The following is a 283,567-nucleotide window of genomic DNA, read 5'->3' as shown; positions in this document are numbered from 1 at the left end:
CACCCACCACCACGCCTGGCTAATTTTTGTATTTTTAGTAGAGACGGGGTTTCTCTGTGTTGGCCAGGCTGGTCTTGGACTCCTGACCTCAAGTGATCTGCCCACTTTGGCCTCCCAAAGTGCTGGGATTATAGGCATGAGCCACCACGCCCAGCCTGAACTCCCTTCCTTTTGCTTATGTGTTCACTGCCCAGGTGAGTTTTGGAAATTAGTGGCATTACTTCAAAACAGAGTTTCACAACCAGGCCACACTTCAGACCTTTGAAGCCCTGGGGATGAAGTCTAGGCACACGCAATGTGAAAAAGTTGCGTCCAAGAGTCTGGTGTGCACCCTGGTAAGTCCTGTGGCTTTTGAACCAGCTACACTTGCACATACTGGGACACAGGGAGCATCAGAGTGCTCAAAAGACAAGTGTTAGAACCCCCAGGCAGCTGCAATAATACACTAGAAACCCCAGCCGGGACTTTGGAGAAGCACCCCACTGGCCTGCATCTCTCATTTGGAAATACTTTATCCACCATGCGCAGAAAGAAAAAAAAAAAACAGAAACCAAGTTGAGATTCATCCAAAGATGGATGGATTTCAAAATAATCATGCTGAGTAAAAGAAGCCCGACAAAAAATGAATCATATGGTATGCTTCCATTTATAAAAAGTTTAGAAAATGCAAGCTAATCGATAGTGACAGAGAGCAGATCCGTGTTTGCTGGGGGACAAGGAGAAGGGAGGGATGGATTGCAAAAGGGCAAAGGAAACTTTTTGGGGTGATGGATCTGTTCATTATTCTGATAGTGATGATTTTCACAGGTGTGTACCTATGTCAAAACTCATCAAATTGTACACTTAAATGTGTGTAGTTTATTGTATGTCTGTTATATCACAACAAAGCTGGAAAAAAGAAAGGCTACTCCAAAAGTGAGTTCGCTAGGCGGTGCTATTCCTGAGTCACAGGAAGGTCACTAGACTGTAAGAATAGTTCACCTTCAGCACTATGCCAGGCCCGTGCTATGCCTTTACAAGCATTATATCATTTAATCCTGAAACAACCCTAGGAGGAAAGGGAGGCGTAGAGATGATGAGTAGTCTGCTCAGATTCCCTCAGTGGGTCAGTGGAGCTGGGGTTGGATCCATGTCAAAATGACGCCACAGCCCAAGCTCTGAAATCCAAGGAAGCATTTTGTTCTGGCTGCACCACTAAATGGCCGTATGACTGAGTTGGGAGGGTCCTTAGGCAAATATCCTTTTGGGAACCTACATAATCCCCAAGCAATATCTCTTTATAAGAATTTCTTTGGGGGAAAAGTCACCAACCCCAAATTAGTCAAAGCTTGTAGGTCTTAAATAGAAAGCCAGCTAATATCTCATAAGTACAGTGTATCGTTTTGAACTTAGGAGTCACTGGAGGTTTGAAAGGTGCGTTGGGCTTTCAGCTGTATACTTGTTTTTTCACCCTGAGACAGAGTCTTGCTCTGTCATCCTGGCTGGAGTGCAGTGGTGTGATCTCAGCTCACTGCAACCTCTGCCTCCCGGGTTTAAGCAATTCTCTTGCCTCAGCCTCCGGAGTAGCTGGGATTACAGGCACCCGCCACCATGCCCAGCTAATTTTTGTATTTTTAGTAGAGACGGGGTTTCATCATGTTGGCCCAGGTTGGTCTCGAACTCCTGACCCCATGATCCACACACCTCAGGCTCCCAAAGTGCTAGGATTACAGGCGTGAGCCACTGCATCTGGCCTCAGCTGTATACTTTTAAGGGATGGGTGGGTTGCTTGTGTCTGGGCAGCCAGCCCCTCAGTGCCTGGCCCCTCTCAGCAAGAGTCCCTGACGGCCCCCTACCTGGGGCAGCCAAGGTAATGACTACAGTACGAGGTCGGTGCCACTGATGCTGGCCCTCAGGGCCCACAGACACAAGGGCTGCTCCCTTCCCACCAGGGGAGAAAGTTTCAGGATCTTAGAACCCTTCACGCCTTCTCCACAGCCAGGTGCTCTCACCCGACGTGGAGGAGGAGTAGGTTTTCTTTCTCTCTTACTGGACCACAGGCTAGTTTGGCTCACACCCGGTAAGTCTCCAACTATTCTCCCACCCTCTGCTTTCCCCATGTAGTGGCAAAAGGACCTGCTGCGAATTCCCCTCTGAAATGAGCAAAGGATCCTCTAATCAGACGAAGGGCATGAACTTGAGCTTCAGTCGTCCAGTTTCTTCAGATCTAATAAAAATAACAATTAATTAGTTAAATGACATTGGGCAAATCACCTAACTTCCCTGTGCCTAATTTTCCTCATCTGTAAAATGGGATACAAATAGCAACTAACTCATAAGGCTGTAGTAAGAACTACATGAAAAAATGTAAGCGAAGTGCTCAGAACAGAGCCTGGTGCATCAGACAGATCTGTTGGCTGTGGGGGAGTTGTTGTTGTACTTTGCCATTCACAAGGATTTTAGGTGTTAGTTTTACCTCCATTTTACAGAATAGGGACCTAATGTTTGGGAAAGTGTAAGTAACTTGCTTAAGGAGTACAGAGCTAGAACTTGAGCCAGGAATTGACTAGATAATGAAAAAGTGTCCTCTTGATCCAGTACTCTGTAGTCTTTCTTCTTCCTGACATCAGTGATGATAACTTTGTAATCTCCTTCATAAAAGGTCCTCCAAATCCCTTTCGACTCTTGGATTTACAGGGAGGGATGAGAGGGGAGTGGGCAGGAGGGACCCTTTGTGCTACACTGTCCTGTTGGCAAGGATGTGGGGAGGGGTGAGCAGGTGGCACTCCCAGGGGCACAGTGCCCCTTATTAGCAAGACCCCTAACCCTGAGCAGCCCCTCTAGTTAGCAGTCTTCTGCTCATCTGCCATCCACTACTTCCTAGAAAAGGGGTTAACTTTCACTTCCAAAAGTTGCAGCTAGTGAATTTGCAAACTTTTTCTGATATGAACTCTGAAGTTCTTTGGCACTGGATGTAAAGCATGCCCAGGAATGTTGAATCAACAGCAATCCTGAAGGATACCCAGACATTTGATTTAGAAGGCATCTTTGTGAATCAGGCTAAAACCCTGGGATGGCAATGCCAAAACTATAACTTCTGATTTTTCTTTATTTACTGCTGCAAAATCCCAAATCTTATCTGGCAATTCAGTGGTCCAGTTAAGGGGAACATTTTTCAGGGACAAAAATGTTGAACTGACTTTGCCTTCAAAATTGAGAGAGGAAAAAAATAGCTGGCTTTTGCTTTGTTGTTGGTGCCTTAGCTTCTTGGTCAAGTAGTAGAAATCCACTTGGACGGATTTCCATAAAACAGTTATGGAAAGAGCAAGAGGCATCTAAAGGCCATGCCACAGACTCATGTAACTCATGTTCACATTGTTTTTCTTAAAGAGGATCCACAAGTTGTACAAGCTTCAGGGCCCACAAAAGCTGGCGGCATTCTGTGTGCCATGCCTCTGTGCTCTCTGCAAGGGGTCCCTCCTCCCGTGTGCCGTGGCGGAAGTGGCTGCCTCGGGCCAGACTATGTGCCATTCACTCAAGCCCGACTTCGTGGCCCAGAGTCTCTACCACCCTCAGCTCCAATCCTTGATGGAAAGGATCAAGCCAATTGCTGACCTACCAATACCTTGACTGCCCCTCCCCCCCACACATCCAATGACCTGGAAGAGTGGAGGGGACAGGAATCTTTTGGTATAAAAATAGATCCAGGCAAGGCATGGTGGCTCACACCTGTAATCCCAGCACTCTGGGAGGCCAAGGCAGAATTGCTTGAGCCCAGGAGTTCAATACCAGCCTGGACAATATATAGACACCCAGTCTCTAAAAAAAATAAAAACATTAAAAATAAAAATTTTAATTAGCTGGCATGGCGTGTGCCTGTAGTCCCAGCTACCTAAGAGGCTGAGGTGGGAAGATCACTTGACCCTGGGAAGTCAAGGCTGCAGTGAGCCATGATCCTACCACTGTACTCCATCCTGGGCAACAGAGCAAGACTCTGTTTACAGAAAAAAAAAAAAAAAAAGTATGTCCTCTCTGCATAGCCTGGGAGTAAGTGTGGTCCCAAACAATGGTGGCTCCAGATTGTGTTAACTACACAAGAAAACAAGACAGAAAGACCCCAAAGAAAATGATCAAGGCTTCAAGCTGCTCTTCCTCCTCCTCTCCCTCTTCCTTTCTCTTTTTTTTCCTTAGAGGTGGTGCAGGGCCAGGGCCCTGGAAGTGGCTGTGAGCTGGATGGCAGTGGCAGGGCCAGGGACTCAGAGCCAGTTGGCATCGTCAAGACCTGGGTTACATTAGGGGGACTGACTGAAGGAATAAATAAATTGAGGTTAATTGGAGCTAGGTTTTTCACCATTGGAGAAGGGATTGACATATATGGAAAGGGGGAAAATAGAAAGAATCCTGAGGTGATAAGATTGTAATTAAAAGTGTCAATGTAACCTTGTGATCAGATAGATAGATGATAGATGATAGATAGATAGATGTGTTTATGTGTATTCATACATATAAATATATACTACACAGTGAGTGTGTGCACATATATACACACATATAATTCCTAGCTCTGCCTGCCAAGAGGGCCTAGAAAACAATAGCACTCCAGGAGGAGGGAGCATCCAGTGTTTGGTTTCTAAACACCACCCTCCACTAAAAGGAACCAGAGCTTCTTGGAGAAATGACTGATTCCAGGGCTGAGGCAAGAAAAGTACAAGACAAGGGTGGAGCATCTTGTTCCAGAAAGTTCTTTGATATTCTTTATGTCAAAGAACGATGTAGACCTGTCAAAAGGACACAGGAGGCAGCTTGAATGGGCTCATTAGTCAAATCTGTGACAACTGAGCACCGAAATAAATAATGGTATTCATGGGTTACAATTCATTTTCTATACCAGGGGTGCCCAATCTTTTGGGTTCTCTGGGCCACATTGGAAGAAGAATTGTCTTGGGTCACACATAAAATACACTAACACTAATGATAGCTGATGAGCTAAAAAATATATATTGCAAAAAAAAAAATCTCATAATGTTTTAAGAAAGTTTACAAATTTGTGCTGGGCCGCATCCAAAGCCATCCTGGGCCGCATGCAGCTAGTGAGCTGTGGGTTGGACAAGCTTGGTCTATACTGACATGCATAGGTAGATAGGTAAGTAGATAGGTAGATAAGTAAATCAGAAGAGATGGCTCTTCTTTGCCATGAAATATCAACAAATAAATGCAGACGGAATGGTGGAAATCAATTATCACCATTTGGCAACAATCACTGAGGTTGTAAATAAAGGCATTAACAGGCATAGTAATTGGTGGGGAGATACTCAGAGGCTCTGCCAATATCATGTTCATTGATCCTCTACCCAGCCCCTGATATTGGTGTAGCCTTGGAATATCTCTCCACCAAATACTTGTCAATCACAAAGAGGGAAATGGTGAGTTTATGGTAGAGAAGTCTGGCAGACACCGTGACCAGCAGACATTCAAGGATCACATCCCAGTGGTGTGAAGGGTCAGTATCACGTGTCCTGATGAGATGCACTGAGAAGAGCCCTAATTTCTGTGATGTTCCATCAAAATGCACAGCCTGAGCACGAGGCACTGGAAGCACTGGAAAAAAACAACGAGAAATCTGTACTCTTCATAAAATGTCAAGGTCAAGAAAGATAAGGAAAGATTGAGAAACTGTTCCATATTGAAAGGAAATAAACATGACAATCAAAGTAGCATATGATCCTGGATTGGAACCATGTGAAAAGAAAGAAAAAGAGAAAGAGAGAGGGAAGGAAGAAAGGAAGGGAGGGAGGGAGGGAGGAAGGAAGGAAGGAAACAAGGAAGGAAGGAAGGAAAGAAGGAAGGAAAGAAGGAAAAAAAGAAACACTGATCGGAAATTCATTGATGGGAAATGTTGGCAAATTCTGAATGAGGTCTGTGAATTGGATGGTCATGTTGTATCAGCATCTTTTCTGGATTTGGAAGGTTTGTGATTGTTATGTAGGAGAATGTCCTTGATGTGGTGAAGTATTTAAAGGTATGGGGTATCAGGTCCACAACTTATTCTCGAAAGTTCTGAAAGAGACTAATGCTAATGGGTTGATGTATATAGAGAGAGGGAAGACAATGGAACAATTGGGGTAAAATGTTAACAACTGAGGAATCTGAATACATGGATATGGGAGTTTTTTATACTTTTCTTGCAATGTTTCTGTAAGTTTGAAAGTGCTTCAATATAAATATTTAAAATGTGTTTATAAAACCACAAAGTGCTGGAATTGCTATCCATGCCCACCAGACTCTTGATAAAGAGCAGGGAGCTCTTCTCCCCTGTTTGAGCAGAGCCTCCTAAAAAGTTCTAGCCATTATCCACTTCAGTGAACCAAGCACATCCCCCTCTTCTGCTGACTGCTGCAAAACACCAAACCAAATAAAACAAATTTTAAAATCTCTCACGAGAATAAATGAGCACCCGATACTGCTTTGGTAAGAGACTATAAAGTAACCCTTTGTTTACAATGTTAAAAGCAAACAACTGATTCATGCCGGAAACAGAAAGCATTTAAAACTTTAGAATTAAGTGCCTCTGGCAAACAGTTGGAGCTGTTTGTCTCATGCCAAGGCCAAAAGTATCGGGCTAAGCATTTTCCTCTGCTTTAGTCATGTTATCAATATTGACACCAAGGGAGATGGACCTAGTACTGCAGAAAGAGTTCAGTCTCCGGAGTCAGACAGTGATGGGTTCACATTCAGATCCCTCCACTTTCTAGCTGCATGGCTACAGGCAAGTTACTCAGCCTTTCTAAACCTTGGTCTCTTCTCCTATGGGGTGTGGAGGACAGCAGCTATTTCCCATGGCTGTAGGAAGCCTGGTGAGATGGCACGTGCAAAGCGGCCCGCATTCAGAAGACCTCCATATAGACCTGTTCCCTTCCTTTCTGTAAAACACATGGAGAACCCATGTGTCCCATCCACATCCCCAGGCCACACTGTAAGAACCATTCTAACAAGGAGACATGTCACCAGCTTCATTTGGGTCTCTTCAAATCCAGGACTCCTGTCGCCTGTGATTTCTTTCTTTCACTCTTATGACATTTTTTCCTGCCTGTCTTTATTTCAACCAGACATCCCTTAATCTCATGGCACAAAGGCCTGGTAATATTTGTGACATGCCCAATGTATTCTTTTCTCTTGAAGACACATCCTTTCACTTTTGTGGCTTATAACCTAGGGAGACCAAGAAGAAAAATGTTCGTCTGTCTTAGCCTGTCTACAAAGAGGAGCAACATGGGAAGAAATTGAACCGGGATGAATTTTCAAAGGGCTGAACTTAATAGCAAAAAGCCAAACAAATCTCCTGGAGGGTACACACAAGATGCAGGGGCACTGCTTTGGGTCCCTGTCTCTTAAAGCGGGTCTTCCCTGAGAAGAACATGTCATCTTTCAAAAGCTAGCCTGACATCAGGGTTGGCGATTGTTGTTCTTGTTCTTGCTTCCTGGCATTCTCCACCTCCAGTAGGGGGCATCACCCACATGCCACTGTCTCAGAGCAAGCCCCATAATCATCTCCTACCCGAGGAGCAGGAGAGAGAGGAGGGAAGGGCGGACGTGCTGCGCTCTCATGCAAATTGCTTCAAACCCAGGGAGGGACACAAATTAAAGGACAGAAGAGACAAATGGCCCAGAGATGCCTCATCCTGTTCAGCTCCAACTTCCTATCCTGAAACAGGGCAAGCCTCTTCCCAATGGGGTCCTTAAAGATCATCCCAACATTACGAGTGTTCCTTTAATCTTCCTCCAGAAAACAGAACTATGAAATAGTACTACTTTGAAAAAAAATGCATTTTCTTTCATTTTGTTAATTACCAAAAAAAAGTCATAATAGAAAATTTAGCAAATGCAGGTAAACCAGAAATAGGAATAGGGAGGAGAAATGAAAATCATCTATAATCCTACTGATATATACATTTTTCCTTTTTCCAAGAATAGAAAGGTCCTGCACATGAGCTTTTGAAACCTGCACTTTTTATTTAACAGAGGCCCATAAAACAGCCCCTTGCCACTAGGCATCCTGCCAAACCGTCCTCTGTGAAGGTTGTACTGTGTTCCTTAGGACCACCATTTATTTAACTACATCCCTAATGGTGAAGATTTAGGTTTGCTAAATGGGGAGTGAGTTTCCCCACATTTTGCTGTACAGATAATGCAGTAAAGAATATCTTTACAGCTCAATCTTCCCATGTGGCCATGATTATTTCCTTAGAATAAGTTTCCATATGTAAAATCAACGTAGTGAGGGCAGGCACGTTTTTAAGGTTTTGCCACATATTGCCAGTTTTCCTGCCAGAGAAGCTGTGCCAATAAAGCAAAATGTTCTTATGATCAGGGGTCACAGCTGCCAAGCTCCTCCACGTCTTCTTTACCGTCTGTGAAACCACACGATGCAGAAGGGAAGGGTTAGGTTTAGTAGCTTGTCAGAGAAGCAGAAACAGGAATGAAGATTTCCATGGCTCTGAACGTCTTATTCCCACCTGCTTGGAAGGATGTCTGTTCAGGAAGACACGGACCATTGCTAGTGATTCCTCTCCACAATTTAAAGACCTCAGAAACAGGATTTAGGAAAGAAATTTTCTTTCTCTTTTTTTTCTGTTTATAAAATTATACCAGCTCAATCAATCTTAGAAGATTAAAAAGTAAAGAAAATTATAAGGAGAAACAATCCTCCAAGTTCCCACAACCCAGAGTTTACCACTATTAACATGCTGGTGATTTTCCTTTTAGTGTTTTCTCTTTGCATATATGTTTTGTTCACATAAATGAAATGTGATGGTTGTAGTCCATTTTGTGGCCTGATTGTTCACGTTTCTTCCTATACTAAGGGCTTTCTTGCCCTTCACCCACTCAGGACTCTGCCTTGCTTAGCGATCCTGCTTCCAGGAGGATGTGGGCCATACGGTGCCCATCCGGGAGTCCTTTCTCAGCCTGGCTCCAGGAGGAAAGCCACACGTCACTCCCAGTGTTTGCCCTTTGCTCCAGGGCTGACCTTCTAACGCTCTAACTGGGCCTGTCTCTTCAACAATCTATAAGCCATTAGCTGGGGCTATATTAAATCTAGAAGGGTTCATCCCGAAGACCTCAGCTTTTATCCAGGGTCGATACAATAAATGACCGTCTGAAGAATGCTTCTGCATCTTCTGCAGGAGTCTTGGAGGAGAACGTCTGTTACGGGCCTCACTGTCCCCCTCTATTGAGTTTCTCATGATAAATTTGTGCTCACATTGAGTGTCAGGGAAAAGTTTGGCTCTCCTGACAAATAGCTATACTTCCCTTTATCCAATAACTCATCATATTTTCCCTTTCGCTTTAGCTCAATTTAATGTGCAATTGCAGTAACTATCTTCTGCAAGGTTTCTGGTTTAATCATTTCTTCCCTTCATCCCTATGACTTTCGATATTTTATCTTTAATCTTGCTGTCCTGGGGCCCATATTTTTAATTGTCAGTCATCTCAAATTTGTTTGGAAGTTAAGAGGAATACAAATCACAAATAAAAAAACAATGATCATGACCCCTAGGCCATCTCTTTAAAGCCATGCCTACCTTAGTAATTAATAATCCCCTTCACCAATACCAGGTTCCCTCCTGGCATTTTCAGGCAAGTGCACTTTAAGAGCCATTTTAAGATGCATTTGGGTACATTTGGCCTGCCTGAGAGGCATGGAAATTTTAAGGAATGAATTGTTACACAGTGATATCACTTAGTCATTTTCCGGTATACCTGAAGTCCTGGTAAGTCTCTGATCAAATACAGCCTCTTTCTGATATAATGCTGGGCGATTTCCCTACAAGGATGCGAGCCATTCCACTTTTATGCCAGCCCACTTGGCAACTGATAAAGTGAAATGGAGAGGTCCTGGCCAGTGGGGCTTCGTGGTAGTGCCCTGGGACCCATGGAAGTGGACACTGTTGTTTCTACCTGAAGCAGTTCTGCTCACTTAACATTTCCTTAAGCCCCACTGCAGACCTTCTTTGGTCTCTGTTTCTTCGGGGATCTCTCTGCCTCCTACATCTACTCCTATCCACTAGGGTTCACTCTTTAAGTGAAAGGTCAAATTGGAGACTGCAATTCTTCACCCCTCCCTGTAACAACATCCTTGCTGTAGCCTCCACATGGGCAGAGTATACTTTCCTTTTATTTGCGGGGCAGGGGGCACGGAATCCCGCTCTGTTGCCCAGGCTGGAGTGCAATGGCACAATCTCGGCTCACTGCAACCTCCACCTCCTGGGGTTCAAGTGATTCTTGTGCCTCGGCCTGCCAAGCAGCTGGGACTACAGGCGTGCACCACCACGCCTGGCTAATTTTTTGTATTTTTAGTAGAGATGGGGTTTTGCCATGTTGGCCAGCCTGGTCTCGAACTCCTGACCTCAAGTGATCCACTCGCCTTGGCCTCCCAAAATGTTGGGATTACAGGCACGAACCACCACGCCCAGCCACTTTCCTGCTCTTTGATTTTTAGCTTGGCTCAGTAACTTGCTTTGGTTAATAGAATGAAACAGAAATGAGTGTGCCAGCTCCAAGCCTAAACCTTAAGTGGCCTGGAAAGCTTCTGCCTGCTCCTTCATGCTTCTGCCACAGCCGTGAGCACAGCTTTTCCTGGGTAGCTGCTGCTCCTTCAGCCTGGGGACCATATGAAGCAGAGCTACCCCAGACAACTCACAGATTCATGAGTAAAATACATGCTTGGTGTAGTGTGCTACTGAGATATTGCAGCTATTTGTTATGCAGCAAAAGCTGACTGATACACTCTGTAACAGATCCTTCCTGGAAGATCTGATTCTTTTTCTTGTTCTTATCCATTTGGCCTTGATTCTTTGGACCATTCAGCTAGCTCCTAAGTCATCTGGAAATTAGACTCCACTCCTATGTGCAGTCCCAGCCTGTGCCAAGGACCTCAGCTCAGGTGAGAGTCCTGGGCCTCCAGCTTGTCCCATAGGATTAGAATCTCTAGGATGTCCTAACGACAAGTAGGAAAGAACATGTGCATCTTAGTCACTGGGATTTGGGTTATGGGCACTAAAAATATCTAACACTTACCGAGCATACACTAACAATGTGCCAGGCCCCACACTCAGGAGCCACATGTGTTATTTCGGGTACTCCTCAGCCTTCTAGTACACACAAAAAGACTGATGCACTCAGAGGACTTTCCTGAGCCTCACAGCCATGTGGAGAGAGAGCTCAAACCCACCTGTGTCCAGCTCCAGAGCCCACACCATGCCACTGCCCTGTGTTGACCTAAACTGTGTGACTCACTCTGTGCCCTGTACACTAGGTTGGCAGACAAAGCCATTTCAATCACAGCTGAGCTCTCTCCCAATCTGTGCTCAGGGCCAGAAAGCTAGGCCCTGGGTCGGTGGTGGCTGCCATTTTTGCCATTGCTCCCTCCTCCCAGTCCAGACCCTGCACTGCAGGTGGATTCCTAGACAGGAACTGTGGCAGGAACCTGAAAAGGACAGATCCCCTGTGCTGCGTCCTGCTGAGCAGCAGCAAAGCCTTGGGGAGCCATTCTGTGGCCAGTAGAACTTAGAACTCAGAGGAAAGGGAGCAGTGGGGTGAGCAGAGAAGCTTTCCAGAAGCTTTTGGGGGGAGCACCATGCGGCTTGTGGGAAGACTGGATCATACTGATCCTCCAGGGAAAAGTCCAAGACCCCTGGTGCTGCTGAGAATTGCAAAACCACAGCAAGACAGAGCTGGAGATGGCCCTAGAGAACTTTGGTTTCAACCTCCCACCTTGCTTTACAGATGGGGAGACTGAGGCCCACTTCTTTGCAATGCAGTGTCTCACTCCCATTCCCAGGAGTATCAGCAAGAGTCATGCTGTCAGGGCAATGCATTAGTCTCCTTATTAAAATACCTATACACTGTTGTCTTTAATTTAACCTGAGATTCTAGCCCTTAATACCAATTCTGGACCTTGCACATTTATTACTATTAGAGTGCTTGATCATTCGCCTGAGCCTGTAACATGCCAGGCCACCATGGGGCCAGACACTGTCCTAGATCCTGTGTGGTTGAAAGGGACACGTCTGCCTCACATGCTGTCATGGAGCTCTGGTTTAACTAGGTGTGGATGTTTATATAGGAAAACCTGGCCCCTTCTGTGCCCTCCCCACTGCACAGGTCCACGGACAGCTGAATCTGTCCCTCCCAAAGCTCTCCCAGGATGGGAGTGTGCTTCTGCACAGACATGTGCCACTGTCACCCGGAGGAGAAGGTGCTGCTCACTCCTTTGCTTGTTTTCCACATCCTCACCAGACTCTTCCCACCTCCCATCGGGGTGCCTCATGTGAGAAACGGTGTTCACTTCCCGGGAGATTTACTCCTTGGAATGGAAACCAAAGGTGGGCTTCATTTCTGGTCAAGAACATTTCATCTGTCTTTTACCAGTTCCCTGGAAGCAAGGAAGAGAGGCCCTCCATCCATACCTTCCCCCCTTCCCTGACATCCATCTCTCCACAGCGGGATGAGGCACCCCAGGTCCCTTGCAGAGAGGGCAGCTGAAGGTCCTCTCATAATGTCCCCAGAGACCACTGTCCAGCGGTCCCTCGGCAAGGACTCTCTGTCCTCACTGCCCTTCAACAAGTCTGACACGGGTGACAGCCTGGCAGTTCTCCAGCCACGGCTTTCGGAGCCACCCGGTACTCCTCTCACCCCTCCTCTGATGGGTGTAAATTGGTTCACAAATCCTGCAATTCGTTTAGCTCATGCTCCGCTGAGTTTCCCCAGCGATTTTCTGGTTTATTGCCCCTTGCCTGGTTGCTAAGATTCCTTGTAAATTGCGTTGCCCTCTGCTGTGTTCTGCCATTTGTCCAGGCTCAATGTGGAAGCTGCTGTCCCGGCACTTGCTATGTGCCGGCCGCGAATCCCTCTAGCAACAGCTCTGCTGCAGGCAGGCCTGCCACCTGAATGGCAAGGCAGCAGCACGGTGAGACAAAGCCCCAAGGGCACAGAGCTAATTTATGCCACCAGGCAGAACTCGTCTTTCTCTCCTGTCTCTTTCCAGAGGAGAAATCAATATATTGAGGTGGTGGGATTGCTTGGCACTCTTGAACTGTTTTTTGACGCTGTCCTATCACACCCTAGGGACTGCAGATGCCTGAAAGACAGATGGACAACCTTCCACTAGCACTACAGAGACAGACAAGATGTGACTGGGAAGAGGCTAAAAGTGCAAGCTTTAGTCAGACAATCTGGGTTCAAATGCAAGCTCTGCCACTTCCTGGCTGTGTGACCTTGGCTAAATTACTTAAGCTCTCTGTGCTTTAATTGCTCTTCTCTAAAATAGAGGTAACAAGAGCACCTATGGCACTGGCCTGTTGTGAGGTTTAAATGAGACGACATGTAAAGCATAGCTCCTGGCATACAGTAAGTTCTTGGTAAACATCAACCATTAGCACTATTATCATCAACAAAATCATCTGCCGGGCTGGGGGACTCACACCTGTAATCCCAGCACTTTGGGAGGCCAAGGTGGGTGGATCGTCTGAGGTCGGGAGTTTGAGATCAGCCTAGCCAACATAGTGAAACCCTGTCTCTACTAAAAATGCAAAAATTAGCCGGGCATGGTGGCAGGTGCCTGTAATCCAGCTACTGGGGAAGCTGAAGCACAAGAATCACTTGAGCCCGGGAGCCAGAGGTTGCAGTGAGCTGAGATCACGCCACTGCACTCCAGCCTGGGCAACAGAGTGAGACTCTGTCTCAAACAACAACAACAACAACAGCAACATCCCAAAGCTGCATGCCAGAAGCGAGTGAACGCAGTCCCCACCTCAACCCCTCACCCAGCTGACGTGTCTGCCTGCTGCAGCACTGTTCATCTGACCACCCCTTTGGCCTGGTGTTCCTTGTCAGTTCCCTCTGTTGTCTGCCTTCCTCTCCTGCTCCCTCTGCTTAACACTGTGGCTTCATATTCTTGAACCCTTTAATTGGGAGAGAGGATCCCCTCATCATAACGAAAAGAGGGGCCCAGCCAGGCTTTCACTCCCACCTCTTCAGAGCAGAATTAAACATCACATTTATATAGATACCATGTAGTTATATAATTATAGGCCACATTTTCATAACATATACATATGAACTTTGATATAGATAAAATCTTTATATGGGTTCCTATAGGAAGGCTAATGTACATTCTCCTGGCATAGACCAATTTCTCAAATGTTCTCAGCAGCCACCAGAGTCTAGTGTGCTGATGGAAGCGTTCTTCTAATTAACCTTCTTTTTAGCTGTCTTTACACAAGGATGTGGCTGCACCCTGGGGTCTCAGAAGCCACTTTTGCAGAGCTCTTCACAGGGACTCAGAGGTGGAAGATACCTTAGAAGTCATCAAACTCAAACTCTTACCAAGCCCAACAACCTTTAGTCAATGGATACTGAAGATCTTCTCCACAGAGGAAGAGCCTGTTCCGCTGATGGATGGTTCCAGAGATTAGAAAGTTATTGCTTAAGTTGAACTGAAATGTATTTCTCTATAGTTCCTCCACCTCTCACCCTGTTCATTCTTTTCTCATGGCCAACAGTGGGGAAGTCTAGCCTTTTTTTTTTTTTCTCCACTGGCAGCAATCTGAAGGTCTAGCCTTCTTAAACACAATAGGCTTTTCAAACAGTTAAAGTTGCTCTCCCATCTCTCTTGGGCCCTCTCTTCTCTAGGCTAAATATCCCAAATTCCCTCAAACGTCCAGACCCAGTTTCCTAACACTTCTTCATCCCAGTCTTCCCTCTGACCACGCTCTGGTTAATTAACAGGCTTCTTAGAATATAGGCCTGGGCCAGGTGTGGTGGTTCACACCTGTAACCCTAGCACTTTGGGAGGCTAAGGTGGGAGGATTGCCTGAGCTCAGCAGTTCGAGACCAGCCTGGGCAACACGGTGAAACCCTGTCTCTACTAAAATACAAAAAATTAGCTGGGTGTGGTGGCATGTGCCTGCAGTCCCAGCTACCCGGGAGGCTGAGGCAGGAGAATTGCTTGAACCCGGGAGGTGGAGGTTGCAGTGAGCTGAGATCGCGCCACTGCACTCCAGCCTGGGCGACAGAGCGAGACTCCATCTCCAAAAAAGGAAATGTAGAGCTGGGCCTGGATGTAGCATGAGAAGCCCAGCGCCCTCCCATAGTCCTATAACATGATTACCATGTTCATTCTGTAATCTAAAACAGAATTGGCTTTTCAGTTGCTATGACAACTAAAACCTCTCTCGGATCTTTTCCACAAGGACGGATGCTAAGCCATGGGCCCCCTAACTGCACTTGCAAAATTCATTTCTGAACCTCAAGGTGGAAATTTACCTGTGTTCCTTGTAGTGTTTGGTTTGGCATCTCAATTTTCCTCTACAAGGAGGGATACAGCTTAAAAGGGAGTGGACGTAACCACTCCAGCACTGAGTGAAGCTCGAATCTTTACAGTGCCCCTGTGACATTTATTTTCACCAGCATCTGTCATGGTGCTGTATACACAGTAGATACTCAGTAATAGCTGAATCTGCTTCTGACCTGCTGTGTCAACTCCTAAATCATAAATTCAAATATATGATAACATGTGAAAGTGCTTTTAGTGTCAAGTACTGTGCAAATATCAGTTATCTTTAATACTGCTGCTATTACGGCCATTAAATGTACTGAAAGCAAGAGTCATGTGTTATTTTTCTCCATCTCCATAGCACCTGGAATGACGTCTTTTGTGTAGCAGGTGTTCCATAAATGTTGGCTGAATTGAATTGAAAGAGCTTGCACAACATCTTAGATATGGACTTAGAAAAAGAAAGTCCAAACATGAATGGAAGGCTCTGGCTAGAGTGGCAGGAGAGAATGGCATAGGATAAGAGGGGACAAGGAAGAGGCCTCTGAAAAGGAGACACTGGGGCTCTGCGGAACATGGAGAGCATAGTTTCCCAAGGTTTCTATACTGAATCAGTTAACTGTCACTACATAACTAACCACCCCATAGCTCAGTAGTCTGAAAGCAACAAGCATTTATTATCACTCATGAGACTATCATTCCACAGGGAAGATCTAAACCAGGCTTGTTTGACCTCAACTGGGCTCTTGCATCTGCAGCTCAGCTGCTGGGGCAGCCTGAGGCCCTTCACACATGTGCCTGGGGGATGGCTGGCCACAGGCGGGGGTGGAGGGGTGGCTGGGCCATGTGTCTGTCATCATGCACTTGGCCAGCTCATGCTTAGTCACTTGGTGGCTTGGCCAGGTCCAAGAGAAAAAGCAGAAGTATGCAAGAGGTCCTGAGGCCTTGGCTTGGAGCTGGTACATTGTCACTTCCACTGCATTCCATTGGCCACAGCAAGTCACAAATGCAACTTAGACTTAAGGGATAGGGGGGAAAGCCCTCCAATTCTTCATGTGAGGAGCTGAAAAGTCACATTGCAAGCGGTGTGGATACAGAGAGACATGAAGAAATGGGGTTGTTTTCATAATGAATTTACCATCCTTCCCTTTGTCTCTCCCTCTCTTCCTTCTATCCATCCATGCTTCCACCCAGTACACATTGATTGGATACTGCTGTTGGACAGGACCATGCTAGGTGCTGGAGGCATGGCTGGAGAATGTATATATTGGTGACATGAGCCCTAGACTTTCGAAGGGAGTTTCAACCAGAAGAAAACCACCATCAAAATGGATTAGTAGGGCCGCAAGTGCCCACAGAGCTGCCTCCATGGGCATCTGTCACCTCGGCCTTGCTGTGGCCACAGAAAGGTGGTCCCTGTGCAAATGCTTGTCAATGCTCACTTGCTTTGGTGACAGGCAGAACCCTGATGCCCAGTCTTGCCGCCACTGCTGCCGGAGTCCTGAACAATTTATGAACTTAGCCAGTCACTGCATACATTGCCACGCCGCACGTCATTCTAGCCCTGGCAAGGACATAGATGACCTGAAGGGCCTCCTAAGGGCCCAAGGAGCTCAGCAGCTGTAATCGACGGCAGAACTCTCCCAGGGTGACTGGGGACAAGACTGAGACCACTGGGCTGGGCGGCCCAGGATAGAAAGCCCTGTGCAGAGTTCTTGGCAGGGCACTGTTATAGCTCAGTTTTATGAGCTCTTAAATCTCAACATTTTCTAAAATGAGGGAGCTGGGCAGAAAGATTAAGCACTGCCAGGCCCTTTAAATCATCAGCGCCAGCTATCCTGGGGGCTAGATTTGTTTTAGACCCTGGCGTGATCTCTGTGTCAAAGACCCATGGAAATGAACAGTGGATAAGAGCCTGAGCTCCTTGCCAAGTTCTACCACTGACTAGCTGTGTGATCTTGAGCAGGTGAACCAACTTCTCTGTGCCTCAGTTTCCTCCTCCAAGAGCCCTGTCATAGGATCTGATGACTCTGAGAGATTTGATGGTTTCTAGCTCCAGGAAGAACCCCTCCACTCCCACCTCACCCCCAATAACCTGGAACTGCAGGAGAGCCAGGAGTAATAGTTCTGTCAGAGTCCCCACCTCTTAAATCAGTCACAGTCAGAAAAAGATGCCCTGAGTCCTTTCACACAACCCAGGCCCCAGAATACCCTGTAATCACTCAGCATCCCTTGGGCTCAGGGTATAGATGCACCTGGGTTACTATCATGCTCCTAACTTGCTGAGTACCTCTGGACAATTCGCTTAGCCTCCCTGAGCCTCTGAGAAGCACCACAATGCTCCCAGGACATCCCATAGAGCAAAAGCACACCAGGTATGAAAATCCTTTGGAGATTGTAAATCTCTGTGTAATACATTCATTCATTCAACAAGCAACTACTGAGCCCCATGCACCAAGCACTCTGCTGGGCCCTCGAGGTAGAAAGATGAGTGAGGCTCCATCCTTGCTTGCCAGAGGCTCATGGCTGCATGGAGAGGGAATTGGCCAGCAAGCACCTATTACAGAGAATCAGGGCCCTCGGGGAGCCCACAGGAGAGGTCTCCCGGGTGCCCGAGGGTCAGGGAGGCTCCACGGACGGGGCACCGGCAGTTAAAGCATCATGGACCCGAAGGAGCTGGCCAGGCAGAGGGGGACGTGAGCGTTCCAGCCACAGAGAACAAGCAGCAGGGGAAGCGCAAGGAGGGCGAGTGCCATGAGGGGCAACACCAAGTGTCTGCCAGGGCCTGGGGCCTGTCTCAGCAGAGAGGTGGTTAAGATGGAGGAGGGGCTTGTGGGCCGTGGTGAGGGGGATGGGTTGTAACCTGAAGGATGTGGGCTGTCAATTAGCAGCAGTACCAGCAGCAGCAGAATGCAGGAGCCGCGCTCGCTGCAGTGCTAACAGCTGGTATTTCCTAGGCACTTAATACGTGCAGAGCCCTGTGCTAGGTCCCTACATTCTCCCGCATGTTCACCACAGAAGGTAGGGCCGGGTATTGTCTGTATTTGGCAGATGAGGTGACTTTGTACTGAGCCTGAGGCCACCCAGTGAATCTGAAGCAGAGTCAGCCGCAGTCCCATACTCCTCTCTGGGACCCTGGATAAAGTGCAGCCTCCCTGCTAGGTTCCCCCAGATCCCCAGGGGCCCCAGTGCAGGCTTCTCCACTGACATCTGCGGTACTCCTCCCTCTGGGCCTGCCTGTCTTCCTCACCCAGAGCCAGCACCACCTGGCCTGCATTTACCCTCCCTCCCCAGGGCCTAGCCTGGAGCCTGCCAGGAAGCCCTGTCCCCAGATAGTGCACTTTGAAATCCTCTTCATTAGGCTCCTAATGGGGGAAATTTAAACCATGAGCTTGAAGCTTTCCAGGGCAGTGAATAATATTTACGGTAATATTGTTTTAGGAGATCAAATATTTATAATAGTGTAGACTCCATCGTATTGCCCGTTGTCTGAGTTTCTGGGGCTGCAGTAGCTGCATTATGAATGGACCCTGTCATTAAAATGCTTTCAAAATGATCTGCGCTCCTGGTAGCTGCTCTCCAGGGACCATGATGTGTCCTAGTGTGAGAGACACTGCCCAGGGCTCAGTAAGCCAGGTTCCTTCTCTAGCAGAGACACGGGGATGGCCACCCTTATCCCTGCTCCCTTGACTGGGGGATCCTGGGTTCCTAGTGATAACCCTTATCACATGACATTGTAATTACCACCTGTGTTAATGGATTCCTCACCGAAGAGTTCATTCCTTAAAGGGCAGGACAGTGTCTGTCTTCTGAACAGTTGTTTCCGCAGGGCCTAGCCCAGTGTCTAACACACGGTAGGGACAGGGTCTGAATAAATGATCACGGAATAAACAACACGCCTCTGAACCCAGAATTTTCTTTAAGAGCCAGTTGTGGATCCATCAAAGGAAGATTTTGCTGCATCTTGTTTTCTCTTGTTAAGTTTTCTGCCTATGCTTTCTCATCATGAACTCCATCTTACAAAGGCACAATTCCTTTTGCCAAAGTTGGAGTCACCCTTTCCAGGCCTAAAGTTCATTCTTGGCTTAACTTGCTTTTTCTGAGCCATTTTCTTCTTTCTCATCCTCATCATATGATATTACTACATTATAATTAAGAGAGGCTTATTTTATTTTTATTATTACTGCATGATTATTCTTTGTTATTTCTCTGTCTTCTTATCACAAATCATTACCCCCTTGGTCTTCAGCAGACTTCTCTAAACCGTCTCCAGTTCGAGGATGCCCAGTGACTAACATGCATTCCACACTCCACCTGGAGCCAGTCCATTGCTGGGTTCCGCAGGAGGCAGAACAATGTCTTCTAGCAGGTGGACAACATCCAGGCTTCCTGGCCTTTAAAGAATGTCTTCCTGCAAATAACTGCTGAGAATAGTTTTCAGGGACTTGAGGACCCTTTGCAGGTTGAATTTGATACCTCAGTAGGATTCAGTTCAGATTAGGGAGACAATGACCCAGATGCCAGGATATTCCTTTCTCCTGAGGACACTTCCCAAGTCAACTGATGGAGCGGCAGACCCTATGAACTCTGGGGCCAGGGCCAGCATCTGTGATGTGGCGTTTACACATGCAGCCTCCATTTACGTGGACAGAATGAGATGGACAAATCAAAGCGTGGCCATGAAGTCACAAGGCTATGTTTATTTCATGAAGTCCTAAGGCTGATTTTCTGGCTTGGCCCTGAGAGCCAAGAGAGGTCTTCAGTGTTTCATATCAATTCTATTAGATGCAAAGTATAATCAAATACTTTTTGAAAATTTAAAATAACTTTCATTTATCAGTTTGCCTGTACACATGGACAATTACCACCTCCCAGAATGCTGATGGATTGGTGACAAATGATTCCTTTCAGACCTCCTGCTTACTTATGTGTTCGATGATTTTACTTTATTATAGATCAGTGGTTCTCAAACTTGCCCATGTGGCTGAGCACCTGGAAGTTATGGGGCTTTTTGCGGAACACCATGAAATACTGATATATTTAATCCCATTATATGAGCCAGGAACAATTTTACGAGCAGAAAATATGACTATATTAATGTGTGCAATATAATATCACAACCACAAACACACGTGTTCTAGAAAAAAAATAATAAGCTGCCAAGCTGAGACTGGCTGCGTGCGAAGTTTCTCTTAGCATCTGCTTGCTGCTTGTTCATTCATGCTGTGGGCTCCTAAGTCTGCCCAGCAGTGGAGGAGAAGTATGTGTAAAAAATTAAGGATCGGGGGTGAGAAGACTGAGCTGTTGTGTGTAGGAATCCAGTCCATGAGAGTTCAGAAAGCCCCTTCCAGCTCCCCAGATGTAGGACTCTGGTGTCAGAAGTGCCCCAGGACTGAGGGCAGTTCCCCCAGGGTCACCAGCACTGTCCTGAGCCCAGCAGCCACCAGCACGTGGTTGAAGTACCGGATTCCAGTGTGACTTGGGCTGCTGCTGAGATGATATGTCTGGGCCCCATGTGCTCACGCTTTCTTAAATCACCTGAGCAGATCTCTTCCTTGTAACCACGGCAAGCCAGTGGGCATAATGGGAAGGATGGAAAAGCAAGAATCAAAGAGAGAGGCACCAGGGCCATCTGCGCAAGATTCGAAGAGAGAGGCGCCATGACCGCCCACGTCACCCGGGATGGTGCTCGCCTGGGTACTTCAGGGTGAGCTCATCTTTGGCCTGAGCTTATGCTGGCCGAGGATGAGGATGAGAGGCTGTGGACCCCTCTTCCTCTCTGTCTTCAACAACCCACCTTGGGCCTCCTGCCTGTTTGTTAGCCATGGTCTTCATGGGCTCAGCTCTTCAATGAATGTTTTCATCACTTAGTTCTGTCCCCACTGGATCCATTTCCGACAGCTGCCATAGCAAATGACCACAGGCGTGGAGTCTGAATACAGCAGAATTTATTCTATCACAATTGTGGAGGCCACAAGTCCAAAATCAGTAACACAAGGTCCAAATCAAGGCATCAGCAAGGCTGCCCGCCTTCCAAAGGCTCTACAGAAGCCTTCCTCGCCTCCTCCAGCTCCTCGTGGCTCCAAGCACCCGTTGGCTCATGGCTGCCCCCCTCCAGCTCTGCCTCTGTCTTCACATGGCCCCTTCTCTTCTATTTCTTGTAAGGATTTAGAGCCCACCCAGATAATCCAGGATAATCTCACCTCAAGATCCTTAATTTGATCACATCTGCAGAAACCATTTTTCAAATAAGGTCACATTCGTAGGTTCCAGGGGGTTAAGGCATGGACATATCTTTTGGGGGCCACTATTATACCCACCAAGAAAAGATCACTCCGAATGGGAAGTGTCATTACCTGGGGTGATGCTGGTTCACCAGTCAATCCCTCCTCTGGGGGTCCCTTTTCCTCAGTCTGACTCTTGCCCAGAGTCTTGGCTTAATATAACTGTGGGGCCTAGAACCTGCCTGGACTCTGTCAGTGGCTGGTGGGGACTGGCCCCACCAGCAGGCAAACCTCAGAGGCACGTTTAGCTTCAGTACTATCTCATCCTAAGATCAGCACACCTGACCTCCTGGAAGGAGAATTTTCCATCCAGACTATGATTGACTCTAAATTGAGACATCATTTAAAAAAAAAAATCTCTTTAAAGATAGCTCTTGAGAGATGATCTTTTGGGTACAAAGTTGACAATACAAAAGAACAAAATAAAGTGTGTATGTTCTACAGTTAGGATCTGACAGAAAGGTGTTCACCATTTTGATTAAAACTGAGTCTTTCTGGGGCCCCTGGAAAGTCTAGTTCCCTCTGCCCCTGGGCAAATATTGTCCTTAAGATCATGAGTATAACAAAAGCAGTGACGCTTGAGAATAGTCGGCCTCTGGGTGATCCTTTCAGGTGACGAAGCCCTCTGCAAAGTCTAGAAAGTGGACGTGGTCCCCCTTCCCCCAGAGGCATTCCACCAGACCAGGGAGCAAGGGTCCCTAACTTCACCCCACTAATCCCTTTCTGTTCTGTTGCTTCCAAAATGCTTGTCACCTGCCAGGGGATTATCATTTCATGTGCTGCTTGTCATCAAAACTGTCAAACTTCCTGCTCTTATATATTCATTTGGCCATTTGGATTTTCCATCTCATTGTCTCTTGTCTGCAGTGCAGAATTGTAAGGAGCCTTGGTTCCTCCTTCCAATCCCAACAGTTTTTCTCTCCTTTCAGAAGGTGAAACCAAACAAGGGAAGATGGCAAGGACCCCTTTTCTGGACCTCAGCCCCCTAGCACCCAGGGCAGAGGGAGTACTTCCAGTCAGACTCCATCCTGAAACAAAGCACAGAATGTGACCTCAGTGCATTTCATAGAGAGCAGGGAGGCAGGAAATTCTGACACTCATTACTCAGTGTAGCTCACTTCCTGGCCCAAGTCATTAGGAAATTATCTGTTTCTTTTAATGCCTGTGCCTCACCAGACTGTGAACTCCCAAGGACAGAGATAATAATAGCACTAATAGCCACCATTTATTCAGCTCTTACTATAAGCCATGCACTGCTGTAAGTACTTAATATACATAACCTCATCTAATCCTCACTGCAGCTCAGTGAGTGGGGTGCTGCCACTGTGTCCATTTTGGAGCTGAGGATACTGATGAGCAGTAAGGTTAAGTGACTTGCTCAGGGATGGAGCTGGAATTTGAATTCAGTCCAATGAGCTCCAAAGCCTCTGTTCTTAATCCCAGCACTCACCACGGTGCCTGGCACACAGTAGGTGTTTAATAAAGCATAGTGAAAGGAAGAAGTAAATAAATGAATGCATTATCCCTGCTTCCCTCAGCTCAGCCTGTGCAGACACCCCTCCCGCCATTAGCACTTCCCAGCACAGTGACTCTGCGCCTGGATCTTGCAACCATGCCTCAGATCTCGTGACCTGAGTTTTCCTGTAAGTTCCTGGTCCTGGTGCCTTCTGTGCTGCTACGATGCATGAAGAGCATGAGATTCTGGGAGGAGAAGAGCAGGTCATAGTTTCTGAACAGGAAAATGTCCATCCAGAGGCCAAAGTTATCTGCAGAGACTCTTATGGGTGTGGCCATCACAGGGGTAAGATGGGTGATTTGGTCCCCCTCATTACCATGTTTCCCCCTCTCTTCTTACCACCTGTCTTTGGGTCTGAGCTGCTGAGAAAGAGGCTTAAAGTAAATATGCCGAGAGTCCTGGTCCCATGGGTGCCCCACTGAGAAGCACACAGTGTGCTTGGATGAGAACTTCAGAGAGCAGAAGGGTTCCTAAGGGTGACTGAGAGGTAGAGGGACAAAGGTGGGCTTTGGAGCCCAGCAGACTGGCACTCCTTCCTAGCTAGGTGGTCTTGGACACATCTCTGTAAACTCTCTAAACCTGCCTTTGCTCATCTGTGAGATCGGCACAGTCGGATGTACCTCAATTGTAAAGATTGGTAAGATGGAAATATATGGAGAGCCCACCTCTTTCTCTCCAGACCTGGCCTGGGAACTGGACCACAGGAGGTGCTTCACCTTGGGGCCTTCCAGAGGGTCTGAAACCCCAACATTCCGAGGATGTGAAGTTCAGGCTCGAGAGCCAGCATCGGGGTTTGGGTCTCAGCTCTGGAGCTTACCAGGCACAAGTTTTCTCTATGCCTCAGTTTCCCCAACTATGAAGTGGGGTGTTGTGCTTTCTCTCCCTCATAGTTGTTGTGAGGATGAAGCAAGATAAAAGGTTCCATAACTGTCCATATTACCAGTAACATCACAGCAACAGCAGAAGCAGTACCCTCATCATGCTCCTACCTCATCACCAGGAGAAAGGGAAGGACCCTTATCTGCAGGGGCCAGGGTGAGAAGGCTGCTTCTCTCTTTGGGGGTACCTAACATAAAAGACTCCAGGAAAGAACTCGGAGCCTCTAGAATCCTGTGCCTCCCTCAGAATGTTCAGACTCCCCTCTCCCCTGGCCAGCCCCCAATAGGAGAATACTTCTTCTCCAGCAAAGATTACAGAACTGAGGTCTGGGGCTCTGCAAAGAAACAGACCTGGGAGGAAATCCAGTTCCATCACATGTAACCTTAGGCAAGTTACTCGACCTCTCTGAGGCTCAGTTTTCTCGTCTGTCAGATGGGGAGAATCATAGTATCCGACCTCATAGGGTTGTTATGAGTCTTCCATGAGATAATGCGTGTAACTCATTGAGAACAGACTCCAGCGAAAAGAGAGTACTCAGTAAAGTTTAGCTGCAATCTTCTCCATTTGTACAGAGCTTTACAGTTTATAAAGCATTTTCACATTGACTTGACAATCTAATCCTAAAGGTAGACCCCAGGGGGCCTCTAAATTCATCAAGAACTGGACATTCGAAGGTAGGAATTATCCTTGTTTTACAGAAAAGCCCAAGGCTCAGAAAGATTACACAACAGGCCCAAGGCAGGGCCAAGCCTGTGTGACACTGGAGAACGTGCCCTAGTCATGGTGCCAGGCTATTTCTCAACCAAGGAAAAATGTCACCACACCCATGAAGGCATTTAATTTTGCCACAGCCTTGGGGATCTAAGTTACTTCCTTGCACTGGCTGTGCTGGGTAAACAGCTTTATCAATGTGTCACCTCCAAGAAGAGGCCACAGATACACGAGGCCAAGGCTTGGATGTTGTGATACTGTCAACAGCTGCCCACCCATTTTCATCCTGCAAATAAGTGCCTGGAGTCTGGCCAGTGGGGCAAGGTGACCTCAGTAGAGATGAAAGTGGAGCCCTGTTGACCAAAGCCCCCAAGCTAGAGGCCAAATGGCCCCTCCCCGTGTTGTTTTCCAGTGTGTTTTCTCTGTTAAAATTTAGGCTGCATCAGTCCCCTGTTGGAAATTGTGCTATTGCATATGTTATGAAAGCTGTGGCCATGTTTGTGTGCCCCAAACACTCGTATGCTGACCCAAGGGATCTCTTTAGCGAAAAGGCTGAAAGCCCTGAGTAATCCCCAATTTTGAAAGACGCCCTTTTAAGTAAGCTACCAAAGCTAAACCCAAGCATCCGCAGATGCATCTTCTGTCCGAGAGAGCAAAGAGCAAGAAGTAATGACATCCCCAAACGATTTATTCTAAAAGAAGAGAACATGTCCATTAGCCTCCCAGGCCCACCATGGAGCTGCCCCCAGGCTGCCGTATCCCATAATGTGTTCCATGGAATATTATGAGGATGTTAGTAAATACTCCACCAGGGGCAAGAGGACATAGGAGGAGGGAGCTCCACTGTTGGATAAGTTCGGGAAACTCTAAAGAAAGATAAACAAATGTCCTTCCTTCTTAAGTCTTTGAAAATGCCAATGTGGATGGGCTACAGGAGAAGGTTCCAGAACTCAATGCTTCATAAACACGTTTGATGGCCCCTGCCAGAGAATTCTTTGTTCTTCCATCTCGGTGGCATGGGGCTGCTGTGTGGTGAGGCCAGAAATGCCAGTGTCGCTGTCCAGGGAGTTCCATAACTGCAGGGACCTGCCCATTCAGCTTTGCTTCCCCAAAGCACCTGGCACAGCACCTGGCTTATAGGAGGCAGTCATAAATGTTCATTGGATTTAATTGAATTCTACAGGCCCTTTAATGGGCATTTGTCAGCAGCTTTCCAAGGTCTTTGTCCTTGGAATTCTAGAAACAGATTTTAACACTCCCAAGTGTCCCTGAGTTCTTGGAACAGCTTCCACCTTGGCCTCAATTAAATGTAGCTTAAAGTCCTGTCTAGGACGTCACTGGCTTCTGAGAACTACTCCCTGGAATTGGTGGCCCTCACCCTTACAGGGAAGGGAGAAGCAATCCGCTCCACAGGGGTTTAAGAACCAGCTTCTCCCTTCCCTAGAGTGACTCAGCCAAATCACAGACTCCGTTTTCACATCTGAAAATAAGTTCGATTAATTCCTAGGCTCACACTGAGGATTTAACTAGCTAACAGAAGTGATGGATCCTGCAAATAGTAAGTGCTTCCTCACTAGTAATTCCTTCCCTTGTTATAGTTCCAAAATCCTGAACAAGGTAGAGACAAGTTCAACCCAAAAGGCTGGAGAGGGGCCCTTGCAGATGGGAAAAATGCAAACTTTTAACGGACAGTTATGACAAGTGCCAAGGAAGGGCTCATAAATGTGAAATCCACAAACAGCGAAGCTATACATATCTTCAGAATCCCAAGGTGAATTCCTGGCTGAGCAAGCCCAGCCTACAGAGGTCCTCTACTTGAGGGAAGGCATTTGCACTTAGTAAAAACCACAGAATGCCTAGTACTTAGCCTGAGGTTTTAGCAAATAATTTATGACCCTACCGCCAAACTCTGCTTCCCATTCTAAGCACTTACGCCTGTGCTGTGTAGCCACAGCTCATGGCCAGCAGGGTGTGGTGGACTGCGGAGGGCCAGAGGAGTGGGCCACACACCTGGGCTGGGGCCCAACTTGGCCACTTATAGCCATGGGATTTGGGACAAGCTAATGTCTCTGAGCGTCAATTTTCCCGCCTGTACAATGGGAATCATGATGCCTTCCCGCTGAGAATGCCATAAAGATGAAGTGAGCTCAAGTGCAATGAAAGGACTTTATAAACCAACAAGAGGTTCTGCCATTCAGAGAGAAGCTGTCATAGTGCTCTTTCTTGGAAGAAGCCCAGTGATGCGCCCAGGGCATCCAATGTGCCCCATGGACTCCCCAGTGGGAGGAGGCTCATCTCTCTGGAATGGAGCTTGCAGTATCAGCCATGCCACAAGTGGGAAGAGGGAGAAACAGGTCTGGTCTTCGGCATTACTAATCTTGCTGCTCTTCTGTTCCTGTCAGCAAGCAACCTACAGGATTCTTGGGAGGTGAGCTGTGTGGGTGCTTGTGGCTTAACCTACATCCCATCACCCAGGCACCCATATGCACCAGTTTACCTGGTTTCCACGTGTTGTCCCTATGTATTTATAAACAAAACTCCCTTTTACTCTCAGAAGTGTCCCAGGTTGGATAACTCACACGGTACTCCCTGATTTAGGACATTTTCCTGGAGCCACAACCAAGGAAATGGAATCCCTTACCAATCCCACTCCCCACGTGTAAACGATAAGACACCACACCTGGGCGCCCCTTGGAGACCTGAGAGTCAACTTGCTTGCTTTATAGTTGAATAAACTAAGGCAGAAAGAGGGCTCAGGTGCTGTTCCCGAGTTCACTCTGATGGGGATCTCCAAAAATCAAGTCTCCCAAGTTCTAGGCCGGTGGTGTTTTTCTCCTGTTTCCTGTCCAGTGAGAGATGCAAGGAAGAGGGTCGGGAGCCACACCTAACACTGTGATGCTGATGGAGGCACCAGGAACCCTAGACCCTGCCTTGAGCCAGTCGTTGCCCTATTAGGTTATCAATAAATGAGGGTGTAGGCTGGCTTGCTAAAGCCTCCTTGTGTCAGGCTGGAGTGCAGTAGCACGATCTCAGCTCACTGCAACCTCCGCCTTCTGGGTTCAAGCGATTCTCCTGCCTCAGCCTCCCGAGTAGCTGGGATTACAAGTGCCTGCCACCACGTCTGGCTGATTTTTGTATTTTTAGTAGAGACAGGGTTTCACCATGCTGGCCATGCTGGTCTCGAACTCCTGACCTCAAGTGATCCACCTGCCTTAGCCTCCAAAAGGGCTGGGAAGGGATGAGCCACTGCACCCAGCCAAAAGCCTCTTTGTGTTCTGATTCACTATTCCCCCTTGCTGGGGACTGGCTGGCAGTTTCCTCCTGGGGACATGACTTGAGGGCAGGCGTGGAGGGTCACAGCACAGGAGATGGGCCAAGGGTTATTCCTCCAAGCAGAGCCCAGGGACACATCTCTCTCAGCTAGGTGCCTCACCAGCAGGACATTCAGGTGCAGTGATGGGCACAGACCAGCGAGTGTGCAGTGGAGGATGTGGGAAAGGCTCCAGCAATGAATGCCGAGGCCGAGGCCTGTCCTGAACCCTGGAGGGAGGCCAGCGTGGTCTGTTTCATCTGGTGCTCCTGACAAAACCCTTCCCAGGGCAAGGACTCTCTGAGTCCCCCCAGAGCCTGGCAAGGGAGGTGGTCTTGGCCCTACCCTGACAACAAAAATTATCTTGGAGAACCTCTGCCATTCCCTGGTGTGCTGAGAAATTCTGAACTGGAACGTCTTGTCCATCCAACATAGGCACGTCCCAGTTCCCCCGTGGAGCCACCTTCATATTCAGTTCCACAAGGGAGCGTGCACGGTGTGCGGGGCACCTTGCCAGGCTTTGAAATGAGCAGGACCCAGCCCCTGACTCTCAGGAGTCCTGTTCTAATAGAAGGGTCGAGGCAAACGCATTCTCCAGAGAAGGACAACGCCAGGCAGGGGAGAAAAAAAAATGCCAGCGAGACACTTTTAAAAGAGGGAAAGTCTGCATGTGCAAAACCATTCTTTGAAATGATGCATTTGGTTATGTGCATATTTGTTATGCATTTGGTTATGTGCATATTTGTTAATCTAGCTCCGTGATTTTTAAGTGTCTTAAACCACAGATTTTTTTTCCAAATAAAATCTTTCCTGAAACCCCCAGTGTGTTATAACAAGACAATGAAGCTGGGAGAAAGGTAAATGCAGAGTTCCTGGGGTGAAAGGAGAAGTTGGATGCCATCACCTGGACAGCCCCTAGACTCAGACTGACAGCCACCAGTCTGTATAATGATGAATCATGCAGCTGCTAAATTACTACCATAAGGATTATGGATCAGCAGGAAAAAAACATTGTACAGTGATGAAAAACCAAGAACAAAAGGCCAGGTGCACCATGGCTCCTACTGAGGAATAACAGGTGTGAGTAGTAGGCTTTGTGGCTGGTTTTCTTTTTTTTTCTGAGATGTGGTCTCGCTATTTTGCCCAGGCTGGTCTTGAACTCCTGGGCTCAAGCCATCCTCCCACCTCAGCCTCCCAAAGTACTGGGATTACAGGCGTGAGCCACCATGCCTGGCCTGCTTGGTGGTTGATTTTCACATTAAAAAATTGTATGTCACTGTTAATTGTGTCTCACAGGGAGGAGGGAGTGAGTACCTGTTCCCTGTTAGGGGGAGTGCTGGAGGCTGGAACCAGCATTTCAGATAAAGGGAGGCATCCAGCAGAGATCTGGGAACTGTCACGTCCTGAGGGCTAAATAGAGGCATAGAAGATGAGGAGGGAAATTGGGAGGAAAGAAACTGGGAGGGAACCAGAGCATAGAAGGGCACCCCATCACTCAGCGTCTTTTTGTGATTTCCAGGCAGCAGAGAGCTGTGTTTCTGAGCAGAGGAGTCACTCGTGGAGCTGCCTTTGTTCCTTGTTAGAAAGAGGTTCAAGGGTGGCCCCCAAGTGTGGTCCCTTGGCAAAGGAGCTCTCCCAGTTCCCCTCCCCCCAGGGCAGATTTGATTCTGTCTCTCTCATCCAGGAGCCACGGCCTGGGATGCCCTTGCCAGGGTCATTGCCAAGCCCAGTTTTCCCAGACTGGGCTCGCAGGCCCTGGAGGCCCTGGGAAGCCGCCTAGCAAAGGCTGGTTCAGGGGTGGCCATAAGAGGGCGGAAGAGGGCTGGGAACGGGCGGCCGCAGCTTACGCCTCCATCCCACTCCCTCTTCTTATCCAACCTTGTGTTTCAGATCAGGAAATTGAGAGCCAAACAACCCAAGGTCACATGGCAGATTTACAGAGAGCAGGGATTGGAGCTCAGCCTCCACACTCCGGGTCCGGGACTGCCGCCGTGCTCATCACCCTGCCTCCTTTTCCCTAACACCCTCCCATCTGCACACTCTGAGATGCTCCCTGAAAGCTGAGCTCCCCTCCCGACCATGTGAGAGACCCCACAGGCATGCGCTTGCTCACAATCCATTGCCAATGCCTGCTCCCAAGACTGCAGCTGCCAGTGAGATACGACTTGTGATTTAACGAGCTCAGTCCTTCCCGAGGCTTGATGGGTACTGTCTCACCACTCCCAGGATCTCTTGGCAGCAAAAACCCCTTTCCACACAGGGGCCCTGCTTTAAGCTGCATCCCCACAGACTGTCTTTTCGGGTGCCTCACCCTCACCTCCTGCTTAGACACGGCCACTCCCCAGCAAGGACTGTCAGAGCTGGGGGCCTCTGAGTAGCTCACCTACAGGTTTTCCAACTGAGCCTAGAGGAGATGCCGGGGCGCTGCAGGGAGGGTGAGGTGAGGTATCTGCAGGAGTTGGGGCAAAGAATGACCTTTGCTTCTGCTAGAGAAGCTTAGCTATCCATCTGTTTCATGTTACAGAGTTCCATGTATGCTTTCATTTGAACAAAGGATTCTCACTGTAAAAACATCTCCAAGCCCCTGAAATGAGCTCAAGCCCCCAGCAGGGCCTGCCTCCCCCTGCGCCGCCGGTCTTAACAGTCTATCAGCGAGACAGACCCATCCTCTCTCCCTTGTTGTCACCTTGTGGATATTTATAGCATTACCGTGTCCACCAGAGAGCGTAATGGGCTTTTTAGGCTAAACCAATTAAACTCTCCTCCCGTAAGTCATGTCTCCTGGATGGCTTCTCTGCCCTGCTCTGAGCTTGTTCTATCTTCATTATCTCGGCTCTTCATGGCAGGGGGAGGACACGGCCAGAGAGTTCACACACTGGTTCCTGGGGGATCTCTGCATCTCTTTCCGGCCCTGGCTGCATCTTGCCAACCACCACCTCTCATTCCTCGGGCTGTGTAGACATGATCCAGACCTGGGCAGTGCAGTCAACCCCCTTGTATACTGGGAAGCAGAATATACTCAAGAGGAGGTAGTCGGTCTTTCCCTCCTTTTTTTCTTTGCCCTTCCAAATATCAAGCAATATCAGCAACAATCTACAAATAGCAAGCATCTAAGCCTATGCAAAACCCACTGGGCTGGGCACCACGAGGCTGTCACCTGCAGAGATGGCTGAGTTCCGATGTACCCCCAGGCGCCTACAGTCGGTGGAAGCTGGCGTGGTGAAACATTTCCCAGTGTGCTATTTGTGATCCTCACGGGCTCCTGAAGATATTGCAAGCATCTGCGTGCTTCAAGGCAATGATAGTATGTTTCATTTATTTTCTAAATCAATAATAAAATAGTTACTTTTCTAAATGGAAGGGCGTGAGTGCTCTGAAGGCATGCCAGGAGAGCACACCTTCCCTGGGAGTGGAGATCAATTTGGCTGTGACTCAGTCTCCAGGCCGTTGGCTCAGCACTCAGCCGAACACCACTAACCATCCTGGTGGGTTTCACTATCATGCAGCATTAAATTCTTTTTATGTTTAGTCATACTCAGTTTAATTTACACCCAGGATGGATGGACCATTGGTTTAAGACAAGAAGCATAAGGAACACTGAGAAGGAAATACACTATCAAGTTAATAAGGAACATAAAAAATAGAATAATTCTAAAAATGTTTCTAGTACCCCATAAACCAATGCTAAAAAGAGAAAACACACTGACAATTATGGCCAATTTGGCATTTTTATTTATTAAGAATAAAGATGATCCAGTCCTGTAATGTATTTTTGAGAAGTGCTAACAAATAGCAGTTTCTGACCTGGCGAGGTGGCTCACGCCTGTAATCCCAACACTTTGGGAGGCCACGGTGGGTGGATCACCTGAGGTCAGGAGTTCGAGACCAGCCTGGCCAACATGGTGAAACCCCATCTCTACTAAAAATACAAAAATTAGTTGGGTGTGGTGGCATGCGCCTGTAATCCCGGCTACTCAGGAAGCTGGGGCACAAGAATCGCTTGAACCTAGGAGGCAGAGGTTGCAGTGAGCCAAGATCACGCCACTGCACTCCAACCTGGGACACAGTGAGACTCTGTCTCAAATCAAAACAAAACAAAACAAAAAAATAGTGGTTTCATACCCTTAATCTCAATATCCAGTGGGAGAAAATCCTTTACATCAAAAAAAAAAAATCTTGCTTTTTGAAATACAAAATTTTCATTAAGTTCAAATATGAGGTCCTAAAAAACATTGTTATGCTGCAAGTTATAATTACAACATTCATTTTAAAATACATTTGGTCCTCAAATGAAACATATATCAAATTAAAATTTGTCAACAAATCACTTTTTTGCATGATTAAATTAAATAGCATTTATCACCTCCTCAGTGATGAAAATGCCCAAATTCGTCTCTATACATTATGGTTATAATTAAAGAGTGATTAAAATATACCTTAAAATATAATTGATCATAATATACTGATCTAAAATGAAACTATTACATTTAAAAATCACTCTATTTCATACCACAAAAAATACAAAATGGTTTTTAAAAGTTTATTAGGGTTGTTCTCTAAATCTTTCTGGTTTTCCTCTTTCTGGGTTCGTGGCAGATTTGTACTTTTTGGGGCCCCTGTGGTGGATCAAGTTTGCGTGGCTACTTATGTCCAGTGACTCGTGAGTGGAAGGTTCTGGGCCCTCCAGAGCTCCTCTTCCCTCTGGCATGGTGATTGGCAACATTACAAATCGTGGCTCTTCCTGCAGCCCAGATCCCTGAGCTGCTGTGATGAACACAGCTCTCTTATTGAGCTGTCATGGACATGTCGACTGAGTAAGAAAGAAAACCGTGGTTTTTAAGCCACTGAGATTGGGGGCTGTTTGTTACTGTATCTTAACCAAGCCTATCCTGACTGATACAATTCCCAAGTAAGAATATGTGAGATTATCCATCTGTTTACTTCTAGTAATAGATCATCTCTGTCTCCAGGAATGACAGTGTGGTGGAACAAGCTTGAGCCTTAGAGATAAACACACCCAAGCTTGGGCTTTGGAGATAAACACACCCATGTTTGAATCCTGGACTAGCCACTTACTAGCTGTGTGGCTTGGGCAAGTTAGCCTCTCTGAACTTAATTTACCCACTGATTTAATTTGAATATATGTGCCCGTGAAATCTCATGTTGAGATGCAGTCCCCAGTGTTGGAGGTGAGAACTGGTGGGAGGTATCTGGATAGGGGGTAGATTTCTCATGAATGGTTTAACACCATCCCTTTCATGTTGTCCTCACGATAGCGATTGAGTTCTCAGGATCTGGGATGTGTGTGTGGCACCTCCTCCAACTCTTGCTCTTGCTCCTGCCATATGATGGGCCTGCTCTGACTTCCCCTCCCACCATAAGTAAAAGCTTCCTGAGGCCTCCCCACAGGCTGAGCAGATGTTGGCTCCACACTTCCTGTAAAGCCTGCAGAACCTTGAGCCAATTAAACCACTTATTTATGTATGTATTTATTTATTTATTTGAGATAGGGTCTCACCCTGTCACCCAGGCTGCAGTGCAGTGGCATAATCATAGCTCACTGCAAATTGATCGATCTCCTGGGCTCAAGCCATCCTCCCACCCTAGCCTCCCAAGTAGCTGGGACCACAGGCGAACACCACCACGCCTGGCTACTTTTTGTATTTTTTGTAGATATGGGGTCTTGCCATGTTAGCCAGGCTGGTGGTGAACCTCTGGACTCAATCCTCCTGCCTTGGCCTCCCAAAGTGCTGGCATTACAGGCCTGAGCCACTGTGCCTGGCCCTCTTCTCTTTATAAATTACCCAGTCTCTGGTATTTCTTTATAACAGGGGTGTCTAATCGTTTGGCTTCCTGGGGCCACAGTGGAAGAAGAATAGTCTTGGGCCACACATAAAACACACAAACACTAACAATAGCTGATGAGCTAAAAAAAAATAAAAAATAAAACTGCCCAGAAAGTTTATGAATTTGTGTTGGGCTCTATTCAAAGCCATCCATGGGCCGTGGGTTGGACAAGCTTGCTTTATAGCAACACAAGAACAGCCTAACACACCCACCTTCACTGGCAATTAAAGGGATTAGAAATAGCTTATGGAAAAGGTCTTACAACAAGTCTAACACGTAGACACTTTAAAAAAAGAAGCCGTTATAAGTTAGTAAACTTCTATGATGTTTATCTGCCCAGCACCCCTTTCTCATGTTCCTTTCTTTTGGCAACTACTCCTCCGTCTCTCTAATTATGATTCTAGTGAGGTTGCCAATCACAGTGGTCTGTGCCCTGGCTAAGAGGATGGACACGTAACAAGGCTTTGTCAATCCCCTTTCCCATTCAGAGTGATTGGCCAAAGGGCTGGGCATATGAACAAGCAGGGCCAATTGGGACACTTCCATGAGATCTGCCATGAGGACTGGGAGACAGGCTCATCTGCCATGGATAGTGACCAATGATGTGATAAGCCTGGAGCTGGGCAGTGGTCATATTCCCTACCCACATAGAGAACCGTTGGATGGAAGACAATGAGAAAAGCTGGGAGGTGAAGTGATGGGGAACAGGGAAAAGAAGAGGTAGAAAAAGAGAGAGAGAGAGGCTCTCATCAGAGTTGCCCCAGATCCATCCAGCTCCTCTGCTGCTAGCACCACCTCTTTCTTCCTAGCTACATGAGTTGATAAATTTCTCATGGGTTAAGCTAGTTGAGTTGAGTTTCTGTCATTTGCAATCAAAAGCATCCTGATGAATCCAGACACATATATAACACATGAGACATGCACACACAACCAGCACAATCCAGGCAGTGTGTGATAAGCACCACAGAAGACACATCAAAGGGGGAGCACAAATTCAGAGGAGGGAGACATCACGCCCAACTGCCTAATGCAGGTGGTGATCAGGAAGGCCTTCCTGGAGGAGGTGGCATTTGAAGCAAAGCCTTGAAGAAGGATAACCTGTCAATTGTTATTGTATTTATTTATTTTACCTTTTTCAGCAAGACAGAGAACTTACCTCCTCTTCCCCACCCCATCATCTTTTTCAGACCTGGACAACAAAACCAGAGGTGATGTGGATTTTCCCTACTTTCCCATCACTGTTGGTGTAAAAGAAAATGTTTCAGAAAGTGTCCAAAGAGATTTTCCTGAAGGCTTGCAGTTTCCCCACATCCTCCCATCCCAAATACAATCAGGTACCAACCAAGTGGCAGGTACTTGGATACACAGGTAAACAAGACTGATATGTTCCCGACCTCATGGAGTGCATACTCTATTGGGAGCAGTGGGGGCAAAACATTATGAATATTGGTGAGAACCCTGCAAGAAAGCAGCAAGGGGCTGAGACGGAAAATAATTGTTGGGGTAGAGGGGGAGGGTGTCAATCTCAGAGCGGGGTCCAAAGTCTGTCTGAGGAAATTCCTCTAGAAAACACCATCACACTTGAGAGGAAACCCATCAGGGCAAAAGGACCAGAATGTTCGGAGGCTCAGAGGTAAGATCAGCAATGTGCATAGAGCCTAATAAGGATGGGGAAGCTGGAGGGGTGAGGTCAGATGGCCAAGAGCTCCACCATGCAGTCTTAATAGCCACGGAAGGAGTTTGCACTTATTGTAAGTGTGCAGGAAGTCCCTATAAAGTTGTAAGCAGGGAAATGAGAAGATTCCTCTCATTCCCACTGCTTTAAGCCTGAATCCTAACTTGTGCCCCATCAGCCCTACATGGAAGAATCTGAAGCCCTCACTCCACCCAACTGGAGTCTCCTCTTGGCAGCCAGTGTCTGCCTTTGTGGCCAGCCCCCACCTCACCTCCTGCTGCCTGAGCTCAGGCTTGACTGCCTCCCCTGCAGCCCCATTGTCTCTGACCCTGGGGCCTGCCCTGCTCTCATCACTTCTCCTGGCTAGAGCTTCTGGCAGTGTGGTCCCTGGAGCATCTGACAGGATCATCCAAGGAGCTTGTATAAAACAAATTCCCAAGCCCCCTCCCCAAAGAGTCTCTTTGGGCAGACCTGGGGTTCTAAATCTGTAGAAGCCCCTGAAGCCTTCAGAAGAGCCCTTGAATGGAAGGCTGGGGGTCACCGCATTGGAACCTTTCCCCGAGCCGGCCACCTGCTTGCTGGATCACCTATTTCACCCTCCCACCAGGCATCACCTGCCCAGCCTTCCCCAACTCCCCAGACTCCTGGGGCATGAGGCACATCTGCTAGGACCATACCCCAGGCTATTTCTCGAGGGCACCCTCTCAGATACTGAACATCTGTCTGAGCCACCAGCACCTGTCTATCCCTGTGCCCTTGTTCCCCAGAGTCCCTGGCTGGTCAACTTCTCTTCTGCACAGCTTGGATCCACAAGCCCCACAGGCAGGTCCACTTCCCACACAGCCCCATGGCTAGGCATGTGAGCTTTACTATTGGACAGGCCTGCGTTTGAATTCTGGCATTGCTACAGACCAGCTGGGTGGCTTCAGGCAGGACTCACTCTCTTTCAGCTTTGGTTTCTCATCTGGGAAATAGAGCTGATAAAATGCAGTAGACTGAATGTTTGTTTCCCCTCAAATTCATCTGCTGAAATTCTAACCCCCAGTGTGAAGGTATTAGGAGGTGGGGACTTTGGGATGTGATTATGTCATGAGGGTGGAGCCCTTGTGAATGGGACAAATGCCTTTCTCTAAGGCACCCCAGAGAGCTGTCTCACTCTTTCCACCATGTGAGGACACAATGGGAAGTCAGCTGTCCACAATCCAGAAGAGAATGCTCACCAGAACTTGATATGCTGGCACCCTCCAACCTTGAGAACTAAGTGTATAAGCCCTCAACCCCCGTCCCACAGTCTACGGTATCTTTTTATGGTAACCCAAACTGACTGTGACACCATAACTGTTACACTTGTGCTAGGAGGAGTAAATTAAATAATACATATAGCAGTACCTAATATTATAGCCAGCACTCAATAAATGTTAGCTATTACTACTATTATTACCATGATCACTATTATTATTCCTGACAACCAAGCTCTCATCCTCTATTAAGTGATGACATACCCCTCCCTCTGGACACGAGCCTCTTCCCCCTGCTGCCCTTCCCTGCATGAGGACACTGGTCTGGGTACTGTCACACAGAGGTTTTGGAGATGGAAGATGGTAAGGAGCACCAGCCCCTCACCCAGGGTAGAGCACATGGCCTGTGCGATTTTTCAGGAAGGAGGGGGTTGCTGAGCCTCTGTCCCCTCCTCCCATTTCTGCCGCTCTGGCTAAAATCTATTTTTATCAGCTTTGCACTCCCCTGAGCTGAGATGTTTGGCTACAGGGAACAGCTTGTGGGGTGGGTTGGGGGGTACATATGGGATACGCATAACCTCCAAGCCTCTATTTCAAATCAATTGCTTGAGTGGTTCTGCTGCTCTGGCACCTTTGCAGGCTCCAGCTGGGAGACCAGCTGTCTGGGAGCTGGGACCACGGGGTCGGGCTGGGGCACGCCCCGCTCCCAGGTGGAAAAGAAGTTGTTTAACCAAGCTGCCTGGGGTTGACCTGAGAGCTCCAGGCTCCAGGGACAGGGCCAAGGTGGACACAAACCCACACGTGAGCCATACTGTCACCTGGCATCTGGCAGAGAGGAGGAAATGCTCTCTGAGCCCACTGTGAGGCAAAGCCATAGCTCCCGGCCTCCCAGTGACCTCCCTGGGGGACTTGTTGACTGGGCTGCTCAGCCGGGTCATCTCTTGCCTACAGGAACACTTCCACATCTGGCTCAACAGCACCCTCTGAGGCTGCCTGTTGGCCCCTGGTCCCACTCTGTTTACTGCCAACTTGCCTTCCTGTTTGTTTTCTTATGGGAAGAGCCAGCGGGGCCAGGTAGGGCCACAGCTATTGAATGGCCCTTCTGAAGAGCAGACTGTTATTCCAGCAGCTTTGGAATGTCTAGGATGAAATGGAACTGCTGTTTGCCGGGGCGAGGAATGAGCTGTCCCCTGCTGCAGCCTTGTGTATCTTATGGTGTCAGAGGTTTTAAACAACTCCATGTCTCAGATTCCAAAGCACATGGGCATCATTTCTCCGCCTGCACCTCCTAATGTCCCCAGGAGTTAAGGTCAATGGGTATAACAGCCACCACAGTCTACATACAGATGAACAGCTGAGATTTGAGCAGTCACATGACTGTTTCAAGAGCACTCAGGTGCCCAGTCTATGGCTCCTATTTTCCCTACCCTGAATGGAAGCTTTGGAAACCAGTGTAGTTTCCCATTTGGGGCAGGGAGGCAAAACTGATAGAATGAGATTTACTTCGTATGTGATGCAGAAAGTCCCTCAGAATTTATGGGGTTCCCAAATAGAGGGTCACCCCAGCCTATACAGCATCTTTAGGCAAAGTAGAGAAAGATTCCCCTTCCACAACATCCTTTACTTCCAATTGTTGAAAAAGTGCTGTCATGTATTGATTTTGTTAGTATAAGATGCCTGATTGCCGGGAACCTGTCATCATTCACTTACACATCTGCAGCGTATAAGACATGAATGGGGCCTCCACGCTGTGCAATGCATCATCTGAATGTGGCAGCCTGGATGGGGGACAGTGCCTCTTTCTGCCTCTCATCTCAGATCCCTCCAACACGGCCCCATCAAGACCTTTGACTTTTCCCTTCCATTCTCTGGATAGTTGGCTTGGCCCAGAATAGATAGCCCACAGTCACCTAGAGACTCAGGGAGTAGACTGATGAAGCCCTGAGACCTGAGAGGGGCCCCTGGTACCTTCTGCACCCTCCCCAGTACAAGAGAATGGCCAGAGGCCGCAGGAACAGGAGCCCAGGCCAACACCTATTGAAAAGGGAAGAGTGAGGTGGGAGGCTGGGCGCTCCTCCTGGCAGTGTAGGTGTGGGGTGCTGGGGTCAGGGATAGGGAGGTAGGCCAGCATGGGGGTCTGCAGGGAGAACAAGAAAGAGGGGCACAAAGCCAAGTGCATCCAAAGAGCATCAAGGCCCTGCTCTCTCCATGAGTGTGGAAGGAAACGTCCTAGCTTGCTTCTCTTCCAGGAGGAGAACAGTCTTGAGTCTCATTCTCTTACACAGGCTGGGGACAGAACCATTAAACTCCTGGATATCCCCCTCCAAAACCTCTCCAAATGGAGGGAGAAAAGTCAGGCTCTAGGGGTTTTGAATTTATATCACCTTGCTTTAGGAACCAGAAAGACCACTTTGCCCCCGCTTCTCCTCAGTAACCCCACTCCTCCCTCCATCTGGACCCTCGCCCTGGTCTCTGCCTCTGGGCTCATTATCTGCCCACTGATATTCAGAATGATTTCATTAACGTCATCACAAATGCAGTCATGAAGAACTTATTAAGGAAGTCTGAACTGGCCAACATTTCCCACAAAGAGTCAACTTAAATACCAAGCAAAAGATCCATTTATGGTGTCAAAGAAAACCCCAAATGCATATAGTTAAAGAAATATCGTTGCTCTTGGTCGATGTAGAGGGCGTTGCCAGAAAAGCTGCAGGAAAATTATTAATATCTATTTTGGGGAAACGCGGATTAAAAATAAACAGCTGTAGTTGAGGTCAGACATGCGACGAAGGAGCAAAAGTGAAAGGCAAGAGCAAGAAGCTTCGGTCGCACATTTCGAGCCTGAATGATTAAGCTTTATTTGTTCCCTGTACGGCTCATAATTTTAACCTTTTATTATGCAAAGCAGTCAGTTTGGTTTTTACATTGCCAAAGGAGAGCTGGCATGATTAACAGATCACATTTACCAGTTGCTTCATCTATGAAAAGGTGGGCTGGTTTGAAAGAGACCGCTTAAGTTATTTTCAACTCTGGATGTGAAGACATGGGCACCCTAAGACAGCGTTCCCTCTCCAAAGCTGATGCGGAGAAAAACATACAGTGGGGTTGGGCTGGGGGGGAGGAAAGGAGATGATCCAAGATAATCCCGGGGTTCCAGGGAATAACCCCTCCTCATGTGTGTGAATAATCCCTCCCTCCAGCCTCCAGAGGTGGAGCTGCCAGGCAGGCCTGTGTCTCCGAGGAGCAAATGTATGTAGTCTCTGTTGCTTCTTGGGAGCTCTCCAGGGTACTGGACAGGCTCTGCTCGATACTCTTGGACCCAGTGGACCCTCAGACCTTGAGCTGGGTCTGCCGCTTCTGCTTTCCTGGATTTTGTCCTCCATACGCCAGCCACATCTAATATTAACAGCCTGCCAGCATCCGCATCCGCTTCAGTCTTACACCACACAGAAAAGCAGCGTGGTGTAAAGAAGATAGGTTGTCAAATCATGCAGACCTGGGTCTGAGTCTCCGTTCTATCCTTCATTATGTGAGTTGAGAAAGGTGTGTCTTCTCCTTGAGCCTCAGTCCCTTTTCTGTAAGGTAAGATAATAACATTTGCCCTTCAAGGTTGTTGAGGAGATTTAAAAGGTTGGTGAATATAAAATACTTATCTTGTGTCTGGCATGTAGTAGGTGCTCAAAAAGAAAATCCTAACATTAATATCCATTATAGCCTCAATGCTCTGCCTAAGCTGCTCTTGTAGCCTTCCAATCTCTGGATTGGTGGGCCCTCTTCCTGTTCATGAGTTAGGGCTCAATGGCTGCAAGTAACAAAATACGGGTGTGGGTTTATGTAAAATAAAATGGGGCTTGACTTAGGACATGGTGGTGTCTTATGGAAGCCAAGAACATGAGTGTCCCACCCCTCAGTAGGGCTGTAAACTAGGAGCTGTAAGGTCACCAGGCCCCTTCACCATCTCCTATCTATCTATCTATCATCTGTCTATCATCTATATATTATCTGTCTATCATACAACAACTTAACAACTTTTAGGCATGGATCAGCATTTGAAAGTGGTTTGTACTGGGAGTTAAAGTAACTTTGTTGGACATGTGTTCATCTATCTTCCCTGGGAATGACCACCGTTCCCCAGGGTCTCCTTATTCCCTCTGTAGGTCAGTTGTCTCTGTTCTTCCATCCTCTCAGCCCATTGTGCTCTCCGTTGTTCATGAGTATCACATTGTAGAGCCAGAACAGACACTGGACAAGATCAGCTTCATTTTCTCAGTCCCAACTCCAATTTATTGGAAGAGAAAATCTGATTGAGCCTGTTTGGAATCACCCCTGGTGCAAACAGGCCAGACTTCACAGGTCACCCAGCAGGAATGTGGCTACTGAGCAGGGGAGCCATTCCCAGGGAAGACAGATGAACAGACGTCCAACAAAGTCACTTTAACTCCCAGTGCAAACCACCTTCCAATGCTGATCCATGTATAAAAATTGTTAAATTATTGTAGGATAGACAGATAGATGATAGATAGATGGACAGATGACAGATAGATGATAGATAGATAGATAGATAGATAGATAGATAGATAGATAGATAGATAGATAATAGATAGATGATAGATATAGATAGATAGATAGATAGATAGATAGATAGATAGATAGATAGATAAAACTTTAGAAGTGATAGCGGCAAAGATGCTTCAGTCACATATTTTTTAAATGTATTTTTCTTGTCATCAGACTCATGCAGAATAAAAAGCTAACGGTCCCTGTCAAAGTGGGACCTACCAATGCCATTCGATAACTCTCACTGCATGGGGGCCATAATGGGAAACACTGCAGACGTCCTATTTACATAGAAGTCCTCAAAGGTGTGTGCAGTCCCAGTCACCCAGTGTCCCTGGCAGGGGAGGATGCCAGAGTGACAGGTCTCTTGGTTTCTCAGTCTATGTTCCAGAGGTGGCATGACCCTGAAAGAGACACTCCTGACCAAGAAAGACTACTCATGCAAAGAGAGATGAGCCCAGTATCTGTCCCCACACAGCCTGTTCTAGGACAAATGTTCAGCCTCCAAGGTTTTAACTATACAACCTCATTCTCCATGTACTTCAGACCCTTCACTGCATGCTTTTTTCTACCAAAATGTGCTAGCAGCCTTCCTGTATACTCTGTTACCTGTCGAGGCAGGGCTTCTCAACTTGGCTGAGCAACAGAATCATTCAGAGAGTGTTTTAAAATACACAGATCCTTAGACCCCCACCCCCAGGGCCTCTGTTTTCAAAGTTCAGGGGTGGGGGCAGGAACTTATTTTTAAACAGCTTCCCAGGTGATTTTGATTTACATCAGACATGAGAGCCCCTGAACTAAAGCAAACTGCCTCGCACCACAAACATAAGTTGAGGTTCTGTTATGTTGTGCCTGGGGTGACAGCTTCAGATGTGATTTCTCAGAACTGGCTCTGCTTCCACCACTCAAAGGGATACAATGTCTTTCCTTTCTTTTGCACAGACAAATCCGCCAGAGAAAAAGGCTTTGGGGAGTAACCTGGGCTGATCAATAGAGCAATCATGTCTGGACTTTTAAGGATGTTGCCCCACCTTCCCAAGAATGCTCAGAAGATGGTACTTACAGACCTGCAATTTGAGAAAAACAGGGTTTTCATGAGAGGCGGCTCAATCAATGCCTTGGGGCAGTGGGGCTGGGACTTGCCTGTGATTCCAGGGGTGTACCCTACATGAAGCCAGTGTTCACATAATCCAACAGGCAGGACTGACTACTAAGGTCCATTGGTAATGGGAAAGTGAGAGCCCAACCCCCTAAGAGGGGCAGAAAACCTTTGGGGCTGGGTCGGGAAGGGCAGTTAGGACAGGCAGAGAATCAGAGAGCTGGACCAGAAATAGAGATAAGAAAGAGCTTGAGGGGTCAGGGAACTCAGAGGAAGCTCAGAGCTAAGTCAGGGGAAGCAAAGCGCTCTCCCCACTTCTCAGGAAATCTAGGAGAGGATGCTGGGCAGAAACAAGTGACCTCTGCTGGCCTGCAGAGACTTGTAGACTGAGTGATCTCAGCATGGCTCCTGGGAAGAGCTGGGAGCTCTCCAGAGACAGGGGTTTTGTCTTTAGCCATAGACTTGCCTCTGCAAGCTGTGTAACCTTAGACAAGCTGCCTAACCCCTGTGGGCTCTGGTTTCTTTAGCAGAATGGCAGGGTGGGGATAGTTGATCTCTGGGTTCTCTTCCAGCTCTGAGGATCTGTGAGGGATGTTGCCACTGAGTTGGGAAAAGCTCAACCCTAACTGTTGCATGTGTTGGAATCTCCTCTGTACTCCCAGTCTGGGCCCTGTGGGGACCCTGCCTACTCAGAAACATGGAGACCATCCCCTGGTAACCAGTTAGGAGGAGAGAGGTGAGCACCAAGGGGCAGGGGCAACCTGGGAGGGAGCCATGGAGATTGGGAGCCTGGAGGGGTGCCTCATAGCCATTTGGGGAGCAGAGGGTTCTACAAGCCTAAGGAGACCCGAGGCCAGTCACTCCCATCATGGCCTTCCTCCCTCTCCTGCAGGGATCTCGAGGAAATCTGCAAAAAAGGAGTCACCAATAAGGACAGAAAGGAACCATAACTTTGCCCAGGATCAGGTTACACAGGCTGACCGAGGTTTCAGGGTTTTTTGCTTTGGGCTGGAATGACCTCGATGCAGTGTAGTAACTGGGTAAGCTGGAAGCCACCTACTCCTTTGAAGGAGGAAAAACAGATGGTAAATTACAGCTTCCTCATGCAGCCTGTTTGGCAGCCGTGGGGTCTGTATCAGTCAGTGTCTGGTCAGGAAAACAGAAACCACAGCAGTTATTTTAACAGAGAGAATTTAATCTGGAGAATTGGTTAAACCTGTACTGGATGGCTGAAAAGGCAAAAAAAGAAGTGAGGGGCACATTGAGGTAACAGAGTAAATAACTACAAAAAGTAGCTAGCACCCCCAGTGCAGGAATAAAGGGAAGGGAGGGGTTATTAGAACCTATAAGCTGGGAGGAGGGGCTGCCTGTGATGGGGGTGGAGCTGGGACCCAGACTTCGAAGAGGTGGGTGCTGCCTGGCTGGTATATCTGAGGAGGCACAGTGAGGCTGAGGCTGATTCTAGAAGTGTGAAAACAAAACAAAACAAAAACGGCTAGAAACTGGAACTGACTCCTGCTGCCAGGATGGAGAACAATCATTGGGTAATGGTGCCAGGACCAAGAAGCAAATCAGGAAGGGGCCAGGCCCAACTCCCTCCTCCTGCCTCTGGCTTCCTTCTGGCCTCCCCATTGGCAGCACCTACCAGCGAGCGGCTGGCAAAGGGAATGTGTGGTTTGCAGCATCCCAGCCTAGGCACTACAAAGCAGAATATAGAACAGTGAGGTTGGGCTGAGAGACACTATCTGGCAGTCTGCTTTACAGCCGGGGGGGCCACAGCAGGTGAGAGAGAATTAAAGAAGCCCAGGGGTGCAGCATGAAAGCTAAGAAGCTAGGGTTTGACTTATCCAGGCACTGTGGCTGATGCCTGTATTCCCAGCTCTTTGGGAGACCAAGGCAGGAGGATCACTTGAGTCCAGGAGTTCGAGATCAGCCTGGGCAACATAGTGAGACACCATCTCTATGAAAAAATTAAACATTAGCCAGGTGTGGTGGCATGCACCTGTAGTCTCAGCTACACAGGAGGCTGAGGTAGGAGGATCGCTTGAGCCCAGAGGCTGAGGCTGCAGTGAGCAGTGATTGCACCACTGCACTTCAGCCTGGGTGACATTATTTATTATTTATTAAATAAATAATAAAATAAAGTTTGCTTTGACATGACACTTTGGAAATCATGGAACTGCAGGGGCCCCAGGTAGCTGGGGTTGGGGTGACACCCAAGCTTGTCATGGTACTGGGCACCAGCTTGTGCCCAAGTAATTCAGGGCTGAACAACCATACTCTAGAGACTGGGAACCAGAAAAGGCTAGCCTACAGGCTCACCCCTTTCAGTCTCAGCATTTCCTCCCCTCCTTCCTCCAGGGGCAGGGGGAATAGTGAGGAATTAACTCCTCGAAGCAGATGAGGATGAGACCAGACATTGTTTTTACTGGGTCAAACTCACTTGCCCTGCTAGAAACAGAAAGGGTAGGGGCTTTTCTTTTTGTCATAGAGATGCCAGTAAAGTGTGTATGTGTTGGGGCATTGGGGGAGGACACATGTACAATTTTGCACTGGCCCGTTTTCTCCAGCTCCATCCCTGTAGGAGTGTCAAGTTAGGGAAGCACCTGTCAACATAGACCAGGCAGCAGAAACATCGCCCAGTGGAGTAGCCACACTGCGTACCTCCTGGAGTCACCTCCTGGGTCTCAGCATCCATGCCAGAGGGTGGGAAATAAGACACCCAGGAGATGGGGACAGGGGAGAGGAGTCTCATGTTTGGACAGGAACTGGCCCTAAGAGAAGACCCAGCCAGGAACACTGGGTGGGCTCAAGCCTCACCTCTGTGGGTGTCCTCAGAAGCCCCTGCAGAAACATGTGACAGCCAGGCTGACTTTTGGAGTCCTGCCCAATGCTCAGGCTTGAGGTTTCTCTGAGTGAGGATCCAGCTGTGCTCTGGTTGATGTGTTTTCCCTGTGACTCTGTCACGCCCATGTCTGCATGACACCCGGCCTTTGAGCTCCAAGCATATTTTTGAAAAGGCAAAATCTGGGTCAGGCAGTCACCGTCTAAGCAAGGTTTCAGAGGACTTTCCATTCCCCAAGCCCTTCCCTTTGAACTTGGCCAAAACTTTCCTCCTGGGCTGGTATTTCTTCCTTGGAATGATAGCTCAAAGGTGAAAAATGCAGGGCAGAGCTCACCGCAAGTGGGCTGAGTTGTTTTTCAGTATGATGAGTAAATGGGGAAAAGTACTAGCAGCCGAAGCCATCAGCCCCAGCCTGCCCAGGATTGCCCAGCTCTGTACCATGGCCTTGCCAGTCACTTGTGCCATGAGCTGCCACTCTGAGGACCACTCCCTTGGGACCACACATGGTTAAAGCCACCACCTGGCCTTTTCTCCTCCTGCCTCCTGATATGACTCTGTGGTACAAGGGCCATCCACAGAGCTCCCAGCTGCAGACATGTGTTCCTGCTCAGACAGGGCCAGAAGGCACTGCCAACCTCGGTGCCATTGCTCTGGGAGCTGACCGTCCTCCAGTTCCTCTTCCTGGAATCCTCGGGTTATTCATGTCTGTGTGCCTGGGCTCCTGGCTAGGTTGGCCAGTTCAAGCTAATTTGATTCTGGAAGACTTTTCCCAGTAGTAGCAGCACGAAGTGACTGCTGCTTGATTCCTGTGGATATGTGTATGATTTGGGGGATGGAAGTGGAAGGGAGGCTTCCTTTCTCTGGAATCCCAAGGAGTGGAGCATAGCTCAAAGGAACAACCATGTGTGAGAGACACCTCTATCACCTGGAGCCATCTAGCTGCCCCCCAGCATCCAGAGGAAAAGGAGCCTCAGAGCCTCTGGGCCACTCCCAAAGGAGTCCAGAGAAAGTCTTGGATCTGGTAGCCTGCTGCCCCCCAACTGCATGGGGAGGTGGAGATGGACTGTCAGCCAGGTGGACGTCCTCCAAGCACTGAGGGAACTGCTGGTGATGGACGCACCTGCCGGAGCCAGAGCCTTAGACCAGGGTTTGTCTTGCTGGTCTGGAGGGTGGAAAGGCAGGATCCTCAGAGATTGGCCGAGCACCAACCTCCTCCACATGAAATCCCTCTTCCTGTGCTGTCAGAGCTAGATTGTTCTGGCAGAAATGGAGCTTTTCCTTTTTCATTTTTACTTTCATTTTGGTGTAGAGTTCCATGAGTTTTAACACATGGATAGATTCACATACCCACCAGCACAGTTCAGGAGTACAGGCAGTTCCGTCACCCCAACACCTCATGCTGCCTTTTCTCGTCACACTCTTCCCCAACCCATAACCTTGGTAACGACTGATCTGTCCTCCATCACCATGGTTTTGTCTTTTCCAGGATGCTTTATAAAGGAATCATCGAGTCCGTAGCCTTTGAGACACGCTTCTTCTATTCCGTGATGCCTTTGAGATGCACCATGTCATTGCCTGTATCAGTAGTTTGTTCCTTGTGTTGCTAAGTGGCATTCCACTGCATGGGCGCGCCGTGGTTCATCTATTCCCCTGATGAAAGACATGTGTACTGTTTCAAGGTGGGTTTTTGTTTTTGTTTTTGGCCTTTGTGAATAGAGCTGCTATAAACATTCATGTACAGGTTTTTTTGTGAACAAAAGTTTTTTATTTCTTCAGGGCAAATACCTAGGCGTGAGCTGTATCCTATGGTAAGTGTGTGTTTAGCTTCATAAGAAATTGCCAAATTCTTTTCCAGAGTGGTTTTACAATTTTGCATTCTCATCAGCAATGGATATCCTTTCTTTTTTACTTTTATTTGAAAACAAAGTCATCTTCCCGCCAAGGTGAAGGGTAGGGACATAAGGAACTGAAATAAAAGCTAAGTCCAGAAATGAAATACAGAGTGATTGTGAGCCATTTGTGGCTTTCCCAAAATACCAGGTGTTCTTAAGGCTGAAAGCACCTCAAGTTGAAGCTCCAGGTGGACACAGTGGGATGTGAACTTTGGGAGAAGAGATAGGGCAGGTCCCTGGAGAACTGGGTCTTAGGGCTCTGCTGTGTGCCTGAGGGCAGGTTACTGTGCTGCTCCAAACCTCAAGTGTTTACTGGGATCAACTCTTGCAGGTTTGATAAGGTCACAATTTGTGGTGTTTCAATTGTTACGTGATCCAGGCTTTGTGGTGAACATCAGAAGAAGCTCTAAATAAAGGTTTAGGATGCACACAGCCTGCTTCCATGCCATGTGGAAGCAAGAACTCCTCCAGAAATATTGAGGCAAAGATACTTTGTAAACATGCAAAAATCCAAAAATGCTTTGCTTAACAACAGAGAAGTTTCCAGTAGTGTGGGAACTGTTCTCAGATGTGTGGGGCCAGGAACAGATCTGATGCAGAGGATACAGTTCCATTCTGGAGAAAGTGGCTGAATACGTTTGTGGTTGTGTCTCTGAACTTTCTCTCTGGACCATTTCTATGCCTTCTGCCCCTCCTCGTCTCCCTGGGATCTTCAGGATCCCAACTTCCACTCCGCAACTAAACAACGAATTCTCCAGAGCATAAGGTTGAGAGCTTGGGCTGTGAATCAGGAAGACCTGGTTTAAAGCTGAGCCACCTTCTCGCTGGGGTAACGACGGATCAATTACTCAACCTCACTGGACCTCACATCTCCCATTTGTAAATGGGGGTAATAAGAATGCCTCCGTCAGCAGCCTATTCTGAGGACTAAATGAGGCAATGCCTGCACAGCCTTTACTGTAGGTCTGGTACACGGTATGTTTGCAGGAAAAATTAGTTATGTTTGTATGTTGTTGGGTTATTTTTTTTTCTCTTTTTTAAAAAATTTTTTTTCTCTTTTGAAAAAATCATCAAAGAAGAACATTGGCTCTCAGATCTCTAAGATCTCTCCCAGCTCTTATGTTACACGTAACAGAGGGGGGCCTACTTCATGCATTCTGGAAATTGAAAGCTATGCCACATCAGTTTTCTGGAAACAAGGGCTACCAGGAAAGAAGGGTCAGTTCGGGCCCCATTTTCGCCACTGAACCCAAACTGACCTCTGCATCTGTTTTGCTGATTGTTGGAGACCGGGTTCTAGAGCTCCCCATCACTGATAGAAGAATCACTCCTGAAAGGTGAAAGGTCCGGGGCCAGGGCTTCCGAAAGGCCTGAACAACAGAGGAAGGGAGGCTCTGTGTTCCTCTCCCACCTGCACAGATCAGTCAGTCACTCTGTTCTACAGGGACTCTCTGTAACTCATGAGAGGGACTCTGGAGGGAGACCCCTCTGTAACTCTCTGTAACTCTTTGAGGGACTCTGAAAACTCATGTATGAAACTGCAGAAGTCTGCTTCTAGACTTTGCCTTGGCCATGTGAGGTAAAGGGCCCTTCAACCCCTGCCCCCTACCTTGTAAATGTGCAAATGGACTCACATTTGAACCTCAACAGGTTCCTGAAAATCGAATAATAAAATAGATTGCTGTAAAGCAGCCCATATTTTCCCATAGCCACAGGGTTGTAATTGGTGATTACTAGCCTGATCAGTGGTAACTCGACAGCAAATTTATCACTGATGTGACCAACAATGTCATAAAGTGAATACTGTGTGTCTCTATAACCACTGAAAATACTCAAGTTATGCTCCAGGTCCTATAAAATGGGCGTAAATACACTGAACACTTCACTGAGGGAAGGGAACCAATGACCTATATGCAATATATGGGCAGCTATAAAAAATACAACCAGGCCATAAATTTGAATGAAAACCAATATTCTAGCCTTAATGGACATGAATTAAACATTTAATTAACACCAGTTTGCCCTACTTGCTTAGAATTCCAAATGAATTTGGAATGGATCATTTGGGCAGGTTGGGTGTCTTTTAAGAATGGCCCAGGGAAGCTTAAGTTGTTACCTTTGTCCCTCAATAAATGAAGATCCCGAGGGGAGCAGTGCCACCAGCTCACGGCATGGAGCGGTGAAAAAGGATGGTGTTCACCCCGCTGAACCACACGTTCTGAAGGCGGGGCTGCCCCACAGAGCACACACCAGCTTCTCCTGCCTCAGCTTAGATGCAGCTGAAGGGGAAGTCGCCCTGCCCAGGTAGCCAGCAGGGCTGGTGGCCTGCTGTCTGGCTGCTAAGCCCAGGGAGGGAGGCAGTTTTGTGGATTCACAGGAGTGCTCCGAGGACCCACCGTTGTCAGGATCCCGGAAAGCTGGCTGAAATGCAGATCCCTCACTCTGACATCCTGCGTCAGTACGGCTGAGAATTCTGCATTTAAGCGACCCCTTGATGCTCATTCTGGTGCACACTGGGGCTTGAGACTCCCTGCAATGGGAGGTATTCTCATCTCAGCCCCCTCCTGGTCATGCATAGTCAGCCACCACTGTTCCCTCAACTACACAACAAAATTGAGTATCGTGGCCTCCTCAAACCCATTTCATAACTATGCAGGCATTCCTCGTATGTGCAGACTGGTTCTGGGCCCCCCATGGATACCAAAATCCACAGGTGCTCAAGCCCCTAATGTAAAATAGTATAGTATTTTCATATAACCTATGCACATCCTCCCATTTACTTTAAATCATGGGTGTCCAATCTTTTGGTTTCTCTGGGCCACATTGGAAGAATTGCCTTGGGCCACACATAAAATACACTAACACTAATGATAGCTGATGAGCTGAAAGAAAAAAAATCTGCAAAAGATTCTCATAATGTTTTAAGAAAGCGTATGAATTTATGTTGGGCCACATTCAAAGCTGTCCTGGGCCACATGAAGCCTGTGGGCCGCGGGTGGGACAAGCTTATTTTAAATCATCTCTAAATTACTTATAATTCCTAATGCAAAGTAAATGCTATGTAAATAGTTGTCATACTGTATTTTTATATATATTATTTCTTATTGTATTATTTTTTATCATTTTTTCCCAAATATTTTTGATCTGCCCTTGTTTGAATCTGAGGATACAGAACCCGCAGACACAGAAAGCTGACTATATTTCTAATTTTTAAAAGTCTTAATTATACAGGTAATAAAGGAATGCATATTAGTTGTTTTAAAAGAAAAGCAGAACACACAGCAAAACTTAAACACACAAAGTGAATGTCCTCCTTTCCCATCTCACTTCCTTCCTTGGAGGAAACCCCTGTCAATCGTTGGTTGCACATCTTTCCATACTTTTTAAAAATGCAATTGCAGGCCGGGCGCGGTGGCTCACGCCTGTAATCCCAGCACTTTGGGAGGCTGAGGTGGGCAGATCATCTGAGGTCAGGCGTTCGAGATCAGCCTGGGCAACATGGCAAAATCCCATCTCTACTAAAATTACAAAAATCAGCCGGGCGTGGGGGTGGGAGTCTGTAATCCCAGCTACTCGGGAGGCTAAGGCAAGAGAATCATTTGAACCTGGGAGGTGGAAGTTGCAGTGAGCCGAGATCGTGCTACTGCACTCCAGCCTGGGCAACAAAAGCAAAAACTCCGTCTCAAAAACAAACAAACAAACACATTTGCATACTCATAATTTGAGCTTCTCCTTCTTTACACAAATGGCATCCTTCTACTCACATTGGTGAGGAACTTGCTTTTTTCACTTTATGTCTGGAAACCATTCCATGTCTTTCTTATACTTTTTTCTATTTATTTTTTATTTTTAACTTTTATTTTAGGTTCAAGAGTACATGTGCCTGTTTGTTATATAGGTAAATTGCATGTCATGGGGGTTTGGTGTACAGATTACTTGGCTACTCAGGTAATAAGCATAGAACCCACAGGTAGTTTTTCAATCCTCACCCTCCTCCTTCCACCCTCAAGTTGGCCCCAGTGTTTGTCGTTCCCTTCTTTGTGTCCATAGGCACTTGATGTTTAGCTCCCACTTATAAGTGAGAACATGCAGTATTTAGTTTTCTGTTCCAGTGATAGTTCACTTAGGATAATGTCTTCCAGCTCCATCCATGTTGATGCAAAGGACATGATCTCGTTCTTTTTCACGTCCATGTAGATTCCATATATGTACCACATTTTCTTTATCCAGTCTACCACTTATGGGCATTTAGGTTGATTCTGTGACTTTGCTATTGTGAGTAGTGCTTTGGTGAACATACACGTGCATGTGTCTTTATAGCAGAACAATTTATATTCCTTTGGGTATACACCCAATAATGGGATTGCTTTTCTCATCCTTTTTCTCTGTTGCTCCATGTTCCATACCAGGGTTATACCATGGGTTATTTGATCACTCCTTTACTGAGGTAAGTCTAAATTTCCTTTTTTCCTGGTAATGAACCATGTTTCTTTGCCCAGGTCCTTGGGTTCATTCAGAATTTATCAAGCACTTCCCAGGCCCAGGCATAGGACTAGGTGCTGAGAGGAGGCAGACAGCACTGGGATTGATCACGGGAGGGCAGGCAGCTCTGTTCACCACCCATACTTCAATAAAAGCCTTTAAACCATTACCAGGCCATTCGCTCAAACATGACCACCTCTACGAACTTGCCTACACCTCAGTGGAGGGTCCTTATCGCTTCATACCTGGCGTGATGGTTAATTTTAAGCGTCAGCTTGACTGAATGAAGGACTCTATAGAGAGCTGGTAAGGCATCACTTCCCAGTGTGTCTGTGAGGTTGCTTGGAGGGGAGACTGGCATGGGAGTGGGTGGACTGGGTGGGGAAGGTCTGCCCTCAGTGTAAGTGGGCACCATCTAATCAGCTGGGGGCCTGAATAAAACGAAAAAGGGCAGAGGAAAGGTGATCGCCTCTCTTTCTCCTAGACCTGGGACACTCTTCTTCTCCTGTCCTTGGACATCAGAAATTCAGGCTGTCAGGCCTTGGGACTCAGAACTTATGCCAGCAGCCCCCAAGCTTCTTAGGTCATCAGCCTCAGACTGAGAATTACACCATCAGCTTCCTTGGCTCTGAGACTGAGCCACACTACAGCATCCCAGGGTCTCCAGCTTGCAGATAGTCTGCTGTGGCACTTCTCAGCCTCCAAACTGCGTGAGCCAGTTCCACTAAGAAATCCCCTCTATATATGAGTATGTGTGTGCGTGTGTGTTTGTATGTGTGTGGAGAGAGAGAGAGAGAGAGAGAGAGAGAGAGAGGGAGAGAAAGAGCTCCTACTGGATTTGTCTCTCGGGAGAACCCTGGCTAATAGACCTGGGATAATTTCCCAGTTATTCTCCCTACTCAGGTGTCTCCAGTTTGTGCAGCTAGCTTGCTCTTCCTAACCCACTGAGCATGGGTCTTTTTAAATGTGCAGCCAGGTTGAAAACCACCGCAACTTTGTCTTTCACCTCCAGCCCTTCCTCTCCTTTCCACGCTGCTTGGACCTGAGGCAGCTCTGGGACCTTCCTGCTGACTTGCACTCTGTTCTGGCCTGAGCCATTGTTTCCTGCCATGATGACTATGGTGGGTGAGGTGGCTTGGTGTTTGTCCAGGGTCACCTTTCCCCAGTTATCGTCCTTACAGAGGGTCACAGCCAATCCGTAGTCCGTGTCCTGTGTCTCCTCTGAGAGGGCGTCTGGAGCCACCAACCTCATCCTGCCCACCTGGGAGCCACTGTATGCCCCATTAACTGGGCTGCTCCTTCCCACTTGGATTCAGGTTAGGCATGGAAGGAGCTGGTATTCTGTCCTGTCTTCAGAAACAATTAAGATGAAAAAGGATCTCGAGCAGCCGCATAGAAAGGTCTGCTTCAGCACGGGGTGTTCATGCGTCCACGAGAGCCATGGTGCCAGCGGTAGCATCCCAGGAGGGAGCTGTATGATTTCCAGAACGAAGGAATCTATAATCGATACTAGGAGACAGCATAGGCGATTGTAATTGATTAAGTGAAGTGCTTAAATAGAACGATCACAGTCTAATTATCTTTCACTGCTGACTCGAGGGATACTCTAATGTTAGAAAAGAAAACAATCTGGCTTCTCCCTAGTCCTTCTGAGGAACCGAGTGGAAAGCAGTAGCGATTGCAAGGGAGGAATCAGGCCAAGAAGAGGGGCAGTAAAACAGGCTCTGGTCCCTGGCCTGCAAGCTGGTGTTTTTTTCTACCCAGGGTCCTTTTTCCTTTTATTGGTACCACACTTCACTTTCCCTTTGAGGAACCCCCCACCCATTCTGGGACTTGGCTGACTCTCAAAGTGTCCCCTTACCACCTGCCTCCCTGTTCCCCCAGAGGCCTGGCACAGAACCTCATCTGGCCCAGTCAGGCCATTTTACTGGCAGCAACCTGGCTCAACTAGTCTTTCATTCCAGCTAATAACCAGGTCTCCTGGGCCATTGGTCTGCCTTTACCAGACTGGATTGTTTAGCTTTTCGTATATCCCTCTGATAACTTCCTTTTTTGTTTAAATTAATCAAAGTCAATGTCTATCCTTTCTAAGCAACACAAGCTCTGATCCATATCACCCACAAGGTCCTGCTAGGAGAGATCTGAGGGGTGATTGGTAGTGAGGCTGCATCCCATGTCTCTGGCCAGGCAGGGCCCAGGCAACTAAGCTACTTTAGTGGAGGCATCACACAGGTCAGGACAATATTGAGTGGATTTACAGACCTCAGATATGGCCAAGTTCCAGCCGTAGTGGGCTGGGATCCATGAGGTCAGCAGATGGCTGACCACAGGAGTGGCCATTTCCCAGCCAAAAGAAGTAACACAGCAACGGGTCAGCTGCTCCAGCTTTGGGGTACTTGGCCCTCTCACAGCAAAAGTTTCAGCCTGTGGCTTATGTATTAGTTTCCTAGAACCACAATAACAAATTATTACACTCTGTGTGGCTTAAAACAGAAATCTATTCTCTCAGAGTATGGAGGCCAGAGGTCCAAAATCAAGGTGTCAGCAGAGCCAAGCTCCCTCTGAAGGCTCTAGGGGGAAAGCCCTTCCTAGCTTCTTCCAGCTTCTGGTGGCCTTAGAATCTCTTTGTCTTGTGGCAGCATCATTCCAATCTCTGTCCATGTGTCTCAAATCTCTCTCTCCTTTCTCTTATAAAGATACCTGTCATTGGATTAGGGTCCACCTTAAAACCAGAATGAACTAATTTCAAGTTCTTTAATTGTATCTGCAAAGACCCTTTACCAAATAAGGTCATCTTCACAGATTCTAGGAGTTAGGACTTAGACATATCTTATTTGGGCCACTATTCAGCCCTCTGATACAGCAGGTATCTGGGAATAGAATCAGCCTCTGCCTACCCCAACTCTCCCCCGAACCCTCATCAGAGCCAGGCAGGACATCAAAACCCCAGAAAAGCAGGCTGCAACTCATAGGAGAGAGCCAGCACTGGAGAAGCCTGGTTGACTAAGAGACCAGCAGAGTTAGAGTCAGGTTAGAATAAACCAAGGCACAATTGTTGGGGTCATAACACAAGCTCAAACTATACTGTAGCTGAAGGACTATGGCCATGCCTGTCATTGCATCCAGGTTCCACACTTGCAGCATGGAGGTCCAGCAGATGTTTTTTATGATCCATGCTGTATCCCCCTAGGTAGCTAATGCCCTGAAGGCAACTCTCCACCAGAGAGGACACAAATGGAGAAAGAATTGGGAAATAAATGTCCCAGCCTCACATCCTTTTGGGAAAAATTTTAGTTGTATCCTTCCAAAGAGAGTCCCTAGTAGGTAGATCCTCAATTACTCACTATGGTAACCAGCTCAATAACACATCTATTGGCTTTTCTCCCTTGCTGGTATCATTCTTCTTTGTCCTTTACTTCTGCCTTCTGGAATGTTCTGCCACGTAAACAATTTGCACACTAGTCCTTATTTCAGGCACTGCCTTTGGGAGAACCCAAACTAATTCCATTGGTACTAAAGTGCACCGTCAGGATAGGATTCTGAAACTGGATTATTTACTGGTTCACACAGCAAAATGACTGCATTAATGGTGTAAGGGTGGGCGTTAAAACCCTTTGTACTATGTTACAGCTCACAAATGTTAAGGCTCTTGCCAGCAGTGTATTGGGATAACAAACAGAAGGGAAAATATTGGCTCATGAGGTACTCTAGAACTCGAATATTGTGGTGGCAATGGTAATAATAAGGATAATGGAATTGAATGATTTTTTAAAATATTATCCTAGAAATATTACAGAAAGAAAACAACAGGCTCAGTCAACTACCAACTCAGCATTCCATGAAAGCCGGAAGCCCGCCCTAGAAGCATTTAAAGAGACTCTCATCCCTGTAGCCATAGGGGAGAGTGCTGAAAATTAGGCACAGGGTTTAATTGTAAGAGTGGTAAAACTGAAAAGGATATGGATGCATTTTTAACTAGTTTCTTATGCTGAACCGTGATAGGGAATAAATGGACCCTAAGATCTAGGATGACACACGTAGGAGAATGGGTATGAGAACAATGAACCCTCAGATTCACTTGAAGCCTCTGGCCTGGCTGAGACATCCCCCTCTCCCTTATTCAAGAAAATCTTCCCACCTACAAGATCCAGCCCCTTGAATGGATACTATTCGAAGTCCTCAGCTGAGGTAGACACCTCACAAGATAATGCTTGTCCTCCTCAAGATCTGGCTTAATAAGAAAAAAAGAGAGAAGACACAATAATACGAATGAAAAAAAAAGCATATCCCTGTAGACCCTAAGACATTAAAAATAAGAGAATGTTAAAAAAAAAAACTATGCCTATAAATTTGAAAACTTAGATAAAATAGACAAATTTATTGAAAATCACAAGCTGCCAAACTTTCATTTACATGAAAAATGGGTAACTCAGCCCGGTGCGGTGGCTCATGCCTGTAATCCCAGCACTCTGGGAGGCTGAGATGGGTGGATCACCTGAGGTCAGGAGTTCAAGACCAGCCTGGCCAGCATGGCGAAAACCCCGTCTCTACTGAAAATACAAAAATTAGCCAGGTGTCATTGTACACAACTGTAATCCCAGCTACTCGGGAGGCTGAGGCAGGAGAATTGCTCCAACCCAGGAGGCAGAGAGGTTGCAGTGAGCCAAGATCATGCCACCACATTCCAGCCTGGCTGACAGAGTGAGACTCTGTCTAAAAAAAAAAAAGAAAGAAAGAAAAAGGAAAAAGAAAAATAGGTAAGTAATCCTAGATATAGTAAAGACATTCACAGTAAAAAAAACGTTCCAACAAAGAGAACCACAGGCTCAGACGGATTCACTGGAAAATTCTACTGAACATTTAAGGAAGCAATAATACCAATCCTACATAAACTCTTCAGAAAATAAATGAGGAGGAAACATTTCTGCCTCTGGGAAGATGAAATAGAAGCACTTTTTTCTGTCTTTCCCACTAAGTGGGAATTTAAGTATTAATACAACTAAAAATCTTGGGCATTATATATAAAATAAACATAAGGAGACCCTTGAAGGTGGAGAGAATAAGGCAACCCAGCTAGAGACCCTGGAGCCCAAGGAACGAATGACGGTGAGTTCTCTGGGTGTTATTTTTGCCTCATGTATATCCTAGACTTATTGCTGAAGAGGCAAGCAACCTGGCTGCACCAACGTGCATAGACAAGAAAAACAAAGCGGTCAAACAAAAACCTGCTCTCTCCAGCTAAAATATCAGGAAAAGGGCAGGTTAGCAAGACAGAAAATGTTCAGATAATGACTGCTCTACTCTAGCCAGACATCACAGAAAAAACTATGGCTCTGTCCCCTACCCCCATCCCTGGCCAACACACATGTACACACACAGAAACACACACACACACACACACACACACACCAGCAAAGATCAGGCAATGAGTCTGGACCTCCATTCTTTCCCAGCTATAACAGGCACCCAGTCCCTCCACCATGGTGGTATCAGAAAAGGTTGAGTAGGGAGCTGGGACTTCCATTCCCAGCAGGCAGTAATGAGCCTCTCCCCACCATTGATACCCTTGATAGTATCAGTGGAGCCTAATTTCCACTCCTAATCAGCAGCAATAAGGCAGTCCTTCCCCTCCTCACCAGGGTGGTGTCAGATAAGGTCTAATGGAGGGTCAGGACCTTCACTACCACCCAGTAAAAATGAGGCCACCCCCTTCCTGTGGGGTCAGTGAAGGCCATGTAAGGAATAGTGACAAGAACTCCTACTCATCCTAGCCAAGGAAGTGTCAGGGAAAGCATAGTAGAAAGCCAACCAGCCATTCCTACCCAGGAGTAATGAGAAGCTCTCCCCCTCATGGGTCAAGGGAGGCTGGATGGGGAACCTGGACTTCTACCTCCACCTAGCAGTAACAAATGATGCCACTCTTCCCCTGATGGAGCAGTATCAGAGAAAGCCAGTTAAAATAAAAGGTTTAAACAATATCCAAAGTGTCCTAACACCCAAAATGTCTAGGTTTTGATGAAAAATCACTCATCATGCTGAGAACCATGAAGCTCTCCAACTAAATGAAAAGGACCATCAGGAGATACTAACACTGAAATATCACAGATGTTAGAATTTTCTGACAAAGATTTTAAAGCAGCCATCATAAAAATGTCTCAACAAATGATTACAAACACAGTTGAAACAAATAAAAAAAGAAAAACAGTCTTAGCAAAGAAATAAAAAGCCTCAGAGGAGGAAAAATAGAAAATATAAAGAAGAACCAAAAGGAAATTTTAGAACATAAAAATACAATAACCAAAATTTGAAATCTCAATGGATGAGCTTGAGAACAGTATATAGGAGACAAAGGAAAGAATCAATGCATTAAGAGATAGAGAAATAGATATTAACTAATCTAAACAATATACAGAAGATAGACTTAAAAAAAAAGAAGAAGAAGAATGAGCAAATCCTCAGGGAACTGTAGGACTATAACAAAAGATCTAACATTCACCATTCTTGCCATCAGACTCCTGGAAGCAGAGGGGAAAACAGGGCCAGAAAAAGCATTTAAAGAAATAGTTGCTGAAAATTTTCTTAATTTGGCAAAATACGTAAACCTCTAAATTCAAGAAGATGAATAAATCCCAAATAGGATAAAGCCAAGTATCTCCATACCAAGATACATCATAGTCAGTGTTCTGAAAACCAAAAACAAGGAAAATTATTGAAAGCAATGAGAGAGAAATGATACCTTACCTATAGGGGACAACAATTTGAATGACAAAGGATTTTCCATCAGAAATCATGGAGGCCGGTAAGAAATGGCACATTCTCAAGACAGAAAATAACTAAAAGAAAAAACTGTCAACCCCAAATTCTATATCAGTCAAAAAAGTCCTTCAGGAATGGAGGGGTAATCAAGATATTTTCAAGTGAAGTAAAACAGAGAATTTGTTGCCAGGGGACCTATCCTAAAAGAATGGCTAGGAGTTATTTTCTAAACAGGGAGGAAATAATAAAAAGAAGAAATGTTGGAATGTCAGAAAGAAAGAAAAAGAAACAGAAAAGTAAAGAGATGAATAAATACCCATTTTCCTTCTGTTCTTGAGCACATCCATTGAGATTTCAAATTTTGATTACTGTATTTTTATGTTCTGAAATTTCCTTTTGGTTCTTCTTTATATTTTCTAATTTTTTCTCTGAAGCTTTTTATGTCTTTGCTAAGACTGTTTTCTTTTTCATTTGTTTCAACTGTGTAATCATTTGTTGAGACATTTTTATAATGGCTGCTTTAAAATCTTTGTCAGAAAATTCTAACATCTGTGATATTTCAGTGTTGCTCTCCCTATACATAACTAGTTGACTAGTTGACTCCCTATATATAACAATATAGAGAGGTTAAAAGTAAATGATAGAAAAAGACATATCATGCAAGCATTAATCAAAAGAAAACAGGAGAGGCTATGTTATAATCAGATACAGTATATTTCAGAGCAAAGATAATGACCAAACACAGACAGGGACATTACATAGTAATAAAAGGGTCAATCCACTAAAAAGACACAGCAGTCCTAAATATGTATGTGCAGACCACAGACCTGAAAAATACATAAGGCAAAAACTGACAGAACTGAAATAAAAAATAAATAAATCCACAATTATAGTTGGAAACATTAACATTCCTCTTTTAATAATTGATAGAACAACTAGACAGCAAATCAACAGGATATAGAATTCAACAACACCATCAGCCAATAAGATCCAATTGACATTTTTAGAACACTTCACCCAACAACCCAATAACAGCAGAATACACATTATTTTCTTTTTATGTCACGCATTTTTTTCCATAGGTTATTGGTGAACAGGTGATGTTTGGTTACATGAGTAAGTTCTTTAGCTGTGATTTGTGAGATTTTGGTGCATCTATCACCTAAGCAGTATACACTGCTCTCTATTTGTAGTCTTTTATCCTTCACTCCCTTGCCACGCTTTCCCCCTGAGTCCCCAAAGTTCATTGTGTCATTCTTATGCCTTTGCATCCTCATAAGCTTAGCTCCCACTTACAAGTGAGAACATACAATGTTTGGTTTTCCATTTCTGAGTTACTTCATAATAGTCTCCAGTCTCATCCAGGTTGCTGTGAATGCCATTAACTCATTACTGTTTACAGTTAAGTAGTATTCCATCATATATATATATATATATATATATATATATATATATATATATATATATATATACACACACCACAGTTTCTCTAACCTCTTGCTGATCGACGGCCATTTGGGTTGGTTCCAGGTTTTTGCAATTGTGAATTGTGCTGCTATAAACATGTGTGTGCAAGTGTCTTTTTCGTATAATGACTCCTTTTCCTCTGGGTAGATACCCAGTAGTTGGATTGCTGGATCGAATGGTAATTCTACTTTTAGTTCTTTAAGGAATCTCCACACTGTTTTCCATAGTGGTTGTACTAGTTTACATTCCCACCAGCAGAGAATACACATTATTTTCAAGTGTCCCTGGAAAGTATACCAAGTTAGACCGTGTCCTGGACCATAAAACAAACCTAACAGGCTGGGCACGGGGCTCATGCCTGTAATCCCAGCACTTTGGGAGGTCGAGGCAGGCAGATCACGAGGTCAGGAAATCGAGACCATCCTGGCCAACATGGTGAAACCTCGTCTCTACTAAAATACAAAAAATTAGCTGGGCATGGTGGCGTGCACCTGTAGTCCCAGCTACTCGGGAGGCTGAGGCAGGGGAATCGCTTGAACCCAGGAGGTGGAGGTGGCAGTGAGCCAAGATCACACCACACTGCACTCCAGCCTGGTAACAGAGCAAGACTCTGTCTCAAAAACAAAAAACAAACAAAACAAAACAAAACAAAACAAAAACCTAAACAAATTTAAAATAATTTAAATCATACAGAGTGTGTTATCTGACCACAATGGAATCAAATAGAAATCAATAAAAGAAATATAACTAAAAAACATCCAAACACTTGGAAATTAAACAACAAACTTCTAAATAATTCATGCATCACAGAAGAAATCTCAAGGGAAATTTTAAAATGCTTTGAAAATGAAAATACAACATATCAAAACTTGTGAGATAGAGATAAAGCAGTGTTGAAAGGAGAATGTATAGCACTAAATACTTACATTAAAAAGGAGGGAAAGTCTCAAATTAATCATCTAATTTCCCACTTTAAGCACCTAAAAACACAAAATAAACAATAAACACAGTTTTAACAGAAGAATGAAATAATAAAGATAGGAGCAGAAATCAGTGAAATTGAAAACAAAAACAATAGAGAAAATCAATAAAACAAAAAGCCAATTCTTCCAAAACATCAGTAAAATTGACAGTCCTCTATCAAGACTGACAAAGAAAAAGAGAGAAGACGCAAATTACTGGTATCAGGAATGAAGTAAGGGATATAACTAAAGACCCTGCACGCATCAAAAGGATAATGAAAGAGTGCTATAAATAACCCTACAGACATAAATTTGACAACTGAAGTGAAATGGACCTGCAGGTAACATCCATATATAATGGTCAAAGACTGAAAGCTTTTCCCTTAAGATTGAGAGCAAGATGGGGACGTTCGCTGTCCTTCCTTCTCATCTTTATACTTGAGGGCCTGGAAAGTGCAATCAGGCAAGGAAAAGACATGAAAGGCACATTAGTGGGAAAAGTGAAATAAAACTGTTTCTAGTCACAGATAACACGCTTTTCTATGTAGAAAAGTCCAAGGAAAATACGAGTTACTAGAAATGAATTTAGCAATTTCACAGAAAATATACAGTCAATACAAAAGAAATCGATTGTATTTTTAGGTACTAGCAATAACCAATCAGAAATTTTTAAAAATTTTAAGCACCATTTACAATATTACCAAAATATGTAATACTCAGGCATAAGTCTAAAAAAATTATGTTTTGTGTGGAATCTTTATGCTGAAAACTACAAATCACTGATTAAAGAAATCAAAGACTAAACTTTGGTTACGAATTGGAAGACCCAATTTTCTTAAAATGTCATCTCTCCTCAAACTCATCTATGAATTCAGTGTAATCCCAATGAAAATCCCAGCAGGTTTTTTTTTTAAATAAATTGACAGGCTGAAATATATATATGGAAAGACATTCTAAAATGTATATGGAGGCTGGGTGTGGTGACTCACACCTGTAATCCCAGCACTTTGGGAGGCTGAGGTGAGCGGAACACTTCAGGTCAAGAGTTCAGGACCAGCCTGGCCAACATGGCAAAACCCCATCTCTACTAAAAATACAAAAACTACTTGGGTGTGGTGGCACACACCTGTTGCCCCAGCTACTCGGGAGGCTGAGGCAGGAGAATTGCTTGAACTCAGGAGGCAGAGGTTGCAGTGAGCCAAGGTTGCACCATTGCACTCTAGCCTGGGTGACAGAGTGAGACTTTGTCTTAAAAATAAATAAATAAACAAATAAAATATATATGGAAAGGCAAAGGAGCTAGAATAAACAAAGCAATTTTGAAAAAGAATCAAGTTGGAGGACTCACACATTCTGATGTAAGACTTACATGGAACTATAATAACCAACATGGTGTGATACTGGTGAAGAAACAGACTGTAGGCCAATGGAACAGAATAGAGTACAGATGGCACACTGTAGAACAGGGTGGAGTCAGGCATTTTCCTCATTACAGAGGAAAGGTAGCACTGTTCTGTGCCTTGAGAGGTGGCAGCTTTAGGAGCTGCTAACCCCCTGGCGTGGACAGCAGCAATTTTTGCAGTGGGCACTAGCCACAAATACTTGAAAAGTTTTTTTACAAAGCTTCTTAGGTAATGAACATCAAGGGTTGGGGAGGGGAGGGTGCAAAGCTGGGTGGGAAGATTATGGAAGATGCTGCAATCTAACCGTGGCTTACAGCCTGCTTTATGAGTACATGCTGGCCACGCTTGAAAACTCCTAGATGCAAACTGAGTGAGAATTTGACTGGAGCAGTGGGTGGGGGGCATGGTGCTAGAAGCGCTCACTGAATAGTAGAGAGAAGAACCAGAAAGTATGGCCATTATCATTAGTGTGACCCCAGCACTGTCCTGGAGCCTGGGAAACTTGGGTTATGTTGACTTTTCTGGACCCCCAAAGTGGCTACATAAATCATGGGTGCTCCATAAATATGTGCTGAATGAATAAGCGAATGAATGATCTCATCTATACAAATAGATTTCACTGGTTTATGTAATTCATATAGTGATATGAACATAATCCATGACTTAAACCGAGGGCAGGATCCGGGTCTTTCTCTCTTGGTGTCCCCATGGTGCCTAGTCAAGTGTTTTCTGTACAGATACAATGGCTCCATGCCCAAGACTTAGCACAGAGCAGCACCCACCTTGAATGAGACACATTCACCTATTAGCTCTGATGTAAGAATCCTTGCCAGAGGCCTAAGGCGTTACCCCAAGTTCCTGTCACACCACCTCACCACAGTGACAGCAATTCAGAGTGCTGGTGGGCAGAAGCTTGTTTTCATTAACTGGTAATGAAGAGGAAATTATTTCTCCTCCAAAGTTATGTTTCTGCTGATATCTTGGTGAAATTCCTTCTTTCCCACCTTGTTTATTGGTATGAAATGCTAAAAAGAGACATCATTTATCTACATTTTTTTCTGGATGGATCAGTCAACACTTTAGAGGTCAACCTGTCCTAAGAAAGGTGGTTTTCAGTTAATGGCTAGGAAATGAAGCTTTTCTTGTCCTTTCTGAGCAGTTTTCTTCTTCTTCTTCTTCTTCTTCTTCTTCTTCTTCTTCTTCTTCTTCTTCTTCTTCTTCTTCTTCCTTTTCCTCCTCTTCCTCTTCTTCCTCTTCCTCTTTTTCTTCTCCTTTCTTCTTCTTCTTCTTCTTCTTCTTCTTGTTCTTCTTCTTCTTCTTCTTCTTCTTCTTCTTCTTCTTCTTCTTCTTTTTTGTAAACAAATCAACAACCTTGCAGCTATTTAACTCTTTTTTGGCCACAAAGACGTATCCAGAATGGTCTATGAGGAAGAATGATATATCCAGAATGGCCCAAGACTAAGAATTATCTCTGCAACTCTGGATCCACTGTGAATTATGAAAGCCAGAACCAACTCCAAGAAGAAGGAGAAGGCGTTTGTAACAGGCTCCGGGTCTCTTCTGCCTGCCCAGAGCTAGGCATCAATGACATCTTTTGGCCAGCTGGTCTCCGGGAAGATCTCAGACTTCAGTCTGATGTTCACAGTGGCACTGACTTTTGTGTTGTTGAATAGATGTTGAAATTCCCGTCATGCAGGAAGATTCTGTCAGAATCTAGATGTTGGCCTGACCTCCCCTTCCTGACCCAGCAAAGGTAGGGCCCCCTGAAGACAACAAGAGGAATTCCCACCACCACAATGATGGGCTCCTTGGGGAAATGGAGGTCCTTATAGAACTCTAAGCAGAACATGGCTCTCCCACTCCACATGAAGAGGTTGGAACCCATTTGGAAATAACTGAGATGTAGAAGGCCGTGCTTCCCAAAAACTGTGCTTCCCCAAAACTCAGCCTGACATCTGTGGAAGAGGTTCCTCAGAATGCAAGAGGGCCCCTGCCTGCCAGACAGGTCTGGGACTCCAAGGATAATTGCACCTGCAGGGCTCCAGACTCTGTCAGACCAAACATTGTCCAAAGGTGTGGTCTAGAAAAGAGGTTCTCAGATGATAGCAGGCATTAGAATTATCTGGAGGATGTGTTAGAACACAGATGCTGGGCCCCATCGCCACCAGGTTTCTGATTCAGTGGCTCTGCAGTGGGGCCTAAGAATTGGCGTTTCAAACACAGTCCTGGGCCATGCTGATGGTGCTGATCCAGAACCACACTCAAAGAGCCGCTGGACTAGAAGTGGGGGTTGCTCTGCTGCCCTCCTGCTCTGTCTGGTGGCATCTGAACAGGTTCATCAGACTGAGCCCTGGCTTCTGACAGGGCTTGTCCTTCTCCTTTCCACCCTCAGTCCTGACTTCTTGCTTGGACTTTGATAACACTTTGATGCCAATGGCTCTACATCTCGCTCCTGGCTCTCTGGCTCTGGTCTTGGCTTAGGTCCTGCTTGATCCAGGGATCTCCCTTGACCTCTGTGTCAGGTCCCCTGCCTCTCTGCCCCTCCAAGTCAGGTCAAGGGAATTCCCCACCAGGACAGCTCTTGTCTATCCCTTCGCGGTTCCTGGAAGCTAAAGATGAGCTGGTTACATGAAAATTAACCTTTGGAATCTGTCAGTCCCAGTCTTGAATGATCATACATTCTGGCTGGTAGATAAAACCAATTCCTAACAAAGAGTCTTTGAAATGTTTACAAAGCTCTACATCAACAAACCAAAATGCAAGATAATACAAGACCGGGTCAGGCATAGTGGCTCACACCTGTAATCCCAGCACTTTGGGAGGTCGAGGAGGGCAGATCACTTGATATCAGGAGTTCAAGACCAGCCTGGCCAACATGGTGAAAACCCATCTCTACTAATAATACAAAAATTAGCCGGACACAGTGGCATAGACCTGTAATCCCAGCTACCCAAGGAGGCTGCAGCAGGAGAATCGCTTGAACCTGGGAGGGGAAGTTTGCAGTAAGCCAAGATCACACCACCGCACTCCAGCCTGGGTGACAGAGCAAGACTTCATCTAAAAAAAAAAAAAAAAAAAAAAGAAAAAGAAAAAGAAAAGAAAAACTAAGATGATACAAGACTGAAGATATCTGTGTTAAGTTCACGTGTACCTCTCTTTAATCAATACCTCTGTTCCTGAAATTATTTCCCATGGAATATCAATTAATTCCAGACATAATTCACAAATAGTGGATTTAGGGTTGGGAGTGGCTCCTAACACTTAAGCATTCAGTTTGGCTATGCCCTCAAATAGTCAGTGATCTTCCCAAAGGGGCCAAGAAGAAGCAAAACCCTGGGCTAGGAAGAACATTGTTCTCCTGCGAAGAGAACATTGTAGCCTGGGAAGTTCCCAGGCTAGCCCACTAAGGCCTGTTGACCTCATCCACCATGGGAGATGCAACACAGTTACTACACCAGTGGCTTTAAAGGACCCAGGAAAACAGCATAGAATAAGAAATGTCTTTTAATTTAACTTGTCTGGTGTTGCTTAAGGAAAAAGGGGTTCAATTACTGGCAAGTGAGAAGGTTGGTGCAGACTTGCATGAGCTCCCGAAGGGACCTCCGGGGCTGTGTGGCTGTGGCACTGAGTCTTCATTCCGCCTCATTTCCCCCCAGAACTTATGACTTTAATTTACCTGAATAGAAGCACATCCAGGCGCTGCGCCTGTGTCCAGCTGCTGAGACAGGGAAAGCGGGGTTCTGCAGGTGGCACTGGGGGTGCAGGGGGAAGAGGGAAATTGGCAGGGGGAGATATATTCTTAAGAGAACTGGAGAGTGGTTGGAGGTGAGTTTAGAAAGGGTGTGTGGCCAGGACGGAGAGGGGAGAAGGTGGGGAAGGCAGCAGGGCAGGAAGAGGTCCTGAGAGGAGAGAGGAAGAGGAGGAGGAGGAGGGGGAGAGGAAAGCCAGGACACTGAGCTTCCCCAGGCAAGGAGGAGTTACATATGAGAAATGGGGTGACATCATGTGTCTTCCTGAGGGGCAGGAAGAGACTCTGGGGAAGAAATGTGTGTTGAGCGATTGATCTTACAAAGTCCAAACTTCTCTGGGAATTCAGGGCATTTGTGCTGGCATTCCTGGAGGTGGAAGTGGGGAATCTGAGTCCTATTCTCTGCCTTTCAGTAGCTTAGAGCTTATTAAACTCCTTCCTGTCCCCTCACCCCAACACCCTTATCAGTTCCTGTCCCCCCCACCTCCTACAAAAAGTTATGACTGTGAAGCGTTAAACCAGCTCAGGACAGTACCTGGCAAGATTAAGATTCCTGTAGCCCAACTCTAACCAAATCCCACTCCTACCCCAACCCTTTCGGAAAGCTGCAGCGGCCCCTCCTACCTGCCAAGCTAAGGCCCTTGCTCAGGTGGCTCGCAGCTCTCTAAAGGTAACCTGGCTGGGCTGCTCCCCCTTCAACCCTCTCCCTGCCAGCATCTTCGACCTGAGCCCAGACCAAATGCCTCTGCCTTCCTCTCCCGCCTCGCCCACTCGCCGCACTGGGGGCATCCTCTCCTCTCTTTCAGCCATGGAGCATTGTGTGTGACCCTAAGGAGGCTCAGTGACTGAGTAGCCCCCTCACTCTCCCCCAGGGCCCACCTCTGAGCCACATTCCCACCTTCACGTCACATCCTCTCCCCGCCCCATACACACATACACACAATCCCACTTCCATGCTGCCCTTAGACCTGGGCAAGGGTCCCTGCTCTGGTCCTCCTGCTACAGAGGGCATCACCGTGGCCCTTGTCAATTACACTCCCTCCACGCCCCACCCCCCGTCACAGGGCAAGGAGGAACTTCCACTCGATTTTCAAACCCATGCTCTTGGAATTCTTTGCCCAGGAGGCCAGAGCCCACTTCTAGACCTTCCTCTTGAGTGCAGCCTGTGCCTGTGCCAGAGTGTGCACCCAGGCATGGGGCAGCCACAGGACAGCTGTCTGTGGGAGGTCTGCACAGAGCCGACGGTGTTGCATGTCTGTCACAGCAGAAGGCCCCTTGCTGTGTGGGATGGGCAGAATATGGTGCGGACGGACACACCAGGGTGCAAGGCCAGAGGCAGACACTCTTGTCATAGCGTGTTCCATACAGAACTCCGAGGAGTGGAAAGTTGTGAATGCAAACCTGACCTTCCAGGTCTTTCCAAAGGTATATTTGTCAAGGTGGGAGGCTAGACCATGATTGACTTAACAATGGATTCATTTGGTTGATGGCTTTAAAATACTTGACTCATGGCATAAGGCCTCCCTTGAGTCTTGCCCTGGGCCCTGCAAATGCTGGGGTGGGCCTGTCCAGCTCCAAACTTGATTGACTTATGCGGGGTTTCTGAAGCTTTCACAGAACAGGGGAGAGGGTGACTTTGCCTATCACAAACCCAAACTTCCTAGAATTTCTTTTTAACCAGCTCTGCTCTTCCGCCAAATTTCCTCTCCTTACTGCAACCAGCTCATCTCTCCTTTCTCCCTAGAAACCGTATCCTTGACTAGCCCCTCCAGGCTTCCTAGATCCACCCTCCCCACTTCCCCAACTTCATGATCTTACAAAACCCTCTCAGCTCCCATCCTCTCCCTGAACAAAAGCCCTGTTTCTGGATAAACAGCTCTCAACAAAGGAGGAGCCTGTCCTTGGCCAAAATGGCTTGTTCTCCCCATTTGTCCTACTTTCTGTTATTACAATCTACGTTCCATCAAGCTATGTCTTTGAGTCATCTCTCTCACTAGACAGTGAGCTCCTTGAGGGCAAACACTGTGTCTGGTTTGGCTCTGTGACTCTTCCAGCACCTTCTACTTTGAGAGCATTCATGCAAGTTTTCATGGGAGATATCACGGAGGAGTTGGAATCGGAGTTAGGCCTGAAGGGTAGGTAGAATATGGAAAATGAAGTGAGTAGAGGCAACTGGAGATTCCTTCTCTCCTGTGGGCAGTAGTGAGCAATTAAAGATTCTTGAGCTAGAGCAAGACAACACTTTAGAAAGACTGACGTCAGGAACAGTGAGATGCAGGGAAAAACTGAGAGCAGTTTGGGGGCTGTTGCCACAGCACTGAGTGTTAGAGGAGGCAGGAATGCAACGGCAGGACAAATAGATGCAGGAGGCAGTACCTTAGGCACAGCAAAATAACTTACCCGAGGCCACACAATTCAGAAGCAGAGCTAGAACTCAGGTTGCCCAGTTTTAAAGCTGTACAGTTTCCTCCATACTGAGTCACAGAGGAGATGAGGCTAGAACTGAGTCCTGAAGGCTGCTGAGGAGGAAGTTTGCCAGCAGGCATGGGCACTGGGCACTCCACCAGGGTCACTACTGGGTTCAACCAGGTGCACCCTGGAGGCCACCGCTTTCTGCAGGAGATTCTGGCCTTCCCACTTGGGAGGAAAGTACAGACCCTGACTTAGGCAGGAAGGGAGGGTTGAGAAGCACCCCATGGGGAAGAGATTCATGTTAGCTCCTTTCCCTGGGAGGAGGCAGGGAGAGGTGATGCTTACACATCCAAGTCCCTGGGTACTGGCTGAGGGATCAGGGGAGCTGCGGTAACTCCAGACACCTGCATGGTGCTTCACGGCTTCCACAACATCGTAAAGTGTTATTCCTGACCACTCCACTTTCCCCCCTCTCTACCCAGTGTATCAGATCCACCTTCCAAGGCACTTCTGGGAAGGCTTCAACCCTCAGACTTCCCTGCCCAGCATCCACACAGCCCTGTGCTTTCGCCGTCATTGATCACTTGCTCCCATCTGCAGATAACAGCTGTGTGATGTTGGCCAAGTCACTTAACCCCTTTGTGTCCCAGTTTCATTGTGTAAACAGGAGATGATGAAAGCATTGTCCACCGGTTTTTCGACCCCAGCCAGCCATGATGATGATAATGGTGATGATGCCTTGTCCTGCTGGTTGATTGTGGCTCTGTCTCCCCCACCACTCTGCAAATTCCTTGAGGACAAGATAGGAAGCACCTCTGGCTTGTCTGTATCACCTTGGGGACCAGAAACTGGCACGCACCGCTAGGTCCATTTATTCAATCCGTGAGCACTTCTGGAGCACTTGCTATGTGTCAAGCTCTGTGACAGGATCTGGGTTTAGAGATAAATAAGAAGCTCGGGGGTGGGTGGGGGTGTCCAGAGTTAAGGCAGACACAGACCATTATATAAAGAGTATGGAGAGGGTCACAGGCGCTGGGCTGAGGCCGGGTGAACATAGCCAGGCAGGAGGGAAGAAGAGGGCTTTCTCAATCAAATGAAAGCTGATTGAGATGAATCCAGTGGTCCCATCTGACCCCTACAGCAATCACATTTAAGGATGAGGAGATGACAACTCAGCCGAGAAAATCCCACTGTTAGTACGCCATGGGCTGGGGCTGGGACCAGAGCCCCTCACTTCTCAGGGTTGGGGGCTCACAGCGCATGCCTTAGAGATCCCCACTTCCACTGCTTCCCAGCCTTGGCCTCTGCCCAGAGTTGTGCAAATTAAAGGACTTCCGGGCAACATCCATTCATTCCCTGGTCTCTATCCTCCGCCCGCCCCTGCGCTCCAGGGTATTTTTAGTTCTGGGCAGCCAGGCCTGGTGAGTGATTGGCAGCAGGCAGAGCCCACGTTTCCGAACCCTCTGTGTTGCTTCTGGCTCAGCATGAGAGGTGGCTGGGCCCTAGGAGAGGGCTTAGGCATACCTGGCACCCAAGCCCACAGCTGCCTCATTGTCCCTGGGGGAGGAGCTGGGCTGCTGCCACTGACCCGAGGCTGGGAGCATTCTTTCCTGCTGATTCATCATGGGGAATGTTTTGGGCCCAGCTGGGGTGGGGCAGGGGCACTGGGGGGACATCTTGGACACGGGCAGCCAGGAGTGGATGGCAGGTCCCTGGCAGCAGGGTCATTAAGACCTGGCTGTCACCCAGGATCGAAAAGGTCCATCTTGACATCCTAGCTCTATCACACTCTGCCTGTCCAGGCTTATTCTTACTTGCACATCTGCCTCCCCCACCAGACTGGGAAGGCCCCCTCCAGCGTCTAGCACTCCAGCACCCTGTCTAGCATGTAGGAGAAAATCAATAAAGGCTTGTGGGATGAATGAACCTTTGGAAGGACGTTTAGGCAAGGTGGGGGCAAGAGGGGGAACCAGGTTGGGCAGCTGTGGGCCTAGGGAGGAAACCGGGAGGCTGGAACCCTCTGCCCATTTTACAGATGGGGCCAGTGAGGCTAAGGGCAGGACCAGGTCTAGGGGAAAGAAACTGGGGGCTTGGACTGGGGTTCAGGCACCTAGGTGCTCAGTTCAGCTGATGGGACTCCTCTCTGTCAGCCATGTCCACATTTCTTTAATTCTACAGTCCCTGCTCCCTGCACTAACACCCTCCTCCCGTGAGTCTGACAAGGGCCAGGACTGCATCATTCAGCTCTGTGAAGGGGTTCTCCCATTCACTGTGTATTGCCTGGAGGAGCAAGTTATGTCGCCTGGGGCTCAGTGTTCCCAGCTGCACAATGGGCAGCGCAGAGTTTCACACGGAGGGCGGGGGGGGGGGGGGGGGCGGTATTCAGTAAACTCTGGGTGACTCGCCTGTTCCTGCAGGAGAGCACCGCTGCACCGCGCCACCTCGACCTCTCTGAACTGAGCCCCGGCCTCCCAGAAAGGGCGTCTACATTGTCCTAAGTGACCGAGCTCGTGAGATTCGGCCCCTGTGACAGCCGGGCGCTCCCGTGCGAAGGGTGCTGTGCCGGGGGCCCTGGCACCCACCAGGACTCACAGACTGGGACTCTAGGTGGGCGTCATTACCTTGTTCTGCAAAAGAGGAAACTGCCTGGGAGAGGGACTCCCGAGGCCGCCGCGGCCCTCCCTGCAAAACAGCCGCGGGCCCAGCGCCGCCCTTTCCCGAGAGCTCCGCTCCCCGCGACCCCCCGCCGCCCCCCCGCTCCCCCCGCCCCCCGGGACTTCCCGGCCCCGCCGGCTGCGGCTGGGCGCCCCCGCCACCTGGCCTGTGTCCCGACGGGGGGCGCCGCGCGGAAGGCCGGGCGGGGCGCCCGCGGACTCCAGGCCCGCCCGGGGCGGGGCCTGCGGGGCCTCCTCCGCGGCCAGCTCGGGGCTGGGGGGCCGCGGGCGGGAGGCGGATAAAAAGGCCCCAGGGCGCCCGGGGAGGGAGCCCGTTAGCGCTGCTCCGCCGCGGCGCCCGCCCAGCCCCGGACTGTCCGCGCTCCATCTGGTGAGCCCCCGCCTGGCCGCGCGTCTGCCTCTTGGTCTGCCTCTTGCTGTCCCATCTGTCCTTCTGTCTCTCTGTGAGTCTGCAGGCCTCTGAGGGTTCCTGGAGACTGGGCCTAGGGTGCATGGGGGATCCCTTGGACCCTCAGCCCGGCCCTCCAGTCGCTCACCAACCTGCTTCCAACTGGACAAGTGACCACGCTGGGGAGCTTGGCCCAAGGCCCGCCCTGAGTGGTGCGCCCAGGCCTCAGGGGTGCCTGCGTGTCTTGTTTGTGTACACGCCGTGTGTAACCATTGCTCTGCCTTCTTCCAGGGAGGAGACAGGGAAGGGGCAAGGCGGGTTCAGATGTCACACTTACGACTTGGGGGACAACGAACCAGGGCTGATCTGGGCTCTCCAACTATCCAGACCGGAGCTGATTATGTTGGGGGGTCGGCGTGTGACAGAAACACCGAAGGGAAGGGGGCAGAAGACTTCAAGCCCCCTCTTTCCTAGCCTGGACAGGTACAGCTCAGAGACCATTTGTTGGCACTGCTTCAGGTCCACAGAGTCAGTAACCCCGGGGAGGCTACAGGGCTGAGAGGAGGCTGCTGAGAAGAGCTGCCCAACGGCAGAGAAGGGATGAGCCATCCTAAAGTTGCTGCACCCTCAGGACAGCACCCCCCATGCTCTCTCTTGAATACTCGGGCATTTGCTGTCTTCAGCCCTCCCTACCTGCGCTAGGTCAGGCCAGGTCCCAGCATCTCCTGGCACACCTGGAGCAGGTGCCTCTGTGCCTCAAGCTGGCAAGATCTTGGATCTGTCACTCGGCATTCAGCGAAGAGCACCCTGCCCAGTGCCCTCACACCACGGCCTGGGTCATAAATCCACCAGAACAGGGTGGAATTTCAGTCGGCTCCCGGCCTTCCTTTCCTCCTCCCCCTCTTCCAACATCCATTCTTGGTGGTTTTGAGAGTCCGGCGTCTAGCCAGGCTGCTTGGGTTTGAATCCTGGCTGGGCAAGTTACTTGACTTCCCTGGACCTTACCTTCTCATCTGTAAAATGGAGATAAGTATTTAATCCGTATTTTAAAATGTATAGTTATTATCCTCACTTCCCTCCCCTCCTCTTTCCCTTCCACCTTCCTTCCCTCTTCTGTCCCCTTCTCCTTTATTTGGGAAAGTAACGGCCACTTTCGAGGCCGCTTCCTTCTCTGAGGGAGGATGCACAGCTTGGTCCTCTGTGCTCAGTGCTAGGGGAACAGACAGGTGGAGTCTGGTTGTGGGGTCAGGAAGCAAACACACAATGTGCTTTGTGGAAGGCTTTGTGGGAGGGCTTAATGGAGGGGGTGGCATTTGAGCTGGCCTTGTGGGATGTGTAGGAGTTTAACAGTCTTAGATAGAGGGAAAGGAACAGTGAGAGCAAAGGCTTGGAGGCTGGGAGACGAAGGCTATAGTCTGGTGTGAGCAAAAGCTCTCGGGGGCCTATAGTGGGCAGGAAGGCCAATAAGAGGGACTCTCCCTGCATCTAACTCTTGGTTCCCGCTGCCGTCCCCCCACCTTCCAGCAGCGTTCATGGAAGGGAGCTTCCCTGGCCCAGACCCCAGGGTCCTACAGCAGAAGCCCTCCCATGCCCTCAGGTTGGTCCCTTGGAGAGGAAGGAGCTGCTGGCCTGGGACTGTCCACAGCCTGTAACAAGACCTCCTCAGTGTGTCAGGGACTTCAGCCAGGAGCCAAACAGCAGACCTGCCCAGCCTACCCTGGGCCCCATCAGAGCATGTCGGATAGGGGGGCTGTCTAGTGCCACCCCCTCATTTTACAGGTTTTTCAGCTGAGACTCAGAGAAAGGAAAATATTTGACTCCAGACACAATTTGGCGGCAGAGATAGAAGCATTCCAACTCCTGGGGGTGGTAGAGAAGGTGTGGTTGTCACTCAGCCCAGACCCATGTGACCACTGGGTCCTAATAGCTGAGGGACCTGAGGCCGATCTGTCCCATCCTTTCTTGCCATCTGGGGAGTGGTTTGGCTCAGTCCCTGGCTGTCTACCTCCTACTCCAGGGAGCACGGAGGAGGGAATGGGAAACAATGGAGAGCACTCTGCTCATGGGACAGCCAGCTGGGAGCCCCCACAAGCCTCTGAGTGACATGCAGAAGACAGTGTTTCAGTCTGGAAAGGAAGCGTGGGAGGGGTCAGAGGGGGAGAGCTGCAGAGGTGAGAATGGGAAGGCAGCCCCTGCACAGCCTCAGGGAGTGGAGAGGGGAGCATCTAGGCTCTGCAGTGTGGGTGGAGGGAAAAGGGGCAAATCTAGAGAAGGCTGCAAAGAGGAGTACCAAGGACTTGCAGTTGAGATCGGACGTGGCCTCCATTTCCTTCTTTGTACAGAGAGGAGGTGGGACCAATCTAGACCAACGGTTCTATCGTCGCTGTCACAGTAGCTGTTAATAATAGTTCATTGTTGGCCGATGTAGTGGCTCACGCTGGTAATCCCGTCACTTTGGGAGGCCAAGGCGGGTGGATCACCTGAGGTCAGGAGTTCAAGAACTGATGTGGTGAAACCCTGTCTCTACTAAAAATACAGATAAATTAGCTGGGCATGTTGGCGCATGCCTGTAATCCCAGCTACTTGGGAGGCTAAGGCAAGATAATCACTTGAACCCTGGAGGCGGAGGTTGCAGTGAGTCGAGTTTGTGCCATTGCACTCCAGCCTGGGTGACAAGAGCAAAAATCTGTCTCAAAAATAATAATAATAATAATAATAATAATAATAATAATAATAATAATAGTTCATTGTTACTGAAGGCTTGCTCTTCTAAGGATTTAATGTTTCTTCACTTAATCTTTACAAAAATCCTATGAGGTAGTTACTATTATTATCCCCACTTTACAGAGGGAGACACTGAGGCAGGGAGAAACTAAATCGCTGGCCCAAGATCACTTCCAAATGAACTGGTGGAGGCAGGATTCGAACCCCAGCAGTCTGACCGCCCAGCCTGTGCTCTCAAGCACTGTGCTGCCACCTCCCATCCATGCAACCACAGATATGAATGAGTGCCACCTACACACCTGACACTATTTTGGGAACTGGGGACACAACACATCCCCACTCCCATGGAGCTTCATTCCCAGAACTTGTTTAGTGCACTTTTAGGAGCCCACTCCACCCAGCCCTGCTGGCCAAGGCCGTTGAGAGGGAGTAGGGCAGATGCCATCCATGGAAGTGAGAGTGGCAGGGGCCTGTGAGAGCCTCCCCACTCAAGCGGATGAGCTGCATGATTCCCCAAGAGGAGCCATGGCCGTGGAAGAGGCAGGTCTCATCAGAACGAGCTTTCTTAGCCCATCTTCTCCATCCCCTGTTCCAGGTCGGCCTTAGCTTCCATCGGCAGCAGAGCCTTGGGGTGGAGGAGCTTCAGCTTCGGTGGCTCCAGAGGTCTCTGACAGCTCTAACCAGCTGAGACTCTCTCCTCTATGCCCTTCTCCACCTGCTGGTCCCGGGACCAAGGCTGCTGTGTGAGGGGGAGAGGACCTGCCCCCAGCCTCATCCCCTCTCTAAGGACCCAAAGAACGTCTGATTACAGCCTCCTGGAGACAGGGGCCCTCTCTGTTTACCGCCTGAAACCCTCCCCTGGCCCCTCGCTTCCTACAGGATGAAGGCAAACCCTCTGTGTAGTACACATGGCCCTTGATCATTGGCCCCAGCTCGTCCCTCCATCTCTTTCCCCTCCAAACCCCCACACTGTGGTCTGGGGGTAAGAGAAGGGCACTTCCTGCTCTTGCACAAACTCACCTCTTTCCCTCTTTCCTAATCCTCTTCTCTGTATCTCGAATGCCCCTTTTCTCACCCAGGAGAATCTTATTTGCCCAATAAGGCTCAGGTTAAGTGTCCCTTCTTTGAAAGGCTTCCCTAATTCTTCTTGCTTGAGCTTCATGAAGGTAGGGAGGGTGTTCGATGTCTTAATTTCTGTGTCCCAGCACCTGGCCTGAAGCAAGTATTCCAAAAATGTGTATTGAATCTACATGAATCATACGCCTAGATGGATGTGAGGCTATCACAGGGTATCCAAGCTGCAGGAGGGATCCAGATGATATGTGGTTCCATCTCCTCACTTTAGAAATAAAGAGTCAGGGCCGGGCACAGTGGCTCACACCTGTAATCCCAGCACTTTGGGAGGCCAAGGCGGATGGATCACGAGGTCAGGAGTTCAAGACCAGTGTGGCCAAGATGGTGAAACCCCGTCTCTACTACAGATACAAAAAAATTAGCTGGGCGTGGTGGTGGGCGCCTGTAATCCCAGCTACTCAGGAGGATGAGGCAGAGAATTGCTTAAACCTGGGAGGCGGAGGTTGCAGTGAGCTGAGATTGCAGCACTGCAGTCCAGCCTGGGCGACAGAGAGAGACTCTGTCTCGAAAAAAAAAAAAAAAAGAAAGAAAGAAAGAAAAAAGAAAGAAAGAGTCAGGACCTAGAGAGTTGAAGAGACTTGCCCAAGCCATGCAGCCAATGAGTGGTGGAGTCCTTGATGCCCATCTAATAGCCCTTTCTGCTCCAGCCTTCCATGTGCCTTCTAGGTGAAGGCGGCACTTCACACATTTGATTAGGGTGCTAGGAACATCAGAAGGTGGTGGCAGTGTCCCTGGGGTAGATAGTCTTGACCTGAGGGCACCCTGGGGGCATCCCCGTGACTCAAATGGTGGACCACCTCGTCTGCCTACACATAAGATTTTAGGTGTATAAGAGCTGCTGTTTATTGTGTACTCACCAATGCTAGGACTTTGCTAAGCACTTTCCATACGGTGTTTTATTTAACACTCAACAACACCGTGAGATGGAGATTACTATCCCCATTTTACAGATGAGGAGACTGAGACTCAGTGAGGTTAAGTTTAAACTTCCTCAAGGTCATGGCGAATGTGGTGGATTTGAACCAAATCAGCTAACCTGGCCCAGACTCAATTAATGCCACTGTGTGTGTGTGTGCGCGTGCACACACACACACATTTGAGGGGGGTTTTCTTTCCTTTGTCTTGCCAGGAGCTGCCAAATTGCTGCAGAGGTCTGAGATCTGGGTAGAGGTGGTGATCACTGTCATGTTTACTCATTCCTCAGGTATCTTGGCCTCAGCTGTCCTTGAAGTCACCATGGCGTGGTCCCCACCAGCCACCCTCTTTCTGTTCCTGCTGCTGCTAGGCCAGCCCCCTCCCAGCAGGCCACAGTCACTGGGCACCACTAAGCTCCGGCTGGTGGGCCCAGAGAGCAAGCCAGAGGAGGGCCGCCTGGAGGTGCTGCACCAGGGCCAGTGGGGCACCGTGTGTGATGACAACTTTGCTATCCAGGAGGCCACAGTGGCTTGCCGCCAGCTGGGCTTCGAAGCTGCCTTGACCTGGGCCCACAGTGCCAAGTACGGCCAAGGGGAGGGTGAGTGACTGGTGCCACCTAGTGGGATGGCAAGGAGATGGTAACAGTCTTCTTGGGCTGGGCTCACTGACACCCACCCATCCTTTAATACCCTGCTCATGTGACCTCCTCCACACGGCATTTCCTGAGTGCCTCAGCTGCACATGGCCCCTACTCCCACCCTCCCATTCTCTCTTGTAATAAGGCCACCGCCGTCACCACCACTAAACTCTAAGTTCCTTGAACATAGCAATTGGCACACAGTGGGTGCTTAGAGAATGTTGAATGAAAAAATGGGCAAACAGGTAGGTCTGATTCCTAGAGCTACCCGGCATTTTCCAAAAACAGATTCTCTAAGAGCCAGCACCCAAAGGAGGTAGCAGGCAGGGTTATAAATACTTATTCCCCAGGAGACCCAAACTTCCTCCTCCCTGCCACTTTCTCCCAGGGTTTGGAAGAGGTGACTTGGTAAGTGTGGGGTCCTATGCAGGAGGCAGAGCCTGTGACCTGCCTCTCTGTGCCATCTTTGAGCATCACCTCCACTCCACAGGACCCATCTGGCTGGACAATGTGCGCTGTGTGGGCACAGAGAGCTCCTTGGACCAGTGCGGGTCTAATGGCTGGGGAGTCAGTGACTGCAGTCACTCAGAAGACGTAGGGGTGATATGCCACCCCCGGCGCCATCGTGGCTACCTTTCTGAAACTGTCTCCAATGCCCTTGGGCCCCAGGTGAGGAGGCTGTTCAGGCTCTGGTCTGAGCCAAGGGCTGGGTCAGAGAACAGAGAGCCTCCCAGAAGACGGGCCTAGAGGATAAGCGAGGGGAAAGGGTGCAGTCTGCACTGAGCATCGTCCCCAGGCCGCCGACTCCTGAGTGTGCCCTGCAGCAGGTGCATAAATAGAGGGCCCCAGCCTGAGGCAAGGCAGGCCAGAGGACCAGAGCTGACCCCACTGGGAATCGCAGAAGCTGCTCCCGTAAGGGAGACAGCATTGGGTAAGGGGCTCCCTCATCCATGAGGCCTGGCCACAATTGCTGCCTCTTCCCAGCACAAACAACCCTGAGCTAAAAACAGCCCAAGCCAAACAACAGGAGCGGGCAGGGCAGGGCTCTGCTGCCAGGCAGCCTCCAGCCTCAGGACAGCTGGCCATGGCCACTGAATGCAGCGTGTTGTGATGGGGACTCTGTACTGGTCTAAGTCATCCCAGGGCTAGGGTTGGGGGTTCTTGTGGGCCATAGGATCCTGCTGTGGTCTCAAGCAGCTGGTCTATGCCCATCTCAGCTCTCTCAGGGTGGTACAGAGAAGGCCCTTCCATGCCCAGCAAAAGCCTCCCAAACTCCAAGGGCTCCCATCCTGATCCCAGCGGGGGCCAGATCTGCCTAGTTCTCTCCAATTTGACAAATTCGAGGAACTGAGGGAAAGGGCTTAGACAAGCTGAGGTTCTGCCTTGCACTTACTCTGTGGCCTTTGATAATGCCTCCCCTTCTCTGGGCCTCAGTTTCCTGGCCTGTTCAATGACCGGGCTGGGTGGGATGGTCTCGAAAAGCTCCAAGCCCCAGCCTTTCTGCATGAAGATCTGCAGCAGGCTCCACTGGAGGAGCAGGAGCCCCGAGGCCCACAGGTGACTGTGCACCCCGCAGGGCCGGCGGCTGGAGGAGGTGCGGCTCAAGCCCATCCTTGCCAGTGCCAAGCAGCATAGCCCAGTGACCGAGGGAGCCGTGGAGGTGAAGTATGAGGGCCACTGGCGGCAGGTGTGTGACCAGGGCTGGACCATGAACAACAGCAGGGTGGTGTGCGGGATGCTGGGCTTCCCCAGCGAGGTGCCTGTCGACAGCCACTACTACAGGTAGGAGGGCGGCTGGCGTAGGCCCCACAGGAGGCAGGGTTGTGGGGCAGGGACTGAGTGTGTGTTCATGTGCGTGCATGTGATGTAGGGTGTGTGCATGAGTCTGAGTGTGGACTCATGTGAGGGGCAAGTAAGTATGCACACAGGCGAGTGTGTGATGTGTGTGGCATGTGGGACCTCGCAGAGTTCAGTGAGTACTGACTGGCAGTGGTGTTGTCTGTGGCAGGACATCCAGCAGGTGTTGGGATTGGGGGAGAGAAAACAGGCCCTACTGAGGAATGTGCCCAGATTTCTTGCTTCACGGGTGCCTCAGAATAATAAACAGGAAAGTGAATAAGGAGGACCTTCAGGATCCTGGGAAATACCTAGAAACAGTCAGAAAACAAACACTGCACTCTCGAATTATGTAAACAGAATTAACTAGGTACAGAACGCCCCCCCACCCCCCGCCCCCGGTGAAAACAGTTGAACATAAAACCGCGTGTCCTTGGTTAAAACACTAGACTTTCCTGCAGATACTTGCAGTGACACCCACGTGTAGAGTTTAGACAAACTGTTCTGGCCTCAGCTCAGCCAGTGACTGGCGTTAGGGCTTTGGGGAGGGCCTCTGAGCCTCCATCCTCAATTCCACTGCGAATATCCCAACGCTTCCCTCCTGAATTTCCTCAGCTCTGATCAAGCCAGGCTGTGACTGGGTTGTGTGTAAGTGAGGCGTGGGGTGGGGCACCTGGAGAGAGGAGACATAAAAATATTCTGTCAGAAACAAGGCGGAACTGTCACAACTGATTGCATCAACCAGTAAACGACAGCCACAGTCATGGTTCTGCCAGATCCGTGTCAGGGAGGACTTGTGTGTTTCCCATCAAGTGAGAAGTCTCCCGTAGTACGTCTGAGTCATCTGCCACCCCAATCAGTTTGATCCTGCTTCCCTAAAGGGTTAGAAGGCCCTTGTTGCAGTGACTTAGAGGAACCCCGTTCTGAGGAAACAGGGGTGCTGGTCAGCCTCTGGCTCCATCCTTGGGGATCCTGGGATGCAGCCTGACTCCCCCTGCCTGGTAATTGCACACCTGGGTCTCGCTGACTTGCCTGCCACCCATGAGGAGGGCAGGCCTGATGGTAGCCTGGGTGTCTCTGGGCGGGCCGCCCCCACCAGCAAGGCCTTCACCTCCCACCTGTCCCCAGAGGGCCCCTTCTCTTGGGCCCTCCCTAAATGCTCCCCTTCCTCTGGACTTCGGAGAGGGCAAGCCTGATCCACCTGCCCCCACTCTAGGACTGGCCGAGGGACCTTGCTTGCCTTCCTTGTAAAATGGTTATTTGTGAGGTGGCCACCCCGTCAGGGCTGCTGTGAAGCTCAGCATTGAAATCAGATTAGTGAATAAGTTTACAAAATGTAAAGTCCTGTGCAAACTTAAGGACAACTATGAGGAACCAGGTGGCAGGGGGTGGGACTTCCACACCCCTTCCACCTCCTATCTGTTTTCTCCCATAACAGGAAAGTCTGGGATCTGAAGATGAGGGACCCTAAGTCTAGGTGAGGAGCAGCACCCTAGAGGGAGGAGGCAAAGGGGTGTGGCATGAAGGGCCTCTATCCCATCCCCTACCCTCCCCTTCCCTCCTTTCTACCTTGGCCTCCCTTAGTCCTGAAGCTCTTCCCTCAGCCCTTCCTCCACCCTCAGTCTCCCTTGTCCTCTAGGCTGAAGAGCCTGACGAATAAGAACTCCTTCTGGATCCACCAGGTCACCTGCCTGGGGACAGAGCCCCACATGGCCAACTGCCAGGTGCAGGTGGCTCCAGCCCGGGGCAAGCTGCGGCCAGCCTGCCCAGGTGGCATGCACGCTGTGGTCAGCTGTGTGGCAGGGCCTCACTTCCGCCCACCGAAGACAAAGCCACAACGCAAAGGGTCCTGGGCAGAGGTGAGCCCTGGGCATCCTGCACTCACACCACAGCTTGGAGGCACGGGCGGGACACTGCCTGGTGGGGGGTGCGGGGAGGTCCAGGACACGCAGGAGAGAGGAACCAGACTGGGAGGAGGAGAGTGAATCACAGAACTGTAGAACCTTGGAATGTATTTAAAAGGGATCATTTATAGCCCTACCATAAATGGAAAGCTGACATCACCCGCCTTGAATAGAAGGTGACCGTAAAAACAGTAATTAAATCCTAACTACATTCCACTGAGGGCTGGTACTGATCCTGAGCCTGCTCCTGAGCCTGCTCCTTTGTTTTAAAGAGGAGATGAGCAAGTGCTTATGAGGTGGTAGAGACGCCTCAGTGCCAAACTGAGATGCCCTCATGAGGTGGTACAGATGCCGTGAGGTGGTACAGATGCCTCAGCGCCACACTGAGATGGCCTCGTGAGGTGGTACAGACACCTTAGTGCCACACTGAGATGGCCTCGTGAGGTGGTACAGATACCTTAGTGCCACACTGAGATAGCCTCGTGAGGTGGTACAGACACCTTAGTGCCACACTGAGATGGCCTTGTGAGGTGGTACAGATGCCTTAGCGCCACACTTGAGACGGCATCCTTGATGAGGCTGTGGGGGTGATTGGTCATTGAAGAAATGGAGATCAAGAAAAACAGCTTATTCAGGGTGACAGCTATGGGAAGTCAGAAGCAGGACTGGAACTCCCCATCCTTGGCTCTGGCCACCGCCATGGAACTTGAAGGAGCCCCGTTGGGGATCCCGCTGTGGGGGCTCAGCCCCTGCTGGTGCCTCCTCCTCAGCCGTCCCTGAAGCAGGTTTCTCCCAGCAGGAGCCGAGGGTGCGCCTGCGCTCCGGGGCCCAGGTGGGCGAGGGCCGGGTGGAAGTGCTCATGAACCGCCAGTGGGGCACGGTCTGTGACCACAGGTGGAACCTCATCTCTGCCAGTGTCGTGTGTCGTCAGCTGGGCTTTGGCTCTGCTCGGGAGGCCCTCTTTGGGGCCCGGCTGGGCCAAGGTGAGTGAGACAGCCTGGGAGGGGTTAGAAGGCCTGGATATGCCACTGGTCCATGTCTTGAAGGCCCTGGGGTGACAGGGCCAGGACAGAAAGTTATCCCCCTCTGTGAAGGGGAAGCCACAAGTGTGGGGTTACGGAGATGGAGCCTCGCACACAGCACCTCTCTCCCCATCTAGGGCTAGGGCCCATCCACCTGAGTGAGGTGCGCTGCAGGGGATATGAGCGGACCCTCAGCGACTGCCCTGCCCTGGAAGGGTCCCAGAATGGTTGCCAACATGAGAATGATGCTGCTGTCAGGTGCAATGTCCCTAACATGGGCTTTCAGAATCAGGTGAGTTTGGGTCTGAGCATGGCCTCAGGCTGGGGGCCGGGAAACCCTGGGGAGTCCCCAGGACACCACATCGAGCTAGCGGGGAGAGGTCCAGGAGGAGCGGCTAGCGCTTCTGCTTTGGGCACCAGTCTGCCTTCCCTTAGAGCCGACCTGGCTGCAGCCCCTCCGAAATGTCAGAGGCCACAGGGGCTCTGCAGATGGATGTGCTCTCCCATACCCGTCTCGGGTCCCCTGTGAAGCTGAGAAAGAAGGTGCCTGGGAAAGAGGGCCACAGGGCTGTCGGCACGAGGGAGTCTGTGTGGGATGCTCAGGGCAAAGTGTCAGTGCTAACATGGACTGTGAGCAAGTCACTGGTGCCACTGTAAAATGGGGTTCACGCTCTCAGGGGGTCACTGTGAATGAGGCAAGGGACATGAAAGCCCTTTGCAAATTGCCAGTTGTCGTTAATGGTGGAGGGCAAGTGCCAGAGCAGGAGGAGCCCCTGGTCCAGGCACTTTGAGTCAGATTTCTCTAGCAGGCAGGGACATTAGAGACTACCTGCTACACTGTCCTCACCTTACAGAGAAGGAGACCAAGGCAGAGAAGGGGACTGTCTTGTCTAGGGTGACACAGTGAGCTGGCTTGGGCAGACCTCCAGGCTCGCAGCCCTGAGCTCTTCCCTGCAAGGCTACCCCACTCCTCACACACCCCTCGCCATTGCAGGTGCGCTTGGCTGGTGGGCGTATCCCTGAGGAGGGGCTATTGGAGGTGCAGGTGGAGGTGAACGGGGTCCCACGCTGGGGGAGCGTGTGCAGTGAAAACTGGGGGCTCACCGAAGCCATGGTGGCCTGCCGACAGCTCGGCCTGGGTTTTGCCATCCATGCCTACAAGGTAGGTCCCTCTGTTGTTTCTTCCGTATGACCTCTCACCCTCCTGTTCTGAGGCCCAAAACTTCCTGTGCTAAAGCTGCTGCCTCTTTGCCCATTTGGCAATTCATTACTGAGTGAAACTATGAGCCGACATGATGCTGAGTGCTGGGAACAGTGTGGTAAACAAGAAGACATAGTCCTAATGAAATCGTCAATGAGGGACACATTTGCATCTGCAGGAAAGATGAATAGAAATTAGTCAGACAAGGTGGAGGAGGAATGAATAGCTTATGCAAAAGCCCTGTGGCCAGAGAAAGCTTGATTCAGCTGAGGAAATCAGGGCCAGGGATTGTAGTGTGGCTCTCTCTCGAGAGTGCTGTCAAACATGAGGGCAGAGGAGGCAGGGGCAAGATCACTCAAAGCTTGCAATCCACATGTTTGAAAGATTTCTTCCTTTGCTGTTTGGAAAACGTTGGGTGGAGATTAACATGAATGCAAGGAAACACACTCAGGAGGCTATTGTAGTAGCCCAGGTGAGAAATGAGGCTGGACTGGACCAGGTAGTCCAGGAGAAATAAGTGGATAGATCTAAAATACATCAAAAAATAAAATCAAGAGGACTTAGGCATGACCGCAACAGAGAAACCTCTGCACTTGCACCCACACTGGCTGCCGCACAGTGTGGACTGGGCAACCCTGAGCACAACTGACGATCTGGGCCGCTTGAGGAGCAGCTGGGGAAATGTGAGCACAGCCCCCAGGGAGAGGGGCGGGGAACAGGACCCTCCTCTGCCATCTGGAAGAGAGAGGGGTGTAGGGCCAGTAGTGGAAGCCACGGTGGGTGGATTTTTACCTCCATATGTGGTGGGGATTTCTAACATCAGAAGGGTCCAAATGTGTCATGGACTGCCCCAGGGAATTCGGGTTCTCATCACTGAAGATTTTCAGGCCCAGGCTGGACACAACCCGGTGGGGGTGGTATGACTGAGGCCACACCTCAGATGGGAGTCAGGAGGTGACTCCAAAGGCACGCTGACTGGGTGACGCTGGCTGTCTTCTTAGGAAACCTGGTTCTGGTCGGGGACGCCAAGGGCCCAGGAGGTGGTGATGAGTGGGGTGCGCTGCTCAGGCACAGAGCTGGCCCTGCAGCAGTGCCAGAGGCACGGGCCGGTGCACTGCTCCCACGGTGGCGGGCGCTTCCTGGCTGGAGTCTCCTGCATGGACAGTGAGTGACGGAGGGCTCACAGGGCTGGGGACAGGTAGGCCTGTGCTCCCCTTCAGGGAGGGCCCTGCATGCTGGTCCCAGGTCTATGGCCAGCAGCATGGGGGAATGAAAGTACCAGCTCTGCCATTTCCCAGCTGTGTGGCCAAATCACCCATCCCATCAGGATCCATACCCTGCCCCCTCACGGAGTTATTGTGAGAAAGAACACTGAGAACATGAGGAAGCACAAGGACACGGAACGGCGGTTTTCAACTTTGGGTTATGACCAACAGTTACAAACAATGAAACAGGACAGAAAACAGCAAGGGCAGTTTTTCCTTGGAACTATGTGTATACTGGGTTACAGCATAAAATGTATTTCTTACTGTGGTTTGTAGTCAGAAAAGCAGTTTGAAAGCTGTCGTAGAGGACATACAAATATGAGCACACCCGGGGCCAAGGCCCAGCTGTGTGTTCTCTTCCTGAGCTGTGGGATTTACCCAAAAAGACTTTGGGACAAGGCCATCTGTGGCATTGCTCTGCCCCACAAACCCAGATTCTTAGGGCAGCAGCATCTCTGACATCTCCCAGCCAGGTCAGTGCCAAGATGGACTATATCCAGCCCAAAGGTTACAGATAGCATCAACCCAAGTGGCCACTTGACCTTGTTCGTGGCCAAATTTCGACACCAAGATATCCTTCATCTTTGTCAGTGAGCTCCTGGCTTCCTCTCTGTCCAGGGCACCCTGGGGAGAACACTGGGCCCATCCATCAGACCCTCCCCTGCAGGGATGGGGCATGAGAGTGGACCTCCCCATCACCAAGGCCTCCCAGCACGTGGGGAGCCTGCTCCTCACTTGACTCCCCTTCCTGGGAACCTCGAACCCCTCCCTGCTCCACTGCCTACAGTGGGAGCGCTCTTCTTGAACACATTTGATCCTTCACGACAACTTGGCACAGTCAGCCAATCTGCAGTCTCTGTAACCACCTGTTTTTCCTCCCTGGCTTTTCACATTGCTTTCTTTCCTTTACTCTCTCTTCTCATTCTCTCTGAAAGCTCGCCTTCTTTCACCAAGAAACTCTAGGTTTGTCAGTGGGCACTTCCTGGCTCTCTCCAATATATACCACAGGACCCTACATGGCCAACTGCCAGATGCAGATGGCTCCAGCCTGGGGCAAGCTGCGGCCGGCCTGCCCAGGTGGCATGCATGCTGTGGTCAGTGGTGTGGCAGGGCCTCACTTCCGCCCAGGACTACTTTAGTGATAGTGATTTTTAGTGACAGTACAGGCAAAGTATCCAGGTTAGGTATCAGCAGAGCTTTTTGAGAGGATTATATGAACTAAGCTACATAAAGGCACTTTACAGGCTTAAAAGCATTTTACAAAATAAATACTAGCTTCAACTGCATGTTTACTTAGGCCAGACATGTTACAGGTGTCATCAGATTAATATCACCATTATCTTCATCTTACAGATGATGAAAATGAGAGACAAAATGGTTAAGCAGTTATAGAGCTAGTGAATTATACAGTCAGAAAGTAAGCCAAGAATGAACCCAGGTGGCCTGGCTCCAAAACCAGCAAGCCTAACCATGACACTGTAGCTGCCTCCCAGGTTAAGGTGATAGACTTCCTTTAAATGTTATTAGAACTCACCATCTCCTGACTCTTAAAACTGCCCTTCTTTTGTGGGGTCCTCTCGGAGGGTTTAATCTGGGGGCAAGCTTGCCCTCTGTGCTGGAGACTAAGACTGGCTGCCTTTCCACCCTTTGAGTCACTGCCATGCCCTCCGCCGCCCCAGGTGCACCAGACCTGGTGATGAACGCCCAGCTAGTGCAGGAGACGGCCTACTTGGAGGACCGCCCGCTCAGCCAGCTGTATTGTGCCCACGAGGAGAACTGCCTCTCCAAGTCTGCGGATCACATGGACTGGCCCTACGGATACCGCCGCCTATTGCGCTTCTCCACACAGATCTACAATCTGGGCCGGACTGACTTTCGTCCAAAGACTGGACGCGATAGCTGGGTTTGGCACCAGTGCCACAGGTTAGAGCCTGCCCATGCATTGGCACTAGAGGGTTAGGAACAAAAAGCAGGGTCCAGGGAGCAGTTTGGCCCTTCCCTGGCCACAGGCAAGTTTTCCTGGGAGGGGTGTGCGCTCTCCTTGCTGGCCTTGCCTGCAGGAGGCAGTGAGGACAGCGGCATCCACCTGCCCCTCCATCGCTCTCGCCTTCACTATGTCAATGGTGCCCGTGGGGTCTGTTTCCCACAGCAACATCCCATAGAGGCGTCACCGCCAGCAGAGTTGTTCTGTTAGAATGGTATTTGACACTTTTCCTATGTTGGATCATAGGCCTTGTCTTCAGAAGCCAGGTAAAGTGGGGACTCCCAGGAACCTGGGGGCCCAAAATAGACATCCCATCCAGGGTGCTGGCTCTGCAGGAAAAGCTCGCTGATTCCTTCAGTAGTAAGGCAAGGCCCTCAAAGAACAGCATGAACAGACTGCCACTAAAAAAGTGACAATGAACATTCTTTCCTATCAGGAGCTTCCAGACCAGAGAGAGGGAGAGACAATGCCTGTGACAAAGGCAGAATTGTTTTTTCTTCTTCAGAACATAGCCACGGGTGGAGAAAGTGGAAAGGAATGGGCAATGACTTTGGGACTTGGTCTCGCCTGAGATAATAAGCACCTTTCCCTGTAGCATGAACAGAGCTGTCATTATAACTGGATTGGAAACAATGGTAGCAATTTGGTCCCAGGCTTACAGGGACCCTCTTCCCAGCAGGTCAGCTCCTAGGCTGCTCACAGACCCGGTGCCCCGCCTCTCCCCCCAGTTCAGGCCTTGCTGTCAGGCACCAGCCTCCTGGAGGCGACCAGAGCAGGGCTTCTACCTCTTGCCTGGGTTGAGACCCTAGGTGGTGGGGGCAGCTGTACTTGCTGCCTGGCAGGGGTGCCAGCAAAGGAGGCTGTGCGTCACACTAATCTCGGGTTTGGGAGGGAGAAGGGCACTGCCTACTATAACTTTCCTCTCGGGTCATGATGGGGCCTGGGGCCTGTCTTCCCTACCAGCCCCTCCAGAGAGGACCCTCTCCTGTTGCTGCCGCACTGACAGCTCTACCCCTTCTGCAGGCATTACCACAGCATTGAGGTCTTCACCCACTACGACCTCCTCACTCTCAATGGCTCCAAGGTGGCTGAGGGGCACAAGGCCAGCTTCTGTCTGGAGGACACAAACTGCCCCACAGGTATGTGGTTTCCTGTCAGCACCTATCAGCATCTCCTTTTGTTATGTTCTTCAGCCCCTTTGGGATCAGGCTTTCTCTCTGCCCTGTTCAGCAGCCCAGGGCACCTGGAGACCCTGGCTTGAAAAGTTAGCATTCAAGGCAATTTCTTACCTTCTGAAATCTTACGCAGGAGGTTTTTACTTCCTCTGAATTCCCCACGCATTGTTCTTCTTTTAAAACACTCAGCACTTTCCATCTTGGAGAAGAGTTGCAGACCTGTCCTATCTCTGCTGAGCTCTCCGAGGGCAAGCATTGCCTGCTTCCTGTCTGCACACCCACAGTCCCTAACCCTTAGGAACTGCATGGTAAACACTGAATCTTTAGAGGTTTGGAAGGATGGATAGGCGGATGCACAAGTAAATTAGCACGGGAGCGTTGGAATCTCCCAACCACAGTTCCTAGTTCAACAGGGATTTGCACTGGAGCAGTCAAACAAATCCTATCTTTGTCACAATGTGGTTTGCTATGGTGCTGGATTCACAGCAGGATTCTAGCTCTGACGGTCCTTAATCTGTGAACTGGGCATGATGACACTGAACTGGTAAAGGAAATAAAAGACCTAGCAGAGTGCTTCGTCCTGCCTCAAAACCTGTCTGTCCCCTTCCTTACAGGACTGCAGCGGCGCTACGCATGTGCCAACTTTGGAGAACAGGGAGTGACTGTAGGCTGCTGGGACACCTACCGGCATGACATTGATTGCCAGTGGGTGGATATCACAGATGTGGGCCCCGGGAATTATATCTTCCAGGTAAGGCGGCTGGGGGATTCCCCACAGAGCCTGATTTCCTCCAGATGTTCCACAACTTTCCCTGAGGGCAAATGAAGGGAAGAATTTCCCATACAGGGTTTCCGACAGGCCTGTCACTTAAAGGAGCTGTCCTGTTAGGGAAGTAACAGTCAAGCTGGGTCCAATGAACCTGTGTTTGAGTATTGATTCAGTGAACACTGGATAAATCAGTTTCTCAGTTGGGACTTCTCAGTCCCTATCTGTAAAATGGGAACATCAGTACCTACCTCCTGGGTAATTGTTAAGAATTAATGAAGCAAATAGAAACACATGTAAGGATTATCACAGCCACAGTCAACTCATTCAGAAACCAAATCACCCATTTTCAGTTGTCCCCTCTTTCACTCTAGGTGATTGTGAACCCCCACTATGAAGTGGCAGAGTCAGATTTCTCCAACAATATGCTGCAGTGCCGCTGCAAGTATGATGGGCACCGGGTCTGGCTGCACAACTGCCACACAGGTAACTCCGAGCCACTGTGGAATCAGCCATCTATAGGCTCAGGGAGCTGGAACACTGTAAATGTACCCTCTGCTCCCACACTCCAGCGTGTGACTTGTATGTGTGTGGTGTGCAAAAGGCTATGGATGGAACAGAGATGCATTTCCTTTGACATCTTACAAGGCAGACTTCTAGAACTGGTCAGACCATCGGCTTCACCCAATAACTACATCTTCTACATCCCTGTTTGCACTTAAGGCTGTTTGATTGTAAACTCAGTTTCCAATCTGTTCTAGAATCTTTCCTGTCACCTCAAGCCATGTCAGGATTTTCAAGTCCATTATTTTTCCTTTCTCTTTCATATAGAAGTTAGGGTTAGGGTCCTCACAGGCAAAAGTAGTCCTCTTGCTCTGTGTTGCTGTCTCCAGCTGTGATCACTGCTTGCAAGAAGGGGACCATGGAAAACAGAGCCACTTACAGGATTGGTAGCATCAGTCAAAGGAAGCATCATGATCCAGTGGGGGCAGAGAAGAGGGGCTGTTCTGTCAGTAAAGACTCCCTCTATCTTCAAGGGTTAAAAATGCCCATATTTGCTATGGGATATGCATTCACTCATACTTGCATATGTGCGGTGGGATGGGGCAGAGTTGTTCATTTAGTCAACAAACATTTACTAAGGCTCACTATTGTGTTGAACGCTGTGCCCCAGAAACTGGGAATGTAAGTGTCAGATAGGGTATGCACACATGCAAATAGCCCCAATACTACTAATGTGTGGACTGAATGCTGAGCAAGCACAGACAGAAAGCAACCTGTTGGGGGCTAGCACAAGCTTCACAGAAGTAGTATTTGATCTGAGGTTTGAAGGAGGAGCCAAAGTCAAACATGGGAGGAGTAGAGAAAGAGCACAGGACTGGGCTTTGGAAGGCGTCACCCGAATCCAGTCCCACCACTTTCTAGCTGGAGGACAGTGAGGAAATCACGACCTGAGTTTTCTGTTTTGTAAAATGGGGCTGTATACTTCAAACTTACTAAGTACTAGAGCTTTTTGCAGGGAGGGTTGTGATAGTTCTAAGATAATGGATTTTATCCCGTGGGCTTCTGGGAACTATTGACAAATTTCAGTCAAGGAGGCAAAAGATCATTTAGGTTTTCAAAAAATAACTGTGGCAACAGATGGACGAAAATGAGAAGAGGAAGAACAGTCTAAGGTTTCGAATTTGTGTGGCTGAGTAGATTGTGCTGCCACTTAAATGAAACAGGGATATTGAGAGGAACCAGGAACTGGAATCCAAGGCTACGCACACGGAGACAGCAGATCCTCCATAATGCTAGAATCAGGCTGCAAGGGTTCCCAGGCAGTGACAAGGGCAAGAAAAATAATGCAGTCCTGCAGGTCCTCTTGCCAGTGTTTAGGATCCAACAGGGCTAAACAGAAGTGTGCGGAAAACAGAAGGCACACTCGGGTGAGAGTCTGAGTTTATTTAATTAAAGGACTATTTATAAGAAAACAAGGAGTGTTGAGACATCAAGCATAAAGAAAGTAGAAAACCGTTATCTGCTTTAGGCTTGAAGAGGGGCAAGGGCTGCTTTGCAGCCAGGTGCAAGCCAGAGTTGTGAAGGAGGGTGAACCTAGCTGGAACAGGAGTCACAGACCATCACTGCCAGAACCACAGGGCCAAAGTAGGGGAAGGAATATCCGGCCTCTCTCCTTCCACCCTCTGACCTTCTGCTGTTGCTTTCCATTGACCCAACTCAAACAAACAAAAAAAGAGGACAAAGGAGCCAGAGTGATGTAATCGCTAGGCATCAGCTTCCTAGGGCACAGAGGGAAAAAAGGGCAGAGAATGAACCTGGGGAGGGGGGCAAAGGAGAATAACTAGCACAACTCTTTCCAATCAATAGCCTGTTCTTCCTGATGTTCCTGAAACCACACACCTGTCCCAGGCCTATTTCTATAAAATGATTGGTGTCTGTGCCCATGCCATGACTTGATATAAAGGATGAGCTGGGCAGAGTGGATCTATGTAAGTTGTCAGGGAAGGGATGAGACTGGAAAGGTTGGCTACTTACCTGTTTTCCTTTGGCCCACAGGGAATTCATACCCAGCCAATGCAGAACTCTCCCTGGAGCAGGAACAGCGTCTCAGGAACAACCTCATCTGAAGCTGTCACTGCACACTCCTAGCTGCTGCCGATACACCAGATACCTCAGCTTATTGGAGCCATGCCCTTCACAGAGTCCCAACTCAGAGGAAAAGGGCCAGTGCCAAGGGGCACCAAGAACCTGCTCAGGAAGCCTTTTGATGGCAAGATCACCAATCCAGATGGTATTGCTCCCTCAGGATGGCTCTGGGCCTGCCCCTAAGGGCCTGTGGCCTATGGAATATGTCCTCCAGGCTTTGCTCAGCTGAGCTCCTCTTCTGTAAGGAAACCCAGTCATCCCTGAATCTTGCCACAGAGATCCGGGATTCAGGAGCTCTCAGTTTCTTAGGGATGGACTATGGCCCAGTCCCCCATCTAAGTGGTGCTTTGCAAATGTCTTGGAGGAGTATAGGACAGAGGACCAAAATACACAGCAGGTAGTGTTAGCTCTCTGCTAGGAGCTCAAAGCAACACAACTTGTATCAAAATCACAACTGGCAGAGAAGCTGGTGGATCCAATCCTTTCTTCATCTGTTGTTATTTAGAACTCACCTCTCACACTCTGTTCTTTAGTGTCCTTACCTTTATCTTACCACACACATGGGTGTTTCTATTATCCTTGGAAGCACAGACCTCGGGCATCCCCTTATTGCCTGATGGGCCAACACCAACAGTTACGGAGTGCTTGAGAAGGGGCAAGTTTCACAGAAATGGCCAGATAGGGCCTTCCTACAGAGCAGCAAGAGTAGGCCAAGCAGAAAGACTGCTGAGGTAACACGGACCCCAGCCCCTGTCAGGGCCTCTGCCAAGGAAATAATATGGACCATTTACCTGGCAGGCAGTCTGCTCTCTCTCAGGATCACCACGCATCTCAGGATTGGTCTAAACTTCAAGTCTCAACCAAGTGTCTGAAGTGAACTTTGCATTGAATAAATTTTTGCCATGGAAAGAACATCAAACAAGCCACTCATCTCTACAGAGATAAGAAAACAAGTTTGGCAGAGCAAGAGACAGAAGACCGTGGAGAAATCAGAAGGGGGAACAGTCAGTTTAGTTAAGGATGGAACCTGGGAAAGGCCACCATTCCTGCTTGATGGGGCTCTGATTTGCTCTTGCTCAAGTGGAATAAAACCCCATGGTCTTCTTGACATGATTCTTGATCTTTTCTCCACTGAGACACACTTAAGTGATGATCCTTACAGGACTGACACCCTAATGCCAATAAAAGTTGCTCATTATGGACTGCTACAAAGACCAGACCAGCTGTGATTATGTACACACCCCAGAACCACAGACCTACCCTTTTGCCTCCCATGGAGCCAGGGCCTGGGATACACAGGGCACACATGCTTCTCATGACTGCCCATCTACATTTCTCCAATCAGACATAAGTCTGCTTCCCAGTCAGCCTCCCCAGGCTTAGAGCTGAAACACGGGTTAGAAAGGTTAAGGGGTAAAGGATAGGGGCAAGAAGGTAAAGTCTGAGGATTGCAAACTTTTATAATCAAGGCTGCGAAGCCAAAATAAATGGTAGCAGATGGAGCAGATTTACAACAGCACTACCCCCACCACATCACAAGAGCCACCACATCACAAGAGCTACCCCCTCCTTAGGGAGTAAAAAGGGACATGTTCCGGGGAACCCTCTGTGAATACAAAGAAGTGCTTTCTTCCTTATCCCCGACCTTCCCTCTCCTCAACTCCCTCATCTCCTTCATTAGGCAGAGGGAGCATTATATTTTGGCATGGCAGTTTAGGTAAACAAGGGAAGGACTGATTTCCTGTTGGATCCAGCAAACATCCCCCAAACAGTAACAACATTATGCTCACACATGCAGCTAATGGTCTGTGAAAGAATGTGCAGCTAGCAGGGGAGCATGTGGTGACTGATGACTAGATTCAAGCAGGGAGGTTACCCACAGCTGCTTGCTGGATCCAGTTTCTAAGAGGGACCAAAAAAACAGGCCAGGCAGCCAGCCACCGGCTCTGGTCTCAGCCTTGCTGCCCACATTACACGTTTGATAGGTGCAGCCAGTTCTAATTCTTGGAAAAGGCCATACAAGGGTTGTGCTGTTACAACTCTGAGCTGAAAGGGAAGGACATGGGAAGACTGGTGGCTGGCATGACTTATAACTAGATGAGGAATGTTAACAGAATACCAACCACCAAATTCCAGGTAGAACCAAAAATGTCAAAAGACTTTCATCTCAGCATACTTTAGCCTCAGAGAAACTAAGGTGCTAAGAATGTCAGCTTAGTCTTCAGAAGCCTAACTTACCTTTATACTACAAAGACTTTCACTCTATGAAGAGCATATCATAACTAATGGGAAATGTACTTTTCTACTAAATTCCAGGTAATCCTGAGATTTAGATGTTCAACACATATGCACAGCAGAGTACATTAGCTGTCTTCCTGAATATCTAACAAAGGCACCAGTGGCAGCTACAGGGTGCTCTCCAGCTAACTCAGCTTGAGAAAGCATGGCTTGGATGTGCCCAAGGATTTAATTCCCATCTGGAAAAGCTCAATATAGTCTGTGCTGGGCCATAGCAGGAGCTCTTACCTCCAGCTAGCATACATCAATCCCAACTACTTGAATAATGTAACTAAAAAGCACATTCTCTACTAATGGTAGAAGCAGCAACACTCCATAATTTTCAAGTGTAGGCTTAAAAAAAAATCCTTTCTCTGGGTCTGGTTATAAGGATAAATCTGGAAAGTTAGAGGTGGCTGACTATTGGCTGAAAAAAAGGACAGGCTACTAGCATACAGCATTAGAATGAGAACCAAAATAAGTTATTGAAATTACGAAGATTACAAGAAAACTGGGAAATAAACATGGGGCTATATGTTACCATTAACAATGCCTTTAAAAGCTAAAGTGTAGCCAGGAAGAAGCATCCTCACAGGCAAGTGACAGGAGTAGTCATCTCTTTTGTACTGCCCAAGGTCACTCTTGGCCTTGAAGAATCAAAGCAGAGCAAAGGTATAACTCAGAGGTATACCATTCAGTATGAAGTCAGGCTGCAATTCCCTGCATTTCCTTTCAAATGGAGCTGCACTGTTCAGACCTATCTTAGAGAAGTCTGTTCCATGAAGACAGAGAGCACTAGTCTTGTTGCTATAGGCCAAAGAGAGGGGCACTTGGACAAAGTACTAGTGGAGAGGGTCAAGAGAACAACTTACTTAATCCCTAAATTTGGCATGGAGTCACTGAACATGAACAAAGGACACTAGTAGAGCCAACCACGAATGAGGAAAACAATGCTGAGGAACTGGGAGAAGGTTGTAGTATCTCAATAGCAGCAGGGATAGTTGGGTAAGGATCAAGATCCAAGGCCAGGGTCATTTGAGAAACATCTGAATAGAATCCTACTCCACCATGTTCTAGGTAATGCTAATAATTCATCATCGTCATGGGCACTAAATCATTAAAAGATGAGGCCGTTGCCCTAGTTGAAAGCACAATGAGCCACTATTTCTTGCCACCTCAGCATCCTAAGGTCTAGTGCTACCATTTCTTCAGTGCAGAACTACTTTCCAAAAACACTGAGAATGCAGACATGAGATGGATAAAGCCTGAGTTGATGGCTTTGACTTGTCCACATCCTTTAGGAAATCTCTCACTGCCCAGAGGTGTTTATTTTATCCTGGCTGCTTGTCATTGTAACGGATGGTCTGGTGCTGCTTGCCAAGTACCTCTGGCATAGGTTGAGAAGATCATACCAAGAACACGCTGGTGTGCCACATGTCTTCTTCAGGGTATCAGATTTGCAGAGATAGCAGAAAGCAAGAAAAAGGTTGGAATGAGGGTGTACAAGGAAGATATGAAGGGGAGAGGAGCTACCACATAGCAGTCCCAGGATAATCACTTTTGTAGTATACTGAGGCAGAGATATGATCAATTCTCTACTCACTGGGATTCAATAAAAACAACAGATCCATTTAACTTATGCACAGCCTTATAGGCATGAGGATAAGAAGAAAGCTGCTCTCCTATTTCTTTGTTGGAATGACAAAAACCAACAAACACCACAGTGATATATGTCATAAAATGGGCTTTAATGTTCCCTCTTACAACATGGTATTACTGCTTACACTGGAACTGGCACACAGCTCCCAAGGTTGGTTTACTCTGAGGAATGAAGCTGGTATCCCCCCTGGCTGCAGTGCAGCTGGAGCGGTCCCAGGCACTGAGCTCAGTATAAACTTTGGAGTCTAAATACCCACATCTCCTGTAGTTCACCAACTTTGCAGTTCTGGAACCGGCAGTGCAGATTCTGTGTATGCCAAGTAAACCAGACACTGTTCTGCCTCTTTGTACTAACTGCTCTCCAACCACCCCCTACTCTGCCTCCAGTATTACTCTGCTTTGTGAGATACTAAGGAATGGTCTGCCTCTGCAGGGCCTAAATCTCCCATACTTGCGGTTTGAATCCTCTGTTCTGTTTTGTATTTGCTTTAAATATCTTGGAAGTGTGACCCACGCTAACATGACTTGCCCTGTCCAGGCAACTCTTGGAATTCACATCTCCCACGTTTCTTCCTAGCTGATGGCTCCCTACTACGCCCACCACAGTAGGGTGATTCCAAAGAACTGCATTTAGGAGTGAAGACAGGAGTCTGTCTTCCTTCTATACCCAGTCAGTCCTTGTCTCGATCACTTTATCTCTTTAACATGCACATCTGCATGTACATAGAGCTCTGGAAGGATCATCTTATCTGAAGGCTATGGAAACATTTTCTGATTCATGGAATTATCCCTTTCATTGAGTGATGTTCAAACTGTAGACTGGTCTCTGCCTTCCCAGATGTCTTCCCGTTGCTTGGCTTCCAACCGCTTTCTCTCTGTAAATAAGAGCAGTATTAACCACAGTTGTCTACTTCATATAACCAATGACTTTCCCTTAATCCAAATTACAAGGCAAACTTTAGTCATGAGACAAGTGGATATCCTGGTCTCTCTTACCTGATAACAAGAGTTAATTCCTTTAATTTCCTAAGTGCTTTGTAAGTGAAAATGATACTACTGTAAGTCATTACATTTACTACTATATAATAAAAAATATCTGAGGCTAATAGAAGTATATGGAATAAGTCAGAATCTAGTAGGGACTCAGATTCTAGTCTTGCTAATACATATTTAAATTCTACTTTTCAACTATGTTTAGTGCTTCAACACAATTGCCCATTATTCTCAGCTTACTGATCTTTACAAATATTTCAATAAGTATCAAGGATATGTATTGATATTCTTCTATTTTGTTGCTTAAATGGAAATGGTAGCCCCTGGGCTTTACTCATATCTCCTCTCTAAAACTTTATTGAAAAAATATTTCAGAGGCAAACCACATTTCAATATTTTCAGAGCACTTCCAGGAGCCAGAAATCTTCTGGAATATACAATTACAATATGGAAAACTAAAACTATTTCTAAAAACAAAAAATATACAAATCTGGATAATTCATCTTCAATTTTTAATATAGAAGCTTGGTTCTCCATAACACTTTCACCAAGGTCTGAGAAAATATGGACCATACAACAGTCTGGTGACCCAAGCGCTCCTTTAGGTGCCACAATACCAGTTCCAATTGCATGGCTAGTCATTTATCTTGACACCATAAAATGGGGATAAGCCTACATCATAGATGGTAAGCCTAAATGCTTCCTTCTTACTGTTCCAAATTGATAATGCCTGTATAAGGTTTAGCAAGTCATGAACCAGGGAGATTACAGAAATCGAGATGAATTCAGAATAAACACTTGCTATTCTGATATATCTTTCCTCATCAGCAGAATCCCTTACAACATTCCTATACTGTATTTGACTGTACTTTAAGGGCAAAGAAGTTAGTTATGAAGCTGACTGGCACTTGGAAATGTGAGAAAAAGAAATTCACTGCTATTTGGGCACCATCTTGTGGCATTATCTGAATATAGCAGCAAAGTTACAAGAGGCAAAAAACAGTGGTCTGCAAATTGCAAAATGAAGGCTGGTAGAGAATGCCCTGGAACTGAGGCAGGCCTTGAACTGCACTGGGGTTCTCTAGGAGACAGCACAAAGGATAACTGGTTTGTCTAATGGATTCCAGAATTTCTTAGGAAGGCAGCATGGTCTTGATTCTTACAAACATGGAGAAGTTAGGAGGAGATCTAAAGGCAATGGATGAAAGCAATCAAAATCTGGTTCTACATCCCAAGGAAAAATGAAGAAACCAGAAAAGTAAATTATTAGAACTCCAATTTTTCAATAAGGTGTGAAACTTAAATCTTTAAGAGTAATATGAGAAGAGATTCGAGAGCAGTAGAAAAATATAACAGGCCCATAACACACAATTCCAAAATCAAAACAATTCTGAAAACAAAGTTATTGCTTTCTTTAAAGCTTGGGGCCAAAATTAATCGATGGAGGCAAATCTAACTTGAAAGGATACGAAGCTATTTATAGTCTTTACATATCCCATTTAGTGTGAACAGTCACACACTCTGCTGCAGAAATATTAATGTGTCTGATTTTGGCGTTATAAGACAGATACCATATTACCTTTCTAAAATCTGGAAAGTTCAGAATTCTGAACCTTTTTTTTTGGAGATGGAGTCTCGCTCTGTCACCCAGGGTGGAGTGCAGTGGTGTGATCTTGGCTTACTGCAACCTCCGCCTCCCAGGTTCAAGCAATTCTCATGCCTCAGTCTCCTGAGTAGCTCTTGAGTAACAGGCACATGCCACCATGCCTGGCTAATTTTTTTGTATATGTAGTAGAGACAGAGTTTCGCCATGCTAGCCAGAATGGTCTTGAACTCCTGAGCTCAGGTAATCTGCCCACCTCGGCCTCCCAAAGTGCTGGGATGACAGGCGTGAGCCACTGTGCCCGGCCTGAAACATTTCCTAACACTTTCTAATAAAAGTAAATAGATTCTAATGGTAAGCCATATGAAAAAACTAGTAAGAGTAGGAAGACAAATTGAGAAGCACAAAGAAATAGTGAAAATGTGAGGTGTAAATTTAGAAATACAAGAACATGAATAGAATAGAGAAATGTAGGTCAGGATAGGAAATAATAATTTCTTTATTTTAAAGATGAGGAAACAGAAGCTCAGAGAGCTGAAATGACTTGCCTAAGGTTACACAGCCAGTGAAAGAACTGAATCTGGGACCCAGATCCTTAATTCTTCACCAGCACACTTTCTACTATCCTGACATCTGAAAATATCTACAAGGGAAAAAAATATGAAAAAAATTGTATAAACAGAAAGACAAAGAAACATGTCCCTTTATTAAAGAGAAAGGAAAGCAGATAATAGCTGATAAACTGCATGAAACAAAGCTCCTACTAACTTGACCTCCAACAATTAAAAGAATAAAGAGAAAGCCCAACAGTAGACACAAGGGCAAGGAATTAAGAAAAAATAGAAAATTCAGCACAAAATGATTGACCTAAAACATTCACATTGGCTGGCCCTGAAAACTTTCATTCTCCAATATAATAAATCAATCAACAGAAATGACTATATTAAATGAGTTGCCTGCAATCACGGTGCAGTCAAGACTTTACATAAGAGAATGTAAAGCGTTGAAGATTGTAAAAGGGCCAGTTTGGTGTCATGTTTTAAAAAAAGCAGAGAGAGGATGTAAATTAAAGACTTTCAAAATTTATTCTAGATCTATGAAAAATAATCACAAAATCTACTGTAGTCACATACAGAACAATAGACAACATGCTTTGTGAAGAACGCGTCTGGTCAAACGAATCTTATTCCCTTCTTTTAGAGTGACGGACATAGTAGATCAAGGAGAAGTAATCTAAATAACCTCTTAATTTTAGCAAAGTTTTAGATTTTAAGTTTACTAAATATTTATATGATCATAATATATGGAAAAATACAGTCTGAATCCCATAAGGGGGCATTTAACTCTAGAGAGTAGAATAATTATCAATGTATTAAGTGTTAACACAAGGAACCATGTACTATTTATTTTAGCAACAGCTGGTGACCTGGTCAGTTAGTTAGTCCTAGTTAACATTTTCATCTCTGATCTAGGCAAAGGTATTAGGTTTATTAAACAGCAATTGACACCAAAAAATGAGTAAACGCTACATCACAGAAAAAAAGTCACATTAAAATGAAAAAAAAAAAAAAATGTGGTTAGAAATGAACTTCAGACATCAGGGGAGAAAAAACGCCAAGAAAATACCCTAAGACCTAGATTATGAATCAGCAATGCCACACTGCCCTTTAAGGCAGAATAATGGAAAGTCTAAAGAAGGTTTTCAGAAGGTATGAACTGTGATTAAATTTATTACTATCTTATAGAGATGGTTTGAAGTTCTTTGTGATTTAATTAATCAAACTAGGTGAGCGGGCTACTGTTTACTTACTTTGCCTTTCAGGCTTGTGACCCAAAAGATGGCCTTTCAGAACCAGCCAATTAATCACCTACCTTCAAGAATAAAATGAAAATAAATTAAAATAAAATTGTAGCAGGCTTTGAAAATGAGAAGATAGCTTATTCTGAGAGGTAACGATATCTAAGTCCAGTTTTAGGTGGGAATCAAATATCTGGATGAGTGGAACATGGGAAAATTTTATATACATTCCTGAGTTTGGTCTTTATTTTGTTTTTTATTTTTTTGAGATGGAGTCTTGCTCAGTTGCCCAGGCTGGAGTATGGTGGTGCAATCTCGGCTCACCGCAACCTCCGCCTCTCAGGTTCAAGCGATTCTCCTGCCTCAGCCTGCTGAGTAGCTGGGACTACAGGTGCGCGCCACCATGCCCGGCTAATTTTTCTATTTTTAGTAGAGACAGGGTTTCACCATGTTGGCCAGGCTGGACTCAAACACCTGACCTCAGATGATCCGCCCACTTTGGCATCCCAAAATGCTGGGATTACAGGAGTGAGCCACCATGCCTGGCCCTGAGTTTGGTCTTTAAAATGTGGTTTTAGGCTGGGCACAGTGGCTCAGGTCTGTAACTCCAGCACTTTAGGAGGCCAAGGCAGGAGATCACTTGAGTCCAAGAGTTTGAGACTAGCCTAGGCAACACAGAGAGACCCCATCACTACTAAAAGGAAAAAATTAGCCAGCATGGTGGCACATGCCTGTAGTCCCAGCTACTCAGGAGGCTGAGGTGGAAGGATTCCTTATGCCTGGGACGTTGAGGCTGCAGAGAGCTGTGATCGTGCCACTGCACTCCAGCCTGGGTGACAAAGTGAGACCCTGTCTCAATAAATAAATAAATAATCAAAGTAGAGTGAAAAATATAGCAGAAAAGTACTTAAAACTCAAAATCACAAATTCAAAATTCTTAATTAGGAAGGTTTCACATTCTGGGTTTTATAAAGAAAAACATGGAGGACTTAGCATTCAGAGTAGAGTCAAGATTTACAAAGAAAAATTAGAGTAACCAATGTCATCCATGTATTTGGTCAATGAACATGTACTGAGTATCTTTTTATGTACCAGGCACTGTTGCTAGACAGCAGAAGTCTTCAAGCGGGAGAAAGAAAGGCTGGGAGATTATTATACCATATTATAACAGGATGATATATAGATTTCAATTCCCATGCTAATTCTGATAAATTGGCAATGGTCATGTCAAAACTCACCAAGAAAGAATGTCATGACTGATTTAACAATATCTGCCACTTGTAATGGATGGAGAGTAGCAGTATATAATACGTATTTGTCATTACAAGCTCATATTATAATGAACATTAAATTCTTAACAGTCATATCAATAATCATATCCTGAATTTGTAAAGCACTTTTCCAAACATTTTTACATATGTTAACTTATTCTGTGCTCAAAAAATTCTCCATGATTAGGTAGGCTGAGGAGTACTTTCGCTTTGCTGGAAACCAGGGGGCACAGAGAAGTATAACTGACTTGCCCATGGCCACGCAGCTAGTTAATGGCAAAAGCTCTATTAGAGCCCAGATTTCCTCATTTCTAAACAATCTGCCCCTAATCTTTAGCGTTAAAGTTGTTAGAACAAAATAGTATGCAGATATTCTCTATTTCTACTAAGGAAAAAACAAGAGGACACTGGTTTAAACTATCATGCAGATTTAAGTTAGACCTAAGGAAGATTTTTCTGACAGTGAAAAGCTGCTAACCATTGGTACAGATAACAAAGAAGCTTGTCATATTTTGTTCCTGGAGACTTTAAAAAATGTTTTATGTAAGTTTTTTTTTCTGGGAGAAAATGTCAATAACTGCAAAAGTCCTTTAAGGGGGATTACAGTATTACAGAAGAAGCATGGGTTTTAATCAGCGGTACCTAGATTCAGATGCCTTCTCTTTCAGTTTACCAGCTGGGTGACCTTAGGCCAGTTTAACTTCTCTGGGTCAGCTCTAAACTCAAGATGGTATCACTGGTCACAGAGTTATCATAATGCAATATCATCATAACCTGTAAGTTATGATGGAGTTTCCTTCCTGTCCTTTTAATCAACAAAAACCATTTATGGTTTTTAATCTTAAAATCTTCAGAACTGAAGTGAGAGGAAAAACAACTGCTTAAAATACCTAAAAGAGGAACATATTTTCTTCCCTACTCAAGGCAGATTATCTTCACTAGACTGTAAGGCTTAAGGAGAGGAACAAAATCTTGCCATCTTTCTAATTCTCCTAAACAGGGAACACAGTGCTCTGCACAGGGCAGGTGCTCAGTGAATGCCAAATGGAGCTAACAGATGATTACAGGAATTTTAAAATAAAAAGAGTAATGACAAAAATATGCACTGAAATCTGTGCTGGATTCACCATATAATGATATTTCTATTATTACTAACAAAAACAACAGCAGCTAACACTTACCATATAACTCATTATAGGCCTATAGAAACAGGAGCAAGAGAGTACCTATGGTTTTTTGAAGATGACTAAGTATCCTTCATGGATTAACTTGCTTGAGCTCTGTTTAAGGATGAGAAAACAGGCCTCCAGAAAGTAAGTAAGTTACTTACCTACCCTCTCAAGGTCACACAGACAGTAAATGGCAGACCTAAGATGTGGACCCAGGAAGTGAGATTCCAGAGTCTAATACCTAAAACAGTAAAGTTTCCACTGAAAAAAAATATTTAAAGCCTGGGCTCCATGCAGGCAAGCATATAAGTATCTGCCCAACACAGAAAGATGCCAGAAAGAAATACATCAGGAAATCTTCCAGATGCATTTCCTCAGATATAAAGAATGGTAGCACGCTGGAGCATAATAAAGAGTCCTCATAATCCATACAGCCTCAGCACCAATAGGTAGGAGAAACTTATCACAGTGGGTCTCTATTCACAAATAAAGGCCTTCTTTAGAAAAGCAATAGAGTACCCGCTTAGTCAACAGAATCATTTTTAATTGCATCACTGAAATGTCCTTTGCATAGCCAGACATTTAAAACAAATACTTCAAGTGGAGCTGCATGCTGATGCACCTAGAGAAAGAAAAGGGAATACTCAAGATGATATCCACGCAAAACCACTGCTGCAGGATCTGTAGAGATACAGGTGATATACACCCACAGAGAAGCATGATAACATGGCAAAGGGAGTCATATCCCCTTTTATAGATATCACTGTTATCACACAGAAATCATTTTCTTCAGAGACAACCAATTAACAAAGGGTTAAGGACACTGTACATTCATCTTTAATCTAGTTCTGTTATTGCCATCTATAAAAACCCAAGGAATCCGGTTATGTTTCTATAGTCTGTAGGAGGCCTTTGAGTAAACAATGATTGGAAAACATGGAAACTGCCTCATTATAATCATTAAAGTTTCAAAAATTAGTTGGGTTCAACTCTGAAACTCTAGCACCTGCCATGACACACTCTGTCACTGGTTATCTGGCCAGTGCAGCTGGGAGTCCGCAAGCTGCCTGCTATCACTAAAGCAGAGAGGACAGGACGTATTAATGGCCTTGTTAGACCAGCAATAAACAAGGAGTTTGAAACTTCAATTCGTTTAATGGAAAAATGAAGTTACTTTTCGGTAAGTGGAATTTTCAGAATAAATTGCCTTCACAGATTCCAGGAATTGTGGGCTAAGGCAATGAGACTGTCTAAAGCCTGAAGGTTGATAAAAAGTACTTAAGTGCCACACCAGAGTCCCAAGCCTTTACATACAATTCAACAGCCTGTAGAGGAGAGAGAGATTTTAACTTCAGCTCCAAACTATAAGAAAGAAAAACTCTGCTTGTGGATCAGGGGAAATATTTTTCTGAGAACTCTTGGATACTGGAAAATAATCAGAAGACAGGTAAATCTAGATGTACTCTAATGGAGCCACTCAGGACTGTCTTAAAAAGACAAAAATACCTCCTACAGTTGTTATCATCAACGTCAGTTGCTGGCTTTTCCTAAATTTGTCTTCTACCTCAGATCTAAACCATTTGATAACATTAGGGCAATATCATGGCAATCGTGGCCCAGTAAAACCATAGCAAATGTTTTCTCCCTAGGACACTATCTGTTTTCACAGGAAAATTTTTCTCATAGAAAAACTGTAGGAAAAGCCATGGATGAGCTGAGAAGACCAAACCTATCTCTTGGAAAACAACAGTAGGAGCGTGGATTAGAATGTCTTGGTGCGTGAAACAGGCAGACAATCCTGAAACATCTTCTCCTGGACGTAAGGCATGAAAATTTCTATACACTTAGGAGGCTTCTAGGAAACAGAAACGACAAAAATGGAATGGGCTTCATTCATTTTTTTTTAAACACATGCCTTACAGTGAGTTCTGAAGGGCCTAGAGAAGAACACCACCCTTTCAGCTCACCTCTGGCTTCTTGCAGTTTCTTGAGCTCTGCTTCTCGTTCGGTTTTGCTCTGCTTACTTCGAACCCCAAGGGCACTGATGACTAACCTTCTGGCTAGGGCTGCTGAAGTCTCAGGACGCTCCTTTGCTGGCTGGAGGAACTCTGAATCGAAGAAAGGAAGGGAGTAGGAAGGAGTCAAGAAGAGAGAGCACTCTAGCTTCAAGTGATTTAACTCAGTAATTAACATACAAAATAGACTAACAAGGGCTGCATCAGCAGTAATTAATACAAGTCTGATAGATGATGATCAGAGGAAATTAACATGGCAAAGCACAAACAACCCTGGCTTCATTATCTGCATTAACAAAGTATCTTACAGTGACTCTATCAGGCAGCTAAACACAGAGGTAAACTAGGTAGGGATGTCATCAGAAACTGATTGCTGCATTGCCTGCAGTTAGTTCTCACACACTCCAAGTGGCTGCTCAGATGCCATATTTCCAACATGGTCATTTCCCTTTTATTTATTTTTTCTTAAAAACATATTTCTTTTAACACTAAAAATAAAAGTGATATGTCTTTAGATGTCTGGATGCTATAAAACTTCTGGAAAGAACAATAATACCACCATCAGCAAGAAAAAAACCCAGAGATTATAGACTCACCAGCATAAGCTCTAGCTTTGGCCTTGGCTGCTCTTGTGGCCTGTGACAAGGGACGAATCTTCACCATGGTGTGTTTAATACCCAACGCATCACGAGCTGCAAAGAGGAATAAAAGGAAGCAGAAGACATGAAGTAGAGTGATGCAAAGGAAAAACTAGGGATAGCTCTTAGTATTTCCTAGATGTTATGCTTTTTTTTCAAAGCAAGCAAAAGAGACAGATCTAAAGATCAACGTGGCAGTAATTATTTTAGATCAGGTATCAGCAAACTATGGCTCCATGACCAAATCCAGCCAACCACCTGTTTTTATATTTATTTACAAAGTAATTTTATTATTTTACTGAAGCAGAGCCATGCCCATTTGGTTTGTATATTGTCTATGGCTGCTTTCTTGCTCCAACAGCAGAGTTAAGTAGTGACAGAGACCTGATGCTCCACAAAGCCTAAAATATTGTATTTACTGTTTGGTCCTTTATAGAATAATTTTGCAGATCCATATTCTAGGTGGTTCAGATAGGAACTAACGTTTCAATATCTCTATTTTCTTTGAATGCCTCTGCATCAGATCTATCATGAGGCCAATGGTATATGTAAGAAGGCCCAATCATATATTCAGAGGGTATGTATTATAATTTCTCACTAGACAGGTTAAAGGGCTAATTAAATTCACTTGTCTAGGATGGAAAAAAAAAATCACCAATATTTTAAGAGCCCCATTGGATTCTTCAATCTCTACCTTAATCTGTTTACGTACTATCATGACAGACAGTTATGTGTACAAATAACCTTGGAAGGTGTTGACTCTATCTCTCCAAATACCACTGGACTAAGGTGAAAGGTGAGAATGGGTACCAAAGTACCTTACCTCAAAAAAACCACTAACTGCCCTATTACCTACACTGGCTGAATAAGATGCCAACTTGCTCAAATAGAAGGGAAATAGAAAAAGTAGCATGAGAAAATGAACAATAAGAAAGGAAGATTGAAAGCCACTGGGTGAATACCTGTAATTGGACTGGAGAATACTCCTAGGGCATGTGTATCATCCACCCATTTAATATCAAATCCTTTCTTTCTGCAACACAAAAAAACAATTTTATTTCCTAAAATAAAATTTACTTTTATGAAACATCTCACAAATAGAATCTCATAAAGCATTTCACAAGATAGAAACACTCAACGAGTGCACAGGTGGAATGGGGATAATGACACAGAAAACAGTTTGGAGGACAGAAGAAGCCATTGAATTTTAAAAGCAATAATACCATCATAAACAAGTACCCAGGAGTATTTTACGTTCTCAGCCATTTTATAGACATCAACTAATTAATCCTCACAAGTCCCTTGGGGATGTAAAGTATTTAATGCACTATTTACAAGAGATGTTCTTATGGGCAGGGAATGAGAAGAAATGGAAAGAGGAAGCAGAGGAGGGGTAGAATATAAGAGGAGTAGGTAGGCAGGGAAGGTCACCTGGATTTAATGCAAATGTAAACTCTGTCCTTGAGGACAGAGACAGAAAGAGAAGAGAATGGGGTAGGGGAGATTATACTGAAGATGTTATTCAATTTTTTTAAAAAAGTCAAGTAACGGGGAAAAAAGGGGGCAACTATAATCAGAGAGGCTGATCTATTCTTCACTTGTTGCAGAAGGGAGGTTAAAAAAATAAGAAAAAATTAGAAAGAATTATGTGGCAAAGTCAGAAAAATTAAGGATGAAAGGAATCATGATAAGAGAAATATCAGACCAGATTAGAAAGCATCAAAAGAATGAACATTTAAGTACTAGAAAAACACTTTTATTTTGGAGAACAACTACCTAGTGAGCACAAGGAATGTCAGGATGATGACATAACAGTTATATTTTTCAGCTAAGAGCTTAAAAATGCTCATGGACTCAGGGTTCTGCCACCTTGAGACCCTGGGCAAGTTTAACCTCTCTTGAAGCTAGGTCGGCTCCTCTGTAAAAATGAAGAAAGTATGTTCCCCACAGAGTTGTTGTGAAAATGGAAATGAGATCATCCATGACAAGGCAAAGAAGATGGTGTTGAGCACTTCATGGGCATCTAATAAATTAATGGTGTTCATTACTTTTATTATTAATAGCAATGTTCATCAATATTAATATTTTCATTTTTATAAATCACAGATGGGTTCTAGAGGGCCTTTTATACTTCAAAATTTCATAATCCTTTAAAATTTTTCTCTTTGGGGAATGTTTTTGAATTTGATAGAAACATGGTCCTGCAGGTGAGATTATCAAGAAACAAAGCAAAGGGAAGTAAATAGTTTGTAAGAGTTAATTGATCTTCAAGAAATTCTAGACATCAACAAAATGATCCTTAGTTTTAAGAATCATCATTATTTATGACAGTCTAAGGTAGTTCTAACAGGATTTGATCCCTCTGACTGCTTTTAAAAAATCTATTATGAATTTTATGTTGAACAGGTTCTGATACTAGATTTTAACCTAATTCTAGTAAGTAAGACTGACCTACACACTATACATTTAAAGTTTATGGCAGAGATTAACTGTCATCCAGGATCCATTCACCCTTTCTTTCTGTTAGTTATAGAACTGATGCTCCCCACCGAATTAAGTTTAACTGATTAAACAAGTACATGGCTGCTAGTTTTGCCTGTTCTAGAACTTCATATGAAAACAGAACACTTCTTTTTATAAATAAAGTTTTAGTTTACAGCCATGCTCATTTATGTATTGTTTTTGCTTGCTTCTGTTTAACAATGGCAGAGTTGTCTAAAATATTTACTTATCCTTTAAGAAAAAGTTAAGGGCTATACCCTGACTTATATAGAATCTTACACATTCAAGGTGAATTTTAAATTTAAATTTGTTATATCACACTACAGACCTGGTTCATTTTAAATATCAGGACTGAAACATTAAAGTATAATTCTTCTTGATACTGACTTTCTTCCAGACCCTGAAAATCTTCTTAATAACTTTCTTTCTGGATTATCATCTCTTTATTCCTGAAGCTTATTTTTTTCTTATAAGCTAAATATACAAAGGTATCTACTTCTAACTCTTTTAACTTCTCCTATATAAGTATCAGCTATACACATACCAAGGGTTAGTGCAAGTGTTCTCAAACCCACATATATCAGTGTGAGTTGATATTTTCACCATGGAATTAAATAAAATTAAACCAATGAAACAGGAGCAGAGCGTAAAAAAGAAGAGTTATTTTGTCTATAAAAACTTAGTTGAGGCCAGGCGTGGTAACTCACACTTGTAATCCCAGCACTTTGGGAGGCTGAAGTAGGCGGATGGCTTAAGTGCAGGAGTTTGAGACTAACCTGGGCAACATGGTGAAACCCTGTCTCTACAAAAAAATACAAAAATTAGCCAGGCATGGTGACACACACCTGTGGTCCCAGCTACTTGGGAGGCTAAGCTGGGAGGATTGCTTGAGCCCAGGAAGTCGAGGCTGCAGTGACCCCAAAAGAAGGCAAGAAAGAAAAAGATAGGACAAATAAACACATAAAGATGGCAGGCAATCTGACAATACATCCAAATATATCAACAATTACAATATGTATTAATGGACTAAATGCACCATGAAGTCATCACTGATGACAGTCTTCTTAAATGCTAAAATGGGGGCTAGAAAGGCTACCTGACATTTTTAAGGAACTTAGAACAGTAGTTTAATATAGAAAATTTCTACTGGACCTGGAAAAGACAATAAACCAGCCTGATGCTAAAATATGAAAAACGGGATATAAAAAACAAGAGATGATTTCTCAGAAAACATTTTTTAAAGACTTCATCTCACCCTCCCTAACATCCACAATCATTTGCATACTCACTGATAACTGCAGAAAACCCGTAGAAGGTCTTCAGTATGAAATTCTTGGGGAAAGTCATAAATTTCAATGACATGTGGGAATTCACAATCACTGAGGTCAATATCAGGAACTTCATGATTGTAGTAATCAGATCTAGGTTCCTGGATGCTCTCTCTGCTCTTGGTATTCCCTGATAACTAGAAAGGAAGAAGCACGTTAAGTGCCGGTTACATTAAACCTGGTTATTGTAAAATATATTCCTATATATAAACAATCCTCCTCCCTTTCTCTACATGTTCCCATTCCTCAACCTTTGGCATAGTCTCTGTATTAATTCTACTCACAGATACAATAATGATCAGGTGCTTATCGCCCAGTTTATACTATACATATGGAACTGTTGAAAAAGTGTTGAAATTCCAGCAGACAGGCAATGCATGAAACTCAACTTGCATCTCTAACCAGCACACGAGAAAACACAGACTGAATACTGTTGTGAGTTATAAATGGCACATCTTGGAAAATGAAGCTTAGATAATAGCTGAAGAGATTAATTAATAATATTTGTTTTAATTGAGCTTACTGACCAGGCTCATAGTTTCTTTTCTGGAAGTGAACAAAAATGAAAAAAAGTTTTTAAATAAAATTCAAAAAAACTTTTTTACTTCACTTTTTGTTGAATGTATTAAAGGGTGAGGAGACAGCTTACAAAGGCATTTGTTAAGACAAATTAAGTGGTACAAGTAGTTATACTTAATGTCCTTAGCATGAGACCTACCTTAAGGAATGTGCATATAGCAGGCTAGTGAAGGAATTAATAAAAGAGGTAACAAATTAAAATTCTACCGTCCTATAAAAAAAGCTGAACTTCACACTGGAAGCAAAAGAAACAAAACGGGAAAGTGGAAAGCGGCAGCAAAGCCATGACAGTCATTCTGTCATTCACCTGTTATAAAACCTAGACACTGTTTGCGTAGAGGGAAATTTATAGCACTAAATGCCCATAAGAGAAAGCAGGAAAGATCTAAAATTGACACCCTAACATCACAATTAAAAGAACTAGAGAAGCAAGAACAAACACATTCAAAAGCTAGCAGAAGGCAAGAAATAACTAAGATCAGAGCAGAACTGAAGGAGACAGAGACACAAAAAACCCTTCAAAAAAATCAATGAATCCAGGAGCTGGTTTTCTGAAAAGATCAACAAAATTGATAGACCACTAGCAAGATTAACAAAGAAGAGAGAAGAATCAAATAGACGCAAAAAAAATGATAAAGGGGATATCACCACCGATCCCACAGAAATACAAACTACCATCAGAGAATACTATAAACACCTCTACGCAAATAAACTGGAAAATCTAGAAGAAATGGATAAATTCCTCGACACATACACTCTCCCAAGACTAAACCAGGAAGAAGTTGAATCTCTGAATAGACCAATAACAGGATCTGAAATTGAGGCAATAATTAATAGCTTACCAACCAAAAAAAGTCCAGGACCAGACGGATTCACAGCTGAATTCTACCAGAGGTACAAGGAGGAGCTGATACCATTCCTTCTGAAACTATTCCAATCAATAGAAAAAGAGGGAATCCTCCATAACTCATTTTATGAGGCCAGCATCATCCTGATACCAAAGCCTGGCAGAGACACAACAAAAAAAGAGAATTTCAGACCAATATCCCTGATGAACATTGATGCAAAAATCCTCAATAAAATACTGGCAAACCGAATGCAGCAGCACATCAAAAAGCTTATCCACCATGATCAAGTTGGCTTCATCCCTGGGATGCAAGGCTGATTCAACATACGCAAATCAATAAATGTAATCCAGCATATAAACAGAACCAACAACAAAAACTACATGATTATCTCAATAGATGCAGAAAAGGTCTTTGACAAAATTCAACAACCCTTCATGCTAAAAACTCTCAATAAATTAGGTATTGATGGGACGTATCTCAAAATAATAAGAGCCATTTATGACAAACCCACAGCCAATATCATACTGAATGGGCAAAAACTGGAAGCATTCCCTTTGAAAACTGGCACAAGACAGGGATGCCCTCTCTCACCACTCCCATTCAACATAGTGTTGGAAGTTCTGGCTAGGGCAATCAGGCAGGAGAAAGAAATAAAGGGTAATCAATTAGGAAAAGAGGAAGTCAAATTGTCCCTGTTTGCAGATGACATGATTGTATATCTAGAAAACCCCACTGTCTCAGCCCAAAATCTCCTTAAGTTGACAGGCAACTTCAGCAAATCTCAGGATACAAAATCAATGTGCAAAAATCACAAGCATTCCTACACACCAATAACAGACAAACAGCCAAATCATGAGTGAATTCCCATTCACAACTGCTTCAAAGAGAATAAAATACCCAGGAACCCAACTTACAAGGGATGTGAAGGACCTCTTCAAGGACAACTACAAACCACTGCTTGATGAAATAAAAGAGGATACAAACAAATGGAAGAACATTCCATGCTCATGGGTAGGAAGAATCAATATCGTGAAAATGGCCATACTGCCCAAGGTAATTTATAGATTCAATGCCATCCCCATCAAGCTACCAATGACTTTCTTCACAGAACTGGAAAAAAACTACTTTAAAGTTCATATGGAACCAAAAAAGAGCCTGCATTGCCAAGTCAATCCTAAGCCAAAAGAACAAAGCTGGAGGCATCACACTACCTGACTTCAAACTATACTACAAGGCTACAGTAACCAAAACAGCATGGTACTGGTACCAAAACAGAGATACAGGCCAATGGAACAGAACAGAGGCCTCAGAAATAATACCACACATCTACAACTATCTGATCTTTGACAAACCTGACAAAAACAAGAAATGGGGAAAGGATTCCCTATTTAACAAATGGTGCTGGGAAAACTGGCTGGCCATATGTAGAAAGCTGAAACTGGATCTCTTCCTTACACCTTATACAAAAATTAATTCAAGATGGATTAAAGACTTAAATGTTAGACCTAAAACCATAAAAACCCTAGAAGAAAACCTAGGCAATACCACTCAGGACACAGGCATGGGCAAGGACTTCATGTCTAAAACACCAAAAGCAATGGCAACAAAAGCCAAAATTGACAAATGAGATCTAATTAAACTAAAGATCTTCTGCACAGCAAAAGAAACTACCATCAGAGTGAACAGGCAACCTACAGAATGGGAGAAAATTTTTGCAATCTACTCATCTGACAAAGATGAGTAATATCTTTATCCACAAAGAACTGAAACAAATTTACAAGAAAAAAACAAAAACCCCATCAACAAGTGGGCGAAGGATATGAACAGATGCTTCTCAAAAGAAGACATTTATGCAGCCAAAAGACACATGAAAAAATGCTCATCATCACTGGTCATCAGAGAAATGCAAATCAAAACCACAATGAGATACCATCTCACACCAGTTAGAATGGCAATCATTAAAAAGTCAGGAAACGGCAGGTGCTGGAGAGGATGTGGAGAAACAGGAACACTTTTACACTGTTGGTGGGACTATAAACTGGTTCAACCATTGTGGAAGACAGTGTGGCAATTCCTCAGGGATCTAGAACTAGAAATACCATTTTGACCCAGCCATCCCATTACTGGGTATATACCCAAAGGATTATAAATCATGCTGCTATAAAGACACATGCACACATATGTTTGTTGCGGCTCTTTTCACAATAGGAAAGACTCGGAACCAACCCAAATGTCCAATAATGATAGACTGGATTAAGAAAATGTGGCACATATACACCATGGAATACTATGCAGCCATAAAAAAGGATGAGTTCATGTCCTTTGTAGGGACATGGTTGAAGCTGGAAACCATCATTCTCAGCAAACTATCGCAAGGACAAAAAACCAAACATCACATGTTCTCACTCATAGGTGGGAATTGGACAATGAGAACACTTGGACACAGGAAGGGGGACATCACACACTGGGGCCTGTTGTGGGGTGGGGGAAGGGGGGAGGGATAGCATTAGGAGATATACCTAATGTAAATGACGAGTTAATGGGTGCAGCACACCAACATGGCACCTGTATACATATGTAACAAACCTGCACGTTGTGCACATGTACCCTAGAACTTAAAGTATAATTAAAAAAAAAAAAAAAAACACACACTGCTGATGACCCAAAGCCACCAGATCCTTAGATAATATTTTTCTCTCTCTCTCTCTCTCTGTTAATCAAAAGTTCACCCAGGTCCCTTCAAGCTTTCTCTGGTTTTAATACTGTGTCTCTTTTCCCATCAAATGAGGAAAATAAGAACTTGCAATGCCAGGAATATATATCTCCTTTCCTTGGAAAAGTTGAAAAATGGATTCAAGAGTTTTATTGGGAGAAGGAGGAAGGTGATTTGGATAATATCAATAAAAATTATTATTTATTCCTGTGCCTCCAGTTCCTTTTCTCTACTAAGCCTCAGTTTTACATGTAAAACATGGGAATAATAACAGTACCTATACTTCATAGATAAGTGCATGGACTAAAGGAGATGATATGGTAAGTGCTTAGCATACTGCTTGGCACATAAGTATTCAGTAAAGTAAACCCACTTTAAAAGAATTTTAACCAAGTGCTAAGTCTGTTACATGCCAAACACCATATTAGTTCCACTCTGCTTAGGATGTAGAAAGCAGAAGAGAATGTTCTTCCCACTGTAACAAGAGAAAAGACCAGCTGATCTATAAAATCATAACTTTTCTTGAGTTTACCAGAGAGCTGAGTTTGTAAGATAACAAGGGAAACTGCTTATCTTAAAATCCATACAATGACAAGTCTCTCCCAAAGAGAAACAGAATACATAAACTGTTTTGCCTTTGGCAGACCACTGGAAGAAGTGATCACCACATAAGTGGGCAAGAAGATATCAGTTAAACTTTAATAAATTCTTAAACGTCTAGAGTAGATTAGTGTTAACAGTTTGGAATAACTCAGAGGCCAGGGACAAAAGGAGTCTGCAATAACTTGCAAGTCAATCCTTATGCCAGTGCCACACTGTTTTGGTTACTGTAGCTTTATAGTACTCTTTGAAATCAAGAAGCTTACTAGAAAGCCTGAGTCCTCCAACTTTGTTCTTTTCAAAATCACTTTTGATTATTTAGGGCACTTTGCATTTCCAGAGAATTTGAGGATCTGCTTGTCAATTTCTGCAAAAAATTTTCTGCCAACCAGGCAGCTGGGATTGCACTGAATATGTAAATCAACTTAGGAAATATCTGAACAATATTAAGTTCTCCAGTAGATAAACATGGGATGTCTTTCCATTTCTCTAAGTCCTTAATTTCCTCCAACAATGTTTTATAGTTTTCAGAGTATAAGTTTTATACCTCTTTTGTTAAATGTATTCCTAAATGTTTTATTCTTTTTGAGGTTATTGTAAAATTGTTTTCTTCATTTTCTGCATTGACTTTGAGTTACTTTGCAAAACCCAAACAAAACAAGGAACTGCATGTTTGTACATTCATAAATTGGGGCTAAATAATACACTGTCAAAGATACAATGCAAATCACAAAATATCTTAGAAATATAAATCCTGAGAAATGTTACAGGCCAGGCATGGTGGCACAGACCTGTAATCCCAGCACTTTGGGAGGCCCAGGCAGGCAAACTGCTTGAGTTCAAGACCAGCCTGGGCAACATGGCAAAACCCTGCCTCTACAAAAAATACAAAACATTAGCCGGGCATGGAGGCACACACCTGTAATCCCAGCTACTCAGGGTGGGAGTGCTGAGGCCGGAGGATAGCTTGAGTCCGGGAGGTCGAGGCTGCAGTGAGCCAAGACTGTGCCACTACACTCCAACCTGGGTTACCGAGCCAAGACTTTGTACCAAAAAAAAAAGTTACAAAAAGGAAGGAAATGACAGGATAGTCTGGCAAGAAAATTTGATTATGCTCCTTTGCTCTAATCTAGTCAGCAAAGCTAAACTTGTATACTTATATCTCATTTCCGAGGTACCTATTAAACATCTGGCTTCTGACACTGATTAAAAACAGTGTTAATAATAGCAAAAAACATAATTCTTGTTCTACATTTCATGAAACAAACAAAGGCTACGAGTTACATACTTCTGATCAGTTCTTCCTGTATCACTCAGAATCCACAATCATCAGAGATTCCTAACTTTTCCTAGAGGAGGAAGAACTTCATTTCCCCCAGGGTACTGATATTGTTGAGATCAACTTACATTTCCCCAGTAACACATTTTTTTTTGTGGAGATAGGATATCATACTGTTAATGGAACTTTCTTTCCTAAGAATCTCAGCAAAACATGCAAGAGAACTTGACAGAAAGAAGGAGAGGATTTGTGGCATAAAAGGGAGAAAGTGTCAAAGAGAGGATAACATGGGATGAAGATGGAAGTGAGGCAAAGAAAGGCTGTGAAGAGGGATGGGGAGGTAGGACCACTGACACAGAGTGATGAGACATGGCAGTATGGGAAGCTTTAAGAAAAAGCTCTACAATCTGATGTACTGATTATGTACTTTGGCAGTAGGCCTGAACTGTCCAATACAGTAGCTGCCTGTCACATGTGGCTATGTAATAAGTAAAATGTGGCTAGGTCAAATTGAGATATGCTGTAAGTATAAAATATCCCACAGATTTCAAGACTTAATACAAAAAAAAATGTCTTTAATAATTTTTTATACCGATTACATGTTGAAATGGTATTTTGAACATATTAGGTTAAAATATATTATTAATTTTACCTGTTATTACTTTTCTAATATGGCTACTAGAAAATGCAAAACCATACATGTGGTTCACATTTGTGACTTGCATTGTATTTATACTGTAGACAACAGAAACATTTACCTTAAGAATCACATGTATTTGGGCAATCCCTCCTATAAAGTCAATATGAAACCTTCACAATATTTTTTATTAGGGCTAAGAATGTCTGATAGAGCAAAAACAGATGGTAGACGTTTAGAATTTCATTCATTCTGATCTATCTATTATAGACCAAGGGAAAGTTTACAAATGATTCAGAGAAAACAATTTTGAGTTATGAATCACAAATATTTTTAGGATCTTAAATAGTGGTCTGTGTTGCTATTTATAAAGCATAAATGATATGTGAGTATTCCTTCATATGCACAACTAGCTTCCACAAAACCATTCAACTAAATTAAAATTAACTTCCCGAAATAAAGGGTTTGAAGACACTTAGGGCCTAGCAGTCTGGTCTTGAAAACAAGTCTATAAACTATTACCCAACTAGTAATGATGTTATTGCCCTGATGCCTATTCGCAGAGGGATAAAAGGATAGGGGAGAGAGCACAAGATCAACAAGGCATGCATCATTGAGTTTTTATTTTTTGTTTTCTGTTTATTTAATACTTAGTTCTTCAACATATAAAAGGAAAAAAACAAGAAATTCTGAAGTCACATGCCAATTATTCCCCACAGACAAAAAAAAAATATGCCACATTATGCCCCTCCTAGCTGCTGCCACTGGCACCCACACACACCATGAGGGGAACCTGAAAGCAGACCTGCCCACCTGTCACTCATGCACACCTTCCTGGGGCCTAAGAATGAGCCTACACAGCTTTCCGCTGCTACAACAATGAGCGGCACCCAAGCACACTGTCTGAGGGCTAGGGATTAGCCTGCCCCACTTGCCACAGCCTGCATTCAAGTGCAACATCAGGGAGCCTGGAGATTGACCCGCCACAACCCCCCACCTGCGTAATTATTCTGCGTGCTGCTTGGGAGCCAGAGGGATAGCCCACTGCTGCTCCTACCATCACCAAAACACATTGCCCAGGAGCCCAAGGACCCATACGCTCACCCAGCACACTGCTGCCACTGCTGACACCCAAGTAAAATGCCTGGAGGCCTAAGGATCAGCCTGTCCAGACTCACTACCTTTGGTGCACAGAACGCTGCCTGAAGCCCTAAGGATCAGCACACTCAGCCTGCTGTTGTCCAAGGACTGGCCTCTACCTGGTGTCCTCATCCCCAGCAAAGTTCTACTACAGCTTCCACTAACCACCACAGCCTAAGCCATTGAAAAACTCACAGACACAAATAACTGATTACAGCCCAAGATATCATACAGAAACTATGCTACTTTACCCACCCAGAATCAAAACCAAAGTGCCTGACCCAACCAAAAGAATAGATATATCTATAGGAAAAAGTATTTTCCCTATGAAAGCCAATCCATAAAATTTGAAGAAGTGACTATTATACTAGATGCACAGATATGAATGAAAGAACACAAGAAACATAAAAAAGCAAGGAAACATAACACCTCCAAAAGAACACAGTAATTATTCACCAACATTCCAATGAAAAATAAATCTTGCATCCCAGGGATGAAGCCCACTTGATCATGGTGGATAAGCTTTTTGATGTGCTGCTGCATTCGTTTTGCCAGTATTTTATTGAGGATTTTTCCATCAATGTTCATCAAGGATATTGGTCTAAAATTCTCTTTTTTGGTTGTGTCTCTGCGTGGCTTTGGTATCAAAATGATGCTGGCCTCATAAAATGAGTTAGGGAGGATTCCCTCTTATTCTATTGATTGGAATAGTTTCAGAAGGAATGGTACCAGTTCCTCCTTGTACCTCTGGTAGAATTCAGCTGTGAATCCATCTGGTCCTGGACTCTTTTTGGTTGGTAAGCTATTGATTATTGCCACAATTTCAGATCCTGTTATTGGTCTATTCAGAGATTCAACTTCTTCCTGGTTTAGTCTTGGGAGAGTGTATGTGTCGAGGAATTTATCCATTTCTTCTAGATTTTCCAGTTTATTTGCGTAGAGGTGTTTATAGTATTCTCTGATGGTAGTTTGTATTTCTGTGGGATCGGTGGTGATATCCCCTTTATCATTTTTTATTGCATCTATTAGATTCTTCTCTCTTTTTTTCTTTATTAGTCTTGCTAGCGGTCTATCAATTTTGTTGATCCTTTCAAAAAACCAGCTCCTGGATTCATTAATTTTTTGAAGGGTTTTTGGATGCAAGGCTGGTTCAATATATGCAAATCAATAAATGTAATCCAGCATATAAACAGAGACAAAGACAAAAACCACATGATTATCTCAATAGATGCAGAAAAAGCCTTTGACAAAATTCAACAACCCTTCATGCTAAAAACTCCCAATAAATTAGGTATTGATGGGACGTATTTCAAAATAATAAGAGCTATCTATGACAAACCCACAGCCAATATCATACTGAATGGGCAAAAACTGGAAGCATTCCCTTTGAAAACTGGCACAAGACAGGGATGCCGTCTCTCACCACTCCTATTCAACATAGTGTTGGAAGTTCTGGCCAGGGCAATTAGGCAGGAGAAGGAAATAAAGGGTATTCAATTAGGAAAAGAGGAAGTCAAATTGTCCCTGTTTGCAGATGACATGATTGTATATCTAGAAAACCCCACTGTCTCAGCCCAAAATCTCCTTAAGCTGATAAGCAACTTCAGCAAAGACTCAGGATACAAAATCAATGTACAAAAATCACAAGCATTCTTATACACCAGTAACAGACAAACAGACAGCCAAATAATGAGTGAACTCCCACTCACAATTGCTTCAAAAAGAATAAAATACCTAGGAATCCAACTTACAAGGGATGTGAAGGACCTCTTCAAGGACAACTACAAACCACTGCTCAAGGAAATAAAAAAGGATACAAACAAATGGAAGAACATTCCATGCTCATGGGTAGGAAGAATCAATATCGAGAAAATGGCTATACTGCCCAAGGTAATTTACAGATTCAATGCCATCCCCATCAAGCTACTAATGCCTTTCTTCACAGAATTGGAAAAAACTACTTTAAAGTTCATATGGAACCAAAAAAGAGCCCGAATCGCCAAGTCAATCCTAAGCCAAAAGAACAAAGCTGGAGGCATCATGCTACCTGACTTCAAACTATATTACAAGGCTACAGTAACCAAAACAGCATGGTACTGGTACCAAAACAGACATATAGATCAATGGAACAGAACAGAGCCCTCAGAAATAACGCTGCATATCTACAACTATCTGATCTTTGACAAACCTGACAAAAACAAGCAATGGGGAAAGGATTCCCTATTTAATAAATGGTGCTGGGAAAACTGGCTAGCCATATGTAGAAAGCTGAAACTGGATCCCTTCCTTACACCTTATACAAAAATCAATTCAAGATGGATTAAAGACTTAAACGTTAGACCTAAAACATAAAAACCCTAGAAGAAAACCTAGGCATTACCATTCAGGACATAGGCATGGGCAAGGACTTCATGTCTAAAACACCAAAAGCAATGGCAACAAAAGCCAAAATTGACAAATGGGATCTAATTAAACTAAAGAGCTTCTGCACAGCAAAAGAAACTACCATCAGAGTGAACAGGCAACCTACAAAATGGGAGAAAATTTTCGCAACCTCCTCATCTGACAAAGGGCTAATATCCAGAATCTACAATGAACTCAAACAAATTTACAAGAAAAAAACAAACAACCCCATCAACAAGTGGGCGAAGGACATGAACAGACACTTCTCAAAAGAAGACATTTATGCAGCCAAAAGACACATGAAAAAATGCTCATCATCACTGGCCATCAGAGAAATGCAAATCAAAACCACAATGAGATACCATCTCATACCAGTTAGAATGGCAATCATTAAAAAGTCAGGAAACAACAGGTGCTGGAGAGGATGTGGAGAAATAGGAACACTTTTACACTGTTGGTGGGACTGTAAACTAGTTCAACCATTGTGGAAGTCAGTGTGGCGATTCCTCAGGGATCTAGAACTGGAAATACCATTTGACCCAGCCATCCCATTACTGGGTATATACCCAAAGGACTATAAATCATGCTGCTATAAAGACACATGCACACGTATGTTTATTGCGGCATTATTCACAATAGCAAAGACTTGGAACCAACCCAAATGTCCAACAATGACAGACTGGATTAAGAAATTGTGGCACATATACACCATGGAATACTATGCAGCCATAAAAAATGATGAGTTCATGTCCTTTGTAGGGACATGGATGAAATTGGAAAACATCATTCTCAGTAAACTATCGCAAGAACAAAAAACCAAACACCGCATATTCTCACTCATAGGTGGGAATTGAACAATGAGATCACATGGACACAGGAAAGGGAATATCACACTCTGGGGACTGTTGTGGGGTGGGGGGAGGGATAGCATTGGGAGAGATACCTAATGCTAGATGACGAGTTAGTGGGTGCAGTGCACCAGCATGGCATATGTATACATATGTAACTAACCTGCACAATGTGCACATGTACCCTAAAACTTAGAGTATAAAAAAAAAAAAAAGATGGGAAAAAAAAAAGAAAAAGAAATCCATGAAATGCCTGACAAAGAATTCAAAAATATTAAAGAACGTCAGTGAGATACAAGAAAACACAGATAAATAATACAAGGAAATCAGACAAACAATTCATGACCTCAATGAGAAATTCAACAAAGAGTTAGAGTTTATAAAGAAGAACTAAATCAATCCTGAACTGAAGAACTCAATGAATGAAACAAAAAATACAATTGAGGGCAATAGCAGACTAGGTCAAGCAGAAGAAAGAATTTCTGAACTTAAAAGACAGACCCTCTGAAATAACCCTGTCAGAAAATAAATAAACAGAATAAAGAAAGCCTACATGAAATGAGGGACATCACAAAGTGACAAATATTTAAATTTTGGGAGTTCCGGAGAAGAGATGGCTAAAGGCACAAAAAACCTATTTAATGAAGTAACAGCTGAAAATGTCCCAAGTCTTGTAAGAGATATAGACATCCAAATATAGGAAGCTCAAAGATTCCCAAAGAGATTCAACCCAAAAATGTCTTCTCCAAGGCACACTAGTCAAGTTGTCAAAAGTCAAAGACCAAGAATTCTAAAAAACAGCAAGAGAAAATCTTACATAGAAGGGATATACAGAAGGGATTCCCATCAGATGGGAACAACAATAAAGTTGTTCCCAGATAAGCAAAAACAGGGAATTCATTATCATGAGACTGGACCTACAAGAAATGCTTAAGGAAATCTTACACCTGGAAGTGAAAGGATGCTATCTACCATCATAAAAACACATGAAAGCAGAAAGCTCACTGGCAGAACAGACACAAATGAGAGAAAGAAGTCAAATGTTACCACCACAGAAAACCATCAAACTGCAAAGATAAATAAGATAGGAAGAAAGAAACAAAAGATACAGAAAACAATAAAATGACAGGAATAAGTCCTTACCTATCAATAAGGAACCATGAATGTACATGGGTTAAATTCTCCACTTAAAAGATATAATTTGGCTGAACAGATTAATAAACATGACCCAACTATATGCTGCCTACAAGAAACATTTCACCTGTAGACACATATTGCCTGGAAGTAAAAGGATGAAAAAATATATTCCACACAAACAGAAACTAAAAGCAAAGCGGGGGTAGTTATGTAAGATAAAACAGACTTTAAGTCAAAAACTTTAAAAAGGCCTGGCTGGGCATGGTGGCTCACACCTGTAATCCCAACACTTTGGGAGGCCAAGGCAGGTGGATCACTTGAGGCCAGGAGATCAAGACCAGCCTGGACAACATGGTGAAACCCTGTCTCTACTAAAAATACACAAATTAGCTGAGCATAATAGCATGCGCCTATAATCCCAGCTACTCAGGAAGCTGGCGCAGAAGAATCGCTTGAACCCAGAAGGTGGAGGGTGCAGTGAGCTGAGACCATGCCACTACACTCCAGCCTGGGAGACAGAGTTTCCAAAAAAAAAGAAACAAAGTCTATGATAAAGCGATCAACTCAGTAAGATGATAAAACATTGTAAATATAGACGCACTCAACAAAAGAGCACCCAGATATATAAAGAAAATACTATTAGATCTAAAGGAAGAAATAGACTCCAATACAATAATAGCTGGGGGCTTCAACATCCCACTCTCAGCATTGGACAGATCATCTAGACAGAAAATCAACAGAGAAACATTGGATTTACACTGCACTGTAAACCAAATGGACCTAACAGACATTACTGGAACACTTTACCCAACAACTGCAGGATACATTCTCATCAGCACAACCTAATGAAGCACCTCGAAGAATTAGAAAAGCAAGAACAAACCAAACCCAAAATTAGTAAAAGACTTCATAAAGATAACATTGGAACTAAATGAGAGACTAAGAAAATACAAAGTATCAATGAAACAAAAGTTTTTTTTAATACAAAAACCAAAATCAATAAAACACCAGCTAGACTAACCATGGTCAAATCATCATATGACTTGCATACGTTGAATCATCCTTGCATTCCTAGAATAAACCCCACTTGATCATGGTATCTTTTTTTTTTATGTTGAATTTGGTTTACTAGTATTTTGTTGATTTTTGTAAAAAATGTGATACATTAGATCAACAGAATGAAGGTCAAAACCCATATAAACATCTCAACAGATACAGAAAAAGCACTTGATGAAGTTCAACATCCCTTCATGATAAAAACCCTCAACAAATTAGAAATAGAAGAAACATACCTCAACATAATAAAGGCTATATATGACAAACTCACACCTAACATTATGATGAATGGGAAAAGCTTTCCACTTTTCCTCTAAGAATGGGAACAAAACAACAATGTCCACATTCACCACTCTTATTCATCGTAGTACTTGAAGTCCTAGACAGAGCAACAGGAAAGAGAAATAAAGAGCTGCCAAATTGGAAAAGAGGAAGTCAAACTGTATCTCTTTGAAGATGAAATGATCTTATAGAAAAATCTAATGACTCCACCAAAAAACTCTCAGAACTGATAAAGAAATTCAGTAAATTACCAGATACAAAGTCAGCCAATATAACTCAGCATTTCTGTACACCAATAGCACACTAGTTGAAAAAAAAAATCAAGAAAGAAATCCCATTTATAATAAAAACAAAAAATGAAATAAAATACCTAGGAGTAAATCTGACTAAGGAGGCGAAAGCTCTCTACCAGGAAAACTATAAAACACTGATGAAAGAAAACTGGAGAGAACACAAACAAATCGGAAGACATCTCATGCTTATGAACTGGAAAAATTAATACTGTTAAAATGACCATACTGCCTAAAGCAATCTAAAGATTCAATGCAATCCCTATCAAAATACCAACGACAATTCTTCATACAAATAGAAAAAACAATACTAAAATTTGAATGGAACCACAAAAGACAAAGAATAGTCAAAGCAATACTGAGCAAAAAGAATAAATCTGGAGGTATCACACTACCTGATTTCAAAAAATACTGTAAAGCTGTAGTAACCAAAACAGCATGGTATTGGTATAAAAACAGGCATACAGACCAATGGAACAGAATAGAGAACCCTATTCTGTTCATGCATTTACAGCCAACTGATTTTCGACAAAGGCACCAAGAACACTGAGGAAAGCACGCCCTCTTCAATAAATGGTGCTGAAAAAATTGGATGTCTATATGCAGAAGAATGAAGCTAGATTCCTATCTCTTACCATATACAAAAACCAACTCAAAATGAATTAATGACTTAAACGTAAGACCTGAAACTATAAAACTCTGTATGACAGCCCTAGCAAACTAATACCTTATTCTAGTAAATAAGGCTGGAAAAGAAGGATGGAGTTTCAATTTCCTTACCAACATTTTGGTTTTAAATTCAACTATAACTGACATGTCATATTTATTCCTATATTCCCCCACTGAACATATTATCTTGCAAACTAGGCAGTCAATATATATTTATAGAATGAATAAAATGTACATGCTTCAAGTTAATTATTTTGTCCAAATGCATGCTTAACAAGACTTATTCTAAGCTGGGTGTAGTGAGTCATACTTGTAATCCCAACACTTTGGGGGGCTGAGGTGAGACGATCACTTGAGGCCACAAGATCAAGACCAGCCTAGGCAAGACAACAAGAGTCCTCCTCTACAAAAAATAAATTTTTTAAAAATTAGACAGGCATGGTGGTATACTCCTGTGGTCCCAGCTACTCGGGAGGGTGAGGCAGCAGAATTGCTTGAGCCCAGGAGTTTGAGGCTACAGTGAGCTAAGATCGTGCCACTGCACTCTAGCCTGGGCAACAAAGTGAGACTGTCTCAACCCCCACCACATAAAAAACAGACGAACAAAAAAACCCAAGACTTATTTGATTTATACAACAACAAATACATGTATGTTGAGACAGGGTCTCATTCTGTTGCCCAGGCTGAAGTGCAGGGATATGACTTGGCTCACTGCAGCGTCTGCCTCCTGGGCTCAAGCGATCCTTCCACCTCACCCTCCCCAGTAGCTGGGACCACAGGCACATGCCACTACGCCCGGCTAAGTTTTGTATTTTTTGTAGAGATGAGGTTTTGCCATGTTGCCTAGGGTGGTCTCAAACTCCTGCACTCAAGCGATCCACCTGCCTCGGCCTCACAAAGTGCTGGGATTACAGGTGTGAGCCACCCTGCTCAGGTAAGAACATATATTTTTTAAATGATTCTAAATGGCACTCTAAAATTGGGGGAAAAAAATTGATACTTTTTTCTTTCCCTTTACCAATAAACTTCAACTGCCCTGGTTAATCATGAAGAAAATTCAGAATAAATTATAAAAAGAAAACAAAATTTCAAAATAAATCATCTAAACTTCTGATAGTGACAAACTTAGGACTTGATTCTGATTCTGTTTTTCACAAGCTGTTCTCACAACCTGGAATGCTTTTTCTGCTCATGTTCTGTCTTCTCCCAAGATCCAGCTTCAATCTTTAAACTCCTCTGGATGCTTCTTTCCCAATTTACTCCAATTTGGCGATCTTTCCTTTCCTATATTACTATTTCCTAACACTCAGTAGTTGGATATATACATTTCATCAATTCTAAGATATATCCTTTTTTTCACATTTTAACAACACTGACATTAGGACGCATCACAATCAACATATTGTTATTGCTTCCTGCACATGTGTATCAGAAGCACCAGTACCAAAACTGGCAGAAAGGATGGTCAGTAATGTGGAGGAAAATTCTAAATATCAGAACAGCTCTACACAAGTACAAAGGTGTCTTAAGAATTCTGCAACAAAGATTTTTGGTTCTTTTATGTATTCTTTTAAGAAATGCTGCGTCATCAAAGTTCTCAATGGCAAAATGGATGACACTGAATAGAAAAGCATCAATATCAGTGGCTGAATCAACAAATTATTAGAAAGAGTTGGATTGTGAACGTGAAGTATTAGGAAAATCTTAACCAATTTATTTTACTACATTTTTTATGTATGAAGATGAAATATGATAAAAAAAAATTTATGTCTAATTAGGAGAGTTGTTTCAATATGTATAAAATTAAAATTTTAAGGGAAAAGCACTGTGTCAAAGTTTTTTCTATCTTAGTAATTCATAAAATAATGGTATATTTCACAAAGGCATTTCCAATTCATTTAAATAGAATACTCTTTTTTTTCTAGTCATTCCTGAGAATAAATAAGTCTCATTATTCCACAGGACTGTACACTGTTTAAATATTGTTATCCTTCTCTTTTACCCCCAACATCACTAAGATCAGCGCTGGGCACAGAATATTTGTTCAATATCTGTTGACTGGCTGAGACCCAGTCAGGTAGAGACAAAGGCTTAATGTCATGGAAAGAGCGCAGGGCTAGAAACCAGGAGGCACAGATTCTAATGCCAACTCTGGCATGAACTTACTTTAGCTACAACCCTTCTGGGCCTTAGTTACCTTATCTATAAAATAAGAAGGGGCCAGACTAGATTGTAGGCTAGACTAGACTAGAGCTAGACTAGACCGCTAAATCAATGTTTAAGGAGTTGATAGTCTTGTAGAACTAATGAGACTTATTTTCAGAAATGATTTTAAATGCTAACATTCCACTTTTAAAAAATGACTTGTGCAGTTCTATCTCTAAGACAGGATAAAGCTCTAGCTCTGAGTCCTTATATGTCAAGGACTATACTATAAATTCTGGCTCATCTTGGAAGATAGGAATAAGAACGTTTTCATGGGTACTTTTAATTAAACACAATTAAACATAACAAACCACTTTACAGTTATAGGTAAAACAAATTTAAATGAGAGGCACTGGGGGTTACAGTGACAAGGACAACAAGATTTGGGCACAAGTTGGTGGTGTGAAATTACTACAGTTGCTTCAAAAATCTATTTACATAGAATTAACCCATATAATCAATTCTCAATTATGTAGGTGAGGTTATTCAAGCCCTTCATTTCTGTTTTTCTCTTCCACTTAACTGCTTGTTAACTCACTTTCTACTGAAGAAAATCAATTTAAGATTTTATGATTTACTATATATATACCCTGACAAATTAAAAAATGCCCTAACCATACTCCACATGCCATATCTCATGGAATTCACTGAAACAAGCACTGCCAAGGACAGAGCAAGGTACACTAGGAATCTGAATCTTCAGGCAAGAATCCTTAAATAAAAGCTTCCTTGTACTGACAATACAGGCCCAGAACTGTTCACCTTTCTGCAGTTTTGAAAGAGGATCAGAAATTAAAATGCTGCTGGCTTCTATACTGATTCTGAGGAAAAAATGTTATGCAACAAATATAACAGAGCTCAAAGGGAGATTTTTAATTTTAGGAGTCACCTGGTTACAAAAACAAAAACTATGAGTGATGGAATCTACTTAATGTTCCCTCTTTCTGTTTGGACCAGAGATCTAGTCATCATTCACTAATGGATTGAACAATAAAAACAGAGTACATAATTCACTCAGATTCTTCACTGAATGTCCCAACTGACTGCATTAGAATATACAGCATCTGGAAAGTGAGTCAATAAATCCCCACTTAGGCAGTCAATAACATGTCAATTCAGACATCTTTATAAAATATGAATTAGAAATCTGTTAAAATGAGCTGGAACTTTTAAAAGATATTGTGAAAAAAATTAGAACGACAGGTGAGGGGGTACAAGGGAACTCTGTACTCTGTTCAATTTTTTAAATAAATCTAAAACTACTCAAAAATAAAGTCTATAGATTTTTTTAAAATGGAATAGAAAACAGAAATTAGAAACAGAACAGCATAGTAAAAGTGGGAACTATAATCTCTTGTTTAATTCTATAGCCTCACCAACATGAAACTGCATCAACCAGTCTAGCATTGGGGGATCTAATCCCCTTTTGTTCTTTTTCCCCTGTCCTATCCCTCTAATCTCCTTTTGAAGTCATATTCTGTGTCACTTATCAGGCAATGAAATACAGTTTTAGTACATCTGTTATAAGGTTGTTTTATATTAATTTCCCTGCAGATTGCTGTGGGACTAGTCACATAGTTACATACTGTCTCTCCAAATAAAACATGAACAACTTCAGAGCAAAAGATGGCATGCAGCACAGTGCCTTTAACATAGCAGTGATAACAACACATATCTAGCTATTAGGGATTTATAGTTTATCAAACTCTAAGTGTTCAATATTTGCTATTCAACTGAAAGGTGATGGGCTACCAACTATTTATGAGGCCTCGAGGGGTTGGGATATGAAGGGCTTTCCTCTCTTTGTATGTTACATAATTTGCTTTTAGTGACTGGATTATAAATTTTTCCTTTCAGTTTTGGGTTTTCCACTTAACATGGACACCATTTTTGCAAAAGACTATAGGGAGACAGAGACAGTATAACAATGTAAGTTAGCACACACTGAGAAGTAAGATGGGTGGGAAAAGATGGTATTCCTTTTACTCTTCTCTTACCCATTATGGTCTACATACTATTATAGAATATGGTGGTATAATATTAGTGGCCTTCTGTAACCAAGGGAAGGCCTCAAATTCTTAAAAAGTTTAGGAGATACTACTTAAATATTTACCCCTATCTAAAAATTCAAATCAGTGCCAGAAATGACAATGAAGGTAACAAATGCTGGTATCTATCAACATCAATGTTATGTTCTTGGTATCCCATTAATCCTCCTACCAACAGATCTGATGATCAGTACAGATGGCAGTAGGGCTATGAAAGTATTTTCTAATGAAAAATAACTCCTGTGTTCTTCTACCAAGAATTCAGAGGGCTAAAAAAAGTCATGCCAATATCATCTCCTTCATCAATTACCACCTTAAGTTTCTGGGCATTCCATACCGTGGCTTTAGGAGACTAAGTGTGATTCTTGGAGACTCATCAAGAGTTGCAGTTCTGGGAGCTCAATAATGACCTACTTATACTCTAACCCCCTAAGGCAGTTTTGGAGGTTCAAATGTCACAGGAAATTGCTTCACAAGCCAATGGCTGTCACACCTTGCTCTACAGCATACCTGACTATTAGAAGTATTAGACATACCTCCATATGTCTAGCTGCTATCAATCAAGAAACAGGCCAGCTGGGATGATAGCCAAAAACCTTTAGTTGGAAAGTTTTCAAGGGAGGCAGGCACTCACTCTGCTTTAGCACTTAATAAAGTATGTTTGGAGCAATAAAAATAATAAACCAGAAGTCATCAAAGGGCTATTAATGTTGCTGGATTTGTGACATCTTTTAATAACAGTATCATTATTACATTTTCTAAAACCCAAAGCAGAGGAGTTGGATCTGCTACTTGCATTCTCAATCCATTTCCCTCCTTCCTGCTCTCAGTTATGCTCATTCCTCAACACAGACCCTACTCTTTTCCAAGTACCTCCAAACATAAGCCAAACACAACACCCAGACACTGTCCATCTTCAGCTTAAAATACTATATTCTCTGTTTTCCTCCCAATCCCAGCTTTAGGTCATCCCAATGTCCTCTTTATGTTACTATGCTCCTCGAAATACTGAGTTGTTGCCTAAATTATCTTACACCTAAACACTGGAAAGACCTGAAAAACTGAGTTGTACACCTGAACTCCCCCTCTTCCAATACACAAGCCATATCCATAAGCTACCCCACTGAATCCAAGTTCCAGCCCCTGATGTTTTGAAAGCCCCTGGAAGCCACCCTAAAAAGACAGAGCCCCCAACTCTGCCCTATCAACGCCATCCATTGGATAAATATTTACTGAGTACTACACCATGTGTAAAAGGCCATGAGAGCCACGCTCTTCTTTTGGAGGAAGCTGTTCATCTCTCCTCCATGTTCATGTGCTCTCTCTATTCCTCATGCAGTCCTTTCACCAACTCTTGCGAACACTGTTTCTTTTCTCAGACTAAAGCCTTCTCTCAATGCTTTAGTTCTTAATAACATCTCTATATTCACCTAGCTTCCCACCTTATTATTATTTCTTAACCTGATTTGGATCTCAAACCTCTACTGAACAGTATTTTTCTAATTATGGGCTGACAGTCATTTGCAGTTCCCTACTCACATTCTGATATAGATTTAAGTGTATTACCTTTGAGCAGTGGTTCTCGGGCTTTATGTGCATCAGAATCCCCTGAAAAAGTTGTAAATAGACAGTTTGCTGGGCTAAATAATTTGAATTTCTAACAAGTTCCTAGGTGATACTCATGCTGCTGGTCTAGGGACCATACTTTGGAAATCACTGCCTTTGAGAATCTGATGAAAGCTATGAAAAAACACACATACGTACATATAATTTTGCATGTAATTCAAGGGGCTCATGGATGCTCATTCATAGGTATTCTCCGCTCTATATTTTGTTCTAAGGAATGTTTAAGATATAGTGTTTCCTGACCTGACAGGATGTGCTCGTTTGTGGTACAGGGAAATTCTTTCTGTGCAAACAGCTCCCACGAATGAGGTGGGATTGCTTGGTATTGGAAAGTCAGTTCTATCCAATGGACCGCCCTCTTCAGTATTATGTGGCTCTTTTACAGGCATGTGATAATTTTTCTATACTTCCAGCTTAATTCTCAGAACAAAAGACTCATCACTTAGTATTCAAAAGGGTCTTTGGAATGCCTCAAAAGAAATCCTTTAGGTGAGGAAATAGTCTCGTAGAGAGAACATAAACATTGGATTAAGACAGAACTAGACTGAAATCCTGATTCTGCCTTTCCTAAAGGTGTGACCACTGAGCTTCAACTTCCTCATTTATAAAACTGGTGCTCTTATAGGAAAATAATTTTTTCCTTTCCAGGCAAAGTTATGTGAACCCACTATAGGGAAGGAAAGAGGGAGTGTTCTACTACTTAAAACCAGTGATTCTTATTTAAGGTAAGGAATTTAAATGTTGGATACAGAGTAAACATTTAAATTAAGAAAACAAAAAGACTGAACTGAGTAATTTCTAAGATGCCTCAAATCTAACATTTATTTATGAATTCTAATTGGCCAGCATATCATTATTCACTTACATCTTCTATTTATGCTAAATGGGTAATTCATTCTTCAATTTAACCCAGTATAAACTCCTTAAAAAACAATGATACTTTCTTGTATTTTACCCTTCTTTTCTCTACTTCCTTCCCTCTACAGTGTCTAACACTCCAACATCCACTAGAAAATAAAATATAAATAACAATAGTAATAAATTATTCTCCTTCCCTTAAATAGGCCCATGTAAAAGATACCTTGTCAACATAGAAAAACCTTTTTGAAGAAGTTTTCCTTTGCATTTCCTTGACAGATAGTTAAAATCCATTAAATTCATCTTTATTCCATAAAATCTCTCAGGGCTTGGCTATTATAGATACAGCTCAATTCTGTATATTTTATTTTTTAAAGATCTATCAGATATTCTCTTCTTAATCTACAAGCCTATTAGTTTATTGCAGGAACTCTTAAATATCAGTGAATGTGCATCACTGTCTATCAAAATTACCACTGAAATCCTAATTTATAAACTAACTAAGCATCAAGCAATTTCAATTAAACATACCTCTTGTAGAAGACGTGGATCCAGGCAGTCACCATCATCGTTAAACATAGACTCCCAGCTCTCCTCAATGGCAGTAATTCCCTCTGTGTGAGAAGTTTCAGTTGCTTTTGGTTCGATGGATGTTTCCATAGATGATGATTCCCTATCAGGAAAAGATACACCAAATTCTATACTCCCTGAGTCATCTTGCTCTTCTGTTTTGAACTCTTCGGCAGTTCTTAGTTCGTGCAATGCTTCTGTTGTATCACCAGTACTACCCAGGTCAATGCCCACGGCACTGTCTGAAAGAACTTTTGTCCCATTTAACATACTGAGTTCAGAGTCCAAAAAAGTGTTATAATTACTACCAGCAATCTTTTTTATAGGTAAGGAGGAAGCACAATCTGACAAGCTCTCTATCAACTTTCCTGTTGACTCTGTAAAATGAGATGAAATACTCTCACCATAAATATCTGAGCAAGCAGAAGGGTTGCTGAAATCTTCAGTGTCATTCCCACTTCTAGCTACATGAAGAGGGGTTGCATCTGCACTCATTCCTACAAACTTTGAGAAACTTCGTGTATTAATAGAGGTCTCATCAGCTATTCTAACTGCAACTACATAAGGGCTATCAACAGTTACATGATCACTACAGGACATACCTGTAGTGTCCATCATACATGCTTTATTGGTAATGTCACCTACATTCTTAAATCCACTATCTCTATGTGTTTCATGAGCAAGGACAGCTGTATCAGGAGGTTCGTGCTTTACATGTAACTCATCAGCAGTGCTGTCATTCTTCTCACATTCTCTAATCATTACTGGACTAACAGTGTCATTTGTGCTCTCTGACAGAGAGATGTGACCCATAGTTGCAGGAATGGAATCTGTATCTTTTTGATCTAAGATGAAACCTGTACTATTGGCTATACCACCTACACTCTCAACTTCAAAATCTACGCAAGTTTGATCAAAGACACCATCTGGACTTCCAGGAACAGAAGTAGTGGTGATGCCTCCGCTGCTGGGATTCAATATTCCATCTGATGTTTGCATGCTTTGTTGTACAATTTCAGAATCAGAGCTTAGTTTTATTGGTACAATCATATTCTCAGGTTTCATGACAGAACTAAAAACTCTAGGAAACTCATATAGTATCTCCAAAACCTTGGTATCAGTTTCAATTCTGCCTTCCAAATCTTTGTCTTCAAATGCTTCCCCATCAGGTTCATGCCTACTGAAGTCACAGAATTCCACATTTTGGAATGGTTTGCTTGGAACTTGAGCCTCGCTGATTTCTAAACAGGCCTGTGAAAGAAGTATCCTCTCATGTCCTGTCACATCCGTAGTTTCAACTTCCAAACACTCCACCTTCTTTGGTTTAAAATGTCTCTGCAAAGGTGCATTAGTTATAACCCCAGCATTTGGGGCTCCCTGCTGTTGTCCTTGGGATAATACTTCTTTGGATTCAGTGGTTCCTCTCTTAGAACAAACTCTATTTGTTTTTTGAAGGCATGTGTCCATTCTTAATTTTGTTGAAGATTTCTTTTCTTCTCTACAATTATGCTCCTTTCTATCAGGATTGATATTTAGTCTTCGAGCCTCCGGTTTGTCTTTAAAGACTTCTTTTTGGGAGAGAGAACTTTCTTTTTGCTTTTCTTTCACCACAGAGTTAGGTGAACCACAGCTTTCTTCTTCATCACCTGTCTTAAGGAGTACTGCACCCCTACGAGCTTTAGGTACATAAAGTGCCATGTCAGGCCTTCTGGCTCTAACTCTGCATCTCTCTGATTCTTGCTGCATGGCACCACCACAATCTGCAAGAGAAGAATGATTTAATTATTAGACACTAATTACAATGTATTGAACCAAAATATTTTCTTTTTTCTTTTTGGGACAGAGTCTCACACTGTCACCCAGGCTAGAGTACAGTGGAGCGATCTCAGCTCACTGTAACCTCTGCCCTTCCAGGCTCAAGCGATCCTTCCACCTCTGCCTCCTGAGTAGCTAGGACCAGACACATGCCACCATGCCTGGCTTTGTGGTTTTGTTTGTTTGTTTTTGTATTTCTGGTAGAGACCGGGTTTCATCATGTTGCCTAGGCTGGTCTCAAGCCCAGGCTGAGCTTAAGGCAATCTACCCACCTTTGTCTCCCAAAGTGCTGGGATGACAGGCATGAACCACTGTGCCCGGCCTTTTTTTTTTTCTTTAATTTTTTTGTTGTTGTTGTTCAACATAAATATACATACACATAAAGTGATTTCTGAGAGTAACTTGAATGTTGGCTAGAAAATGAAATGACTTATCAGAGAATGCTTTCTAGAAGATGCTGCTTTTGATCTAAGATATCTTAGAAAAGAGAAAGTAGTGAAAAAGAGAAAAGTATTATTCTATTAATACCATTTAGTCAAGTGACTTGCTATCAATTTCCCTTGCTTCCAGCAGTAATAAAACAGATCTGGCTAGGATGAAGGAGGATAGAAGACCAAGGAAACTGTGATGAGACAATTCACTCTAGTAACTCCCTGACAACCTCCACCATGGTTGCTCAATGGAATTTAACAAGAAGAAATATAACAAAAGTTAAAAAAATCTTTATCTACTATCTACTAAAATACAAGAAAATGTGCTAGGGAATTTCATATTGAATTATTCTTTTAATTTTCAAAATAATGCTATGAAGTAGGGATAAGTTTGTCCAGGACAAAGAGAATAAGGAGGTGCTATACACAACAGAGAAACACCCACATACACACAGATGCACACACTGTTAACATTTCACAACGTACATTTCAAAAGAAGGAGATAATGAGAAGGCAGAGAGGAAAAAAGGCTAACGCATCCTGTCCACTCTATTCCAGATCCCTAAAATTTCACCTGGTCCAGAATACTTCCTTGATGAAAAAGCTCTATTCTCATGGCACAGGTTATTTTCCTTTCAGCCCAAGTAATACCGTGGCCCTGATCATCAAGTATCTCCAGTGATTATCTTGTTCCTTTTCTCTTTTGGTATCTTAGTTAACATCTAGCCCAACATTCTTCATGTATTTTATATCTTCCATTTGAGGAAGAATATGACCTTAACATTTAGGCATGCCAGGATTTTTCAAAAAATGCCTAATTTTCAAAGACAGAAGTACTGAAGTGTGTTTCATAGAAAGGGATACCAGAGACATAGCACACCTGGATTACAGTAAGTAAAACATCTGACAAAATATATCATAATGAACTTCTGGATATAAAATGATGAAATGGGGATTACTTAGCAAAACTGATAAGTGGACTCACAAAAGATTAAACAAAAAATAATAATAATAATGGGTAGAAATGAATTTAGAGATTAGTTAAAGGAGGATTATATAGCCCTTTGAAATTCAACAATTTATACAATAATTTAGATGTAAACAATAAACACTGAGTGCTTATCAAGTCTGCAACTGACACAAAAATGACAGAACTAATAAATACCAAAAATTATAAAATTAAAATTCAATATCATTTCTATAATCTGAAATGCTGTGCTGAAAGCAATATGAAGGTTTAAAGCAGTAAATACAAGGATCTCTTTTGGAGGTTTTTTTTTTTTTTTTAAAGAATCAAACAAAAGACAGAAGACGTGACTTCTGTATAATTTGCATAAAGAAAGATCTAAAGGCTTTTATTTGTTCACAAGGTCAATAAAAGCCCCAAAATAGTGATGTGATGTTTAAAAAGGTAACACACTCTTAGATTACAGAGTCTAGAAAATATGTCATACAATGTAGAGCTAAAAGAACTAAAGGTATAATTCTTGCCCAAAGAGGTCTCAATGAAAAACCACAGCTAACTTTATACCTGAAAGATCAGTTGCTCTATAAAAGAGACAAGATTTCTTGTTTATGTTTCTATGTTTCTCCAGAAGTCAGTACCAGAACCAATTGTTAGAAATAAAAGGAAAACAAAATTTAGCTCAAAGTAAGAAAGAATTCTACTACTAGATTTCTCCAATGTTATTACCAGGAAATGAGCTCTGTCTCTAGCAGAATTTAGATAAAGGCTGGATGACTGACATATACTAGAGAAACTCTAAATTCTATGATTCTATTTCTAATCTGCAATAGACCTATCAAAGGCTTCAAATTATCTACTTTAAAATTATTATGTGCCACAGTTAATGACTTTACAAATTCAACCTTTTTTTCTTAAATAATGCTCACATGTAATACTATTTCCTATAGCTGAAAATCAGTATAATAAATTTATATTATTATCTATTTCCTACCAAAGCAATGATTTCGACTGTGCCATGACCAGCAGTGTGCTGGCAAATATTCAGCAATCAGCTTTCCAAGTGTCCTTTGTAGTATTACTTGATGTTTTTCTTTATGTCACTGATGTCAATGATGTGAGCGACTTCTTAGCTGAAGTAATCATTTTTTAAGAATGGAAGAATATATACTTTTTTTTAGTTACAATATAATAACTAAAGGCATGACACATTTTTATTAGCAGCATTTTCTCCATCACTTTAAGTCTAGACAATCAAGAAATAAGAAATCAAGCCCTATTTATGGCATTTGACAATCTCTGTAGCGTAAACATTCTTCCCATAGCTAATTTCTAGTTATCATTGTGAGATCACCAAATATAGAGTTGGGGAAAAAAATGTACAAAAGCACACCATTCTATTATTTCAACCAGAGGTATGATATACTTACATAAATAGCTTGAAAAGCATAGATTATAATAAAATGTAGTAAAATAATTAGGAAGTGATGAGTTTGAAGTATTTATTAGCTTTTAAAATGTAATTTTAATAGTAAGCCTATGTTCTTTAGTTTTTAATAATAGCTGTGTTTAACAATCAGTTTGCAGAATTCCTAAAATTTTAACAATCAGGTCTCAGGCCAGTAGGAGACACTCCAATCCACCAGTATGCCCATTTTTTCATAACTCACAGACACAAAAAAGGAGAAGCATCCCCATTCTTGTGGACTGTCAGGATACAGTAGTCCCCACTCTTATCTGCGGCAGATATGTACCAAGATCCCCAATGGATGCCTGGACCATGGATAGTACCAAACCCCAAATATATTGTCTTTTACTACACATACATACCTATGATAAATTTTAATTTATAAATTAGGCACAGGAAAAGATTAATAACTAATAAAACAGAACAAGTATAACGATACGTAATATTGTTATATATAATATATAAAAGTTACGTGAATGTGGTCTCTCAAAGTATATTATAGTATGCAATATTTTCATACATGGATGACCACAGGAACTGAAATCATGGAAAGCAAAACCGTGGAAAAGAGGAGAACACTATATTGCCAATTTAATTTAAAGCCTTATTGCATTTTTATGAATTTCTTTTGCAACTATAGGCAAGAAACGCTTTTCACATTGGGAGTGGGGCTGCCTGCCATACAATTTTTTAAAATGTACCTTGGATTAAACTTTTCCCATCCTGCTACTTGCTATTTACTAATAGCACTTGATCTTCTCTCTCTCTCTTTTTTTTTTGAGACAGTTTTGCTCTTGTTGCCCAGGGTGGAGTGCAATGGCACGATCTTGGCTCACCACAACCTCTGCCTCCTGGGTTCAGGCTATTCTCCTGCCTCAGCCTCCCAAGCAGCTGGGATTACAGGTGCCCACCACGCCTGGCTAATTTTGTGTTTTAAGTAGACATGGGGTTTCTCTATGTTGGTCAGGCTGGTCTCAAACTCCCGACCTCAGGTGATCCGCCCACGTGGGCCTCCCAAAGTGCTGGGATTACAGGTGTAAGCCACCGTGCTGGGCCGATTATTTTCTCTCTTTTAACACAGTTTTAACTTTTTCGCAATGTTCTAAGTGCTTTTTATCCATCTAATTTGCTTCTTAACTGGACAGAATCCATTATTTGGGGTGCATTTTGCAGCTAATTTATGCTTGAAGGACCATCAGCATGCACTCTGTTCAAAAATCACACTTTCTAAAGGGGATAAAAATTCAGATTCCTTCATAATGGAGGTCAGTCAATTGCTAACACATGCCTTTAAAATATTTTAGGCCAAATCATTTTTTTCTGTTATACTGTTGAACACTGGGATCATACCTGAGCACCTGTCCAATTACTTCTACAGTTTCCACGGCTCCCTGAGAGAAAATATTGGTAACTTCCTTTAAGTACCTCTCTGATTCATCTTCATGAGAAATTGAACAAGCACACAATAAATTGGGCTTTCATATTTTCACAACAGAACATCAACGCTTTTTGTCCCATATTTGGTATCTAAAACATATGGATCCCTCTTCAATCAACAACTGAGTATTGGCACTTAAGGCACTCACTGGGTAATTCAACCATGAATTGATTTAATCCAGTATTTACCAAAGACTCACATGAGACATCTGATATTTGAGAGAAACTGCCTAATGAGCATACTATTCATTCTTCTAGAACAAATTCTGTATTTGTTAGTTCATCAGAATGCACCATAGCTAAACTATATATATTGTCTTAACATTTTATTTGGGAATAATTTCATACCTATAGATGTTACAAAAGTAAAAATAATACAAATGGTACCCTTATACTGTTTACCCATATTCACCTATGGTTAATATTTCACCTCATTTATCATTTGGAATCATGCATATATTCCTCCTCCTCTTCCTCTCTTTACATACACATACACACACATGCAGTTTTTTTCCTGAATATTTTTGAGGGCAAATTACAGACATCATGGCCCTTTGCCCTAAATACTTCAAAGTATAATGTATTTCCTATAAATAGGGATATTCTCTTATGCAGCCATAATACAGTTATCAAAGTCAGCATATTTAACACTAATATAATACTTTCATTTAACATAAGTAATCCAGTTTTGTCAAGCGATCCTGTAATGTCCTTTATAGAATATTTCCCTTTCCATACAGGATCCAGTTAGGGTCAGGTAGTGCCTTTAACTGCCAGGTGTCTTAAGCCTCCGACATTCTAGAACACCTCCACAGTGAAAGCTGTCATTTATGACACTGACATTTTGGGAGAACAGCTCCCCTCCCCACTCTATTTTTTTTTTTTTTCCTGTGACGGAGTCTTACTCTGTCACCCAGGCTGGAGTGCAGTGGCACAATCTCAGCTCACTGTAACCTCCGCCTCGCAGGTTCAAGTGATTCTCCTGCCTCAGTCTCCCAAGTGAGTAGCTGGGACTACAGGCGACTGCCACCATGCCTGGCTCATTTTTATAATTTTAGTAGAGACAGGGTTTCACCATATTGGCCAGGCTGGTCTCAAACTCCTGACCTTGTGTTCCGCCCGCCTCAGGCTCCCAAAGTGCTGGGATTACAAGCGTGAGCCACCGCGCCCGGCCCCCACTCTATTTTTTAAGAGAATGCTCCTTATGTAAGGTTTGTCTGATGTCTTCCCGTGATGAGACTGAGGTTACACATTTTCAGCCAGAACACTTCATGGTGGTGATGTGTCCTCAGGGCATCACATCTTGAGGCACATGATTTCCACCTGTCCTTCAGTGATGCTCTTAACTTTGATCATCCAGTCCCAGTATTGTCCAATTTTTCTACTGTATAATTACTATGTATTTTCTCCCTTGCAATTAATAAGCGGTGTGTGGGGTAGCACTTTAAAAGCATGCAAATTTTCTGCTTCCTCATCAAAACCAGGTAGCATCCTAAATTTGTTTATTCTTCTCTGATTCCATCTTTACTGTGATGGTTGCAAAACAGATGATTTTCCAACTTGAGGGGTCCCTGCATATTTTACCAGTCAGGCCTTGGAATTTTTCTGAAAGCAAAAGTAAATCATTTATCTTAGCTCACTAGAGACGCTAAGATTCCCTAAATTAAAATTTAATGTTAAAATCTCAGCCAGAGGCATGCGCCTGTAATCCGAGCTCTTGGAAGGCTGAGGTGGGAGGACAGCTTGAGGCCACGAGTTCAAGGCTGCAGTGTGCTATGACTGTGCCTGTGGATGAACAACCACTACACTCCAGCTTGGGCAAGGTAGTGAGACCCCGTCTCTTTAAAAAAAAAAAAAAAAAAAATCTCATCTTTCATAGTCATTGGTCAATAAAGAAAATATCCATCCAAAAAACATTTCCTAACTTTTGCAAAATCAAGGCTGAAGGCAACTATCATTTTTCCAGTGTCTCACTTATAAAACAAAGGAAAGAAAGCTGTCTCTCTGACAAAGTCATATAGTTCCTTTACCAGACATAGCATAACATGTGTCTCATTCTGCTTTCTTTTCTAGAAAATACAGAATTAAGTTTGGTGTTCAAATGCAATGACTAATGCATCTCAGGTGTCTGATAATATTTGTTTCCCTGTCCCTTTATAAAGTCATCTCCAATTCCCTTGAGAAGGAGGCAAGGCACATGGGAGGGTACGGAAGGAAAATATTTTTGTGGAAAATACTTAGACAGTATATTCATTTCAAATCTATTTTCTGAATAATATCTTTAAGTTTTATCAACTTAAATATGTTTGAATGACAATATATTCTTTGGAATTATAAAATGTCTTAAGTGAGGTATTCAGTATATTGAGTTCTAATCCTGGCATCCTCTTCAAATGATATGCAAAAAACTATGCAACAGAAAGATATTTATATAAAGCATTCACTACCAGACCACTACCAGACCATTACAATTCTCATACATTTAAATGCCAATGCAAATATCTTGAATGTTAAGATTCAACAGACAGGCTTTTAATTCAAGATGACAGATTAAGCACACAAGTAAACCCCCCTAAAATGGATCCACATCTATATGGAATTCATTTTATAATAAACGTGGCACTCCAAATCAATGGAAAAATATGGAACATTCAATGTCAGGACAAATGCCTAGCTGTTCATTTGGCTTGTCAATATTGAAGGTTTTGTGTGTATATTCAAATGAGACTGGTCTACGATTTTCCCTCCCAGTACTGGGAGTTATATGATTGGGTTACCAAGGTTACTGCAAGACACACTATGTAAGTTAAAGATTTATAAAATAAGGCTGGGTGGGCTTACTGTTGGTAGAATTCCTTGGCAGCACTGTCTGGGACTCATACTTTTTGGTGAAGATGTTTAAAAATCATTCATTTTCTTTAATGTTAAAGGTCTATTCTAGTTTCTCTTTCTTCTTCTAGAAAATCTGCCTTTGACCTAGCTTTTCAAATTTGATATAAAAGTTATTCACAGTAAGTTCTTGTTGTTGCTTTAGCTCTGCTATATGTCCCCTTTTTTGTGCTTAATATTATTTATTTGTGCTTTCTTCCTTTTGTGTTGAGCAGTGCCGACGGAAGTCTATTTTATAAGTCTTCAATGGGCCAGATTCTATACTACAAAAGTTATTGCTCTAAGCCTTAGTTTACTTAATGCATAAAATGGGGATAATAACAGACTTATAGGCACACTGAGCAGATTACCTAAAAATATGCATGTACAGAAATTTGCCAGGCATGGTAAAAGTCTCCATAAAAGTCAGCTATTATTACTTAAATGGACATTGAATCCCTTAAGTTACAAGTTTGCAGACGGAGTCAAGGCCCTTATGATACACTAGTATTCATAATGTCCCCTGATATCTGTTTCTACTAGACACTAACACCTATTGCAACCATGTATCCTGGTTTTGTTTATCAATTTCTCACTAATAGCCTATTGCTGTAAATACTCAATCACACGAAGTAAATACAATGCAACTCAGTAGTAATGTGAAAATACAAACCCTCAAAAGAATGCAGGATTTCATGAAGTCTATGAAAATAATATTAAAGAAAATGCTCATCTCACAGCAACATCCTTTGATTCTGGCAGAATCAAACCACTCAACAACTAAAGATAGAACAATTCACTCAACAACTAAAGAAGGACGATGATAGAATAAGAATTGAGAAAGGGTTAAGAAAATATCTTGAGAAACTGGTGAAACCCTCAAGAGTTTTGATAAGACTGATACACAAGTCTATTTTATATAACAAATGCTAGATAAATGAAACACAAAATGAAGGATGCTATCAGACTATTATACAATTCTACTGGAAAAATTATGCCAGGAAGATATCACATCATTCTTTGTTGATTCTGAGAATTAGCACAGCTGCAGTTACAATTTAAATTTTGTTAAACATATAGAAAAATGATATACATATAGTAAAATGTTTTCATTTCTGAATACTGTCCCTAACAAGTCGTTTTCATTAATAACTAATAAATCTTGTCTCCATTTTTAATAGGTTTACTTTTAAGAGGTATTTTCCAAATACTAATTTTCTCAATTAGCAAGAATTTCTCTTAAGTGTATATTCCTAATGAGGAAAAAAAAAGCTATTATCTAAACTGCTAACACTGATTACAACTGGGAGAGCAGGAACTGAAACAGGAAAAAGAATTATAAAGAATTATCATCTTTTTATACAACATATGCCACAGTATTGTTTAAATTTGTTACAAAAAGAACAGGCAGTATTCTTGTAATTAAAAAAAAAATCACTAAAATTTAAAGATACGCTATTGTTTTAGCATAATAGGACATTACTATAAACATGTAAGAGAAAGCAAAGGCAATGAATATTGATAAGCAGATATTTATTGGACAAAATTACTGTAAGCAAGAAAATGATGAGAGGACAAAAGAAACTCTTTAATATACTTGACAGGAAAATGAAACAAGCAGCACATAAATTACTCGATGTTGGAAAGATACTCTCAAATGCTGCAGAATGCTGAGCAACCTCTACTCTTTAGTTTAAGAATGATCTAGGACTATACTGTCCAATTAGTCACAAGTAGCTATCAAGCACTTGAAGTGTAGTTAGTCTAAACTGAGATGTGCTGTGCATATAAAATACATTTGGATTTCAAAGACTTCATACAAAAAAATGCAAAATGTCCATTATTTTTATACTGATTATATGTTGAAATGATACTATTTTGAATATACTGCATTAAATAAAACATTAAAATTAACTTCATTTGTTTATTTTTGTAGTTTTTAAAGTAGCTTCTAGAGAATTTAGAATTACATATGTGGTTCACATTTGTGGTCCACATTAAATAATTCTAATGGGTTAGCACTGGTCTAAGATCTTGCCATATCCCTAATGCCACAGGACAAATATAATCTGCTTTTCTCCTTCTGTTTTGTTGGCTTCAGCAGCATGGGAACACACCAAATCAAGAAATCAACTAAACCATGAATGTACAGATAAGCTTATCTGCATACAAACACTTTAGTTCATAATGATTTTTTTAAAGGATCCAAAGAAGTAAAGTCTATTCATGTTCCATAAATCAGAAAACAAAACCAATTAGATAACAATCTGAGAGGCAAAAGTCAGCTCCAACAAATTTAGAAGCATTTTTCCCAACTTTTTTTTTTTTCCTGAAAACGAAGGCTTTTTATTATGTTTGAAACTGTGGAAGGCCCTAATTTCAAATCATTTCTTTGCATATTAAAAAAATAACTTCCTTGGTTTCACTACACTATCAAGAGTATTCTTTCTTCTCATTGGTCTACTTGCAAACTGGCAAAACTAAGAGATGTCCTAGTCCTGCCATTCAGCAGTGTATATGTCCATTTGTAAAGGCATGGAAGTACCTTACAGACAAATTTAGTATGTTTGTAATTTAGTGTAGTATTAAAAATTATATTAAGTGATACAAGCAAATCATAAGATTTCTGGGCACTAAGATAATTATACACTTTTAAATTCTAGCCATCCTCTTAAAAAAAAAATTCACTGCTCTCCTCTCCCTAACTTCATAGTTTGGTGAACAGTATCACTGTCAGCCCATTTGTTCAAGCCAAAACCCGGGAAGTCACTATCCCTGATATTTCAATCATTTACCAAGTCCTATTCACCCACCTCTACACTGCTTCCAGTGACTTTCTAAAAGACCAATCAGATTCTCCTCTTCATTTCCCAGTTCAAAATTCTTCAGTGGTTTTTCACACACAAGCTTTTTTGCATAACAAATACAATCCTACATAATTTAGCTCCATTACCACCCTCAAAACTTCCTTTTCTATAACTTCATTACTATATAGAAAAGGTTACCTTTTCTATAACTTCATTATGACTCTCCTTGATAGTCTAAGGTCCTTCCTGTAAGTTTCCACTATACATACACCTTTACATACATACACTTTCATTAAAGCAATTATCATACTGCTTTATAGTTACTTGTTTGCACATCTGCCTCTCTTCTTCAGTGTAGAGTTAGTTTCTTTTTGTCTTTGTATCTACAATGCCATTGCACTGCATTTGTTACTAAATAAATATCATTTATTTATATCACTAAATATTCATTCATTCCACAAATATTTATTAACTACTGTGTGCCAAGTCCCATCTTAGGCATTGGGAACACAGTAATGAACAAAGCTCCTGGCCTCATGGAACTTACTGGTGAAGACAATCAATCAATCAACAAACATTTAAACACATCCTATAATGTATAAGGCTACAGAGTAAAATGGAGCAGAGATGAAAATACAAGGAAGACCATGTTGTAAAGTGAGGAAGACCACACTGAGGAGTTAACACCTGAGCTGATGTTTAAATCGAGTCAGAGAGACACATAAATTATCAGGGAAAAGAGAAATCCAGGAAAAAGAATGAACACGTGCAAAAACTCTGAGGCAGGACAATTTTGGCACGGACAAGAAGTAACAGGAAAACAAGTGTGGTATCAGCAGAATAGGAAGGGGTGGAGGGGGGGGCATGGTGGCTTGCATCTGTAATCCGAGGTCAGGAGTTCAAGGCCAGCCAGGCCAACATGGTGAAACCTCTGCTCTACTAAAAATACCAAAAATAGCCAGGCATGGTGGCACACGCCTGTAATCCCAGCTACTTGGGACGCTGAGGTAGGAGAAATCACTTGAACCTGGGAGGCTGAAGTAGGAGAATCACTTGAACCTGGGAGGTGGAGGCTGCAGTGAACTGAGATTGTGCCACTGCACTCCAGCCTGGGTGACAGAGTAAGACCCTGTCTCAAGAAAAAAAAGAAGGGGCGGAGAAGTCAGTAAGACAGCTAAGGGCCAGAATTAGTAGTGGCTGGTAGGTTATGGCAAGAGCTTCGGATTTTATTTTCAGAGTGCTGGGGAATTATTGGAAGGTTTCAACATGATCTGACTTACTTTTGCTAAAGATCATTCTAGCTAATATGTAAGTACAGGGGGACAAGAGTAGAAGGAAGGAAACCTGTTAGGAAGTTATTGCAGCACGTCTAGGGTGGTAGCAGAGGTCATAAGAAGTGGTCAGATTAATCATAGAATCTGAAAGCAAAGCTAACAAAACTTTATGGACTGATTGTATGGGATGTGAAAGAAGAGAGGAGAAACCCTTTCTCTACAAAAAATACAAAAATTAGTTGGACATGGTAGCACACGCCTTATAGTCCCAGCTACTCAGGAGGCTGAGTTGGAGGAAAACTTGAACCCAGCAGGTTGAGGTTTCAACCCTATCTCAAATAAATAAATAAATACAAATAAAATAAGATAAATGCTGTTGGAAGGTCAAGTAGGACGAACTGAGAATTTCCACTGGATTTAGCAAGATGGGGTTGTCGTTAACACTGGAATGGCTTCATGGAATTGGGGAGATAAATATCCCACTGGAACAGTCTAGGAAGCAAGTATGAGGGGAGGAAGACTAATCCAATAGGAAGGTAAAAACTGATGATGTAAATGGGAGATGAATGGGTTAACTGTAATAAAGGCATAGATAAATAATTTTTAAATCCTGGAACAAAAAGTGAGCAACTATGAGAATAGAAATTCTAACAATACCTGCTTTGTCATACCTTTATTAGAAATGCAAGGGTAGTACTAAGTAGAATATAATATTTTGCACTCCTCTATTCACCACATGACAAAGCACCTTGAGACTCAGTATTTATACATAAATAAATGTCACATATTCAAAATCTTCCTTAAAAGCTATTCTTGACTTAGCAAAGTTCAGTATTAAAGCCTGTACAAAATCAGTTCTCCAGTCATTTGAATTCAGTCTAAGGAACACATATTTAAATAAACTCTGCTTCTTTAGCAATAGTCAGTATACAGCTTTGGAATACTGGCTGACTTTATGGATATAGCAGCTAATATTTATCGATGAATTTTTATACAGTGCTCAGTGTTCTGATGACAAAACTAGATACAAAGTTATTTTTCTTGGCCACTACAGGCTACTTGAAGAATGAGGTATCCAAGTAAAAAAAGACGGGGTTTAACAAGGTACAGTTTTAAAAATAATAGATGGCTCAAAGGTCTACAATGGAAGGTACAATCTACTTTTAGGAAAAGTTTTAATAGCTAACAAAGAGTTTTTTTTTGTGTGTATTTTAATACAAAAGGACTTTACAATAAACCTAAAAGCAAAAACTAAAAATCTGTATTCTCCTTCCAGAGAAAACCACTGTAACATTTTGTTTTGTATGCTTATAGACGTTTTGTGCATTTTCTGTAGTAAAAAAAAAAAAAAGAACATAAATTTACCTCTTCACAATTCTCAAGTGTATAGCACAGTATTTTAACTATATGCATATTGTTGTATGACAGATCACTAAACTTTCTCATCTGACATGACTGAAACTCTACACTCACTGAACAATTCCTCATTTCCTTGGCAACCACCATTCTAGTTTCTGTTTCTATGAGTTTAATTCCTTTAGATACCTCATATTAGTGAAATTATGCAAGTATTCAACTTTTTGTGATTGGGTTATTTCACTTAGCAAAATGTCCTGAAGGTTCAACCATGAGGCAGCATGACAGGAATTTCTTCCTCATAAGGTTGGATGATATTCTGTTGTAGGTACATGCCATATTTTCTTTATCCATTCATCCACTGATGAACACTTAACGTTGCTTCCACATCTTGATTACTGTGAATAATGCTGCACTGAACATGGGAGTGCAGATGTCTCTTTAACATCTAATCTCATTCCCTCGGAATATATACCCAGTAGTGGGACTGCTGGCTTATATGATAGTTCTATTTTTAGTTTTAGGAAGAATTTCCATATGTTTTCCATAGGAGCTGTGCCATTGTACAATCCCACCAACAGTGTGCAAGGGTTCCAATTCCTCTACATCCTTGTCAACACTTGTTATTTTCTGTTTCTTCTTTGATGGCGGCCATCTTAGGTGTGAGATAATATCTTACTGTGGTTTTTATTTGCATCTCCCTAATGATTAGTTGTGTAGAACATCTTTTCACATGCCTGCTGGCCATGCACGTATCTTCTTGGGAGAAATCTTTATTTGGGTTCTGCTCATTTTTTATTCAGATTATTTGTTACTGAGTTGTCAAGTTCTTTATATATTCCCAATATTAACCCCTAGTCTAATATATGGTTTACAAATATCTTCTCCTATTCCTCAGGCTGTGTTTACACTCTGACAACTGTTTATTTGCTGTATAGAAGACTTTTAAGTTGGATGTATGTTTTTTACATTTTTAGTTTTTTAAGTTGGATGTACATGTTTTTGCTGTTTTTGTTACTTGTGCTTTTGATGTCATATGCAAGAAACCACTGCTAATTCCAATATCAAGAAGCTTTTCCCCTGTTTTTTTCTAGGTTCTCAGTTCTTATATTTAATCCATTTTTAATTAAATTTTGTATATGGTACACCTCATTCTTTTGCATGTGGATATCCAGTTTTCCCAACACGATTTATTGAAGAAACTATCCTTTTTTCCATTGTGTAGTCTTGGTATGCTCATCAAAGATCATTTGACTATACGTGGGTTTATTTCTGGGCTCTCTAGTCTGTGCTACTGGTCTATATGTCTGCTTGTATGCTAACACCATACTGTTTTGATCACTATAGCTTTGTAATATACTATGGAATCAGGAAGTGTGAGGCCTCCAGCTTTGTTCTTCTTTCTCAAGACTGCTTTGGCTATTTGGGCTCCTTTGAGATTCCATATGAATTTTAGGATGGTTTTATCTGTTTCTGCAAAAAACGCTGTAAGGATTTTGACAGAGATTGTTCTGACTCTGTAGACTGGACAGTATGGACATTTTAACAATATTAAGTCTTCCAATCCACAACAGTATTGCATCAATATTTATCAGGAATATTGGTCTTCTTGTACAGATTGAGCAGCCCTAGTACAAGAATCCTAAATCCAAAATGCTCCAAAATCCAAAACTTTTTGTGTGCTGACAGTGCTCAAAGGTCATACTCAAGGGAAATGCTCATTGAAGCATTCTGAATTTTGGATTTTTGGAGTAGAGATGCTCAACCAGTAGTATTTGTCTGGCTTTAGTTTCAGCATAATAATACCAATTTATGTCTTTCCATATTTTTGTATCTTTAATTTCTTTCAGCAATGTTTTATAGTTTTCAATGTATGTCCTTCTCCCCTCGATTAAGTTTACTCTTATGCATTTTATTCTTTGTGATGTTACTGTAAATGAGATTTTCTTTATTTCCTTAATTGTTAGTGCACAGAAACACAAGTGATTTTGGAGAGTTGATTTTGTATCCTGCAACTTGGCTGAATTGGTTTAACAGTTCTTACAGTTTTTTTTATTTTTTATTTTTTTTGGTTTTGTACACGTAAAACCAAGTCATCTGTGATTAGGGATAATCTTACTTCCTCCTTTCCAATTTGGATGCTTTTTATTTCTTTTTCTCGTCTAACTGCTCTAGCTAGGATTTCTATTACAATGTTGAAGAAAGTGATGAGTGGGCATTCTTGCCTTGTTCCTGATCTTAGAGGAAAAACTTCATTTTTCACTAATGATTATGTTAGCTGTGAGTTTTTCACATATTACCTTTATTATGTTGAGATAATTTCCTTCTATTCCTAGGTTGTTGAGTGTTTTTATCATAAAAAGGTATTATGTTTTGTCAGTACTTTTACTGAATCAGTTGAAATGATGTGATTTTTGTCCTCAGTTGTTAATATTGTATATATTCTATATTTATTGATTTTCATATGTTGAGCCATCCTTGCATCCCAGAGATAAATTCCACTTGGTCATGGTGTAAGATCCTTTTAATGTCTTATTGAATTCATCTTGCTAGTATTTTGTGGAAGATTTTTACAATATTCATCAGAGATACTGGCCTGTAGTTTTCTTATAGTATCTCTGGCTTTGGTATCAGGGTAATACTGACCTCATTAAATGAGTCTGGAAGTGTTCCTTCCTCTTCCATTTTTTGGAAGAGTTTAAGAAGAATTGGTATCAATTCTCCTTTAAATGTTTGGTAGAATTCCCCAATGAAGCCATGTGGTCCTGGGCTTTTCTTTGCTAGGAGATTTTTGCTTACTAATTGAATTTCCTTACTGCTTATGGGTCTGCTCAGATTTTCTATTTCTTCATTATTCAGTCTTGTTATGTTTCTAGAAATCTATCAGTTTCTTTCAGGTTAGCCAATATGTTGGCGTATAATTGTTTATAATAGTCACTTAATGATCCTTTGTATTTCTGTGGCATCAGTTGCAATGTCTCCTTTTTCATTTCTGACTTCAGTTGAGTCTATTCTCTTTTTCCTTAGCCTAGCTAAGGGTTTGTCAATTTTATTGATCTTATGATCTTTTCAAAATGCCAAACTATTTAGTTTCTTTACTTTTTTCTATTATTTTCCTATTTTCTATTTTGTTTATTTCTGCTCTATATTATTTCCAAGACCTTTTTTTTTAAAGCTTTATAAGACTTACCTAAAAGCATAGGTTCCTAAGCCAGTTTTTCCAATTTTTTTCCTGCATTCCACAGTAAGAAAAGCATTTCATATAATAACACAGTAAACAGACTCATACACATATGTGACTTAAAAAAAAAGTCCAGGCTGGGTACAGTGGCTCACACCTATAATCCCAGCACTTTGGGAGGCTGAGGCGGGTGGATCACCTGAGGTCAGGAGTTCATGACCAGCCTGGCCAACATGGTGAAGCCCCATCTCTACTGAAGGTACAAAAATTAGCCAGGCGTGGTGGCGGGTGCCTGTAATCCCAGCTACTTGGAAGGCTGAAGTAGAAGAATTGCTTGAACCCGCGAGGCAGAGGTTACAGTGAGCCGAGATCACGCCACTGCACTCCAGCCTGGGCAACAGAGTGAGACTCCATCCTTACCTTACACCTTATACAAAAATTGATTCAAGATGGATTAAAGACTTAAATGTTAGACCTAAAACCATAAAAACCCTAGGAGAAAACCTAGGCAATACCATTCAGGACATATGCACGGGCAAGGACTTCATGATTAAACACCAAAAGCAATGGCAACAAAAGCCAAAATTGACAAATGGGATCTGATTAAACTAAAGAGCTTCTGCACAGCAAAGAAACTACCATCAGAGTGCACAGGCAACCTGCAGAATGGGAGAAAATTTTTGCAATCTACTCATCTGACAAAGGGCTAATATCCAGAATCTACAAAGAACTTAAACAAATTTACAAGAAAAAAACAAACAGCCCCATCAAAAGCGGGCAAAGGATATGAACAGACACTTCTCAAAAGAAGACATCTATGCAGCCAACAGACACATGAAAAAATGCTCATCTTCACTGGTCATCAGAGAAACGCAAATCAAAACCATGATGAGATACCATCTCACGCCAGTTAGAATGGCAATCATTAAAAAGTCAGAAAACAACAGATGCTGGAGAGGATGTGGAGAAATAGGAATGCTTTTACACTGTTGGTGGGAGTGTAAATTGGTTCAACCATTGTGGAAGACAGTGTGGCAATTCCTCAAGGATCTAGAACTAGAATTACCATTTCACCCAGTGATCCCATTACTGGGTACATACCCAAAGGATTATAAATCATGCTACTATAAAGACACACACACACATATGTTTAATGCGGCACTATTCACAATAGCGAAGACTTGGAACCAACCCAAATGTCCATCAATGATAAACTGGATTAAGGACATGTGGCACATATACACCATGGAATACTATGCAGCCGAAAAAAAGGATGAGTTCATGTCCTTTGCAGGGACATGGATGAAGGTGGAAACCATCATTCTCAGCAAACTATCACAAGGACAGAAAACCAAACACCACATGTTCTCACTCATAGGTAGGAACTGAACAATGAGATCACTTGGACACATGGCAGTGAACATCACACACTGGGGCCTGTCGGGGGGTGGGGGACTGGGGGAGGGATAGCATTAGGTGAAATACCTAATGTAAATGATAATTTGATGGGTGAAGCAAACCAACATGGCACATGCATACCTATGTATCAAACGTGCAGGTTGTGCACATGTACTGTAGAACTTAAAGTATAATAATAAAAAAGTCCATAAAATACTTACCCTTAATATATGCACTACTATTACTTTTAATCTAGAATTCTTCTTCACTTTTTACAATTTAAGGCTTTTAAAATTCTTACAATTTAAGATCTATTTATTCACTAAGTTGATTTCACTTGAATAAAAGTTTTGAAATACTATTCTAAACAGCATATTCAATGTCAGAAAAGTATACAACAGGCATAGAAAATATTTTCTGTTTCAAATAATTTGTAATTCTGGTTGTAGAGCAAGGTAAAAGAGAAAACATGAGTAAAAAATTGGAAGATTCTTTGACAGAATAAAATTAGAATAATAAAATAATAAAATAAAAAATATACCCAATCCTTTCCACACTTTCAAGGTCTTCCCACTTTCAATGTCAATCACAAGTACAGTACAACTGGCCCTCCATATCCATGGGTCTATGGATTCAACCAACCCAGAGATGGAAATATTCAGTTAAAAAAATTGTGTCTGTACTGAACATGCACAGATTTTCCTCGTTATTATTCCCTAACAATGAAGTCTAACAAATATTTACCTAGCATTTATATTGTATTAGGTATAAGTAATCTAGAGATGATATAAAGTAAAAAGGAGGATGTACATAGGTTATATACAAATACTGCCGTTTTATATCAGAGACTTGAACATCCTCAAATTGTGGTATCCAAGGAAAGTCTTGGAACCAATTCTCCAGGGATACTAAGGGTCAACTGCATTTGCAAATAAGAAATCAAGAAATGTCCTTCTCCTGCACAGGCGCTTCACTTAAAAGAGATTCAACACAAACACAGCACAGAGGCACTTGTGTGTGATATAATAACATAAAAAATTATACTTGGACAGCAGAGAAATGGCTTCATATTTTAAAAACTATAAAATCTGCTAATGAACCACAACTGATTCTGCTGTAGTTTTCTTAATGCATCCTTCCGTAAATGCACTTGCACTAGTTATTATAATACAATGATATATTTCACACTTGAAAACACAAAATAATTCCTGTATCTGCTTGGAGATTCATTTTTACTTCTATTCAAACCAGGTTATACAAAATATATATTACAATTTAAAAGAATAAGACAATAATTTCTAAAATTAAAGTCTATAGTGAAAGAAATTACTCTATAGGTCTTCTCTTTAACATATCTGAACTAAAGAGAAATAAGCTTTTAACCCAGGTAGACACTCACTGAGAGACCTTACATAGATAGACCTTACTAAAAGGCATGCAAGAAACAGAATCACTAGTAAAAAGCAGAATGAGAAGTCAAACAGTTCTGTTCAAACTGCCAAACTGCGCCATGTATAAGGTGATGCCTCAAGGCCTTCTTCATTGTGAAATGCTGTCCTCACCCCATATGCAATGCACAGCTGTACTACAACCTCCAGATCACTATTTTTTGTTTTAGTAGAGTACCTGATTTTTATTGTTTCTTTCTCTTCACCATCTGTCACTTATTGCTACTCTAGGCATTTCTATTTCTCTCAACCTAAAGGGCAATGCAAATTCCAGAGTGTCCAAATTACATACAAAGTAACAATAAAAGCCCTCTAAGTAAGGATCTGAGGTGCTTCCTAATTGAGCAAAATATATGAACTTCAATACATGAACTTTATATTTATTTTGGCCACTTATCAGATCTTATTTGCTCACCTGACAACTCACTTGACTATTTTATGTTCAAAATAGTAACATTTCATTTGATTCTCCCAACAACCCTATGAAGTAGAATTATTACTAGTCCAATTCTACCAATGATAAAACCGAGGCAACAAGGGTGTTAAATTGTGTCCACCAAGGCCAAAGGACTAGAATATGGCAGAGGATTATCTAGATCCTAATCTAGATACTCTGAGACCAATGTCTGTGCTCATAAATGCCTATGGCAATATGACTATATCAGTGTGGTTAGTACTCCCCACTTAAATATCTTTAACAATCTTATAGGAAAAAATACATAAATAACTATATCAATTACTTAATGTTAGGAGATGAGAAGCCCCAATTGCCTTCTTTAACCTCTCCAAAAGCTACTCTGAAAGACATAACTGAGGCACAGAAATGAAAAGCCAAAGGAACACCAGTTCAACAAAGCTGATAAGGAAGTTTTCTACAGTCTAGCCTTATTTAGCATTACACTGAGCCTATCCTATAATGGATCCAAACACAGGAGTCTCCATTGCCATTTGAAGACTTACTTGTCAAGGATGACTTAGGGCTGTTCCTTTTGAGATGTAGTTCTAAATGATCTCTGAATGCCTACTGAATACTTGTATATTTTAGCTTTCAATAAATATTCCTTGAGTAAATGCGGGCTGGGTATTCTGCGCTCTCTACTGCCATACCAAACTGTAAGCTTGTCTGACTAACAATCATACCTACAACTCCTTGAAAGCAAGAAATACCTTATCATTTTTAGTTTCTCAATACCCAGCACCATTCCTGGCACATACAGCATTCAATAAGATGTTTGTTAAATAAATGAGCACAAAAGCAAATGTGCCTGGCACAAAGCAGTATCAATTCAGATGTTTCTCCTTAATTTGAGATTGTGTGTGTGTGTGTGTAAAAGGTATGTGTATTCTTGAACAACATTAAGAATTCCTTTGGCCAAGTATAATGGGTCCTGCCTATAACCCCAGGACTTCTGGGAGGCCAAGATGGGAGGATCACTTAAGTCCAGGAGTTCGAGACCAGCCTAGGCAACATAGCGAGACTCTATATGTACAAAAAAAAATTGTTTTTTAATTAGCTGGGCATGGTGGTGCACATCTGTAGCCCTACCTACTTAGGAGGCTGAGGTAGGAGGATCACCTAAGCCCAGGAGTTTGAGGTTACAGTGAACTAAGACCAGACCAATGCACTCCATCCTGGAGAACAGAACAAGACCTTATCTCTTAAAAAAAAAAAAAAAAAAAAAAGAATTGTTACATCTTATCTGTTTGACTCAACTCACTAGCTATTTTCCTACTAAAGCAAACCTTTCTCAATTTGTATATATGATACATATCTATTTATAGAAAGAGACCTTATGTGCAAACTAATGATAACAGCAAAATTAAACCGGAGCCAGACTTAAGCTCCCCATCCAAAAAACCTACTTCATTCTTGTAAACCATAATTTCCTGCCACCATCAAAGAATTGATACTCTGTATTTTTACATTACTAGCCCTTTTTACAGATGGGAAATATGTAAACATAATCCAATTATGAGAAATGATTAAGAGACCTATGATTATGACTGTTTCTTAGATTATAAAAACCTTACATGGCTGATATGCCCTAATGTGAAAATCTGCAATCCAAAATGCTCCAAAGTCCAAAACATTCTGAGCACCGACATGACACTCAAAGGAAATGAACACTGGAGCATTTCAGATTTCAGATTTTCAGGTTAGGGATTCTCAACTGTTAAATATAATGCAAATATTCAAAAAAAAAAATCAAAATCAAAAACACTTCTGGTCCCAAGCAGTCCAGATAAGGGCTACTCAATCTGTAGTATGTTGGATTTAACAAACTGTACATGGCAATATAATTTAAACTTGTACCCTACCAAATAAGTCAATGAATGAAGCACTGGGTTAAGTGCTTGTATACATCATCTCACTTAACCTTTGTAACAACTCTTCAAGGTGTATATAATTATTATCACCATTTTACAGACAAATAAATGAAGACTCAAGGTTGTACATCTGTACTTACTAAGTACAGAAACCAGAATGCACACCCAGCTTTGACTAATACCTGAGCTATTTAGCTACTCACAACTCTATCCCACAGTACACCCCCAAAAAAGCAAAAAATTTCTAAATCATGACTGCCTAACTCTAACATTGTAATAATACACCATACTTGCTTTTAACTACATCATTCTGAGAAGGAAAACTGATGGCCTTCATAAGCTTCACGCCTACTTTCCCACCTTAAGCACTGAAATCTTGAATCATATGAGAGCTGTTTATCACTAACATCCTTTTTCTGAAAACTATACTTTGCCCCTCCACTGCCATGAAAAACATTATTGGCACCCACAGCAATGTTGTGTATAAAACTTGTCACAACTGTTAGTGGCAATGGTCACTACCTTAGGTGACTCTGGAGTCTCAGAAGACTTGAACACTCTAATGTAAGTTCTAAAGGTTTATGTAAGATCCACCACACCAAATGCTGAGTAAAACCATCTGGAAAAAACAAGGAAATTATATGATTAAATATAGTTAAATGTCTCTCTACATGGAACAGCTATTTGAGAAGATCAATTGTATGCTATTTTTGTTCCAAAAGAGCAAGGTTTGCAGATTTTTTGTTTATATACCAATAAGCCAAACATCAAAACCGAAGGAACCAAACTGTCCTGTTTTTCTCAACACTCAAAGACAATCAGGCAAGAGAAGTTCATTTACCATGACTTACATATTACTTAGATATTTTTTCCTTTTCTCTTTTTCTGACTTACCTCCACGGCCTCAATGAATTTTGGGCCATACATAAACGATAATTATGAAAGTAAACCAAGGGTCCTTTCTTCTACTCTCCCTCTGGAAAGAAGGAAGGAAACTTGGAGGTTCTACAGAAACATACCAAGATTTTTACTGGATACATCCCAAGTCTTCCCTCTTCCTCACTCTCTGTATTCAACCAATGGAAAAGTTCCACTGATCTTCACATTTGAGTATCTCTTTAATTTGCCTGGTTGTCCCTATCTCTAATGCTACTACTCCAAGTTAAAACAACACATACAAATGCCTGGATTACTGAGGTAACCTATCTAACTAGTCTTGGTAACTGCTTTGCTTCTTTGCATTCACTCTTCACCTTCCATCCAAAATGACTTTTTCAAAACCATTAGCTAGTCAGATGTCACCCTCCCTAAAGTCTTTCAATGACTTGCCACTGTTTTCATGATAAAATCAACTTAACATGGCTTAGAAGACTCTTCTTTCTAACCTGGCTCCAACCAATTTCTCCAGTCTTACCTTCTGTCACTTCTGTCTTCATATGCTTTATAGCCACATGGCTCTTCTTTCAGATTCTCAAACTCTTCATGTTGGTTCTGTGGGTTTGTTTGTTTTCCATCTTAGCTACTGGATAATCTCTTCCTTCTACCTACTCTACTTCCCTACAGCCTCCCAGCCATCTTTAACCTAATTCCTACATAATCTTTAGGTCTGCATCACAGTTCTTTCTCTGAGAAGCCTTACCTAATCATTCTAGATAAGACTGGGTGCCTCCTTCCATATACATCTCCTACTACAGCTCTTATCATTACTTTAGTATAATTACCTCTTTAATTATCCGGTCTTCCCCATTAAACTATATGCTCATTAGAGAAAGTATTATTAAGGGTACTTGCTCATCCCTATATCCCCCAACACTGAGCACAGGGCCTAGACACATAGCACAGACTTGACTTTTTTATATTGAATAAATGAACAAACAAAAATACAAATTTGGAGGAAAAAACTGAAAGGAACAGATTTAAAAGATACTTTAACCATCAAAAATCCCGTATCAATAGACATCCTCAATAAAGAAATGGGACTTCTAGGTGCTGCTTAGGATGAAGAAAGTTAGAAAGTCATTTTCACCATTAAAACAAAGTAAAAGATGGATGTTGTGCAAAATCACAAATTTTCTTGAACCCAGCACAAAAGTAAGGTAACCTTAAATCTAAGTAATTGATCTAAAATCTAAGGAAAGACAGGATTTTAAAGGGAGAGATGGGACATGAGCACTACTTTACCTATAGTAAACACCAGACACCATACAAGCCAATAAGAACTTGGTTAAAAAATTTTGTAATTACTACAAGCCAAATGTGGACCTGCAGCTAGGGGAAGCAAACAAAATCTACCCTGCTTAAAGAAGGGGCAAGATCTCTGAAAAAGCCCCATACTTGAGACCCAGAGAAAATGGAAACACCTAGCTAAAATGGAGACTGGAAAAATCCAACACAAAATGTCCTCCCCATCTCCCATCAAATGCAGGCTAGCAAGCCTCAAACAACATGTAACAGCAATGTACTACAGTCATGTGTCACGTAATGACAGGAATATGGTCTAAGAAATGCATTGTCAGGTGATTTCATTGTGAGAACATGACAGAGTATACTTACACAGACAAAGACAGTATAGCCTGTTACACACCTAGGCTATACAGTATGGTATATTATTGGTCTTAGGCTACAAACCTGTACAGCATGTTACTGTACTGAATACTGTAGGCAACTGTAACACAATGGTAAGTATTTTGTTTATCTAAACATAGAAAGGTACAGTTAAAATATGGTATTATAATCTTAGGGGACCATCATCATATATGCAGTCTGCTGTTGACCAAAACATTGTTATGTGGCGCATGACTGTTTGTGAGCAAAGAGCTAAAGCATGGAGAAATACCTTCTCTGAGATGCAAGTTCAAAGGGAAGACCTAAAGCTGAGGGTAGACATTAAGAAAAACTCTCTGACAAACTAAATCCTACCCTAAACACAAAGTAATGCTAGAGAAACTTTAAGCCTGTGGTAAATTAAAGGTAACCTAGCAATAACAAAACCCTCAACATTCCTCCCCACCACACACACACACACACGTCTCAGGAAAAGACAAAGCATGTCCATTTCCAGGCATAAATACCATTTAACTGGCTCTCTACACAAAATGTCCAGATTTCAACCAAAAAAAAAAAAAAACCGAAAAAGGAGCAAAGAAAAAAAAACAAAACAATAGAACCAGATTCGGATACAACCATCATATTAGAACTATCAAACACGGAATTTATACGTTAAATGCTCTAACGAAAAATGTAGATAATATGCATACGCAGATGTGTAATTTAAGCAGAGGGATGGAAACGGTAAGAAGAAATCAAACGGAAATGCTAGAAATAAAAATATAGTAACAGAGATGAAAGCTTTCAACAACCTTATCAGAAGACCAAGACAGTCTCAGAATCAGTAAAGACATCAACAGAAACTACTCCCACAAAACATGACAAGAGAATGAAAAACAGAGAAGAGAACATCCAAGTGCTATGGGACAATATCAAATACTCTAACATATGTGTAACTGGAATTCCAGAAAGAGAGACAATAAGACAGAAACAAAATATGAAGAGATAATAACCAAAATTTTTCAAAATTAATACAAAAGAATCCAAAAAGCTCAGAGAACACTAGGCAGCATCAAATAAACAAACAACAACAACAACAACAACAAAAATCCACAATTAGACACATTATATTCAAACTGATGGTGGAAAAAATCAAAGATAAAGAGAAAACCTTGAAGGCTGCCAGAGTTTAAAAAAAAAAAAAAAAGACACAATACAGTGGAACAGGATAAGAACTTTCAGAAATTTTGAAAGTCAGACACCACTAAAGTGCTGAAAGAAAAAACTGTCAATGCAGAAATCTATATCCATGAAAATATATTTCAAATTGAAGAAGAAATAAAAAATGTTCAGCCTTGTGGTCCATTCCAAGACGGCCGAATAGGAACAGCTCCAGTCTGCTGCTCCCAGTGTGACTGACACAGAAAACGGGTAATTTCTGCATTTCCAACTGAGGTACCTGGTTCATCTCATTGGGACTGGTTGGACAGTGGGTGCAGCCGACAGAGGGTGAGCTGAAGCAGGGTGGGGCATCACCTTACCCAGGAAGCGCAAGCGGTCAGGGGATTTCCCTTTCCTAGCCAAGGGAAGCCATGACAGACTATACAAGGAGAATCGGGACACTGCCACCCAAATACCGCACTTTTCTAATGGTCTTAGCAAACGGCACACCAGGAGATTATATCCCTTGACTGGCTCAGCAAGTCCCACAACCACGGAGCCTTGCTCACCACTAGTACAGCAGTCCAAGATCGAACTGCGAGGCAGCAGCCTGGCTCAGGGAGGGGCGTCCACCATTGCCGAGGCTTGAGGAGGTAAACAAAGCGGCCGGGAAGTTCAAACTGGGTAGAGCCCACCGCAGCTCAATGAGGCCTGCAGGCCTCTGTAGACTCCACCTCTGGGGGCAGGGCATAGCTGAACAAAAGTCAGCAGAAACTTCTGCAGACTTAACGTTCCTGTCTGACAGCTCTGAAGACAGCAGTGGTTCTCCGAGCACGGTGTTTGAGCTCTGAGAAAGGACAGACTGCCTCCTCAAGTGGGTCCCTGACCCCCCATGTAGCCTAACTGGGAGACACCTCCCAGGAGGGGCCGACTGACACCTCATATAGCCAGGTGCCCCTCTGAGATGAAGCTTCCAGAGGAAGGATCAGGCAGGAATATTTGCTGTTCTGCAATATTTGCTATTCTGCAGCCTCCGATGGTGATACCCAGGCAAACAGGGTCCAGAGCGAACCTCCAGCAAATTCCAACAGACCTGCAGCTGAGTGACCTGTTAGAAGGAAAACTAACAAATAGAAAGGAATAACATCAGCATCAACATCAACAAAAAGGAAATCCACACCAAAACCCCATCTGTAGGTCACCAACATCAAAGACCGGAGGTAGATAAAACCACAAAGATGGGGAGAAACCAGAGCAGAAAAGCTGAAAATTCTAAAAACCAGAGCGCTGCTTCTCCTCGAAAGGATCACAGCTCCTTGCCAGCAACAGAACAAAGCTGGACGGAGAATGACTTTGACGAGTTGACAGAAGTAGGCTTCAGAAGGTCGGTAGTAACAAACTTCTCCGAGCTAAAGGAGGATGTTTGAACCCATCACAAGGAAGCTAAAAATCTTGAAAAAAAGATTAGATAAATGTAACTAGAATAAACAGTATAGAGAAGACCTTAAATGACCTGATGGAGCTGAAAACCATGGCACAAGAACTATGTGACTCATGCACAAGCTTCAGTAGCCGATTCGATCAACTGGAATAAAGGGTATCTGTGATTGAAGATCAAATTTATGAAATGAAGAGAGAAGTTTAGAGAAAAACGAGTAAAAAGAAATGAACAAAGGCTCCAGGAAATATGGGACTATGTGAAAAGACCAAATCTACGTTTGAGTGGTATACCTGAAAGTGACGGGGAGAATGGAACCAAGCTGGAAGCACTCTTCAGGATATTATCCAGAAGAACTTCCCCAACCTAGCAAGGCAGGCCAACATTCAAATTCAGGAAATACAGAGACCGCCACAAAGATACTCCTCAAGAAGAGCAACCCCAAGACACATAATTGTCAGATTCACCAAGATTGAAATGAAGGAAAAAATGTTAAGGGCAGTCAAGAGAAAGGTCGGATTACCCACAAAGGGAAGCCCATCAGACTAACAGATCTCTTGGCAGAAAATCTACAAGCCAGAAGAGAGTGGGGTCCAATATTCAACATTCTTAAAGAAAAGAATTTTCAACCCAGAATTTCATATCCAGCTTCATAAGTGAAGGAGAAATAAAATCCTTTACAGACAAGCAAATGCTGAGAGATTTTGTCACCACCAGGCCTGCCTTACAAGAGCTCCTAAAGGAAGCACCAAACATGGAAAGGAACAACCGGTACCAGCCACAGCAAAAACATCAATGCTAGGAAGAAACTGCATCAACTAACAGGCAAAATAACCAGCTAACATCATAACGACAGGATCAAATTCACACATAACAATATTAACCTTAAATGTAAATGGGCTAAATGCTCCAATTAAAAGACACAGACTGGCAAATTGGATAAAGAGTCAAGACCCATCAGTGTGCTGTATTCAGGAGACCCAACTCACATGCGGAGACACACATAGGCTTAAAATAAAGGGATTGAGGAAGATCTACCAAGCAAATGGAAAGCAAAAAAAAGCAAGGGTTGCAATCCTAGTCTCATAAAACAGACTTTAAACCAACAAAGATCAAAAGAGACAAAGAAGGCCATTACATAATGGTAAAGGGATCAATTCAACAAGAAGAGCTAACTATCCTAAATATCTATGAACTCAATACAGGAGCACCCAGATTCATAAAGCAAGTACTTAGAGACCTACAAGACTCCCACACAATAATGGGAGACTTTAACATCCCACTGTCAATATCAGACAGATCAACGAGACAGAAGGTTAACAAGGATATCCAGGACTTGAACTCAGCCCTGCACCAAGCAGACCTAATAGACATCTACAGAACTTTCCACCCCAAATCAATCAACGGAATATACATTCTTCTCAGCACCACATGGCACGTATTCCAAAACTGACCACGTGGTTGGAAGTAAAGCACTCCTCAGCAAATCAAAAAGAACAGAAATCACAACAAACTGTCTCTCAGACCATAGTGCAATCAAAGTAGAACTCAGGATTAAGAAACTCACTCAAAACCACATAACTATGTGGAAACTGAACAACCTGCTCCTGAATGACGTTATTTCATAAATAATGAAATTAAGGCAGAAATAACGATGTTCTTTGAAACCAATGGGAACAAAAACACAACATACCAGAATCTCTGGGACACATTTAAAGCAGTGTGTAGAGGGAAATTTATAGCACTAAATGCCCACAAGAGAAAGCAGGAAAGATCTAAAATCGACACCCTAACATAACAAGTAAAAGAACTAGAGAAGCAAGAGCAAACACATTCAAAAGCTAGCAGCAGGCAAGAAATAACTAAGATCAGAGCAAAACTGAAGGAAATAGAGACACAAAAACCCTTCAAAAAATCAATGAATCCAGGAGCTGGTTTTTTGAAAAGGTCAACAAAATTGATAGACCACTAGCAAGACTAATAAAGAAGAGAAGAATCAAATAGATGCAATAAAAAATGATAAATGGGATATCACCACCAATCCCCACAGAAATACAAACTACTATCAGAGAATACTACAAATACCTATACGCAAATAAACTAGAAAATCTAGAAGAAATGGATAAATTCCTGGACATATACACCCTCCCAAGACAAAACCAGGAAGAATTTGAATCCCTGAATAGACCAGTAACAGGCTCCAAAATTGAGGTAATAATTAATAGCCTACCAACTAAAAAAAGTCCAGGACCAAAAGGATTCACAGCTGAATTCTACCAGAGGTACAAAGGGGAGCTGGTACCATTCCTTCCGACACTATTCCAATCAATAGAAAAAGAGGGAATCCTCCCTAACTCATTTTATGAGGCCAGCATCATCCTGATACCAAAGCCTGGCAGAGACACAACAAAAAAAGAGAATTTTAGACCAATATCCCTGATGAACACTGATTCGAAAATCCTAAGTAAAATCCCGGCAAACCGAATCCAGCAGCACATCAGAAAGCTTATCCACCAAGACCATGCTGGCTTCATCCCTGGGATGCAAGGCTGGTTCAACATACATAAATCAATAAATGTAATCCATCACATAAACAGAACCACAGACAAAAACCACATGATTATCTCAATAGATGCAGAAAAGGCCTTCGACAAAATTCAACAACCTTTCATGCTAAAAACTCTCAATAAACTAGGTATTGATGGAATGTATCTCAAAATAATGAGAGCTATTTATGACAAACCCACAGCCAATATCATACTGAATGGGCAAAAACTGGAAGCATTCCCTTTGAAAACTGGCACAAGACAGGGATGCCCTCTCTTACCACTCCTATTCAACAAATTGTTGGAAGTTCTGGCCAGGGCAATTAGGCAAGAGAAAGAAATAAAGGGTATTCAATTAGGAAAAGAGGAAGTCAAATTGTCCCTGATGCAGATGACATGATTGTATATTTAGAAAACCCCATCAACTCAGCCCAAAATCTCCTTAAGCTTATAAGCAAATTCAGTGAAGCCTCAGGATACAAAATCAATGTGCAAAAATCACAAGCATTCCTACACACCAATAACAGACAAACAGAGAGCCAAATCATGAGTGAACTCCCATTCACAATTGCTACTAAGAGAATAAAATATCTAGGAATCCAACTTACAAGGGATGTGAAGGACCTCTTCAAGGACAACTACAAACCAGTGCTCAATGAAATAAAAGGACACAAACAAATGGAAGAACATTCCATGCTCATGAATAGGAAGAATCAGTATCGTGAAAATGGCCATACTGCCCAAGGTAATTTATAGATTCAATGCCATCCCCATCAAGCTACCAATGACTTTCTTCACAGAATTGGAAAAAAACTACTTTAAAGTTCATATGGAACCAAAAAAGAGCCCGCATTGCCAAGACAATCCTAAGCCAAAAGAACAAAGCTGGAGGCATCACACTACCTGACTTCAAACTATACTACAAGGCTACAGTAACCAAAACAGCATGGTACTGGTACCAAAACAGAGATATAGACCAATGGAACAGAACAGAGGCCTCAGAAATAATACCAATATCTACAACCCTCTGATCTTTGACAAACCTGACAAAAACAAGAAATGGGGAAAGGATTCCCTATTTAATAAAGGGTGCTGGGAAAACTGGCTAGCCATATGTAGAAACCTGAAACTGGATCCCTTCCTTACAACTTATACAAAAACTAATTCGAGATGGATTAAAGACTTAAATGTTAGACCTAAAACCATAAAAACCCTAGAAAAAAACCTAGGCAATACCATTCAGGACACAGGCATGGGCAAGGACTTCATGACTAAAACACCAAAAGCATTTAAAACATAAAAAACGAAAGCCAAAATAGACAAATGGGGTCTAATTAAACTAAAGAGCTTCTGCACGGCAAAAGAAACTACCATCAGAGTGAACAGGCAACCTACAGAATGGGAGAAAATGTTTGCAATCTACTCATCTGACAAAGGGCTAATATCCAGAATCTACAAAGAACTTAAACAAATTTACAAGAAAAAACTTAAACAAATTTACAAGAAAAAATCAAACAACCCCATCAAAAAGTGGGCAAATTATATGAACAGATGCTTTTCAAAATAAGACATTTATGCAGCCAATAGACACATGAAAAAATGCTCATCATCACTGGTGATCAGAAAAATGCAAATCAAAACCACAATGAGATACCATCTCACACCAATTAGAATGGCGATCGTTAAAAAGTCAGGAAACAACAGGTGCTGAAGAGGATGTGGAGAAATAGGAACACTTCTACACTGTTAGTGGGAGCGTAAACTAGTTCTACCATTGTGGAAGACAGTGTGGCGACTCCTCAAGGATCTAGAACTAGAAATACCATTTGACCCAGCCATCCCATTCCTGGGAATATACCCAAAGGATTATAAATCATGCTACTATAAAGACACATGCATACATATGTTTATTGAGGCACTATTCACAATAGCAAAGACTTGGAACCAACCCGAATGTCCATCAATGATAGACTGGATTAAGAAAATGTGGCACATATACACCATGGAATACCACGCAGCCAAAAGAAAGGATGAGTTCATGTCCTTTGTAGGGACGTGGATAAAGCTGGAAACCATCATTCTGAGCAAACTATTCCAAGGACAGAAAACCAAACACCTTATGTTCTCACTCATAGGTGGGAATTGAACAATGAAAACACTTGGACACAGGAAGGGGAACATCACACACTGGGGCCTGTTGTGGGGTGGGGTGATGGGGGAGGGATAGCATTAGGAGAAATACCTAATGTAAATGATGAGTTAATGGGTGCAGCAAACCAACATAGCACATGTATACATATGTAACAAACCTACACATTGTGCACATGTACCCTAGAACTTAAAGTATAATAAATTAATTAATAAATTAATTTTAAAAAATGTTCAGGCAAAATGTAATTCGCCATAACAAAAGACTAACAAAAATAAAATACATGATTATCTCAATAGATGTACATAAAATATCTGACAAAATTCAACATCCATCCAGTAAACTAGGAATAGGAGAACTTCCTCATCCTGATAAATGTTATCTACAAAAAAAAAGCAGAGCAATAAAAACCTATAGTTTATATTATACTTGATGAAGAACCAAATGCTCTCCCCGTAAGATGCAAAAATAAAGTAAAGATGACCACACTTGTCACTTCTATTTGACATTAAAATGGAGGTTTTAGCCAGTGCAGCAAGGCAGAAAAAAATATAAAAGACATCCAAATTGGAAGAAAGAAGTAATACTGTCTTTATCTGCAGATGACATAATCTTCTGCATAGAAATCCCATAGAATCTCTAAGAAAGCTACCAGAACTAAGTAAGTTTAGCAAGGTTATGAGGATACAAGCAGTTCTATATTCTATCAATGAAAAAAACTGAAAATCGAAGAGTATCATTTACATCAGCACTCAAAAACATGAAATGCTTAGGCATAAATCTAACAGAGTATGTGTACAATCTATGCTGAAAACTAAAATACATTGATAAGACATCAAAAATCGAAAGAAAGATCATAAATGAGATGCCTCAATATTTAAGATATCAATTCTCCCCAAAATGATCTTTAGAATTAAATCAGAATCCAGAAGGACTTTCTACAGAAATTAAGAAGCTGATTTTAAAATGGATATGAAGAGGCATAGGAACTGGAATCGCCAAAGTAACTTTGAAAAGGGATGAAGATGGAGAACTCACACTACCTGATTTCAAGTTTACTATAAAGCTACAATAATCTCAGGTAAGTGTCACATTGGAGAAAGGGTAAACATTTAGATGTATGAAACGCAGTAAGAGTCCAGAAGAAGACTCACACATATATGAACAACTGATTTTCAAGAAATGTATAAAGGAAATTCTATGAAAAAAGAGAGTCTTTCCAAAAAATGGTGCCGAAACAAGTGGAAATTCATTTGCAACAAAAACTGTATCCATACCTCACACCACATATAAAAACTAACAAAATGAATCACAGATCTAAATGTAAACCTACAATTTTAACACTTCTATAAATAAATATAGAACAAAATCTTTGTGATTTTTGGTTTAGCAAAGGTTTCTTAGATACAACATCAAAAGCATGACCCATAAAATAAAATAATTTTTAAATCAATAAACTCGACTTTATCAAAATTCAAACTTCTGCTCTTCAAAGACATGTAAGAGAATTTTAAAAAGCCACAAACCACAAGAAAATATTTGCAAATCACATCTGATAACTTTCATCCAGAATCTCAAAACTCAGTGTCAAAAAAACAACAAAATAATTTAAGAATACTTCACCAAAGAAGATATAAGGATGGCAAAAAAGATGCTCAAAATCATTTATCATTAGAGAAATACAATTCCAGTTACACAACATCCTGGAAAATACAAAACTGTAGAGACAGAAAACATACCACTGGTTGCCAGAAGCTTGGGGTCAGGTAAGGGGCTGACTATAAAGTGACAAGGGAATTTTTTGGATGGATGGAACTGCTCTCTCTGCATTTTAATTGTGTGGGAGTTACACAACTGCATGTTTGTCAAAATTCACAAAATGTACTCTATGAAACGTGAAGTTTGCCATATATAATCTTAAGTTTTTTAATGAAAAAAATGACATCTCTTTAAAATTCCTGCTAAAATACAGCTGACAGCACTGACCCTTTAATTTCTGATTCTTGGCTTTAAAATATGCCTGTCTAGTAGCCAGGAAATAATCAGTATAGCCTTAATGAAGTTATCTGTAAGACTGACGGTTTCTTTCTTAAATCTTGAGGCCATAGTCTTTCCCAATTTAATTCTGCAGTCATTACTTAAAACTTCATTGACTTACTCAACTTTGCACGCGTTAACGATGAGAAACTTGGTCTCCTTTGACTGTCAACTCTATCATCTCTTCCATATATAACCGAACTACACAATCCTTTGCACTGCACTCGGGTAGATACAGAAAACTATATTTTTAATTTGAACGGTTTTATTTTGAACTACAGAGGAAAAGAGGGCTCCGAGAATGCCAAGGTAATCTGGCAATTCCAAATAACATTACGAACATCAATATGTAAGAATTTTTTCTAAAATACATTTTTTTCTAGACTTTCTCACTCAAAACCTTAGATTCACCAGAGCATACAATATATAAACTAGGCTTACCTTGCATTTAAGATTTTCCATGATTTGGTGTCAATCTACAATTTCAATAATACTTCTATCATTCTCAGACACAAAGTCTCCATTCTGGGCAGGATGGCCTCATTGTCTGCTCCTTCCAACTTCTGAAATGCCCTCCTTGATAATGTCTAACGCCCTCCTAAATGAGTTGTGTTTAAACTGAGACATCTCATTGTTGTTATATCACTCTCATTATATACTCCTTTATATTCTTATTCAACTGTTTCATTTATGAATGCCATCTCACACTCTACAAGTTTCTTGAGGGCAGATAGTATCTTTCATATGCTGCTTTTATCCCTGGGAATACAATAAATATTCACAGAAAAATTAATGTAAGAACTGATTTTAAATTACTTTAGATCTTATACTAATTTTAAATTAATTCAATAACTTCCTGGAAGTTTATTTTGTACTTTGAGAAACGGAGGCAACGGGCACTAGAATTTGTTCCCTGAGATCTCAGCCCAATTCATCTTCGTATCTCCAGAGCTGAATACAATGCCCGACACATGAAAAACATTAAAACACTTAAATAGTTAACTAAATTTCACTTTCTAAGGCCACAGAGTAAGAAATGGAATCCTGAAGTTCTAGTCCAATTCTCCCAAGATTGTATTAGTACTTTGAAATGTTCTCTAATTTCTCATATTTGTTCACATATTCTCCCTGAATATACTACAAGTATAGCAAACATAAAAGTTGTTCTATCTCCTCTTTTTAAAGCTCAAAAAGCAACCATTACAGTATTGAGTGCAGGCATAGCAGGTGGGCAATATTCCTATCAGATTTCTTAAAAAGCAACATACACGCAGCTCACAGACACTTCTCTGCCCCATGTAAAAACACGTTAGATACTCTTCCTATTGGGAAGATTTATTTTTCATCATCTTTGGCACAAGTTCTAGAATGCTATCTGCCAGGCCCCATGCCCCAATAAATATGCATCCACAAGCAATTATGGAGATAGATAGCTTATGGGGAGGGGGCACTATTTGGTCAGGTCCCAATGCTAACCTGTGGTTAGGGGGAAAAAAGAGTAGGGGGAGGGGTGTGGCCCTGTGATTAATCACTGCCCACTCTGCTTAGGGGTATTTATCACAGCCCGCTGTCAGGTAAATCACTGGAAAAACACCTCTTCAGTAATTAATGCGAAGTGACGGATGGACAGCCCCTGGGCCCATTAATCAGGAACATCAGCAGCCTACTGAGATTATGAATGTCAGGATGCATAAACTGCCGGTGGATCAATAGGCCCAGGAATTCATCCAAGGCTCTCATTTCCGAAGCATCTCCGGTACATTAGGCTCCCTCTACCCCTCCCCCAGTCTGAAGTGAAAAGCAAGGTTTCAGAACAAAGAGCAGGAGCTGAGGTCTAAAGTGATCAGTGAGAGAAAGCAGTCAAGGAAGCTGGCTATGGCTAGGGATGGTACCAGGACAGGCAACATGAGCACAGAGCTACACTAAGAGGCTCTCTCAGAAGGCTCAATGTTCCTGCAAAAGAACCAGGAAGACATGGTACACAACCAATTATTCAGAGCCTAACTGTCCATTTTAGGGATCATCCATTTTCTTGCTTCGAATTTTTTACCCATTTCCCCATCTACATTTTCTTTCCTTTCATATTAGCACCACCAAAGAGAGAAGAAAGAAATAAGAGAATGAAAATTCCATTTCTGCAACCTAACAATCTAGGTAAAAATTTTGATTTAAGAAAAACAAGAATTTATATAAAATGAAATCAGTAAATTACCTTTACCTCATCCCTAAGTACCACAATGACAGAATTACTGTAAGTACCCAGAGTGTTAAGCAAAAAAATTCCCCACCGAAAGGGTCTGCTCAACTTGTAAAATTTTTAGTCTGGAGCTGAAAGACTATTTCTGTCTACTTGTCATCCCAAGTTTAGTCAAATTTTGTATGGGAAGTAAGCTTGGGCTACAGCCTCATACTGAATACATACTAGGCTGGCAGTGACGGGAAGGAGACTGCACTTGCTGCCACATCCCGCCAAACCCCAGTGCTGTGCTTTGTGGTCAGACTCAGGCCAGGGCTGCAATTGTTGGTTAGAAAGTATTTCAGAGTTACGGCTGCCTGTTCCGCTAAATCTCATTTCATCCTACTGATGGATGGATGGACAGATGGCTGCCTGGTGAAAGCAGCATTATCAGCCAGCTTCTATGGAGCCTCCAGATGATGGATAGCCCTCTTTCTACTTTCTCCAAACCACCATCGATCCAAGCCATATTTCAGCGGTCAGAAGCCCAGTAATATTAAGACACACAATCAAGTTAAGTTACTTGCAGTGTAAACCTCTAGAACAGAAATCCTAACACCTCAGCTTTGCTGTCATGAACCACGCTAAAAATGTTACAGTTTCATTCTTTCTAGCTGCTAACCCAATGAATTCCAACAGCTCAAGCCCAAAGGGAATAGCTGGGCTCCATTCCTAGCAGCTACTTGAAAAGCTAGTTTGCCTGCCAAATTTTTTACTAGCCAGTTCATTTCTGTGAAATGAACTCTGCAGCAGTAGTGAGCGGATCTGTGAATACGTGTATATCCCGTGGAGTGTAAAGCTATTAGAATCATCAAACAACCTAGAGTTTGTCAGTGATATAATCACTAGCCTCAAACATGTGTAGAGCCTTAGACATACCAAATAGACCTTTTCTACCAACACCAAGGATAGCGATTAAAACTAGGACAGATTAAAATTATCTTTTGAACATAATCCTAAAATGTTGTTTCTACCCAGTCAGCCTGACTGGCTTCTACTCTCTTGCATACATATTAAACATAATAGTAAGTACTAATCCTTGCCTGCTTTCACAAGCACACTTCTGAGTCCATTTGCTCTATCACATTCTAGACACTCATCTCAGCTTGTCTACCGTGCCTTTCCTTGTTCCTTCCATCTTATCATCCTGAGCTCTCAGACAGCAACTTGGACTTGTATAATCGAATGTTGTGTCAAAGTTATTTCCACTGGTGTGGCTGGAAGAAATGGATTCTGACTCCAGCTTCATGACATAGGTTCCCAGAACCTACATGCTCTCTTTTGCTAAGCTTACTTATCCCCAAATGACTTCTTCTCATAATGTTTCACTATTAACTATACCCGAAATCAGCTTGGCCTGGCTCCTCCTAGTCTTGGCCCCTCTTGATTGAACCACTGCTATCCTGAGCCTATATTCACAGAGAATTAGTTTGTATTTGTTTATGGGGCCAAAAAAATGCCACGGTGGAGCAGTAACTGTCTTTCTATTTGATGTCATGATAGTTTACTTCTTTAATATCTATGCCTTAACAACATCTAGAGCTCTGTTTCTATCAAAAAAGAACATGCTATTGTTTAAAGATACTACTTTATTAAAGTGTTGTATTAAGAATAGCACTGCCCTTCAAATAAACATTAAAGAATTTTTACAGAGCCTTGGAATTAGACTTACCGAAAGGGATTGTATAGGTCAGAATTCAACATCCTAGTTTTTCAGATAAAGATACTGAGAATTCAAAATTGTAATGTCTGTGGTTACACAGATATTAAGTGGCAATGCAAGACTGGAACCTTGGTTACAATTATAAGGGCTGTGCTCACGCTACTATATTTCTCAGACATTCTGTTTTCATCCTTGGAATTTCAGAGAGAGTGAAGGCAATGAGGGTTAAGTGTTGTGTGCATGCCTATGTGTTTTGGGGAAGGAAGGTGGCCACAAATAATTAAGTGTGGTGACCTATATACTATTGTGCTTCCCATCAAGGTTGCCCATAGGTCATCTGAAAGCTATTCACTATCTTACAGAACAAAATTGGATGAATAGCTGACAATTAGATACCTCTATTCCTTTCTTCTCCTTTCTTTAGTATCTGCCCCAGCCCTACCCAGAAAGTTTTAGAAAGATAATAAGTGAAAGCAGAATCAGAGAGCAAGAGGCTCTATGACTTAACCTAAATGAACAGAGGGTCAATGTGTCCTCTTCATTTCCAAGAATGCCACATTCTGGTCAAATACAGAGCACAACTTCAATGACTGGACTTCACCCTCTGGTGGCCAAAATGTGTCACTACTACATTTCCCAGTTTCTAAGCCACCTGCATACCTATCTTCAAATCTTATAGCTGAAGCCAGGCACAGTGGCTCACGCAGGCAATCCCAGCACTCTGGGAAGCCGAGGTGGGAGTACTGCCTGAGGCCAGGAGTTCAAGACCAGCCTGGGCAACTTAGCAAGACTCTGTCTCTAAAAAATTAAAACAAGATAAAAAATTAGCTGGGAACGGTAGCACATACCTGTAACCCTCACTACTTGGAAGGCTGAGAGGGAGGGAGACTGCTTGAGCCCATGAATTTGAGGGTGCAGTGAACTATGATTGTGACACTGTACTCCAGCCTGGGTGACAGAGCAAGACCCAGTCTCAAAACAAACCAACAAAAAGCTTATAGCTGAAAAGAGCCTTTGAAAATCATCTGGTTGAGGGATTTATCTAAGACTATTAGAGTGGTAGTAACTAAGACCAGAACCCAGATTGTCTATCAACTAAACTAGCAGTTTTACCACCATTATAGCAGTATTATCAGTTTTCCACCGAGTATATGCTCACAATATATGCTGAGCAAAGTTTAATCAGGAAGTTAATTGTGCTGAAGAAATAATCACATAATGCACATCAAATCCAAATATATTATCCACACTAATACTCATTACCATTAAGGATAAATGATCAGGGTGATTTTTCCATCCCATTCCCCCAAAAATGTGCCTCATACACTGGACAAGACTTCTACTGTGACTATTCTTGGCACAAGAAAAAAACTTCAAACAATTCCCAAAAAAAAGCACTCACTCCAAAAAAAAAAAAAAAAAAAGGTTGTGTTAGGTGAGTAATAAGGAATGACAATTCTTCGAGCTGTTAGTTTTACATATTCCCTAAGCTCATATAAAGGCTGATTTATTTGCATTAAGCAAATACATTTTAGAATAACTAGTTTTGTACACTCATTTGCAAAGCTATCTTAAACCAAGACAAAGATTCTTATCTTTCATTTTAAAAAGTCTTTTTATAGTTTCTACTTAGTTAAGAAAGAACTATTAAGCCATGCCCAAGAGAACAATGACATATTTTTCAAAATCTGCCGCGATGAACCATGTCTAATTGTGTTTTCTGTTTCATTACAGTTTAGGCCCTACAAGCAAAAGTGAAGTAGTGGTAGAGCAGTGATTTAGTAGTAGTAGAGGAAGAGAAAGAAGAATAATCAGCTACCATTTACAGAGTGCTTACTACATGACAGGGACTGTGGTAAACATTGTATATACATTATCTCATTTGGTTCCAACTATAGTACTAAGAGATAGCTATGATTATCCCAATTTTATATAGGAGAAATCTGAAGCTTAAATAACTAAAGATCACACAACTTCTAAGTGTTGGTTAGGATTTCAAAGTCCCTGCACTTAACTACTAGACTAGACTGCCTGATATTCAGCAGAATGGTCTCACAATGATGCATTAGTTTCATAAATATTCACAATTTGCTTAGAATCCATGTAACTGCAAAACAACCAAAAAGAGTTCAAAGACTGCTGCCGTAAAAGGAGAAAACCAAGTAAGATAAGAATGAAAGATCTTTAATGCTTTCATGGCATGCCTATTTCCAATAACCTTCCAGACTTAAAAAGGCTGACAATAATTCACTGTTGTCTCTGAAACTTCCTCATTCACCTTGCCTCACCCTCAAAAGCCATATGGTAAAGAACCTCACCAGGTGTCAGGAGAGGAACACCCTCTCTTCTATTCCGCATAAGAATAATCTCTATACTTCTTCCTACCAACTCCTCCAAGCATTTGAAAATGCTGCCCTTCTCTACTTTCCTTCTCCAGAGGCACATTTCAACATGGGACCACCAACCAGTGAAACTGGTAACACAGTTCTCACCCTGGCAGAAGCTCAAAGTAGAATGTAGAGTATACGTTCAAATCTTGGGTCTAAAACAGAAGAAACCTGTACATCAAATACCAACTGCAGATGGTATTTTCAGATGCAATCTTAAACAGAATATAATACAGTATTTTAATATTAGTCTGCCTCTGCCTTGGACATTTATATTTACTGCCTCTGCCTCTCTGCCTGCAGCTGGACAAAGAATACAGCTTGCACAACTGGAAGAAACATTTCATGAAAAAACTGAGTATCAAGACAACAAAAGATACAAGATACATGATTCCAGTAGGATCTTGGAGGTCCCAAAATATATAAATAAACTGGCATGAAAAGGTCTTTCTCACGACATAACACAATTCATGCCCCCAGCTTATTTTATACTACACTGGCTATAGTCGTCATGCATCAGCACCAACTGATTTCACGCTTTATAGGCTGGGAAACAGTCCGCAGCTTAGTCTTTTTCACACTCCACTGACAAGGTAACCACACAGCTCACCGACTTAACTGCTCCAAGTTTAATGTTAGCACCTATTATTGACCACCTCAAAAGGCAGTCAGATAAAAGCTTTAATATACCGAACAATGGCAATATAATATGTAATACAAAGGTAGAGAGAAAAGTTTGCTTCCTACTCTGCATATGTAACTGGCGGTAGGGGGCAGGGAGAGAAGAAAAAAACTCCCTCTTAAAACTTCTTTCCCTCAATACACATCTGGAGGTTGGTCTGCTTCTACAGTTATTTGAAATTAGTTCCTCTCCTGGGTCTATTCTGGGTTTAACTGACATCCTATAGTTGACAATAAAGGAGCTCAAATGGATAAAGCTTTGGGGGCTTTACCTCAACCTTGACATGCATTAAACTTGATTTCTTTTCCTCTTTAAGATTCACAGAGTAAAGCTAATAAACCACTGGGTAAATTTTGAAAGTAGAAGCCACCAGACTCAATCTCAGCTAAGTGTCATATATGTTATCTCATTTTATCCCAACTACAATACTAAGAGGTAGCTATTATTATCCCAACTTTACAGATGAAAAATCTGAAACTTAAGTTACTTAAGATTACACAGTTTCCAAGTGCTGGATAGGATTTCAAAGTCCGTGGATTGGATTTCAAAGTCCCTGCATCTAACTACTACTGTAAGACTAAAACACATATCTTCTAAAAATTATGTTGGGGTAAAAATGCATAGCCCAGAATGCTAGTCTGGCTACAGCCAAAGGTTCATTGTAGCAAAGCTATTTATTTTGTATGTATGTTTGTAAAAATGCATAGCACAGAACAGTTTAATTTTTAAAATACCAAATCACAGTAACAACAAAAATGAATACTTATAAATGAGGTAGAGTCTGTCTGTTAGAGAAATAGCTACAGCTCCGTATCTATCACCTCCCTCCTTGGAGCTATACCAGCAGGTGTGAAATGTGCCTGGTGAGAAACTGAGAAACCAAAAGCAAGTTTCAGGCAAAGAAAACATTAACAAGTTAATAAATTTAAGAGTTTCTCTTCTATGCAGTTTCAAAGTTTATTCATTAGAGTTCCAAGAATAACAAATAATTACAATACAGTAAAATCTTCAAAGCAACGTTACTTTAAGGAACAGAATGCCTGTACACAGGGCTACAGAAGGCTTTCAAGAAGAATCATGTCCTGAACGAACATGGCTCAGGTATTTAAACTGAATTCTTATCTAGTATTCTTATGATACAAAGAGAAAGATAATTGTTAAAGATGGGTAAAAGCTAACAATAGGCAATGGCATTTTTTTTTTACCATCAAATACTTATTAAGTGCACATATTGTATTGACATCACTGCTGGGGTAGTAGAAATTATAAAGTAGGGGTCAGGCGCGGTGGCTCACGCCTGTAATCCCAGCACTTTGGGAGGCTGAGGTGGGCAGATCAGGAGGTCAGGAGATCGAGACCATCCTGGCTAACACGGTGAAACCCCATTTCTACTAAAAATACAAAAAATTAGCCAGGCATGGTGGCACGCACCTGTAGTCCCAGCTACTCGGGAGGCTGAGGCAGGAGAATCGCTTGAACCTGGGAGGCAGAAGTTGCAGTAAGCCGAGAGAGTAAAAATGAAGCTTCCCCTTAAGATGTCTCTACCTAATTGGAAAGATTGTTTTAATGTTGTTTTAAGGGAATATATGTCTCTAACTACCAAATAAAGAGAAAAGCAGTAAATGATAGAAACCAGAGGAGAAAAATATCACTAAGGGCTTGGAATGGGTGAGGAAAATGTCATAAAGTGGGTGGAACTGAGGCTAGGCCTTTAGAAACAGATTTAGAAGTTCAGACACAGAACTGAGGGGAGATATTACAAGTGGAAAGAATAGACTCAACATGTGAAGACGCAAAAAGTCAGAGTGTTATTTTGGAGACTTACAGAAACTGGTTGTCTTAGTTCATGCTGCTATAACAAAGTACCACAGACTGGGTGGCTTAAAAACAACAAAAATTTCTCACAATTCTAATAGCTAGAAGTCCAAGATCAGGGTGCCAGCATGGCCTGGTTCCGGAGCAGGCCCTCTTCCAGGTTGCAGTAGGTTGATTTCCCATTGTATTCTCATACAGCAGAAACAGAGCAAGCTAGCTCCCTGGCTTCTTCTTGGTTTGTTTGTTTGATTTTTGAGACAGAGTTTTCACTCTTGCTGCCCAGACTGCAGTGCAATGGTACAGTCCTAGCTCACTGCAACCTCCACCTCCGGGTTCAAGTGATTCTCCTGCCTCAGCTTCCCAAGCAGCTGGGATTACAGGCATGTGCCACCAGGCCAGCTAATTTTTTGTATTTAGTAGAGATGGGGTTTCACCATGTTGGTCAGGCTGGTTTCGAACTCCTGACCTCAGGTGAGCCACCCGCCTTGGCCTCCCAAAGTGCTGGGATTACAGGCATGAGCCATCGCACCTGGTCCCTGGCTTCTTCCTATAGGGGAAGCCATGTCATTCATGAGGGCTCCACCTTCATGACTAAATTACATCCCAAAGGCCCCACCTCCAACACCATCACATTGGGGACCAGATTTCAACATATGAGTTTAGGGGGAACACAAACATTCAGTCCCCAATATTAGTCTGGCTACAGCCAAAGGTTCATTGTAGCAAAGCTATTTACTTTGTATAACTATTCTCATACTGAAAGAAAGAACTGAACCATAACTTGCCCACATTAAATTCCACTCCACAATCCAAATAATATCCAGAAATTCTTGTCTTTGATGTCTGACAATGCTTGCTATAAAAACAGTAACAGCGGATAGCATACGTATCAAATCAATCCAATAAATAAATAACAAGATGTACATTTGTCTGAGATAAAGGCCTAGCCATTGTGGATCTAAATATGGTAACTGGCCTTACTACTACTATAATAATTCCTGGAAAAGATAAGCCCTATCCCCATTACCCTTACCTTTATAGTTTCATTTCCTGGTATGATGTGGTATTTCTAGTCTCCTCAAAAGTTTTAATTCCATCCAACCCATACTTTCATCAATAGAACATAGAACCTTACAGGGTTTTTTGTTATTTGATTTTTTGAGACAGAGTCTCATTCTGTCGCCCAGGCTGGAAGTGCACTGGCGCAATCTCAGCTCACTGCAACATCCGCCTGCCTGGCTCAAGCAAGGAATAGCTTGTCTCAGCCTCCAGAATAGCTGGGATTACAGGCGTACACCACCATGCCCAGCTAATATTTTATATTTATAGTAGAGACAGGGTTTCCCTGTGTTGGCCAGGCTGGTCTCGAACTCCTGGCCTCAAGTGATCTGCCCACCTGGGCCTCCCAAAGTGCTGGGATTACGGGGGTGAGCTGCCATGCCCAGGCAACTTTACAGTTTTGATGACAGAATCAATAACACCTTGAAAGGAAAGGTGAAATACACTATTTCCACCCCACCTTCTAGCTGTTTATTTCACAGCTGTATTAGCAGAACCCAACAACTAAAACACCTTCCATTCAAATTGCCCACAAAACTTAGAAACTGCTCTGCTCTTCTCTCACTTCTTCCCCTCCCCACCTCCTCTAACTTACACACAACCACCTCACTCTGCTGTCCATCTTCCCCAACTGCTGCCCAACAATTCACAGGCTGTCACAGATTGTCAGCACTGCATCTGGGGACTTGAGAAGTACTCTTGTGGGACAGCACAGTGTGTTAGTACAGCATTTTCCCAGACACAGTGTCACTCTTTATAGCCAGCTGCAAATTAGTTTCTTCTTAAAAAAAAAAATAATACTCCTAATAAGACAGGTACAAGGAGATTTCAAATAACCAAGATTAAAACTCACTTTGATTTGCTCTGAGATGTAGGCCTTTTCAGTCATCCACAATGAAATCCTATGCTTCTACTCACATGAGCCATGCAAAACATCCAGAAATACCTAAGACAGTATTCTGATGCTGACAAAAGCAAGAAGACTAAGAAAAAACAAATCTAAGGATAATCTTGTTCCTCTCTTTTTTCTGTGCCTATAGTTCCTCATCCCTGGATTCTATTTGAGACTAATTTGTTTGAACTCAGCTCTCAACATCAACATTTATTTCTCACTGTGTTTAGCTGCACAAAACTATTTAAGAGAAAATTCGGCAAATCACCATTATCATGTCATAGTTTCCATCCAATTTTTGCAATGTGCGTCAGCAGCACATGAGTATATTTATCTTCTGACGGTTGCTGTGACCAACCCTCTGGTTACCCCTAAAGCTATCACCCTGCACATCGGCTGGCCCATCGTCACTGGCTACACAGGAGAGTCAGAAGCTGGAATATACTCAAAAGATCATCATTAGATGTGAGTAAGAAAGCCTCTCACAAAACAGCAGGTCATATCAACTTACTAAATCTTCCTTGAAAAAAAAATTTTTTTAACTGACAACAAATACTTATAGGGTAATATTTAAAAGTTAAAATCAGCTATCTTTTTTCATTTCTAAGTTATTTAATAACATTATTCATTCTGTTTTATAATACTTTACTATTTAAATGACCATCTATTCTTCCTGAATCAGTTAATCAAACCCTTAAAATAACACTGCATCTTTGCTGCTCACTATATGAATTACAGGGAAGCCAGGACTTGACAAGAAGGATGTTAACTCTCAGCTGTTACAGTGGAAAGAGACAGAGCAAAGCTAGTGATCCAACTTTGAAAACGAATCCCAATATTTAAACAGCCCCTGTTCTCCTCTCTACTACAAACAATAAAATTAAGACAGATAGTAAATAGAAGTAAGAAAATCTTCAAAAGACCCTATACCTTTCAGGAAACTGCCATTTTCAAACTTGTTTTACATGACAGTTACAAAATAAAATGATAACTGAAGAAACAAAATACAAGCAAACAAATCTTTAGAGTAAACAGACAGTATTTCTATAAAATATGCATAAGTAAAGGCAACTTACCATGTAAGTAACATTTATTTTCTTAGTAATAAAACTCTACAACATGCCGATAGACTGTCTCTGAAGGCAAACTGTGTAAAAGTTCCTTTCTGACAGCAGCCTCACCTGAAAAATAGTAATAATAAGTTATTTTTATAAAAATACACAGTTATTTCTTTGACACCTGTCTAGGCACTTAACTTTCATTGTCTCACTTTGTAAATCTAAGAGTTTAACACAGTGATTTGCCATAGAATGTGCAATGAAGACACACATACAAAAGCACTTTTTAGAAGCTCATCAACCAAATGGAATAAGGAAATGCCATCTTCTGTCATTCTCAGACCTGAGGACAGGAAAGTCTACTGACTGTCAACAAAAAAAAGAGATAAGACACAAAATAATAAAAATCACAAAAAGAGGCCAGGCGTGGTGGCTCATACCTGTAATCCCAGCACTTTGGGAAGCCGAGGCAGGCAGACCACTTGAGCTCAGGATTTCGACACCAGCCTGGACAACATGGCAAAACTCCGTCTCTACAAAAAATATAGAAATCAGCCAAGCATGGTAGCATGCACCTGTACTCCCAGCTACTCAAGAGGCTGAGGTGGGAACATTGCTTGAGCCCAGCAGGTCGAGGCTGCAGTAAGCTGTGATGGCACCACTGCACTCCAACCTGGGTGACAGAATGAGATCCTATCTCAAACACACACACACACAGAGACACACACACACACACACACACAAACACACACACACGAACAGATGTTCAACTTCTAGTCATCACTACAGTTTTAATACATGGGATAGCTTACAGAACATGGTGGATACTCAGTAAGTATATGCTGGCCAGCTGAATGGTAGATGGATAAAAAATAAAACTCATCAGTTAGCAAAGAAATGCAATATAAACATATTTTGTTTTGCTATCAAACTGGCAAATATTAAAAAAGAGCAATAAGGTTCTGTTTTGCTGAATGTCAACAGAATAGGGCTCAAACACAGTGTTAGTGGAGGTATACATTTTATTAATATGGAAAGCTGTTAACAATATGTTTCAGAAACTTTTATGTGTCAAAAGACCTTTGATGAGGCAATTCTCCTTTGATAAATTTATCATAAGGAAGTAACTAGACTTCTACAAGGATATTTACTTATTCCAGAACTGTTTACAATAGTGAAAAATTTTAAATAACTTTAATGTCCACCAATATCAGCCAGGTTAAATAAATTATGGTACATCCACACTGTAGAAAATCATGCAGACATACAAAAGAAAGATCTACAAGGCATATTATTGAGCTGAAAAAAAAAAGGAGAATTTATCGAGGAGTTAAATACGAAGAAAACTTTAAAACATTCCTGAAAGACACAAAAGTAGATCTGAACAAATGGAAAGATATTCTTTGTTCTTGGACAGAAATCTCAGCACAAAACAACAGCATTAAAAAGTCAGTCTTCCATGTTAATTTATAAATTTAACATAACCCCAATAAAAACACCTGCAAGCTTTTTCATTGAGACAGAAAAGCTGATACTAAAGTTCAACAGAAAAACAGACATGCAAGAATAGTCAGGAAAACACTAAAAATTTTAAAAGCTAGCCCTTGATATACTATTAAGCCTCTATAATTGAAAGTGTGTGATAATGGCACAGAAATAGAAAGTCCAGAAGTAAACCAAATGGAAATTTCATATATGATAAAGGTAGCATATCAAAGAACACTGGGGCAAAATTCGTCTTTTTATTCATTTTTAAAGAAACCGTACCTCCAAATGGATCAAGGATCCAAATTAACAACTAAAACTACAGAAGTATTAGAAGAAAACACAGGTGAGTTATTTACCATGGGTCCAAGGAAAGCCTCTAAATTTAATCCAAAATTCAGATAAAACAAAAAACTCTAAAACTGGACTACATAAAGGTCTAAACATTCATACCTACGCACAAACACTACAAACTGGGAGAAAATATTTGTAACATACATCACCAGTAAAGAGCTAATATTCCTAATATATTAAAAACTCCTAACAACTGAGAAAGGGGAGGGGACCAAAAACCTGATGGAAAAATGAAGATATATTTCACACAAAAAGATATAAAAATGACCCTTAAACATATGAAAAGATGTTCAACTTCACTAATAACAAGAGAAACAAACATTAAAACTATATTGAGATACTATTTCTTACCTATCAAGTTAGCAAAAATTAAAAAGTATGCCAACACACTCTGATGATGAGGTTGTGGGGAAACTAACCCTCTCATACCCTGCTGATGGGAATTCAAATTCGTACAACCTCTGCAGAAAGGGATTTAGCAATATTTAAGAAAACTACATATGCTTTTAACTTTTGGCCCAACCATTCCATTTTGAAAATTTACCCAAAAATACACCTCCAACATACCAAAATACATATGGACAAAGTTGCAGCACTTTTTGTAAATTCAAAATATTAGAAACAGCATAAGAGTACAAAAGAGTATCTATAGTATGCTACCTTTTGTGTAAGAATGAAAGACAAATTAGAAAATGTGCATCTATCTCCTCAATCCTGAGGGGGGAAAAACACATGAAGGATAACTGGTGGAATCATGAGATTGGTAACCTACAGAGGTCAGGTTAGAGTGTGAAGGACAGAAGGAATGGGTGACAGTGCCCTGAGTATAAACATTTTTGTAGAGTTCTGACTTTTGGAAACATGTTGATGTTTCACATACTGAAGAATAAATAAGATCAATTAGGATCAAGTGAAAAAGACAGAATACAAACAGAAATAAATGAAGTACACTGTATTTCAAATGAGTAACATAACCCCAGGGAGAAGGGAAAGAATGTTAGAGAAGGAAAATTAATCCAAGTAACTTTTGAACACGGTTTTTATATCAGCACATTCTAATAGAAATATAATGGAGCCACATATGTAATTTAATATTTTCTAGTAGCCACATTAAAGTGAAATTAATTTTATTAATATATTTTATCTAATACACTTAAAATATTTCAACACATAATCAACATAAACTATTATTAAAATATCAGTGAGATATCTCATATTTATTTTGTAGTAAGTTTTCAAATCCAATGTACATTTTACACTTGTAACACATCTCTATTCATGTGGCTAGTAGCTACCCTATTATTACACAGCACAGATTTAGACTACCTGCCCTTAGGCTAAACGAAAAACACTATAAACAAACATTGAATTCTACTTACGAGGTATCTTTTAAGTGGTGGTATGAGTTAACAATTCTTAAACTATTTTCTTATATTCTAGAGTTGAACCAATAAGCAAAAATATGAGTAATAGGGCCAGGTTTCTCATTGTTGGAAAACAGAGCTATAAATAAGGAATGAGGAAAGGAAAGAATAAACCCTGTAGTGTTGGGTCAGAATCTGAGGTATCTGTATAAACTCACTGCTTTTAATAAAGATGTACTAGTGTGTGCACACATACAAACACACACATTTCCTCCTCTCACATATACCTATTTCCCAGATGTCAGCTGAGAAGGCCTAGAAGCAATAACAGTTGCAACCAGGACATCTAGAGTCCAGACTGTGGCTTTTAAAGTCATTATTAAAAGGAACCAGGGCTCTGAGAAGAAATTCCTTATTCCAAGGCTGGGGCTGGGAACATGCAAGATGAGCCTAGAATACATGCTCAAAGAATGACAGGGGCATGTCAAAAGAACTGAAGGGGCTCCTACTGGCCAAGTCAGGGACAGTGTCAAAATAAATAAAGTACTATTATAAATAAGTGTAGAAGGAATAATGGAATTAGAATATCACCAATTAAGGACCATTATGAAAATTAGGCAGAAATCACCAATGGATACTAAAATTAGTGAGCAAAAGTTCAAGGAGTAACAAGATGTTTACAACAAATGGATACTAAAATTAGTGAGTGAAAGTTCAAACAGTGACAGGATATTTACCAAGTATCTACGTATTTTTACACAAAATACTTTAAAATTACAAAGGGACTGTGACTATGAATAGAAAGAGAATATAATGCCACTAAGCTATACACTTAAAAATGGTTAAACATAAAAATAAATGATGTATATTTTACCACAAAAAAATTACAAAAGGAAAAACAGTAACAATCAAGTGATCCAAAATCATATTACCAGTATTTGAACATCTTGTGCCTCCTGATATGATGTAAAAGCATAACAATACTTTGCGGTATTCCTGCCAAAAATGAATAACCTTAATTAAACCATGAGAAAACATCAGATGAACCCAAACTGCACATGTTCTACAAAATAACTGTCTTGCAGTCTTTGGAAATATCAATGTTGGCTGGATGCAGTGGCTCACACCTGTAATCCCAACACTTTTTGGAAGGCCAAGGCAAGAGGATCACTTGAGCCCAGGAGTCTGAGACCAGCCTGGGCAACACAGGGAGAATCTGTCTCTACAAAAAATAAGAAATTAGCCAGGTGTGGTGGTGCATGCCTGTAGTGCCAGCTACTCAGGAGGCTCAGGCAGGAGGATTGCTTGAGCCCAGGAGTTCAAGGCTGCAGTGAGCCATGATCACACCACTGTACTCCAGCCTGGGCAACAGTGAGACCCCCATCTCCAAAAAAAAAAAAAAGTCAATGTCATGAAAAAAACAGGAACTGCACCAGATTAAAGGAAACTAGAGATATGACAACTGAGTGCACTCATGACCTGGAATTTTCTTTTGCTATAAAGTACAATGGGCCAATGAGTAAAATCTGAATGTCTGTAGGTTACTTAATTAATATTAAATCAACGTTAATTTCCTGATTTTAACAACTATACTGTGGCTTATATACAAGAATGTCCTTGTTTTTAGAAAGTGCACACTTAACTATTTAGGTATAAAAGGGAGTAAGATCTACATTTTACTCTCACGAGAGAGAAATAAGAAAGGGAATGCAGTAAAATGTTAACATTTTGGGTATTTGGGTGAACTCTCTGTACCACTCTCGGAATTTTTCTGTGGTCTGAAATAATGTCAACATAAATTAAACAGAAAAACAAAGATGTCAGTCAGCACAGTGCCTGGCACATAATGTACAATCAAGTAAATGGGAGTTAGATATTATTAATGAGAATATAATCTCTAGGATTCTGTGCAAAAAAATTCTCGACTCAAGAGCCATTTATGGTTGGAAAAAATGGGGGAAGGAACAAAATAATGCATATAGTATGCCCCATTTAAACATACGTCCACAAATACATAGGCAAATGCATAAACAAAGACTAGAAAAATATATACACTGATCTGTTAATAGTGGGCAGCTCTGGGTAGTGTAATTAAAGTGATTCTTATTTTCTTCCTCATGTTTATCAGCGTATTCTAGTTTTCTTACAATACAGACGTAACATTTTTGTGGGTTTTCCAATGATGATTTTTAGAAATTAAAGGAATAGCTCACAATCAAGGAAGGTATAACTATTCCTTTTCTGTAGCAGTGCCCTCTCTGCAGACCTATGCTTAGTTACTGCATTTCAGCAACATATTCTCTTCCTCTACCTTTCACATATCAGAAGTATAATAATCATGTAATACTATTGTAATATTATTTCACATAAGAATATCCAGTTAGTCTTATAGCTGTTTTTGTGTTAAAAGAATGGAATACACCTACACATATAATTTTGCTTCTCTCCAAAAATTCTACTGAAATAAGTCAATTTGTTTTGTCTTAAAACATAAATCCACAAGGATAGACAGCAGAGAAGAGAAAAAAAGTAACAAAGCTTTGGAAGTTATATATTGATGAATGCTCAATGTGTAGCAGAACTTAAAAAGCCAAATTCCAAACCAGCAGTAGAGAAAGCTGCCACTCAACCCAATTTACCATCAGAAATCCTCATGAGAGTCAGGGACTGGCCATACCAACTCTGGAACTGGAAGTGAAATGCCGGGAGGGCACTGGGTGAAAGGAGCGATCCTGAGATCCCCTCCTCCTCTGTGAAAGAAAGTTTGGGATTATCTCTAAAATGCAGAATAGACCATCTATGGATCAGGGGCTGACTGGAAGTGCAGTGGTCTTTAAAATTGGGTGATTAAGTAAGCATATTGAACCTAAAATCTATCGCCCCACCCCCATTCCATACACCAGGTCCCAGAAAAATGCCAACTGTTCTATACTGAAAGGTACCCACAAGCACCCAGGACAGTGGATAAAAATAAACACAGACCCACACCAAAGCACATCACTGTGAAACTTCAGAACACTGGGGACAAAGCAGAGATCTAACAAGTTTCCAGTGAAAAGATCCAAATGAAAGAAGAGGGTTCACATTGGCTTAAGACTTCTCAAAAGCAACAAAGGATGAGGAGAAAAAAGAAACTATGCCTTCAAAATTCTGAAGAAAAATATTTCCAATCTAGAATTTACACTTACCCAAACTATATTAATCAAATGTGAAAATAGAAACCAAAAATATTTTCAGACATGGAAAGGCTCAAAAAATTATCTACCATGTACGGTTTCCTAGAAAGTTACTAGAAGATTGAGAATTTTAAAGTTCTTACAAATTTAGGAAAGACTGAGTGTTTGTAACTATAGTAAAAAGTTACCAAAGACTACTTACACCCATTCGATTGTAAAAACAACTTACTTTTCTTTTACAAGCCAATCAGTGTTAGCTTAGCCCCTTACTTCTGAAAGTCAGTCAATTTAAAGTTAGGAAGAAAGTCACTACCATAAAATACCCAAGTGCCAACCAATCAACAACGGTCTCACCCACGTAATCATTCCTCTATAGATTATGTTAATCTGCTTCTGCTGCCTCTTAAAATTTTCTAATCCCTGAGCACCACACTCCCCCAAAACACTATATAAAACTAGCAATTTGCTTTGTTCCAGGACATTGTGCCCATTAGATATTTTAGATAGTGATGGTCTCATCATCCTTTGACAACAAACAAGGAAACAAACCAAAGGAAAGAAGAGATGAGATATGGAAAACAAGATATCCAACACAAGAGAGAAGTGAAGGAATACCAGCGAATGGGACTCTAGGATGGTAACTGTGCACCAGCAGCAGAAGGCAACCAATCCAGATTGAAGCTATGTGAGAGGGCAGGCATGCTGAAGGCTGTCATCCTCATGCTCTCTGGCATGGTACCATCTTTTGAATCCAACACAACTACTAGAGGATGTGATCCACCTAAGCAAGAGGTAAATGAAGTCTGAAGAAGATATGAGTTCTAACGATATTCGGAGAACCAAACCCAGGAGAGAAAAATCTAAGGATAACAACAAGTGGAAATCATACCAGGAAAACAGCAATGCAGCAGGTGCAGGCTTCAATAGTAGGACACTGGAAGTCTCTAGAAGAGAAATTTCCAAGAATTAAAAAAAAAAAAAAAATTCAAACTGACAGATTACTGTGATTGACCTTGTGGAAAACTGCACCGAGGGGCTATTTAAGACACTATCAGCAAATAAAATTTGCACAGGCATAGTAATGTAAATATAACATTAACTATTAGACTTAACCAAATATTTTAATATAACTAAATTAAGAAGCTAGGGAGAAGCAGCAGTGGAGATGGTATTTAATAACACTAAAACTTTCTCTACCATAATAGAAACTCCAAATATAATGAAAAAAAAAAAACCAGTAAATCAAAAGATAGCATTGTACATACATTATTTTTAAATACAGAGATATGTTGATGCCAGAAGAAATAGCTTAAGGAGTTGAAAGTAGTTACTTTTAGGGAGAGGACTAGAGAGAGTGGGGAGTGGTGGGACAAAAATGACTCACTATATTTTGTTATAAATCCTTTTTTTTTCCACTATTGGACTTTTTAAAACATGTTTATTTTAAACTCTACATCTATTGATAAAATATTTTAAATTATTTTTAAAAAGCCAAATAGCAACATATAAACTTAATTGTTCATCATTCAAAAACATGTCTAAAGAAAACATTTTCAACCGAAAGGGACAGAACATCCTACAGAAAAAGTTTCCTTTTTGTTAGAAGATCTTTATATTTCTAATAGTGAAAGAGCACAAACACACAAAATATAGAAGCTTCAAAAATAAAAAAAATTTAAGCAAATAATTACCAATTGAGTAGACAGTAAAGATTCAGGAATTGTAATACTAGAAAGATTATAGGTCTGACCTTACTTACAAATTCATTAATGATCAGGAGACAGTGCAAATAACACATTTAATTAAATCTGCTCATTTATCTATTTTAGGAAGTATAATTAACAGCAGTGAGACAGAGTAGTAATATAAAAGGACAGAGACAGATTAAAAACATTGGCCAAAAAAACAACCAAATTGGAGAGTATTTCCAAATAGAAGACTGGGTAAAATTACAGGCTTAAAACAACAGAAGAGGGTTATCAGCAGCTTATTTACCATCAGTTTTACTTCACACTGTTGTCACATGAAATAATTTTGGCCAACACTAATGTTAAATGGGGGGATGTATACACACACATGCACATAAACACATACATACGTATATATACGGATATTTTTTTCTTTATGAGAAACTGATAATCCTAATTAAGCAAGGATTCATGAAGAGATTACATCCTAAAAACAACATCCTGTTGATGCAATTTGACAAGAGTGAATTTGTACTCATAGTTCAGTAATTATAAAAACTCTATCAAGAATAATCAATAATGAATTAAACTGTCCTAAAGACAATTAACTGTTATCTACCCTGTATTCTTCATCTAGCTACACTGGGATTATTCTCACTGTTCCTGCTCTTTATTTGAACGGCCAGGCACTGACCATTCAAAATAAAGTCTACATTTCCCAGCCTCTCCAGCAGCAAGGTGTGGCTATGTGGCTAAGTTTGACCAATGGAATATGAGCAAAAGTAGTATACACGGAACTCCCTAATCCAAAATCTATAATGCTACAAAATCTAAAATGTTCTGAGTGTCAACATGATGCCACAAGTAAAAAATTCCAAACCTGATCTCATGTGACAGGTTGCAGTCACAATGCAGGTACCCAACACATAGTTTATTCAGTGTCCCCAAGGAAAGAAAGACCCTCCCAGCTGCCATCAGCTGCAATATATATCTGCACACACCAGATTCCTCCATACAAGCATGCCCACAAAGGGTAATAAAATGACACGTGTACACGCTGGATACACCAATGGGAGGCTCCCCACAATGCCTCACATGGGGCTAAGATGTACTGCCTTACTATTACTCACTATGCTCTTTCTTCCTTTTTTTTTTTTTTTTTTTTTGCTTATTCTCTGCTCTGTAGTATAACGATATGGTTGAAAGTATCAAAAAGGCCTGCATGATATCCACAGAGTAATGCAAACATTCCAAAATGTGAAAACAATGTGAAACCGTTCTCTGGATCTAAGCATATTGATAAGGGATACTCAACCTGTAATATAACTTCCAGGAAGTATCCTTAAAGGAAGTGAGATGTGTCCTTCTCTTTCTCCTTCTGATGATTGCAATGTATGTGAAAAAGCTGAAGCTAGTAGCTCTCTTAGACCCTAAAGTGTCTTTGGAAAATAATAGAATCTGAACACAGTGGGGAAACGTGACACCACGGCAAACCACGTGAGTCCTAAACTGACTACTTCTGGAATTTCTTTTTTTTTTTTTTTTGATGTAAAACAGTTTATTCTTTAAGTGCAGGAGTGTGTAACTCAATCCTTACTTGGCATGACCTTAGATCCTGTTTATAATTTGGTATCTTATTGCCACAAACAGTCCATTCTGTCTGTCTTATGATCACTGTTTCAACATTAAGGCTGGTCAGCTGTTGTGTCTAAACTTCTTTTTTTTTTTTTTTTTTTTTTAATTGATCATTCTTGGGTGTTTCTCGCAGAGGGGGATTTGGCAGGGTCATAGGACAATACTGGAGGGAAGGTCAGCAGACAAACAAGTGAACAAAGGTCTCTGGTTTTCTTAGGCAGAGGACCCTGCGGCCTTCCGCAGTGTTTGTGTCCCTGGGTACTTGAGATTAGGGAGTGGTGATGACTCTTTAACGAGTCTGCTGCCTTCAAACATCTGTTTAACAAAGCACATGTTGCACCGCCCTTAATCCATTTAACCCTGAGTGGACACAGCACATGTTTCAGAGAGCACAGGGTTGGGGGTAAGGTCATAGATCAACAGCATCCCAAGGCAGAAGAATTTTTCTTAGTACAGAACAAAATGAAGTCTCCCATGTCTACTTCTTTCTACACAGACACAGCAACAATCTGAATTCTCTATCTTCTCCCCACCTTTCCCCCTTTTCTATTCCACAAAACCGCCATTGTCATCATGGCCCGTTCTCAATGAGCTGTTGGGTACACCTCCCAGATGGGGTGGTGGCCGGGTATAGGGGCTCCTCACTTCCCAGAAGGGGCGGCCGGGCAGAGGCGCCCCCCACCTCCCGGACGGGGCGGCGGCCGGGCGGAGGCGGGCCCCCACCTCCCTCCCGGACAGGGCGGCTGGCTGGGTGGGGGCTGACCCCCCACCTCTCTCCCGGACAGGGCGACTGGCCGGGCAGGGGCTGACCCCCCTCCTCCCTCCCGGACGGGGTGGCTGCCGGGCGGAGACGCTCCTCACTTCCCAGACGGGGCGGCTGCCGGGTGGAGGGGCTCCTCACTTCTCAGACGGGGCGGCTGCCGGGCGGAGGGGCTCCTCACTTCTCAGACGGGGCGGCTGCCAGGCGGAGGGGCTCCTCACTTCTCAGACGGGGCGGCCCAGCAGAGACGCTCCTCACCTCCCAGACGGGGTCGCGGCCGGGCAGAGGCGCTCCTCACATCCCAGACGGGGTGGCGGGGCAGAGGCGCTCCCCGCATCTCAGACTATGGGCGGCTGGGCAGAGACGCTCCTCACTTCCTAGACGGGATGGCGGCCGGGAAGAGGCGCTCCTCACTTCCCAGACTGGGCGGCCGGGCAGAGACGCTCCTCACTTCCTAGACGGGATGGCGGCCGGGAAGAGGCGCTCCTCACTTCCCAGATTGGGCAGCCGAGCAGAGGGGCTCCTCACATCCCAGACGATGGGCGGCCAGGCAGAGACGCTCCTCACTTCCCAGACGGGGTGGCGGCCGGGCAGAGGCTGCAATCTCAGCACTTTGGGAGGCCAAGGCAGGCGGCTGGGAGGTGGAGGTCGTAGCTAGCCGAGATGGCGCCACTGCACTCCAGCCTGGGCAACATTGAGCACTGAGTGAACAAGACTCCGTCTGCAATCCCGGCACCTCGGGAGGCCGAGGCTGGCGGACCACTCGCGGTTAGGAGCTGGAGACCAGCCCGGCCAACACAGCGAAACCCCGTCTCCACCAAAAAAATATGAAAACCAGTCAGGCGTGGCGGCGCGCGCCTGCAATCGCAGGCACTCGGCAGGCTGAGGCAGGAGAATCAGGCAGGGAGGTTGCAGTGAGCCGAGATGGCAGCAGTACAGTCCAGCTTCGGCTCGGCATCAGAGGGAGACCGTGGAAAGAGGGCGAGGGAGACCGTGGAAAGAGAGGGAGAGGGAGACCGTGGGGAGAGGGAGAGGGAGAGAGAGAGAGCGAGCTGGAATTTCTTACTCAACAGACATGAACTTCTATCACATTTAAGTCTCTGGTACTTGGTTGCAACTAAATCTAATCCCAATTCATATAACCTCTACACTAACATATGTGCCTTGTTTTCCTTTTTTCTCTAAACAATCTCCCTCTACTCTTTTACTGGCTCCTTTTCTGCCTCCTGCACCCTTACTATGGGTATTCCCTAATTCTTCATCCTTAGTCTTTTCTGCTCTTCTCTAAGGTTTAGGCCAAACAGTCTTAAAAAACATATCTCTATGTCTCATCTATTGAGCTCCAATTTTATATTCAGCTGCCTATCATTCCACTAGCATGCGACATAATTATATAGGAACATAACTAATTTTTAAAACAAAATAGATAAACAGACAAAGTGGTGGTAGAAACAATAATAGTAGTTGCGGTGGTGGTAATAAATAGCTAATATTTACTGAGCTCTTAGTATTTGCCAGCCACTGTTCTCAGAGCCAATCCTCACAACAATCCTACAAAGTAGAGTATTATCACCACCTCCATTTTACAAATGAGGAAATGAGGCCCAGACAAATTAAATAAATTGCTCAAGACACAATGCACTAAAGAGATCATTCAAACCTAGGTCTCCAGAACCCAGCCTCTTAACCAGCGCACACTAGACCTTCTTCCAAAGTACTATCACACATTCTTCCAGTTCCAAAATGGCAGCGTAGAAGCAAGCTGGCTTCACTCAACTGCCCCATAGAAAACCAAAAACAAATACAAAGTGCTGAGATTATCACAAGCAATATCCCAGAATTCAAAAATGAGGAGGAGACAGTTTCAGGGCCATGGAGAAGTGAGAAAATCTAAGCAGGAAAGGAAAACCGAACTTCCATAACCATGATGCCCCTTTCACCAACATGCTCAGCACCAAGAATGCAGAAAATTTCCCCCCGACTCACAATCACTACACCGGAAAAAGAGAATAAGGTGGACAACCAGCTTCCCACCATCGTAGGATCTCTGGCAGGAGACCTGTCTCTGCCTCAAATTACAGGCAGTTTTGGGAGTATGTAAAGGAAGAAGTATCCCTGAGGACAGCCAGAGACAAAGAGGGGAGGGGGGACTACTGTTCCCAGCCCTAGAAACTCTGCTCTGTGACTCAGCCAAACGAGATGCCAAATCAAAACAGCTGTTCAGCAGCACCACGCTGTAGGAGGTTCATTCCACAAGTCACCTGGGCATGAACCCATAGCCAGCCTTCTCACACTACTGGAATATCTCCTGTGGGATGCCTCCCATGCAGGAGGGGCAGCATACTGATTGGTTACTAGAACCGAGGCAAACCTGGGCTTAAGGTGACAGCTGGTGCCGAAAAGGAGGCAGCAATCTAGCAGGAAAAAAAAAAAGAAAAAGAAAATCAAGAGATGTATTACAAAGAATCACTAAGCAAACACATAATAAAAACCAAAACAAGTAGATCCAAACATGGGAGCTTGAAAAACAGAAAACAAGGCCAAAAGAAAAGACTGGAACAAAGAACTATCCTTCAATGCAAATATACAGATGCACATCCACAAGAAACAACAGCAAACAGGGAGCCAAGGCCTCCTCTAACAGCAAAGTGAGGAACCAACTGTCCCTAGCAAGACAGCAATTTGGGAACCCTCCAACCAAGAATTCAAAAATAGCCATTTTAAGTGAATTCAGTGATCACCAAGATAACACAGAAAAGCAATTCAGAAACAGATTGGAGAAATTTAACAAAGAGATTGAAATAGTATAAGAAATCAAATATTGGAACTCAGAAATACATTTGCTGAACTGAAAAAGTCATTAGAGGCTCTCAACAGCAGAAAGGATCACACAGAGGAAAGAATCAGTGAACTCAAGAGGCTATTTGAAGATACACAATTAAAGGAGAAAAAAGACCAGCGCTGCCAAGTATAAAAAGCAAATGTTAATAGATCTAAAGGGAGAGATAGACTGCAATACAGTAACAATAGGGGTCTTCAACACTCCACTCTCAGTAAAGGACAGATCATCCAGACAAAAAAACATCAACAAAGAAACATCAGAGTTAAACTACACACTAGAAGAAATCAGCCTGACATTTCTAGAACATCCCACCCAAGTGCCACAGAACACACATGCTTTTCATCCAGACATGGAACATTCTCCAGAACAGACTATATCTTTGAACAAATTCAAAAAAGCAGAAATCATGTGAAGTATCTTTTCTGACTACAATGGAACAAAATTAAAAATCAATAACAAGAAGTAGTTCAGGAAACACACAGATGCATGGAAATTAAGCAACATCTGAATGATCAATGAAGAAATTAAGAAGGAAATTTAAATATTTCTTGAAACAACTAAAAATGGAACTGTAACACACCACAATCTATAGAATACAGCAAAAGCAGCGGTAAGAGGGAAGTTATAGCAATAAATGCCTACATCAAAAAAGCAGAAAGACTTCAAATAATCTAATAACGTGCCTCAAAGAACTAGAAAAGAACAAACCTAGCCCAAAATTAGTAGAAGGAAAGAAATAATAAAGATCAGAGCAGAAATAAATAGAATTTAGACTACGGAAAACCAATGAAATAAAAAGTTGGTTTTTTGAAAAGAGAAACAAAATCGACAAAACTTCAGCTAAACTAAGAAAAAAGTGAAGACCCAAATAAAATCAGAAATGAAAAGGAGACAAAACAAGTGAGACCAAGTGAGACCATAAACACAAAGAATCATTAGAGACTATTATTAACATCTATATGCCAACAAATTGGAAAACCTGGAAGAAATGGATAAATTCCTGGACACATACAACCTATCAAGATTGAACCATGAAGAAACAGAAAAACTCAACAAACCAATAAGAAATAGCCAGATTGAAGCCGTAATAAAAAGTCTCCCATTAAAGAAAAGCTCAGGACCTGATGGCTTCACTGGTGAATTCTACCAGACATTCAAAGAATACCAATTCTGCTCATACTCTTCCAGAAAACTGAAGGAGAGGGAATACTTCCCAACTCATTCTACACAGCCAGCATTACCCTGATTCCAAAACCAGTCAAGGACACAACAAAAAAAGAAAACTATGGGCCAGTATCACTAATGAACATAGACGTAAAAATACTAGAAGATCAAATTCAACAACACATTAAAAAGATAATTCCCCATGATCAAGTGGGATTCATCCCAGGGAGGCAAAGATGGTTCAACATATGCAAATCAATAAACATGACACATTACATTAACAGAACCAAGAACAAAAAACCCTATGATCACTTTTATAGATGCTGAAAAAGCATTCAATAAAATCTAATATCCCTTTATGATAAAAACCCTCAGCACATTGGGTATAGAAGGAATATACAAAATAATAAAGGCTATATATGACAAACCCACAGCTAATACCACACTGAATAGGGAAAAACTGAAAGCCTTTCCTCTAAAATCTGGAACAAGACAAGGATGCCCACATTTACCACTTTTATTCAACATAATACTGGAAGTTCTGGCCAGAGCAATAAGGCAAGAGAAAGAAATACAGGGCACCAAATTGGAAAGGAGGAAGTCCAATTGTCCCTCTTTACAGACAAAACGATTTATATACAGAAAAACCTAAAGATTCCACCAAAAAATTCTTAGAACTGATAAATTCAGTAAAGTTGTAGGACACAAAAATCAACATACAAAAATCAGTAGATTTATATATGCCAATAGAAAAGAATCTGAAAGAGAATTCAAGGAAGCAATCCCATTTGCAATAGCTACAAAGAATCAATTTAACCAAAGAAGTGAAAGATCTATACAAGGAACATTATAAAACACTGATGAAGGAAACAGAAATTGATACCAAAAAATGGAAAGATATTCCATGCTCATGAATTAGAGGGAGTAACACAGTTAAAATGACAATACTACCCAAAGCAATGTACAGATTCAATGCAATCTCTATCAAAATACCAATGACATTCTTCATAGAAACAGAAAAACAATCAAAAAAATTATACAGAATCATAAAAGAACCTGAATAGCCAAAGCAATCCTGAGCAAAAAGAAGAAAACTGGAGGTATCACACTATCTGACTTCAAATTACACTACAAAACTCTGATAACCACATCAATATGGTACTGGCATTAAAACAGACACATAGACCAATGGGACAAAATAGAGAATCCAAATATAAATCCATACATTTACAGCCAATTTATTTTTGACAAAGGCACCAAGAACATAAAATGGGGAAAGAAGAGTCTCTTCAACAAATGGTGCTGGAAAAACTGGATAACTATACTGAGAATGATGAAACTAGGACCTATGTTTCACTGTACACAAAAATCAAATCAAAATGGATTAAAGACTTACATGTAAGGCCTGAAACCATCAAATTATTAGAAGAAAACATTGAGGAATTGCTCCAGGACATTGATCTAGGCAAAGATTTTTTGTGTAAGACCTCAAAAGCACATGCAACCCAGGCAAAATAGACAAATGGGACTACATCAAGCTACAAAGTTTCTGCACAGTAAAGGAAACAATCAAAGTAAAGAGATAACCCACAGAATGGAGAAAATACTTGCAAACTATCCATCTGGCAAAGGATTAATAACAAGAATATACAAGGAGTTCAAACAACTCAACAGCAAAAGAACAAACAAATCAGATTGATTTAAAAACAGGCAAAAGATCTGAATAGATGTTTCAAAAGATGACATTCAAACGGCCAACAGGTATATGAAAAAAATGTTCAACATCACTATTTATCAGAGAAATACAAATCAAAAACCACAATGAGATCTAATCTCACGCCAGTTAAAATGGCTTTTATAAAAAAGGCAGGGCATAACAGATGCTGGTGAGGATATGGAGAAAGGGGAACTCTCCTACACTGTTGGAGGGAATGTAAATTAATAGAGCCACTATGGGGAACAGTATGGAGGCTCCTCAAAAAATGAAAAATAGAGTCATCATATGATCCAGCAATTCCACTACTGGATATATATCCAAAAGAAAGGAAATCAATATATTAAAGAGACATCTGCACTTCCATGTTATTTTTTCACAGCACTATTCACTATATCCAAAATATGAAATCAACCTAAGTGTCCATCAATAGATACATGTAAGAAGAAAAAGTGGTACATATACACAGTGGAATATTATTCAGTCATGAAGAAGAATGAAATTGGGAGTCTCTCTGAATCTATTCTGGTTCAGAAGGTTGCCCTGATAAAAATAATTTAAAAGTAAAACAAAAAATGTTTTAAAGAATGATATCCTGTCATTTGCAGCAACATAAATGGAACTAGAGGTCATTGTGTTAAGTAAAACAAGCCAAGCTCAGAAAGACAAATATCATGTGTTCTCACTTATACATGGGATCTGAAAAGTGGATCTCTTGAAGATAGAATGCAGATTGGTGGGTACCAGAAGCCAAGAAGGGGTGGGGATGGGGAAGATAAAAAGAGGTTGATTAATGGGTACAAACATACAATTTGATAGAAGAAATACGACCTAGTGTTTGATAGATCAGTAGGATGACTAAAGTTTACAATAATTACATATTTCAACTGTTTTTAACAAAACAAAAGACAACTGTGTAAGGTGACGGATATCCCTACTTACTCTTATTAGATCTTTACAAATTATATAAATTTATTATCACATGTCCCCCCCACCAAAAAAATGGGTGAATTGTATAGTATGCAAATTATTTGTCAACAGAGCTGTAACCAAAAAAGATGCTATCACAGCTTAAGACTTTTTAATGTCCCCAACAATCACAATAATTATTAAAATATCCTCCATAGTAATAAATTTGATGTTTCTGCAGATTAATTTTTAGAAACTGCCAATTATTACTTAGAAATATGTATGGTAAATAGATGGGTGACCAAGTAAGATCATATTCTTTTGGGGACAAGGGATATGACCATCAAGTCATGAAAATGGTTTTCTTTTTTTTTTTGAGATGGAGTCTCGCTCTGTCTCCCAGGCTGGAGTGCAGTGGAGTGATCTTGGCTCACTGCAACCTCCGCCTCCAGGGTTCAAGTGATTCTCCTGCCTCAGCCTCCCGAGTAGCTGGGATCACAGGCATGCACCACCACACCCACCTAATTTTTGTATACTTAGTACAGACAGGGTTCCATCATGTTGGCCAGGATGGTCTCGATCTCCTGACCTCGTGATCCGCTGCCTCAGCCTCCCAAAGTGCTGGGATTACAGGCGTGGGCCACCGCGCCCAGCGAGAATGGTTTTCTTATGTGGCTCTACAGGTTCTAAAAGCAGTTTCAAAAGACAAATTCCAAAGAACATTTATTTGCTAGAATAAATGCATGTCCCCAAAAACATTACTTTAAAAGGGGCAGCATTCATTTAGATTAATCAATTTTTAAAGCACCAGACTTTTAAAACTACCACTTAAATAACCTAATGCCTAAAACTGAATATATTAGAAACTGAACTCGTTACCTTTCTCCAAGACCTATCTGAGATCCTTTCCCAATGCCACTATCAATGACACAGTACACTTCATATGTCAGGCTCAAAATTTTGCGGTATTCTGACTCCGATTTCTAACCCCATATCTTACTCTTCTTCTTCCACAAGAGATATCATGTTTTCTATTTTTACATTATTCCTACTTCTGTTTCCACATTATTCCACAGTACAATTGAAATACTGTACTCTTCAGCAATTCCCTCTACTTGAGCTTATCAAACATACAAAGTTGCCAAGGCAGCCTTAGTCAAACACTGTTTTCATTATATGACTCTCAACAGAAGTCCTGTCACCTATTGGATCAAATTTAAGTTTTTCAGCCTAGCCTTCAATATTGTCCCTTAATTCTTCTTCATTATCCCCACACACATATAAACTTAACAAATCCTATCTCCTTACTACTCATCAGTAAAAATCATTCTATTTGTGGAGTACTGTTAAGATCACTTGTTTGTCTCACTCAGTTCACATACTGTACTCATTCTTGCTCCCAACTTCACACCATTCCCTCCAGAGTTTTCTTCTGTCCCCTCCAGTCAATTTGTTACTCTTTCATTTCATTCAAGATCCTTCTCCTCCATTAGGCCTAAATAACCTGACATAAATACTGCTGTATTTTGCACTCCTCAACTTAGAGATCATTCAGTAGCAGAACCAGAAGAATCTCAAAGATAGACCAGACTAGGACTTCTTTTGCGTATGAATAATGTTCTAAGCAGAGGGTTAACTTTCATAAGATTGTTGTGTCAATACTTTGGAAATCTGACAGCTGACACATGGAAGCCCAGAGGTATCCTATAACTTGCCCTAGTTTTCAGTTTGGCAAGGACAAAGCCAGAATTTGAACCCCAGTCTCCTAGGTTCCCATCCAAAACGAAGACAAATCTAAAGATTACTGCCCAGGCTGGGCACGGTGGCTCACGCCTATAATCCCAGCACTTTGGGAGGCGGAGGTGGGCAGATCACAAGGTCAGGAGTTTGAGACCAGCCTGGCCAACATGGTGAAACCCCATCTCTACTACAAATACAAAAATTAGCCAGGTGTGGTGGTGCGCCCCTGTAATCCCAGCTACTCGGAAAGCTGAGGCAGGAGAATTGCTTGAACCTGGGAGGCGGAGGTTGCAGTGAGCTGAGATCACATCACTACACTCCAGCTCTGGTGACAGAGCAAGACTCCATCTCGGGAATGAATGAATGAATGCATAAATAAATAAATAAATAAATATTACTGCCCAGTAATATAACTCATGCTACATTCCACATTTTTGTTTTTGTAGAGATGGGTCTCACTAAATCACCCTGGCTGCTCTCAAACTCCTGAGCTCAAGCAATCTTCTTGCTTCGGACCCCCCACAAAATGCTGGGATTACTGAGCCACTGCCCCGACCCACTATATATTTTTTAAAGCAGGACACAAAGTTTATATATAACAGCAAGAGATTACAATTTAAGTATGTGTGTGTGCTACGGTAATAGACACACAGAAAACAGAATAGGGTAATAAACCCCAATGTTAACAGTTACTTCAAGGTGGTGAAAATATGGTTGTATTTTCCAAATCCTCTATAATGAATACATATGAACTATTAATATGTTTAATTACAAAGTAATGCCCTAGACCCTGGTTGGAATAGTTTATAATGTACGGTCATATACTGAATTTATGACAGTAGTAATAACTCAAAAAGTTAAAACTACATGACATTATGAAGTCAAAGATACATTCCTCAACCCTGATTTTAATGTTTTCTCTCCACTGAGGGGGCAAACTGCAAGTTAATAAACTGCAGCCAAGATCTTATCCTAATTTTTGAAGCACTGTCCTTCACCAAAGTGTTAGAAGCAATGAAAAGTTTCAGGATACCCAAGGAAGCAAACAAGAAACATGGTACAAAAAAGAAATACTATGGCAAAAAGGCAAAGAACAGCAATGTCACAGTGACTAATACTGGAGGAAAAAACCAAGAACTACATGGCTCCTGGGGCTTGTCAACTCCAGTACTTAATTTAAATCAGTGGTTCTCACACGAAGGATCAAGAGGCATAAAAAGTCACTAGAAATTCTGAACGTATTGAGAGATGGTCACAAGTTTGAAACAGTTACGTGTGATGGTAAGAGAGAATTACTGATCATATAAACAAATCAAGACTATTTCTTTTCCTTCTGGATCTTCTCCTGAAATGAAAGCACAAAAGTTCTGGGAAGATTCATGTGATAAAAAAGTTCAGAACTACCAAAACAAGCTAATAATCTCATCTTTTCCTAACACTAAGTTTTTAACTGCAGTCCAAAATCCCTAATCCAAAACTTGTGGGACCAGACAAGATTCAGAAATCAGAAATTTTCAGATTTAGAAAAGGTTAATATGGTAAATGTTCCATATGTCACAAAATATTCCAACCAGAATCAAACACATTAGTATTTCTTCTTCTTCTGTTTTTTTTTTGTTTTGTTTTGTTTTGTTTGTTTGTTTTTTTTTGGAGACAGAGTCTTACTCTGTGGCCCAGGCCAGAGTGCAGTGGCATAACCTCAGCTCACTATAATCTCTGCCTCCCAGGTTCAAACGATTCTCCTGCCTCAGCCTCCTGAGTAGCTGGGACTACAGGCACATGTCGCCAGACCTGGCTAATTTTTGTATTTTTAGTGGAGACAGGGTTTTGCCATGTTGGCCAGGCTAGTCTCAAATTCCTGACCTCAAGTTATCTGCCCGCCTCAGCCTCCCAAAGTGTTGAGATTACAGGTATGAGCCACCGTACCCGGCCTACTTTTTTTTTTTTGAGACAGAGTCTCACTCTGTCGCCCAGACTGGAGTGCAGTGATGCAATCTCCACTCATTGCAACCTCCACCTCCTGGGCTCATGTGATTCTCATGCCTCAGCCACTCTAGTAGCTGGGACTACAGACACATGCCACCATGCCCAGCTAATTTTTGTATTTTTAGTAGAGACAGGATTTCCCCACATTGGCCGGGCTGGTCTCGAACTCCTGGCCTTAAGTGATCCACTCGCCTCAGCCTCCCAAAGTGTTGGGATTACAGGTACAAAAAAAGAAAAGAAAGAGAGAGAGAAAAAAAGAAAGAAATGAACCTGGAACTGATTACATCTCAGAGGTGAGATCATGAGTTGATTTTGTTTATTTCCTGATTTTCTAAACTGTCTGCAGTGAACATGCATATCGTTTATAAAACAAGACTTGTTTTAGTAAATGGGGTTGAGGCAAGACCCAAGTATAGAAATTGACCAACTTGCAAATTCAGTTAAAAAGAAATAATAAGATCTTGTTCAGAGCTTAAAAGCCAAGAAAATAATTTAAAATTGCTTTAGGTTTAAAAGTTTTTACAAGTTTAGTACAAATTTTTTAACAAAATAACACCATCAGCAGTAGGGAAAAACCCTTACTTTCAATAGAACATTTATTCATTGACATTTAAAAAGTGATACTGTTTTATTAACTCATTTTTTAACTTGCTACCTCCCACCCCCACAATGTTTTTCTTACAGTGACTCTGACACTCCTGTGAGAAGCAGATCCCATGTAACTGTCACTCTCTCCTTGAATCTGGCAAGCTTGTGATACTACAGAACTTCTAAGGCTTGGTCACAAAAAGTAATGCAGTTTCCACCTGGTTCTCTCTAGATGTTCACTCTTAGAAAACAGCCACCACCATGCTGCAAAGAAGCTCAAATTAGCCTATCTGGGTAGGTAGGTGTTCTGAGGGACAATCAACATCAATCACCAGCCATGTGAGTGAAGAAGCCTCCAGGTTCTAAGTACCAGCCATAAAGTCACCACCAGCTTTTGAATCTTCCCAGCTAAGGCTTAAGCAAGCCATCTGTGCAGAAACTGTCCTGTCTGAATTCCAACAGATCCATAGCACAATAAAATGGTTGTTTTACACCATTATGTTTTGGAATGGCTTGCTACAAACACAACAAAAGGTAACCAGAAAAAAAGTGCCCTTTCCCAGTTTGGTAGCTTTACATTACACACATACACACCACCCCTAAAATCAAGTTTTTCTCAACTTTAAGGAAGGTCCAATCCAATGTGCAATTTGGCAGACCTGTTTAAATAAGACAGTTTCTACTTAGGAGGCTTAACAATTCATCTCATATATACCCTGAATACCTATGATATGTAAGATACTTTCCTAGATTCCTAAGACACAAAGATGAATAACATATAGTCTGTAGTTAAAAGTTTACAATCTAGGAAGAGAATAAAATGGGTACACACTAGTTTATGAAAGTACCTAAGTGCCAAAATAGGATTATAAAGTTAACTCTGCCACAAATAGTTACAGCATCATTTTGGACTTATAAACAGCTTTTGGGTCCTTCAGGAAAGTAGATGGGCTTTAGTAAATGCCTAGAAAAAGAAGACTGGGAAAAAAAAAACATGAAAAATGTGGGCCTCATTATGTTATGTTTAGATTGTGAGATTATGAGTGTTTTCTGTTCTCCTTTTAAATTTCCTGTATTTGCCATGTTTTCTATAGTAAGTTATATATTAGATTTTTTGAGGAAAAAATTAATATTAATCTTAATTTTTTTAAAAATGTGTTTAAACTACACTGAGAGGTCACGTAAGTAGTTAACAGGTAATACATAAATTGACTTGATATTTGCATGCTGAATATGCAAAATAAACTTAGTATTTAAGGAAAAATGTTAGTGTAATAAAAATTTCATGTTACTTGATTTACTATTAATATCTGTTTATTTTCCCTTTCCTAGCCAACTATAAATATTTACATGTTCTTCTCAAATAACAGACAAAAATCCAATAAGCTCTCCATCTTACTCATGACATTCACTCTTTCTGTCTCCCTCCCTGTATCTGTCTGTCCCTCATTTCTAACTCTGCCCGTCTGTCTACATCTCTGATTACCCTGCTTTCTAACTCTGCCTAGGTGACTGTCCCTCTCTGTTTTTGACTTCTCTGTCTCTGACTGACCCTCCTCTCTCTCTGCCTATTGCATGTGTCTCTATGACTCTGTGTGTAGGTGTCTTTGAGCTCCTCTCTTGGATTCTGCCTTTCCGTCTCTCCCCCAGTTATCCACCTCATTTTTAATACATCCTTGCTGTTTACTTTTCCTTTTAATATTTATAAACAAGCAGAGTTGGTTTTATTAACCCTATTTTAAAGACAAGAAAACAGAAACAGGACGACTGGCATACAATTTGAGAAATCAGGATGTAAATCCAACTGCTTCCCTTCTTTCTTTAATAGTCTTCTGGCATTCCATGGCAAAGAACTTGAAACAGCACAACTGCAAGCCAATATGAACACTACAGGCATTCAGATTCTTTTCTAAGAGACAAATGTGATATTAAGGAGTGCTACACACCTTTTGCCCACATTATTCACTCTGCACAGGTTAAATGGTCATGAACTGTCAGCCATTTGCCTATCCCAGAAATCCGTATCCTCATGTTCAGTTTGACCCATGTTATTTGGAAACCTCACGATACTAGATACTAGAATCTGTTTTCCAACAGTGCTTCTCTGCTTCTGTTTTTATCCCTAGTCCCAATCCAGCTATATCTGGCATTAAAAAAAAAGATACAAGAAGGACAACAAATATTAATAAAACTGAAGGGTGAATTTGAAGAATGAAAAACTATACAGAAGGCTAGCATGAGACAGTGAAAAATGGACACCACAGACTCGAAGCAATTGGTCCATGTTTTATTAAGAGAAAAGAAAATTCTCTCCAAATGCAGGCTTACTGCTGCTAAGTAACACCCTATAACTTTTCCTCTATCTAATGCTTTGACAACTGGAATTTCTCTGTAATTCAATAAGCTCTTAGGAGTTCCCCAAGCTTCATCCATCCTGCTGGGCTCATTACTGGATAATTCTAAATGTTTTCTGCACTAGCGAAGAGCACATTTCCTCGTGGGTAGCACAACAGAAGGAGGGTACTCTTTCAAGGCATGAATAGCCTAGCTCCATTTCTTCTCACTTCTCCTATAGGTGAGAAGTCTACAACAAATATAATTCAACAACTAAAAGAAATGTCTAAATTATAAGCTTAGGTTACTGGGGTTGTCAAAGATCATCCTACAGGTCACGAGTTTTATACATAGTGTGACGGCTAATCATATATTTATATAAGCTAATGAAAAATCTATACTTTTGCTTCTGGCACTAGTTCATTTACTTATGTCTAATGAGTTGCATTAGGGCCAAATAAAAAATATACCAGTCTTTTCATTCATTCTGGTGAGATATTTGTGAATAGTTAGCTTATGGAGCTAATGAGGACAAGGTCACAGACTCAAACTCCATGCTGGCCAATTAGCTTTGCTGTGTGTTTCTAGGTTCCATGGTCACAGTCAACAACCTTAACCTTGGCTAAGAAACACACTGATCATTGAAGCATTAGGGGAATGAATATAGATGTATCAACAAAATCCATACCTTTCAGAAAAAAAATAAAAATTAAAAATAGTAATAACAACACCACCCCAATCTTTAATATTATACTAAACCTGGCTAATATGTGCCTCATTCGAATAATCTTTAATCTTCTCAACCATGCAGGGTTAGTCTAATCTGTCTTCCAGATGATGAGAAACTGAATTCAGAATGATCATATGAACCAAAGTTACATCTAGTGAGCCTGGATTCAGACCTTGGTCTGTCTTGACTCCAAAGCATAGGTTATTGCCACAATGCTACATGGCCTCTCCAGAGTGCACCTCAGTGACCTAGGACAATCAACAAAATGTTCCTATTCAGAACTATTCAGCACACTCATTACTGAGCATCCACTATACATACTCACACACTATAGATGAGAATTAGCATACCTTCCAAAAATTCCTTTTAAGTAAAAAACAGTCAAGGAACAAAAGTGTTTAATTGATTTTTTTTTTTTAATAAAGATGAAGTCTCACTTTGTTGCCCAGGCTGGTCTTGAACTCTTGGCCTCAAATGAGCCTACCTCAGAGGATCTCAAAATGCTGAAAGTACAAGAGTGAGCTACCAGGCCCAGCCAAAAGTGTTTAAGATTAAAACATAAAGGAAAAATTAACACATTATAGCATACAAAGTAGATTTTAATGGAAGTGACTTTCTATTGTCATAGCTTTGTATACAAGTCTGGTGTGAAAAAATAGTTATCTTGCTGATTCATAACTAAAGGTAAGAAAGAAGCTGGCAAAACATAGCACAGGCATACCACATCAAAAAAGAGAGTAAAGGAAACATTTCCTAAGCATCTGAATCTGCAGATATCTGGTAGTCAACATGGCACTTGAAGGAAGTAAAAAATATATACTTCAATTCTAAACTCCAAGACTTTGCCTTGACCAACAAACCATTTTTCTCTATAAGGCTTTCCTCCTTGGTTTTTCTCAACTCTCACTCCCTGCAGATACATACATACCAATGCCATCATTAGCATCAGTCACTAAGAAATGCCATCTTGAAAAAATGAAGGTCACCAAGTCTCCCAGACCCTATCCAATAAGCTTAAATTTTAAAGTCTAATAGTCTGGCTTAAAAAAAATAAAAATAAAAATAAGGCAGGAAGACAAAACTGTTCCATAAACGTCTATCCTAGTCAATATCTGAGTCATAAAGATAGATAATTGCTCTGCTACAAGCTACAATGTACAGAATTGCATTCTTACTACAGGTTGTAAATGAAGCACCAGTTCAATTTCAACAAACTAGGTACAAAGCAACATTTGGAATCTCTAGAAAAACAGAAACACAGCAAAGCCCAATAACCTTGCACAACAGCATTTTAGGAACCTCTAAAGTTGAAAAAAAATCTAATATAATTTTTATATAAAATGCAATTGCTAAAAAACAAACTGCAATCTGACAACTTCTATTTACAGTATTTTTTAAAGTTTGTGAATTAAGGATGACTATCCTCATTTTACAGATAAATGGAATTTCAGGAAAATACCTAAAATTATCATCATCACTATTATCATAATCATCAATAACAACAGCAACAAAATAATGAGAACTTTATTTGTACCCAGCACTAGTAAGCCATTTATGGTCACATCTCATTTCATCTTTGTAGACACCTTGTGACATAATGCCATTTACCTCCATTTGAGAGATTAGGAAACAGGCTCAGAGAAGTCAACTAATTTGCCCAAAATCAAAAACTACAGGTTGAGAATCCCTAATCGGAAAATCCGAAATCCAAAATGCTTACAAACTTTTTTTTTTTTGAGACGGGAGTCTTGCTCTGTCGCCAGGCTGGAGCACAGTGGTGTGATCTCGGCTCACTGCAACCTCAGCCTCCCGAGTTCAAGCGATTCCCCTACCTCAGGCTCCTGAGGACATGGGACTACAGGCGCACGCCACCACGCCCAGCTAATTTTTTTTGTATTTTAGTAGAGATGGGGTTTCACCATGTTGGCCAGGATGGTCTCGACCTCCTGACCTCGTGATCTGCCCACGTCGGCCTCCCAAAGTGCCAGGATTACAGACGTGCGCCACCGCGCCCAGCCCCAAAAACTTTTGACACCACCAGTGGAAAATTCCACACCCGACCTTATGTGACAGGTCTTAGTAAAAATTCAATCCAAACTTAGTGTTATGCCCAACAGAGTCTCAATCTATCGGCCAGGCTAGAGTGCAGTGGCCCAATCTCTGCTCACTGCAACTTCCACCTCCAGGACTCAAGCGATTCTCGCGCCTCAGCCTCCCGAGTAGCTGGGACTACAGGCGTGCACCACTACACCTGGTTAATTTTTTGTACTTTTAATAGAGATGGGGTTTCATTATGTTGCCCAGGCTGGTCTTGAACTCCTGAGCTCAGGCAATCTGCCTGCCTCAGCCTCCCAAAGCGCTAGGATTACAGGCGTGAGGCACCGCGTCTGGACACAAATTATTAAATTATTAAAAATACTATATAAAATTACCTTTAGGCTATGTATATAAGGTATATATGAAACCTAAATCAATTTCATGTTTAGATTGGGGTCCCATCCCAAAGATATCTAACTATGTATATGCAAATATACCAAAATCTGAAATTTGAAACACTCTGGTACCAAGCATTTCAGATAAGGATACTCCAACCTGTAGTAAGACACAGCACCAGGACTTGAACTCAAATTTGCTCGAATTTGTACACTAAGCTAATGCAACTTACTGTCATCCTCTCTTGTTTTTTGGACCATTTTCAAGTATTCTTCAATCAATAAATTCAGAATAAACACAGACTAAAAATACCTAACTACACTTTCTTACCCCTTTAAAAATTAATCGCAGAGGTCGGGCACAGTGGGCACAGTGTCAAACGCCTGTAATACCAACACTTTGGGAGGTCGAGGCGGGAGGATCATTTGAGCCCAGGAGTTAGACCAATCTGGGCGACATAGTGAAATCCTGATTCTACCCAAAAAAAAAAAAAAAACTGATTGCAGAATTAGCATTCTCTGTAAGGGGAAAAATAAGACAATAAGCAACTTGCTTAGTCTCAAAGCTTAATGTCAAAAAAAATTAAACAGATGGGATATTTGGCTATTTATATTCTGAATTTCAACTGTGACACAAGACACAAGACCTGCTGGGGACAGGTATTAGTTGTAGTACAACCATATCTGAGGAACGTTTACTGCTTTATGCTTGTACCTGTGTGATACTGAAGGAAGGTTATAACAGCAAGAGATAGTTGTGTGTGCTGAGGAAGAAGAGTCTAAATTCTGGTGGGCCTTAAAATCCAGATGAAGTTTTAAATTGACTCCACAGGTGGTAACGCCCTAAGGTCACCTCTTCACTAGGAACCTGGCATAAAAACATCTGTATGGTTCAGATTCGTTTCCAAAGACACTTTCCCCCTATTTATTAACTAATTTGATCTTCGTATAGACATGAACCTGGTTTTAAAACTCAACTGACCTAGACTGGAGACTGGGGGATGGCAAGGTTATACCCGAAACATACTTTAGAGTTCAAAGCTTTCGCAGGAATATCACTTCTGCTGAAGCCCACAACCCTGGAAGGCCGCAGGGCAAAGAACATTAACCCCACTTTTCAGACAACGAAACCGAGGCTGCGCTAAACAGACTACTGTACAAAAGATCACAGGTCCAGCCAAGTGGCGGACTGAGACTTCCCCCAGGATATCAGACTCCAAATCCTGTGCTCCTTCCCGTACACAACTGAGAGGGGGCTGCACTCACAAACTTTAAAGATCGGACTTGGGGTTTTTCGCAGGCCTGCCAAGAAAAAGCAGGAAGTACATGCTCCTTTATAGATTGCTCACTCCCAGCCCGTAGCCCGGGGCTCCCGGGCAGCGGAGGAGGCTCAAAGGCGAGGCTCGAAGCGAAGCCCGGAAACCGCCGGCAGCCCTGGGGGCCCACGGCCCCGCAGCCCCGAGGGGGTAACCAGGGACCCCGCTCAATACCTGTTGAAACCCAGAAAAAGCACGTCCTTTCCGCCAGGATCATTTGGGGCGAGCGCCCAAAGCGAGCACGAGCCCCAGTGAGTGCAAAAGAGCCCCGGGAGGGTCCCTCTCAACCGCGGGCCCGCAGGGGTCAGAAGGCGGGAGCTTCCCAGTAACCTCCGCCCCAGGCAGGGGGCGGCCCCTCGCGTCACATGAGGAAAAAAAATACCAGCAACAAACGACGGAATGGAAGTCTTGTCCCGGGCTGTGAAGGGAGAAGTGGGGATTAAAAATCCTAGCTTGAGGTACAGAGGGAGGGGATACGGGGCTGGTTGTTACCGGCGCGCTGTTGCTCTCCGCTTCCGCCGTCTCCGCGAAGCTCTATCTCTTCCGCTCGCGCCGCTGGGGCGCGCGTCAGGCCTCGGCTCCGCCCCCAACGCCGTGGGGCCTTCTGGGGGTTGTAGTTTCCGCGAGGCCCGGCCGCGCCCACTGAGTTCAGGTCACGTAGGGGAGAAGCTGGCAAAATGGCGAGTGCCGGAGAGCATTTCTGCTCCTGTCCCTTCAACCCTTCCTCATTCCTCTCGGCTATATACGTGCGCAAATCTCCTTACATTCCACTCAATTATACCATCTCACTTCCTCCGTTCACAGCCAAGTTTTTTGAAAAAGATAATCTACACTGTCTCTACTTGCTCATCTGTGTTCACTCCTCATCGCAGCTTCCGCCCCCATGGAAAATGCCTTGTTGTCATAAGTGTCCTTGTTGCCAAACTCATTGGAGGTATTTCCGGACTCATCTAACTCAAGCTTTAGTCATTTGACGCTATTGGGCATTATCACTTATTTTCTATGACACTATCCAGGTTTTCCTTCTCTGAATTCATTCTACTTTGTTTCCTCTAACTTACCTCTAAAATATTGGTGTTTTCCAGAGTTCTTAAAATTGGGGTGGGAGAGGGGACACTCCAGTCCCTTCTCACCTGAGCTCATTGTTTGTATTCCCAACTTCCTAGACAAGACCTCTCCTCATCCATGCCCACAGGCATCTCCAGTGTCCTTGAAAAGTGAACTACTGGGGCCAGGAACAGTGGCTCATGCCTGTAATCCCAGCACTTTGGGAGGCCAAGGCAGGTGGATCACCTGCGGTCAGGAGTTCGAGACCAGCCTGACCAACATGGTGAAACCCTGTCTCTACTAAAAGTACAGAAATTAGCTGTGCGTGGTGGTGGGCACCTGTAATCCCAGCTACCCAGGAGGCCGAGGCAGGAGAATTGCTTGAAGGAGAATCGCTTGAACCCGGGAGGCGGAGGTTGCAGTAAGCCAAAATTGCACCACTGCACTCCAGCCTGGGCAACACAGGGAGACTCCGTCCCCCAAAAAAAGAAAAGTAAACTACTACCCCTCCTCCCTACTCATTAATATTCACTCTTTAACCTGATTCCTCCTTTCTCACTTCCTCTTCCTCCAATATTCAAATGGTCACCAAATCTTGGAGATTCTATTGTAGCAGGACGAGCCGCAGACAAAACCTCTCAGACACCAAGTTGTAGAACGAAGGGCTTTATTCAGCTGGGAGCATCGGCAAGCTACTGTCCTAAAATCCAAGCTCCCCGAGTGCACAATTTCTGTCCCTTTTAAGGGCTCACCACACTAAAGATTTCACATGAAAGGGTCGTGATTGATTGAGCAATCTGGGGTGTATGTGACAGGGGCTTCATGCAGTGGTAGTCAGAGTGAAACAGAACAGAGTACAATGTTCTTCCATACAATGCCTGGAATCTATGCTAAGTCATGAGTTGATTTTTAACTACTAGGTTTAGGCCAGGCAGGCCCAGGCCTGGTTTCAGGTCTGGTTTTGGGTCTGGTGCCTGGTGCTGGGCTGCCTGCCTTTGGTTTCACTTCCTTGTTTTTTTTCTTAAAACAGGTACTGAGTATAAAACAATATAAAACAATATGAGAGGGTCTCTTTCTTCTCTCACTATCTCCCAAGTACTCCTTGAATCTGTTCCTTCTTCAGGACTCCTAACTCATGACTCAGCTGCTCCTGTGGCCCCACCCAGAGGTGGACTCAGAGCATGAGGACTGTTTTCCACACCCCTATGATTTCATTCCCAACCCATCAGCAGCACCCATTCCCTAGCCCCCTGCCCACCAAAATGTCCATAAAAACCCTAACCTCTGAACCTTCAGGGAGTTTGATTTAAGATAACTCTGTCATCAATTAAATTCTTTACTGCTCTGCCATGGTCTCAGTGAATTGGTTTTGTCTGTGCAGTGGGCAGGAAAAACTCACCAGGCAATCAGAATCCAGTATTGTGGTTGGGAGGTTCAGTGAAAGAAGATTTATAGGAAATCTTACTGTAGGGTAGGTGGACATGGGCATTTTTTAAAAAATTCCCGAGGAGGCCCACTGTGGTGGCTCATGCCTGTAATCCCAGCAACTGGGGAGGCTGAGGTGGGAGGATTACTTGAGCCCAGGAGGTCAAGACCAGCCTAGACAACATAAGGAGATCTCATCTCTGCAAAAAAAAATTTTTTTAATTAGCCAGCCATGGTGGCACAAGCCTGTAGTCCTAGCCACTTGGAAGGCTGAGGTGGGGAGATTGCTTGAGCCCAAGAATAAAGTTATGGTGGGCCATGATTGTGCCACTGCCCTCCAGCCTGAGCAATCCTGTCTCAAAAAAATTAAAAATAAAATAAAGTTCCCTGGTTATTCAGTCATTCAACAAAATACATTTTGTTGCTTGCTATGTACCAGTGCTGGGTACTGAGAAAACAACAGTGAACCGAATATTACCTGCCCTTGTGGAGTTTACATTCTCTTGGAAGAGACAGATATTAAATGATTTCATACCAAAAATCAAAACCAACAAAAAACCCATAGTTACCAGCTGTAATAAGAATTATGGAGGAAAAGTATTATAATTGGTCCCTTTCCCCTTCTCTCCCACCTGCCCCAGCCCAGATTGGGAATCAGTTTATGTTCCTTACCCTATCAAACAAAGCCTGTCAGGAGCTAATCTCCTTCTTCTCCCTCCCATAGACACCTTAGATTTACCAAACTGCTGTAGCGCTTGCTCTTTAACCTTTGTATAAGCTCTCCCTCTGTTTGGAAAACCCTCTCCCTTCTCCCTTGACTAACTTATACTGCTATGTAATTCTCCTCTGTGGGATTCAGAGGAAACCCAGTAGAACACCAGCCACACGAAAGGATTTTCTGAGGATTGTGCTGAGTCAGATGATAAGCCTCAGGCATTACAGCAGTGGGCTCAGTAGGGGACCCAGAAACAGTGAAATGTGGCCTATGGGGAACTGGACTATGTTATTCAGTTTAGAGGTATCAGGCCAGAGCCAGCATACCCACCCTTCAAAACACAAGTCAAGTATCATCTCCTCCAGGAAGCCTTTGCTGAACTCGGCCCCCCACCCCCACCAAGACAAATTAGTGCTCCTTTCCTGGACACTCATCCCACCCATGTTGGCCTCTCTTCCAGTGATATGCTAGAGCCAGCTCATACCAACTTTGTTATTTATTATTTATTTATTTAATTTTTTAATAGAGACGAGTTATCACTCTGTAGCCCAAGCTGGTCTCGAACTCCAGGGCTAAAGCAGTCCTTGCACCTTGGCCTCCCAAAGTGCTGAGATTACAGGCATAAGCCACCACCCCCAGCCTCATACCAGCTTTAAAGAGACAACTGTTAGATGTTCAGGAATTTTTGCAAGCCGGTTTTAGCCATTGGTAGTTTGAAATCTGCTGTGATTTGTAATGTGTGTGTGTGTAAATACTCCGTGGAAATCAGCAAATGACAAATCAGGGCTTCTTTTTGTTGTTGTTGCTGTCGAAGAGCCAGTTTACTAGCATATCAATGCCTTTGTCATATCACACATCTACATTATATTGTAATGTCCACTCCTCTATTGGAAGAATTCCTTGTATCAACTTCATTGAGCAAATATGTATTGATTTTTATTACTGTGCACCAGAGACTTAGCAAGGTGATGAGGGGGCACGCAGTGGAGAACACACAAGCATGGTCCCTACTGTAACGGAGCTTATAATCTAGCAGATAAAACAAGAAATAAGCAAAGAACTCTGTACTTTCAAATGGAGCAGGCTGCTGTGCAGTAGAACATCCTGGCCATGAATGACAGTTGATATGGTTTGGATTTGTGTCCCAATCCAAATCTTATGTCGAATTGTAATCACCAATGTTGGAGGTGGGGCCTGGTGATTGGATCATGTGGGCGTATTTCTCCCTTGCTGTTCCCGTGACAGTGAGTTCTCATGAAATCTGATGGCTTAAAAGTGTGCGGCACCTCGCCGTCTTTCTCTTTCTCCTATTCCAGAAATGTAGGATGCACCTGCTTTCCCTTCACCTTCTGCCATGATTGTAAGTTTCCTGAGGCCTCTCTGGCCATGCTTCCTGTAGAGCCTGCAGAACCATGAGACAATTAAACCTCTTTTATTTATAAATTACCCAGTCTCAGGTAGTTCTTTATAGGAATGCAAGAACCAATGACTACAGTGATGGACATAAAATACTACACTACTTTAACAAGGTGGTCTAAGAAGACCTCTCTGAGTAGACAACCTTTCCACTGAGCACTGAAGGTTGAGAAAGAGATGGAGAACCGGGGAAAGTGTGCTCCAGCCAAAGGGATCAGACCACACAAAGAAAGAGCCAGGCTGTTTGAGGGACAGAGTGGTCCGTTTTCCTGGGGTAGAGAGAGTGTAGTTTAAGTGGTCTAGATGACCTGAGGTGGTAATTAGAGCCAGGTATGCACAGCCTCAAGGCCATGGTCAGAACCCTGGATTAAATTATAGCCACCAAAAAGGGGGTTTTAAAAAGAGGATGATGTTATCTGATTCATATTTTAATGCAATTGCTCCTGCTTTGGTTTAGAAGACTGGAGTAGAAGTGGGAGCCCATCTATTGCAGTAGGCTAGGTGAGAAATAATGAAACAAAGTGCTTGCAGAGGGATGGAGAGAAGTGGGTGTATTTGATCTTTTGAGTCAACAGGACTTGCTGATGGATTGAATATAGGAGAGGATGGACTGGTGAAGGAAAAAGAGGACCCAAGGGCACTAATAGGTTATATCCATCTCTGTATCTTCAGCCCCTAGAATTGGGCCTTGCACATAGTAGGTATACTATAACTGTGTCGAATAAACTTATTTATTTTACTTGCTAAACTCTGTGCCCCATCACTGTCACATTCCTTAATACAGGGCCTCTACTAACCCATATAGTAGTGTTATGAAAATTAGGAAAAAGTGCTCCCTTCCTTCAGATGGTCATGGCCCATCACCAGGGTGCAGAATATGGACGAGATTTCAGCTACCACTTACCCCCTCAGCTGGTGCCCCTGTGCAGTGCACAATGTGCACAACCACATACAGCAGCCCCAGCTTAACATCCCTGGGAGATGGCTTTGTGGCATTAAGCCCAGTATTTATGGGGAGAATTTGAGGTCCAGGGGAAGGAAGCTGCTTGCCTGGGGTCGCCAGAGCTACTCAGAGCTGCTGCTATGACTGAGATTCAAACCTCTGCCCTCTGATTCCCTACGGGCTCTTTAGCCTCGGAGCCACACTGTCTCTCCCAAATCACTCAGCCCATCAATAAAACACTAAATTCAAAATGGTGACTTTGCTTTCTCGAGTTTCTCATCTGTCTCAGTTACTATTGTTAGAGTATTTCACATTTACATAGTAGCCAGTATGTGCTCAGTGCCTTACAAAATACAATAAAGGAATATGAAACCAAAGGACCTTGTGTGTGTTTTTTTTAACAGAATAAATAAGAAATTGCTGGCTTAAAAGGCCCTTAGCTCTTGGATAATGAGCTGTGGTATATTGGTTTAGAGTGATGCTATAAGCGATATTTTTTTTTTTAATTGCTCGTGTGCGAACTGTTTTTCTTTTGCATCCTGGACAAGAAGGAAGAAATGTTGGAGCAGCTGGCTTCAGAAATGTAAAGTAGGGAGAAGGTCAGGGGTGGGTCTCAAAGACATAAGGAAGAGAAAGAAACACCCTAGAGGAGGAAAGTGACACCTGTCGCTTCGTAATGAATAGCATTTAACAGTTAACAAGGGCTCAATGTGTGCCAGGAGCTGCGCTAAACCCTTTACATGCCTGATTGAAGTCAATCCTCACACAGCCCTACCAGATAGGATCTATAAATGCCATCATTTTACATTGGAGGAAGCTGAGGCAGAGAGAGATTACATAATATGCCCAAGGTTATGCAGCTAATAAGTGACAAACCTGAGATTTGAACAAAGACAGTGTGGCTCCAGAGTCTGAGCTGTCAACTACTGTTGTATACTGCCTCTAATACAGATGTTCCTGGTGCCAAGTGCCCTTTTTCAGCAGTGTGACCCTTTCAAGTCCTGAGATAGTTAATAGAGGATATCTGGTTCTCAAACACTTAGGAATTGTATGTTGCCTGTCTGCTCGGTGATTAGGGCAGGGTTATCTGCAGCCTAGCTTCAAAATGGACAGTTTGAACAAGGGATATATAAGACAAAAAGGGTGTTTATAAGGTTATATAAAAGACCAAACCCTGCTGGGGAACATTTTACAATCTCCTCTGAGTTTCAGTATTCTCCCAATATAATACCATAATTACCCGTATGGTATGGAAGGTGGAGGAGAAAATGTTATCAGGAGAGCAGGATTAAATAAGCCTTCCCCTTGGATATGTGGGCTCTGATCGGTCCCTCCTAACTTGAGGATTCTTTCTTTTTGTGACTTTCAGTTCATGAGCACAGAGGATCCAAATTTTACTGGGCTTTTAGGTATTGGATTCTCCCCTCATGGCTAGTGTGGGCAAGTGCTGCTATTTAGAACCGCAGGGGTCTCAGGCATCAACTGGACGAAAGGTACGATTTTGGGGGACAATAGGAGGCCAGGCCATCAACACGTAGCTTCCATTTAATTCCTGAGGAAAAGCAGGATAGAGAACTCTGAAAGACCCCAAAGTCTAGGTTAGGAACCCAGAGAACTCTAGCTCTAATTCAAGCCATCTTAAGAAGAGCATGGTGGCAACTATTGCTTGGGTGGAATCTCTGTGCTTGAGGTCATAGCATCAGATGGTAATATCCAATTGTGAGTTATACCAGCACTTCTCCCCACCCCACACCATATCCATACACTCCCTCACAATTAGCTTTACTGCACCAAGTCTGGTCTATCCACTTCTTGATCTCAAGGCTTGCATGTCTAAACTATCCAATGCCACATTGCCCATTTCAGGGGTAGGGCTTAGCAATATTATGGCAATATTACGCCACATTCATCTTGACTCTATTATCTGAGAACAAAGACTCCTTAGAGCTGTAATTGATAAATACTCTGGTAATTTCTTCCACTTAAAACCTCACAGCTCAGCTCTGACCAAGCCAGTCAGATATTTAGAGCTGGACTTTTTGGTTCTAACAATGCCCTGATTTTGACATCTCAACTCCTATCTCAGGAGGTGCAGCAAGCCACATCTCTCACCCCAAGGTGCTGCCAGGGGCCCATGGTATTGATTAGAAGCTGTGCCGAGCACCTAGCAGGAGCTAGAAGGCAAAGCAAATGGATACAGAAACAAACTTGAGACTAGGACCCTGCAAATGCCTGCTGCTATAAAGCATGTAACCTTAGATGATTCACTAAAACTCAGTTTCCTCATCTGTAAAATGGAGACCCACCAAGACCACCTGTCTCATCAGGTAATCATGAATATTTAGTCATATAATGGATAGGAAATGGTTTCATAAACTAGCTAACAAGGAAAAAGGTAAATGTATATTACATAAAGTTTTGCTCCTAAGGGACAGATCAGGGTGAGGAACAATTAGATTTTTTAAATTGAGATGCTGATTCTTTTTTCAGTCAGGAGATTGGTTGAGGCTGAGTGACTCTTCTTCAAGGTTTCCTTCCCAGGACACAACTTCTCAGTTTCAGACCCTCTCCCTTGGCCCCATAGCACTCAAAAAGTCATGGTCCCCAATCAACTGCCACCTAGTGCATTGCATATACAGTTGGCTCTCTATGTCTATGAGCTCTGCACCTACAGATTCAACCAACCTTGGATAGAAGATGTGGTTAGATTTAAGATGGTTGCATCTGTACTGAACCTGTACAGACTTTTTTTCTTGTCATTATTCCCTAAACAATCAGTATAACAATTAACAATTGTTTACATGGCATTTACATTGTATTAGGTATTGTAAGTAACCTAGAGATGATTTAAAACATGCAGGAAGGGATTAAGATGGCAGATAGGAGGCGGGATTAGCTTGTAGTCCCTGTTTAGAGGGACAGAGCAGCATGTGGAGACTCATGTCATAAACTTTTGCTCCAATAACTACCACAGGAACATACCAGGAAAGCCGAGATAATCCACAGACCCTTTGAAGGAACTGGATCGCTGCTGCAGGCTCTCTGAGACATGGAAAAACTGTGAGTCTGCTTACTTTCTTAATGGGAAGGCTTGTGGTTTGGGGCAAGTTCTCAGTCCTGATCACCTGCTGCCTGAAAATAGACTCGGTGCTGTTTGGGGAGGGGGTGGGCACAGTAGGAGTGAGACCAGCCTTTAAAACTGTGGGCAGCATGGGAGTGGGGTGAAGCCTATGACTGCCAGCTTTCCCTCACTTCCCTGGCAGACTGTATGACTCAGCAGAGGCAGCCATAATCCCCCTGGGAATATAACTCCACTGGACTGGGAACCACATCCCCATCCCCCACAGCAGCCACAGCAAGCCCCGCCCAAGGAAAGACTGAGCTCAGACACACACCTATCCCTGCCCCCATCTGGTGGTCTTTCTCTACCCGCTCTCGTAGCCAAAGACAAAGGTCATAATCTCTTGGGAGCTTTATGGCCTTACCCACTGCCTGAGAAACATGAATACTTAACCAGGTGAACCTAGGGCAAGTCTGCATCCTCCCTATAGGACTGCAGCTGATGCATTCTTGAAAGCACCACTTCCTGGTTTGATTTAGTTTGGCTGTGTCCCCACCCAAATCTCACCTTGAATTGTAATAATCCTCACGTGTCAAGGGTGGGGCCAGGTGGAGATAATTCAATCATGGGGGCCATTTCCCCTGTACTGTTCTGGTGGTGGTGAATAAGCCTCATGAGATCTAATGGTTGTATAAATGGGAGGTCCCTGCACAAGCTCTCTCTTGACTGCCACCATGTAAGATGTGACTTTGCTTCTCCTTTGCCTTCCGCCATGATTGTGAGGCCTCCACAGCCATGTGGAACTGTAAGTTCAGGCCATTAAACCTCTTTCCTTTATAAATTACCCAGTCTCAGGTATGTCTTTATTAGCAGTGTGAGAACAGACAAATACAGTAAATTGATACCAGGTAGTGGGGTGCTGCTGTAAAGATACCCAAAAATGTAGAAGTGACTTTGGAACTAGGTAACAAGTTGAAACAGTTTGGAGAGCTCAGAAGAGGACAGGAAGATGTGGGAAAGTTTGGAACTTCCTAGAGACTTGTTGAATGACTTTGACCAAAATGCTGATACTGCTATGGATAATGAAGTCCAGGTTCAGGTGGTCTCAGATGGAGCTGAGGAACTTGTTGGGAACCAGAATAAAGGTTACTCTGCTACATTTTAGCAAAGAGACTGGTGACATTTTCTCCTGCCCTAGAGATCTGTGGAACTTTGAACTTCAGAGAGATGATTTCAGGTATCTAGTGGAAGAAATTTCTAAGCGGAAAAGCATTCAAGAGGTGACAGAGCATAAAAGTTTGGAAAATTTGCAGTCTGATGATGCAGCAGAAAAGAAAAACCCATTTTCTGTGGAGAAATTCAAGCCTGCTGCAGATAACAAGGAGTCAAATGTTAATCACCAAGACAATAGGGAAAATGTCTCCAGGGTATGTCAGAGACCTTTGAGCAGCAGCCCCTGCCATCACAGGCCTGGAAGTCTCAGAGGAAAAAATGGTTTCTTGAGACAGGCCCATGTAGGCTGCTCAGGATGTGCAGCCTACAAACTTGGTGCCCTGCATCCCAGCTGCTCCAGCCGTGGGTAAAAGGGGTCATGGTACAGCTCAGGCCATGGCTTCGGAGGGTGCAAGCCCCAAGCCTTGGCAGCTTCCATGTGATGTTCAGCTTGCAGGTGCACAGAAGTCAAGAATTGAGGTTTGGGAACCTCCATCTAGACATCAGAGGATGTATGGAAATGCCTGAATGTCCAGGCAGAGGTGTGCTGCAGAGGCAGAGCCTTCATGGAGAACCTCTCTGCTAGGGCGGTACAGAAGGGAAATGTGGGGTGGGGACCCTCACACAGAGTCCCCACTGGGGCACTGCCTAGTGGAGCTGTGAGAAGATGGTCACCATCCTCCAGATCCCAGAATGGTAGATCCACTGGCAGCTTGCCCTGTGCACCTAGAAAAGCTGCAGACCCTCAATGCCAGCCCATGAAAGCAGCCAAGAGTGGGGCTATACCCTGCAAAGCCAGAGGGATGGAGCTGCCCAAGACCATGGGAACCCAGCTCTTGCATCAGCATAACCTGGATGTGAGACATGGAGTCAAAGAAGATCATTTTGAAGCTTTAAGATTTGATTGCCCTGTTAGATTTTGGACTTGCATGGTGGCTGTAGTCCCTTCATTTTGGCCAATTTCTCCCATTTGGAATGGGTGTATTTACCCAATGCCTGTACCCCCATTGTATCTAGAAGGTAACTAACTTGCTTTTAACTTTACAAGCTCATAGGTGGAAGGGGCTTGCCTTGTCTCAGATGAGACTTTGGACTGTGGACTTTTGAATTAATCCTGAAATGAGTTAAGACTTTGGGGGACTGATGGGAAGGCATGATTCGTTTTGAAATGTGGGGACATTAGATTTGGGAGGGGCCTGGGAAGGAATGATATAGTTTGGCTGTGTCCCCACCCAAATCTCACCTTGGATTGTAATAATTATCCCCATGTGTCAAGGGTGGGAACAGGTGGAGATAACTGAATCATGAGGGCACTTTCCCCATACTGTTCTAGTGGTAGTGAATAAATCTCATGAGATCTGATGGTTTTATAAATGGGAGTTGCCCTGTAAAAGCTCTCTCTTGCTTGCCACCATGTAAGACATGACATTGCTCCTCATTTGCCTTCTGCCATGATTGTGAGGCCTCCCCAGCCATGTGAAACTATGAGTCAGTTAAACCTCTTTCCTTTATAAATTACCCAGTCTTGGGTTTGTCTTTATTAGCAGCGTGAGAACAGACTAGTAGATAGCTGGAGGCCAATGAACACAAACCCAGCACACTAAACAAAAACACAATCAAGGATCCTTACAGAATCCACTTGACTCCCCTGCTAACTCCACCACAGCAGGTGCTGGTATCCATGGCTGCAAGATCTGAAGATGAATTACATCACAAGACTTTTTGCAGACACTCCCTGGTACCAGCCCAGAGCCTGGTAGCTCTGCTGGGTGGTTAGGCCCAGAGGAACAAAAATAATCACTACAGTTTGGCTCTCAGAAAGCTCCATTCCTAGGGGAAGAGGAAGAATACCACATCAAGGGAGCACCCCATAGGACAAAAGAATCTGAACAGCAGCCCTTGAACCCCAGATCTTCCCTCTGACAAAGTCTACCCAAATGAGAAGAAACCAGAAAAACAATTCCAGTAAGATGATAAAATAAGGTTCTTACTACCCCCACCCCACCCCGAAGATCATACCAGCTCACCAACAATGGATCCAAACCAAGATGAAATCTCTGAATTGCCAGAAAAAGAATTCAGAAGGATGATTATTAAGCTATTGAGCTAATCAAAGAGGCACCAGAGAAAGGTGAAGTCCAACTTAAAGAAATCAAAAACATAATACAAGATATGAAAGTAAAATTCTTCAGTGAAATAGATAGAAAAATATAAAACAATCACAACTTCCAGAAATCAAGGACACACTTAGAGAAATGCAAAGTGCACTGGAAAGTCTCAGCTATAGAATCAAACAAACAGAAGAAAGAACTTCAGAGCTCTAAGATTAGACTTTTGAATTAATCCAATCTATCAAAGACAAATAAAAAAGAATTTAAAAAAAATTGAACAAAGCCTCCAGGAAGTTTGGGACTATGTTAAATATCCAAACCTAAGAATAATTGGTTTTCCCAAGGAAGAAGAGAAATCTAAAGGTTTGGAAAACATATTTGAGGGAATAATTGAGGAAAAATTTCCTAGACTTGCTAGAGATCTAGACATCCAAATCCAAGAAGCTCAAAGAACACCTGGGGAATTCATTGCAAAAGGATCATTGCCTAGGGACATAGTCATCAGGTTATCTAAAGTCAAGATGAAAGAAAGAAACTTAAGAGCTGTGAGGTGAAAAGCATCAGGTAGCCTATAAAGGAAAAACCTATTAGATTACAGAAGACTTCTCAGCAGAAACCCTACGAGCTAGAAGGGATTGGGTTCCTATTTTAGCCTCCTTAACAAAACAATTGTCAGCCAAAAATTTTGTATCCAGCAAAACTAAGCTTAAAAATGAAGGAAAGATACAATCTTTTCCAGACAAACAAATGCTGAGAGAATTTGCCACTACCAAGCCAGCACTACAAGAACTGCTAAAAGGAGCTCTAAATCTTGAAACAAATGCTGAAAATACACCAAAATAGAACCTTCTTAAAGTATACATCTCACCGGACCTATGTAACAATAACATGATGAAAAAAAAAAAAACACACACACAAGGTATTCAGGCACAATGAATAGAATAATACCTCACATCTCAATACTAATGTTGAATGTAAATGGCCTAAATGCTCCACTTAAAAAAAAAACAGAATAGCCGAATGGATAAGAGTTAACTAATCAAGTTTTTGCTGTCTTCAGGAGACTCACCTAACACATAAGAACTCACATAAATTTAAGGTAAAGGTGTGGAAAAAGATATTCCATGCAAATGGACACCAAAAGTGAGCAGGAGTAGCTATTCTCATATCAGACAAAACTTTAAGGCAACAGCACTTAAAAAAGACAAAAAGGAACAATATATAATGATAAAAGGACTAGTCCAACAGGAAAATGTCACAATTCTAAGTACATATGCACCTAACACTAGAGCTCCCAGATTTATACAACAATTACTACTAGACCTAAGAAATGAGGTAGATGGCAACATAATAATAGTGAGAGACTTTAATACTCCACTGACAGCACTAGACAAGTCATCAAGACAGAAAATTAACAAATAAACAATGGACTTAAACTATACCCTAGAACAAATGGACTTAACAGATATTTACAGAACGTTCTACCCAACAACTGCAGAATATACATTCTATTTATCAGCATATGGAACATTCTCCAAGATAGACCATATGATAGGCCACAAAACAAGTCTCAGTAAATTTAAGAAAATCAAAATTATATCAAGTACTTTCTCAGGCCACAGTGGAATAAAATTGGAAGTCAACTCCAAAAGGAAGCCTCAAAACCATGCAAATACATGGAAATTAAGCAACCTGCTCCTGAATGATCACTGGGTCAACAATGAAATTAAGATGGAAATTTAAAAGTTTTTTGAATGAACAATAACAGTGACACAACCTATCAAAACCTCTGGGATACAGCAAAAGCAGTGCTAAGAGGAAAGTTCGTAGCATTAAATGCCTACATCAAAAAGTCTGAAAGAGTGCAAATAGATAATCTAAGGTCGCACCTCACAGAAATGGAGAAACAAGAACAATTCAAACCCATACCCAGCAGAAGAAAAGAAATAAGACCAGAGCAGAACTAAATAAAATTGAAACAAAAAACAAACAAAAACTCAAAAGATAAATGAAACAAAAAGCTAATTCTTTAAAAAGATAAATAAAATTGATAGACCATTAGCAAGATTAACCAAGAAAAGAAGAGAGAAGAGCCAAATAAGCTCAATTAGAAATGAAATGGGAAACATTACAACTGATACCACAAACAAACAAAAGATTATTCAAGGCTACTATAAATACCTTTACATGCATAAACTAGAAAACCTAGAGGAGACGAATAAATTCCCGCAAATATACAACCCTCCTAGATTAAGCCAGGAAGATATAGAATCTCTGAACAGACCAATAACAAGCAGCGAGATTGAAAAGGTAATTTTTAAATTGCCAAAAAAAAAAGTCCAGGACCAGATGGATTCACAGCTGAATTCTATCAGACATTCAGAGAAGAATTGGTACCATTCCTATTGACACTATTCCATAAGATAAAGAGGGGATCCTTTTCTAAATCATTCTATGAAGCCAGTATCGCCCTGATACCAAAACCAGGGAAGGACATAACAAAAAAAAAAGAAAACTACAGAGCCATAACTCTCATGAACATAGATGTAAAAATCCTCAACAAAATACTAGAGAACGATATCCAACAGCATATCAAAAAGATAATCCACAATGATCAAGTGGGTTTCATACCAGGGATGCAGGGATGGTTTAACATATGTAAGCCAATAAATGTGATACACCACATAAACAAAATTAAAAACAAAAATCACATGATCATCTCAATAGATGCAGAAAAAGCATTTGACAAAATTCAGCATCTTTTTTGATCAAAATCCTCAGCAAATTGTCATAGAAGGGATATACTTTAAGGTAATAAAAGCCATCTATGGCAAACACAGAGCCAACAATATACTGAACAAGGAAATGTTGAAAGCATTTTCCCTGAGAATTGAAAAAGAGAAGGATGCCGACTTTCACCACTTCTGTTCAACATAGTACTAGAAGTCCTAGCTAGAGAAATCAGACAAGAGAAAGAAATAAAGTGCATCCAAATCAGTAAACATGAAGTCAAACTGTCACTGTTTGCTGATTGTATTAGTCTGTTCTCATGCTGCTAATAAAGACACACCTGAGACTAAGTAATTTATAAAGGAAAGGGGTTTAACTGACTCACAGTTCCACATGGCTGGGGAGGCCTCACGAACATGATGGAAGGCAAATGAGGTGCCAAGTCATGTCTTACATGGCAGCAGGCAAGAGAGAGCTTGTTCGGGGGAACTCCCATTTACAAAACCATCAGATCTTGTGAGACCTATTCACTACTAACAGAACAGTATGGGGGAACCAACCCCATGATTCAATTATCTCCACCTGGCCCCGCCCTTGACACATGCGGATTATTACCATTCAAGGTGAGATTTGGGTGGGGACACAGCCAAACCATATCACCGATGATATGATCATATACCTGGAAAACCCTGAAGACTCATCCAGAAAACTCCTAGAACTGGTAAATGAATTCAGCAAAGTTTCAGGATACAAAATTAATGTACACAAAACAGTAGCTCTGCTATATACCAACAGCAACCAAGCTGATAATCAAATCAATAACTCAACTCCTTTTACAGTAGCTGCAAAAAAAAAAAAAAATACTTAGGAATATACCTAACCAAGGACTTGAAAGACCTCTGCAAGGAAAGCTACAAAACACTGCTGAAAGAAATCATAGATGACACAAACAAATGAAAACACATCCCATGCTCATGGATGGGTAGAATCAATATTGTGAAAATGACCATACTGTTAAATGCAATATACAAATTCAATGCAATTCCCATCAAAATACCACCATCATTCTTCACAGAACTAGAAAAAACAATCCTAAAATTCATACAGAACCAAAAAAGGAGCCTGCATAGCCAAAGCAAGACTAAGAAAAAGAACAAATCTGGAAGCATCACATTACCCAACTTCAAACTATACTATAAGGCCATAGTCACCCAAACAGCATGGTACTGGTATAAAAATAGGCACATAGACCAATGGAACAGAATAGGGAACCCAGAAATAAAGCTAAATACTTGCAGCCAACTGATTTTCGACAAAGCAAACAAAAACAAAGTGGGGAAATGACACCCTATTCAACAAATGGTGCTGGGATAATTGGCAAGCCACACGTAGAAGAATGAAACTAGATCCTCATCTCTCACCTTATACAAAAATCAACTCAAAATGGGTCAAATACTTAAATCTAAGACCTGAAACCATAAAAATTCTAGAAGATAACATTGGAAAAGCCCTCTAGACGTTGGCTTAGGCAAAGGCTTCGTGACTAAGAACCCAAAAGCAAATGCAACAAAAACAAAGATAAACAGATGAGACATAACTAAAAAGCTTCTGTCCAGAAAATGAAATAATCAGCAGAGTTAACAGACAACCCACAGAGTGGGAGAAAATCTTCACAATCTATACATCCATCCAAGGACTAATATTCAGGATCCACAAATAAATCAGCAAGAAAAACAAACAGTCCCATCCAAAAGTGGGCTAAGGACATGAATATACAATTTGCAAAAGAAGATATACAAATGGCCAATAAGCATATGGAAAAATGCTCAACATCACTAATGATCAGGGAAATACAAATCAAAACCCCAATGTGATACCACCTCACTCCTGTAAGAATGGTCGTAATTAAAAAAATAATAGATGTTGGCATAGATGCAGTGAAAAGGGAACACTTTTACACTGTTGGTGAGAATGTAAACTAGTACAACCACTAGGGAAAACAGTATGGAGATCTATTGTTTGATCCAGCAATCTCACTGCTAGGTATCTACCCAGAGGAAAAGAAGTCACGTGAAAAAGACACTTGCACATGCATGTTTATAGCAGCACAATTTGCAACTGCAAAAATATGGAAGCAGCCCAAATGCCCATCAATCAACGAGTAGATAAAGAGATCGTGGTGTAGGCATGTTCTCACTCATAGGTGGGAATTGAACAATGAGAACACATGGACACAGGAAGGGAAACATCACATACCGGGGACTGTTGTGGGGTCAGGGGAGCGGGGAGGGATAGCATTAGGAGATATACCTAATGCTAAATGACGAGGTAATGGGTGCAGCACACCAACATGGCACATGTATACATATGTAACAAACCTGCACGTTGTGCACATGTACCCTAAAACTTAAAGTATAATAATAATAAAATAAAAAAAAAGAAATCCTGGTGTATATATACTATGGAATACTACTCAGCCATAAAAAGGAATGAAATAATGGCATTTCCAGCAACCTGGATGGAATTGAAAACTATTATTCTAAGTGAAATAACTCAGGAATGGAAAACCAAACATCATATGTTTTCACTCATATATGGGAGCTAGCTAAGCTATGAGGATGCAAAGGATGATACATTGGACTTTGGGGACTCTGGGGCAAGGGTGGGGTGTGGCAAGAGATAAAAGACTACACATTGGGTACAGTGCATACTGCTCAGATAATGGGTGCACCAAAATCTCAGAAATTACCACTAAAGAACTTATTCATGTAACCAAATATCACCTGTTCCCCAAAAACCTATTAAATTGAAAATAAATACATAAGGCCGGGCACAGTGGCTCACACCTGTAATCCAGCACTCTGGGAGGCCGAGGCTGGTGGATCACTTGAGGTCAGGAGTTTGAGACCAGCCTGGGCAACATGGCAAAACCCTGTTTCCACCAAAAAATAGAAAAATTAGCCAGGCTTGGTGGCGTTCACCTGAAGTCCCAACTACTCAGGAGGCTGAGGCAGGAGAATCACTTGAACCCAGGAGGCAGAGGTTGCAGTTAGCTGGGATCGTGCCACTGCATTCTAGCCTGGGTGACACAGCAATACTCCATCTAAAATAAATAAATACATAAAATAAAAATAAATACATAAATATATAAATACATACATAGAAATAAAGTGTACAAGAAAATGTGTGTAGGTTATATGCAAATACTGTACCATCTTTATTTTTTTTTATAGACAGTCTACTCTGCCACCCAGGCTAAAGTACAGTGCTGCAATCATAGCTCACTGCAGCCTCAACCTCCTGGGCTCAAGCAATCCTTCCACCTCAGCATCCTTAGTAGCTGAAACCACAGACAAGTGCAAACATGCTCAGTTAATTTTTTAAAAATAATTTTGTAGGCATGAGGATCTTGCTTTGTTGCCCAGGCTGGTCTTGAACTCCTGGCCGCAAGGAATCCTCCCACCTCAACTTCTCAAAGTGCTGGGATTATAGGCATAAGCTGTTGCACCCAGCACATGCCATTTTATATAAGGGACTGGAGCATCCATGGATTTTGGGATCCGCAGGAGTCCTGGAACCAATCCCCCAGAGGCACAGAAGAAAGAGTGTAGTAGAAACTTGCTAAATATTTGTTCCACAATTATCCTTTTCTTTTTTCTTGAGAGGGGGTCTCCCTATGTTGCCCAGGCTTGTCTGGATCTCCTGCCTCAAGTGATCCTCCTGCCTCAGCCTCCTGAGTAGCTGGGGCGACAGGCACACACCACCTCACCTGGCTATAATTATCCTTTCTATCTAACAATGGTATACCGAGATGAGAATTTGGCTAGACATGTCACAGAGTTACATCCTCAGGACACCTTAAAATTGGTAACCCAATCTGTCATCTAGGGTTATGGGGCCCCAAATTGACCCACTTATCTCAAGAAAGCAAGAAGGACAGCTCCAGGCAGAAAGAATTTTTTCTGCTCTCCAAGCTGCATTATTTTACACCTTGCTTCCTTTGCACGTGTTGTTCCTTTCTCTCCTTCCTCCACCTCCATCAGGATCCAACTCACGTCATCTCTACAAAACTTTTCCAACTTCCTTGGACTAACAAGTAACTTCTGCCTCCTCCCTCCACTTGCCTTCCCAATGAGCTCTCATCATCATTGTTATAGTGCTCCCCACCAGATCACAATTATGTATGTGTGTCTGTACCCCACCAAAGCCAGCATCATCGCTAAACACAATGCATGGCACAGAGGCCTTGTGCTTGTTTGTTGGATGGACTGGTCCTCTCTCTGTCCTTTCAGGGAGGCCTGGGAATTGTGAGCCAAAAGAAATATCAAGTAATCAACAACTTTAGTTAACACTCTCGTTCCTCAAGATCACTTTTGCAGACAGCTTCTCCCTACACCTAATTCCTCTACCTCTAGAAATAATTTTGCAAAGCATGTGATGAATTGCCTGGGAGTAGGCAGAACTTCACGAAGAGCAATTTCACTTAACTTGGTTCCTCTACCCAGCTTTAGGCTGGTTCAGAATAGTTAAAATCTCTGAAGCTGAATAGCCCAGGTTTAAATCCTAGCTCTACTTCTTACTAGCTGTGTAACTTTAAGCAAGTTACTTAATCTTTCTGTGCCTTAGTTTTCTGTTGCCTAAAATAATAGTAGTGACACCATAGAAAGTGGGCAAGGGTTGTGAGAATTAAATGATACAATCTATGTGAAGTGTTCAGCTCCTGGCACATCGTAAGCACTCCGTAAGCAGTAGCTGGCTTGTGAACGGTCCAATCTGAAGGATGACAAGCCCATTCTTTTTAAACCTTCAGAGGGCTGGATTCGCTCCAAGACATCCTGAGCAGGGAGAGGGTGTTGTGGCCATGGTGGAGTTCTGCCGGGAGGCTCAGACAACTGGTGTCATCGACCTTTGGTTCTCATCTGGATCCATTGCTCACCAGCCATGGCCCTAGCCTAAGTAGCTTATCTTCTCAAAGCTTTATGTCCCCAGTAGGGCTGGCAGTACTGAGCTGCCTCACAAGGGGTGCCGAAAAGATCAATTCATGTTAGCAAAGTGCTTTGGAAATGTAAAATGCTAAATATTAATGGGTCTCTCTCAGTGTCGGGAAATGTGCAATCTGAACTCTGCTCAGGGCAAGCTGAAGGTGGGGAGAGTAATTCTGGGCAGCCCGATTGCCACATCCTTGGTCTAATTGGGAGGTGGTGCTTATGAAGGAGTGAGCACAGCGAGTATCTGGGGGCTGGGCAGGGCTCCGGATGGCAGCTCTGGAAGGAAGGATGTTCTGAGGAACCACCTAATCCATAAATAGACAGAAGCCTGGGGTGAGTCTTGGGGAAACCCAGAAAAGTCCTTCCTTGTGTTTCTTTACAAAAAGCAGACACAAGCTCACTCCTTGCTGCTCTCTCTTTCTCTCTCTCACTCTTATCCCTCAATTTTGGAGAGGACAGCACTCTGAGGATCTGTTAGCCGTATGAGTTCTTGTCCTGTTCTTAACCTCTCAATTTCCCTGGATACGGTGATAAGTAGATATTTTCTTAACCTGAGCCAGAACTCTCAATCTAAAATCTTTAGTGTGGCCAGACATCAGGGCCTCTCTGCACATGCCCTCACTGAACAACTCTGGAGTAAGGCATTCCCTTAGAATACTGTTCCTCCATCACTTCTTCCAGGAAGACTTCTTGGACCCAGCCAGTTTGAGCTGGGAACTCCTCTTCAGGGCTTCTGTAATGGTCTGTGCTTGTGTCTATAAGTGCACATAACAGACATGATCAGTGCTCTGCCCACATTCTCTTGGCACCATCATTTTCTTCTCACCTATGACGCTCTGCTGCTGATGGCCAAGCATGTACTTGACCAGAGGTCAGGCCAGGTCAGAAGGTAGAGATTAATGGGAAAATACCCTAGATTCTCACCCTCAGATGGGACATCACTGACACAGCTTCTACACTCTCTGAGAGATTCCCAGTGGGACTGAGCCCAGTTGCCCACAGCAGGACCCTGTTCATTAACATACCCTGTACTCATTTCCTTTCCTTGCTTGTCTCAGCTTCTCACTCCTCTACTGGTACTTCTTGGGATCACTGTCTAGGACTGTTTCTGGGGCACCCAACCTAAGACATTGGACTTACCCTGCTGTACGAGAGGTATCTGTTTGTGCCTCTTTTTCTCACTAGATAGGAGCTACTTACGGGAGGGGACTATGTGTACTTCATCTTTTTATCTTCAATGTTTTGCATCATGCCTGGAATAGAAGTGCTCAGTAAATATTTGTTGAATGAATGAACTAATGAATAAATTATTCACTAAAACTCAGTTTCCTCATCTGTAAAATGGAGACCCACCAAGACCACCTACCTCATTGGGTAATCATGAATATTAAGTCATATAATGGATGGGAAATGGTTTGGTAAACTAGCTAACACGGAAAAGGGGGAGATATAAATTACATGAAGTTTTGCTCCTAAGGGACAGATCAGGGTAAGTTGGACAACTAGATTTCTTTCTCTCTCTTTCTTTCTTTCTGTCTCTCTTTCTTTCTTTCTTCTCTTTCACTCTCTTTCTCTATTTCTTTCCCTCTTTCTTCCTCTTTCTTCTCTTTCACTCTCTTTCTTTCTCTCTTTGTCTTTCTTTCTTTCTTTCTTTCTCTATCTCTCTCTCTCTCTTTCTTTCTTTTTCAAGGTCTTGCTGTTACCCATGCTAGAGTGCAGTGGCATGATTATGGCTCACTGCAGCTTCCCGACTACCTGGGACACTGCACCACCATGCCCGGTTATCAATTAGATTTTAAAAATTGCAATGACAATTCTGTTTTCAATCAGGAGAATGGTAGAGGCAGATCAGGGTAAGAAACAATCAGATAAGGTATGGGGGGTGGCTAAAGGATGATGTTAATAATATCTGGCACTTACTGAACCCTTAAATAACACTTCCCTCACTATTCTCAATAACAGCTCAGGAACAAGGGATTCTGTCCCAGGGCTTAGTAGGAAAACTAATACCAGTAATAATTGAACTTTCCAAATGTGGTCAAAACTTGCATGCCAAGCTGGCTGCTCCTAGAGCCCTGTGTGTCTCCTGCAGCTCTGACCTCGGGGAGTCCGTCACCTCAGTAGAACAGCAGCTTCTGCCACCATATATAACAGCAAACGTTCCTTTCTGCTCATGCCAACTCCTCAGGCCTCTCTCTTTTCTATTCTTCACATTAAAAAAAAAAAAAAAAACTGGCTGGCTATTTTTTATGCATTTTCTGCATTGTTGTCTTTCTTCCTGGCTTTTTTGCTTTCTCAGTGCTCAAAGAAAGGGAAGAGGATGAATTTATAAGAAAAGTATCCAAAAAGTTGAAGCCAGAGGATGAGCCAGTGCTCCAGAGAAAGCTAAAAGCAACCAAAGGGACTCAATCATTATGTTTGGAGGAGAACATTAAGAAAAGGCTAAACCCATTGTTTGTAGAAAGTGTGGAAATGTGTGTGTATGACAGACAAAGAGGTCAAACTATTTCACATCTGGTTTTCTACTCACTTTCCCCAGTCTTTACAAAGGTGTTCAAATGAGAAATTGTATGATAATCAATAGAAGAGTGCCTAGAATTCCAGCAAAGGGAAAGCACCTAAGCAATTTACAGAGAGCTCACATCATACAAATTCAACTATTGGCATTTGGGGAAAGAGAGAAACAGATAGAAAAAGAATAAGGGAGAAATCACAATCTAAACAATCTACTATATGCTGCCTGCCTTCCATCCATTGAACGTATGCCCCAGTATGAACATGAGATGGGAGATAATAAAATAATTGCTCATGTTGATTAGAAAGCATAGAAATACTATGTGCCCGGTGCTAGTCTAGAGACCTCATATACATTAGTAAACTTAGTCCTCAATCTATTCCTATGAGGCAGGTACTATTATTATTCTGCTTTACAGATGAAAAAACTGATGCATAGATAAGTTGAATATCTTGCCTGTAGTCATACAGCAAGTAAGTAAATGTTAGAGCCAGGATTCAAAATTAGATAGTTTGGCTCCAGCACCCACGCTCAAAACTACTTGGCTATCCTAGGGGATATAAAATTGCTGTTCTCTCAGTCAGCCTCAGTTCCTAAATAAATACTTCCTCTAGGAAAAGCACCTAACCAGGCTAAGAGTGATTCAGGTGTTCAGAGATCCATATTTTTCATACCACAGGGCTGCTAATACAAACAAACCAATTCCTCAGACACACAACTACAGAATCAGTAATCTGTTGTGATGCTAGGGATGTTCAAGGAAAATCCTGATGCTATGTGAATTTTACCTTCCTATGCTGACTTGAGAATGTAACCTCATGCTAGATAAAAATCTTCTGTGCATGCAATTTGCTTAGGTCCCTAGGCCAAGGTGGAAAAATCTCCTAGACACACAGCTGAAAGAACTTGCAGATCTTACAGCCACAGTCAAAATATTTGAGAAATCATGAAGAGTAGGAAATACCACAGGATTTCTGATGAGAAACTATTTGGGCACATTTTCAAAAAGATTGGACTTGTTTCTAGAAACTACAGGCAAGTACACTGGATATTAATGCTGCTAATTTTTATTTTTATTTATTTATTGAGACAGAGTCTTGCTCTATTGCCCAGGCTGGAGTGCAGTGGCTGATCATAGCTCACTGCAGCCTCAGACTCCTAGGATCAAGTGATTTTTCCACCTCAGCCTCCCAAATAGCTGGGACTACAGGCACGCACCACTATACCCAGCTAATTTTTAAATTTTTGTAGAGTTGGGGTCTCACTTTCTTGCTCAGGCTGGTCTCAAAATCCTGACTGCAAGTGATCCTCCCACCTTGGCCTCCCAAAGTGCTGGGATTATGGGCGTGAGCCACCAAGCCTGGCCAGCTGCTAGATTTTAGAATAGGTTGTCAAGAAGATTAACTCATTCATTCACTCCACAAATGTTTATTTGGCACATGTCATGAGCCAGCCCTGTTCTTGGCACTGGGGATATAGCAGTGAACGAAACAGACAAAATCCTGCCTTCAAAGAGCTCACATTCTATTGGGAGACTGACAACTAATAAGTAAATGAAAGATAAATTTAGATCGTAATAAATGCTATTAAGTAAATAAGGCAGGGTAAGGGGATAGCAAGCAACAAGTTGTGGGGTGAGGGGACTTTAGGTCTCTCTATACAGCCGAATGATGTGAATGAGGGAGCAAGCCATAGGGAAGCCCAAGAGGAAACACTAAATATAAAAGCCCTAACATAGGAATCTGGTGGGTTCAAGGGACAGCAAGGAAGTCAGGGTGACCAGAGTGGAAATGTTTGAAAGTTCATGTGGGCAAGAAGAGGTGGCCAGATGCCAGATAGTGCAGGATCCTACAGGCCACTGTAAGGACATGGGGTTCATTTTCGTTTGTTTTGTTTTTTGTTTTTTTAAGAGATGGGATCTCACTATGTTGTCCAGGCTGGTCTCAAACTCCCGGCCTCAATCAATCCTCCCACCTCCGCCTCCCAAAGTGCTGGGATTATGAGTGTGAGCCACTACCCCTGGCCCCTGGGGTTAATTTTTTAGTGTGATGGAGAGCCTTGAAGGATTTTGAACAGCAAGAAATATGATCTGATTTGGATTTTAAAGCAATAACTCTGGCTGCTGAATAGACATGAGAACAGGCTATCTCTGCTCCCTTCTTTGGAAGTGACCTCCTTCTCCTCTGTGCTTCCACAATATTTACCATGTCTCAATTATAGCATTTGTTTTACTCTTTTCTGGGTTGTCCCCACTGGAGTGCAAGTTCCTTAGAGACAAAGTCTGAGCTTGTTTGTTCTTTTTCCTCCACCTTGACTACCCCCATGGACCACCCATGTCCCCATGGACCACCCATGTCCACCCACACACATACTTAGAACAGTGCTGCACAAAGTAGATGCTCCATAACTCTGAAAGTTGACTCTTTCTTCCTTCCTTCTTTCCTTTTTTTTTCCTTTCCCTTCCTTTCCTTCCTTTCCTTTCCTTTCCTTTCCTTTCGTTTCCTTTCCTTTCCTTTCTTTTCCTTTCCTCTTTCTTTCTTTCTTGAGATAGGGTCTCACTCAGTTGCCCAGACTGGAGTTCAGTAGCATGATCATAGCTCACTGTAGTCTCAACTTTCTAGGTTCATGGGATTCTTCCACCTCAGTCTCCCAAGTAGCTGGGACTTCAGGTTATTACCCTTGGATAATTTTTTCTTTTTTTGTAGAGATGGGGTCTCACTATGTTGCTGAAGCTGGTCTCGAACTCCTGGGCTCAACTGATCCTTCAGCCTCAGCCTCCCAAACTGCTGGGGTTACAGGCATGAGCCATTGCACCCGGCCAACTAACCTTTCGATGCAGCAGGTTTCAATTGAAAAGGATAAACTTTTGAACAGAGAAGTCAAAATACTGAAGGGCCTGTCTTCATAAAAAACAAGAGTTTCCATTATAGAATACTCAAGACCCCCAGTTTCTCTCAAGGAATGTTGTAGCCTGGTGATTTAATCAACAGATGGGTGATGACGCCTTTTAAGAATCTTTGTAACCCTAAGTTTTTATAATTCGAAGAACAATTTTTAAGTCATGAAAAATTACCGGGGTTGGTTCATACAAAAATTTGCATAATTCACCCCGAACAAGCCATGGTCACACGTTTACAGACTTCTCCCTGACTAGGAACGCCTTGGTGCACCCTGTCAACTCAGTGGACCCCTTGTCCCTTTCAAGACTCATCTAAATGTCCCTGTGTGCTGGCTTGTACTCCAAATTATTAAGATCACAGACGAAGTACTATGTACACGCTGGGCACCACAATTTAAGAGGGATGTAGACACACTGGGGCATGATCACGGGAAACCAACCAGGGGGTGAGGTGTCTGAAAACCAAATATTAAAAGAAACAGTTGGAGGCTGGGCACGGTGGCTCCAGCCTGTAATGCCAGCAATTTGGGTGGCCAAAGCAGGTGGATCGCTTGAGCTCAGGAGTTCAAGGTCAACCTGCGCAACATGGCAAAACCCTGTCTCTACAAAAGATAGAAAAATTAGCTGGGCATGGTGGAGCATGCTTGTAGTCCCAGCTACCCAGGAGGCTGAGGTGGGAGGAACACTTGAGCCCGGGAGATGGAGGCTGCAGTGTGCCAAGATCATGCCACTGCACTACAGCCTGGGTGACAGAGTGAGATCCTGTCTCCAAAAAAAAAAAAAAAAGAAAGAAAGAAAAGAAAACAACAATTAAAAAGTAGCTGGAAGTGCTTAGATTTCCTCTAGAAAAAAATAAAAACTAGGGGAAGGCACAAAAGCCATCTTCTAATGTTGGAAGGGCTGTCATATGGCATAGGGAGAGCCTTATTGTGCGCTGTCCAGAAGGCAGGTATAGGACCAATGGGGAGAACTTGCAAGAAGAAAGGTTTCTGTCCGCTTAAGGAAGCACCTTCTCAATACCTAGCCCAGGGCTTTTCCTGTGGTAGAAACACAGTGAGATTTAATTATAACAGAGGCTTAAAAATTTGAGCTATTCAACAACAAAATAGGTTCACAAAGTCTCTACAGCAGCTCTCCAGAAAGCCAGAGAAGGAATCCTACTGGAATGATGTTAGATTGAAAAAAATCAGGAAAGGCAAAAGCCTCCACATTGAGTGCCAACTGTAATGATCTGGTCGTGGCTGCTGAAACACTGGTGAGAACATTCTCAGGCGGCATCTATGCTCAGCAAGCATGTGGATATCAGGAAAAAATGTCTGCTGTGGGTAGAGGAGCAGGGAATGGCAACAAGAATGCCGTTCCCACTCCCCAAAGACTCCTTCAGCCCTTCAGTTGTATGATCCTCCATTGCTCTGTGCTTGAATACTGGGCCACTGGTGGCTCAGGTGCAGTCGTTGGTATGAAATTCAATAAAATGTCTCCCAAACAGGTACACATTGTTGTATTCTGCAAAATCAGCATGAAGCCTCCATCCATGGGCCCTGTGGCTTTCAGATCTGCTCAGAGACCTGGGGCAGCTGGCATTGATTCTGTTTGTTTCCTTAGAAGGAACAATATTGATCTACTGTACCATGAAACCCGCTCCCGGTTCACCTAGTTCCAACAAGCAATTCCCTTGTATTCGGCAGCCATTTCAAAGTTCCCCAGATACTTCATTTCTATTTGGCTCAGCCTCCAGCTAACAGGCTACTTATGCTGAGTACCACGGAGCAGCGCCCAGTTTAATCTGTGTCACCATGCTGTCCTACCACACTGGACAGCAACTTCTTCAATGCCCAGAACAGCTGGCCACTTGGATGAGGCTGGCTCCTCATTTCAGTCCCGTGTAGATGACAGATAAACAGATGAATGAGGAAGTCCGATATAGACAATGCTGGCAGAGGAAAGCAAAATGGGGGCTGGGAGATGGTGGAGGAGGGAGGCCAAGCTCTGCAGAAGGTGGGACAGGGCTGGGATTGCTTTAGTAGGAGGCTCAGCAGAGATGGGCAGGACTCTTGAATGAGTAAAGACCTCTCCTAAAGTAGCGAGTACAATGTTATTGCTTGGAAGTCACCTCTAATGACCTGACAAGAGTTCCTAAGACTGGCCAACAAAGTGTGAAATCAGGGCCAGCACCGGACAAATGGGGAGGTAGATAAAGTTTGGCATTTCCCTTCCTTCTAGATCCTCTCCCTTATACGTGGATACTTCTGCAGGCCCAGGAAACTGTCCCTCCCTCTATCCTGCAGAGGGTGCCCCAGCACTTCTGCTGCCCCTTTGAACTCAGGACTTGTCTGTTCAGGGTCCTACAAGGGCCCTACTTGATCTGAATGCTGCTGGCCTCCAGAATCCGCAGGTTTCTGCCATCACAACTGAGCTTCCCCACGATGCTTGCAGCTTTATTCACAATTGCCAAAAGGTAGAAGCAACCCGAGTGCCCACTGAAGGATGCATGGATAAACAAAACACGGTGTCCACATACAATGGAATATCATTCATCCTTAAACAGGAAGGAAATTCTGACATGTGCTATGACATGGATGAACCTTGAGGGTATAATACTAAGTGAAATAAGCCACCCACAAAAGGACAAACACTGTATGATTCTATTTAGATAAGGTACCTGGAGTAGTCAAATTCACAGAGACAGAAAGAATGGCAGTTGCCAGGGGCTGGGGAGAGAGGGAAGAATGAAGAATTGTTTGATGGGTACAGTTTTACGTTTGCAAGATGAAAAAGTTCTAAAGATGGTCATACAATTCGAATATACTTAACACTACTGAACTATACATTTAAATTGGTTAAAATGGTAAGTTTTATGTTATGCATATTTTTCTATAATTAAAACACTTTTTAAATTACACATACAAAACAGAACAAAACAAAACAAAACAAAAAACCTGCAACAAAACCCCCGATCGTCCCCTTCCACCATTCTTGGGAACTGTGCACTAGCTACTGAAGTGAGGTGGCTCTCCATGTCCTTCATCTGAGAGTCCAATTCTGTGATCTCTACCAAGAAAGGCCAGTTCAGCCAACAAACCAAGTGTACTAATGCAATTGCCCAATGGGTTCATCTTGCCTGCTGCACAGTTCATCACTGAGAACATCACTGAGAGGTTTTTGCAATAGACAGAGTTTAATAAATGCAGAGCCAGCTCAGCAGAAGGATAGGAGTTTATTATTACTTAAATTAGCCTCCCTAAAAATTTGAAGGGCAGGGTTTTTTAAGGACACTTTGGAGGGCAGGGGGCTAGGGAATGGGGCCTACTGATTGGTTGGGTCACAGATGAAAGCACAGGGATTCATAGCTTGTCTTCTTGCACTGAGTCACAGTTCCTGGGTAGGAGCCACAAGACCAGCTCAGCCAGTTTATCCATTTGGGTGGTGTCAGCTGGTTCATCGAGTGCAAGATGTGAAAAATATCTTGAACACCAATCTTAGATTTTACAATAGTGATGTCCTCTATAGGAGCAACTGGGGAGTTAAGGATCTTGTGGCCTCTAGCTGTATGACTTCTGAGCCATAATTTCTAATCTTGTGGCTAATTTGTTAGTTTTACAAAAGAGGTCTGATCCCCAAGGAAGGAGGGGGTTTGTTTCAGGAAAGGGCTGTTATTATCTTTGTTTCAAAGTTAAATTATGAACTTAATCCTTCCATAGTTAGCCTGGCCTAAGCCCAGGAATGAACAAGTGCGGCTTGGAGGTTAGAAACAAGACAGAGTCAGTTAGGTCTGATTTTTCTCACTGTCATAACTTTTGCAAAGGCAGTTTCACCAAACAGGTGAGAATGAGATAAAGTGATGCTCCTTCCAGTGCATACACTATAAATGGAACCCTGTGGAACTCATTTCTTGAAGCCAAAGACCATGGTTAGTGGAGGGAACTTCAGGAAATGTGGTCCATGCAGTGAGAGGTCCCTGAGCCCTCACTGGACTGGAAGATCTGTGAGAGGAAGGCCAAGCTTGACTTTGTCACTGCTTTACCCCAAACCTTGGCACTGGGTCTGGGCCTTAGGAGATACTCAGCATGGTTTTATTTTTCCAGTAACAGTGAATGAGGAAATTAATGGGTAAATAAAACTGGGCCCTTTAAATAACACAAAGCAGACGGCTTTGGGCATCTTGTGGGAAATAGCATGTTATATTCTATGTGTGCACCAAACAAGTTGGTTTTGTCTTTTGGCACCCCTTCATTTGGAAGAACTACGTCTCCCTCATTCCTTGTAGTCTGAGAGGCTTTAAACTACTGTGTCTTTCCCCACTGGCCACAGGAGTGGGCATGTGACCCAGGCTGAGCCAGCCATAGTACTACATCTTTTGTACCTATGTCTAGTTCAGATGTGGGCAGAGAACCCAAGCAGGGTCGGTGAGAATTCTTCCATGAGATTTGCACATGGACACAAAGAGAGAAAGGGCTTCTCTCCTTTGACTCACAAGCCCCCAGCCATCCTTCCCGCCAGCTGGAGATATTTTGCCTGAGAATAAAGCCATAGAGGCAGGGCCCACCCGGAGCTGGCCTGTCTTCAGTATTTTAACCCCTGGACACCACTTTGCTGAAAGGCAGATCTACCCTAGAACTTCCCAATTAGGAAAGTCAATAAATTATTTTCTCCCCCTCAAGTTTGTTTGAATTGGGTGTATGGCCCTTGCAACAAGGAATCCTGTTCATTTCAGTTTGAATGTTTTCCATACGTGTTTCATCTTATGACATCGACTATTTTTGAGAGTACACAAAAAATGTATTCTGCACATCTTTGTATGCAATGCACCAAGACACAGCATAAAAATCTGGAGAGAAAGAATTTAAAAAGCCAGTTTGTCCTTAAGGGACATTCTAATGGAGGTGAAGAGTTGGGGGAAGGGAAGAATTCCATTTAATGAGTATTTTAAAATGATCTGCTATGCGCCAGATGTTTTCACAAGTAATTGCAATTAATCATCACCAATCTTGTAAAGAAGATATTGTTATGGCCACTTTATAGATAAAACTATGGTTCAGAAGGGTTAAATAACATGCCTAAGACAGCCCAGCTATTAAGAGCTAAAACAAGACTTCAGATTCAGATGTCTAACTTCAAGGTCAGTGTCCTTACTACTGCACAATCCTGCCTCCTGGACAGGAGATAAGACAAGCTTAAGAATATGATAAGGAAAAAAAAAAAAGAAAGGAATTCATACACGAATCTGTTCAGAAAATACTTAGTGTCTGAATAAGTTTTTCACAAACGTTAGTGAGTAACATTTCACTTATTCAGGCCCTTATTTCACTTATTTTCACAAACATTATTCATTAATGTTTGTGAAAATACTTCTTAAACTAGTTATACATCACATAAATGTAAAACATTGTCAACATGTGCAAGGCATCATGCTAGGCACTGCAGAAGAAGGGACATAAAGATGAATAAAATAGCCTTTTTCCCCAGGGGCATACAATAGAGTAGACCTAGAAATATTACATGGCAAAGTATGATTAATGGCATAGGAGAAGTTCAAAGTGCTGGGAGAGTTCTGAGCAGGAAATGTTTACATCTGATTGAGGGAGCCGGAAAGACTTCATGGAAAAAATCTATTAGGTAAGTGCGAATAAATGTATTGATAATGGTGTGCTTACTAAGGTGCCTGTAGGAATTTGGAAGGAGTGAAAAAGAAAAATGAAAAAGAAAAGAAGGGAGGGAAAGTAGGGAGGGAGAGAAGAAGAGAGAGAGAGAGAGACAGTGAGGTAGAGGGAGAGAGGAGGAAAGGAAGGAGGGAAGGAAGGAAGGAAGGAAAAGAGAGAAAAAGAAAGAGAAAAAGAAAGAAAGAAAAGGAAAGAAGGAGGGAGGGAACAGGAAGGGGAGAAGAGGGGAGGATAGGGAAGAAAGAAAAGAAGGGAAATGAGAGAAGAAAGGGAGAGTGGAAGGGAGGGGTAGAGAGGCCGGCAAGCCAACTGGCATGGAGCTGCAGCGTGGTCCTGGGGCAGTGGCCTGGGTGTAGACCATGGAATAGAAGCTCTCTAATCTTTCTCTCCAGGGACACTTTGTTAGGATAAAATATCCTCTGGATTACTCACTCATCCATTCCACTTGTCACTTCAAAATAACTCAAATGATTACTTAATCCAGTAACCCCCACACCTTAGAACAGAAAAAAACTTGCCATTATAAAATTTTAAAGGTTTTCAACTTGAGTGGAAATAAGAATCACCTGGGGAGTTTGCTCAACTACAGACTCCCAAGGCCCCAAAGATTCATTTTTGATAGCACTGATTTGAGTCCAGGGAATTTGCATTTATATATATATATTTTTTTTTAATTAATTAATTTATTTATTTTTTTGAGACAGAATCTCACTCCATTGCCTAGGCTGGAGTGCAGTGGTGCAATCTTGGCTTACTGTAACCTCCACCTCCTGGGTTCAAGACATTCTCGTGCCTCAGCCTCCTGAGTAGCTGGAATTACAGGCACACACCACCATGCCCAGCTAATTTTTTTTGTATTTTTAGTAGAGACAGGGTTTCACCATGTTGGCCAGGCTGGTCTCAAACTCCTGACCTCAAGTGATCCACCTGCCTCAGCCTCCTAAAGGGCTGAGATTACAGGTGTGAACCACCGCACCAGGCCCGGAATTTGCATTTTCTAAAAGCCGCTCAGGTGAATCTGCTACAAGTGTTCTGAGGATCACATTTTGAGAGACATTGCAGCCTAACCTCATTGTTTCACAGGTAAAGAAGCAATAGAGTCACAGAGAGGTTAAAAGACTTGTTCAAGGTCACATAGCTAGTTAGTGAAAAATCTAGGCCCAGAAAACTCAGGTCTGTGAACTCTTGGTCTGTTGCTTTTTGTTCCCCACTCAGTAGCTATATCATTCAGAGCTTACCTAAATACTGATATTGTAGAAAAGTAGATCTGCCCTTGGCTTCCAGGAACATCCATGTGGACCATGCTCTGAGAACCACAGCTCTGAGTCAGCCAAGAGTACAAGATTTCAAAGCTAGCTTCTCCCAGATTCCAGTGTTGACTTGTATACAGTACTAAATAAACATTTGTTGACTTGATGAATTCCTAGCTGTCATTGAAAGAAAGAAAAAAGAGAGAAGGAGGTTCTAGTGAATCTGTTAATAAAAGAGTGAGATTCCTTCTCGGCTACCTTCTTGTGGCATCTCTTCTTCATAAGTTTGCCCTCGAATCAGACTAATTGAAGGAGTATTAATTGAGCACCTACCACTTTCAAGGCCCTATGTTCTGTGCTTAGTGGATACAAAAATAAAAGTTAGCTTTCCTATTGTGATGAGTAACACAAGAGTGACACAGTGTAGGGTTCAAGAAGAGAAATATCTATTCAGGTAAATCAAAGTATCTTTTATGGAGGTGGTTTTGAGATGGTTCTTAAAGGAAGAGTAGGATTTCAACAGATGAAATGTGAAGGGAAGTTGGTCCAGGCAGATTCATCTCATTGGCAGCAAGGTGTGGAAGAACTGGGATGTAGTTCAATTTGCCTGTAGCTTGGGCACCAATGAGAGAGTAATGGGATTATAAAACCAGAAAGATAGTGAAAAGACCTTGTAGTGGTCTAAATCCATTCTTGGGTTTAGAATGGAAAGTGTTGGCTAAATCTAAAACACATTGAGAAATCATTAAAAATGTTTGATTGGTTTGATGTTTCAGGAAGATGTTTCTGATGGGTGTTGTGTAGAGTGATCAGAAACTGGGAGAGCTAGGAGGCAGGGAGACCAACTGAGAAGACTGTCAATTTGACACCGAGGTTATGTTGGTCAGGATGCAGCCAGAGGCAAAAGTGTGAGGTCATGGTAGCTGACTGGTTGAGGGGCCTAAAGGAAAAAAGGATATGGATAACTCTGAAGTTTCAAACTTGGGCAACTGAATAATCCAACATAGGAAAGTGGGGAAGTGAGGTTGATTTGGCTTGGGTGATGATGGTAAAAATGTTGGTATTACATATGCTAAGATTAAAGCTTCATAAACCAAGTATAGCTACTCAGTGAAAGGCTAGTAGTGCTGGAGTTGAAGGTAAGGAGACAGGTGGTAGAGGTGTAGAGGAATCGTCTACATAGATATAAACATGGAAGCTATGGGAATAGGTAAGAGCAATGAGATATAACATATCATATAAAGGGAGAACCGTGAAGGAAGCGATAACGGTTATATGTTTGGATTGCAAATAATGGAAATCCCTACACATCATGGTTTAAGTAATGCAAGGAACTTATTGGCTCATGTAACTGAAAAATCCGATAATAGAGTGGGCTTCAGGCATAGTTCAGTCAGGGATTTGGATCCGTTGTGCATCAGTTCTCTCTGCTTTATTCTGTGTGTTGTTTCATTTTCATACTGGATTCCCTCAAGTTTGTACAATGGTAGCCAACAGCAATTAGGTTTACATGCTTTGTCGTTTATATCCAAGAGGAAAGAAATAACTATTTTCCCTCAACTACCAAACAAAAATCCTGAGCTTGGCGCTAATTGGATCACCAGAGGTCATATGTAAATGTCACATGTTAATTGCTCTGGTCTGGTTTTCCCTGAGACATCATTGTGGTAGGAGGAATGGGTTTATACTAATGGGCTTAGATGAGTCATAGCTTCCACTAGAGCTGGGGGTAGGATCAGTCCCTCCCAATTCTCCTGGCTGCTACACAGTGGGAGGTAGATATCATTTAAAGTTCACTAAAAGGTTTGAGAACAAATTCTTATAGAGGTACAATTTTGGTAGGATAGAAGGGACTCTAAAGAAATTTTACGGCCACGGAACCTCAGATAGGAAAATGTTTCAATGAGGACAAGATAGCCAACAGGGTGGTAGGAATGATGACCGATAAAGGGTCATTTGCTTGGATTTTTAAGAAAATTATTGGTGGCCTTGACATGGCAGCTTTAGTTGAGTGTTGGTCATCAGTAAAAGAGGGCAAAAGGTTGAGAAGGAACTAGAAGATGAGATGGTGAAGTGTAGACTCTTCCTTCAGAAAGATGGATGGTGACAGAAAAAGATATTTCATGGGGAGAGGGAGAAATTGCCTATTGCTTTTAGGAAAAGGGAGATGAGGATATTTGCAGGCTGAGGGGAAAGAGCAGAAGAAGAGGGAGAGACAGATGATGTAAAAAGGGTGGAATAACTGATGCAGCATGGTGCTGAAGAGACAGGAAGAGGGACCGTGGTCAAATATGCAGGCAGGGAGGTGTGTTTGGAGAGGAAATCAGACACCTCTTCTTCAGAGATCAGCCTAGGAGGGAAGCCCAGGTAAAAATAGAAACATTGATGTGGAAGGAAGTTGAGGAAACTCAGGGACATGTGTGTAACTTTCCCAGTAAAATCACCTCTGAAGGTTGAGAGTGGCTTGATGCCCCAGGCAGGCCCAGAAGATTTGGAACAACCCCTGGGGGAATTCATTAGGAGGCTACAAAGCACGAATAAAAAGACGAGAGAATTGCAAATTAGTACAGTCTTTTGGAGAGCAGTCTGGCACCTCACAACAAAAGCCATAAAAGCGTCTCTAGCCTTTGACCTAATAATCCCTCTTCTGGGAATATATACCAGGGAAATAACTGAAAAGGAAATATAAGCTATTTGTGAAAAGATGTTTATTTCTGCCCTGTTCATAATAAGAAAATCCTGGAAAACACCCAAAAGCTCCACAAATGGGGAATTATTAAGCAAACTATGAAACATTAATATGATAGAATATTATATAACCATTACAAATGATAAATACTAGTACTCTGTCAATACATGAGAAAGTTTATACAGAAAAATGTTAGGTGAATGAGGTAGAGTATGAAATGGGATGAATAGTTGATTTCTACCCTTGCAAATGATGCTTATACAATGGCACGGTTTATAAAAGGTCACTGAATTATGCAAATAGTTGGTGTGAGGAGGTGAAGAGATTTTTTCCCCTTTAGAAAATTGTTTACTCATTTTTTAAAGAGTTGGCAAGCAGCTGAAGCTGGTCTGCATGCATTTCTAGTAATGCTGATGTGCAGGACTCTTGGGCAATCTCTCTTTCCAGAGAAAGAAACGGAAACTGGGGGACATGCAGAGCCAAAGACAGGTAAGGCAGTGAGTCATGAATGCAGGGTTCATCAAAAGATGATCAAGCTCTTTCCTGAAATGGCTTATGATGTTGCAGGCTTTGTAGGGAAGCCAGCAGAAGCAGAATGGAACCCTGGAAATTAGGAGAAGGGGAGAGACTGAAGACCCCAAAGTACATGAAGAGTCATGCTAATGGAAGTGAATGAATGGCAGCTTTGGGCTCCTGACAGTGGTGTTATAAAACTGGGGGTCATGGGGATTATGAGAACAAATTGAGGGGGAGTTGAGGGAGAGGGTGCATAGAAGTCCCTGGAGTAAAAGAGGTTGAAAAATAGTAATATTAGATAACTATGTCTGGAATGAGCAGAAAAGTAAATACAATGGCCTTTCAGTCATTTTTCAACCCAACAAATACTTGTGGAACCCTACTATGCACCGGGCACTGTTCTAGACACTAGGGAGCCAACAGTGAATAAAACAGACAGTATGATTTTTCTTGCCACAGACTGAGTCCCTGAACCACATTCTCTCTCTATTGCAGGTCCTAGCACATGGCTTGTGTTGCTACCTTTTGTTAAAGAGTGTAGAAATGAGATGAATTCTCTTGGTCTTTTAAAGCAGGGTCCATCCAGTATGCTAGGGCCCTGGGAACACAGGGATGGGAGGTCGTCGGGGCCTGGTGACCTGCTCCAGGGTTTGGTGCATTAGAGCACTGGGAGAGTTGCTGCCTAAAGGGGTGAGCTCAGCAGAGATGGGAGGGATCAGGTTTAGAGAGAAGAAATACATCACCATCCTTTCTAGAACCAGAGGGAAGGAAAAGAAGATTGATGCAGGCCGGGCGCAGTGGCTCATGCCTGTAATCCCAGTACTTTGGGAGGCTGAGGTGGGCAGATCACGAGGTCAGGAGTTTGATACCAGCCTGGCCAACATGGCGAAACCCTGTCTCTACTAAAAATACAAAAATTAGCCGGGCGTGGTGGCATGTGCCTGTATTCCCAGCTACTCAGGAGGCTGAGACAGGAGAATCACTTGAACCCAGGAGGCGGAGGTTGCAGTGAGCCGAGATTGCACCACTGCACCACTGCACTCCAACCTAGGCAACAGAGCAAGACTCCGTCTCAAAAAAAAAAAAAAAAGAAAGAAAGAAAGATTAATGCAGGGATGGGATATGGGATATATTAAGATGGGAAGTGTTATGTTCGAGGAAGTATTCACAGAATGTTCTTGGTGTTTTCCAGGAAGTCATTCATTCGCCATTTACTGGGCATCTACCTTGGTGCATAGCTCTTGATGATAGATTGTGGGGCCTGCAGAGTTGAAAAAAACTCAGCTGCTATTATCAGGAAGGTTACAAGCTTGTAAAATTGAAGTTGGTCTTGAAAACTGGGGCATAGGAAGAGAGGAGCTATTCCTGCATTCCCCATTGAAAGAAGAAGGGATGACAACTGCCCAGGGCTCTGTCTGAAACACAGTCCTGTGAATGTTTTCCAGGTCTTAACCAGAGGCTGGAGGCACACGGGGACAGAGATGCTGGGGACAGAGAAGCTGGAATGCTGACCGCACAGCAGGAGCTGGGGAGGGAATGCCTAGAAGGGGTTGCTATCCTGAGGAGAGTGAGAGTGGTGGGGTCATGGGGGCTAGTTGGAGAAGGTGGCAGAGACCTTTCTCTAGGGCCTCCTGGCCACGCCCAGGAGAAAAGAGACAAAAGTGTAATACCCTGGAAGCGGAGAGAGCCTGAGTCACAGAGACGGGGATGGGATGGATTGGCAGCACTGGATCAGGAGCTAAACACCACCACGGGCCCTTCCACTGGTCTGCCTGAGGGCGGCTGGCACCAGAGGTGGGGTGGGAGTAGAGGTTCATTCCTTCAGTCAACAAACATTTACTGAGCTCAGACAGTTCTGGTTTCTAGTCCCTGCTCTGCCACATACTAGCCATGTGTCCCTATACAGGTCACTTTGCTTCTACAAACCTCAGTTTCTTCATCTGTGAAACAGACCTAATAACCTGGAAGAATTGTTCTGAGGATAACATAAAATAATGTGAATGAAGGCCTCCCAGAGTGCTGAGTAAGCCCTCAGTACATGCTAGCTATTATTTTTATTAACAACTGTGCTTAGTTCTGTGGGGCATACAGAGGAGCAGGAGACAGCCCTCTTCCTGCCAGAACTCCCTGTGATGAGGGGAAACATAGACAGAAACAAAGGATTACGCCCAACCAGAATATAGCGTGGTCGTTGTTAAAACAGTAGCATGCTTGCTATGGGAACCGGTGGAGGGAATAATTAGTTCTGCCTGGAGAGGTCAGAGAGGGCTTCCCTGAGGAGGAGATATTTGAGCTGGGCCATTAACTGGATCACCTGGCAGAGAAGAGGGGCGAGGCGCTGCAGGCAGAGCAACTGCCTTGGGCAAAGCAGGGAGGCAGGCAAGGGCACTGGGGTTTGGAGAAGAGCAGTGATGCTCCAGCCTGCAGCCTGACAGGGGATGGGGAAGCAGGCTGGAGGGGCGTTTGTGGCCAGTCTGGGAAGGGCCTTGATCTCTGGGCTGATGTGAGTGAATGTGTTCTTGCTGCAGTGAGTGATCTCCAAGCATTTGTCAGCACGGGGGTGACACACTCAGGCGAGACGAGTCTGGTGGGACGCAGGACAGAAGGGAGGAGGCCAGAGCTGGTGCAAGGACACTGGCGAGGAGGCTGTGCCCCCACTGCTTCTTGTTGAGGGGTCCAAAGCCCCTCTGCAGCAGTCAGTCATCACTGGTACCCACAGCATCCAGACATCCCCTGCGGCAGGGGAGAGGTCCCTCATGCACAGAGTGCCAAGTGTCCACGGTTTCCCACCTACCATTCTGGGGGAGCTCTGTGAGCCCCACACTAGTTTGGGGGCTGATGGGTGGCAGCCTTGGTCTCTTTCATGGGAGGAGCAAAAGGACAGTCCCCACCTGTTAAGTTGATTTTCCTTTTCAAAAAGACAGCTTTGCTGATGAAGAGCGATAAGTGTCTTTCACCGGTGAGGAAAGGATTTTAATAACATCTGCTGATGACTCTTGCCCTGCTCTGCCGAGATACAGAGGCTCATTCTTCTTCCTTTTAATAACCCTGCGCGACTGGACTGCAGCGGAGGCAGCTCCAGCTCTTCCTCGCCCTGGCGGTGCGCTGCCTGCCCCTCCAGCCCCAAAGTGATCCAGGTCTTTGCCTGTTTCCTCAGTTTCCTTCTCTGTTCTGCTGTCAGATTCCTCTCCCACCGTTCTTTTCTTCCTTCTCTGACTCCTCATTTCCCTGAGTTGGTCATGGGGCTGGAAGGGACCTTATTAACAGGAAACCTGGTCCAAAGAGATGGATGAGCTGGCCCTGGAGGGGAGCCCCTTGTCACCTTTATGGTGACCACATAGGCCAGAGATCTTGCCAAGGAGATTGGTGTCAGCAGAAAAAATGTGGTTCTCAAATTTCGGTTTGCAATAGAATCACCTGTGGGGCTTCCTAAAAACAAAGTTCCAAACCCTATCCTAAGCGAAGAGCCCAAAGCACTGCAGTTTCCACTGGTCCCCCAGGAGCCCCGGGCAGGAGGCCGTCGGCCACTCCCAGAAAGACAGCGGTGAGGCTGGACAAGTCACTGCCTCAGAGTCTCTGGCTAACCCCATCCAATAGCCTTTCTCCCAACTCCCCTTTGTTTTTCAACAATCCGTGTAAGTAAGTCCTGAGCCATTTCGGTGGTTTGGAAACTTGAACCATATGCTGGGTTAAAGTGGTTTTGTAATAACAGCAGCTAACATATGAGTACAAGGAACATGGGTAGGCACTTTACATGCCTCTCATTTCATCTCCTGCTGGTGCTGTGAGGTCGATTTTATTGTCCCCTTCATTGCCTTTATGTGACGTGCCCAGGGACTCCAGGCCAGTAGCAGCAGAGCTGGGACTGAGATCTGAGCTGACAATCTCCCAAGCCCATGCTGCTGACCCCACTCCACACATGCACAGAAGACAAGCACACTGGAGGGAGGCAAAAGGAGAGGAGACATTTGTTCCATTTTGTGGAAACGTCTTTTTCCCTTAAGATGTCCAAAGGAAAATGGTCCCCAAGAGAAAATGGCCATTGCCCCAATTGTTTCACTTTCCCCCAGGCCTTCTTGTGTCTAGTCCTGCTATCCCTCCTCAGAGAAAACTCTCTCTCCCTTCCACACCTCACTCACAAACTCAACTCACAAAATTACCCACTTTGCCACCATGCGCCCTGGCTTTGTACATGATTCTATTTGATGCCTTCTCACACTGGGCCCAGTAGCTCATGCCTATAATCCCAGCACTTTGGGAGGCCGAGGCAGGCGGATCGCCTGAGGTCAGGAGTTTGAGACCAGCCTGGCCAGCATGGCAAAACTCCTTCTCTACTAAAAAAATACAAAAATTAGCCGGCATGGTGGCACACGCCTGTAATTCCAGCTACTCGGGAGGCTGAGGCAGGAGAATCGCTTGAATCCAGGAGGCAGAGGTTGCAGTGAGCCAAGATTGCACCACTGCACTCCAGCCTGGGTGACAGAGTGAGACTCTGTCTTGAAAAAAAGACAAAAAAAAAGTGGACGCCTTCTCTCCTTCAGCCCTTATGCCAAACCCTGGTGCCCTCTTCATTGCAGCCTCTGGGCGTCATCTCTCGATTACTTTCTGGCCTCCACACCAGCCCCCACTGCCACCACTACTCATGCCTAGATTTCCCTCATTACTTTCCTACCTAGAATTCAGTCCCCCAACCTCCAATATTCTGGGGTATCTACCGTCAGTGACGTCTTCTTAAACCCACTGCTGTCACTTTGCTGCCCCTGCTTAACCACCTATATTGGCTCAGCCTTGCCTTGCACACTGAGTCTGAAACTCCTGCCTCCCCAGCCCATGCCTCTCTCCTTCTGCAGCATAAATTCTCCTTTCCTGGAGGTCCAACATGATATACTATGTTCTTTCTAGCCACTGGGCCTCGGCCTATGTGGTTTCTGCCATCAGACAAGCCGTTCTCTCTAATTTTCTCTAATCCCAGCCCTTCATTCCTTTACCAACTCAGGTCCACACTCTGCCTCCACAAAGCCTTCTTGAGCTGAGCCTGCCTTCCTTTCCTTTTAATTCCCTGATGCTTAGTGTACACGGTTGGCATCACACACTCTCACACTTATTTATTTGTTGTCTTGGAATAATTCTAAGGTTGTTTTAGGTCTGTGTGGTTTTTCTCTCCCCAGCCAGATGCTGTAGGTGTTTAAGAACAATACCAGACCTTCCTGCACTTTAACACCTACTCTCCCAGAACACAGTGAGTGGCTTTAGTAACTTTGCATTGAATTGAAACAATTCCTAAATGACCATCCCTTTAATTACAATGAATGACTCTGAAGTCCTAAGCCAGTGGAGTGTGTGCTTTGTGGATGGAAATGATAGGACGATATAATGGGGACAAAGAACACAGGACTTGAAGGTAGAACACCTGCTTTATAATCTCACATTTTCTACTGTACAGCTCTATGATCTGGGGCAAGTCACTCCACTTCTCTATCCTGAGGGGTCAGGCCAGATATGCCGTGAGATCCTTCCCAGCTTCTCCACATTCTATGATCTGAACGAACCCATCCACTCTCTCTCCTAGCCAATGATCAAGGGCACACATGTCTCCCTGGACCTCACTTTACTAACATGTGAAATGGAAACTGCAGTAATAGCAACTAATTTATAGAATTGTTGTAAGGATTAAATGCAACAATTCAGAGAGCTCTCAGCCTAGAGCTGGCCCATAGAAAGTGATCAATAAATGGTAGCTGTTATTGGCCACAGTTAGGAGAGTGGCATGTACCCTAGGGAGAGAAGAAGGCCATCCCCTTGTGCTCGTGTCCAAGTAGGAAGCCCCAGAGTCCATGAAACCATTTGAGCTCTGAAGAGGCCAGGTTGGGTCCCCAGTGCTAGGGTCCTGCCCAGCAGCCTTGCAGTAGCTGGAACACCAACTGTCCCATTAATGACAGCACTGCTGGCAGCTGGGGTGACCCTGTTGTATAGTCCCATCGATTTTACCATTACCCTTTAATGCTGTGTATTAAAGGCTTTGCAGATCCACTCTGTTACCTTCTTTCTTTATTATCTCCAGGGCCTGCCCAAATGCTTGGGAGGATTAAATTGCCTGGCTGCAGTAAACCTCTCCGCAGGGTGAGACACCTCTTCTTGAGCAGATCTTGGAGCCAGGAGTCTTGGAGGCCCTCCTAGCTTGCTCCTCAGGTTCAGGCACACCCTGATAAGGACGCTGCAGGGAGCACAGACTGTGCACCTGGGACCAACTCACAATCCATTGCCGGCTGGAGAAGGAGATCCCAGCAGAGCCGGGTCCTCATCCCTCTGCTAGGTGCGTCTTCTGGACTTAGCTGGTCTCAGCCTGCTCCTGGCTAGTAACTGCCTTTACTTGGTCCTCTCTCCCCTTTCATCTTGCTTCCTGTTGGCCCCGTATGTCACTACTCAGATCCCAAGATTCATCCTCCGGCCTGACCTCCTGGGTGCTCTCTTTATTCAGTGATTCAATTTAATATTCTGGATCCCAGTACATATGTGGCTTCACTAAAAAAAAAAAACTCAAGTTTGCCTCGATTTTCTTATTTGTGAAATGGGAATATGAGCCCTCTCATTGAGACAAGACGGAGATGAAGTCCATATGTTTCTCTGAGCAAAGGAGGCCAGGGGAAGAAGCACTGCTGTTTTGCTGTTGTTGTTTTGAAGTATGACCAAAAACAATGAGGTTGATCTTTCATACTACAATTCACCTATGCAAATTAATTTTCTCCCATTCACCTTGAAAAGCAAAACAGCAATTCAAAGATGCAACTCATTCTCAGCTGGCGTCCTGGTCAGCAAGTCTCCATCCTCCGCGAGTAGATTTGATTTTGAGACATGGTCAATTAGAGTTAGGTCTGATGAACAATCTAAGCAATCAGATAGACTACAGATGGTCTCCAGTTTATCACGGTTTAACTTATGGTTTTTTGACTTTATAGTGGTACAAAAGTGGTATGCATTTAGTAGAAACTGAACTTCAAATTTTGAAGTCTGACTTTTTCCCAGGCTAACAATATGTGGTATGATACTCAATTGTGATGCTGGGCCCCCAGCCAGGTATGCAGTCACAAGTTAAACAACCAATACTCTACAGTATACTGTGTTCAGTAAATTACATGAGATATTCAACACTTTACCATAAGACAGGATTTGTGTTAGATGACTTTGCCCAACTTTAGGCTAATGTAAGTGTTTTGAGCATGTTGTAGGCTAGGCTAAGCTATGATGTTCCATAGGTTATGTGTATTAAATTAATTTTCAAATTACAGTATTTTCAATTTACATACGTTTATCCAGATGTAACTCCATTGTAAGTTGAGGAGCGTCTGTAATCCTCTCCTCCCTCTCAATGATACAAAGTAAGCAGATGACTTTATTGTTAAATTGGTACCAAGGGTTATCTCAATGAGGAGTTCTAAAAAATACTTTGAAATAAGTGTTGCTTCCCAAGGTGACAACTTTGAAGGGAAAAGTACTTACACGACGTAGCTTTGATCTACTTGTAAATTAAGCAGAACTTTTTTGGTGGAAGTTGAGAGAAATCCAACTCAAACTAGCTTAAAGATAAAAAAATAATAATAATTTATTGGTTCAGTGACTGAAACATCCACAGCTAAATTTTGTTTCAGGCATGGTTGGACCCAGGAGCTAAAATAATGTGATCAGGACCTAGCGGTTCTTAATCTCTTAGCTGTTTCCCTGTGCTTTCTTTTCACTCTCAAACAGGCCCTCAGAGCATGATGGCCCCAGCCACTCAATCTTCAAATCCAGTGGAAAGAGAGTTCTACTTTCCCACCAATTTCAACAGAAGTTCTGCGATACAGGGGCCAGGCATGGTGGCTCACGCCTGTAATCCCAGCACTTTGGGAGGCCAAGGTGGGCGGATCACGCGGTCAGGAGATCGAGACCAGCCTGGCTAACATGGTGAAACCCCGTCTCTACTAAAAATACAAAAAAATTAGCCGGGTGTGGTGGTGGGCACCTGTAGTCCCAGCTACTTGGGAGGCTGAGGCAGGAAAATGGCATGAACCGGGGAGGCAGAGATTGCAGTGAGCTGAGATCGCACCACTGCACTCCAGCCTGGGCGACAGAGTGAGACTCTGTCTCAAAAAAAAAAAAAAAAAAAAAATCCGTGATAGAATCCCATTGGCTTGGCTGGTGCGATGCCTTTCCCTGAGCAATGACTATGGCCAAGGAGATGGAATACTCTGAGTGACCAGGACTGGGTCATTTGAAATAAGTGTTGCTTCCCAAGGTGACAACTTTGAAGGGAAATGCACTTACATGATGAAGCTTTGATCTACTTGTAAATTAAGCAGAACTTTTTTGGTGGAAGGTGAGAGAAATCCAACTCAAACTGGCTTAAAGATAAAAAAAATAAAACTTATTGGCTCCGTGACTGAAACATCCACAGTTAAATCTTGTTTCAGGCATCATATGCATTCTTGGAACCAGATTGAACATCCACAATTAAATCACGCAGGTGCACACCTATGCATTCTCAGAACCAGATTGACCCGACATGTACGAAGAGTAGGAAAGGGGTGGCTCCACAGAGGAAGAAATGAGGTTCTGGTGCCAGGGGAGAGACAAATGCATGGTTGGCAGACAAATACAACAGACATCCACTATGGCTTTTTTAAAAAATGAGTTTCATAGTTGCCACATTAAAGTGATAGAATCTTGAAAGGTTTTCTTTTAAAATTTTACTTTATTCCTGTATTACAGTTCATTAAATAAATAGAAATGTAGATGTCCCTAAAAAGCAATTTATAACTTGAGCAAAGTTAAAAAGAAAAGAAAAAAACTGTTTCATTCATTTGATGCATCTTATGATGTCCTTGGCCTGAAGCATAGGGCATTTGTCTGGAGAGGTTTTCAGGAAGTTCTAACCAATTAACATGGGTCTATTTTCACTTGTTTTCCCCCTTATGAAATATCTGATTGGCCTGTTGGGCAACACTCTGTGGTTATGGAATGGAATGGTGGTTTTCTAATTATTTTTAGAAGCAGAACTCTTTGCAAGTGCCCACCACCCCCGCCCCTCGCCGAACAACTTACCAAAGGGGTGAGAGCAGAGCTGCTCTGGTTGACCTGGGGGAAGAAACTCAGATCCCATCTGCAAAGCTTTCTTCTTCCTCTGTTATTTGCCCCTTCCTCTCAGCCTCTGATTCAGGACCAGAATCCCGCGGCTCCAGGAAATGCAATTTGAAAACCACTGGAATATAGCAAAGTAACTGGCTCTCTAGGACAAAATCTGGGGTCTTAGCCTCAGCCCCATAATTGGGAGGGGCACAGAATGAACATTTATTGAGCACTTATTGCCAGGGGCTATATCTTCTTTTTCTCATTTAATCCCCATGACAACCCCATGAGGTAGCAATTATCCCGTTTTACAGATAGGAAGATTGAGGCTCAGAATGTCACACAGCTGGCAAGTCACAGAGCTGGTTTGGAAGCCAGGTCTTTCTCATTCAAACCCACCCCATACCTCCTTAAATATTCACCAAGTTTCTACTGTATCCCAGGTCCTGCGCTAGGTGTTTTAGTATGGACTATTTCATTTGATCCCTACAAAACCCTGTGAGGGAAAGAATCCAGACACCAAAGAGCACACATTATATGATTTCACGCAAATTTCAAAAATACATCAACCTAATCAGAAATAATGGTTACCAGCCGGGTGCAGCGGCTCATGCCTGTAGTCCCAGAACTTTGGGAGGCCGAGGTGGATGGATCACCTGAGTTCAGGAGTTCGAGACCAGCCTGGTCAATGTGGTGAAACTCCGTCTCTACTAAAAATGCAAAAATTAGCCAGACGAGGTGGCAGCTGCCTGTAATCCCAGCTACTCAGGAGGCTAAGGCAAGAGAATCGCTTGAAGTGGGGAGGCAGAGGTTGCAGTGAGTCAAGATCATGCCATTGCATTCTAGCCTGGGCAACAAGAGCGAAATTCCATCTCAAAAAAAAAAAAAAAAGAAAAGAAAAAAGAAAGAAATAGTGGTTACCCTTGGTGGGGCGGGGCTGGGTTGGGGGTGGTACTGACCAGGAGGGAGCCAGAGGAAGCCCTGTGGCATGCTGGCAATGTCTGTGGCTTGGTCTGGGTGATGGTTCTGCAGGTGCATACATATGCAAAAATTCAGCGAGCTGTACACTTATGATTTGTGTGATTTATTATGTGAAGTTATGTCTTTATTTATCTTTATTTTTAAATCCTACTATTAATATTTTTAGGTCAGGTGTAGTGGCTCCGCCTATAATCCCAGCACTTTGGGAGGCTGATGCAGGCAGATCACCTGAGGTCAGGAGTTCGAGACCAGCCTGGCCAACACGGTGAAACCCCGTCTCTACTAAAAATACAAAAATTAGCCAGGCATAATGACGCACGCCTGTAGTTCCAGCTACTGGGGAGGCTGAGGCAGGAGAATTGCTTGAACTTGGGAGGTGGTGGTTGCAGTGAGCCGAGATCATGCCACTGCCCTGCAGCCTGGGTGACAAAGCAAGACTCCATCTCAAAAAAAATTTTTTTTTAAGTTTTTCATTGTAAACATGAGAAGATGATGGTTCAGGAAGGTAATCCAGGATCATGCTGTCAGGACTGGAACGTGCTGGGGAGTGTGTGATGTGGTCTCCTGGCATGTGGGCCCATCTGGGGCATTTTCAGTGATGTGTGAGTGGGAGCAGGAATGTCCAGGATTGTCAGCCAGAAAGACCTGTGTGCTGCTCGAGATGGTGATGTTCACTTCAGACACTCTGGGCATCTTCATCCCAGCCCTCCCCTCGCTGTAGCCCCATCCTCTTCTCCTCTCTTTAACTTTGATTTGATGGCTCCTTGGCTCTCTCTAATGCTTCGTTCTAATGCTTTGTGATGGCTACAAAGGCCCTTCCTGGGGATGGGGACGGAGTGCTGGGCAAGGCATGGGTTCAGAGCCAGGAAAGGCATAAGAAGAGAGATTGTGAGTAGGTGAGGGAAGTGGAGCTGGGCCCTCCCAAATGCAAACAGGGCCACTTTGTCCCCTGCCAGAAGGCCTGTCCTTTATGTTCAGAGCTTCCTGGGACAATCCCTATGTTCCCCAGACAGCCCTCCAGGGAACACTTCCATTTAAACCTTGCCTGGGTCCTTTGCCTTTTCCCCTACACTATAAAAGTGGTTTCTATTTTTAGGTCCCATTGTGAGGGAGACCCTGGGATTCAGGCCAGGGATCCAGGGAGTTGGGAAACCACACTCCCAGGGGCCAGATCAGCAGCAGAACTGAGTGGATTAAATGGCAGCAGCCTTGGCACCAACTGGGTGTAAATCTCTAAGCCTGATGATGAATCACTGTGAGGCCTTGAGCAAGCCCCTGGCTCCACAAACTTGTAGGCACTGGGTGAGGGTCATGTTTAGAGGGAGAGGCCTGCCTCCCTCCAGCACCTGCCACCCCTGATCCATCCCTATGAAGCTTTAGGAACACTCAGCCCAAACCCAAATCAGGGCAAATCACTCTTCCTCTTAAAACTCTTCAATGTCCCTTTACATCTTGTAGCAAAGGGGAGGCATCAGTGAGTTTTAAGCAAGGAATGAGTACCGTAATAGAGCTGGCATTTGAGCCAAGCCTCAAAGGACGAGTAGGATTTCAGGAAGTGAGCAGAGAGCTCGCTGAGAGGACTCGTGAGATAGAAAGTTGGAATGACTGAGCAGCATAGGTTCCCAGAGCCAGGACCAGGCTAGAATGTTTGGGCTTCACGTACGGCACTGGCAACTAGTGATGATTCCTGAACAAAAGATAACCTGGCCGTGGAGTTTTTAGAAAAAAAAAAAACACACAAACTACCCCATGTAGGATTATCCAGAGAGATAAGAGGCTAGTGGCAGCAAGACTTATTCATTCCACAAGCACTTACGGAGCACCTGCTGTGTGCCAGGCACTGTGCTGGGCTCTGAGGAAGCAGTGGCGAAGATGGTATGGATCTAGGCTTTCTGAACTTCATTCTCAACAGAAAGAAAAACTACTGAACAGGAAATTACTAATGAGATGAGTGATATGAAGGGGCAGTGTCATATGTAATAGAGGTACTTATCAGGGAAATTTTATCCAGTCCTGGGGTTTGCAGGAGGCTTGAACCCAAGGGCCTGTGTGAAAGCCCACCTATGGTTTTAGAGGTCACTCTGGCTACAGGAGAATGGAAGGTGGTGGGGTGCAGGGTAGCCCTATAGGAGGACATTGCAATACTGGGAGAAAAGCGATGAAGGCCTGAACTAGGCCAGCTATGGGCAAGAGTGGCTGGATTCTAGGGCCCTGGGGGAGACAGAATCTGCAGGACCCTGTGGGGAGGGAGAGGAAAGAGTCAGGGAGGACTCCAGGGTCCCTGGCTTGGAGATGACTACAATAGAACAGTGAAAGCCTCTGTTTCCTTTAGTCCCATCTGAACACCCAAACATGCGTTTCGAGTTTTGCTCTTTAACTGGATCATAAACAACTTGAAGCAAAATACCAGGTCTCACTTTACCTTGGACAGCGCCAGTCCCAAGACCTTCCAGCTAAGAGATGCTCAGTAAATGAATGAATGACAGCTATTGAAGAAATATTTGCATTGATCCCAATGGCAGCCAGTCATAGCCAGACTTGCTTTCCCTCCTCTCGCGGCCCTCTGCTCCCTCTGCCCTGCCCCACTACTGTGACAGGCTGAGCTCAGGGGCAGCAGGCAGAAGTGGCTTGTGGGCACAGTGCCACCTGGAATACTTAAAACATGAACTGCGAGTCAAGTGGCCCCTCTCACAGTTAATCGATGGCAGCATATCCTGATCGCTTTCATTATTATTATTTTCTTATGCATGTGTGATCGGGAGATTTATTGTTGAGGCTACAGAGGCAAAATCAATTATTCATGTTATAAATTAGAAAATGATTTATGTCTACAGGAGACGGGGCCTCAACGAGCCGAGCCCATTACAGATAAGCTTTGCTGAAAGGACCAAGATTTATCTGTAAACTTCACAAATTGCTGCTCGCCATTCCAGCCCTGTTCCCAACCCCTCCCCCCAGGGCACCCATCCCTCTTCCTGAGTCATTCTGTCTTTTTCTCTCATCCACCATCCCCTTGACTCCTGTTTCCTCTTTCCAATTCCCACTGACTTCTCTTTGTTCTTTTTTCCTGTTTTTTTACGTCTGACAAATGCCCCCATTGCTTGCTCGTATCTCTTTTCTGGGGGGAAGACACTCTTGGAACTTCTAAATAAACTTTCTGGTCCCTGGGCATAGCCTGCCCTGTACAGGGAAGAGTTAGGTAACAGATTGGGGGAGAATTCCTCTTGGTTCAGTTCATCTGCAAACCTGTTGAGAGGATGATGGACTGAGTCACATTTCTCAGAGCAGCTGACCCCAGCCTCAGGCAAGACAGCCATTATCCAGCACCTGCATTCTGTCTTTTGGGCTCTTCCCAGAGAACGTGGTAATGAGAAGCAATGTGATAATGTGGAAAGCCCTCGGGTTTTGGAGTCAAAGAGACAGGAAGCTGAATCCTAGCTGTACTGCCAATGGTGTGACCTTGGGCAAGTCACTGGTGCTCTCTGGGCCTCAGGTTCTACATCTGCAAAATGGGTTTTCAGCATCAGCTCTAGCTCATGGGACTGTGGAAGGGCTAAAGGAATAACAAGGATGACAGCTCCAGTGCTGTGCCCAGCACACAGGCAGTGCCCCGACATGTTAATTTTATTTGGGTGGGCATGAGATTGCAAGTGGAATGTTCCTCTTCCTGTCTGTCACTCCTCTCCTCTGCAGAACAACACAGCTGCCCTGGACATTAAGGAGAACGCAAGCTGGGATCTGAGGATAAGGGAGAAGTATGTCCCAATGATGGCCACTTCCAGTGAAGGTACCATGGGCAAAGGGGAAAGGGAACCACTCAAGGAGTCAGAAAACCAAGGTTACAGACCTGCCTCCCTTAAGAAGCTGTGACCAGGGCAAATCCAGAGCAAGACTAGGGCAAGACACAGCCAAACCATATCAATGGCCATAATCAAAAAACACTAGATGTTGGCATGAATGCGCTGATCAGGGAACACCTCTACACTGCTGGCGGGAATGTAAACTAGTACAGCCACTGTGGAAAACAGTGTGGAGATTCCTTAAAGAACTAAAAGTAGATCTGCCATTTCATCCAGCAATCCCACTACTGAGTATCTACCCAGAGGAAAATAAGCCATTATTTGAAAAAGATACTTACACACGCATGTTTATAGCAGCAAAATTCACAATTGCAAAATCATGGAACCAACCTAAATGCCCACCAATCAATGAGTGGATAAAGAAACTGTGGCATATTTATATGATGGAATACTACTCAGCCATAAAAATGAATGAATTAACAGCATTTGCAGCTACCTGGATGAGACTGGAGACTATTATTCTAAGTGAAGTAGCTCAGGAATGGAAAACCAAACATGGTACATTCTCACTGATACGTGAGAGCTAAGCTATGAGGACCCAAAGGTGTAAGAATGATATGGTGGACTTTGGGGACTTGGGGGGAAGACTGGGAGGGCGGCAAGGGGTAAAAGACTACAAATATGACGTAATGTATATTGCTCGGGTGATGGGTGCACCAAAATCTCACCAATCACCACTAAAGAACTTACTCATGTAAGAACTTACTCATGACCTAACCATCTCCCAAAGGTCCCACCTCCAAATACCCTCACAAATACCACCTGTACCCCAGTAACCAAATGTAACCAAATGCCACCTGTACCCCAATAACTTATGGAAAAAAAAAGAACCTGTGACCATGGCAAGTCACTTTCCTCTCTGAGTCTCATTTTCCCCTCCTGTCGAATGGGGGTGATAACACTTGCCCTGCCTACCTCATAGGTTCTTGTATCCAAGGAAAAGAGGACAATCTTAATAACAATCACTGCTTCCTATAGCACTTCTTACTGGATATTGGTATAGGAGTAAATTGGCAAAAAAAAAAAAAAAAAAAGATTTTGGTCAGTTGGAGGGCAACTGCAATGGAAGTCCACTTAAGAAGAATCAGCCTTGGCCGGGCGTGGTGGCTCACGTCTGTAATCCCAGCACTTTGGGAGGCCGAGGCGGGTGGATCACGAGGTTAGGAGATCCAGACCGTCCTGGCTAAGAGGTGAAACCCCGTCTCTATTAAAAATACAAAAAATTAGCCGGGCGTGGTGGCGGGCTCCTGTAGTCCCAGCTACTCGGGAGGCTGAGGCAGGAGAATGGCATGAACCCGGAAGGCGGAGCTTGCAGTGAGCAGAAATCGTGCCACTGCACTCCAGCCTGGGTGACAGAGCAAGACTCCGTCTCAAAACAAAAAAAAAAAAAAAAAAAGAAGAACCAGCCTCTTTAACAATTGAGTAAATGCCCCTAGAATTCCCTGAAATGGCCCCAAAGCCTTCTGTGGCTTCTTCACACTTCACCAGGGGCTGTGACGGCCCTGCCAGCCCAGTGATGCCTGTGTCCTGGACCCACAGACTCACAGCTCTGAGGCCAATGTGATAGCACAGGGCACTCTTGTGTCTGACTTGGTGCTGTGGTGGGAAACGCTGACCCTGGAGAGGTGGGTCCTTAACAAAGTGTCTGCTACATGCCAGGCACAGGGGATGCTAGTGAGCAAACCAAGCTCAGAGGCTGATGCTTGGGGAGCCTACAGCCTAGTCGAGGAGACAGATATGAAACATACATGTAAATTGCAAGCCGAGAAGATCCTATGGTAAAGAAGTACAGGAAGCTGTGAGATCCAGGCAGGGGACTGGCTGAAGCCTGGGGAGTCAGGTCAGTCTCCCATGAGGAAGTGAGTCAAGGCCAAGACCTAAAAGACCAAAGAACGAGTAAGGTTTGAATGTTTGTGTCTCCCCAGGAGTCATATGTTGAAACCTAAGGCCTAGTTGAGGGTATTTGGAGGTGGAACCTTTGGGAGGTGGTTAGGTCATGAGGGCAGGGCCCCCATCAATGGGATTAGTGCTGTTATAAAAGGATCTCCAGAGAGCTTCTTCACCCCTTCCACCTCCTGAAGAGACAGCAAGATGGCACCATCTGTGAACCAGGAAGCAACCCTTAGACACCAAATCTACCAGCCCCCTGATCTTGAACTTCCCACCTCCAGAACTGTGAGAAATAAATTTCTGTTGTTTACAAGCCCCTCATTCTGTGATGTTGTATTATAGCAGCCTGAGTGACTAAAGCAGGGTTGTAGGGAAAGGGACAGACAGGGTAGGCTGTGTGAATCCCCTGCAGGGAAGAGCAGAGGAGTTCAGGGACCATAGTAGGCCAGTGTGGCTGGGTACAGAAAGCCAGGGGGTTGTGATTTGAGGTGAGGTGGCAGGCAGGCATGGGTCAGCTTTTGGAGAGAATCCAAAACTGCCTTCAGCTCCATGCCTGAGAACCCACCTGCTTTTTGACGATTGCCTCACTGAAGCCCAGGAGCCTGATCTTAGGGGCATAGCCCTGGCCTGGGAGATAGCCACATCCTCTTCCAAGGGGCTGGAACCCAGATATCTGCTGGGTCTCCTTCACGGGATCTAATGTTGAAGGACAGAGCTCCCTCCCCTTCTCCCTGGAAGATCACGGGAGACCGAGACCAGATCCCAGGTTCCCTGAGTTCCATGAAGCCCACTCAGCACTGCATCCGGAACTCTTTCTCTATTTCCATGGGAGTCTGCCTTCTTGGAGCCCAAGGCCTATAAGTAAGCTTTCCCAGCCCTCCCTGCACCCCATGGCTCATTCCTGAAGTCCTGACACTTGCTCTTTCAGCTGTTGGGAACCCTGTGAACTCCTCCTGTCCCTGTCCCCATGAGACAGTCTCTAAGCCCCCTGTCTCCTCCAGGCAAGAGCCACATCATCCAGAGTCCACTTCTAGTGCCTCTCGGAACACACAGATTTTATGATGTCTCCCCTACTGCTGACCAAGAACCCTCAGACTTGCCCCAGCACCAACCCAGCATTCTCACTGGACAAAACCACTAGATTCAACTTTACTTCTTTCTGATTCTTCAGAGACTGAAGTGTCAGATATTTCCCTCAGAAATCCCACCTACGTTAAATCTTAGATGAGATGAACCCATTTTCCTCTTAAAACTTCCCATTGGCCATGACTGTGACAAGGTTCAAAGTCATTAACCTGGCAGAGAAGGCCCTGGAAATGGGGCTCCAGCTTCCCCCCATGTCCCCTGCCTTGCTTGTCCTCCAGCAGGACCTGCTGCCACACACTGTCCCACTTTCAAGCCTTTCCCACACCTCTCCCTCACCGTCAGAACACTGCTTGTGCATCATTGCCCCCATGACTGCTCTGCAGAGAAAGGGAAAACACAGCGTAGCAGAGACAGCCCTGGGCTCGAATCTCTGCTTCTCTACTTAGTAGCTGTGTAACCTCACTCAAGACAACCTCTCAGAGCCTCAATCTCTCCATATCTTAGATGAGGGTAGCACCATTTCTTTCCTAGTAGTTGTGGAATCTACCTATTTGGGCAATGAGCCAAGGCTTGAGGTTGAAACCAGCTAAGGTGATGGGTAAGGTGAATCCAGGCAAGGAGGCAGGGAACAGCACTTCAGAATGTGGTCCAGGCCCTGCAAGGACCATGAAGCTCGCACCAGAACAGGGTCTCATTACTAACGTGACATGGATTAAACATACCAGATGAGAGGATGCCTGTGAAAATGTATCATAACTGTTAGACTGCTGTACATATCACGGCCATCCTTATCTCTGGGTTATCAAGGGAGGAAATTAGGGGCTTTGGAGAAAGAGAATGTGGCAGACACAGACTCACAGAAGGAGCCAGCAGATGCCCCGGGGACACCAACTTGCTTGGATCAGGATAGGAGCTTCGACTCCTGCTAGAGAGGAGAGGGCAGGAGGTTGATGAACTAGCTTGGCAATGCTTGGTTACCTTGTCCTGCCAATAAAGTCACCAGGATTGAAAAATGGAACCGACTCCCTCCCTTGCCCTTGTCCTCGGGTGTTCTATGTGTCTGAGCTCTGTCCTTTTTGCTGCCAAATTACCTTTGCCTCCCCTCTCTCTGAAAAGCTGGTGGTGAATGATCCCCCTACGTCGGTAACACAGTTATGCCTCGATGTATTAAGGATGTGGATGGGGCTGGAACTGAAGGTGTCTGGATGCACAGAGGAGGAGAGATGGGTCTGAGGGGAAGGGGCCCATCTGGTGGAGAGTCATCCCTGGGGAGAGACAACCTATGACTCTTTGTTTAAAAACTAAAGGGAGTCAGTCTAATGTGTTCATTAGCCCAGGTTCAGAATCAGGTCAGCCTGGAGTCAGATATGAGTTCTGCTACCGAGTAGCTGTGTGACCTTGGGCAAGTTAATCTAATCTCTCTGAGCCTTAGTGTACCATTCTGAAACTTGGGGAAACAATATCCGCCTTACAGAGTTATTGTAAGGATTAAATTAAGTGGCTTGTTTACCACAGTGCTGGCATTTTAGTAACTGCTCAGTAAGTAGTAGCCATGACTATTCTTACTCCTATTATTATTGTCCTCCCTGATGAACCCTCCTGCTTTCTCTCAGAGCCGTGAGAGAAGGCCACTAATCAAAGATAAGCAAACTGGGACAAAGAAGGTAAGATTGGCATTAGCAAGATAATTATGACTAAGAGGAAAATGGGCCTGTGTGAGGAGCAGACTTTGCCCAACAACTTGAGAGCCCCCTCAAATCCCCTTTGGGAGGCCATTCATGAGGGGACTGGGCATAGGACGAGAACAGTGGCAAGATTCATCCTGCCCACCCTCTGTGGTGCGGGCATGGCTTGCAAAGACTCTGACAGGCTAAGTGTGACTGGAACTGGGTCTGAGATTTTCCTCTTTAATAGATCTCTAAGCTTCTGTGCAAAAGAAAACCTAGTACCAACATAATCAGTGCCTAAGTAAATTTTGTTGAATGGAAGGAAGGGTGATAGGGAGAAAGAGAGGGAAGAGGAAGGGAGTAGGGCAGGAAAAGGGAGGCAGCCGCTCAGGGAGGCAGCCAGTGGGAGCAGCGTGAGGTCTGGGCTCTGTACCTGGTCAGTACCTGCCAGGTAGGCAAGCTGCAACTGGCCAGCCTCACTGCTGCAGCTTGGCTGTATGTGTTACAGTCTGCTCAGCCCCTGTGCTGCTCGGGGGCCTACAGCTGTCCCACAACCCAGCTGTGCAGATTCTGGCAAGCCCCACAGCCCCCTCACCTCCAGCCCCAGGCCCCAGGCAGGGCAGCATAGGTAGGAGCTAAGAACTCCCAGGCTGCTTACTGCCTCCCTCCTCCTCTAACCCCACGTGTCTTTTCAGCTGCCATCCCAGCTCCTTTCCTTGCTTCACTGCCCAAGCAGCTCATCAGCGCACTGTCCCTCAGGCTCCGGAGCCTTCCACGCCTTTGCAGTGTTGGCCTGCTTCATCTTCTCAAACAGCTGCGCTGTCCGAAGCCTCCCACACTTGCCTGCTGCTTATAACTGCCTCTTCCCTTGCCTCTCCCTAGGGCTGACACCCACTACCCACCATCACCAAGAGTAGCTTCTCCTGTCCTCTGGACATGGCACCACTTAGTTTTGAGTTAAATCAGAGCTTCTGTCCTATGTGAGCACTTGGACACCAAGGGTCGTGCTAGAAGATCCCTCCCCACAAGCCTCCACACCCAAGCCACCTCCAAATTTAATTATGTCCTTGGCCTAGAATATTCTCCATGCCTAATGCCACCCTCTGTCATTCTCCTCCTGCCAAAGCCTGTAGATGATGCTTCTGTAAGCCCCTAAATTTTGCTTACCTCTTCCAACACAGATTGCCCACAGGGCCCAGCTTAAACATCACCTCCTCCATGAGGACCTCAGAGAGCCTGGCCATCAGAATTACTCACCAGCACGATGCGTTAACACTGTTTTATGTCACAGGCTTCCTGCACGAGTCAGTTGTGTGTCTGCCTCCCCACGCCTACTCTAATTTTATGAACAGAGACCCTCTCCTATTCATCTCTACATCTTTGGCACCTAGACTATTGACTGTAACATGGAAGGTACTAAAATAGTGTTTATCAAGTTGACTAAATGGTGGGCACTTATGGTTTGGCTAGGTTACCACGCACTCGGCTCCTTTAGAAGATGAAAAACTGTGTTGTGGAGAAGGACAGCATTTCAGGTTCACAATCCCTCAGGGATGGAAAAATGACCTGGCAGTTTTCCTCTCCAGCCCTGCACCCTCCAGGGCACATGGAGAACGGCCCTGTATGTGCAATTACCACTGCTCATTGTACCTCCATATTGCCAGTGTCTTCTCCCAGCAGTACTCATTTCTGGTGTGGAGTCAATTTATCTTCTACTAAGACCTCTGGATCTTTTTCATCCATATGCATATACAGCCACTGAGCATCTCCCGCCCCCAACTCTATACACACACGAACACACACCTTTTAATTCATATAGTTTATTTTTCCTTCTTTGGAGAAAAACATAGCTTTGACCCACCTTCTTGTATAATTACTAAGAAATAATTTGTTCTAGCGTTCATCTTTTTTCCTTTCCTGATTTCCTTTTCCTTGTCAGTGACACCTTCAGGTTAAAAACCTCAGGCATTTTTGCTGCTTCTAATTCACTCCTTCCCCATAGCCGGTCAATCAGTTCCTTCTTGAGGATGTTTCTGGATTCACCCCTTCTTTTCCATTTTTAAAGTTGCACTGTTATGATCTAGGTTCTTCTTACTTCATACCCAAGGGACAGCTCCTATGGAACGCTAGAGGAAGAAAGGACATTAAAAGAAATCATAGCCCAAACTTTGTGCTTTAAAGATGGGGAAACTGAGGCTTGAGTGAACTGAGGCACCCAGAGAGAGTGGACACCCCACGAGGGCAGAGTCCATGTCTGCCATATGCAATTCTATCCCCAGCATTTGGCAAAGTGGCACACAGCGTCATACTCAATATGCACAGGGCTCAATTGACAGAGCAGGTTCATGGCTGGGGCTTCTGACTCCTGGTCCAGGGATCTTTCCACCTGCCAGCACAGTGCCTGCCTGGCTCATCTCCCAGCCACCAGCCCATCCCTTTGCAATCTAAACTATGCTTCAACATCCAACAGATGCTTCCTTTGACAGGCTAATCTCCTGCCTCAGAACTTAAAATGGATTCTTATTCATTTCCTGGTAATGAAACATACTTCCCCTTCTTTCTCAAATTATATGGACATTAACTTTTTTTCAAAAAATGACTGAATAGTATATATTATTGAGGGTGATGGGAAGAAGAGAATGGGTTTTGACATCCTGAATTCATGAAAACCCAGATCTGATCTCCTGGCAATAGAATTCCTTGCTGGGAAATGAGGAACCACTTGAATTGGCCTGATGGGGATGAGAAGGGAGGTATAGAAGAGGGTGCGGGGCCAGGCAGTAGAGAGTAGAGGACTCAGAACAGACAGAACCTTAGCCTTGTCTGGGGAAGCAGGGGTCAAGGGTCAGGATCTACCCCACACTTAGTAAGCTCTGTCCAGGGATGCATCAAGAAGGGAGGTTAGGGTGTGCTCAGCCTTCGGAGTAGAAACCAGGTTTCTATTCACACAGATTGGTGTCTCCCTGCATTCTTTCCTGTCTCAGGGTCTGGAGCTCTGGGGCTGAAGGGAAGACTATCTCCAAGCATCCTGGTGTCTTTAGTGGAACATCCAAGACCGGGCCTACCCCTCAGTATTCATTTTCTAGGGATGTCATAACAAAGCATCAACAGAAATCTATTTTCTTTCAGTCCTGGAGGTCAGAAGCCTGTGGCCAAGGTGTTGGAAGAGCTGGTCTCTCCTGAGGTCTCTTTCTTTAGCTTGCAGATGGCCATCTCCTGCCAGTTTCTTCACATGGTCTTCCCTCTATACTTGTCTGTTTCCAAACTTCCTCTTCTCATAAGGACACCAGTTTAACTGGATTAAGATTCACCCTAATTACCTCATTTTAACTTTATTATCTCTTTAAAAATGCTGCTCCAAAGACAGTCATATTATGAGGTACGGTGCTTAGGATTTCAACATATGAATTTGTAGGGTGGGGCAGGGGGACACAATTCAGCCCATAACACCCTTTCAGAGGACAGAGTCCAGGGTGGTATGGACACAGGATAGAGGCTGCAGAGGATATCCTACCTGGTTTCTCCTTGACATACATCCATGGACAGAGAAGACTTGGAAGTGAATGGCAATTGATGAATGCCCATGGGTTTAGGAGTTTCCAGCTCAAGAGTTTTAGAGGGTACTGCTTCTGGGAGTGTCTTCATCACTGTCCTTGGAAAGGCAAACCCAGCCTAGATGGACTCTGAGCAGCAGAGAGCACTCAAAGCATGATGGTTGAGGGCCAGAGAAGCAGTTCACTCAGGAGGACCAAGATGGTGGGAAGCAGAGCAAGACACCAAAACTGAACACCCTGGCAACAGAGGTGCAGTAGTAGATTGATTGAGCTCATGGCTCCAGTTAATAGTTTCACTGAATTATGTCCTTTATCCTATAATTTTCTTGTTCTGCCCATTCTGATTCTAGACTTGGCTATGTAATTTGCTTTGCTATGACATGTTAGCAAACATGTTTAGAAGCAGAAACTTGAAAAGCTGGTATGTTTCCATTCCTTGCACAGTTGAGCTTGTTTGTCATGCCCCGCTGCTGTGCCATGAGAATATGCCTGGCCTAGCCTGCTGGACCCTTGGTAAAGGACTGAGTCATCTCATTTATTCCAGTCATCCAAGCCATCCAGTAAAGGCTTCCTAGATCAGCCAACAGCAAGCCAACCTCCCCATGAATGTGAAATAGTCCAGCCATTATAGGAAACTCTCCCAGTTGAGTTCAGTCTCAATAACTGACCCACAGCAAGCTAAATAAATGGGTATTGGTTTAAGCCTCTGAGCACTGGGGCAGTTTGTTAGACAGCATTATTGTGGCAATAGAAAACTAATGTAAGATACAATGCAAGACACGAAGAATTCAAGTACTAGACCATACTCAATGTGATCCAAAGACTCTGGGATCTGATGGAGTCTGAGAGCCTAAGACCCTGGAAAATCAGACTGGTAGAGTAATGCAGGCCAAAGCCACAGCAAGACTCAAACCCTGATGTCAAGGCAGATTCCTCCTTAGCTTGAATCTCTAACCCTCCCTAAGTCCTGCCTTTTACCCTGGCTTCAGCCAAGGTTATTTGTGTACTCACACTAGATTTTACATCTCAGTTTATCCATCACTGTTTCTCCCCTTCTCCCCATCTTCCATGAGTGCCAGAAAGACACACTGCACTGAGAGCCAGAAGCCTAGGGTCTAGTCCCAGCTCTGCCAATACTAAGAGTGACTTTGGTCAGCTCACCCCCCATCACTGATATTCACTCTCATTGTCTGTAAAGTGAGCATGGGACCAGATGATATCTAGGGTCCCTCCAGACCCTAAATGTGACCCCAGACCTTTTGTTCCTTATAGGTACCGTGCCTTCACCCTCCACACTCCAATTGTTTTCCTTGCCTTCTAGACTGTATGCAGTTTGTTCCAGCTACCTGGGGAATAGAGCATTAAAAACCTATGCATTTCTGTTGTCATCCATTATCAGCTTTCCTTCATCATCTATTAGGAAGAAACGTTCCCCCTTATCTTTCTCTTGTTCCCAGTGTATTTTAAAGAATGTTTTTCCATTCCCTTTTATGTGTTTTGCAGGTTACATCTCATTTCTTTCTTTGATTTTTCTCTTCTCGTGCCTATAAATTCTGGCTATTTCTTTGTTCTCTTCTTGCGCAACTTAGCCAAGCTTCCTGTTTTTGTCTTTCCAACTGGCAGATCTGTTCCCTCTGCAGCTTTTTGTCTGGCCAATGAGACTTCTCATTCTCACTTTTCCAATCTTGTTCACGTTGGAGTTTTTTTTATAGGACTTTAATTAATTCAGTGTGCTGGAGAGCGGATTGATAGCCACGGCTCTGCAACTTGACCAACTCCGTGACCTTGGAGAGGTCACTTAGCATCTCAGAGCCTCAGTTTCTTTACCTGTAAAATAGGGAAGTAACACTTGCCTGCTACCTGCCAGAGTTGTTATGAAGCTCTGAGGAGAAGATGGTCAGACAGCCTGTGCTGAACTGCAGAGAATAGAGAGGTTATTGCTTTTGTGGATATGCTTATAAAGGTGAGCTCTGCAGGTAAAACCAGGGACCAGAACTGCTTCTGTCCCCAAAAGTTCACTGAGCAGGGCTGCTCAACTTTCCAATGAGCTGCTTCTCACAGCCTCCCCACTTCCCTCTCCAAAGATAAAAGCCATCCAGGGAGCCCCTGACCTAACTGGCTGGGGCTCTGCATTTCTACACAGGGGGCCAGGGTATTTACCACCTTTGTTTCTCCAGCTGGATTCCCCACTGTCTTTCTTCTGGTTTTTTAGGGAGCTCCTCCCTCACTTTGGGGATGTGGTCAGAGCTCTCATTCTTGTTCCCTGTATGCTCTTTTGTCTCCACAGGTGAGGCCATACCACTCAGGCTGATCAATCAAAGTACATGCACAGGACCTAGGCAGAGCCACTCAGAATCTCCACTGTGACTGATGCATGGAAATTGGAAGGGAGATGGTACCTTTCTGTTTGTGTTGCAAATCAGGGATGGTGGGATTCTGGGTCTCATGGCAGCCACCTTGTCTCACATGATGGGAACTGATCTTCAGAAAAGCAAATTGGAGAACAAGGACTGGGGAAAGGGACAGAGTCATGATGACAGCATATAACACTCCCTCCACACACACACATACACAAATTCAGCATCTCTGAAGCTAGATCTATACCCAGACTTTTTAATCTTATGAACTAATAGCCTTTCATTTATTAGGCTTATTTGAGTTGAGGAAACTATTATCCTACTGAAAGATCTCTGACTAATGCACCTCACACATTTCACATAGCTCTGGAGTCTCTTCACTCCCTCTTACCCCAAGCTAGTGCTGTCCCAAGGCCAAGATGGTAAGAAGACACTCTGAGGATGAAAAGGAGCAAAGGAACTGACCTTTCTCTCTACAAGCTCCATAAGCAAACTGTAAAGACTAGTATGTTTCTTTCTCCCATAGTCCCCTAATGGGGAATTATAATGATATAGGAAGAATCCAGGCTTTGAAGGAACACAGGCATGGTCTCTATCTTGTTCCACTACTTACAAGCCATGTGATTCTGAACTCATACTCTCTCTGTGTCCCTGTCTTATGGAGCTATTTAGAAATAATGTATGTACAGAGCCTGGTTTATAGTAGGAACTCAATAAATTATATCTATTATGATGTTTCCTAATCTTTCTAAATACAACTTTTTAAACTTAAATAGTCTTTCTTTTGTGTTTCCTTTCCTGTTTTTCTTGGAAACCTGTGTTGTAGTAGTTTCTGGTCATTTCCTTTAAGGTTATCTTCAACTTTAAAATACTCAAAGACTGCTTCTTCCCTATTATATCTAGATGCTGCCTGCATGTAATGGGCCCTCAGAGAATGTTTGTGGGATGAGTGAATTGATGGACACTGAATTGGAAACTACATTGCATTCACCTCATTACAGCTCTACCTTCAGCACCACGGAGCTGTCCACAGCACTCTCTGGAACTGGAGAGTACGGTCAGAATTTCAACTTAAATATGGATTGTCTGCAGACTTAAAAAAAAATTTCAAGAGTATTTTCTGATTGCTCTAACCTAGAAGTAGGCTCTTTTCATATGTTTTATTTATTCCTCACTCATTTATTGTTTCATCAACAAAACTTTATGCAACTTTATGCTAAGAATATATCGATTGTCCTCAAAGAGTCTATAGATTTCCAAAAGTAAAACTAAAATTAAAGATCCCAGCACATTTCTAGGTACATAGTGACCACCGCATGGAAACAGAAACACATGATATTAAAGGTGGAAAAACCATTATAAATAATTAAACACCACACTCAGCACCTCATTCCACCTTCCCCACAGTATATTTATTTATACATGCAGAAACTGATACCTTGTGCCTTTCTCAAAGCCATACCTCTAATTTGTTAATTTTCACTTTATCTTATTTTTATTTTTTATTTTTAAATCAACAAATAATAATCGTATTTATTCATGGGGTATGTAGTGAGATTTCATTATACATAATGTGTCGTGAGCAGATCAGGGTAATTAGCATATCCATCATCTCAAACACTTATCATTTCTTTGTATTGGCAATGTTCAAAATCCTCCTTCTAACTATTCAAAACTTTATAATATATTATTTCTAACTATAGTCATTCTATAGTGGTATGGAACATTAGACGTATTTCTCCTATCTAGTTGTAATTGTGTATCCTTTAACAAATTTCTCCCTATCCCCCACACTCCTGTTATTTGTTTTTTAACAAATTCCATGTGCCTATATTCAGTATTAAAAAATTTCTGTCCTTGGAGTTCTGAAAGTGGATAAAAGTCCTTTCTGATTTTCCCTTTCATCAAGAGCCCCCTGCACCTCTTCCATGGATCTACATGCTCCTTCTCCTCCATCTTCTCCTGAGATGGCCTGTGGCTGGGTTCAAGGCCATGCCACCATCCCTTTCTCCTTTTCATATATTCCTTGCTCTCCTGGTCTCTCAGATTCGACTGGCTGCAGAACTGACTCAGAATTTCAATCATATACATCACATGGTAGTCACCAGCTCCAGGAACCCCTCTGGGGTGGACATTTTACAGATTGCCTCTGAGAAGTCAGGATTCTCCTGCCAGAATATTCTGTCCTCCTCCCCATCACCTTTGGATATAGAATGTATTCACCATTCTCCTCCTCCTTGCTTAGAACAGAATAACACCTCCATCCTCCTATAGTTCATGCCATCCAGTGGGGGATGTTATTCAGATATGAGACTTTTATCTGACCCTCAGAAAGGGAGACAGGAATTACCTGGCAGGGTCAAACAAATGGGAATCCCAGTCATATTTTCAAGACTGCCTCTTACACATAGAAACCACCCATTATTCTTCACTCAAGCACCCCCAGGCTTGTATGGCTAGAACCCTCTCCTTTTAATAAATACATCAGCCCACATTCCTCTGTCCATTTTTGGCAAAGGCTTCCTGAAGGAGGGCTATGCTTGGAGAAGAAGGGAAGTATGTGTATGTTTGTTAGTTAGCTTATCGCTTGCTGTCTCCTCCTCCAGACCATAAACTCCATGACGACAGAAGCTAAGCCTGTTTTGCTCACATTGTTTACTCGGCACCTGACACATAGCAAGTGTTCATTTAATACATGTTGAATGAAGACATACACAAAAAACAAAGAAGAGAGAAACCAGAAAGGCAGGCAGAGGAGAGGCATTTTCCAGCTCTTATGCCTCTGTCTTGTAGCTAATGCAATGGGATGGATGAGAGGGCAGCCTCTCCCTGGAGACTTGTTCGAGGGGCTCACATGCTCCCCCCAAAACCCAAAGGCCAGGGTTGCTCCCTGTGATTTCTGATCCAAGGCTGACATTAGTCCTCAAGGAAGACACAATGGACAGCTGACTCTCTCTCCTTATCTTTGTCCAATCATCTGTAACTGTGACAGATGGTGGCCAGGGAAAGCAGAGGCAGTCAAAAGACCAAGGCAGAGAGAAAGGAACTGCCTTGGGACTTCAGAATCAGGTTACTTTGTTGTTGTTGTTGTTGAGATGGAGTCTCACTCTGTTGCCCAGGCTGGAGTGCAGTGATGCCATCTCAGCTCACTGCAACCTCCACCCCCAGGGATTCAAGCAAGTCTCCTGTCTCAGCCTCCTGAGTAGCTGGGACTATAGGTGCATGCCATCACGCCTGGCCAATTTTTGTATTTTTAGTAGAGATGGGGTTTCACCATGTTGGCCAGACTGGTCTCAAACTCCTGACCTCAGGTGATCTACCCGCCTCAGCCTCCCAAAGTGCTAGGATTACAGGCGTGAGCCACTGCACCTGACCAGAATCAGGTCACTTCTGAGTTCTGAATAGGCAAGGTGGACAAGACTTTCTTTGCTCCTCTGACAGGCTGAGATCTCTCTTCAGCCCGCCATGCAGAGCTCTGGGGACATGGGTGTTCTGGCCAGTCTGTAGCAGTCTACGTGCAAGGCATTACAGACAAGTTTCTTAAGGGAGGGGCCTGGATGCCAAAAGTTATCTCAGCTCCTTTAAAAATGCCCAGAAGTGCTGTGGGCTCTGCAAGTCTTGGCTAGACAATCGAAGTCTCCATCATTTGACCTTCAAACTACTTTGCCAGCCTCATGGTCCATTACACTCCTCTATGCCTCACGGCATTCCTTTCATACCCCCTGTGATTTCTCAGGGAATTTGATTAGCAACCTCTAAAATTCATATGGAAGAGTCAATGTGCAAGAATAGCCATAACTATTTTGAAAAAGAACAAAGAGAGGGTCTTGTCCTACCAGATGTCAAGACATATTGCAAAGCTTTATGAATTTAAATAACGTGGTACTGGCCCAGATACAAAGAGGTCAATGAAACAGAAACAGAATTCAGAAACAGACCCAAGTCTTTAAGGGAATTTGATATATGAAAAAGGTCTTATTTTTAATTAGTTGGGAAACGATTGACAATTCATTAAATGGTGCTGAGGGGAGAAAGTATAAAGTTATATCCCTACCTCACACCACATAAGATATATTACAGATGGGTTGCAACTTTTAAATACCCTCCATTCTAGTGCTTACACATCTTTAAATACGGATTTTCTGAAAGCATGTACTTCCATATCTCTCTGCCTTTGCTTATATTGTTCCCTCTGTCTGGAATATTATAAATTCTAACAATACTCCTCTTCTCTTCCAAACAACTTTACTTTGAAAGCTCAGGCTAAACTTCCACATTGAAGCCTTCCCTGGTTTCCCAATTGGATTGAAAACTCTTCAAAGATAGGAACTATATTATATTGCTTTATATCTATTCCAGAATCTAGAAATGTATCTTGCAAGCATAAAGATCTCCGTACCTATATACTGGTGGTGATGCTGATGATGATGGTTGTGGTAGTAGTAATGAAGAAGCTTAGCTGAATGTCCTGGGAAATGAAATGAATGATTCATAGTCTATAAACAAAATCGTCATCAAGCTCCCTAATTAGATCAAGACTCAGGAGCTCTAGTTCAGCTCCTTCTCTGACATCTATCTATTAATTCCTTATTTGGAATCCAGAACTTAAAATGATACTTGTCAACAAAGGCCATCCCAGGTCTTTAATGACTTATACTCAAGAAGGCTAAAATGCTACTAGTTGGAAATAAATAATAAAATCATAGGAATCAAATTAAGAAAAAACCCTCACCACTAATCAACTAATTAAGAGGCATTTATTGAGCTTTTTGTATATGCCAAGATCTGCAGAAAATACAAAGAGCTAAATTCAAAGTAGCAAGTTACACAGGATGTATAGCAATACATGCCAAATGCCAGTTCTGGGATAAAGAACTTGAGTTTTGAAATCAGAAATATGTGGGTCTAAATCCTGACTCTGCCACTGACTGTCTATGTGAACTTGAATGAATTCTTTTACTTCTCTAAGCTTATGTTTCCTCATCTATAAAATGGAGATAATATAGATATCTATTTTCAGGTTGTCATGGGAAAAGCAAAACTGATCTAAGGCGAGAAAAGAATGTCATCGTTCACTTAATCACTTGATATTGTACCAACTTCTAAGCTACAAAAAAATTAATCCAAAGGCAGCATGAAGGTTTTGCTTATTTTTCCCTTGGGAAACTCAGACACTTGTGCATGAGTAGTGAGCAAAGGACTCTAAAAGACCATTCTCAGCATAAGAGTTTTATGACAAAATCCCAAAGTTAAGGATTTGAGCTGAAGCTTGTGCCTTTCTATCACTAACGTTCCTTTCCTTGTAATGACTTGCAGTTGGGAACCAAATGACAAGAACCCTTCTTAATATCAGTGCTCATCATAGGGTGGCTGTCCCACTGCCTATCCTCCAGTTTTCTCATAACTTTATTAGAAAAAAGAAGAGAAAGCCCCAGAGCAAAAACAGGTCTATCTGGGGAGAGTCCTGGTGAACAGAGACCCAAGGAAATGTTAAGGGCCACTTCTTAACAGCACATACGGATTTGGAATCACGAAAGGCAACATTAAGATTGATTTCCCTGCAAAGTGCCTTTTTCGTAAATGCTATCTTTGGGTGTTTAAGTAAATAATCTTTATTTTCAGTAACTTTTCTGAGGGAATTGGACTTGAATGTTTTCAATGCTAAAGTTTCATTTATTGAAACCCCTGCTGGTCTCTGGTGGCACAACATTTTGGTCTCCTCTAAAGTTTGCCAACTTTAGATTTCCCAACTAAAAAATCCAGGCATCTTTTGGGAGGTGTGGCTGAGAGGACACATATAGAAAGCTGGGGTCAGCCCAAAGGGATTGTAGACATCTCACAAGGCAAGATCCAGACACTGAGGCCAAGTGCTCAGCCTTCCAAGCCCTGGACAGTACTTCATTACACACACACACACACACACACACACACACACACACACACACACACACACACACACACGGGAGGGGATTGCTTTATCATCAATTCCCAGAGTTACAGAATCAACAAGCCACTGAAGTTCAGAGAGGAGCGACTCTTTCCAAAGGCCAAAGAATGAAGGTCTTAAAGAGCTAGGATTACAATCCAAATCTCCTGGCTTATCAATTAAACTCTCTGACTCTGTCATGTAGGGAGCAAAAGCTATGCTGACTCACCTTTTCCCATGCATCTCCTGATTGGTGCCAGAGTGAGGATTTGGGGGAGTCATAAGACAGAGAAGGAAGGAGACTAAACAAGTTTTCCTATGGGATGCAGCTAGTCACTCTAAAAAGAGCAACTATTGATTGCTGATTCCTGTTGCATCACCCCCAGCAATACTTAAGGCTCAGGCTTATTAAATGTTCAACTTATTTAAGCCATGGAGACATCCTTCTCCTTCCTTTATACAGGAGCATGGCATCCAGATATCCAGATATAGAGACTTGAGAACAGATTCAATAAGTTTAATGATGGAAGAAGAAGTGGCTCCTGGCTCATAAGTTTTTGAATACTAGGTGTCCTGAGCTTGTTTGAAATCTAACTTGGTCTCTTCTAGTCAGTATATGGGAATGACGCAATGACTCACACTTGGATTTACTTTGGAAGACAGGGTACCCGGGCAGGGGCTGCTCCATGAGGTCATGCATAATTATGGAATAAACCAGGATATACTGAGATGCTTCTAAAGCCCCCTACCCATCTCTCCCACTCAAGTTAATTCACTCCCATAAAAGGCAGAGTTGGAAGAAGGGTACCAACAACTTCTGTCACCAAATTTAAAGGTTTTAGAAAAATGATGAAAATGGGGAATGTTGTCTCTGTTACACATTCTGAGTCCAGCCTCCTGGGAAGGCACCCCAAATTTTCATCTCTCCTCATCTTGTCTTTCCCCCTGTTATGGTTTGATGTGTGCCCTAAAGTTCATGTATCAGAAACGTAATCCCCTGTATTGGGAGATGGAACCTAATAAAAAGTGATTAGGTCATGAGGACTCTGCCTCTCATCATTTCATGGGTGGATGAGTTATTGTGAGTGTGGGTTTGTTACAAAAGCACTTCTCTCTGCTCTCTCATGCCCTCTTGCCTTCTGCCATGGGATGACACAGCAAGAAGGCTCTCACCAGATGCCAGTGCCATGCTCTTGTACTTCCCAGCATCCAAAACTATGAGCTAAGTAAATTTCTGTTGTTTTTAAATTGTCTAGTCTGTGATATTCTGTCATAGCAACATAAAATGAACTAAGACATCTCCCTTTGAATGGGCCTGACCTCTCTATCAAATGCCAAGCTGAAGATATTGACTTCTGTCTCCAAAATCCATCCAGTCACCTCCCATTTGCTAGTTTTGACCTCTGGGCATGCATTCTTGCTTTTTCTGGTTTTCCAACCCTCATTTAGTTCTGCATCTGATCTCTGGGTACTAATATCAGCACTCACCCACTCTTTGTTGATAATCATTGTGGATCTCTTTCCCTGGATCAAGCACCACTCTCTTCCATATAGTCCACCCTGATCTTCCCCCCGCCAAGCCCTTTGCACAATGGCTCAGAAAAGATGCATAGCTCTTCAGTTTGCCTCTGCACTAGGGAAGCAGAATAGGCCATCTTGTTGTTCAAGACCACCTTGCTTAAAGTGAACACTCTTGGCATCTTTTCTCTTTGGCTGCTACAGTTCAGTACTGAAGTTCTACTATGCTAGATACTAAGGATATAAAGATGAATAAGACAAAAATTCCTGCTTTTAGGAAGCTTACAGTCTGGTGGGAGAGAAAAAGGAGTAAACAAGTAAAATATATCGAATCAAGATTCAGTTTCAGGTGACAAGCTTAGGTAAAAAAGAAAAGAGAGGGTGTTAGGAGAGATGAAGTTATTAGTTCATTATATCATATAAAAGTTGAAAGTAAATTGTTTTTAGGCATGACAAGATCCAGGGCTTCTAATGTCCTGAGGACTGTGTCCCTCTTCTCTTTCCAGTCTCCTTTCCTCTGCCTTGGCTTTACTCTCAGGCAGACTCTTCCTCCATTACGTCTTTCACTCCCACCCAGGTGTTCCAGCCTTGCATTCCACCAGCTTAGGAACCTGCAGGAATACAGCTCTGTCCCAATAGCGCCAGCACAATTCTAGATAAGGCCTCCTATTGGCTTGGATCAAGTCACATGCCTATTCTTGATCCAATTACAGTGCCCAAGAGAATGCAGAGCTCTGACTGGCTAAGCCTAGGTCACATGCCCACTGAAATTCCATGGACTAAGCTTAGAGGAGGGATGGTTCCCCAAATTAAAATCAGGATCCTATGTCTAGAAAAAAATATGCTGCTGGGCGCAGTGGTTCACGCCTGTAATCCCAGCACTTTGGGAAGCTGAGGCGGGTGGATCACCTAAGGTCATGAGTTCGACACCACCCTGGCCAATATGATGAAACCCCTTCTCTACTAAAAATACAAAAAATTAGCCTGGCGTGGTGGTGGGTGCCGTAATCCCAGCTACTCAGGAGGCTGAGGCAGGAGAATTGCTTGAAACCGGGAGGCAGAGGTTGCAATGAGGTGAGATTGTGCTTTGCACTCCAGCCTGGGCAACAAGAGTGAAACTCTGTCTCAAAAAAAAGGAAAAAATATGCTGGGTGAACAAAAGCAACAAGACTTCACAGCCAAACCATAGCTTATCACCTGTATTCTCCAAGCTTTCCCAGGGCATCAGCTTGCTAACTTGACACCTAAAATGACTGAGTGTCACTGTGCACGAGTGCATTAATATGCTACCACTTACTCATCACCTATATATACCCCAGATCTTTGATAAAAGGCCCAATGTTATACCTTCTACTAGTGGCCAATGGTGAAAAGTCACAGCCCCCAAAGCAGAATGAGGGTGGGAGGTTTTTGAGAAAGAACAGCCTTTGAGATGTCTCTCAAAAACCATGCCCCATCAGCAGCTCTTCCTCTGATTCTCAAATAGGACCCTAGCTAAGGCCACACTCTACTTATCCTTAACATTATTTTAATTGCATCATTTAAAGGCAAACACAGCTGTTTGTACAATAAAGACTGAGGTTTTTCATCACAGGGTGTTTGTGTATTTGTGTGCCTGCCTGAGTCTTATTTCAAGCACAAACAGCCCAGCTTGGATTGTTAAAAGACATCCTTTACAGTTTACAAATATACCCCCTCTGTCTTCCACCTACCTCCACCCACCCTTGAGATTTTGAAAGCATTCTGCAAGGATTAAAGAACTGCCACCGCTCTTTCAAACACTCCCTAGAACAGAGTTAAACTCTGTGCTGTGTTTAAAGAAAACCTATAGGTTAGATAACTAAGCCATTCGGCTCACACCAATTGTCCCAATTGCCACAACATTGGCAATGTCCTGCCAAGGAATGACTCAACGTTGTCAAGAATTCAGGGGCAGCTAAAAAAATTAAGAGAGGTCTACCCGCCAACCAAGGATGATTCACCCAATCTGGAAAAGAACATACTGGCAATAAAAGTCAATGGGCTAAAGGCACAGTGTTTGTGAAGCCATACTCTCCCCACCACCACTGAATCTGAATACCTTGATACTTTCTACAACCAGGGTACCAGATGAGTCCTGAGACCACCATGAGTCTGTGCCTACACCTGGGCTCTCCTTTTGTGTGAGGATAATGTGAAAGAGCCACCTTCCTCAGGCAGCTTCATAGAATAGAAAACTCTCAGGTTTGGGGATCAGACAGATCTGGGTTGAAGTCTTGGCTCTACCACTTATTTAATCTGTGACTGTGGGCAAGCCTTAGTCTCCACATCTGTAAAATAGGAATGATATCAACCTTCCAGTTGGCTGTGATGACTTCATAATGTTGACTGTGTACTCACGTAGCATCAGACCCTGGGGGCATAGCAGGGGACCAGATACACAGTCCCCATCATCATACAGCTCTAATTATTTAAGTTGTATAACCGTGTATGCAAAGCAATCATCCCCCATGAAAATGATAGTTATCAGTTATGATGGAGACCTAGAGTTAAGGAATTCCAAAGCCTTACAGCTCTTCGGGCAGGGGGAATGACTGGAGGTGAGGAATCATAGGAGAAGGCCCAGAGGACCTGGGGAAGTAGGCAGAGCTGAAGTTCTCCCTCAGGTGAAAAAATTGTTTGTTGATAAACAATTAGTGAGTGCTGACCCTTAAGTAAGGAAAAGTCTTCATCAAGCCTTACTTGGGGTCATCGGAAGCTTCTCAACCTTAAAACCATTCTGAGTGGTAGATTTTTGTCCTCATTTCACTGATGAGGGAGCCCCGGCACAGAGAGGTTAAGTGCTTTGCTTAAGGTCACACAACTTGTAAGTGATGGAGCTGGAATCAGTACTTGAGTCTGTCTAATGCCAAATCCTATGCTATTAATCCTTGCACCATAGCACCTACTTCTATAGCTCCTGGAAAGGGATGTGAATTTCTCAAGCTCTAAAAAAGGGAGCCCTTTTCCTGAGGTCCACATAGCTGCTGGAGACACTGAGCCCAAAGATTACCCTGAACAAGAGCCACTCTTTATTCATTCAACAAATAGCTATCAGGTGCCAGGCACTGTTTGGCTTTGGGAATACAGCACTGACCAGGATAGACGAAAATCCTGCTAATGCTCTCATGGAATGCTACCTTAGTAGGAAAGAGAGACAATAAACACAATAAATAAAAACATATGGTAGGTTAGATAGTGATAAGAGCCGGGGCAAATATACACAGGGAAGGAGGCGTGTATATTTCGTTGGACAGAAAGCTATAGTTTTTTTTCTTTTTCTTTTTTTGAGATGGAGTCTTGTTCTATCGCCCACGCTGGAGTACAGTGACGCAATCTCAGCTCACTGCAACCTCCGCCTCCCAGGTTCAAGTGATTCTCGTGCCTCAGCCTCCTGAGTAGCTGGGATTACAGGCATGCATGACCACACCCAGCTAATTTTTTTGTATTTTTAGTAAAGACAGAATTTCACTATGTTGGCCAGGCTGGTCTCAAACTCCTGGACTCAAGTGATCTGCTTACCCTGACCTCCCAAAGTGCTGGGATTATAGGAGTGAGCCACCACTGACAGCCAGAAAGTTGTAATTTTATATGGAGTAGCCAGGGGAGACTTCGTGGAAAACGGGATAGTGGGAGTGAGTTATGTGGCTATCTAGAAGACCAGAGAAAGAGCCAGAGTCCATTGAAAAAGGGTAGAATCTGTCTGTGGCTTGGTTTCAGACATCCCAATGCAGACAGGGTTATGGTGGCCATAAGAATGTGCCTGGCAGACCTCCAACTGCAGGCAGCAGAACTGACCAAGACTCTCAGTGCTGGACTCTGAAATCCATCACCTAGTTTGCACTGAAGCCATACTTCCTAGGCTCTGCTCCTCGCTGAAGACTAAGCACAACAGGAATACAAAAGCAGGTCCCTTCCTTGGAGACATCGGACTCCTCTGACAGCCAACTTTGGCTTGAGGACTCTACAATGGCCTTGCTGAGCCTTCCTCAAACTGCAGAGCGGCCAAGCATTCCCCTACTGGACCTGTCTTCTTCCTCTTCTTCCTCTTCTTCACTTGAGGTTGGACTTGCATTGCTTCTTCCAGCCTTTTATAGTTCCCTCCCCATTTTCTCTCTCATAGGTATGTCCCCCTAGTAAAATCCATGCTTCTTTAATCCCATCTTGGCATCTACTTCTTGGGAGACCCAGGCAAAGACACAGTGGAGGCAAAAGAAAGAGAGAGAAGGAAGGAAGGAAGGAAGAAAGAAAGGAAGGAAGGAAGGAGAGAGAGAGAAAAAGAAGGAAGGAAGGAAGGAAAGAAAGAAAGAGGGAGGGAGGAAAGAATGAAGGAAGGAAAGAAAGAAAGAAAGAAAGAAAGAAAGAAAGAAAGAAAGAAAGAAAGAAAGAAAGAAAGAGGGAGGGAGGAAAGAAGGAAGGAAGGAAGGAAAGAAAGAAAGAAAGAGGGAGGGAGGAAGGAAGGAAAGAAAGAAAGAAGAAAGAAAGAAAGAGAAAGAAAGAAAAGAAAGCGAGAAAGAGAAAGAAAGAAAGAAAGAAATGAAAGAAAGAAGAAAAAGCGAGAGAAAGAAAAAAAATTAAGAGGCTGGGCTTTTAAAAAAATTTTTCCTCCTTTTAATTGCTGAATAATCATTTCACAAGGCTTATGTATGAGAGCCTGGGTTTCTAGTAGGCCCTGCTCACTGAGCTAATCTTGAGTTATCTCGGATGGAAGAATCCCTGCTCTACAAATGCATCCATTTCTAAGCTTTTGTACTTTGTTTTCCTGATTTGTTTTTGTAATTTACTAGTGGAGTTCCTTTTAAGTAAGCGACAACAACAACAAAAGCTCCAGTGTGTCTCCACTAACCCAAGGGGGTGAAGGCATTCATCCACATCCTGACACACAGTGGAGGCCTTGATGACGGCTGCAAGGGGGGATTGCGATCAGATGGTGGTGGTAGCAGCAGCCAGCCCGGTGGGAGGCTGAGGAAGCCATTAAAGCTGGAGGCCATCCAAGGTAAGGAGTGGGGAGGGAGGAGCTGGGTGGCTGGGAGTATCTATCCCATCCTCCAGACCAGGGTTTCAGTGGTGTTGAGATGGCTGGGCTAATGTGTAATTGGTATTTCTGGGAGGGAGGGGAGAAGGGCAGGGGACACAGAAACCCTTTGCAGGGCTTAGCAAGGTCTGTCCTAGGCTCATTGACTTCAGTTTCCCTATTGGTTTTGAAGTCAAGTAAGTCATTTCCGGCTGTTCTGCAAACATCAGCTCCAATCGATAGCATCGGAATCGTTTCTTTGCCCCATTTGTTTTCAACAGCCTGCCACTGGTGGTCCCCATGCTGACTTCCTCCAGCAGCAGCTGTGCTCTCGGGGCTCCCTGTTGGTGTATGGCAGAGATCCCCAGCCAAGCAGCAATCACAAGTTCAGACCTTTAATCTCTTGCTCAGAGGGATAAGGCCCCGGGTTCACCTCCCTGAGCAGATTATAGGCACTTACTGTGCAAGCAGCAGCCAGCCTTCCTTTCTCTGGTCTGTCCTTGCTCTTAAGAAAGCATTCCTAATTTACATTCCCATCAATGTATAAGGGCTCCCTTTTCTCCGCATTCTTGCCAACACTTATCTTTTGTCTTTTTTGTTTAGCAGGACCTTCTCTCACTCACAGACACTCCCAAGGACTGTGTAAATCCCAGCAGCTGCAGAGGAGGCTAACAACTAGGTTTCTGGGAGGAAGAGACCCAGCAAGAAGCAAGGGGCCATACTTCTTCCCCTCATGTGAGAGCTCAGGATTAGATCTGCTCTAGGATAAGCCCTGCCACGGCCAGACCTCCCAAATCAAAGCACACCACTAGACTGCCTGGTCCTGCCCTCACCCAAACAGTACCAACAGGCTCTGATTATCAGTTTATCCATTTACACATATTTATTCGGCAAATCTTTTTGAGCCCCTACTGCATACCCAGCACTATTCCCCACAGAGCACACACGGCCCTGCCCCCAGTGACTCCACAGAACGACAGAGGAGAGGACCATGTAGACCCCTGATTGCCACCGCTCTTTAACCAAACTGAAATGATCAAGTCCTGGAAAACAGCATGGTGGGTGTGGGACCTGGGGAGGAGAGTCATCGGCTTTGCCACTTATTCCGCTTTCTTTTGAGTGTTAACCAAGCCTTACTATACAAGACAATAGATTTGAGCCATGGTAGGGATTATTCTATATGGAGGACCACTGATATACACGCGCGCACACACGCTCGTGCGCGCGCACACACACACCAGCCAAGGAAGAAAGTAATAAAAATAGAAACTAAATATATTCAGTGAGGGATGTGGGTGGAGGCGGGTAATTATCCCACTAGAAGATAAGTTCCACATGGGCAGGGAATTTAGACTGCTCTGTTCACTGCTATATCCCCAACTCCTGGCACAATGACTGGCACATAGCAGATGCTCAATAAATACTTGTTGAATGAATGAGTATTGAATAAATTGACGAAGGGGGTGGGTAATTTTAAAATTCAGATCAGAGGCTATAGTGTATTATTCATTAAAAACAGAAAGTAATGGTGAATGTACTTCTATTTATGGCTAAGTAAGAGTGGGGAGGAGATGCAGGAAGGAAAGTCATCAAGACAGTGAGAAGGAGACACTAAAATGGGAGAGCAAAGTGCACCAGCAATGGGGAAAGGTCCATATTCCTTTCCTGCTTCTCTGATCCATCTGTGTTCTCTGTTCACTGCATATGCTCTGCTACCCAAATGCCTGACAAAATCTGCCCTCAAAACAACCCAGATTATGAATATTTTGAGTTTCTGGATCCCTTGCATGGTAAGACTGCCCAGCCTTGAAGACTGATGAGCGCAGTGGAAAGGACACAGATGGAGCATCACCCAGTGCTCATTCAGTCCTCAAAACAGCACTACAGGGTAAATATTATCATCTCCACTATACTTATGGGGAAAATTGAGGCTCTGAGGGTTAAGGAAGCTGTCCAAGGCCACAAAATCAATAAGCATCCAAATCCCTAGTTATTCCAGGCCTGACTTGAAACCAAGTTCTAGTTTTAGCTCTGCCACTACCCATGTGACCCTGGCCAAGCCATTTTACTTACTTGGGCCTCAGTTTTCCCATCTGTAAAATGGGAAACTCACAGAATACCCACCCAGTATAGCCCCACTTCCAGATCTATCTTTCAATCCAAGCAGGCTCCCATCAGTCCTCTTTCTGCTGCCTGGATACCCCACATCTCTCTGCAGCTTGGACCCCCAGCCAGCAAACAGTGAGCCCAGCAATCCCAACATGGCCTTTCCCAATCCCTGCTCACCCAATTCCTAGAACTACTGCCCCACCATGAGTTTCCTCTTCTCCACACCCCTTCTTCACTGAAACTACTTCCTCTCTCCATCTTTTAAAACCCAACCAACTAGGAGCCCCTTCTCCCTCTAGAAGCCTCGCACCTCAGTGAGTGAAATGCCTGGCGGAAGGTGGGCCTCCTCAAGTGCTGGAGCTTTCTTTTGTGCCACCGTTAGAGCTGTTGGCCAAATAAGCAGATGCTCAGTTGAACCTACCACTCCAAAGAGTGGGAGGCGGGCAGAAAGGGACAATCTTAGAAACACGACATCGGAGGGCTAACTATTTTCTTTCTTCTTCACTCCTTTTTCTTGTACCCTGTGTCCCAGGACCTGGAGTTTGGACTTTTCAGAAGTGCAGTGCAGCATCCATTTATGACAGACACTTCAACTGTGTGGCAGGATGGGGTAGAGGGCAAGTGAAAACAGAGATGGGGAAACGGCAGCAAGTGGCTGGTAGAGGCCGGCGACGATTGATTGCCAGCGTTGGGAGCTGTCCAGGGCACCAGCGCAAATGTGTTGGCAAAACCGCTCAGTGTCTTGGTACATCTTTTCCTCCTGGGATTTGGGTCATGTTCTGGGCTGGAAGACAAAATGCCTTCTCTTGACTCTTTTTTTATTTTTTTGAGACCGAGTCTTGCTCTGTCACCCAGGCTGGAGTGCAGTGGTGCGATCTTGGCTCACTGCAACCTCCGCCTCCCAGGTTCAAGTGATTCTCCTGGCTTAGCCTGCCAATTAGCTGGTATTACAGGCATACACCACCATGCTGGCTAATTTTTGTATTTTTAATAGAGACAGGTTTCACCACGTTGGCCAGGCTGGTCTCGAACTCCTGACCTCATGATTCGCCCACCTCGGCCTCCCAAAGTGCTGGGATTACAGGTGTGAGTTACCATGCCCAGCCCCTTCTCTCGACTCCTCTGAGGGAAAACTAGGAATGAAGGGGATCTGGGCCTTGGAAAAGCAGGTGAAGAGATCTCTAATCACCAGCTCTAGCAGCCTCATAGGCTGTATATCACCCCAAGCAGCTGAGACTCTTAGAGATGCTCAACCAGTAATAATAACGGTGATGCCTCGTATTGGTCAATACTCAGTGTTTACAAGGCCTTCACACCCAAAGGCTCATTTGATCTACACGATAATTCTGTAAGAAAGTAGCGTATGAATAGTCTCCGCTTTACAAATGAGGAAACAGGCCACATTTACCATTCAAACTAGCAATACATAAATTCTGCCTTGGCCCAGGAACCTCCCTTCCTAGCAAGACCCTGGCATAGATATGTGCAGAAATGTGGCAGGGCCAAGGAAATGGTGATTTCCTCTTAGAGAGGCAATGTGGTGCAGTGGTTAAGCATGTGGATTTACTGAACCAACTGGGTTTGAATCCTGACACCACTAGTACTCACTGTGTGACCTTGGGCAAGTCGTTTGCTTCCTCTTCTCATGCCTCAATTCTCTTCTCTCTTAGGAAGGGGTTTTAGTAGTATTTATTTGATAGGTTGTTTGGGAGAATTAGATGCATTTAATGCTGGCAAAACACTTGGCACCATGCTACATTACTACATAAATGTTAGCAATCACTGCCATGACTAGCTGGGGTTTGAACTTATATCCCAGTATGCTAGACTGTGCAGGAATACTCCTTCTCTGTACAAAAGGAAACCATCTGTTCTTCTTAACATCCAAACTCAGGTGTAAGAACATGATGTTCCTATGGGATGCAAGGCCACCCCACATCAAATGAAGGATGAGAGAGTAAGAGAGGGAGCTTGTCCCAATGCCTAGAGTGAAGCTGGTCTAAGCCTCCTCCCCAAGGCTCCTTAAGCGTGGGGAGTAATCCACGTGTGACTGCTTCGTGGAGAAATGAAGATGGGGAAGAGATAATGGCATCGTCTGCTGCTGGACCATTTCTTCATTATCCTCAGGGGTGAGTGAAGAAGTGAGGTGACCAGGATCAGACACTGTCATCTGACAAGGGACCCCTAACTGCCCTCAGCCTCTTCACCAATACTCCGCAGTGGCAAACAAGAGTCCTCGAATTAGCCTGTTCTGTTAATCATATGGCTGGGGGTTGGGTAGGGGGAAAAGAACTTGGTCTCTAACTCAGATCCTCCAGTTCTTGTCCTGACTGCCCATGTGCTAATTCTGCTCTGCACATAAACTCTGCTGGCCACTGTCCCAAGCATTGCTGAACCCTTTTCACTGTTGACAAAGTAAGGGTCATAATTCTAAATGAACTCACAGGCTTGTTTGGAATTACTCAGGAATGGCATGAAAGGCCTTTGCAAATGGGCGGAACTATTCAGAGGGAATGAATAGCTAGTCCAGGCTCATGTGCAGTGCTTTAGAAACAAGCAAACTGACAAGGTAGGACCTTGAATTCCTCCATGCTAGAGAAAGACTCAAGGGAAATGAACCCAGATATGGAATTGTCCCAGATGGTCACAGTATTGACTATTCATTCTGAGGGACTTCCCATACCCAGATTTAACAACAATGTTGGGAAACTATAGCTTTCCTATATTTTCATTATCCCAGGGCCATGTTTCCTGACCTTTTAGGGAAGACGGACCCCTTTGAAAATATAATTAAAGCTATCAATTCTCTCACCCGGAGAACATGTTGTGTGTGAATATTCACAACACTTTGCAAACAGTTTTGAAAGCATCACAGAGCTCCCTGAAGACTGTCCCTGGATCTCTGACTCAGGGCACATCTTTGGGCTTGGTGGGTATATAAAATAATGAGACTTTCCTACACTGTCTAAGCATCCTGTAAGTAATAATAATTTTGTATGTTTATTGAGTACTTCATACTTTGCAAAATGTTTTCCATCCCATATCCTCACAATTCTTATAGCCATTCTGTTCATGATGAAATGAGGCTCAGAGGAGTTAAGTGACTTTTGTCCAAAGTCACACAGTTAATAATGATGGCTACAGTTTATGACAACTACCTGCCAAGCATTTTAGATATGTTAAATCTAATTTCCTGGCAGTACCATGAGGTAGACATTATTACTTCCAGTCTGCAGGTGGGGAAACTAAGGCTTGGAAAAGCTAAGTAACTTCCCCAAGATCACACAGTCACAAGTGTCAGTCCTGGGATTTGAACCCAGGACTGCCTTAGTGCAAAGCCCATCCTGGCTTGGAATATAAAAAAAGGTATTTTTGTAATAACAGGCTGATCGGTTAACAAAGGAAAGGATTCTGTTTAAAAGGAGAATTTGGATAATGCCAGCATTTCTCCAGCACGGAGCAGGGGGAAATGTATATTTAGATGCATCTAACTGTCATAACAGCCTATCCAGATCCAAGTCTCCCAACCTGGCCAAACCACCCCAGGACGCATGCAGCTGGCCCCAGTAACAGCAAGGTCTTGGCATATCAGCCATATTTGCAATAAAAGTCCTGGTCCATCTCAGAGCATGCCCACTTTCACTCCTTGATTTTTCTAGCACTTACTTGGCACCTGCTCTCTTGGATTGTCTCCCACTTCGATCCCATGCCCACCTCTTGGACCTAAGACCAACAGAACTTTATTTCATTTGGAGCCCTGGCCTCTCTATCAAATGCTCTTTGGGCTCATCTCTGATCCTGCTCTTGCCCTCTCTGGGATCCCCTGTCCCTCTCCCAACACCTATTCAATTGATCTACATCCTCTAGCCAGATGTGCACTATCTCCCCTTGAGTTGGGGTCAGACAATAGTTCTCAGAGCAAATTAATATGTGGTATTCTGGTTTGACAACTGACCTCTTGTGAAGTTGGTTTGGTTGACATGAATCAGATATGAACTGATTGGACTCAGTTCAACTATAAATCTGTGTACCAGGTCTCCTCATGTAATCATTCCCATGCGTTTACTATTTCAGTCTGAATGCCAAGGAGATATGAGACATCCACATCCACTGTGGTCCTTCAGGCACGGGTGCATCCATTCACCCATTTACTGAGCATGTGCTGAGTATAAGGCCTTGAGCCATGCTGTGAGCACACAAAGGAAACTAATACTTTTTAGACTCCTACATTTATCCAAGCTCTGGACTGGGTACTTTTCATATATTCTTATTCAATTATTAAGATGCAGTCCTTGACTTAAGGATGGTATTTTAAAAAATATTTGATAATAAGAGAGATATAGAGCTGGCTTAAGAAAAAAAAGAAAAGATTTAAAGGTTCATGGGGGACATAAAAATGTACACAATAATCACAACACATGATAGGCTATTATAAGAAAACAATATGCATATTTGGGGAAGTAAAATGATACTTTCTAGGAGAGGTTTATGTACCAATCCTTCAACTTTAAATAAGTTTCTCCCTATTTTCATAGTGAATCCCCATCTTCTCAGTCATTTACACATTTATTTTTTTCTCCATCTCCCCGAGCCATGTAAGTATCTTGCCCATTGCATGTCAGCAGCATTCATTCAGGCAGAAGATCAAAGCAGTGATATGGACCCAATGTGTCTTGATTTCAGCATGGCATTTGACAAATGCTTTACCTGGTGCCCTTGAGGACATGATGGGGAAATGAGAATTGGGTCAGAGGACAGGAAGTGGAGTCACAGCTGGATGAGCACCACAGTCAAAGCATGTTGATTAGTTTTTTCTGTGTCAACCCAAAGGAGGTCTGTAGGGGCAAGCCATCGGGCTCTGTCCTTGGTGCTGACCTCATTGGCACTGTTACCTGTGACTCAGAAGACGACATACAAGGGGTTCTAATCAAGTC

General features: G+C 43.2%; 2 protein-coding genes and 1 long non-coding RNA gene across 56 annotated transcripts, besides 15 other annotated features; 1 reads left to right on the top strand and 2 right to left on the bottom strand.

Annotated features, from left to right (window-relative positions):
- Positions 17,556 to 18,121: an enhancer, noted in NCBI's record as "H3K4me1 hESC enhancer chr10:100081209-100081774 (GRCh37/hg19 assembly coordinates)". NCBI's record gives its function as "activates a minimal SCP1, AML or CMV promoter by ChIP-STARR-seq in primed H9 embryonic stem cells {active_cell/tissue: H9 hESC(primed)}" and the evidence as "EXISTENCE:reporter gene assay evidence [ECO:0000049][PMID:30033119]".
- Positions 59,292 to 71,131, bottom strand: LOC124902489 (uncharacterized). Its single transcript, XR_007062260.1, has 2 exons — positions 68,385 to 71,131; positions 59,292 to 65,293 (listed from the first exon to the last, which is right to left on the bottom strand). It is a non-coding gene; the product is annotated as an uncharacterized LOC124902489 (long non-coding RNA).
- Positions 71,379 to 91,883, top strand: LOXL4 (lysyl oxidase like 4). 6 transcript variants are annotated; one of them, XM_047425835.1, is made up of 16 exons: positions 71,379 to 71,441; positions 71,751 to 71,942; positions 76,522 to 76,830; positions 77,360 to 77,538; positions 78,446 to 78,651; positions 80,144 to 80,182; positions 80,345 to 80,564; positions 81,409 to 81,592; positions 81,769 to 81,923; positions 82,626 to 82,793; positions 83,834 to 83,996; positions 85,777 to 86,020; positions 87,105 to 87,220; positions 87,871 to 88,007; positions 88,397 to 88,508; positions 90,582 to 91,883. In XM_047425835.1, exons 3-16 carry the CDS (start codon positions 76,554 to 76,556, stop codon positions 90,650 to 90,652), a joined length of 2,271 nt encoding a protein of 756 aa, XP_047281791.1. In that variant the 5' UTR covers positions 71,379 to 71,441; positions 71,751 to 71,942; positions 76,522 to 76,553; the 3' UTR covers positions 90,653 to 91,883. The 6 variants fall into 6 exon arrangements, with proteins under 6 accessions (XP_047281791.1, XP_006718083.1, NP_115587.6 ...); XM_006718020.2 differs by having other exon boundaries at positions 81,406 to 81,592; NM_032211.7 differs by lacking the exon at positions 71,751 to 71,942.
- Positions 71,432 to 71,931: an enhancer, noted in NCBI's record as "H3K4me1 hESC enhancer chr10:100027399-100027898 (GRCh37/hg19 assembly coordinates)". NCBI's record gives its function as "activates a minimal SCP1, AML or CMV promoter by ChIP-STARR-seq in primed H9 embryonic stem cells {active_cell/tissue: H9 hESC(primed)}" and the evidence as "EXISTENCE:reporter gene assay evidence [ECO:0000049][PMID:30033119]".
- Positions 71,932 to 72,433: an enhancer, noted in NCBI's record as "H3K4me1 hESC enhancer chr10:100026897-100027398 (GRCh37/hg19 assembly coordinates)". NCBI's record gives its function as "activates a minimal SCP1, AML or CMV promoter by ChIP-STARR-seq in primed H9 embryonic stem cells {active_cell/tissue: H9 hESC(primed)}" and the evidence as "EXISTENCE:reporter gene assay evidence [ECO:0000049][PMID:30033119]".
- Positions 77,200 to 78,089: an enhancer, noted in NCBI's record as "H3K4me1 hESC enhancer chr10:100021241-100022130 (GRCh37/hg19 assembly coordinates)". NCBI's record gives its function as "activates a minimal SCP1, AML or CMV promoter by ChIP-STARR-seq in primed H9 embryonic stem cells {active_cell/tissue: H9 hESC(primed)}" and the evidence as "EXISTENCE:reporter gene assay evidence [ECO:0000049][PMID:30033119]".
- Positions 91,884 to 94,675: 2,792 nt separating the features above from the next.
- Positions 94,676 to 204,916, bottom strand: R3HCC1L (R3H domain and coiled-coil containing 1 like). 49 transcript variants are annotated; one of them, XM_047425070.1, is made up of 13 exons: positions 204,867 to 204,916; positions 183,426 to 183,480; positions 182,000 to 182,110; positions 180,293 to 180,356; positions 176,598 to 176,690; positions 176,176 to 176,280; positions 153,010 to 153,106; positions 129,674 to 131,472; positions 107,886 to 108,061; positions 105,057 to 105,127; positions 104,053 to 104,148; positions 103,409 to 103,549; positions 94,676 to 95,482 (listed from the first exon to the last, which is right to left on the bottom strand). In XM_047425070.1, the coding sequence occupies exons 8-13, from the start codon at positions 131,456 to 131,458 to the stop codon at positions 95,415 to 95,417; spliced, it is 2,337 nt and encodes a 778-aa protein (XP_047281026.1). In that variant the 5' UTR covers positions 131,459 to 131,472; positions 153,010 to 153,106; positions 176,176 to 176,280; positions 176,598 to 176,690; positions 180,293 to 180,356; positions 182,000 to 182,110; positions 183,426 to 183,480; positions 204,867 to 204,916; the 3' UTR covers positions 94,676 to 95,414. The 49 variants fall into 49 exon arrangements, 48 of the variants coding, with proteins under 48 accessions (XP_047281026.1, XP_047281018.1, XP_047281033.1 ...); XM_047425062.1 differs by lacking the exon at positions 153,010 to 153,106 and adding an exon at positions 128,225 to 128,266; XM_047425077.1 differs by lacking the exon at positions 180,293 to 180,356 and adding an exon at positions 133,917 to 134,055.
- Positions 115,100 to 115,631: an enhancer, noted in NCBI's record as "H3K27ac-H3K4me1 hESC enhancer chr10:99983699-99984230 (GRCh37/hg19 assembly coordinates)". NCBI's record gives its function as "activates a minimal SCP1, AML or CMV promoter by ChIP-STARR-seq in primed H9 embryonic stem cells {active_cell/tissue: H9 hESC(primed)}" and the evidence as "EXISTENCE:reporter gene assay evidence [ECO:0000049][PMID:30033119]".
- Positions 115,632 to 116,165: an enhancer, noted in NCBI's record as "H3K27ac-H3K4me1 hESC enhancer chr10:99983165-99983698 (GRCh37/hg19 assembly coordinates)". NCBI's record gives its function as "activates a minimal SCP1, AML or CMV promoter by ChIP-STARR-seq in primed H9 embryonic stem cells {active_cell/tissue: H9 hESC(primed)}" and the evidence as "EXISTENCE:reporter gene assay evidence [ECO:0000049][PMID:30033119]".
- Positions 165,805 to 166,306: an enhancer, noted in NCBI's record as "NANOG hESC enhancer chr10:99933024-99933525 (GRCh37/hg19 assembly coordinates)". NCBI's record gives its function as "activates a minimal SCP1, AML or CMV promoter by ChIP-STARR-seq in primed H9 embryonic stem cells {active_cell/tissue: H9 hESC(primed)}" and the evidence as "EXISTENCE:reporter gene assay evidence [ECO:0000049][PMID:30033119]".
- Positions 168,922 to 168,971: an enhancer, noted in NCBI's record as "active region_3863". NCBI's record gives its function as "activates an Ori minimal core promoter by ATAC-STARR-seq in GM12878 lymphoblastoid cells {active_cell/tissue: GM12878}" and the evidence as "EXISTENCE:reporter gene assay evidence [ECO:0000049][PMID:35858748]".
- Positions 184,902 to 185,652: an enhancer, noted in NCBI's record as "H3K27ac hESC enhancer chr10:99913678-99914428 (GRCh37/hg19 assembly coordinates)". NCBI's record gives its function as "activates a minimal SCP1, AML or CMV promoter by ChIP-STARR-seq in naive H9 embryonic stem cells {active_cell/tissue: H9 hESC(naive)}" and the evidence as "EXISTENCE:reporter gene assay evidence [ECO:0000049][PMID:30033119]".
- Positions 185,653 to 186,404: an enhancer, noted in NCBI's record as "OCT4-NANOG-H3K27ac hESC enhancer chr10:99912926-99913677 (GRCh37/hg19 assembly coordinates)". NCBI's record gives its function as "activates a minimal SCP1, AML or CMV promoter by ChIP-STARR-seq in naive H9 embryonic stem cells {active_cell/tissue: H9 hESC(naive)}" and the evidence as "EXISTENCE:reporter gene assay evidence [ECO:0000049][PMID:30033119]".
- Positions 187,156 to 187,908: an enhancer, noted in NCBI's record as "H3K27ac-H3K4me1 hESC enhancer chr10:99911422-99912174 (GRCh37/hg19 assembly coordinates)". NCBI's record gives its function as "activates a minimal SCP1, AML or CMV promoter by ChIP-STARR-seq in primed H9 embryonic stem cells {active_cell/tissue: H9 hESC(primed)}" and the evidence as "EXISTENCE:reporter gene assay evidence [ECO:0000049][PMID:30033119]".
- Positions 196,932 to 197,051: an enhancer, noted in NCBI's record as "active region_3862". NCBI's record gives its function as "activates an Ori minimal core promoter by ATAC-STARR-seq in GM12878 lymphoblastoid cells {active_cell/tissue: GM12878}" and the evidence as "EXISTENCE:reporter gene assay evidence [ECO:0000049][PMID:35858748]".
- Positions 203,700 to 204,489: an enhancer, noted in NCBI's record as "H3K27ac hESC enhancer chr10:99894841-99895630 (GRCh37/hg19 assembly coordinates)". NCBI's record gives its function as "activates a minimal SCP1, AML or CMV promoter by ChIP-STARR-seq in primed H9 embryonic stem cells {active_cell/tissue: H9 hESC(primed)}" and the evidence as "EXISTENCE:reporter gene assay evidence [ECO:0000049][PMID:30033119]".
- Positions 204,218 to 204,357: an enhancer, noted in NCBI's record as "active region_3861". NCBI's record gives its function as "activates an Ori minimal core promoter by ATAC-STARR-seq in GM12878 lymphoblastoid cells {active_cell/tissue: GM12878}" and the evidence as "EXISTENCE:reporter gene assay evidence [ECO:0000049][PMID:35858748]".
- Positions 212,589 to 213,788: an enhancer, noted in NCBI's record as "MED14-independent group 3 enhancer chr10:99885542-99886741 (GRCh37/hg19 assembly coordinates)". NCBI's record gives its function as "activates an origin of replication core promoter dependent on BRD2, BRD4, P300/CBP and CDK7 cofactors, and independent of MED14, by STARR-seq in HCT116 cells {active_cell/tissue: HCT116}" and the evidence as "EXISTENCE:reporter gene assay evidence [ECO:0000049][PMID:35650434]".

Source organism: Homo sapiens, chromosome 10 (genome assembly GCF_000001405.40).
Source record: "Homo sapiens chromosome 10, GRCh38.p14 Primary Assembly".
Classification (NCBI taxonomy): Eukaryota; Metazoa; Chordata; class Mammalia; order Primates; family Hominidae; genus Homo; species Homo sapiens.
This window is presented reverse-complemented; position numbering and strand designations above follow the sequence as displayed.

Coding starts and splice junctions, on each gene's coding strand:
- LOXL4 (XM_005270216.3), top strand. CDS start 76,554: ATGGCGTGGTCCCCACCAGCCACCCTCTTTCTGTTCCTGCTGCTGCTA. Junction 81,924..82,625: donor ACATGGGCTTTCAGAATCAG/GTGAGTTTGGGT, acceptor TCGCCATTGCAG/GTGCGCTTGGCTGGTGGGCG. Junction 88,008..88,396: donor CCGGGAATTATATCTTCCAG/GTAAGGCGGCTG, acceptor CTTTCACTCTAG/GTGATTGTGAACCCCCACTA.
- R3HCC1L (XM_047425065.1), bottom strand. CDS start 131,458: ATGCAGCAAGAATCAGAGAGATGCAGAGTTAGAGCCAGAAGGCCTGAC. Junction 108,062..128,224: donor CCGAGAACCACTGCTCAAAG/GTAATACACTTA, acceptor CTTCCTTTCTAG/TTATCAGGGAATACCAAGAG. Junction 105,128..107,885: donor CGGGTTTTCTGCAGTTATCA/GTGAGTATGCAA, acceptor TTTGTGTTGCAG/AAAGAAAGGATTTGATATTA.